The sequence below is a fragment of the Polyodon spathula genome, chromosome 5 (assembly GCF_017654505.1).
Source record: "Polyodon spathula isolate WHYD16114869_AA chromosome 5, ASM1765450v1, whole genome shotgun sequence".
Classification (NCBI taxonomy): domain Eukaryota; kingdom Metazoa; phylum Chordata; class Actinopteri; order Acipenseriformes; family Polyodontidae; genus Polyodon; species Polyodon spathula.
Genome location: NC_054538.1, coordinates 57,425,163 through 57,713,520, shown reverse-complemented (window position 1 = coordinate 57,713,520; position 288,358 = coordinate 57,425,163). Strand labels below are relative to the sequence as shown.

General features: G+C 37.5%; 3 protein-coding genes across 14 annotated transcripts; 2 read left to right on the top strand and 1 right to left on the bottom strand.

The window, feature by feature from the left end:
* Positions 1 to 68,046: 68,046 nt before the first annotated feature.
* LOC121315307 (opsin-5-like) lies at positions 68,047 to 79,465 on the top strand. The gene is made up of 6 exons (XM_041249347.1): positions 68,047 to 68,176; positions 70,320 to 70,525; positions 72,066 to 72,165; positions 76,151 to 76,255; positions 78,131 to 78,360; positions 79,028 to 79,465. The coding sequence occupies exons 1-6, from the start codon at positions 68,047 to 68,049 to the stop codon at positions 79,463 to 79,465; spliced, it is 1,209 nt and encodes a 402-aa protein (XP_041105281.1).
* A 21,189-nt stretch (positions 79,466 to 100,654) lies between these two features.
* vit (vitrin) lies at positions 100,655 to 165,135 on the top strand. 10 transcript variants are annotated; one of them, XM_041250846.1, is made up of 23 exons: positions 100,656 to 100,863; positions 129,691 to 129,778; positions 130,593 to 130,658; positions 130,899 to 131,055; positions 131,173 to 131,306; positions 131,749 to 131,826; positions 131,999 to 132,073; positions 133,466 to 133,663; positions 134,533 to 134,580; positions 136,956 to 136,994; positions 137,117 to 137,170; positions 138,595 to 138,657; positions 139,604 to 139,666; positions 142,608 to 142,679; positions 142,987 to 143,052; positions 146,368 to 146,403; positions 147,788 to 147,835; positions 151,313 to 151,378; positions 151,681 to 151,828; positions 160,702 to 160,805; positions 161,799 to 162,025; positions 163,271 to 163,784; positions 164,386 to 165,135. In XM_041250846.1, the coding sequence occupies exons 2-23, from the start codon at positions 129,745 to 129,747 to the stop codon at positions 164,562 to 164,564; spliced, it is 2,469 nt and encodes an 822-aa protein (XP_041106780.1). In that variant the 5' UTR covers positions 100,656 to 100,863; positions 129,691 to 129,744; the 3' UTR covers positions 164,565 to 165,135. The 10 variants fall into 10 exon arrangements, with proteins under 10 accessions (XP_041106789.1, XP_041106780.1, XP_041106781.1 ...); XM_041250847.1 differs by having other exon boundaries at positions 133,463 to 133,663; positions 147,791 to 147,835; XM_041250845.1 differs by having other exon boundaries at positions 133,463 to 133,663.
* A 5,944-nt stretch (positions 165,136 to 171,079) lies between these two features.
* LOC121316087 (striatin-like) lies at positions 171,080 to 278,374 on the bottom strand. Of its 3 annotated transcripts, XM_041250842.1 has the most exons (18): positions 277,980 to 278,374; positions 225,148 to 225,251; positions 212,511 to 212,584; positions 210,271 to 210,349; positions 200,619 to 200,786; positions 191,775 to 191,910; positions 190,768 to 190,939; positions 188,708 to 188,818; positions 184,051 to 184,194; positions 182,352 to 182,488; positions 180,312 to 180,487; positions 179,884 to 179,931; positions 179,210 to 179,331; positions 176,448 to 176,615; positions 175,946 to 176,086; positions 175,341 to 175,442; positions 174,569 to 174,655; positions 171,080 to 172,035 (listed from the first exon to the last, which is right to left on the bottom strand). In XM_041250842.1, exons 1-18 carry the CDS (start codon positions 278,196 to 278,198, stop codon positions 171,866 to 171,868), a joined length of 2,358 nt encoding a protein of 785 aa, XP_041106776.1. In that variant the 5' UTR covers positions 278,199 to 278,374; the 3' UTR covers positions 171,080 to 171,865. The 3 variants fall into 3 exon arrangements, with proteins under 3 accessions (XP_041106776.1, XP_041106777.1, XP_041106778.1); XM_041250843.1 differs by lacking the exon at positions 188,708 to 188,818; XM_041250844.1 differs by lacking the exons at positions 225,148 to 225,251; positions 277,980 to 278,374 and adding an exon at positions 222,611 to 222,629.
* Between the last annotated feature and the right edge of the window lie 9,984 nt (positions 278,375 to 288,358).

Genomic DNA, 288,358 nt, shown 5'->3' with positions numbered 1-288,358 from the left:
GATTTCCTCTGCCTGTTGGTTGGGCTCGGTTACCTTCTGACGTGCGCTGAAGGCGATGCCTTAGGTCACTCAGCGGAGCTGTGGGGACTGGGACTGTTCTAGTGACAGTTTGAGCCTGGAGAGCAGATGCATGGGGAGGGAGCAATGCAGCCACCTGACAGGACGCTTTGCGTTCCCGATGAGACCTTTGTAGTATCTCCTCCACAGCTGTCCCAAAAGTGTGCCCCGGGGATATGGGCGTGTCAAGTGGCGCAGCCTTGTCAGCATCAGGGACCTTGGCTTGTGCCAGCCACAGCTGTCTACGAGCCACCACCAAGCTGGCTAGGCTCCGGCCAAGGGCTCCCCTTGGAGACCGGAGATCTGCAGCATCGCACTGGACAGGAGATGTAACTTGGATGCCACCGGCTCAGAGAGTTCGGCCTCACGAAGTACACGGTCCAAATATGCGGTAAGCACATGCCGTATTGGTTAATCGAGTTGCCTGCACTTCTGCTGCGTAAGCTTGCTTCAGATGCTTCTCCGTCACCCTAAATTGAGGGTTTGGGCACAATGGGTCTCTAGCCAGACCACCCACCGGCGGGGCCTTAACCAGGAGAGCGATGGTGGAGTCTACCGGGGGAAACCCCACCAGGCCGAGTTTATCCGCGCCTTTCAAGGAGGCAAGCGGTGCGGCCTGTTTAAATAAACTAGGACCCGAAGCCGGGCGATCCCAGGAGGAGCGTACTTCCTCCATAAAATCTGGGAAGACCGGGAAACTCAGAGGGCGAGGAGCCAGCGCCTGTGTCTGAAAAACGGATCGGTGTGGTTCTGCCACTGGCGTCCAGGGGACCTGCAAAAAGGCTGCAGCATGTCCCAGAGAGCCGAGACCGAGCTGGACAGTGGGGTGGAACCAGTCTCTGAGACATTCTTGGAGCCGGGCTCTTCCTCAGCAAGGGTCTCACCCATTTGCATATCAGAGGAGAAAGAAGCTCCATCCCCCGAGGCCGCATATTCTCCTGTTCCAGCTGAGGCGGCTCCCCCCAACCACCTTGCATTCCCATAGGGGAGGGTGGATATGGAAATTGGGGTTGCGGCAGATCCTGGACAGGGGCCTGGGCTGCTGGCGCCTGCTTGGTCAAGAGCTCTAGGACCTGCGCCATCTGAGCCTTGAGGTCCATAATGTCCCTCACCTGCCTAGAATGCTTTGCCTGTCTCGACTGTGGAGATGGGGAGTGACTGCGGGAGGCCTGCGCCTAGCCCCATCGAGGAGAACGCAGCTGGAAGGGTAACTCAGAGCAAAGATATGGCAAAGCCTATCCCCGAAGAGAACACGTGTACTCTCAGGAGAACTATCTCACGGATTCTGCACATGCTGTAGTACCGCAGCAACGGGAAGGCCGCTATGCAAGGTGCCTACCCTACCATGTGATCAACCCACACACACACACACACACCTGGTCACTCGACAGTGGGGATACGGCAAAGCCTAGCCCAGAGGAGGACACGTTTACTCTCAGAAAGAATAGATAATCATTCACGGATGACTGCATAGACAGACGCTCACATACGACAGACAGATAAATAAGGAGCGGCCTACCTCGTAAGCGGGGAGGCCGCTGAAAGACAGAAAGGCAATAAAGGACTCTGTCTTTTTTAAGTTCTTGATTCCAAGAAAACGGCAAGCAAGCTTTCAGCACGAATGCAGGGGAACTACAACTGTCTCGAATCGACTCGAGAAGCTCTTTTCTATCAAACGCTCAGCTCAACACAGAGGTCTTACCGTACCATCTTGAGAGGGAAAAAGATGAGGATATTCCTGTGAACGACGGTTTTATTCCCTCGGTAGGCAGGACCAAGTGTGTCATCACGGGATGGGGCCATTTGGCAGCTCTGGTATAGAGAGCTCAGTGATACCTACCGAAGGGCAGTAATATCCCATACCTATCTGGTGGTGGTGATCTTTGAATTGAAAGAGAGAGAGAAACGTTAGGTTACCTGCCTACCGAGTCCAGCCGGGACCCCAGGTACGAGGTGCACTGCAAGGACAGGCGGGACTGCGGCGTGTATTGAAGTCTATGGAAAGAAAGTGAGAATATTCTGTTTGTTTTCTGGTTGTATAGAACCAGGATTAGTTGTATGGAGACAACCCATTTGCATTGTTTTGTTGACAGAGAAATGCTTTGCAAACTAGAGGTTTTTCTTAACATTTTTGTGTTTCTGTATTGCTGTTTAGGTTAACCCATTCACTGCAGGGCAGCCAACCTGCCTGTGTGTGGTTTGTGTAATTGCTGGTTGATTGAAGTCCGCTGAGCTGTCCTAGTGATTCCTCCCTCTGTCCAGTCTATTAAATTGTATAATTGCTGCTGTATTTTATTGAAATTGTTTTTAACTTTTTCTTGCTTACTTGGTTATTTCTTGTTTTATTTTTAAACTTAAATTAAACATTGCAAACTCATTGTTTGTGTTCTACTTTTGACTACAGCTCTTCTTGAAGGCGGTACCTCTTAGTGGTTTGGGCTAATCCTGCACCCCTGCCAAATTTATGGCTCACTATGTATTATATTGTGTTTTCCATTGTTATTGCTGTGATTTAATTGAGTTGCTTGATTTATTTGATTGTTTTAGAATTTTGGTTTTGTTCACTATTCTACATGTTTGGTTTCTTTTGCATTTCTGCAGGTTAAGCATAGCTGCGTCTTCTGCCACCCACCCCTCCTGGTACAGCTGTGACAGAAATAAAACCATGGTTTACCTGTATTTTTAAAAAACCTGTGTCTTGGGCATATATTGAAAGGTTATTATGATAACTTACCTAATTTTTCAAAAGAGTCTGATAGTGTATGTATAGTACACATAGATAACTTTTGCCTGGGTTATAACCTCTCCCAGGTTTTGGTTTTCTATTGCCCTATTGGCAAGGTGTTACATATATTCCGAAGGAGGAAAACTAAGAAACAAAGTCACAAGTTTTCAGTTCAATTAACAAACGTGTTTGTTTGCCAAGTGTCATGTTTACAGATTTGCCCATCAAGTACCCGTCTGGCACTCTCTCTCAACGTCTACCCCTCTGTTCGTACCCTTCACTGGCTACCTATCTCTGCTTGCATTCAATTCAAGACCCTTGTTCTTGCCTACTGCTTTCTTCACCACACTGCCCCTTCCTACCTCCAATCCCTAATGTCTCTCTGCTTCTCTGGGGGCCCACTGGTCATGCCTCCCCTCTGCTCTCCACCTGGCCATGCCAGCTTATTCTCTTCCCTTGCCTCTCTGTAGTGAATCTAGCTACCAGAGGACTTCAGGACTGCTCCATCTCTCACTGCCTCCTCAAGACCCACCTGTAGGCACTTGTAGGTCTCTTGATCTACCCCTCCTACTATGCATTCGAAGCCTGACCTACCAACCATGTTTCTGGATCTTCAGCTGATGCACTATTGCACTACTAATGTCACTGTATCTATAACTTGTTGTAATCCTAACTTGTTGCATCCTATTTCCTATTGTATTTTAGTAGTATTATTTGCACACACTGTAAACTATAATGTATTTAAATCTTGCATTGTAACCCTGTACTGCTGTTTAACAATTGTAATTTGCCTTGGATAAAGGTGTCTGCCAAGTAAATAAAGAAGTCCACTGCTTTTGTGTTTACTGTTTTTTGTTTGTAGTTATTAATTCCGCAATTTAATATGTGTCTCATCTGTTTGTGCCCTGCATGATGTGAGGCTATGGACCAAATTAAACTGTTACATACATTTAATTATACAAACACTGCTATAGTAGTTTCCATGTAGGTTTGCAATTTCTGACATTTGCTTCTATCAGGTTCTTTGAAAAGTCAGGAGTGGTACAACCTAGGCTTTCACTGCCAGTTTAAAATGAAATAGCTCCTGAACATCTAGGTTTTTGGCCTGACCACTTTTGAACTGGAGAGCAGCCTACATGGACTTGTGACAGAGACAGACATGTTATTGATAACTGATTGAAAATAGTGTACCACTGAATTTTTATATTCAAGATGTATCAGAGTTTCATATGTCACATTACCGCTATCAATGCTGGTAATAGCATCTCTTTTGGGCACAGCATTACAATTGCTATATGAAACCATTGTCTTTTGGTAATGTAAATGAAATTGACTCTATAACATGTATACAATAAAATAATTACCTATAAAAGAAAAAAAAACAAAAAACAAAGGTGCCATAAAAATGCTGCCCATACAGTCTCAAGCAAAGTCTGTCTTGATTTATAGGACCAGGAACATTACTTTGTATTGATACCTAGTCTAACATATACCAATTATAATTTATTTTCCAGTTATTTTGGTTATCTGCAATGGAAATACATGCTTGTGCTGTTTGACAGAGGTCTCATGCTCTTGCTCCAATTTCCATTTCATCTCCGAAATGTGGCCTTCAGACTACTTTTACATTTTAGAAATAGTGCAGTAAATCCTCTCATTATCTTCATCCATACACATATTGAACCAATTTAGCGCTTCTAATATGTAGATACAAATGAGTAGCTTATTTCAAGTAAATTCCTCATGCACCACATTAAAAACAAATACAAAAAAAGCTGAATTGCATAATGCCTCCCATACCGCGGTTGAACCTCAGGTTCTTCCTTGAGCCAAGCATGACATGAAACACTTGCTGCAGGATTGAACAGAATTAATCCAATTGCACTTGTTAAGGTTTGTAGCAAAAAGGCTGTTTGTGAACTTCAAACACTCCTGGGCTATTAATTCCAGTCAACATTTTGCAAGTGTTGAAAAGAAGGATGTTCTTCCCAGGTCACCTAACTTCATGATCTTGCATTATAAACGGGTGGAAGTTAGAAGCTAATGAGGTAACTCAAAGAGCTTCTCCAGTGGTCAACTGAGCTAAACTTCTGCCATTCAGGATACTGAGCCTGTCCAGAAACTGCCAGCTAGGTTGAGATCTTTAAACAGCAAGGCTATTGTGAAGCCAGAGGCAGGGAATGCCAATGCCAGAGACTTTTTTTTTTCTTTACATGAAAAAGAGAACTGTTGAGTCTGTTACAGGTGATCAAATATTGAGGTCCTTGCCACTTGGTAAATATTTTGTTTGCTTGCTGGCGCACATTTTCCAGCCTGGCATCCAGGTTTTTTTTAATCAGTATTTGAGTCTACATTAAAGAGGTTTTAAAAAATAGTCAGTCACAGATTCTGCTCGCTGATCGGTCAATCACATGCTGACTAGTAATAGTACATTCAGACACCTAAATAATGGATTGAAACCAGAGGTTGTCAATATATACCCAGGATTGATAACAACATGAAGACTTTGTACTAAGGGCCAGCATTAGCAAAGGTATATTTATATTAATATGGGTAGTTGGTAGAATGATACTGCAGTGGGAAATATATTGGAAAAAACAATGACATGCAATCATTGCAGTACCATATGAGGACCAGTGGGATATTTCCTCTAAATCTGTTGTTTTCACCATGACATATATCAACAGTATGTACAGAATAGTATGGAATAAGAATTAGCAATGAAATGTTTAATCCGAAGTTAATAAGCGATAAGTATGCCTGACAAACGTATGGATATCCCCAGAATCTGATTCTCTTGATATCTTATGCTAAATAATGTTAATACCAACTTTCATGACAGTGGGAAAATGGTTCTCTCGTTATATGCAATGTGAAGTATGGCATGTATAGGACATCTAGCAGGGGATAATTAAAAAAGGATACTAATTATATTCCTGACATTTTTTTTTTAAGATACTGATGCTTAGGGATTATTCAAACCACAAACGTTCTAGGATCCAAACAACCGCTCAAAAAATGTAAAATAACACTTAAAACATTTTTTTATCCATCTGGTAAAAGTAAAAAGTTTACATTGCCTCTTACAAATATCTTTCATTTTCACTGCAAGCTTGCTGAGTGAGGGGGAGTTTTTATGGCTCCAGTCCTTTCAGTAAGATTTATAGGCAACCAACCTGCAGATTCACTGGTGAAAGTGTTATTAACCATGCACCCCCCAAGAAAACCCATTGGTATGCAAACCTCCCCTACACTTCTCAAAAACACTAGCCTGACAGCCTCCTGTGTGTTTTCAGTATCAGGTGTTGGATTTCAAGTACTATTTTCTATAGGCGGAATGACAGCTTCTTGCCCTAGATAATGCTGCAGGCCACTACTGTATTTAGAAGATCAGGAATGGAATAAGATAGAGAGTTAAGCACCTTATTGATACAATTTTCATGAACAGTTGTCTTTCCTTCCATCTCGATTTCTTCCTTTTTCCTTTTTCCAGAGTTTTTATTGCTATGGAGCTAAAACCTCCAGGTCAATAATTATGGTTTAGAAGATGTACTTTAATTGATGACAGTGGCATAACTTTGGTTTGAAAAGTGTGTGTGGGGGGTGGGGGATGGGACGGCACGACAAGTTTCTATAGCTGGTGCTTACATGAAGATTATTCTAACTCAAATAATACAGTATGTTACAAACAAGTATAACAAACATTGCATCCATTGTATGTCTAGTTAAAAGATCCAAAGACATTCCTGCAGCAATCATCAATAAATTGTTGGCACAATGTTGTCATGAGTGATGAGTGTGGCAAATAGCTATATTATTCAGTCGCCTCTGTCATGGAATTACAAAGCCATGACTTTAGTCTTCAAAGAGCACTGAAGCTCTGCTCAGATCAAAGCCTGGATCCAGGACCAGATCCCTTTAGTACAATTGGACCCTGAGGCAGCATTGAGCGCTAGAGCAAATGTGGCATAATGCAGATTTAATGAGAGGGATAAGAATTGCCCTTGAAATATATTTCTGGAAACGTTGTGGTTTCCCCACTATTGAAATACTTAGATAAATACAGTTTTGCTATTAAAATTATGCTAGTACTATATTGGTATAAGAAAAGGGTGTTTTAAAAAAGTATTTTCAGCTTCCATCCACTTCAAATTCAGATGCAGCTTGAAACTCAAACCGCAGTGTATCGACGATAAATAACACCAAGGTCCAGACAATGAGTTTCAAACTTTAAACATGCTCTTGTTTACAGGTAAGAACCCAGCTTTACTATGATGAATAAGATGATGTTTATTATGGTAATTGTTTATTTATTGGTTTAAAAATGTTCAGTAAAATGTGAGTGGGTTGAGATGCGAGTGTCTGTGCAATGTACAGTATGTAACCTTATTCATCCATGCTAAACTCATGCAGAATGTGACCATCTCCAGATTGAATAATTTATTACTAATCTGGAGATGGTCACATATATAAAAACCTGCGGCTTTGGTTGATCGAGGCTGGAGTGTTCAAGAGTGGAGAACAGGAGTAAGAGAGAGAGAGAGGAGGTAAAATAATAAATACAAAGAAATAATTGCTGCATGTTCTGGTTCAACACCAGCATGATACTTATTTCATTTGTTGTTTGTTTTGGCCATCGTGCAGTTCTGTTTGTTCCAGCGTTTTGTTTTGTGTTTAAATCTTTCATTTGTAAATTAAACTCACACATCAGTCCTTCCTGTGTCCATTATCCTTTCTGTTCTGACTTCACCACAAGCCACCCAGGTCACAACCTCTAAAAAAAATTGTCTGGGATAAAAAATAAATGGATGGTTCACACAGGACTACATTTCACTGATATCAGCAAAAAATCCCAAACCACCTGCTTCTTTGGTGATTTTTAGTCCTGTCTGAATCGGGCCTTATCTGTTAAAAGGTGCTGAAGTTTACAAAGATTTCCCATATATGTTTTATAAGATAGACACAGTATCAAGGTGGATCTCGCATGACCTTTTCACAACGTCCTAGAGTCAGAAAGCATGTGTCCCAGCCAATGAAATCAGTGTGAAACGAATCAGTTACATTAAGCATTTGCCAGAGAGAAAATAACTGTAATCTGAAACTGATTTCTGCAAACTAAGACAGTCAGGTGGATTTTCTTCTTAAATGCAAACAGTACCTTCAAAAAACATCAGTCATCGCAATGTTAGATTAATGTTCCCTTAAAGACCAATTTTCTCATTAGCATATTATTCGTCTGATACCATTAATTGACCGTTACTGGCATCATAATTAACTTGTACCTCAGACCAAGCAAAGAATGAGAGGTGTCTTAACAGCATCATTTCCTAGCACAATTTCTGCATTTAGGAACTTGTATTTAAGCCAATAGTAATACTAAAAAACAGTCTATGTTTAATTATCCAAAAATTATGTAATTTAAGTATTTTGTTATTGGTAAAGCATACATTAAATTGCACTGTTAACTCTTCTGAACAGGATAGGCTACTTACTGGTTGGAAAACATATAAATCATGTTTGCAACTTACTCGTTGCTCTAAGAAAATGCCAGGCTTTGGTGTGCTTGTGTGGACTGTACATTGAGGAGGGAGATATCCTGGAACGTGATTCAGAAGAGTGAGAAGACTCTGCAGTCTTGTTTACAATCTAACGTTCATCTTGCCAGCACTTCTGGTAGTACATGATCTCCCTTTTACAGTGCCAATTGAATTAACCCAATCAGCTATCTCCTGCCAGATTATTCAGCCACAGAAACTTGTATTAACAGCTGATCTGCATTGACAAGTACGTCTTCTTCTAATACTGCGAGTTACTGCGGAGTGAATGTAGGTTCTTAAACTCTCTCATGTCCTGCATTGTTTGTACGGGAGTCCCTTGCTATACAAATACTTATGTCATATCTTTCTGATATGCCTGATTTGTCCCTGATCATAATCAATTTAGTGTGATGTGAGGAACTGCATTATCTAAAGAGTCCCATTGAAAAACAAAAACAAAAAAAAAACACTGTTCTACTGACTGGATGAAAATAAACCCAACAGATATAGCTTTTTATGTACATTTAAAATTTTTTATTTCTGTAAAGTGTGTGCAGCACATGTAAGGTACTGTATAGTATCATAGTATTAATGCAGAGCTGTGGCATGTTGGCTTGGTGGGTGACATCAGACCAGACCAGTAAGTACACCTGCACAAGTACTGCAGGGTGAGTCGACAACGAGCTAGTTTTTATTAAATAAATAACCAAAAATAACAAAAATGAACACACAAACAAAAAGGTACGATGGCCAAATGAACAAATAGAACACGGAAAATCAAACAAATATCCTCTGGAATGCAGCCAGCCAGTTAACAAATAAAAGAAAATGTGCTAAAATCATATAGCTTCAATTTAACATTATGTTTTTTTTTAACATTGTAGTACAGTAATTGCTGTGTCAAGCTGAAGTACCGTATTCCTTTGAATTTAAGACTTTTTTAACTATTTTTTGCTTCTCAAAAATAGTCTGCATCTTAAATTCGAGTACAATAGTGATGTGTATTAAAATCACCAACTAAAGATGTCACTACCCGAATACACAAGCTGAAAAAAGAGGACCCAAAATGTTCCTGCCCGATCTCGAATCATCCATGACATACAGGCAGCCATTTTCAAAGAAGCTTCATTAGCTTCATGAGGAATTCATAGAGAAGCTTTTAGAATTTCAGTTTTTCTATCAAACAGAACCAGCTTGGGCAGATCGAAAATGCTGATCAGACCCCCGTATTTTTCGACATGCCAAGCAACACCACAGTTCACAAATTGGGAGAAAAACAGGTGTGAGTAATCACGACTGGAAATGAGAAGCAGTGCATAACTGTAATGCTCTGTGTGACAGCAGACGGACGCAAAGTACCTCCATATGCATAATTGAGGTTGTACCTTTGTAAATGCGTATTTATTTGATGTTTTGTTTTTTCCTCAAATTGAAGGTGGGAAATTTGGGCTGCATCTTAAATTCGAAGGAATACGGTATTTCACCTAAAATGGAACTACCAAATTTACTTTTACAATTTGGTTTATTATAAGGGCATCCTCCTTTGCACCCATTTTTTATTTGAATGTTATCTAATAATATTTCATTTTAGGCATAAATAACATTTTATAGACCCTAGTTCAATCTTAATTTCATGTATTCCTTAAAATGAAGCATTCAAAATGTGTTATTTTGTCAATACCACCATTGTCCTAGTTTATTATTTTACCTCTGAACTTTCGGGTGCTGGGAGTAGTATGTTACAATCCCCCATCCTCTCAGCCCAGAGCATTCGGAGGGAACTGTTATCTGTATTATAATAGAAGACATATCTATGCCCTCTTCAATCTCTGTTACAATAGAAGACATGTCCATGCCCTTTACAGTCAGTAGACACATCAGCAGAGGTAATGAGAACAGCAATGGGAGGTGCATGACTTTTACTTGCTATAAAATCTTCATTAAGCATGCATGACAACATTTAACAACCTTGTCTGAGTGGGTCATTTAGATTAGTAGCTGTTGAAGTCTCAAATCATCCACCCCTTTTTTTTTTGTTTAAAGTTTTGCAGTCATCAATCTTATCATAGCCCAGGCAGTACAACAACAGGCAAGTACAATGAAGAGCAACTTGTTGTTCAGTTTATACAACTATTAGGATCACTTTCACTTTAAAAAAATATTTCAGTACAACTGCTGTACAGCTAAGCATATACAGCGGTTGGATAACAAAATTGTACATATATAGCACACTCTTTTGTGTAACTGTTACTTATAAAATTGATTTTTATAAGTCATAACAGGGATGCTAGATTTCACAATAAGAAAAACTTAATTCTCTGATATAAAGAAGATAATGTTTTGTTTTTTTTCTGTTATTAAATTAAAAGCAAAAATGTAGTTTCCCCAGCCACAATATAGATGACCTAGAAAATAAGTTTAAATAATAATTAACCTATGGTGTATTTACAGCTTATTTTTAAAAACTAAAAAAACTATGTTGCCATATGTGGCAATGTGGCTGCTGATAGTGAACAGGTGCAGAGGTGATGCAGTGCAGGAATAATCACAGGCAGACAATTATAATCAAATATAGAAAGGGGTGCTTTATTTTTGTAAATCCTGGTCTGGCGACCAAATAATAAACCTCCAGCAATACACTGTGTAAAGCATGGAAGAAAACAAGAAGAAATGGCTTTCAGACCAAGTAATAATACAAGTTATTCGCCCAACAATAATAATACTTACATGGTCACCAATCCGGGTGCGTGCTGTAGTGCTCGTGGTGGGTGATAACAATTTAACAGTGACAGTAATGCAGTGTTGTTCAGGGTAGGTAGTGCTGGCCCAAGGCGACCGCTCCGGAGATGTGTTAGCCGTCTAGGGAATTCACAAAACAAAAGACAATTGTTAACAGCGACAAAAACAAACAAAACACTCACAAACTCTTTTTTTTTTATTTTTTATGGAACTCTCCCGCTCCTTCCAGTTCCTCGTATTTTGAACCAAGTGAATGAAAAGATTTAAGATTCTCTGTCTTCTTTTTGCTGTCACCCCTTGGTAAAGGATTGCAGCTGTCCCTATTGCCTGCAGCTGCTGCATCGTTTACCTTCCGGGTCAATACTTTACTGCAACGGAGTCTCACCTTCTTCCAGGCTGACCGACTTCCCGACCCTGGTAATTAACTGTCAGGCCAGTCTGTCCAAAGACTTCCCCTTTCGCTACTTAGGGCCCTCACAGATCGGGAGGGAGATTTACAACCAGAACTCATTATATTTCTGTCACACATATCAAATGGATTTCTAGCATCCTTTCTGATTAATCTGTTAGCAAACTTATTCTGTGATATACTACTATTCCTTGCAAGACAGTTTTAGTTTTGGTGGAGAGCATATTTGACACTTTGACAGTATTGGTGCTCAGTAGGCAGATACTTCTGTATACAAGACAATACAAATTAATGATGTGAGCAGACTAGTCATACCATACTGTACCATTCTTCATGTACAATAATACAACATATTATAAAACAAACTAATACAAGCTCTAAACTTGTAGCTAGCCAGATTTCAAATAAATGTTTTAAGCTTAAAGTTTAAAATACTGATTGAATACAGCATTTGCAATATAACCTGGAAGTGATTTCCAAAGTAGCTGGAGTGTTTTATGCCCTCAAACCACAGGACTTTAAATTAAGTTTTTGGAATTACAAAGAAAACGTTATTATCAGATCTCAGAGTACAGGCTGGTGCATAAGTAACTCACACAAATAGGCAGGACAAAAACATTGCTAGACTTATAAGTGAGGAGCAATCTTTTAAAATCATTGTGATGGTTTAGAATACGAGGCCAAAGTAGTGACTGGGGAATTTTGACAGGTAGGCTTTGTCTGTGCATGTATTCAGGCTGCAACATTTTGAACTCGACTATTCTCTGGGAGGCCAGCAATCAAGGAATTAATATAATCAACACTTGAGGTTATGAAGTCGTGAATAAGCATCAACCTGGCTATAGTTCTCAGATTACCACCCCAAACTTCATTGAAACAATCATAAGCAGTAATCACTAAGGAGTGACTACGTATCCCTCAAGAATGATCAAAACACCAAGCAATGCTGTCCAGGCTGCAAACAATAACCCTACACAATATTAACACTGTTCTGGAAGGTGTCTATCCCTGTAACTGATCCATTACTGTACTTGATAGAAACACAAAGGTTTTAACTTTCAAAGCACTATATAATTAACAGAATACCAATGCTGGAATAATGACCTAATAATTACAGTATAGTGCCCCATAATTACACAGTACCAAAGTGGAGGGTCTAAATGCCCTCACACCATAGGTTTAATCAAGTTTTTGTAATCACAAACAGAAAGATCATGAGGGCTGGTATGTAAGGAATGAGTAGCTCAGTCAAATAGGCAGGACCAAAACCATAGCCTTGTAAGCCTTGTGACGAGCAATGTTTTAAAATCAATACGATGCTTCACTGGAAACTGGGCAAATATGAGAGGCAGTCTTAGTGTGTGTAAGTATTCTAGCTGCAGCATTTTGTACTAGCTACAACCAATATTCAGTATTGTGAATGATTTGCCTTGACTACTATAGACTGCAGGTACTACTATAAGTTATCTATGGTATTACAATTTAGGGATATGAGACGTTCCTCTTAAAATATAGTAACTATTTGATCTTGTAGTTCAAAAAATGGGTACCCTGTCTGTCTGTCACACTCTACACAGTGAACACAATAACTGCTTGGATTGTGCACTTTCACCAACTTTGATCATACGCTCCTAGCCTCCGATAGACACTGTGGATTGCATTTGGATTTTATAAAAATATTTTAACCTTTCAGGTACTGAATGATTATTATGTGATTATAATGATCCTCAGTATGCAAGTGCACTGGTTTAGAACAATTTTTATGAAGGAAATACAGTAAAAAAGACTGTGTATGGTAATTTCAACAGTTGTCATTACCCTTTTGTTTATGATAAATTTCCAGAAGATATAAGTTTTTACATGGTATATTGTTAGTATTACATGTTACTTCTCAGGCTGTGTTTCTTTAAATTGTAAGACATTTTAAGATTAAATAAAAAAAAAAATACATAAACAGTTGAACAGTTCTGCACAGAATAGTGGTAATCAATTTGATTTGTGTCTGTAGTTCAGTTTATGTGTGGACAGACATTATTTGATGGTGGGGGCTGAGTTATGGAGAGGCGTGGAAACCGACAGCTTAAAGTTGTAAACCTGAACTAAAAGAATCTCTGCTTTCTTTAGTCCCTGCGCAGGATATTTCCAAGATGTCTGGCCTTGAGGTGAAAACATTTTCAATTGAAATTGAATGAAGACTTTAATAAGAAACTATCCGCTCCCACACTTGGTTCCAGGTGAACGCTAAATCACCAGGCATTTGTTTTCAAATCCAACTTGAAAAGAAGGCCTTCTTGTTAATTAATACATTTTCACAATCTGAAAGGCTTCCTCTTAATTAAGCAGAATGGATGCTTCTCCCTGGTGATTGTGTCTTTGCATATATTTTCAATGCCAGACAGTAGGGTTTCTATTAACATGACAGAAGTCTCTGTTTGCTTCCTCTCCTACTTGGTTTCTCTGTTCAGCAATGAGAATGTGTTTTTGTTGTCCAGTTCTTTACAAAGAGCCATTTCGGAAGACAGATTTATTGGACAGAAAGTAATGTCAATGGAAAGACAAATGGGTAACAGTGGGAAAGGTTTCAAACATAAACTTTAATTATACACAATCAAATTATTCACCCAGAATGAGTTTAGGAATGAGTGTTGGCTAAATGGTTAATTCAAGCTGAGAAGGTTCAATACTGGATTTTGTCAGCCAGAAATTCCCTTGTTATAAATAGGGCCCTGCATTTACACGACTTGTATTTTTTAATTTAATTTAATTTTTTAATTTAGAGTGACCAGTTATTATTTTTATTTATTTTCCACCAATTTGAAATGTCCCCACACAGCACAGACATTCTGAGGGTGTGTGAGCATTGCCCGTCTCACAACCCTAAAGCCAGAATCGCTTTTAGGCCAAGCAATTCAGAGCAGAGATGTGCAGGCTACCGATCCTGGAGAACAGAACTCAACCCTGTTTTTTATCCACTATGAATGTGCTTGGTGTCTGACCAGTAGGGTTCGCTGTTTCCCATCCCCCACCTCGGGAGTGTCAGAACCAATGCGATGCCCCCTTCGGAGTCCCCAGCAAAGTTTGGCCTCTTTGCACAGCCCGGATGTAAACTGGCACCATCCAAGCTGTATGATTCATCCTGCGCTCCCAGCGGCAGTGCTTTAACTGGATGAGCTACTCATCAATTTACCGGTAAGTGTTTGTTTTGCATTTTGTATGCTGGCCATATGTGCCCCATGAGCTGTCATTGCTGGTAGCATCACGTGGGATGAATCATGTCTCCATCTCCTGTCAATTCAGCAGTGAACATGCATGCACATCATACAAGGTTTCACATGGGCAGTTCTGAACTAAAGCATACTTATTTTTAATGGTATCTTACACTGTAGGTTAAAGAAGGTTCTTAATTTCATCTACTCTTTTACTGTTTTACTTCCTATTGTAGGCCACTTCACCTCAGTAGTGTCTTCAGAGTCAAATCATTAGGAGACTTAGCTTGCTGGTTAATGAAAAAAGTGGCCAAGGCTTGCAAACAGAGTAGTGTTAACCTTGTATAGTACCAGTGATTTCTATAAATCAAAATATATATTTGTTATTTGTTTATGTAGTGGAACAAATGGCACATTAGCTTAAATACATATTTTTCAAAGCTGCAACTTTAATAACGTTTATGCCTGTTTTGAAAACAAGTTATAAATGTCTGACAAGGGTATGTACTGCAAAAGCACAATGTTAAACAGACCACAGTTTGAAGCGAACCCCTTCTTTTTCCAAACCTGGGATTGTGCAAGACCTGCATAAACCACACATTGTCATAAACAAATATACCTATTAACACAGGTACATACATGCTGTATATTTGAGCATTCAGTTTCAGCTGACCCTAGGCAATGAAGTCTGTAAAAAGAAATGCAAACAGCATATGGAATGACCTAGATTTTCAAAGCTCTTTACAAATACAAACACATGACAAACCAACAGAATGAATCTCCTGGTCTACAGCAGTGTTACTATTCAAGGCTACTGTGTTTCTAAACACCTAATAGCTATACTTTAATGTATGTTAATTTATGGTTGAAAAGGGTTTATTTATATTACAAGCATCTGGAAACCTTAACAGTCTATCCAAAACATAGTACTGCATTGGGAGGCAAATGTAACTTCAGCTATCTCTCAGCTTGCTGTAACCATTGAAATAAACGTCTGAAATCAGACTCGTCGAATTGGAACACACCATTGGATTAACCCTTCAAAATTCCCAAAGGCTCTGTCCAGGGTCCTGAAATGTGATGTCAACATCAAAGACTGCTAAATTATTTATTGATTTATTTGGCGGATGCCTTTACGGTTTTGTATTGGTTAGGTGTTGCAGCACAGCAACTGAGTCTGTACTATAGGTGAAAATACAAAACAAACTATTGAGTGTTTAGTCCTGTAGTTCTAGATATATGTATAGAATTACCGGATCCACTTGTAACACACTGCTCTCTTTTTTATCTACAGTAAATGTAAAGTTATTCCGAAGGGCTTACAAAGAAAACAGAAACCATAGGCCACACTTGTACAGGAAATAGAAGACAACAGGATTAGAACAGAAGGCACTGAAAAAGACTTGTAGTTGAAATGTTTGTAATTTAAGTTTCTAGTTTCTGGTTATCAGTAGAGGCTGCTGGCCAAAAAATATTTAAACAAAATGGGGAGGCAGAAAAAAGGCACCCTTAAGCCCCCAGCAGCAATAGAATCGTGTTATTGTATTCTGACAGACAATACTTTTCATATCTTCTTAACATTTTACCCCAATTCAAAGTTGTTAAACGCATCTTCTCCACTAGCCAGCAGAGAAAAGAAAACGTTTACATGTTTCAACAGTTGAAACGTGTAAACATCGCTGCTCACTGACTTTTGAAACATGAAAATGCAAGAATAAAGACATTTTTATCTACAAATTGTCTACAGACCTGGATTAATACAAGGGAGTTTCCGTTTTTTTCCCTCTGTCTATGGTTTTCCACAGTCAGGTGTTTTGTTTATACATTAAACATATTAAAGTTTACCCTTGTCTATTTTTAGACAGCTTTACTTAGCGTTCTGCTAAAGGGGAATCTCCCCAAGTAGGTTTGTAGTCAGTGTCTTTATGCATAACTCACACCTAATGTGCAGTCACATTGCTGAGTTCGGATTTAATCTCAGTTTCTCTGCTTGAGGACGAGTTTTGTAATGAACAGCCCCTGATGGCCGGATAGGCTTCCCCTTTAGTGAAACTGCAGTGCAACTGCCTTTAGTGCCGTGGGTCAGCAGTTCAATTTCAGACTGCGGAGAAGACAAAAAATAATAAGTAAAATAAATGATTATAATAGATTTATTTAACTGTTAATACATTTAAAATAAATTAAAATTAAGAGTACTGTTTCTGTCTGTTTCTTCTAATTGTAATGTACCTTGCTCCAGAATTAAAGTGTGGCTGTGTTATTTTATTTATTATTATTATTATTATTATTATTATTATTATTATTATTATTATTATTATTATTATTATTATTATTAGATTATATATTTCATATGTACAGAACAGTATAGAATTATTTTGTTGGTCATTTATTTAAGTTTAGTAAATTTAGTCGATAGGATGTGCATGATTTTTGTCTTCCTTTCTCCTGCCTTATCAAATTTGTTTAGAAACTATTTGATGCAAAGTATGTTAAAAGTGACATGTCTTGAAGTCTAAATGCTATATTGTTGTATACAGTGCATTTTTAAAGATATGCCAGCAGTGTGTAACAGTTATTTTTATTAGAATAAACTATGACAGGCTACTGCTTTATTTTCTCTGCAGGTTAGTGGAGAAAATACTTTTAAAACAGCCAAATTGGGGTAAAACGTTAATATAAATAGATGATATAAACAGTGTTGTGAGTCAGAATATAATAATATGATTCTTCTGCTTCTGGGGGCCTAAGGGGACCTGTACTCTCTGCCTTTTTTCTGCCTCCCCATTTTTTTTGCCCACCAGCCTTCACTGTATACAAATAACCTAATACCATATGTCAGGAAGACGAGTGGTGTGTCTGTAATTACCAGTCCAAACAGAAGTTTTACTGTCAAAACTGTCCTACTTTATTTGTTCAATCACCCCACTACCAACAGTGGTAGTGTGGAAAACAACAGCTGGCAGGTTGCAGTTCCAAACACAAAATAAACAAATAGTAATTATTCCTCTCTGCTCCCATAGCTCTGTCTCAGACTCGATATTGGTGCGATATTGGTGTAAGTGCGTGTTGTTGTGCTTTGCAGGGGCGTGTGCTCAAGGGGTGAGTGCTCTAGGGGCGAGTACTGGCTGCATGGCTTCAGAGCCCGAGTTAATCCTCCCACACACAGACACAAACAAAAACAGCAATGTTCCGGCTGAATTAGCATTCAATGTAAAGGGCTGTACTCATGTAGCTGCGTACCCTTTGTACTGCCAAACCTCCTTGTGATCAGTGCTGCGCCACACCCTCCAATCGGTGCACGCCACCCAGCTGATCACAATACAGTTGCTTAGCAGCCAGGTCCTGCTCCCAAGATGTCCGACTTCCGGTTTCATCCTACCATCGAGTCAGCACATCCCTGAGAAGACATACCACCAACCTTACCTAGCACCCTTCCTGGTTGGGAGGTAGATTTGCAGCTCAGATTACTCTTCTCCCGTTCACACCACCTAAACACAATCAATTTGATACAAGAAATAAAAAAGTAATGGCCATTCCAACTATTTGAATTGCAACAGAAAAGTTAAAATAAAACAGGGGCCTGGCGATATTTAATCTAGCAATGAATGATGTTAATTTAGTACATAGAGTGCCGCTAAAAAAAAATAAAAGTGCACACCACAATTTTTCACCCAATAAGAAACCACTGTTGCAGGACACATGCACACAGAAATAATGTTTGTATAGTTATGCTGCCTTGCCTTTCACATTACTTTTTTCACAATGAAATACACACAAGCTTACTTGATAAAGCAATAATCTTGATGCTGAGTCTAGGTGACGAACTGTGCTGCTGGTTGGTCTCACATTGATTGGTTTAAGTAGGATTATGAGGCCCTACTATAAAAGTTAATTTAGAAATGGCCCAAAGGTACAGGTTGGTGTGTGGTTTTCCATCTTTTCACATTAAAAATATACTAACATTAAAATAGCACACAATTGGATTTTTTAAAACTAGAAGAAGAATGAACAGACAAGGAAAGCTCATCTTTTAATTTGCTTGTAGTGCTAGACAAAACTCAAACACCCTTTTCTGTGCTCTCACTTTACTGCATATTGATATTCAGAAAAAAAAGTTGTTCCCTGACATTTTATGGAATGCTCGTTAAATAACAATACTGATCTTATGACAATATTGTTACAGACAACGCTGAGTTGCCTTTAAAGTCACTTATATTCCAAATCTAAGATTAGCCTTCAGAATGACCTCTCAACCTATAATGAACCAGGCATTGCACTGAATGTAGTAAAAGGTATCTGCTGACCAAATTAGTGGAGCTTCATTTTTTGAATATTTGCAGAGTTGCTCTTTTAAGTGGCAGGGGCACTGTGTTTAATCCCTAAAATGATCCCCAGAACTTAATATGATATAAATTTATTTAATAGTAAGAAACATCACCTCATTTTCTTTGTTGCTTAAGAGGACTGAATGATAATCCAGACAACACCCGGTACACAAATAATAAACAGCTGGTCTATGTGGACTGAAGACTAAATCCATAGGAAGAGTATTATGCGGATTGAAGATTTGAAGTGTCCCTTCAATGAAATAAAAGTGTAATGAGCAAGGCCACATTTACATTTTTGGCAAAATGGCAATCAAATTTGCCACTACTACTGACTACTGTATTTATGTATGTATTATTTCTCTATTACATAAAATAGGAGTGATGTTGTGGCAAGCTGGCTTGTGTGGTGACGTCAGACCCAGAAGAAACACAGCACTGAGTGAAACAAGTGTGCTGCCTGCACGTTTTAATAAAGAAACAAATAAAACAGTTGAACAAAACGCTGCACACAAAACAAATGGTGAACAGTGAAACTAGGACATTTTTTATATCATGTATCAATGCTGTCACAACTACAAAGGTACTGTAATAAGAAAATAACAAAAATACATCATTTGTTGGCTAAAAGTGCTGAGAAAACGTTTGTGAACCCCTTAGGATTTTCACATATTTCAAACCTTAAATGTTATTAGATCTTAATCTAAGTCCTAATAATAGATAAAGATAACCTGATTAAAAAAATTGACACAAAAACATTATACTTTTTCAATACGTATTTATCCACAAATGATTCAACATTCAATATCCATGTGTGAAAAAGTATGTGAACCTTTAGATTCAGTAACTGGTGGCATCCCCTTCAGCAGCACTGACTTCAACTAAGTGTTTTGAGGGACATCAATTTTGAGGAATTTTGGCCCATTCCTCTTTACAGCTGCTTCAACTTGATGACATTTGAGGGCTTCCTTGCATGGACAGCTTGCTTCAGGTCCTGCCATAACATTTCGATGGGGTTTAGGTCCAAACTTTGACTAGGCCATTCTAAAATGCAGAATTTCTTCATCTGCAGCCATTCTTTTGTAGATCTGCTTGTATGTTTAGGATCATTGTCTTGCTGCATGACCCACTTTTGGTTCAGCTTCAGCTCACAGACGGATGGCCTGCCATTCTCCTCTAGAATCTTCTGATACAATGCAGAATTCATGATTGTGTCAATGATGGCAAGCCGTCCAGGTCCTGAGGCAGCAAAGCAGCCCCAATACCATTACTTCTTCTGTTCGAACGCAGTGTTTGGTTTTTGCCAAGCCTATCGTTTCTCATTGAGGTGAAAAAGTTCTACCTTTGACTCATCGGTCCAGATAACATTGTTCCAGAAGTCTTGTGGATCATCTATGTGCTCTTTGGTGAATGTCAGGCGGGCAGCAATGTTCTTTTTAGAGAGCAGTGGTTTCCTCCTGGCTATCCTTCCATGAACACTATTCTTGTTCAGTCTTTTTCTGAAAGTTGAGTCATGAACACTCACATTAGCCAAGGCGAGAGTGGTCTGCAGATCCTTGGATGTTACTCTGGGGTTCTTTGTGGCTTTCTTGATGATTTTCCGGTTTGTTCTTGGAGAGATTTTGGTAGGAAAACCACTCCTGGGTAGAGTGACTGTGGTCTTGAACTTTCTCCATTTGTAGAATGTCTGACTATGGATTGTTGGAGCCCCAAATCCTTAGAAATGGGTTTGTAACCCTTTCTAGACTGATGAGCATCAATAGCTGTTTTTCTGAGGTCCTCAGAGATTTCTTTTGATCATGGCATGATGTGTTTCAACACCCATATATGGTGAAGACTAAACTCACAAAGTTTCTGATCTTTATAAAGGGTGGGGCTTCCCAAACTCACCCCTGAAGATTTACCTAATTATGTAAACACCTGATTCTAATTATCCCCTTAATTGAGCTGATAAAAACAGGTGTTCACTTACTTTTTCACATACCCTGAATCTTAGTTATCCATTGTTTGTCTAATTCATACATCATTTTGTTTCAAAAGACATGGAATTGGTTACTATAAACCCGATTGGATATTTAAGGAAAGACTTTTGATTCAGGACGGCTATTGTGGTAACACTATGGAATTTCCATAATTCTCATTGTGGTTCCCAAACTTTTTCTCGGCACTGTATGTTTACGGCAGCACAGATCAAAAGCTTTCAATTTCTTTTAGAATTTATGTAACTTCTCTTTTCTTTAAAGGGCTGCGCTTTTTAACTAAGTAACACCATCTATTCACAATCAATGAAATTAATAAAAAAAATGAGCAATTTTTAGGTTTGTTGCTCAATAGGCAAAATAATCCAAATCACTCTAACAGATTTGTATTTATTTTTTAAAGGCATTTCTATTAGACTGAGAGGTACAATGATTCACAATTAAAGTGCTTGTTAGTGTAATTGAGAATATAAACAAGTTTTTCTCGGACTGAAATGCACTTAACTTTATAATTTCTAACATAATACTTTAACTTTTTTTTTTAAACTGTACATTTATCAAAAAGAACATTTTACTGATGATTAGTGTGAGACAAGAAATCAGTAAAAAAAAAAAAAAAAAGAGCATTTTATCATTCTGAACAGGACATAAAATTAGGCTTTAAAATGAGGACCATATTTTTGTGGGGAATTGTGGCAAAGTGGTTGGTAAGGGGAACAGGTGTAGCGGTGATGCGATGCAGGAGTGATGAACAGACAACAGTGATTCAGTGAACAAGTGTTTATTTGTGCTGTTTCCAGGTCTGGCGACCGTCAAATAATAAATCCCCGGTCGTACACAACAATGTGTAAAGCACGGGGATGGTGAACACAGTACAGTCTCACACACAAACAAAGGCACGGTCACCAGTCCTGGGTGATATTCAAACGTGCAGGTGCTCTGTGCAGTGGTGCTCCGGATAGTGCTTTACGTGGCGACAGCTCCGGAGGTGTGCGTTAACTGTCTAGTGGTGCGAAAAAGACAGACAATTATAAACAAACAAAGACAACACACAACACGTAATACACTCTGAGAGCTCCTCTCTCAGTCCTTCTCTCCTCACGTTACCCAAAGGAAGGAAAAGATCAGCGTTACCCTGGCCCCTATATGTAATCCTGCATGATATCTAGGTAAACGGTTGCAGCTGCCTTATTACTTGCAGCTGCCTCTCGTTTACCTTTCAAATCAACACGGTCTTACAACAGAGTCGCCCTTCTTTCCAGGCTGACCCACTTCCCTGACCAGGAAACGAACTGTCAGGCCAGCCCTTCCAGATACTTCTCCTCTCGTTCTTTAGCGCCCTCACAGGTCGGGAGGAAGATTCATCACCAGAACTCATCTTTCCATCACAGGAATACTGTAATGAAAATATAAAGTTTTCTTACCTGTGCCCTCGACCAGATAATCCATGATCAGTTTCCCCACTGATGGTCTGGCCAACCCCCAGGATCGTCAGTACACACAGTTGCTGGCAGTTTGTATGGGCATTTTTCAAGCCCAACCAAGCACGGTTTGGCCTCATACCATTTTTTAGCTATAACATCAAGGGTTTCCTTGTAAACCTAGGCCATTTCTGTCTGTTTTGTATTGGAAAATTGTGTTTCACCAAGTACAGAAACACGTGACGCTATGTTGCCTGCTTTTGTTATTCCCCTCCAAGAATGGTGTCTGCACGTTACTAAGCATCTCTCTCTCTCTCTCATTCTCTCTCTCTCTCTCTCTCTCTCTGTTTTTTTTCCTTGAACACATCAACACTGAGTGAGTGATTCATGATTGTGTGATCCCCGTGCCTAAATACAAATATACATTTTAAATCACCCATGCTACATAACCCACACTCCATGCACCAATACATACACACCACATAAAACACAAAACACAAAAATACGCACAGGGGCGGGGCACACTGCCTCAGATGTTTATTTTGGTAAGGCGTAAGTTATCCTCAAATAGTACAGTTGTGGGTTTTAGGACTGAAACTGTATGGTGAAAAAGAGGGCTAATTCAGATATGTAGAAAAAATGTTGAAACAGAAAATCTTATTTAAAGTGTACAATTTAATCATAATGCAATGTTGGTAAGCAAACTGAAAATACTGTTATCTTTTGCAGACAAGCTTTTTCTCTATATCCTGATATTAATTTATTATTATTATTTTAATCAAACTGTTTTACTAATACTCTTCCTGTCTTGCACTTTAAAAAAAAAAAAAAACTTGAAAATAATTATCCAAGGCATTTGCTACAGCCATGTGAAATTAAATTAATATTGAGCATCTAAATACATATTCTTTTTCCATAACTTTACACAACCATACATTTTTAGGTAAAACTAGAAGCCTTACTATTATGATTATTTCTTTGACCTCTTATAGTTTTATCTCAACACAGAGTCATCACCCATTGACTGTACACTTGCACTCCCTGAGTAGAACTTTTATACTCACACTCAGGAATACTACCTCTTTGTATTTTTGACTAGAGCCCTGTTTAACCTACATTTACAACTGACCCCAGTCTGGATTACATCCTAATCTTATGTAAACTACTAATCTGTTAAAAGATTGGCCATAGCAATGTCGAGATTTGACAGATTAACTGCACCAGAAAAGAGTGCTATTGTATACCCTTACCTGGACAAGGTTTACCAAGCATTTAATTTACTATATATAGTAAATTAAGTCTACAGCCACTTTCAAAATCTTCACCTTTTGTTGCCTTATAGCCTAGAATTAAAATGCATTAAAATAGTTTTTTTTTTTTTCATTTATCTACACATCCTACCCCACAACTTCCAAGTGAAAAAAACAAATTCTAGAAATTTGTAGAAAATGAATTAAAAATAAAAACTAAAATAGCTTGGTTGAATAAGTGTCCACCCACCCTTGTAACAGCAATGCTAAATTAGCTCAGGTGTAATCATTCGCCTTCAAAATCACACACCAAGTTAAGCGGCCTCCACCTGTGTTAAACTGTAGTGATTCACATGATTTCAGGATAAAGCAGTTCCTGTAGGTTCCCTCTGCTGGGTAGTGCATTTGAAAACAAAGACTCAACCATGAGCACCAAGGCGCTTTCAAAAGAACTTTGAGATAAAGTTGTTGAAAGGCACAGATCAGGGGATGGGTATAAAAAAATATCAAAGGCCTTGAATATCCCTTGGAGCACGGTCAAGACGATTATTAAGAAGTGAAAGGTGTATGGCACCACCAAGACCCTGCCTAGATCAGGCCATCCCTCCAAACTGGAGGAGTAACTTTGCAAGAGCTACAGGCTTTTATGGCCAAGACTGGTCAAAGTGTGCATGTGACAACAATATCCCAAGCACTCCACAAACCTGGCCTGTATGGTAGGGTGGCAAGAAGGAAGCCATTACTCAAGAAATCCCACCTTGAATCCCATTTGAAGTATGCAAAAAAACACTGAAGAGATTCTGTAGCCATGTGGCAAAAAGTTTTGTGGTCTGACAAAACTAAAATGGAACTTTTTAGCCTAAATGCAAAGCATTATGTTTGGCGCAAACCCAACACAGCGCATCACCCAAAGAACACCATACCTACTGTGAAGCACGGTGGTGGGAAGTTATGGAGATGTTTCTCATCATCAGGGACTGGGGCACTTGTCAGGATAGAAGGGAAAATGAATTGAGCAATGTACAGAAAAATCCTCAAGGAAAACCTGCTGCCATCTGCAAGAAAGCTGAAACTGGGATGGAAGTTCATCTTTCAACATGACAATGACCCAAAGCACACAGCCAAAGCTACATTGGAGTGGCTAAGGAACAAAAAGGTAAATGTCCTTGAGTGGCCCAGTCAGAGCCCCGACCTAAATCCCATCAAAAATTTGTGGCATGACTTGAAGATTGCTGTCCATCAGCGCTCCCCAAGGAACTTGACAGAGCTTGAACAGTTTTGTAAAGAAGAATGGTCAAATATTGCCAAATCTAGGTGTGCAAAGTTGGTAGTTTAACTCAGGGCGGTGGAGACTTATCCAATTATGATCTTTCAGTTTTGTATGTTTAATATATATATATATATATATATATATATATATATATATATATATATATATATATATATATATATATATATATATATATATATGTAATACTGTTTTTGTACACCAAGCTTATAACCAAGCTATAAACATAAAACAGGGTCGTAATTATAAGATTCTTTTAAATCTTAGGCCATTCGGACCATCTTGCCGGTTTGCTCGAGAAGCCACAAACGAGTAGAGTTTATTAACCCCAGAATCTCATGAAGCAGTTTCTAGAAGGATCTCAGGGTGTCAGCTTCAACAACATTACTGAGGAGTTGGTTTCAGACTCCCACAATTCTCTGTGTAAAAAAAGTACCTCCTATTTTCTGTTCTCAATGCCCCTGTTTATCTAATCTCCATTTGTGACCCTTGGTCCTTTTTTTTTCAGGTCAAAAAAGTCCCTTGGGTCGACATTGTCAATACCTTTTAGAATTCTGAATGCTTGACTCAGATCACCACGTAGTCGTCTTTGTTCAAGGCTGAATAGATTCAATTATTTTAGCCTGCCTGCATATGACTTTTAAACCTGGATTAATTCTGGTAGCTCTTCTTTGCACTCTTTCTAGAGCAGCAATATACTTTTTGTAACGAGGTGACCAGAACTGAACACACTAGTCCAGATGAGGTCTTAATAATGCATTGTAAAGTTTTAACATTACTTCCCTTGATTTAAATTCAACACTTGCCACTATAAATCCCAGCATTTTGTTGGCCTTTTTATAGTTTCCCCACATCGTCTAGATGAAGACATTTCTGTGTCAACATAAACTCCTAAATCTTTTTCATATAGTCCTTCTTCAAGTTCAGTATCTCCCATATGGTATTTATAATGGACATTTTTATTGCTTGCATGCAGTACTTTACACTTTTCTGTATTAAATGTAATTTGCCATGTGCCTACCCAGTTCTGAATGCTGTCTAGATCATTTTGAATGACCTTTGCTGCTGCAGCGGTGTTTGCCACTTCTATTTTTGTGTCATCTGCAAATTTAACAAGTTTGCTTACTATACCAAAAGTCTTTAATGTAGATTAGGAATAGCAGAGGACGTATATATATATATATATATATATATATATATATATATATATATATATATATATATATATATATATATATATATTATATAAACACTTATATTTGAAAACAAAACTTTGTTGAATGTTGGACTCATTTGAGCACATAAACTAGTGTAACATAACAATTTCAATATTATACTGGAAAAATCCTGTGATACTGTTTCTCTACATTAGGGTTATAGGCTTACATTTGTTTTTCACAGAAAAAATTCACAACCAACAATCAAAAAATAAAGAATCAGTTTGTGATCCATATCTATTCCAAAGTAGTCGAAACCCCAATAAACTTTCATAGTGTGCTTTGTACATAAGAATACACTGTGTGCACGAAACCGAAGCCCAACACATATCAACTCAGAAACATTTGAGATTCAGCCAATACCTAAAGGTTTATTTTTCATCTTCCTTGTGCTACATAATACATAATGAGAGAGTGATATGGTAAGAACTGTTATATAATGGTGACCCCTATTGCAAGCCCCTTATTGTTCCATATGAGAAGAAAGGCAGTAAAATCTTTTCAGTTTAAGACAGCCAATTATCAAAGTTCTTCAACCAGATAGTGTCAGCTTGCTGTTAACACGGTCCTAAAATCCCGCTTTGGATTCTTTTTTATTTATATGTGTTGAAGCACACTTAAATATACACTAATTTAAAATCTCATTCCTCTTTAAAACAGTAAATTACAGGTATCTTTCACATCTCTAATAAATTTTCAATAGGAAGACAAAATAGGTAAAAAATATATCCTCATTTTATACTTCATAATTTAAAGTTGAATGTATAGAGAAACTGCTTACAAATGCTTAATGTTTTATTTTCTTACCAGTTTTAAATTGGTGCACCAGTCAAATTGCAGTACAGTATATGTAGTTTGCCTCTCATATTTTGGTTTTCTTGGGGAAATCCATTTTATCTGGCAAAATTTACCTTCACCACAGAAACTGGCACTAAACCACCTTCAGAAAAAACATAAATTCTATAGTAAATGGGTTCTACTTACAGGAGTAACCTGCCTAAATAAATAGTAGTCATTGAAACAAATTGGCACCTAAAATATGTTCCTATATAAATGTTTACACATAGTGAAAGCCAGCAAACTGCAACCAGAAAATTAACTTTACGTTCTCTCCTAGAAATTGTGTTCAGTGTACTCTATGTGTTAGATAAGAGATAAGCAAATCTTTAACCCTTTTCGACGTTACAATTTTCCCTTTCCAGTCCAATGTCAGACCCTGTCTGACATCATCAGAAAGACATAAAGCACAGGTCTCTAGTCATGGTTTTTCTCCGGAAAAAGCCGAGAAAACCTTTCAATGGCCAAGTGAGACCGACACGAGCCGAATGAAGCTGAAAAAAAGGGTGTATCTGATAGCCTCATGCACCACAGAGATAACACGGACATAAACAAAGGAGATAGCTGCTTCTGCATCCAGCGCCCAAAGAATATCATAGACATTTGCAGAGCTTTTTGAGATAGTAGTAAAATAATGACTTAGATTGGATTATTGAGGAGTTTGGTGATAAAACAAATGATTGAGAGGATTTACAGTGAACAAACAAATACAGCGAACAAGGGGTGGGGCTTGGCTTGGGGCTTGGCTAGAGATACAATACTGAGTGTCCTTTTATGATTCAGAGTCTTTTAAACCTGTTTTACTGTGAAAAAAAAATTAAACAGCGTGTGTAAAATAAACAGCACTCGTGAAAATAAATTCAACCTGATGCTCCTGACAAGCGTTGAATAAATGGACCACTGAGGGTTAAACCAGAACAATCACGCATCACAAAATCAAAAGAAAATCCTCACAGGAGCCTCTACCTCCCTCTCTCTCTCTGGATTGTGGGATTGTGGGAGGGGCCTTTGAGCAAGGAGCGGTGAACTGTGCCAGCGGTGAGCTGTATCAGTAACTCAGAGACATGGGTCCAAGTGGTAGTAACAGTGGCTGTCCTTCATATCAGTGACATCATGGGGCAAATACAACAGGGAAGAGGGGGCCTTGGTGTCAGTTTGGCTCCTTTGATGGCACAAAGCAGCTCCAGCTGAAAGGAGGAGGTTGGCAGTTACTGAAGTGCAAATGCAGGAGAGGATGAGGTGTGTCAAGCTGAGCAGGGAGAATGAATGAGATGGGAGAATGAGGAACAGCGTAAGACTGGCTGACAAGGCCTTTGGAAAATGGAACAGAAGAGGATCCGCTTCCTAATAAGGTCCACATATGATGTTCTTCCATCACAGCAGAATCTGAATATGTAGGGAGGGGAGAACCCAGCATGTCCTTTGTGTTCATCACTGGCTACTGTGAAGTACATTCTTACAGGATGTAAGACGGCTCTGAGCCAGGGTTGTTTCACTTGGCATCACGACCAGGTAGTTGTGATGCTTGGCATTAGCACAGTAAGAGCAACGTAATAAGATCAACAGCTTGCCGCCAATATCAGCAATAGCTGCACACAAAGAACGACCTTCCTCCGTCCAGTAGAGCAACCATCAGGAAAGATTATTAGAACTAAGATTCTCCTGGGACAACTGGAGGCTGCTGGAGATTGGAGAATGCAAACAGATGTTGGCCAGCATCTTATTTTCCCATCTGAGATTGACTATTCTTCGACCTTACATTGTTCTGTGGTCAGGCTCAGCACGCCTTTTTCTGGTTGAGGCATACGAGAGAGGAAGAAACTTTGGATACTAGATTCAGTGGAGAGGAGTTGCAACGTATAGTGAAGGCTCTATTCGAAGAGGCAGAGAGAAGTAACAACTAGTTCTAGTTGAGGAGGAAAGAGGTCGATTGGGGACTCTCAAAAGAGAGGTGATGGAAGAAGTTAACATCAGTCAATAGAAATAGATGGCTAAGGTAAGTAAACTGGGCTTGAGTTGGTGGGAGATGGAGGGGAGTGGCACTGTCGAGCTTTCCTGATGTGTCATGAGCTAGTCGACAAAAGACGAAGACGGGAGGTGCCCAGCTGATGACCGCTGTAAAGTGCCACACCCAGACCATTCCAGACCATGTTGAGGCGCTAGGGAGGCTGCTCCTTGGTTGATCACTGAAGTCAGCATCGCTCCTATTGTGTCAGGTGATGTGCCAGGGAGGCTTAATAGGCTGATCCCTTGAGCCACCAATGCACTTCAGCCATCAACACCGGGGCAATAGGAAATCCATGTTACCTGGTGGACGAAACGCACTAAAGGCTCATATATTACAGCGAAGCTACATCCTGGTTGGTCCCCACCACTACTATCTTATTTTATCTTGGAGAAAGCAGAGTCAAATATTAGCATGAAGTAAATAACTACTCCCATGTAATAATAATTGTTGTTCTATAAGAAACAGGATGTTGAAAAAATTATCACTGTTGATTGCCAGCACTAAATTCACACAAAAATGACCCATTGCCTTGTTGGAATAATGATAAATATTATTTTTTTAAAGCATGCCACTGCTTTAGACCTGTTTTTTGTAGATAAAGTGACCTATTGTTTATTCTATACAAACCTGAGACTATTTAAAGTCCAGAGCTTTTAGGAGAGTAAACAATATCTCTAAGTAATTGCTTCACATCTATGCTTGCCAAAAATCAGCCATGCCTCATTTTATACCCTAATGACTATAATCACATTTTTTTTATTTCCAGCTACAGTATGACTGTTTTAAAGACATTCTTTGCACAACGATACAGTGCTTTTATTTATGTCCTGGGGCACGTTTCTATCTTGCGAGATCGTAAGTTCAAATACGGTCGTTCTTTCGATCAGTCATCACCTGCTATTTCAGTCAGTTATCACCTGTTTCTATATTACAGTCAAATGGTAGATGGTGTCATGTTTCAATATGACAGGTAGGCTAGAAAATTTTACCCCCATGTTTGAAAATACATCAACCATTCAAAACAAGGAGTGTATTTTGAATGGTCTTGGAAATCACTTTTGCTTAACCAATAGTCATATACGATACATAAACTATAGGTTTAAGTGACCTAACATCATTTTCTATCTCATTTATGCTGTATATGTAATTGTATATATTCCCACATGATATACATGTTTAGAACTGCACCATAAACACACACCATTGTGGTAAGAGTTATTTAATAAGTCTAATTTAATATTTAACTAAATGATTATTAAATATGTTAGAACACATGCGTCTTATTTAAAAAATAAAATATAATGAACCTAACTATTAAGAGAAATTGTGGGTGGTGTTAGGAGACAAACTGGACAGGAAAATCAGTAATGGCGTCTGCTAAAACAACAAGAAGAAAACATTGTACTAGCAGAGCTAGCTTACAGAGAAACCTACTGCTAGAAGAAGTACAAATTAATAAGGACATTTTAATCTTTTTTTATTAATAGTCGTGTAATGTTTTCCTCAAAGAGGATTAAAAAGGACTGAAAATTGCAAATAAAATAAATGCTACTAGAGAGCCATAACACGGCGAAGGCTCCCTCACCCTACATACTCTCAGCAGAAGAAGTGAGGAGCACTAAAATGTCTTCATCAATTTACATTATCAATTTTATTTCTTTATATAGTGCCTTTCATAGCACAGTATCTGAAAGCATTTTACATGTCAGTTAAAAGAGAAGGAAGTCTGCAGTATCATGAAATAGTAAAAAATATAAAATAACAAAATGTGAGAGGAACAGTAGTTCCTCGTGCCAAGTTATCATTGAAGCGTGAGAACTGCCAGACTCTCTATGCAGCAAGGATAGTTTATGTGTTTTCGGGGTTTCAGGGTATTGGTGCAGCAAAAGTAAATCAGTCAAAAGGACCATTTCACTTTTAATGTGTAGTTCCCAACACTTAGGTGAAATGTAGAAAAAAAAAGTCATACAGTAAGAGAAATAAGTCTCCAAAGTAAGGTAAAAATGTCCTTCTCCTTCTTCTTTTTCTCCCAATGTATTTGTTTGCAGAGCCCAGGCACTTTTATCTGCGCATATGTATATTACAGGACATCCAAGTTTTAATGACAATTAACTTGTTTTGTCAATATGGAAATATACTAGGGAACACACTTATTGTGACGTCTATATTTTTATATTAAATAATTTATTTATGTTTTAAAATGGAACATTTATATATCCTATATATATATATATATATATATATATATATATATATATATATATATATATATATATATGTGTGGGATTTGAATTTGAATGAAACTATAACCTTCAGTTTGCAAGTGTGTTGTGTTATTACTGTCAGTGAAACACGATTAGTTTTGACACAAGCACTATTATGAAAGATACCAGTTGAGAATGCTCAAGACTTTGTTATATTTCTGAGAGTTTTCGAGTCATCATTCATCTTAGCCCTTGCTTAGTGTCCTCACAGGTCGGGAGGGAGATTTACAACCAAGATTCATTATATTTCTGTCACAGGTCCCTATTGGCGCAAGGAGGTACGGTTCCTCTCGATACTGGTTGATGAGAGTAACACTATTTGTGGTCCCCACTGGACAAAAAGGAGTATTCATTTTTCTGAGACTGCCATAAGGTCCCCTGTGTCTGTTGAGCTGAATAAGTAATGCAACAGGGCACCTGTAAGATTGCAGTAGCCTCTTGACCAATGGCACAAGCTCTGCCGTTAGAGGGAGAGCTTAACCGCAGGGGATGTTCCATCTGCCTCCACATCCTCAGACGGGACGGCCAGCTCCTAGAGACTCAAAGAGCCTTGGAGGAATGTGCACAAAATTTGCAGAAACGGTTTGATGCAAATAGCCAGCAATGTACAGTAAGAATGTATAGTTGCTGCCTCAGCTTGTTAAAGAAAGTAACTGGACTGTCAACAAGGCCTGCTTGGTTATCGACAGGCAGGCAGGCTGGCTAACCCTAACCCTAACACCCTCTGCCATTGTAGGCCGAATCTGGACATGTCTGCTGAAGCAGCAATGCCGCTGTGAACGGGGTGGGAGCTGTAGCTCCTATATACAGTAACAGGTATATAGCAGGTCTGGTGCAGTATACAGTATACAGTAACAAAAACCCTGCTGTCCCAGACAACACAAGCAGCAATGCCGCTGTACAGTATGTTACCGTAAAAAGATAAAAACAGCATGAGTCAAGACTCAAACCAGGTCCACCTCTTAAGTTTCTGCACGGTGCCTAAGCACTAGTACAGTACTGTACAGTCATTTTGTATGCTACACACAGCACAGTACACATGGTACGGTGCAGTGCACACAGCATGCCAGTGCATGCGGTATGCCGGTACACACGGTATGGTGCACGGTACTCATGGTATGGTGCAAACGGTAATGTGCAAACGATACTGTACAATGCATAGATCATTGACCTACAATTACCAAAGAAACAATATACAGGGATGCCCACCTGTATAACTTCTGGCTTAACCAAACTCAGCCCTAAGACTGGAGGAAGCCCGCTGTTACAGCCCTGACAGCTATCGCAATGGCACTGCAAGCAGAAACTAGAGCGGCAACAAAATACTGCTGGAAGGACTATGAGCCGTCAGACCTGAAGCAGAGGGGAGCCCAGCGACTGCTAGTGAATCGGCAAGGTAACCAAGTACCGACGGGAACAGGAGCACATTTTCTCACATAACACAGTAACAATTTACTTATTGCTATTTTAGTATAATTTTCGTTAACAAAAAGCGTTTATTTTTTTATTTTTAAGCTTTAACTGAAGCTAGCAAAATAAAATTAATATAAGCACTAAAATAATCGCAGTAAGTGTAAAGCACAAGCGACAAAAACAGATATAAATGTGTAATGGTTACATTTCATACGTGGTAGGGAACCCTAACAGTCCAAATGCAAATGTGCATTAAATTCAAACTTGTAATTTAAAGGTGTAGACACACATTTTAAACATAGCGTAACCAATACAAATTATTAATTTCTGTCCTGCAACTGTTTAAAAAACTACTATTGATTTCTGGTTGATTCTCTTCATTTTTCTAAATATATTATTTTTAAAAGATTCAATGCTGGTCTTTTTTCAGCAACTAAAAAAAAGAGTGGTTTAAGAGTATTTGCTGATTCCCCTTAAAAACAGTGTTGTCAGTGAATTCACTGATTCCCATTGTCTGTATGGTCAAAAATGCATAGAGAAACATAATAATATGTGGTAGCTAGAAAACAGTCCACAGTGACACTGAGAACCAGCGAGGCAGTGAACTGCACAAGATGCAGATTAAATGTATTTGGGTATGAATATCATCTAGATAAATGATATTTTGTAGCAGAACGACATTATAAGTGCAAATCTATTTAATTGCAGAGCCTGGATTAAAAAAATAAATAAACAGAGCAAGGTAAATCGCCCCCCCACCTTTAGATGAACAAAAATAATCCTCACCTGTAGACTGATAGTACGTGAAGGTGCAGGCCTGCAGTGGAAAAAAGGCAGTCATATGTTTGGACTCCAAAAACAAACCTACATCAAATACTGTTATCACTTGTCATTGGAAGGCCTCAGGCAGTGTCCTGTTCAGACTGGAATTTTAAGGCAGACATGTCTGTAGGAGTTAGGCAGAGTAATCTCCATTGGTATTTATTAGAATGCCCGAGAGGTGAGGAGTGGTAACAAGGCACCTGAACAAGGCACCTTTGAACCTGCATGTTATCTGTCATGAATGTGCTTATCTGTACTACTACATTTGTTTTGTTGTTTTCACTCATTTTTTAACAACAATGTTCACACTTAAGCAACATTTATAGCAAACAGTTATATTCCTGACTCTATTAACCACAAGGCCTGTGTTAGGCCTTGACAACAGTAGTGTTGGATTGGACACCAAAAAGTCAAGGCATGAATTCTTCAGAATGTCAAAGTTATGGGTAGCTGCATACGGTAGATCCATTTGACAAGTTATCAGTTGAAGGTCAATACTCTCTGCACTTGCAAATTCTTTACCCCTGTTGTAAATCACTGTTTAATTCTGTAGTACCCTGAAGAGATACAGGTCTTGAAGTTCAGGGGATAATGAACCCTGAATCTCACTGCATAGCACTAGATGTTTTTTTTTAAGTAAATTTCACCTCTGGCAGCATACAAAACTGATTTTTTTAAATTTGTTTTTACTACTGCTGCATTTTATATAAGATATTCTTAACTTCAGTTTCAAACAATTAAAGGGTTATTGTATACCCTATAGTATTTAAAGTAAATCATAACCTTACATATTGCATCAATATATTTTTCAATATACCCTATTGTTTGGATATTTTTATAAACACATCACTGTTCATAAATCAGCTGGAGAATACAACTTTTCTAAACTACAGTCTAACTGCATTATGTGCGTGTGCTAACCACAGCAATGACACAACTGTAACTGCATTGTGTGTGTGTTAAACACAGCAATGAAACAATTGTCGTTGGCTAATTTGACTTCATATATAGGGGACTGACCTTTTTGCCAACCTTGCTATTCAAGTGCTTGGCATCAAACTTCTGTGATGTTTTGTAATACCTTGAATAATGTGTCAAGGAGAAACTGATAATAATAAGGCTGTCCCTTTTTTTTGGAGGGGGGGGGGGGGGGGGGGTGGGGGAAAGTTTCTCTGTCAAAGTGAAGATATCAAAGGCCTATGTTATTTATGGGATGGTTCATTTTATCATATGATATAGAGCTTGTTTTATCCAGATATGATACTGCAATATGTTCTAGACCATTAGAGGTAAGTATACATGGGCAAACTTGATAACCCACAATTACATTGCTTCACAGTACCAACCAAATATTAACCTGTATCATGCTTTCACTTTGTTTTACTGAACTTTGTTATGTATTTACCACGGTACTGTACTGTGTTTGAGATGTGGGAGAAGTTGGGGTCCTAAATGATTCAAGCACTATGAGTGCCTGCATCCATATTTCTTTCATGAAGGTATGGCCCAGTTTAGACTGAATACAATAGTTGTGTGCATTTCATAATGCATTTGAAACATAGAATGATCACCTTTATCACCAATGGAAATTAAAACATAAATATTTTATATGTTAGATTATTAATTATAACCGTGCATAAAAATGTGTTAAAAAAAATTACGATAGGGGTGCACCAGAGGTGTGCACTGGTAAATCCTTCCCCACTGAAACAGTGAGTTTGTATATTTCATGACAAATCCATTGCAAAAACTGTTTTCAGGGAGAAAAAATTACTGGTGAACAACAATAGTGGACCATTTGTGGTAATTTGCATTACAGAAAACCTTGCTCAGACTTGCTTATAGGTAAATTATGCTGGTGACATTGTTAAACATGCAAAATATCCATGAATGTACAACAAATAATACATTTGATCAAGACCAAATACAGTATAATGGGATGATAAACACATATAGAATATATCATGTATTCCTTAAAGAAGTTAATGTTTCGTAAACAAAAACAATTGTGCAAATAAATTAATGACATGGGATTGTAAGTCTGATTAATTATCGACCAAGAGCCAAAACAATATTGGTCTCGGCCCCAGCCGACCTTTTGACAGGAACCCATCATTAATCAAATTCAATTGTGTTGTGCAATAGCAATAGTATTAATCACAAATGACAGGAACAGTTTCATAATACTTTTACAATGGTACAGAGCTCACACACGTACGCACAATGGGGGGCCAGAGATTCTACTTCAAACCTGTTTTCCAAAGAGATGATTTTACACCTCTCTGGGATGGGGGGTGTGGCGGGGTGTCCCGCCCCTTTGTATATATATTTGTTTATTATTATTATTGTAGGTACTTATATGCAGGCAGACAAAAAACATCCGTCATTATTGTTATTCATTATTTGAGATTTGTATCTGTTTAAAGGTAGTATTGGTTTGCTTATTTTTTGTATTTATTTAATAAAAGAAAAGCAAGTGTTACAGGCACAACATTTCACACAGCACAATAGCAGGGCGCGAAACTGTTAGCTAGGCTATATTAATGACAACACATCCGGGCTGTAGTATGTAGGGCAAGTCAGATAATTTTGCAGTGGAAGAGAACTATGATTTACTTTCATAAGTGGTTGAATAAAAAAAGATTGTATTCTTTTTCTGGGATTTGAAACTTTTCTTAGTCACCTTTCAAGGTGTTATATTGTTTTACTATTCAATGCCGTCTCAGCCACCTCAAAACCAAAATATTTCAATACTTCACTGCACACAAACCAATCCAGAAGTAATTGAATCTTCTCTGCGTATAAATGTTGACTCACAACACCTCTAAAAGTATTAAAAACAGTATCATGCTGAATTTTGCATTATTTTGAGATGTGTTTTGATGTTTTAAAAGTACATCTCGTTTATAATATTGAAAGTTCAGATTTTAAAAATACATTAATAATAGCGTAAGTAATCACACGGACAAAATGCAATGAACCATGAGTGTGCATATCTGAAATGAATGCCAATAGTGCTTAATGCAGCATGCAAATAGAATTTTGGTATCTTGTAGCGAAATTCACACAATGTGAAACCATAAATGTTCCACCTGCTGTTTTTAATTTGAACAGCAGTATGCCTGGCCATCCAAAACACATTCTGAACACACACACACACACACACATATATATATATATATATATATATATATATATATATATATATATATATATATATATATATATATATATATATATATACAGTGCCTTGCAAAAGAATTCAGACCCCTGACCAATTCTCTCATATTACTGAATTACAAATGGTACATTGAAATTTCGTTCTGTTTGATATTTTATTTTTAAACACTGAAACTCAGAATCAATTATTGTAAGGTGACATTGGTTTTATGTTGGGAAATATTTTTAAGAAAAATAAAAAACTGAAATATCTTGCTTGCATAAGTATTCAACCCCTGTGCTGTGGAAGCTCCCAGTTTGCACCGATGAAAGAAACTGCCCTAACGAGGACACAATTACCTTACCATTGGCCTCCACCTGTGAACCATTAAAGTTGCTGTCATATTTTTTGGATAAAAACCCCACTGTTGAAGGATCATTGGTAAGGCTGAGAATCTGAAGGAAAATGAAGACCAAAGAGCATTCTACAGAAGTTAAAGATAAAGTAATACAAATACATAGATTAGGGAAAGGGTACAAAATAATGTCAAAAATGTCAATAAAACAAGTGTTTGGATATCCCAGTGAGCACAGTTGGATCAATAATCAGAAGTGGAAGCTGCATCACACCACCCAGGCACTGCCAAGAAAAGGCCGTCCCTCAAAACTCAGAGCTCAAACAAGAAGGAGACTTGTGAGAGAAGCTACAGAGACTACTGAAAATTGAAAATTGCGGTCCACAAGCGTTGTCCAACCAACCTGAACAACCTGGAGCAAATCTGCCAAGAAGAATGGGCCAAAATCTCTCCAACACTGTGTGCAAAGCTGACACATACTTACCCCAAAAGACGTAAAGCTGTAATTGCAGCGAAAGATGGCTCTACCAAATATTAATGTGTGGGGGTTGAATACTTATGCAAGCAAGATATTTCAGTTTTTTTTTTTTAATTTTTCTTAAAAATATTTCCCAACATAAAACCAATGTCACCTTACAATATTTGATTTTGAGTTTAAATGTTTTAAAAAAAAATATCGAACAGAACGAAATTTCAATGTATCATTTGTAATTCAGTAATATGAGAGAATTGGTCAGGGGTCTGAATACTTTTGCAAGGCACTGTATATATACATTCACATTCAGTTCACCTGACCGGCAGGAACATGATATTCATACCACAAAGGAAGTATACCACCAGCCGGTGGACTTAATTTTCAAACTGCAAATGAATACAAATACAGTTACTAAACCTGTTCCTGAAGGACTACAAATTGACTTCATTACTGATACTCACCTGGAGGAATGCTCCGACCAGCAAACCTTCTTCTGGGTCAACTGCAGCCAGTAGCCACGGCCAGCGAATACTGGACTTTTCTTAACGGCGGTAAATTTACCGCGCATTACCACGGTGACTGTGTTGAAGAGGAACGGCCTGTTTTTACCTGCTCGGAGGATAGCTCCCACAGGGCTTGTTAGGGGAAAGAATAAAAGTTTATATAGAGCACAGAGGGTAGGGTTTCTTTTCTTTCCATTTTCTTTTCAAAAGCCTTTGTTATATCAAGAAAACTTAACAGTTTATTGTATTGCTGTCATCCTGTGTGTTCTCTCAAGTTGCCAACTTGGCTGTCACCCTTAACAAATTATTTAAGTCGATTTTCCTGTTTAGTATGGTTTATTAAGTTTGTTTTTAGGTGGGAAGAAACCTCCAAGAGTATATCACTGCAGAACGAAGGCTCGCACAGTGTAGCTCTCGCAAGGAGCTCACAAAGGGTAGTAATTGTAGTTGTTGTTCACGTTAAACTTTAAATAACTAGTAGACTATAAATATATAATCTGCTTCAATATTTTACGTAGTTGTTATATTGTATTAATTTATCCATAGAAATACTACATTTAAAAAAAATAGTAGTGTTTCCATGATAGTAATGTTGTCAATTATTATAGGAGAAAAAAGGTTTGGCAACGAGACAAAGTATGATTAAATAGGGAAACTGACCAATGATAACTAACACATGTGGCGCGTAGTTTAAAGACCGAGTTTCAAATTTGTATACAGCCTGAGATCACAGTAATGTTACAAAGAAATGGCAAATGGATGGACATAGTATTAGTTTAAAAATGTTTAGTGAAACATTGCATTTTTGGAACATTGATAAATGACAAATAGAGAGACAAGAGTCTGAGCAATGTATTTAAATACCTAAAATGTTTTGAATAATATAGCGTGATTATTTTGGTATAATAATTATGTTAAAAGTCCTTGGTAAAGTTATAATATAAATAATATAAAATAATGTAAATGTGTCCATGTGGCAAAGTGCTCCACCCCTGTGTGTATTTTGTGTTGTATGTTGGTGTTGGTGTTCTCCCAAGAATACCTGTCTGGCATCTCCTGGGGTTGCCTGTTGCTCCGCATCGCCTGGGGCTGCCTGTTGCTTCGCATAACCTGGGGTCGCCGTCAGCTCTGCTTGGCCGCAGGGGTCAGTGTGACCGGAGCCCCACCAGAGGGAGCTGCCGGCTATGAAAAAGGGGGCAGAGGTCAGGAGACGACCTTTCCCCGCAGCAATTTCGCTGCAGGAGTTCTGGGGGCTGGAGTCCCCCCAGAGGGAGCTGCTGGCTATGAAGGGGGGAGAGGTCAGGAGACCACCTTCCCCTGCAGCAATTTTGCTGACAGAGATCTTGAGGGAGGTCTGGAGACCACCAACCCCAGCAGCTTTTCCGCTGCTGAACTTGCCCCGGCTGAAGGAGTCAGTCTGGGAGCTGTCAGCATGTCTGCTGACAGCCGCACCATTGGCAGCATTTCTGCTGCCAGTGGTACAGCGGGAGAAGAGATTCACCCCACTGTCAGCACGTCTGCTGACAGCATGGCCAGTATCAGCCTGGCTACTGGCAACATTGCTGCCCATCAACCCCTTAAAGTCCCTCTTCTCGGCCCAGGACTTTGAGCTAGACTTTGGGATTTTAAGGGGGGAGGTGGCCATAGAGGCCATGTGTGCTTTGCACAAGGGGGGTATATGTGGCAAAGTGCCCGCCCCTGTGTGTATTTTGTGTTGTATGTTGTGTGTTAATGTTGATGTATAGTCATTGGTACACGGGATATAAACAGGTCTGTGTAACACAAGTGTTTAAAATGTATATTTGTATTTAGACACAAGGATTGCACAGCACTTCACATGCAAGTAAAATGTAATAATATGTGACCACGGGGAATTGCACTTTATTAATTCACGTGCCTCCAATTGAATGATTGATTAGCAATCGAGTCTCGGTACATCTGCATAAAAGCAACATGTTTTCACTCACTCGGGGTTGTGTGTTCGGTGAGTGGAGAACGGGATTGAAGACGGAGGTAATTGTAATAGATATAATAATAGAAACTCACCGTGTTTTGTCTGTATAGTCCGTTTTTTGTTTGTCTTTTTGTTTTGGCTACGAGTCCCGTGTCCTGTGTTTTGTTTGTCTTGCAACCTTTTATTTTCTGCTTGTTTAATTATTAAATGCTGAGCGGTACCAATCGCTCAGCTTCACCAAACTCCACTACTCTGTTGTTTATTTCCTGGTTCCTGGTTTCTGGTCTGACGTCACCCACTGCAGCTGTCTTTGTGACAGTACAATATATATATATATATTGATGCCGCAGTCATATATCAGCTTTCTAATAGAGGCCACCCTCAAATAAACGCTCCTATCAATAAAGAAACATTAAGGTACTTTTTTCTACCCCTACTAAAAAAAACTACACACACATTAAACAAATAAACGTGCAACACTGACTATGTACAATTCACATAATGCCCCCTAATGTACACAAACACGTTAAGCCCATTTTTGTGGTAGTACAGTTCTGAATGAAAATCCAAGATGAACAGCAGCCCTTCTGAAGTTCTTATAGGTGGTTTTGTTGTTTTGTTTTTAGTTCAATTGTAATTCCTATACTCAATAATGTGCTTACTGTCTATGAGAAGATTCAGTTTCAGTTTCTCTTGCAGAGAAATTACAAACAAGCAAGTTACAGTGAGAAAATTAAAAAATAACCGTGTAGGATTGTGGCAGAGCAAAGCTCTGCCCTTTTTAAATTGGCAGGGATGGGGTTAATTTCCCCTACCTGCCTGGGTTTATTATGTTCAGATGGCTGGGTTGATTAGTTGATTAAATGATTAACTTAATTAACGATCAATCAGCACCCAACCACCTGACATAAAAGGAGGCCTCTGCTTTGCATTTGGGAGGAGGGGGCTAAGGAAGCAGGTTGGTGGTTTTTTGGTGTGTGATTTTTGAATTTTGATAAATCCAGTGAAGGCATTGCCCAGCCTGGAAATTGTTATTTTTGTTAGTTTTGCATTTTGTCTTTCTTTTTGTGTTTAAATTGCTTTGTTTTGGCCCTTGTGCCCTTTTATTTTTGTGTATTTATAATAAAATAATTATTTTTTTGAACTACAGACTGTCTCTGGGCCTCTATCCACGCGCCAGCCTGCCACAAGGATATATTGTAGTTCGAAAATCAAGCTGATATTCTGAGGTAATTTTTGGTGCAGAAAAACATCTAGGTCACACTCTTGGACTGCCACACCAGAATTGTCCCACCCCTTAACAACCTACACACTCCTGATTCGCTGGTACACTACTCCCCTGACCTTCCAACTCCCACCTAATAGGCTCTCGGTAACTGTCAAAGATAAATGTACTGTAGTCAAAGCAGATTAGTCACACAGGCTGCTACACACAGAGAAGGCTACCATATTACAGAAAATAAGCAACCGCGATACTTCTAAAATGTCTTAAATGATGTAATAAAATATTGTAGTGTTTGAAAATCGTTGTATTATTAATACAGGTCGCCCTTGTATAACAGCCACCTTCTTTTAAGCGCTGCAGTCATTTTGATCAATTTAAAATAAACGCTGCTGTGCCAAATTGAAGTAATATGGGATATATTGAAGTTTCATGTAATTGGTAGACAATAACTAGTAACTGATAGCTTCACGTGTCAAGGTATCAAACCCTTCTAAGTTATATGTATAGTACTTAGTTAACTCCCTTAATAATCATAGCCAGCCAGAAACATCATTCCTGTGCAGAATAACAGATAGATACTTTAAATTTCAAGTCCTGATGAGTCACGTCCTTATCCAACTGTGGATCCAGATGGGTTTATATATTGCATCCCATGGCAACACGGTAGCACAATAACACAATCTCAGAAATAATTCGTTTCTGTATGAAGGATTAATGACTGCAAATAAAGTAACCTTGCTGCACAAACATTACTGTTACATGTGGTAAGTGGGTGTGCTGAGTATGACATACCATAGGATCGCAAAGATCCTAATGGGATACTGTCATATTTTAAGGTTATCAAATACAATGAACACCACACCATATGCAATTGTTAACAACAACAGTTTGTTTATTTGTCTTAGCTTCATAGTACACACTTTAGTAAAATGTTCCTCCAAGTAAAACGTCCTACTGTCACACACGGTGCCCTGGTGTGACAAAGAGAGAAAGAATTGAAGCTGTAAATCTCCCTCTCGACAAGAAAGGGCGCTGTGTAAGTTTGGAAGTGCTCTTCCTGACAGGCAGTTTGACTCGACGGTGGGAGGAAACAGGAAGTCGGAGGAAGCACATACCTGCACGTACACGAAATGATTCCCATACGATCAGCTGCAGGCCAGGTAGCGATTGGTTACACGGGGCGCCGGGCTAATTGCAGGGAAGAGTTGGGTAGTACAAAGGGGACACTGTTATGTAAGTACGGCCCCTTGCGCTGGAAACGTAACATACAGCCAGAGCCTGTACTGTTTTTTATTTTATTACGTATTGTTTTGTGTATTACAGAGGAAGAGTGAGAATCCAGGAGCTGTTGCCACAGAGCCAGCACTTACCCCTAAACACTTCCTCTCACTGCACATCACAACCACGCACCATGATTCCCGGAGTTTGAGCATACACACATTCATGCACGGAGAACGTGGAAAGGGATGGAGTGCTTTATTATTTGTTTGGGCCTGCTAGCCCTCTCAATTCAATTCGTTCACCCTCCGATACCATTGTTGGTAGAGGGACATCTTATTTTGTTTGTGTACCAATAAAACAAATCTTTTTGGGAGAAATACTGTTTGGACATTCACTTTGTACATCACAACACTTGCCCAGGACCACACCTGGACATGCAGCCCCCTTTTTTGTATCAGCTGATATTAGTACATTCTTTAGCACTCCTCCCACTTACACATGTTCTCGCACACATTTTTCTTATTTTTGTAAACATGTTTTTTTGTGACAAGTTCTGGGGATTATTCTGCCCCATGAAACTGAACTCATTCCTAACTCACTTTTCAGAAATCCAATCTGTTTGGAGGGTTTTGTTCTCTTACAGGATAACATGTCTCAGAATCAAACTCCTCTCAGAAATCTTCCAAACCCAACAGCAGCCATTACCCTTTTTTTTCAGCTGGAAAGGTTTGAAGCACCATGTTCTCCTGATTGGCTAATGTCTTGAAGAAAACAGTTTTTTTAATCTTCTTCATCTCTGTCTGACTTTTCCCCCTTGACAGCAACAAATGGTCCATTTGCACTTTCTCCATATTCTGGCTCCAATTTGTACCAGATAGACCAAAGGTCCACTCTGGCTCACGTAAGTTCCTTGTTCCCCCTCTCTTCTTGGAAAAAGCACACCTTCACAATATCACCTCTTCCCAATTCCTGAACTACCTTTCTTCCCTTGTTGTGCTGAGCTTTGTATTTTTGTACATGCTTTTGCAGTTTGGTCCTTAACTGGGTGAATTTGGTAGCTGTGTCTTGAGAAAAATCTTTGTTGAGGGTCCAGCCTGTCACTGTGTGTGGGGTGCTTAGATACATGAACAAAAAAATAGCTAGCAGTGTTTCAGTGAGATGTTTCTGTACTTGATAGCTGCACTCAGTACCTGCTTCTTGAGCGACTTTTTCAGCGTCTCCACACATCTTTCGGATGCTCCTTTTTAGGCAGGATCATAGGATAGAACCAGTGTGTTTAATGTTATTTTCTGTCATGAATTGCTGAAACTCTGCAGCACTAAACTGATGTCTGTTGTCTGAAACTATATGTTCTGGTAGTCCATATGCTGCAAATAAATTCTGGAGTGTTTCAGTTGTCTTTGATATTATAATATTTCACACAGGATCACTTCCAACCATTTGTAATGACCATCCACCACCAGGCAGACATATTGTTTATCCTTTTTAGCAAAATCAATATGGATTCTCTGGCATGCACGTGTGGGTCACCTCCATGGATATAATGGGGCTTACAGCGGCAAGTTCCACATCATCAGGCAAACATCACAGTCTTGAACATTTTGTTCAACTACCTTGTCGAGCCCTAGACATTTTAACTGTTACTATGTGAGTTTCACTTTCCTAGGAACCCAATTCCAGAACTACGAAGAGGATACCAAATGATACAGTAATATACTATAATGGGGTCAGCTGTCTGAGTTGGTATCACCTGTGATTGATTCTCTTTGTAAATACACTCGATTGCAAATGATTTGTATGTTTTGGTGAAAAGGTAAACTAACAATGCAAATGTTATTCAGACTATAATATATAGTTTAGAATTTACCTCCCAGTCCTCACTAAGGAAAAAAAACACTTTTTTATACTATATATATATATATATATATATATATATATATATATATATATATATATATATATATATATATATATATATATATCCCTGGGTGCCACAATTTTCATAGGGTCATCGGCACTTGATTTCCAGGCCCATGTTTGCTCAAGTTGCAATGGGGGCACTCAGCAGACCATTTCTTGATATCGGCCCCCATTTTAGGCCAGAAGAATCCATGCTAGTGACAGTCTTCTCTCCACTCACATGGTGTAATGCCTGATGAAACCTCTGCCATACCATCTGCCTCTTCACTAGAGATCTGGAGATGATTCTCCTCCCCTTGGGCTTCAGTGCCCTCTTGCTCCAGAACCCCATTTTGCTTTGCCAACCAGGTCCATTCCTGTAGAAACAGTTTCTAGGGTAGGAAAGCAGCTCTCTTTACCTTATTGTCAAGCAAAGGCCCTTGATCAAGAAGGGCCCCTACCTCCCTTAACACGGGATCCTCCTTTTGCCATGGAATCCACAGCATGTCTTCATCAGCAATACTTGCTCATTTCCTTCCTCTTCCACCATAAGGGCTGCTTCTCCCTGGATTGAATGGCATCCACCATTCTCTTCAGGCAGCCGGGAGAGGATGTCAGCATTAGCATTCGGACCAGGGTGTAATTTCAATTCAAATTGGAAATTTGCTAGTTGTACTGCCCACTGTTGTTCCGTAGCCCCGCGGTTAGCTGTCTGTAGATGCACCAATGGATTGTTATCTGCAAATAGTACAAACGGTACCCCCCACAAGTAGTCCTTGAACTTTTCAGTCACAGCCCACTTCAGTGCTAGCAGCTCCAATTTAAAAGAACTATAGTTCTGATCATTGCATTCTGTAAGGTGCAAGCTTCAGCTGGCGTAGGCAATAACTCTTTCATTTCCATACTTGAGGCAGCACAGCCCCCAGCCCACTAAAACTAGCATCAGTGTACAGGCAGAAAGGCTGAGCAAAATTGGCATAAGTCCAGGGTCCATGCAACACGAGTGGTCTTTTTATCCAGTGTTGGTGTGCCCACCAGCAATCCATGCAAAGGAGTGGCAATTTTGGAGAAAGTTGGAATAAAGCGCTGATAATATCTCACGAAACCCAAGAATGAACGGACCTGTCGGACTGTAGCAGGAGTGGGACAATCTTTAACTGCTTGCAATTTTTCTGGATCGGGGGCTACTCCACCAGTGCTGATGACATGTCCCAAGTATTTCACCTTCTTCTGGAGCAACCGGCACTTCCGAGGTTGTAATTTCAATCCATGGCTCCAGAGGTTCCACCCACTCAGGGTGTTGCAGATGAGTGCCGAAGTCGAGCAAGTAAACAATAATGTCATCCAGATAAATCAGAGGAGAATCACTCACTTGATCTCCCAGGTAGTGCTGCATCAACCTCTGAAAGGTAGCAGGGGTGTTACATAGTCCAAAAGGCATCCTCTCAAACTTAAACAGCCTCAGCGGGGTTGTAAAGGCAGTTTTCTTTTGATCCCGGGGATCAACTTCCACCTGCCAATATCCACTTGCTAGATCCAACGTGGAGTACCATGTTGCCCTCTTCAAGGTTGTGTAGCACAGAGTGCAGTCAAATCAGGTTTTGCTGGATGTAATATACACTGTTTAAACTTGTTTGAGAAAGTTTCAAGTTTATGTTTTTTCTCTTCCGCCCCATCCCTTGGTCAAAGTGGGCAAATGCAGCTTTGTAAAAATTCCTCTTCAGATGGGCCGACCAAATGACCTTCATCAGATCAAGGTCCCTTCTGGACTGACAAAAGCCAGTCCTGAGCTAGGAGGACTGATCAATCAAGTTGACAAGACAAAGGAAATTTGAGTGAACTGTCAATCATGAGCTGTGGGCAAGGCCAAGGAGTGGCACAAAGACAAAATCTATCAATAAAGAGATACATGGCGTGAGTTAATCACTGTGCCAAATATTCAAACTGAGCAATCACGGAAGTGGGTGGGTTGATTATTTCAGAGGAGGGCATCTTTCAAATTTTGGCTCTGCACCGTAAACTCTAACCAGGAAGTGGGACGATTGCAAGGACCCACGATGGGCCCTGTCGCAAACTGCTTGGAACCAACTCACACAGAAAGGAACTGAATAGAAACCAACAGTTGTTCCAATTCTGAAATCTGCATAATTATAATTCTAACCAAGGTTGTTTAAATTAACTTGAATAACCTTTTAAAGTGCACTTGCGCTGAGATAATCCAGGTGATTTGTAATCATGCTATCAAGTTAGTGGATAAGTGGTTCTAGAAATAGAATAAAACTTCCTGTTTTAGAGTGTACAAGTGTGTTTTTTTTGTTGAAATGTGTAACAACATAGCCAACGTATGGGATTTTAAGTTCATTGGCCACATGCAAAGTCAGGTAGTCAATTTGAGCTACATCTTGTCTGCCCTGATTCTTCAGCCACTTCTGAAAAAGGTTTAGCTGAAAATAGTTACCTGAGAACTTGTATCCAACAAACAAGGTGTTTGAATGCCCTCAATATCGACCTCCACTCCTGGGAATGCTTCAATAACAGTCAAAAAGGGAGGTGGGCATTTGTGCTCGACTTCAACCCTGGCTACTCACCCTATAGTGGCCAGGAGTGCTCGTTTAAAGTTAAGGAAGAAGAGGCATTCTGGGGGCACTGTTGACCAATATGCCTGCTCCGCCCACAGCAATGACAGATTGGTCGTCCAGCTTCATACTAACAATACCCCGGTGCAAAACGTTGGGGCCGCCGAAACTGCTCTCTGGGAGCAGAACGCCCTCCCTGCGGCCAATTCAGGAGTAGGGTAGCTGTCCAGTACTGCATCTGTGCCTTACTTTCAGAAAAGAGGTGTCACAAGGCTGGCTGAGTGGTAATGTCAGACCCAGAACAATAACACACAGGACAGAGACGTGGAGTTTTGGTGAAGCTGAGCGCTTGCTTCCACTCAGCATTTAATAAATGAACAAACAGAAAAAAAAGATGCTGAAAAAAAAAGAACACAGCACTTGAGCTAAAATAAATAGACAAACAAAACAAACAGACACTAACAAACAGGGCACGAACACTAAACAAACAAGTACCGTGCTGGTCCTCCAGCACAACATAGCAATTGCTTTCTTTTTCTCTCCATCTCTCTCCAGTTCTTTTGTCCTGAACACACAACCCCGAGTGAGTGAAAACATGCAGCTTTTATGCAGCTGTACCGAGACTCAATTGCTAATTAATCATTCAATTGGAGTCTTGGTACAACTGCACGTGAATTAATAAAGTGCAATTCCCTGTGCTCGCATATTATTACATTTTACCTGCACGTGAAGTGCTGTGCAATCCTTGTGCCTAAATACAAATATACATTTTAAACCACTTGTGTTACACAGACCCATTTATATCCCGTGTACCAATGACTGTACACCAACATTAACACACTACACGTAACATACAACACAAATAAATAGCCCAGGGGCGGGGCACTTTGCCACAAGAGGGTATTAGTAAGTTTAGCAAACTTACCCTGTACTTAATTCAGTGAGGACTTCTTTTTTCCAATTGTCCAATCATCCCTGCCACAGTCACCTTTAGAACATGATATGCTGCAAATGTCTATGTAAAGAATTTAAATGAACTGAAACTAACTAACTCATGCCAGTTAGGTTTCCCAATGCTAATAGTATATCATGAAACATACAGTAGTGACAGGTCCAAGACAGCAACACATGATACTTCTAAACTGTATTGAAGAGAATTGCACCTTTAAGATTACAATAATTTAAGGATTACAGTAGTTCGCCCCATGCAGTTAAGGAAATGTCTACAGAATATATCTCCTGAACTAGGTTCATGCCTAGGCTCAGACAGCTCACTTAAGTAATGAACTTTACCATTTAATTAGGCATACAGCAACATTCTAATGATACTATCAAAGGAGGAGCTATTTCATTTGCAAGTTAACCAGTACAGTGAGCAAACCCACTTAGTCAGTTTTGAACAAAAGCAGGTTAAGTAATTGGCCCTCAAGGTCTGACAGTGAGTTAACAGCTAAGGCAGGCTTTGAATCCCTCTTAAAGCACTTTGCTCTAAGTACTTGGCTGTATTTCCTAATGGATCATTTGTTTAGGATTATGGTACATATCAGGATTTCTTTTGAATTGCTGAAGGAATGACTAACCAGAGATAGCTAGTCAACCAAGGAAAAAAACTAAATGAAACCTTGTTAGCACTGTAACCATGCCACTCAAAAATAAGGGGTTAATTTTCTGATTGTGAATATTTTCAATATTATAACTCTGTAAGAGTCTATAAAGCAGACTCTCATTAACACAGTCTTGAGGCTTATTTGTATTCACTTTGATGTACATGTACACATTCAGTTTGCTGGAGCACATTACATTACTTCAAGGAACAGGCTATGCCTGACTGCCCAGAAACGGGGAATCTGTTGTAAACGTGGTGATGAGGCTATGGGAGAAAAAATGGACAGGGTGAGTCTTGTTTTTTGCTTTATATAGTTGTAGTGCTTGGGCCCCACGTGAAACGAAAGTGTTGTTACCGTGGGTGGCTTCCAAGCTGGGCCGGAATTGAATTTAATGACTACACCACTGGGGAGTTACGCCCCCAGAAATAATATTTTTTCATAGTGGACCACCATCACAAAGCTCTTTACAGAGGTAGGAACTGTGCATTATATGCAGAGTCACTTACAAAATGACATTGATTTAACATCTCATCCGAAGGATGGATCACAAGGAGGTTAAGTGACTTGCTCAGGGTCACACAGTGAGTCAGTCAGTGGCAGAGGTGGAATTTGAACTAGTGACCTTCTGGTTACAAGCCCTGGACTTTAACCACTGGACCACACTGAATATGCACCAGAACTCAAGTATAATGGTACAATAGATGCGGAAAGCCGCTCCTTTATTTTACAGAAAGTCAAAAGGTGGAATACAATAAAACAGGTTCAAAGCATTATACATCACATACATTACAATTGATCCTTTTCACGTTTCTGGGTTCATAAAAACAGAGTTGCAGGGTATCTTTACTTCCACTGTCTGTGTATATGTGACTCGAAATGGTGGAAACAAAAAGTAAAAGCAGTGTACCGCAGTGTTCAAACACTAGACAGAAGCAGCCATATTTTGGATTCCATGACCTTGAGCAGCGGAACAAGTGGGTGCAGGCAATTAAAAGAGATGAGTGTGCAGATTTTCAAATAAGACAAGGAAGCACATATGTCTGCACTCTGCACTTCCACCCCTCCAATGTATTTACTTAGCCAACCGGGTGAACACGTCTCAAGAAAGGGACCGTGCCCTGTCGGTTTAAGTGGAATAATTGGGAAGAGCAATTGTCAAGTAGGGAATGACTCTTTGACAGGGCAAATGTTCGACTTGGTGTTGGCCATGTTCGTTGAACCCCCATTGCTGAAACAAGACCTGCAAGAAACCGACAGCACAGAACCCACTGCAAGCACGATGGAGCATGACTGCATGAGCAGGCCACCTCCTGGAAAGCATACATTCTCTTTTGTACTATTTACTAGTCAGTGGACTGATTGGAATTGCCCCATGTGAAGCAATCACATTCATCTTAAAACTATTCACTCTATCCATCTCTGACAAAGAAATAGCACGACTTTCAGGTATTCTGGGTCTTCTGGAACCTGGAGATGAATGTGTGACAGATAATGGCTTTCTCATTGAGATGCTGGCTGACGTTGGAGCAAAATTAATAATTCCACCATTTAAGACAATAAAGTTCAGTTCAGCAGGGATGAAACTGAGCTAACCCAACGCATTGCTTGCCTAAGGATCCTGGTTGAGAGAGCCATAAGGAGAGTGAAAGAGCTGGGATTCTGCAGTTCCACTGGAGGCAAGCCCATATGAAACAACAGTGTTGATGCACATAGGTTTTTTTGTATAAATAAAACAAAATAAGATTTTTAAGACTGCTGTTTTTTGTTAGTTTAGTCTCATACATTTTCTAATTTTCATTTGCCTATATTGTATAATAATACTCTATATATTCCGTCAACATGTGTATCAATCATGATTAGGCATTTTCCTGTTTACACTCCCCAATTCTATTCTTGTTACTATCTTATGTGCAGGGGTATATCAATTAAAATGAGTTTCTGTTACATTTTATTCAGAGGTCAAATGTCTGATAAATTAACAAACAAACAAAAAACAATGCTTATACATTTAATGCATAATTGATTGATGCACCCATTACAAACCATGAAATAGAGACGAACAGCACACATGTATTTTAAAGTTTTTTTATATATATATATATATATATATATATATATATATATATATATATATATATATATATATATATATATATATATAAATCCCATTACATTATCATGGCTTATTTTACACATGGGAACTGCAAACAATTAGATGAAATTACTTTTAGATTACAGGATTATAGAATTGTTTTCTGAACACCTAAAATTTTTGAGCAATCCAATCTACGTGGTTTCAGGTGGGGTCCTAATATAAGTGAATTTATACTATGGTGGTAATAGTCTCTTAGCCAATCAAGAGCCAGAATGTCAAACATTCCAGTGCATGTTATTTAAACTAGTATGCTCTGTTTTGAATCCAACAGTAATTTTAACACAATGGTAACACAGCACCCCTACACACGTTAAAAAATGCAGCAGAAGCACTAGATTACTTTGCGTGATGACAAGTCAGTTTTGAAAAGATGGAATGAACCATTTGAATTTGAATTTGATGATGATGAGTTATCAGGTTACAAAACCCGAAAGCACTAGCGGTGCCAAAAACGTGTTGTTTTTTTTTAAGCGAAGTTCCTGTTCCTTAAGGCGGAGCATTTAGAATGGGAAACTTCTGTTTCACCTCAAAATGGTTCCCTAAGCTCTTACGAGTTGTTCCTATATGCAGAGACTACTATATAAGAGATCTTGTGCACTTTGCAGTTTTTATTCTATTTGTGTTATTGCTTTTAAATGTCCCTCTTGTCAATTCATAGACTGCAATATTGGGGGGTGATGGTCTGAATTGGGAAGCTGTGGTTCAATCCATCAGGGAGAAGCTCTTCTTTCAGTTGAGCCATCACACAATTGGTTGTGGTTGACTTTCAAAAGTAAGACATGGCATTTTGTTTTGTAGGTATTTTGGTTGATATTTAGGCTTTGGTGGTCTGGATTACTGGTGTCTTGCATGTATTCTCTGTGATCATGTGTTTAATACAGGCCAGGGATCGTTTTAATAGGGAAGCCATGTCATTGATAGAGAAGTGTCAGAGACGGCCGAAGTGGGCGGCGTCAGAACCAGGAAAAGGAATGAATGACAGAGAGGTGTGGTTTGGTGGAGCTGAGCGAATGTTTCGCTCAGCATTTAATAAACAGAATAGAAAATAAAAAGGTTGTACAAACAAACACAAACACAGGACACGGCACACTTCGCCAAAACAAAAAGACAAACAAAACGGACTAGACAGACAAACACGGTGAGCAGATACTTTAACTACTACTACTACTACTACTATTATTAGTCCTATGATTACTTTGACCTCCGTCTCCTATCCCGTTCTCCACTCACCGAACACCCAACCGCGAGTATGTGAAAACATGCATCTATATATACTGTTGTGCTGTGATTCAATTACTAATTATTCACTTGAATCCCAGCAAGTGAATTAATAAAGTGCAATTCCCCGTGCTCACATATTACATTTTACTTGCACTTGAAGTGCTGTGCAATCCTCGTGCCTAAATACACATATACATTTTAAACACTCGTGTTACACAGACCCGTTTATATCCCGTGTACCAGTGCCTATACACCAACATTAAAACACACCACACGCAACACATAACAAATAATATACACAGGGGAGGGCACTTTGTCACAGGAAGTCATGGTTATGCTACAGAAGAAAGCCACAGCAGTGATAGAGCTGCATTGGGATGTTTAGGCTGCTTGTCCGCATTTTCACATGACTTGCAACACAATAAAGCCATCCAGTGGGTCAGTCTGTCTGTGGTCTCCAGTTAATCTGCTAATTGAATTAACCCAAATTGGCAAGGGCTCCTTCGCTGGCTTAATTATTTTAAGGCAGCGCAAGCTCAGCTCACCAAGTTCTTTGGCACTTTACCTCAGCAATCCGGTAATCCTTTTCTCTTTAATGCTGCCTAATCTTTGAATGGCTGCTGAAGCATATGTCTTGCATGTGAGGTTTGTTGCTAATAATCTTTCTCCTTGACAGACAGAGCACCCAAGGTTTATTTACGTCCTTGGCAATGTCTCTCTCTCTCTCTCTCTCTCTCTCTCTCTCTCTCTCTCTCTCTCTCTCTCTCTCTCTCTCTCTCTCTCCAGATTGCAGTCGAGTGTTACACACCTCTTTCTCTAATGCTGTCTCTATTTTTAAACTGATCAATGTGTTTCTCTGACATGCTACTCCTTTTTCAGAATGTTATTGTAAAGTAACACATTTCTATGACATTTCTGGTTTCCCTAACATATTGGAGCAATAGACTGAACACATGTGCCACTAACCCCTCCAGCTCATTCTGAACATCTGTATAGGAATAGGAAACACACCTATTCTATTAATGTACAGGTGGTTTGTAATTGTGCACAATTTAACACTGCACCACTGACTAACGTAAATAAAAACTGACTGTATACATTTGGCTTATAGGCTACTCATGATCATATGAATTAGTGGTATAATGCAAAATGTGTTGCTGGTTCCTTGAAATTCGTATTAACAAGAATTTAATGTTCTGTAAGTATCATCATGTTAATTGTCTAGGCTACTAAGTACGGAAAGTTAATAATAATAATAATACACTAAAATCATTTAGTTTCATTTGAAAATAATATTTTATTGGCATTGTACACCAATGTTTACAATGCAGCAGCATGATTTATTTTGTGTTACTGGTAGCCTACAGGCTAAAATAAAAAGAAAGTGTGCTAGGTATTCATTAGATCTTAGTATTGTATTGTATACTGTATAGGCCTACTGTACAGATTTATATTTTTTTTCATAATGTAATTTGTAGCCTACCCAAAACACATTAGTGTTTTTTCACACAATGGTTTCTACATTTAAAATACATTGAGCACTATAAATGTTTGTGTGTGCGATTGTATTGTATTATTTTTAAACCTGGGACCTCCTTATGTTAAACAAACATATCCGGTATAGCGAGGGGCTACTGTATGATTATGAAAAGCTTTTTGGTAGAAACACATTTTTTATTTGGGGGTGAAGGTGGGGAGCCCACCACAGAATCTGATGAGATTAAACTGCCTTTCATTATTTATTCAAAAATGTCGCACGATTCATGCAATGCTAGAGATCTCACTAAGATGGCACAACAGATAATTAAATTAGTATATTGCAGCTCTCTTTATTAACATAATTTCTCTCATTACATACGACAAAATGTTTACTTATTGTCGCAACAGAAATGTAAAATGCAGTATGTTTGCACTGGGACTGGTCCATCTTAGTACATCTACCCCTCAGTAATATATTCAGTTCTTGTAATATGTGCATATTGTTTTTTTAACAAACTGCACTGTACTGTATTCCCTTTATGTTCTGCACTTCACAGAGCACAATTATTAATGTGCATTGCATATCTTACAATTATTCAATGAAACAGAACTGGGTAACACTTTACATTTACATACAATACAAATGTCTCTCAACTACACTGCAGTAACACAGTTATTAAACATATTGTAGCATACTTACAATGTATAATCAGAGACATTTAATATAAAGTGTTACAGACACTTGTATCTATTACTGTTTTGGTCCACCACTAATAAAAATCTGCACTGCAGAGTAGAGTAATGACACTTGTCAGTAGTCACCAAAGCATGGACAACAGGAACATGAGTGTGTGGTTCAAGTCACAGTGAAGGCACTCGCAGAATGCCAGTTTCAAATGGATAAACGGTATACAGTTGGGAAATACAAGGCTGGCCACATCCTGAAGAATGAATTATGCAGATCAAACCGTCTTGGACTGTGAAGCTATATTGGCTGGAAAGCATGAAAAACGTAATGTGCACAGACCTTTTTCCTCTTTAGAAGCTGAGTTGTGTTAAAGACCATTAAACCATACTAAATAACCCGCAAAGATATGAGAAAAAGAGAAGCCCTGTGAATTATAGCAAACAACATAACAAGGTAAGGGGGCAGTAAAACATAAATGGAATAAACAAAAGTTCTGGCCTAATCTTATTTCTCTGGGCCTCCAACAACTGAGGTTAGAAAGAGGGATGTATGTTTTTATCCTGCTCTAAAAAATATAAGATAATTCCTGTTGGCGACTGTTCAATTAAGCAAAGCAATGGTTCAGGCAGGGAACTCACTTCAACCTTAGATCAAATCACATAAACATAAAGCATATTTTAGGCGCTTCCAATAGCAGATCAAATCGTCAATCAAATAGCTAGTATCATATTTGTCCTTCGATAAAACACGTTCAATGATCGTCAAGGAAAGGATTTATATCTTACATCAATCCATTACCGTTGTGCGCCAGAGTTCACATCATCCTCCCCAGCCTCCACCTGCTTTTTGGCATTGACTAATGGGGGGGGCCGCTATCCTGCCACCCTGCTCATGACTTCCCTATGGTCAGGGTCTCCAGTTATCAGGGAGTTAATTTACAGACAGGGGTACCTTGAAAAGCAAGACCAAAAGTAAAAGAATGTAGTGTAAAATATGTATAATGTAGTAGTGTTGTCTAGTCTATGTTTTAATAAATAATCTATCGTATGAGTTTCCTGATTGAACTACATTTTTCCAGAGTTTACCATTCTATGAACTCTGCTTCATCAGAAAGACTTTGTTGCATTTTCATTGTTTACATTCCCTGAAGTTTCTGCTGTAGGCATACACGTTTCCTCCCTCGTGTGCCACTGTCACCCTGTGAACCAAAATGAAAATATAAAGAAATTGACAAAAAACACTACTGTTTGCCATAAAAGCTGCCATAGAACAGGAAAACAAGGCAAGCAAGATTGTAAAAACTGCACTTAACAGGACAAAGGAAAAGGAAAGGATGAAAACTGTGATTCTGGAAAGTGGTGTTTCTTTAGGAAATGCCAATCAAGAATTATGAAGCAATTGCTTTTTGCCCTGTGGGTATTTGGTAAAGATAGCAAACTAACATTTTTGCCTTTTTCTTTTGTGTCTCTGTATGGAATGCATTTTGGTTCAGAATTTTGCTTCTGTGAGGCCTAGATATCCTTTCATTGCAGTAACAACTATTTGTAGACTTGGGTCTAAAATGTGTTGAGATAACTACACTTTAATTAATTTCTTCTACAGTATTTTGTAAAAATGTTTCTGTCAAGCTCACCAGCAATATTTTTGTCTTTAAAGCAAAATAAACATATTCTTGTTTAATTATAGGCATAATCTCAAACATTTTCTAAAGTACAGTATTGTGCAATATATAAGGGTAATTTAGTTATAGACAGAAATTTTAATGATGAATGTACGTATTCACTTATTCACAAATGTACGTCTATGTGTGTTGTTTTATATGTATATATAATATATATAACTCATAAAAATAGCAAGTTTGAGAATATGCCTACAAATACACAAGAATGTTTTTGTTCATCTTTTGAATTTTTCATGATAACACCAAAATATTCTGTTTGAACATTTTAATATATATTTTTATACACAAATTATTTTAATGATAGGCAATAAAACAAAAAAGTTTAAAAATATATATATTTTAAAATAATATCCTTAATATGTGTTTGCCTTGTACCCATGCAAAAACACACACTGTAGTTAGATGTTCTACTTAAGCAGTAAGACAGACAGTAGTTTTATTGGAACGTGATAAGTTTGTGGGTGGTCCTTTACTACAAAATAAGAATGAATTGCTCGAACAATATCGAAGGGCCGGGTATTAACCTTCGCCCCTCTACTCTTAGACTTTATAATTGTTAACTCATAGAAATAAACCAAGTGATCCATTCCATGAACCAAAGAGAGCAATCACACTTGAGTTCAGTGAACTGAAATCCATTGTGTTGAGAAACCATTTAAACAAGGGATTCATTTATCACTAGGCAAAACAATAGGCCAATAAAGACATCTTTGTTTTAAACCTTTGCCAAGTGGGAATTGGTATAGTGCTACATTTCTATATTAACTGCTAAGTCATTTATGTGCAATATATAACATTTTTAAAAGTATTTTCTTTTCTGTGTTGCCACAAATACAATGTTTTAAGAATTAACTGACTCCAACAACTTTCTATACATATAATCATTTTTTTTGTTGAAATTATTAATAAATATTATTTGGCTAAATATGTTAATATATTCAATATTTTTTTATTTAAAGTGTAAATATGTAGGTATTTGGGTTTAATCTTTTCTCATGCATAAATAGCTATAAAAACACGCTCCTAAGACAAAAAAGACCTCTTGTCAAAAAACATATTATTTTTATATATTTTTTTAAGGTGGTATAGTATAGCCTTTAAAAAGAAACGTTAGAGACCAATTCAAAAGATACTGCAGAAAAAAGGTTATGTTAGGCATTTTAGTTAGAAAGCTATGAACATTTTAAAATCTTTCTACTGGTGGGGTTAGGATTCTAGCCACAAACCTATGTGTAACAATGTATTTTTTAAAATCTATTAACATTTTAAAATGTTATTTATGTATTTTATACCTACAAGAAGGGTGTTGTGGTAACCATCATCTTTGATTCTGAGATATTTCACATTGGATTTTGGAAGAATTAGTAGCTTGTTGGGATGTAGCTAAGTGGGTTAGAATTATGTCCCTGCATGTACTCATTTATTGATAAAACTCAGGATCTCTTTGTTCCATCCAACCTGATTATCTTTTAAAAAAGCTTCAGAAATACTTGTTTAGAATCTCTTTTGACCAAATTACCCCCCAAAGACTTTAAAAAGTTAAAATTGCTTGCAACCAAATTCAGTATCACTTTCTTCAGAATCTCATCTGTTTACTTGAACCAGTAATTTTACATTTTCCTATGCTTTTCTCTTGGAATTACTATGCATGTGTTGTTTTTTAATATGCTTTACCATACTTCTCTGGGTATGGCAATGCTAAACCATTCTTTACCATGCTTTTACTATACTTTATTGCACTTTGCTATGCTTTTAAGGAATTGGGTGTTTGTTTCCACTGGACAAGTTATGTTATAACGTGATAAGAAAAATAAAAGGCACAATTTGCTGTATAATTTAAACACATCTTATAATCCCTTAACCATTTTCAATTAAATATATGTGACTGTTTATGTGAATATGGGATGCAAGAACAGCCTGCAAAGACTTAAAAAAAAAAAAAGTATTATAAATTATAGGTTAGATAGAAAACTAACATGGTACCGTCTACAAACAGAGATAGAAGGGGATAATCATTATTGAGAAAGTGGCTGAAATTATAGTGATACTCAACATTTTCACTTTAAGTCTGCTGTGTGAGGTATTCCATTAGACCAGAGTGCAATGTATATCGGAATGAAAATCCTTGCGTGATGTGCTTTGTGGTTAAATAGACTGTGATAATGCTTCTGTTGCATGAGGGCTTGGATGGAACGTCTGGGTGAATATAGAGAAATCAAAGATAGAAGAGAGAAAGACACCAACAATCTCAACAAGGCTCATCTATTAGGTGATAATACAATGCAATCCATGGCATGCTATTAGAGATGCTGTTTGATCAAGGTGGATTAAGCTTTTCAAAGTTTTATCCGGCTTTTGTTTTCACCAAACTAAAAAGTGGCCCCAATTTCCACCTTCACTGAATCTTTTTTTCCTCTTTCTCTCAATATAGAGTTTTGTTTTCTTGTATTTCTTTCAGCAAGAAATACTGACGCTTAATTAAACAGCAGAAAAATGGCCTTGATTGGCACCTGTGAAAGCAAGAGGGGCAGGGCTATTCTTCGGGCTGGGTTAGCTGACAAGAGGTTTTGATATATTATGGTCACACAATACCTTCTGGCTTATTTTACCATCTTCACACAGATTTCAGAGGCACCAGACTTCAAGACAAAAGCATGTTCCTTTGGAAATTGTTTGCTGGCTTCTATGTTTTCAGAAACATGGAACTCATTTATCTTAACTGAAGTACTAAGTGTTTTGTGAGGGCTACATTGGTGTCAGGACAAGCCTAGGATTGCACATGTTTTTTGTTTTTTTTCACATATTCATTGTATTCACAAATTACAGTTAAATTAGGTGCTCCAAATAGTGTATTGGTTTGAAAGTGTTTTAAAGTAAAACAAAATAAGATATATGGGGTTGGCTAACACCTTCTTCAGTGTGTATAATTGTTTTGCGGTTAAATTTTTAAGGGTATTTAAGTATTAACCCCCCACCACCCCAGCTGTGCTGCCTGGTTTTGAGTCACATACACTAAAGAGAAAAATTAGGAATTAGGGAGGAGGGAAATACGACAATAAAAGTTCAAAATGGGCTGTTATATTTGTCATTAGCTGTTCTATTAATCATATTTTAAGGGGGGAGTACTGTACAATTAAAGTGGTCTACATAATGTATTTTTAAGCCTGAATGGGGTGTCACATTGGCTCTAAACCGGCAGGGATTCCTTCTTCTCATCGCGCAACAGTGATCCCTACTGGTCAGACACTGAGCACATTCAGAGTGGATAAAAAGCAAGGCTGGTAGCCCATCCACCTCCATGTGGCTGGGTTACCACTGGCTTTAGGCTTGTGAGATCGAAGAATGCTCACACGCCCTCAGAGCGACTGTGTTATGCGGTGACTCGCTGCGGTGAGAAAAAAAAACATAATTGAACATTCATAAATTGGGAGAAAAAAAAAATAATTAATCACTCTAAATAAACACTTTAATGCTTTGAGTTTATCACTAAAATAGAATTGTAATTGAATTAGGACACAATGGAATTAACTTTTAGCTTAGTAAAAAACAAACTTGCATATTTCATGGACATGAGAGAGAGAGAGAGAGAGAGAGAGAGAGAGAGAGAGAGAGAGAGAGAGAGAGAGAGAGAGAGAGAGAGAGAGAGAGAGAGAGAGAGAGACATCGACATAGACACAGACACAGACAGTATGGGGGGTTGGTCAGTATTGAACATGGTCTGAATAAAATTAGTAAGGCTTTTAGTCCCAGCACTTAAGATTCTCCAGTCACGTTCTCAACCATTTATCAATGTCGGTGCATCAGAACCCAGAATCATGAAAACATGTAAAACAAGGGAAATATATAAAAAAAATAACTATTCAAATATCTTTTGAAACTACTGACTTACAATAAATTGGGCCCATAAGGATGTTTCTTTATTAACAATCTGTTACAATAGGTTTTACTTAAATATAAGGTATTAGGTAGTGCTGTGTGTTGAATAAGTGTAGGTTGTTGATTGTAGACCATTTTCCTTCTAAGGATATCTTTAAAACGTTAGAATTTTGATATATATAATCTTAATATATATATATCTATATATATATATATATATATATATATATATATATATATATATATATATATATATAATATAATAACAGTAAAAAATCAAAGGTAAAATTGTCATTTTAGGTTATGATTAGGTTTATGTGTAGATGCCCATGGAAGCATGGATGTTGCTCTAGCATTTAATTACTGATTTGTGCAAAACAAATATTTGAATAGTGGGAGACCAGAGTTAAAAATGTACAGGAAATACAAATATAGCATTGTAGTCAAGGTTAGATTTGCTAGATGTTCTTGTTTGTAACAGTTAACAGCACCTTAAGAGTTGTTTAACAGCCGTTGTTTTTATATAAATCTTCAAAGCGGTTGGAGCTGTTCAATATATACAGTACAGACTGCCTGCAGAATAGAGTCTGGGAACGCTTGCTCTTGATCAGCAGCCTGCAGTGTGGGGCTACTGGAATAACTCCCCATTGTTCTCCTCACCCAGGGCAACCATTAAATCCTGTCACAGACATCAGGGAACCCCATGCTGTGCAAGATTGAGATCCAGAAATCAGCCTCCTCTGCAAAACGAAATCAGATGTTGGGTATTCAGTATCATAAAATTTTCATCCATTAAAAAATAGCAGCTGCCTTGCAATTTCCAATACACACCTCTGTGCAGCAGAGCATACATGTATGTAATAATAAATCGATGTTAACATGGGCTGGTCCCTCAGCCATTCAGTAATTCTTTGTTTGGACAATTGTCCAACTAATCAGGGTCCCTGTTCACTCATTCCAGTCGTTTTGTCACATGTCTGGAATGGAAGGAACCAGTGAGACAATTTGCATGCAGGTATAAAGATTTTAAATTAACCCTACCCCTTCCAAACCACAACAAAACAAGCAAACATTTTCATTATTCATCGGTCTCCACCCTGTCACAAATACATTACTGTTTTAAAGTTTACCATTTTTGAAAGGAATAAAACAGTATTAACATTATAACTGTCAAGAAATAAATAGTTTATAATATGTATTTATATACAGAGTGATTAGAAAGTAAGTTTACCACATCAACGCACCATATATCATATTGTAAATGTACTTTCTAATCAACCTGTGTGTGTGTGTGTGTGTGTGTGTGTGTGATATATATATATATACACACACACACACACACACAGTGACTCTCAAAAGTATTCACCCCCTTGGGCTTTTGCACATTTTATTGTATTACAACATGGAATCAAAATGGATTTAATTAAGAGTTTTTGCCAATGATCAACACAAAAAAAGTCAATAATGTCAAATTGAAAAATAAAATCTACAAATTGTTCTAAATTAATTACAAATATAAAACAGAAAATTATTGATTGTATAAGTATTCACTCCCTTTGCTATGACACACCTAAATAAGCTGGTGCAACCAATTGTCTTTAGAAGTTACATAACTAGTTGAATGGAGTCCACCTGTGTGCAAGTAAGGTGTTTCACATGATTTCAGGTTAAATACACCTGTCTCTGTGAGGTCCCACAGCTGGTTAGTACATTTGTTAACAAAAACAACATCATGAAGACGAAGGAACATTCAAAGCAAATCCTAAATAAGTTTCTTCAAAAGCACCAATCCGGGGTAGGGTATAAGAACATTTCCAAGGCATTGAATATCCCCCGGAGAACAGTAAAGTCAATTATTAAGAAATGGAGAGAATATGGCACAACTGTGAATCTGTCTAGAACAGGCCGTCCTCAAAAACACATTATCCGGGCGAGAAGGGCACCAGTCAGGGAGGCCACCAAGAGGCCTATTGCAACTCTAAAGGAGTTGCAGTCTTCCACGACTGAGCTGGGAGACACTGTGCATACAGCAACAATAGCCCGGGTGTTTCACAAAACTAGCCTTTATGGGACATCATCCTGAGAACACCATCCCTATCATGAAGCATGGTGGTGGCAGCATCGTGGGGATGCTTCTTCTGCGTCAGAGCCTGGAAAGCTTGTGAAGGGCAAAATGGATGCAGCAAAGTACAGAGAAATCCTGGAGAAAAACCTGCTGAAGTCTACAAGAGAACTGGGACTTGGGAGAAGATTTATCTTCCAGCAGGACAATGACCCCAAACATACAGCCAAAGCCACACTGGAGTGGATTAAAAACAAAAAGGTCAATGTCCTGGAGTGGCCCAGTCAAAGCCTGGACCTCAATCCAATTGAGAATATGTGGAAAGAATTGAAAATTGTTGTTCATCAAAGGTCCCCATCCAACTTGACGGAGATTGAGCAATTTTGCAAAAAATTGTAGTGTCCAGATATGCAAAGCTGGTAGACACGTATCCAAATAGACTCATGGCTGTAATTGCTGCCAAAGGTGCCTCTACCAAATATTGACTCAAGGGGGTGAATACTTATGCAATCAATTATTTTTTGTTTTATATTTGTAATTAATTTAAAACAATTTCTTATTTGTATTTTTTATTTTTCACTTTCATTTTTTGTGTTTGATCAGTTGCAAAAACTCCTAATTAAATGCATTTTGATTCCATGTTGTAACACAATAAAATGTGGAAAAGTCCAAGGGGGGTGAATACTTTTGAGAGCCACTGTGTGTGTGTGTCTATATATATATATATATATATATATATATATATATATATATATATATATATATATATATATATATATATATAGAGAGAGAGAGAGAAGAGAGAGAGAGAGAGAGAGAGAGAGAGAGAGAGAGAGAGAGAACACCCCCCCCCCAGACATCTTGGAGCTGGGGGAGAGAAGGAAATTGCTTAATGTCATCTGGACCAAACTTATGAGTACCCGGCTACTGCAATCCAGTTTCATTTCGCTTTTACATTTTCCTGTTTTCTATTGTAGCCTAATTAAATACTTAAATAGCCTAATAAAAATTCTAATGTATTCATTTATTGGGGAAAAACAACTAGACGTTCATAAAAACTACATTAAAAAGTTTGTAAATAGGCATTCATGTGTGTATGTATATGTGCATGTGTATATGTATTTCATGATTCATTTTATTGAAAATGATTGCACTTTAAAATAAGCTACTTTTGAATAACTAGTTGGAACATTCAGGGTTTGTACAGTTCCACATTTGGATGCAATACAAAAACTCCAGATTTGTAAACAACATCAACAATCTGGATATAATCATAGTCCATGAAAGCTGGACCTGTGCAGATGTGTGTACCCACTGTCCCACAGGCTACAGGGAGTTCATCTTGCCCTCCCTAAAGAATGCCTAAACCAAATGGAGTAGAAACTCAGGGTGCATCATTGTGTGATACAGAGGGGATCTCAAATAAACATTTATGGTTCAAAATTGAAAAATAAATCTTACAATCCCAATCAGACTTACATGCCACCAATTGACTCCCCCTATCACAGAGAGAGGTGCTTTCAAAACTTTGAATCAGAGATTGCCCACTTCAAGACTAGGGACACTGTGCTCCTTTGTGGAGATCTCAATTCCAGGACTGGCAGAGAGATTGACTACATCAGTATGATTGGACAGATCTATTTGTACCACACACACACATCACTGCACAGAGGAACAGCTTTGATGGTGTAGTGATTAAGAGAGGGAAAGAGGTATTGCATCTCTGTAAAGGTCTTGGTCTGTACATTCTTAATGATCGGGGGCATCTCTAAGCCTGCACATGCAACGCAGCACTGGGCAACAGTATGGTAGATCAGTGGTTCCCAAACTTTTGTATGCCACGGCACACCTTTATGCGATAACATTTTTTTTGAGGCACAATAAAAAAAAAAAAGTTCAGAGAAAAACTCAAATGAAAGTAATAATGTGAGCAGCATATTACCAGGACACCTGACACATGCCAGGATTCTGTTTTTTCACCTTACTCACGAATACTTTGACTTTTCCCGTCACAGAAGCTGCTCCATCAGTGCAGATGCTATGACACTTGGTCCAGTTAAGATTGTTTATCTCCAGATAATTTGTGACACTAAAGATTTCCTCTCCAGTGTGTGACTGGGCAATTCTTTGCAGAAGAAGAAATTCTCCTTAATGGAATCCCCGTCAACATACCTAACATTGACTATGAATTGCCAGTGTCCCATAATATCTGTGGAATCATCAATCTGCAGGGCAAACTTTCCACTTCTTTCTAATTTCTCTTGAAGCACTTGTTCAAAGTCAACTGACATATCGTCAATACACCATTTGATTGTATTATCAGAAAGAGTAACTTTGTCGATTTCTTTGGCGGTATCAGCTCCCAATATAACTCTCACAATACTTTTGCATGCCAGCAGAATTAGGGTCTTGGCAATGGTATAAGGCTTCTTCGATTTTGCTATGAGCTCAGCCACCAGGTAATACGCCTCCTGTGCCTTATCTGAGACCTGCACTCACTCCATCGTACTGTAGCGATCTTGGTTAGTGCAGGCAGGTGCATCACACTGGGTGAGGCAATCCACACGCAGTCAGAGGGCGGGCACGAACCCGGGAACTCTTGCACTATAAGCATAGCGCCAATACTGCTATACAAAAGAGCTGGCTTCTTTACAAGGAGTGTATATCGGGCTTATGTCCTTGTGTCTGCGCAATGCTTAGGTGCAAGAGGTCCTGGTTCACACCCACCCTCCACCTGTGTGTGGATTACCTCGCCCTGTGTGATGTGCCTGCCTGCCTTAACTGAGATCACTACATTGGGGTCACTAATGGGATTACATCACCTACCAGCCTTGCTGCTGCCTTCCCCCGTACACGCTACAATACGTTGATTCTACTTTAGGTTTTGTTCTCTCAGGTGAAGGGTGTTTTGTATTCAAATGGTGTTTCAACTTACTTGGTACCATTGCCACGTTTGACAGATTCTCCCTGCAAATTAGACATTCTGGGACAGGGCAAGAGGCATCCCCAATCCACAAAAATTCGAAGGCCAAGTATCTGTCATTGTACTGCCTGTGTATGATCCTCGTTTTTTTTTCTTCTTGCGGTTCCGTTGTTTCGGCTGCATTTGAATCAGAGTGGGATTCTTCACTTCTTTTCTTCAAGGATTTATCCATGGTTGCAGTGCCCACTTGAAGACCACAGAGATGTACCCTACTTAGCTCAATACAGATGGTTGTCATGCTGATGCGCTGGGGAAACCGCTCTGGGTTGATCCCCAGAGCCAGCATCGCAGCCGTTGTGTGTGCTGATGCGCTGGGGAGGCAAAATGAGCTGATCCCTGGAGCCAGCATTGCACATCAGCAATCAAAACCAGACAGAAGGATATCTACATCATCAGATGGAAAACAATGCAAATGGATGGAGATGCAGATGGATCACATTAGTTTACTGCAAAGCTACATCTTAGTTGGTGCTTATCTTGGCTAGAGCTGAGTTCAAATCAGCATGAAGTTCAACATCTACTCTCATGTAATGGAAATCATTTATATGCGAATGTTGGTCAGGCAGTGTTTCCTTTATATCTGTATGTGTTTTGGGTTGTCTTGCTTTACGCAAAAACATGTGACCACCATTGCTGGGTTACCATGGGTGACTACACAAATCATAATACTGTTGATCTTGTTTTTGCAGCAATGTTGTTCGTGCACAATGTTTTGAAGAGGATTTTTTTTTTAACAGAAACAAAAAGGTACATTGTGTTTTTATTTAAAATTGACTATTCTAATGTCATTTTGTCATGTTTTAATATGTGTATGTATTAATAATTTTGAGACTTGCTTAAATAAAGTTTATGAGGACACAACACTTTTTTTTTTTTTAACTTTAGCAACTGAAGCACTGTTTTTCACTGACACTTGGGAAGCCTCGACAGCACACTGGATGGGGACCACTGTGACGTGTATGGGTGGCATGCCTGGCCATGTACCTGGTCAGAGAATAAGTGCAGCATGAAAATTGGTAACCAAAGAACAGAGTTTTTCACCCAAGGCCGTCGAGTGAGGCAGGGCTGCAGTCCGCAGCCTGTGGACTCACTCTACATGACAAATAAATTAAATTCCTGCTCTATGCAGATTACCTGGTCCTGCTCTCACCTACAGAGCAGGGGCTGCAGCAGAGCAGTACTGTTAGAAATGGACACTGACAGTAAACCCAGACAAGACCAGTTATGGTATTTCAGAAGAAACAGATCTCAGAGAAACAGGTACCACTTTTCTCTGAGCAATAGAGTGGGTTCACAGGAATACCACCAATAGTGCCTGCAGGGCTGAACTGGGCCGGTTCCCCATACTCCACTCCATACAGTGGGGGACAAGAATAGGGGTTGTAAGGAGGAGGGAGGGGGCTAATGAAGGTTGGTGTACAGGTAGGGAGGGAGGGCGGTGGGGGTAAGAGGGGGTGTCAATTTGTATTGTATCTGTATTGATATTTGTTGTTTAAGTGCTTTGGCAAAACGTAATTTTATTTTGTCATGCCAATAAACCCTTTTTTTAATTTGAATTTGTGTGTGTGTGTGTGTGAGAGAGAGAGAGAGAGAGAGAGAGAGAGAGAGAGAGAGAGAGAGAGGATTAGCCTTGTCCTCTTCACCTTCATGACTGGTGGGGTTCATAGTTTCTACAGCTTTGAAACGGTTGACTGGCTCATGAAAGTTGCACTGTTCTTATTGTTAGCCCCATATACGAACCAGACAAAGTTCTAGAAAGCCTTTATTAATTCACATGGAGACTATATATCAAGTGGTAGGAGGTGATATATATATATATATATATATAATATATATCTATATATACCCATATATATATACATACACACACACACACACACACACACACACACACACACACACACACACACACACACCCATGTACACCATGCATTTGTAATCTATACAGCAAAATACCTGAATAAACCTGTTTTTTTTTCAGGTTCTTTGTTTACAAAGATATACCGCTGTACTAGCACATTGGCTGCAGCACTATAAACTGGCACTGCAACTCTGCAGCGTAGTTTTGACGGAGGAAATAAGACGTTGTTATGAATGTTGTCCTCTGTTTTTAACAGGGTTAATATTGTAATGTGATGATAAGACTGCAATTGCGAAACCCCCGTGCAGTGATAAGTCATTCTTTCTAAAACAATTTTGCTCGGCTTTCTGGAGGTAATTAGACATGACCCGATGCAGAAACTGATAAAATTAAAAAAAATACTCCTAGGTGAAAACGCATTTATTATTATTATTATTATTATTATTATTATTATTATTATTATTATTATTATTAATAAAAATAATAATAATAATAATAATAATAATAATAATAATAATAATAATAATACACGTTTAATCTGTTAAATGTAAGAAAGCTCGTATATCGAACGTGTTAGTATTAGTTTATTTGTTAACAGTTCTATTTAGACACTCCATCATGTTCTAAAATAAAAAATACAAAATACAAACATACAAAAAATACAAAATACATTTAGGATGTTTGGGATTTGATTTAATCTCATATATTATCCTTAAAATGTCGCACCAAAAGAAATGTATAGAATTGAATAAAATATTTACAGACTTTTGGGGAAATTGCTGTTTCTAACGAGTTCTAATCTGAGTCAATCCCACATGGTAGTTTAGCCCATATCGCGTTTTACAGCACCCTATGTTATTTCTATTACAAATAAGATAAGCGCGTTGAAACACTGTGTTTTTGATCTGATCAGCAAACAGTAGGAGCACTTTATGCATACTACAGTACTCCTCAGCACATGCACGAATATACTGTCTAGGACTTCAGCATTTCGCGTTCCTCTGCTCTTTCAGCACCCTGGACAGTCCATGATGCGCCTGTAAAGTTGCTGTGTCAGGGAGCCTATTAACCTTTTAAGGTTTCATTGTAATTGTCTCGCTATGAAAATACGATGCACTATGTATTAATCGATAAATCAGACATCTACAAAATAATAAATGTAAACGTTCTGCAAATCTCATGTAAACCCCGTTACTATTAGAATCCTTTAATTAGTCTCTAATGAACGTTGAGATTTTAGAGCATGCCATTTTGCAGGACGAGGCTGTCTTTCTTTTCATTAAGATTTCTTTGACTTCAGTCTCACTGTCTTCATCTGTTTTTATATCCACAAGAAATAGGATTACACACACCCGCGTCATGCCCTGGTCACAAATGGAGCGGCAGAGATTATTTTTAGTCTGGATTAGGAAATAAAAACGGGTCGAGGGCTGCTTGGTTCTTTCTGTTTGACAGGAAGATCCCAGTGTATCATCTCGACAGAAACTACAGCCCTGGAGTTTTCCAAAAGGGACACTTGGGTTATTCAGCAATTCATGTGGTGACAACCAAAACGTTAAGAAGCAAGTATGTCATTCCAAAGACATTTACAACAAGCCAATATTCCATGGAAGAACAATAACCTTAGCCTTCTGAACAAAGACCTTCCTATTTCTGAGCAAGGAGAGACCATCATAGGAGCATACCTGTTAACACTAGGTGGGTAACCTCAAGAAAAGAAAATTGTTTATTGCAGTGGATCATGAAATTACTTAACAACGCGTTTAATAATATCAATAATACTAATATAAATTTTATATTTTACATTGTTAGTTTTTTTGTCTGTTTTTTTTGTAATAATTATATTTGTGCACTTTTTACTGACAGTTGTCATTTTGTGGTTTCAATGCTCTAATCAGTTATATGATGTTATGTGGTTTGCGTAACTGTTATCTAGAGCTAGTGATTTATACTTATGTGCATTCATTACTGTTTTTTATTATTTTTAGTTCGAACTCTGCTATTGTGTGAGGCTGTCTTTTAAAAGCTGAGTAGAAAACTACTTTTTTGGGGGTTGAGTGACAGGGCATATGGAGAATATGTTTGATAACTTTAGAATGAATACAGCAATAATACAAAATAATACAAGTAACCTGACCTTCACTTTCATGTATAAACATAGCAAGTTTGTTCACATTAACCATTCTTCATTTAATTAATGTACTGTAGATGCCTAACTGAAAATGCTGCTATAGACCCACATCAATTCAGTTGGTGGCTGGTGTCCTTTTTTTGCTTGAAATGAAATAATCAATAAGAATGTCCTTGTTAACCAATAATGAGATACCCTATAATTTAAAGTATCTAAAAAAACATTGAAAACTCTAAAAAAGTATTTTCAGATGGTGAATTTGATCAATGATCTATCATGCGTGAATTTGTTAGGAAAAATCTTACACTGCCTAAAAAGACCATACAAATTTCGACTGAGGTTCTTAAATGATGTCTACTTTATATAATAACAACAAAACACATACACTTCTGTAGCACAGAAATTGGGACCGCACCAGAATTTTGATACCTCGTAATCATGCTGTGCATTGTTTCTTTGTCCAGACATACTTGAATTGCTCCTTGATTCAGACGAAGACCATTTATCCTGCTATGACACTACAGTTTGAAGATAAACACTTTGCTTCCTGCTTAAGTTAATGTCCTTATGGTGAGAGTCAGCCTCAGTGGGTTCCAAATACAGTACATGGTCCATTGGAAGTTAATGGATAGGGTTTTGGCAGCATAAATGGGCTTCAGCACAGACAAAGTGAATATGAATATTTATGAGAAAGTCTTTATTTTAAAGTGTTTAGCTGTTAACCATTTACAGCAGTAAGAATGTTCATATTTTGTTCTGTTTTTATTTGTATGCCAGTTGTCTGAAATGGTTGGTGAGAGAGAGTGTGTGTATGAATACATTAGGCATGTGCTGCTTAAGCAGGCTTCTCCCTTGAAAGATACACAATTCTCTCAGCATGGGGCCCTCATTCCATCTACTCACTCAATAGGTGCATTGCTTGGATATTACCTTCACTTTGTGAGGTAGTAACTGCACAGCAGTTATCGTATTATTTCTATAGACAAATCAGAACAGAAAATAACACTTTAATAGAGCTAGTGGTGCAAGGAATATAAATTAAAATACTGACTATTATCATTCTGGTTTTTTGTAACAAATCTGCTGGGACTTTTGATCAATACATTATAGGTTAAAAAAATAACATTTTGTAATCAGAACATAGAATAACTCTTTAACAGACCTAGTGGTGCAAATATAACACTGACTATTACTATTCTGTTTTTTTGTAACACATCTGCTGGGAATTCTGATCAATTCAGCATGCAGTTGCATGATTAGACCCAGGACCCAAGAATGAAGTACTGTGTCTTTTGCAAGGACTTTTCCACTGCACACCTAGGGGGCCTGAGACCTGTCCTTACCTGTGTGTACAGACATTCCGACAGGGTCTACAGGGTCAATGTGATGTTCAAGCTGTCTTTCATTTGGAGCCTGCCTGCTCTGAAGATTTTAAAGTGCCTGTCGAAGGCAATCAGTCTCAAGCAAAGTGTCAACATGGATATTCTGTGCAGGCTAGATCCCTTTCTTAACATCCTGAAGTTTCTAAGGTTGCCCCAGTATGCCAGTTGTGGTGACACCTCCATTGTTTTCCTTTTTTATGTGCATGCCAAACTAAATTATTCTAGACACTCCACATTAAATAAACTTAACTGACTTAATATGAAAAGGGATCTGCTTAAATGATGAATCCGTGAAACACTGAATCATGTCTTCATGTTGTTTTTTCAGGCTGGTTGTCATGGTTTGGGAACAGCATAGTCATTTTAGTACTTTATAAACAAAGAGCTAGTCTACAGCCTACTGACTACCTCACCTTCAACCTGGCCATATCAGATGCCAGCATTTCTGTGTTTGGATACTCCAGAGGGATCCTTGAAATCTTCAATGTCTTTCAGGATGATGGATTCCTTATAACCTCCATCTGGACCTGTCAGGTAAGGACTTGCTACACCTGGATGTATTTTGAGAGGCTGACTGTCACTTTTCTAGTCGACTAGTTGAGTATTGGGTATTACCCCTTCCCAAGTAAGTTCGATTACTTATACCTGTAAGTTTCTTATACCTTTTACCTTGATACAAATACAGATGCTAGGTCTTTGACTGCCACAATGTGGAATAAACAGTCCTGAAACGTCAGACCAGAGACAGGAACCAACACAGAATGCAGGTTTTGCAATGGTGAAGGTGCTGATGCACAGTTTAATAATCCAACAGACAGAAAATAAAAGGTTAAACAAAAAAACAGCACTCGACACTTGAGGCCAAAATAAACAGACAAACAAAATGGATTAACACTACACGACACAGACACTAACAAACAGCTGACGAACAGACAAACACGGTGAGTTTAAATCAATCATTTATTTTACTTTTTTACTTTCTCCTCACCACACCCATTCTCCACTCACCGAACACACGTCCCCAAGTGAGTAAAAACATGTTGCTTTTATGCAGCTGTAATGAGACTTGATTGCTAATCAATCATTCAATTGGAGTCTCGGTACAACTGCACGTGAATTAATAAAGTGCAATTCCCCATGCTCGCATATTATTCCATTTTACCTACACGTGAAGTGCTGTGCAATCCTCGTGCCTAAATACAAATATACATTTTAAACAACTCGTGTTACACAGTCCCATTTATATCCTGTGTACCACTGACTACACACTAACATTAACACAATACACATAACATACAACACAAATAAATAGCCTAGGGGTGGGGCACTTTGCCACAGTCCTATAGAAGGGTAGCGTTGTGGACAAGGAATCTGCAGAATCTGCAAAAACACATGAACAAAATATAGGTTTAAATAAAACAATACCAAATAAACTACAAATCAAAACACCCAAGCTTCAGCTATCACTGTGTTTTTACTCACTTTGTTCAGGCTGGGCATTAGCTGTCATTGAACTCTCCTTCCAGCTACCTCCCCCTAAACAAAGGATTTTGCTCCTTTTATATACCTTGTGGCTGGGGCTTGATTGACCATCAATTGTGAGCACGTGGAGTGCACAAATTAGTTCACTTGCTGGGATTCAAGTGAATACTTAATTAGTAATTGAATCCTGGCACAACAGTATATATATATATATATATATATATATATATATATATATATATATATATATATATATATAGGTCCATGTTTCACTCACTCGAGGTTGGGTGTTTGATGAGTGAAGAACGGGAGAGTGAGAGGGGAGAGAAAATATATTCCATGCACCACTATATCCACATATAACATACAACATATATAACATAAAACACAAAACACACACAGGGGCAGGTGTACCTGCCACATAAGCCTTTTGGAAATATAGAGCAAGAGAATAAGAGCATGAGCAAGAATTTATGAAAACTGGATGACTATCACGTAGCTGTACATTCCAAGGGTGACTGCAGAGGTGAATGGAAATGGTGGGTGATGTTCAAATGTCATGCCATAACAGGCCTTCACGTTGTCTTTACAGGTAGATGGTTTTCTAACCCTGCTGTTCGGCTTGACCAGCATCAACACTCTGACTGTCATCAGTGTCACCAGATACATCAAGGGATGCCACCCCAACAGAGGTAAGCCCCTAGACAACTTAAATTATATTTTGGTTTTATGAATCAATAAGGAGTAAATGCAATATGTATTTGTATATTATATTGGGTAAAAACAAAACAGTGAAATTCCCAAATAAGAAGTAACATACTCCAAAGCATTTTACCATCATGCTAAGTTAACACAATTTTTAAAAAAGAAAAGAAAACATTAATATTTAATAGCTTTCAATACATATATCAGGAGGTTATTTTGAAATTAAATATAACTCTATTGTACATGTGTAATACATCGTAATAATTAAAAATATAAGAAAGCTGTAATCTTACACATTGCTATAGTATGCTACCATACTTTACATGTATATTCAGAACATTTCAAAACTTGCATCTGAATTTTCTAATCTGATGCTTTCATTTCCCAAACTGTTTACAATGGCCCCTTTTCTTCTATAATATTGCGGTCAGGAGCAATTAAGTGATGTAGTAAGCAAAGGATGATATTAACAGGATTGATATTAAGCAAGTTTAACTGTATATGGATATTACTATAGAGGCAATAGTCTTACTAAATAAATACATAGTTCCCTAATTTCCAATAACATTCTCTTCATCTGTATTAGTAAATGGTTTCTGTCAGTCAGTTCTGAAAGGAAACACCCAGATTTGAAATGAACGATTTATTGCACTTGACAACAGCCATGCCCATGATGAAGCGTAATATAATTTGGCCCATGACCTTGTCCATTGGAGCTTGATAGCTGCCTCTATATGCAGGCCCAACTGTGATGTAATCTATATTAATGAATGATAACTAATGTCAGCGGCAGGATAATTGGCACTCTGGGCCACCTTCCTCTTAGATAAGACGCACTGCAAGGTGGAGGCAGAAGAGGAGGAGGACCAAACAAAACAAAACGACCAGGAGTGGTAGACGAGAGGGCTATTTAACCCTTTACCATCCACGATAGAAGCCGAGAGAAGCCAAAAAAACCCAGAGGCGGATCTGAGCAATACCATAGTCCCTTCACCACAGACATAAACAAGCAAGAGAGCTGCTTCCGCATCCAGCACTCAAAGAAAATCGCTTCTCTTTAAAATGACTGATTGTTTATTGCATTTTACAATGACCAAGCCCATGATGAAACATAACATAATTTGTCCCAATCCCTTGTCCATTGGAGCTCCATAACCACCCCTATATGCTGGCCGAGGAGAGGACGAAGCCTCCTAACTTACATTGTAATACAAAATAAATTGATCAGCACCTGATTATTAATTAACAAATGATATTTTGTAAAATAAAGAAAAAGAGGAATCCTCATAATCAATTGATAGATTTCATTCTGGGTCTGATCACTGGAGCTCGATAGTCACCCTTTACGCTGGTCAAACTACATAAAAAGAAAATAAAACACAAATAAAAATAAGAAGATATCTTGCCAGTGGGCAGAACAAGTGGACCGAGACCGAGATCAAACCTTTGAACGAGGAAGTGAAGAAATAAGATATGCATGTACTGCCTTGCTAAATAATGCAAAAGATGATATTGAAATGCCAAGAGAAGTTATTGTTTGAATTATTCGTTGATCTGGAAGAATTGAGTGTGAATGAGTGGATACATGCAATGAGGTTGACATTTAGAGAAGCAGGCATCTGGAACAGGAATGAGCGTCACTGCTATAGCTGCATGTATGATGAAACACGTTGTTTATTTGCTTGATGGTAGTGTTTGACGTTAACGTTGCTGTTCCGAATACTATTATGTCTTCTGAGGTGGGAGGGTGTCGGTGACTCATCGAAACCGGGTGGGTTGTAGTGTTGAGAACGGCAGCAGCCTCCAGCAGTAATAATCCCTCCATGCACGGACAGCAGAGTGCAGGACGGCACAGTGCAGACAGTGCGGCACAGCGTGGCACAGCGTGGCACAGCGCTGCACGGCACTACTTGCGAAGTATGGCACAGCATACCAGCACTGCACAGCACAACACAGCCCCTCTTAACAGGCACCCACCTCCATTTATCCGAATTGCCAATAACTTTGTCTGCTACACACTATCCCAAAACCTTTACGCATGTTTGTGTGGTTCCACTTCAACGGAGCTCCAAAGTCTGACCATCCTATTATTATTATCAGTAGCGTAGGATGGAAGGTAAACAAGACTGGTGTGATAAGTTTCATACATACTGCATACATATTGTGTTCACAAACCCGATCTCAGATACATGTAATTTCCAGTCGTATTGGAGATGCGTATTGTTTCCTCCCTGTGCTGCGATGTGATTTGATGTAGAGTAAAATGTGGGAGCCAATGGAAAGTCGAGAAATTAGTTAGCTTCATTCCTACGCCCCCAGCCGCCACCCCCCCTCCCCCCAGGGGGTGGGGGTCCTGCTGAACAGTTTCCAAATGTTGGCAAGTATGCATACTGAGCTGAAAAGAGTACTATGAATATGGCAACTGAAAGTGCAATGCAGTGTTTGTAAAGACTGCTTGTAGAGTATGGATGTGGCGTTGTGATATTGTTATGCATGGCTTGCTCTCGCATTCAGCTGCCCATAACAAATCGATGAATTCCAGACGGCACATTAGATATGAGTCACAGAGTTGACTGTATGAACTAAACTGAACAAATTCCGAAAAAGTTACTTTTTCGCACAAGTGAGGTGTCCATAACTCAATATTAGAAATTTTGAGGAAGAAACAATATGATTACATTTACGTTCCTACCTTCGTGAATTTTGAGCATATATATATCGGAAACACAGTGACTAGACTGATAATCGCTGGCCTGTCGGAACTGTAGAATGAAAGAATGCAGCAGAATGAAATTGCAGGGATTGAAAATGAATGTCGTGCCTGGGTCTACGATCCGAGAGTCGAGTCCATAATGTGAAGGTAAGAGACAACACCGACATGACCTGCAGGGATACAAAACCAGACAAAGAAACGACAAAGAGGCGCAGACGAGGGGGCTATTTAAGGAACAGTTTGATTATGTATGTGATTAGTGGGTGGATTCTTTGTTCAGAAGCGCAGCATAGTTTCCAATAAAAGGACTGTTTCATTGTTTATTAAATGTCATGTCAACGCTCATAAAACAGGCATGGGAGTGGGTCTTTTCATCCAATTACTCATACTCACTGCTGTATATTGACGGAAATAAAACCAACATTTATAAATGAAAGAATCCATTGTCATTATTGTATACAAACAAGACTGGATGAAATAGCCCTATAAAAAGATCTGCAGTGAAAATGACACAACACTGGCAATTTAATAGTTCAAATGGCATGAAACACAACAGAAAGCAACCATAGTGGTTTCATATTTTTTTCAAAGCCACTTTCTCAACAATCAGTTTATGCACCATATCAGTACTAGTGAGCTACCATTTTGGTGCAACATTTGTAACAAATCAATTTTGTTGCCATTGCTGATACTTACGAAGAATGCACTAGCTGAAATATTTGTCTGCTTGACTTAATTTCTTATAGTTTAACCTTAGGTTGCTGGTGCTCTGTTATTCACTGCTAATTGTTCTGTTGATGTTCTTCAGAGGAATTCTACTGTAATTTACAAACTTTTCTGAAAGGTAACATTAGCTTTTTCACCGATTACATTCTCCAATGGTGATGACACTGTACAGTATACCATATTAATTAAAACTTTATAAAACCTTGTAATTGTGCAGCATGTTTTTTTCCACAATGTGATGTGATTTGCGTCTTATCTGTAATATGTTTTAATGTTTCAATGAAAAACCACTGTCAGCTCAAAAATAATGTTACTCTGAAAAATGAGTATTATATGATGTATTACAGTATTTTGTGCACTCCTCAAAAATGTAAAAATATATATGAAGGGCCTTGATCATCTCCTTAAACTCTAATAACTAAGGCAATAATATGTTGTTATTAACATCCAGACTTCAAGCAATCAAGAAAACACATATTACTGTATATTGAATCTTTGACAGGTATTTAAATGCATGTTCTTTATCATTACAGCTCATTGTATCAGTAATAGCAGCATTGCTGTTTTGCTGGGATTCATCTGGTTAGCATCTACCTTCTGGTCAGGGGCACCTCTTGTGGGCTGGGGAAGCTACACAGGTGAAATTAAATCACGTGAATGTGAAATGACTCTGACACACCTGAAACACTCCAGCTCCTACAGGGCTGTAATTAATGCTGTCCTCATGCTGAAGGCACTTTTGCTCCAGAAATAGAGGCATGTTAGATATTTAAGCAGTCAATTCATTGAGCTTTATACTTTAGTAGACTACTGCACAATAAAAGTCAGTAGACTTAGCAGTCAAAGACTTAGAAGTACTACAAAGTGTGTATTACTAAATCGACTTTATTATTTGATGCTGTTTAACATTCAGAACCATGTACATTATTAAGGTAAAAGGTTGTGCATATTATTGTTATAATAAAAAAGACTCTACACATTACTTATTTAAAAAAAATGAAAATTATACTCAGGAACTATTATTAAATAATTACATTTCTCATATATTTTTTAAAATATCAGTCATTAAAGAGTACACCATTGGCTAGTCATAAATATTGAAGTAGCTGAAGCAGTTCTTATGTAGAATGTAGTACATTAATTATACTGGGTACTTCCTTGCACTACTTCATTTTATTACTTACAGGATGTACTTCGATGGTTGGTATTGCAAACCTAATCATTTGTAATTTAGTTGTGAAGTTTTAAGGTCTCCACACACCAGTAATAACTTTTCAAAATACTTATTTCAGTAAAGATAAACAAATCATACACACCATCAATATCCAGTTCCCTGGAAATGGACTGCCAGATGTTATTATTATTATTATTATTATTATTATTAGTATTATTATTATTTTATTATTTAGTAGACGCCTTTATCCAAGTTGACTTAGAGACTAGGGTGTATGAACTATGCATCAGCTGCAGAGTCACCTACAACAATGTCTCACCCGAAAGACAGAGCACAGTGAAGTTAAGTGACTTGCTCATTGTCAAACAGATGTTCTCCTTCATTGCCGTGTCCTTATAATTTTCTGTCCTTTGTTGTACGGCTCCGAGTATTTTAATACTGCAAGAATTATCTTTTCTTCCGCCATTGTTGTTTACTGAAGACGCACAAGGGAAGCTGTTCCTCATTAGCTTCAGTGTCGCCCGTCGCATCGCAGGCAGTGTGAATGGCTCGTATCAAAAATACATTTTATTTTTTTTGTTGTGGTGCAGTGTGCTGCACGACACATTCACTTGCCTTTAGTTGTGAAGTGCAGTATATACCTTCACATATTGTTCAACTTCATGTTTACTTAATTGTACCGTGTGAACTTTGTTATTTATCAAGAGATGGATTGCTTGAAAATCTTTGCAAGCAGCAAGTAAATACATTGTAGGAGGCTGTGTGGTCCAATGGTTAAAGAAACAGGCTTGTAACCAGGAGGTACATGATTCAATATCCCAGCTCACCCACTGACCCATTGTGTGACCTTGAGCAAGTCACTTAACCTCCCTGTGATCCATCTTTCGGGTGAGACGTTCTTGTAAGCAACTCTGCAGCTGATGCATAGTTCACATATCCTAGTCTTGAATCTTGTAAAGTGCTTTGTAATGAAGGTCTACTATGAAAGGCGCTATATAAAGATGATATTATATTATTGTCTCCTATGAGTATGCAATTTACCCATAACCAAGAAGCAAGCTGAAGATTCAAGCTTAAATTAAGTAAATTTGTGATGCTGTGTGCAATTCATCCATATCTATAAAAACACACTTGTAACATTATTTATGTTGAGTCAAGGTTTTATTGGTTAAATTAGATTTTTTGATAGTAATTACGATTTAAAATGCAAGGAAAAACTAACTAAAGTTTAGCACAGACTAACTGAAGTTTGGCATCGATTTAATATAGCTATCAAATGTACCAAATAAGCTCTACTATCTATGATCTACTATCCCTGTTCTTTTAAATGCCTTTCTAGATCATGGGTATGGAACCTGTGAGATTGACTGGGCCAAAGCCACCTTCTCAACAATCTACAAGTCCTACATTGTGGCAATCTTCATCTGTTGCTTCTTCCTGCCAGTCTTCATGATGTTATTCTCCTACGTGTCCATTATCAACACTGTCAAGACCAGCCATGCCTTAGCAGCAGCAGGAACGGGAGACCTCACTGACAGGCAGAGGAGAATGGAAAAGGATGTCACCCGGGTAGGTGCCCTCGGCTTCAACAGGAACTTGCTTTTGTTATCAAGAACAAGTTCCTCCAGGCCTCCAGGTGGATATTGGCCCAAGAGGTAGCTAGATATGACTTTCAGTTATCTATTACTGGTCACTGGCAACCTGTATCTGTCTCATCTACCAAAAGTAAATATATACTGTAGAATATTATGCAAGATTCATAACCTCTCAAATACTTTTTGTATATCTTTTATCATCGCACACAACAGTCAGGTTACAATAAACACAGCTATGTTGTCAAAGACGTTATTGAAATAGTATTTAATTCTCCTGTTCGGAACTGAGTGGATGACCTGCCTGACTAAGAACTTTGAATAAACCTGTTTGGAGAGTTTAAGTCCACATAAGGCTAAGCTCAAGTATGTACACACGGCCCAGTTGTGAATAATGTACTTTGTGTCAGTCAAAGGTCTGGTTCTTAAAGTATGAATTAACAATGCGTCATATATATTAATGGTAAAACATATTTATTGTCCTTAAAAGTTCATGGAATACTTTACACGCACACACACGCACACACACACACATAACGTATTTGTTATATCACAGGGTCTCAATGCTTTATGCCTTTATCATATGGGGGTCTTCATACCAGTATTGGTTCTTGACCACTATCTTTTAAATACTCCCTCTCCAGGTGTCCATTGTCATCTGCACTGCCTTTATCATAGCCTGGTCGCCCTATGCCGTGATTTCCCTATGGTCTGCCTGGGGTTTTCATGTCCCAAACACAGCTAGCATCTTCACCAGACTCTTCGCCAAGTCAGCCAGCTTTTACAACCCCATCATCTACTTCGGTATGAGCTCCAAGTTCCGTAAGGACATCAGCATCCTGCTGCCCTGCACCAAGAAGAGCAATGACACTGTCAAGCTCAAGCGTTTCAAGAACCTCAAGCAGAAGGCTGAGCTCCCCCCCGCACATCATAGAGAACAGCAGTACATTCAGGAGAAGCCGGTCCAAATGCCAGACTCAGGTGTGGGAAGCCCATCCAACACTCCAGAGAACAAGGAAGTCTTCTTCATCCCAATGCCTTCAGCACCTGAGGCTCCTGAATTTGAATGTGACAGACTCTGAAAAGGGGACTTTTTATTTTTTTATAAATGGGTAAATTATCTATGATTATGTGCAGTTGCATGGTGATGTCTTTTGCATTTTTTTTTTTAATTTGTCATCCCTTTTGTCCTTATCCATATCAATAAACAATTTCTATATTAAAATAGTGGCTTATGTGTTGTTACTGTGAGAGATCAGAGATTGATTGATGATGTTGAAACTGCCTTTAATGGCTTCCTGCCAATGTAGCCCCTTGGCTTTCAGTGTCAGAGCAAGGTGACAGTTACTGTGCAATGTGAGAATTGTGAAACATCACAGTACATTAAATCAACTGGCCACTTCAAAGCTGCTGTGGAAAAAAAAAAAGTGTCTAACCAATTTGATATATGCCATGTCAAGAGGTTCTTTGTGTCACTGTGAATATGTCTTGCTGATGCAGACCTTTGAAATGGTTGCTGGTATAAAACTTGTAGGCCACAGCTATATACATGGTCCTGTATAACCTGTGAAAGTAGTCCTAGAATCTTGTTGCCCATTAGTTAGTTAGATAATTTGTCAGGTTTCATTATTTTGCTATGAATGTCTTTTCCACAGCATAGAAAAGAGGCCTACTGACTTTATAATTACCCTGTACACTGCTTTTCAATGCCACGCTGGGTCACACACTGCTTTTGAGATAAAGAACCCCATGAGAATACAGTCAAGTGATGGATCTTGATTGCAGATGCTTTTTTGTGTTATAATAGGTATAGGAAAACCAGACCTGAGATAACATGCTAAAGACAGGGGGCTATACGCATATTTCTTTTCAGTTAATTTTTTTTTTTTTTTACCTTTGTAAACCAAGTTCCATTGCATAGCTTCAATGTTGCAATGTTGTATTTCTTGTTTTTGAATGCTTATTTTTATATAAATGGTCTATAAAATATCAGAAAATATAGACGGGGAAGTTCAACGCCACTTCACCAATGTTGGCTTGATCACCTCTCACCCTTTGAACAAGATTCATTCCATCAATTACAGTGACAGAATTATCTGGCATTTCTTCAGCTGGTGCTACATTCTTCTGCAAACATGTGGCTAAATCAGCTTTGTTGGTCTTTCGAAGGAGCCCTTCTGGGGTTGCCAATGTCCATGGCAAAGGTACATCTGCCATCTGAAGGTTCTGTCTCTGTGCCATCACAATGATGCGACCAAAGAGTGCCCTGTCTGCTTCCACAATTATTGCCCTCCCATTGCTCTCACCTCCTTCTTCTTGCACATATTGCTGAAGGTTTTCAGTTTGTTCATTTAAATGGGGTCATGGAATTTCTTCATTGGTGGGTTGCTCTCAAGTCTCTCAGTTCTGAAATCAGAATAACTTTGCTTTCCTGAGAAGCTGCTTTTGCTATAATAATAATGAGATCCTGTTTCAGAGCAACACTGTGAATACTGCTGCCACTGCATCTTCATCTTTTTCAATTCTTGATTTGCGTAGCTCTGCATGATGATCATTTGATTTGTTGTGCACCATATCTCTCATCTGACCCAGGAAGATACTTCTGTATTCAGCTGTGATGTAATATATCTTCTCTTCACAGCACCTGGTTTAATCCAGCTTTTTTTTTTAAACTGTGTAACTATGTGGCATATGTTCACAGCACAGAAGGGCTTAATACAGCACCCAGAATATTTACAAAATGTCTTAAATTGACCCTGATACATTACTCAATATACAAGTGCACTAAAACAATTGTATTAAAGAAGTTAAGATATTTAGATGAACTTTTAGCTTAATATTTAATAAAAACAACTGTTTCCGAAATTGGAGGTACTGTAAAATAGAAAGGCTGCCAATGGAAAACCAGTGAAAATAAATTAATGCTGTTTGTTGTACTTGTAAATGCAAGTGCTTTACTATCTTAGCTGTTAATGTCAATGCCCTAACTTAACCAATAAAGATTTTATGGGAGATTGATATAAAGACCCTGCTTCACAATTGTAGAAATCCAGCTGCTGGCGAATTGGTGGGTATAGTTGAAAATGTGGTGATAAAACAGATTTGGGAAAGAGTTATGCACCGCTGCAACCTATTTTCTATCTCTAGGGTTCCAGACCTTGCCAAAAATCATAGTGAGCCTTCATCCCACCGAATGGTACCGATGGCCAAATTTTGGGGTCCTGGCTCATGGACTAGGGTATTAAAAATAAAAGAAAATTCTATCTTCCTATTAAATTAAAGGAAGCAGCCTCACAAATAGAATGCAGAGATGCCTGTAGAGACCTTAAAAAGCAGACCAGGAGAGTGAAAAAGGAACTAGAGAGACAAGTAACAGTAGATAGTAAACTTAATCCAAAATGGTTTTTTCAATATTTTAATGTTAAAAGGAAACTGAAAGAGGAAGTGAGTAGTTTACGTGACAGCAGTGGTAATTTAGTGACTAAAGACTACCAAATTGCAGATGTACTTAATCAATACTTTGTACACTTATTTACAAAGGAGGATTTATGCAATGTACCAAGGTTAACAGACTGTACACACACATCATTACCAGAGTTTGTTATAGAAGAGAATGAAGTACTAAGGGAGCTAGCAGCACTTAAAATAAACAAATCCTCAGGACCCGAGGGAATCTGTCCTTAGGGAAACTAGAGAACAGATTTTTAAACCAATATGTATGTATTCAATAAATCTATAAATAATGGAGTCATCCCACTGGACCGGAAAATTGGCAGTGTTTTTCCCATATTTTAAAAGGGAGGCAAATTTGACCCTGGGAACTACAGACCTATAACATCAATCATATGTTAAATGATGGAAACTACAATTAGGACCAAAATGGAGGAATATTTATGTTGTAACAACATCATAGGAGACAGCCAACATGGCTTAAGAAGGGTAGATCTTGATTAACTAATTTACTAGATTTCATTCAGCAGGTGACTACTAGAGTGGACAAAGATACTGTGTATGACATAATCTACTTAGATTTTCAAAAGCATTTGTCAAAGTACCACACGAAAGGCTATAGATTAAATCAGTAGGAACAAATGGCAAATTAGCAGCATGGATTTATAACTGGTTACAAGATAGAAAGCAGAGAGTTGTAATTAGAGGCCAGGCATCACATTGGAGTAACATAACAAGTGGAGTACAACAGGGATCAGTATTGGGACCATTGCTTTTCTTAATTTATATAAATGACTTGGACCAAGACATAATCAGTAAACTATGCAAATTTGCAAACAACACAAAACTGGGAGGGGTGACCCACTCCCAATCAGCAACTTTAATAATACAAAGAGATTTAGACAAGATTCAAGCTTGGGCTGACATGTGGCAGATGAAATTTAATGTGAATAAATGTAAAGTGTTGCATATAGGGAACAAAAACACTACAGGCAAGTATGACAAGAACGGTAACGAAACAGAAGAGTTTATGTACTATATGAAAAGGACTTGGGGGGTAGTAGTGGATGAATCTCTTAAGCCAGTGTGGAGAAGCTATAAAAAAGGCAAATAGAATGTTAGGTTATATAGCCAAGACAGTTCAATTCAAACCAAGAGAAGTTATATTAAAATTATACAATGTACTGTTATGACCACACCTAATATTCTATCCAGTTCTGGTCCCCTTATCATAAGAAAGACATTAAGGCATTGGAGACAGTACAGAGGGAGAGCAAAACGATTAACTCCAGGATTGAAGGGTATATCAGATGAAGATAGAGCTGAATCCGTATAGCCTAGAAAGTGGGATGGCCAGAGGTGATACACAATACTTTCTTCAGAATATGCCGTGTTGTTTCTGAAACAGCCATGCCTCCAAACCTACCCAGATATAAAACCTGTTAAAATAAAGTGTCATTGAGACCTTCTGGTTTAAAAGAAGCTTTTTAAGGTTTGTGGTATATAAATATTCTGATTTGGTATGTTCAACCACATTAATACTGATAACAATATGTCCAGAGGGCCATATGAACATCCCTCAAAGTGTTTTGCCATGGTTGTCAATCCACTTTACTGAAAATATGTTCAATGTCATTGTAAGGGTCTACCACTACTTCTGTCAAGACTCATGATCTTAAGTGCTCTATCATGCTCTTAAGTGGTCTAAATAATGTACTCCTACTAAGGGCCTCATTTACCAAAGGATGAAATACATCACCACACACAATCATGTTTCATATTAAATGTGCACAAAACATTATTACTTGTAATCTACACCACCCCTGCAGTAAATGAAGCCGTCAGTATTTCTGCTCATTCTAATGTTGCAGATTTGTGTATAGGACATATTATTTTAAATTAAGATCCATCTCCTTAAAGCAAAGTTTGTGTTCATAAGCTAGACATTTTTACCAAAGAACTTAAGAAATGTATTATTATTATTATTATTATTATTATTATTATTATTATTATTATTATTATTATTTTTTTTTTTTAGAATTTATAGGAATTCTTAAATGTGTCATGATTCTTTGCCAATGTGGGGTTATCAACATTCATACACACCTTACAGAATTCAAAACAATGCATGTGTAAAATTATGCTGGACAGGATCTATAACAAAAACAAAAAGACCAAAATCACACAGATTTGACTGTACATATTTGTCCTATTATTTCAAAATAATATAAATATTTGGGGAAAGAAAAAAAAATCTTACTAGTGGAGGACTTAGGTTGGCTAGGTTGTCCTTGGCTCACCGTGCACCAGCAACCCCTGTAGACTGGCCGGGCGCCTGCAGGCTTGCCTGTAAGCTGCCCAGAGCTGCATTGTCCTCTGACGCTGTTGGCTGCACGGCGGGTCTGCAGAGTGAAAAGAAGTGGTCGGCTGATGGCACACGCTTCGGAGACAGCGTGTGTTAGTCTTTGCCACTCCTGAGTCAGCGTAGGGGTGGTAGCGGTGAGCTGAGCCTAAAATACAACTGGACATTTCACATTGGGAGAAAAACGGGGTAAAATCAATTGACAACTACTAAATTATTAAAACAAACAAATCAATAAAACAATTTAAAGTCATTGTTTAAATACAATAAACCACAGACCTGCAATTAATGTATAGTACAAAGCCTTTAATCATAGCTTTCTTAAATCAAATGTTCTGTTATGTATTTTGAAAAGGACGTTGACAAAATACATAATTAAAACATAAATAGGGAATGTTTATGTAAAATTTAAAATGCATGTGATGAACATAATCAAGTTCAAATATATTTTGTGTAGGCTATATTACATTTAACTAAACTGCTAAATTAAATTTTCTTTAAATCTTACCTGTAAAAGACCCACCTGTTAAAACAACTTTGTGTAGTGATGTTGAGGATGGGACTCTTGAGGATTGTGCAGGCCTGCTACTTCCAGAAGTGGCAGCCAGTATATCTGATTGAATGACTTGCGATGCTGGCTGATGTGTAATGTTTGGTTGATCCAGAGTTGGAAACTCAGGCAGTAGTGGTGCTTTAGGACAAGGTGGGACGTCTACTTTTTTCCCTCTTGCTGCTTTGGAAATAGTGTCATCTATCAAAATCAGAATCCTGAAACCTTTTATTTGAACTTAAGACAAAAATAAAAAGTAACAATGGAAAATAAATGTCACTTGTATGCATTACCACTAATATAAAAATGAACTTTACACACTAGGCCTATCATACTGCATTTCTGTACATTTATTCTCGGTCTACTTAATTCCCTAAATAAATACTTTGAAAAGTATTAGAAATTGTTGAACTTCTTTTCTTTTTTTCTTTGGTTTTTCCAAATCTATCAAAATATCGGACGAGATTTTACACTCTGGTAGCTTGAGGCGTGCTTTTTCATAGGAATCTGTGGAAGATCAGAAAAGTGCTGCGGTAATTACAAAGTAGACCTTGCAAGTTACATTATATGCATGTACAACAACTAACAACTACCAGTGTCAAAGTACCTTCATACTGTGGTATCCATTATGTTTACCCAACCCTGCTGCTGCAGGGCTCATGTATAATTACGGTTCATAAAAGGTTTAATATTTATGGTACATACTTTTAGTGTAAGCATACTCCTTACTATAGACAAACTCATTTTGTGGATTTTAAAGTCCCTTAAACAAGTATGAAAACCTGGCATTTGGTTGTCCCATGGTACAAAATATATATGGCATTATATATATATATCCATATATATATATATATATATCTAGATCTTATATAATATATATATATATATATATATATACATTTTATGTAACTGTTTGCAAACTATAATTTTGTTCAAGTTTTATGATTAGGTCACAGAGGCTCATACAAATTGTTTGCACTGTAGGGAGGGGGAATGCAGAGTCTGAGCAAAAAACATAACATTAATGATGCTCTATCTAAATTGAAACTCACATATATTGTGCATTTGACACTACTAAGGAGAACCACTGCATTGTGTGTATATTAATTAAAATATAATTGTACCTGTTTTATACAGTATCTGACTTATCTTGTGTGAAGACCAGGATGATGTGGTCTTTTATGCATGCTGAACTGCCTTTGAAAATTGTTGGGGAAATTGATAATTTGGTCAACAGTGATCTTCTTTCATCCACTTGTTGGGCACTACAGCCACCTCTTTAGTTGTGGCAAACTCAACAATGTAAAACATAGTAGAACCCTCAAAACAAATATTGGAAAATATAGGTATATGCTATTACTTGGCAGGTTCACAATGCTTAATAAATATGAATGTAACAGACAAATAATGGGCATTATCAAAACACATACCCTTCAGACAGATGAAAATACTTTTAGGCAAAGATAAACTATAAAATATAGAAAAAAAAAATTACTTCATAAAAACAAATAAGATAAATAACAAGAATACCTTTAGAAACAAAATATTATTCCAAATGCAATAATGGTATTGCGACAAAATGAGTACTATGAGGAAGCAACACATATTTACCAATCTCTTCTGTTATTGGGACACACTCTGTCACTCCAGATAAGTTAGAGACCACAAACATACCAAGGTGGCATGATCCCATAGGCTAAGAGAGAAAGGCAGCCTTACAAAGAAATCTCTCAGAAACTGTATATGGTGCACTTTTGTAATTCTGAATATTACAAACTAATGCATTACCTCCACAATTGTCTCCATGTGTTACCTTCAAAATGTATTTTTCCCAGAGATAACTGTTTGTACTGAATACTACTGGGCATGTCTTTTGGCACTGGACCAAAGGAGCTCTCCTGTCTAAAACCTTTTGGAACCGTACTATCCTGAGTAGTCTCACCACACGTCTGTGTCCTCTCACAAATTCAACATATTACCTGTTGCAATGGAAAATATGGTTTACGACTTCTTCAGATTCTTTAGATAATTATCATATGGAAAAGAATATACAGAATCTAAGCAGCTAAATTTCGTAACATCTTCTGCCAGATGAACTAATTAATCCATGCACATTGTACACCCTTATTTCTCTGCCATATAATTTAGCTGCATGTTCTACAAATAACACCAATACACCATCTGCATAGCTACAATAGCTCACATACAGAGCTCGACGACTGGCTACTATATATATATATATATATATATATATATATATATATATATATATATATATATATATATATATATATATATATACATACATACACACACACACACCAACAAACAAAAGCATTAAATTATTATACACAGCATCATTTAATATGTTGTGGAAAACAGGAACTGTGTAGAGCATAAACTGTCGAAATTATGTCGCTTTCCATTGCCCAATTTGTGTTAAACTGCAAGGCTTACTTGAAAATTCAAATGAAATGCAATCCTTGAGCTTGACTAGCATGTCTGATAACAAATCTATTTGTACTGATAATCTGCACATCAGTGACCCTTTCATCCATGCATTCTATACACAGCATAACCCTCAAACAAACCAGGTGCATGTAATCTAGGGGGAGTTCTGAGAACATGCCAATAGACAATGTCTTAAATGGAGATGGACCCTGGTGATGGTCTTCATCAACCAGGTCATAAAGGCAGTATCAGTTCTAAACCTTGATCTTGTCTCAGGAAAAATAACTTTATGACCAACATATGTTCCTCACTGGATACACTTGTCACTACCTGAATATCCAGAATGTGACTTTATATTCTTCACAAAGTCATGTGCAGGAACATTCCAGATTATGCTTGATATAATCATTTGTAACTGCTTTCCAGCAACAGAAAATCCATTTTGTAGGCTTGCTAGTTCATCAACAAAATTTTTCAGGTATTCTTCAACACTATTTTATTTTTTATCCCCACAAAAAAGTCCTATTAAAAATGTTTTTTTTTTTTTTTTTTCATTTTATATCCATCAAATAATCCCAGAATGGGCCAGAGCTGGACATTGGAACTTTTGAAGAGATGTAAATCATCAATGTTGATCTGCAGTTCAAGACACGTTCTTGTCAGTAGTTTGTTGTCAGTGTTCTATAGTAAAAAGTTATGTAATGATGACAATACCCCAAAATAGTAATATGATCCTCCAGCTTTTTCTTTTATTCTCTCTTTCAGCAGTGATCTAGCATCTTTGGGTAATGACGGGTGGTACATTCTCAGTACACATGTCAGAGCAATATGCATTATACCAAAAGTTAATGCCCACTTAGCAAGTAGTACATCAAGTTCCTTAAAACTATTTTCATCCTCAATATCTGTTTAGTACTTAAAGAACCAAGGTTTTATCTTATACATAGTCACAAAACTGCCTTCGATACCATAAGTGAGAAATGTCTTTCTGAAACAAAAGTATTTGACAGGTTTTTCATATGTTCACGTGGTAACCCTTACTCTAGAGCAGGGGTGGGCAATTCTTGTCCTGGAGGGCTGGTGTCCCTCCTAGTTTTTGTGCCAACTATCCCTTTAATTACTTAATTGGACCAATTAAGAGCTTATTAGAAGCTTAATTGGTCAGTTGGAACAAACATCAGGAGAGACACTGACATCCATGACTGCAATTGCTCATACCTGCTCTAGAGTCTACACCAGGAGTGGCCAACCCATGTTCCTGGAGAGCCTCAATCCTGCAGGTTTTGTAGGTAGCTCTAAATCATCAATTGTTAAATACCTGGAACAAACAGTAATTCTGACCAATTAAGCCCAATCATTAAGACAATTACATCATTAAGAGGCTGGGGTAAAAACGAAAACCAGGACACCCTGAGGATCTGCAGGACCAGGGTTGGCCACCCCTGGTCTAGATCATTAGTTTTTAGAGTATCCCTGTGTCTTCTGTTTGTGTTCCAACTGAGCACTCATTTATTTATATGAACGTAGACATTTGGTTTTAGCTCATAAAAAGTTGAAGATTTCAATTTACTTGTAAAATTTTATAGGTAGCTTAATCTTTAACTCTTAACTGAACCCTTATTAAACTAATTTGCCTAATTAGATTCATCACCAAAACTCATCTTTCCGTCACAGCATGTCTATAAAGCGGTATGTGAAAAATACAGCTAACAAGGGGTGGGGTTTGGCTGGAGATACAGTACTGAGTGTCCTTTTACGATTCACTGCCTTTTTTACTCTTTTCATTTTTCGAGCATTCACACATGAGATAAGGCGGCCCTGGGCCGGTCTAAACCGCAAGTGTGAACAGGGTCTTGGATTCAAATTAATTAATCTTACGTAGCCAGTGAAACGGAGGAGGCTAATACACATTTAAACATATTTCAGGTTTAATTAAAATCCGACGAGTAATCAAGACGGAATCCAATCAACCGGTTTCACTTACGGTTTCTTTATAGGTAAACAGAATGCAATTGTGTTTTAATAAGTAACAGAAAACAGTTAATTCATTGCTACTTTAAATGCACTGTATTTTGAATTATTTCTCAATATTTCAGTTGCCTACCACTACAGGTATGTGCAGCCTATTAGATATTAGTGTTGTAAATCAAACCCTGATGTTGACATCATTTATCGTGCAAATTCTAATGATGATTGTCGATGATTATCGAGTTAAAAGGCTTAAAATAATAATAATAAAAACTTCCCTCACAGTAACAGTTTAAAGGAGCAATGTCTTTTTATACTGCATAGTATAAAAAAACTCATCCAAACAAATCCAAGTGTTTTAAGACAGGTTTGATAAATACATTGGCATGTAAATATAGCACTCTCCAATTTTCACCACGATAGTTTTGTGATAGACAGGTGTCTGCTTTAAAAAGTGTCACAAAATGGATACTCACAGATAAATCTGTGAATAGCATGGACATATTTGTTCTATAATTGTTGTTTAGTTTAGTTGTTTTTTTTTTATTTTATTTTGCAGTTCTCAAATAAACAATAATAAAATAGATGACAAATAGTTCTGGTTCTTTTTTTCACTTGTTTTCTTTGTTAAGAATGTCTTATTGATTTACAAGTTTGAAAGCTGAGTGATTGCTCAAAAGTCACTCTAACTCAACAAAACCAGTATATTAGTGCATTTTTGTGTTTTTTCTTTCTATCCTCACCACATATAAATAAAATTAGTTTTTGGTTATTTTTTTTCACTTGTTTTCTTTGTTAAGGGTGTCATTGATTTACAATAAGTTTGGAACCTGAGTGATTGCTCTAAAGTCACTCTAACTCAGCAAAACCAATAATTTTTAAAAATGTTTTTTTTTGGCAAAGTTCCCTCATATAAATAGTAAAACAATTAATAAAAACTTGTTTTTGGTTGAAATTGGAAATTGGTATAATTTTCTTTCCTCAGAGTATCACTTTGATTATACTGTATAGTGATTTGAAACATGTTTTATTTAAATAAAGTCACTTTAATTCAATTCGAGCAGCACACAGCCTAAAGTGTTGTTTTGTTCCCCAAAATTAAATAAGACCTGACTGGCCTGACAGGGTCGAAATAATTGGACTGCAAATGGTTAAAATTCCTTGCTCGCTATGTATTCTGTACAAATCTGTTTAATCTGGGAAAGAAGAGTTAAATTAGAAATTATTTTCATAATAATGTAAAGGGAAAATGCATACCTTAAATTACATGGATCTATAGTGTGCTGTTGAAAACTGTAATAAGAACAAATAGGCCAGCTACTTCATAAAAAAGTCTAAGAATAGCTCATTAGGATGGATTATCACACATGAAGTGTGTTTCTCAGTCATTCAGATACTGTTGTCCTTGAAGCACAGACCATGGTAATGAGCTATAGAGATTTCTGAGAACTAGGCAGCTTTGCTAATTAACACATCAGAAAAACAATGCAAAAATGTGGACAAATCCTTTTAGTTGCAGTGCAGCCCATTGTATTCTTAGGGAAGGTGTTGCATGTTACTGTTCAATTAGGCATTGTGTGTACTTCATTTGCTACAAGTACACCTTTTTTTTGCCAATATAAACCAATACATTTTCACACAAGGCCCTTTTCTTACTGTAGTGTCACTCGTCCTGCAAAGATAATCTGTGTCCAGGTAGAGTGCGGTTAGTTATTTCAGTGAATGTCATTGTCAGTGTGTATTTTATTTCCCACCTTGTGAAACCTGCTCAAGTAGAGTGGAGAAAGGAAGGGGGAGGTTACCGGTAATGCATTCTGTAACAGAAACAAAGCTAGAAAACAAATCATGAATCGTGATTATTTTTCTGAACTTGGTTTTCCAAAGGTAAAATCAAAGAAAGGAATCCGAAAGCAAATGTTAAAAAGCAAGATGCCTCTAATAACATTTCAGTTTAGTCCCCTTTTCCTCCTTGCCTTGATATTTGCAATGGTTCTGAGAAGTTCTTCCGTTTATCAAGTTTTATTATATTAGTATTTTCATAACAATGCAATTGAATTTATTGTCCAGTCCACATTGTACATTGCCATCATTTCCGACAGCGCCGGCTTTCCATTTCAAGGCCTATGCATATATTTAATCTGCAAACAACCTGAAACTTTTTCTAATACAACATGAAGCTTGTATTTTAAATACAAACCTAAGATTTAATTCCAATGTAAGTTGTGCATAGAAAGTACTCTAGCACTGCAGTACTATTTTACCAAAGTCAGCTGGTTATTATTAAGAGTAGACCTGGGTTGGTTAACTAGCAAATACTGTGAGTAGCACCTAAGTGTCACAAAGATTAGGCAGTGTTAACCTGTAGTAAAGCAATGTTGTGGCAGGTCCTGTTTTATTGTGGTGTTGATATGGTACTCAGCCTTTGAACAAGGTGGCAATCGTTGACAAACTGCTTTGTTAACCAACCATGTTTTAACTCAAATCCACACAACATGTGAGCGTCCAGACAGTCATAATGTCTGGGTGTTTGCTGCTGCCCAGTCTAACAGCCCAACCTCCTGAAGGAAAGTTAAATTATAGGAATAAAGGCCTCTTGTAAGCTTGACTCTAAATAACTGTAAGGTTTTCCTTTGAACAAACCCTGTGAGCCAAAGCTGTGACCTTTCACCACATTCATGCAAAATGAACAAGGTCACAACTACTGTTTAAACACATTGAAATGAGCAACATACTGTTTGTTGTATAACTTTGTTTATAACTGTGTTTAACACAGCATCAACAAACGCTGAAATCCCGCATAACATAATTGTGAATGGTTTCTTGGTCTATTCAGCTTCTATTGCATTCTGCGTTTGGGTTATTAGGTTACAGTATTACACGCAGCAGGCAACTGGAAGTAATGTGTTATGTATTACAAGTCATTAAGTTTAAACAAAATCTGCTAAGCTGCTGTAAAATTTTGTTTGGAAAATAAATAATAAATTAATTAAAAAAAAGAACAAAAGCCCAGTCACAGACAAGGGTGCAGGTAATCCAGAATGACAAAACAATACATTTTTGATAATTAAACTGCTGCTTTGCTTATCCCCAAGAGTTTGGACTCGTACTACAGAACATAGTGGAAACACATTAAAAACGTGGCATGTGTAGCTCAGTTCATTTGTTTTGTAGTTTATTTGAATGTGTTTCAAATGGAAATGGTATTTTTATATAGCTTGGAAGGTTTTCAGGCAGGGAATGATTAATACAAGTGCCTAGTAGTACATTCATTGACATTAGTCAATCTACAAGCCCATTACCCAGCAAGTTCCCATCTATAACCTACTTCACAAACTCAGTCCTGCCATGCTTTCGAATTACCATTCGTCATTTCTTTGGTTACGTATGCTCACTGTATTGATGTTGTCCGTTACCTTCACATTATGGATTGACTTATCCAATCTTAGACCGAGTTCCAGGATTCGAGAGGAATTGTCTAAAACCGCATCCATCTTACAAATGCCTCAAAGTTTCATTTTGCAGCAATCCTTCATTCCAGTCGCACTGTTGCCGAACGTTCCTCGTTCCACCAAATTTCATGCTCAAAATTCACAAAGGTACGAACGTACATTTAGTCATATTGTTACTTGTCCTTGAAATGCAAGTTCAAGATTGTGACTCCTCGCTTGTACAAAAAAGTACCTCTCAGAACTGTTTCAGTTTAGTTCATAGACACAGCCTGTGACGCATATGTGTGATTACGTCACTTACCACCCCTACTGCTGCCTAGCCTGTGCATGCTGCACTCTCCCCCGCAGGCCTCAAGACCGCCCCGGACTTGCTCACCAGACTACAGTCCGACAAGTCCGTGCAAGTTACCTGAGTCCACTTCTGACACCAATGTGGTGATCTCGGTTAACGCAGGCAGGCGCATCACACAGGGCGATCCACACACAACCTGGGACCTCTCGAACTAAAGCAGGGGTGCCCAATCCTGGTCCTGGAGGGCCAATGTCCTCCTGGCTTATGTTCCAACTGTCCCCTAAATTACTTAATTGGACCAATCAAGCACTTATTAAAAGCTTAATTGGTCCAATTAAGAAATTTAGTGTACAGTTGGAACAAAAACCAGGAGGGACACCGGCCCTCCAGGACCAGGACTGGGCACCCCTACACTTTTGTACAGTGGTATCAGCATAGCGCTGATACCACTGTACAAAAGAGCCAGCTCTCTTGCAAGGAGCGTATATCGAGCTCATGTCTTCGTGTGCGATTACATCACCTACCAGCCCTGCTGCTGGCTTCCCCCGTGCACGCTAGAATACATAATTTCACTGTTGTAAACGTAACACAGGATACCAACATAAAATTCATACCTTACAAGTCAGTCTTTCGAAAGGCCACATTTGTACTCCCATGTTTCGTTATTTTAGTACATCATTTCAGCTCAGTTTGTATCAAACTTATCACGCTGGTCTATCACCTGCCATCCAAAGCTCCTGATAATAACATGGAGCCACCTTCGAATGTCGGATGTTGAACCATACAAACATGCTGGATGTTTTGGGACACTGCATAGCAGACAAAGTTCTATTGAGGCATGTGTATGTTTTCAATAATGAATGCTGGGACAATCTGGCATCAGAAATAGATATGCTCACAAGAATATAAACATTTCCACTCTATAGAAATTCATTCTAGATCAAGACGATGTGAGGATTTTTTATTTATTTTTAGCAAAATAACTGGTGTCTGATTAATCTGAATTTTTCAATAGTGATTTGTTTAGAAGATATTGGGTTCCCAGTATTTAATTAAAAAAATAATGTTCAGTTATTTAAAAAAAAAAAAAAAAAAAACAGTTCCTTGATCCATCATCGGACTCCCGCGTCAGAGACCTCAAACTTCAGTCTCAGGGTCATGCATTCAGTACACAGCATGTAAAATATCATACTAATTGTATTTGCCTTTTTCTGCTGCTTCTAGGTACCTATTCAGGTCCTGCTGCAGTTTAAGTGTTGTTTTCTATCATTTTTAAACAAAGTAAATCTGATAAATGAAGGGAAGGAGTAACTGTTCATATTGCTCTCACTAATTCTATTTTCTGTCTCTACACTTCCGTGCTGAGGTCAGGGGTGCGTTCAACTAGACGAACGTTTGCGAACATTTGCTAACTTGTTTGTGGTCTGTTTGCCGCAAACGTTTGTTAACGGTGGCGAGCACTCTAAAAAGGCAGTTTAATGGAAACAAAAATGGCTACTGGATGGGAGAACATTTCTTTAACTCTCAGCGATGGACAAGTTTTGTCAATGTATGACAAAGCAAGAAGCAGAAAGAGTTACATCAGATATGTTTATATTTTATGTTTATAATATAATGTGAATTAAAAACATATTTTTTTAATATAACATTGGTCAAATATGTTCAGAAATTGTAAAACATATAGTCCTATGTATATTGCTGATGATAAATATTAACTAATTAGTCTAAAATGCTCTAATATCTAATTTGTATAAGGGTCCCTTTACATAATTTAAAAAAAGAAAAAAAGAAAAAATTATTTGTTGATCTTCTTGAGTTTATAAATGGTTACAAACACAGTTATTCATTAAACTGCAGGATTTACACCGCAGCACATACAAAGCTGCAAGATAGTATACTGCAGTAAATACAAAGTTGCAAGATAGTATAGTGCAGTAAATACAAAGCTGCAAGATAGTATACTGCAGTAAATACAAAGTTGCAAGATAGTATAGTGCAGTAAATACAAAGTAGCTAATCAAACAGCAACCTAGGCTGATACCAGCAAAACAAACAAAAGAAAAATAACAAAGTTGGTGAATGTAAGAACATTTATGAATTTAAATTGCACTAAATAAGCAAAGCACTTATTTTAGTGGCGCTTCACTTGTTCATAAATGTTCTTAAGTTCACCTGTTAGTGTTAACCACCATAGAATTCCAAGAAGAAAAAGAAAAAGACAAATATCTCAGAATCCACAATACAATGGATTACAATAAAAGAATAACTATATAGCAGAGCCGGCAGCAGCCCCAGACAAAGCAGAGCCGGCAGCAGCCCTAGGCAAAGCAGAGCCCTCAGCGACCCAAGGTGAAGCAGGACCAGCAGCAACCCTAGGAGAAGCAGAGGCAGGCATCCTTGGGTGGTGCGAGGCAGGCATCCTGGGGAGGCGACGGCGGGAGGAGAGCCAGGCCTAGCTGTGGTGCGGGGGTTGGCCCTCTTCGTAGCCACTGAGGCCAGATGGTTTTCACCCATGCTCCCCTCAGCAACCTCTGGAGGGGCTGCTGAGGTCCGGCAGCATCCTTCCCTGGTCCCTCCAATGTTGAAGGGAGAGGCAGCTCCTGCTTCTCTCCCTCTAGCGGGGTTAGAGACAGAGGCAGCTCCTGCTGCTCTGCTCCTGGCGAAAGTGGCAGGAGCTCCTCCCCTTCTGGTGGCAAAGGCAGCAGGGGCTCCGCCCCTTCTGGTGGCGAAGGTGGCAATGGCTCCTCCCCTTCTGGCGCAGGATGTTCGGGCTCCCCCCACTCAGGCGCAGGACGTTCGGGCTCCTCCCACTCAGGCTGTAGTGGGGGTGGGCACAGCAGACGTTCCTCTGGTGGGAGAGGGCAGTTTACTGGGAAATGCCCCCACTCCCCACAGATGCAGCAGCAATAGTGCACTGCTATGCTGTGGAGGAGGGCTTCCCAGCCAACCTCCTCCTCTTCCTGAGGTGGAGAGTGGCAGTCAGGCGATACGTGGCTGACCTCGCCAACTTTAAAATACCACTCCTCCCCCCTCAAGCATGTCAGGCAGACTTTCTGCAGCTGTTGCTGCTGCTTCTTCCAGCTCCTCCTTTCCCCTCTTCCTTCCATCCTTCTCTTCCTCAATCCAAAAAAATAATTATAACAATAAAAAAAAAAAAAAACTACAGTACCCTTGGGTAGTGCCTCCTCTTCAGTACCTCTTCTGGCCTGAGTCCAGGCAGTGAAGGTGATCCCACCTTGAACACCACGTGTGACAGGAAATGGCTTTGCGGTGTCTCAGACCAGAAGAAAGCACACACAGGTCAGGTAGCTGCAGTTTACCAAAAAAAGACGCGGCTTGCGCCATTTTTATTTTAAATACAAAAATAAATAAAATGTTTAAACAAAAATAAACACTTGCTCACAGAGCGAAAATAAATAATTTAAACAGAAACAAAAACATAAATACAAAACACTAAGGTCAGGTTGAGCAATCGCCTTCACTGATCCTTAGTTATTTTAAATATCTCTCTCCTCTCGCTCTTCAGTTCCTCCTCCAAACACCCACCCAGAGCAAGGAGAGCTGCAGGCTTAAATACAGTGGCCGAGGGATTTAACTAGTTCGTAATTATTCTATTACCCCCCTCGGCCACAATCTGCACGAGTTTATTAATATGTGTGACTGCCAGCTAGTTTACCAATGCACTAGTCGACAGCCACACATTAACACAAGGTTTTTAAATAAAATGCAGAACAAAACAAAATGCACAGCCACGCGGTCAAATATATACAAATACAAAATAAACAAAACACATGGTTCACCCTTATCTATAAATACGCAAAATAAACAAATACAATAAATCATAATACATAAATAACACAGGGGCGGAGGGGGAGAACCCATTCTAAAAATACGAAATGCATTAAACAGCAGGGCTTTCCTACCGCCCTGCTACACACCGCTACAGCTGAGCCATCATGTATTGCCTTGTAGGTTTCACTATTAAAGTATACAATTACTAAACTATTTCAAAACTCATGCAGAGTATCTCATGTTTTATTAGGTTGCTCAATATAAAACATATTGTAACAGAGGCGGAACTGAAAAACCAATTCAGTCTGGGGACGGCAGCAGCACCCCCCCAAATAGGGGGCCACGCAGTAAAAGAGCAGAAGGGATTGGAGGGGTGCTAGAAAAGAGGAGTCAGCTTTTCTTAATGAAAAATGGGAGGTATCCTCTCTCTTGCGTTCAACCTTGACTAGAGACAAACGGAACGGTGCTGAGAAATAGGAGAGAACTGGACTAGAGAGTATGGCTGTGTAACAGGTAGCTGTCACCTTTAGCTATCTCTTTCCAGGACTACACCACCTGGTGGTTGGCTAGTGAACACCAGAACTCACTGGGAAATACTCCTCCTAATAGTACTATACATATATATTAAAAAAGTGTTTCATGTAACGCAAATTCCCACAGCCCACACTTTGTTACAACTGAAATTGTTTGTTTTAACTCAACAATAGATGCACAGACATGTCTTAGTAGTAGAGGAGTTTTTGTAGTTACTGTGCTAACTGAAATATTACAAAGAATATATAATTAGATGCTAAATGCTTTTCATCCAGTGAGGGAGGAACTGATTTAAAAGATTATACACTTTTTATAAAAACCTTTTATTGTTAACTGTTAAAGGTCTTACTCATTAAATAAAACTGGGGGCGGTTGGATGTATCCTGTAAAGTCCATGCCATTTATAAAAGATTTGGCAATGTGATTTTGACTGTTTATGTTACTTTTACACTAGGTCTTTGAGGGCAGGAGTTCCCGAACTTTATGGCTCAAGGACAGCATGACATTAGGTATCCTTACTGAGGACCCCTACCCAACCAATCTATAGAAATTTGAAAATTGGTTCCTTACAGTCACTGTTGTATGAATGTATAATGGTACTGTGGCAGAGCAAAGCTCTGCCCTTTTTAAATTGGCAGGGATGGGGTTAATTTCCCCTACCTGCCTGGGTTCATTGTGTTCAGGTGGCTGGGGTTGATTAGATGATTAGTTTAATTAACGATCAATCAGCGCCCAGCCACCTGACATAAAAGGAGGCCTCTGCTTCTCATTAGAGAGGAGGGAGCTGAGGAAGCAGGTTAGTGTTTGTGAATCCAGTGAATCCAGTGAATCCAGTGAATCCAGTGAATCCAGTGAATCCAGTGAATCCAGTGAATCCAGTGCAGGCATTGCAGGCATTGCCCAGCCTGGAAACCTTAATTTTGTAAGTTTTGATTTGTTGTCTTTCTTTTTGTGTTTAAAGATTTTTATTTTGCCCTTGTGCACTTTATTTTTTTGTTTATTTATAATAAAATTAGGATTTTTTGAACTGCAGTCTGTCTCTGGGCCTCTATCCACTCACCAGCCTGCCACAGGTACATTTATGGGACAGGGGCAAGGGCTGCATGGAGCAAGAACCTCAGGAATTGAGAATAGGAAAGAAGTAAGTTTGTGACAGGGATGAGTATGGGGAATCCATTTGGCTTGCGGGGAGTAGCCCTCACAGAGGTGAGACAGAACCGATCCGGCTCCAAGGCTGGGAAGCAACCAATACTTCTCCCAAGGGAAACCTAGAGGTGAGAGAATGGGGGAAAATGAAAGAGTTAGGCCAGCAGTCCACTTTGGCTCGCGAAGAACTTTCCTGGCGGAGGATGATGCCAGCGCAGCTGGGCTCGATGGTTGGAAAGTGAGCTTCACTTGCCCTCAGTGGGAGTCCATTGCAGAGGTGGAGCGGAATAGTGAGGAGGGCATCGTGGAGGAGGGGAAGGTGTTGGAAAATGAAAAATGCAAGATAGAGAACAAAGACATGACTTGGGGTTTTATATAGGGAGATTGGCAGATATTTTAGATGGGACACAATGGGGGGGGGGGGGGGGGGGGAGAGTGCCAGCTTCTGCCCCCCAAACCACACTGGTTACAAAATTGTACTGTTAGCACAGGCATTGACAATGAATGTACAATAGACCAATCCAAACATCTAAAAGCAGCAATTATGAAAATATATGAAGAACATTGCTTTGTCAGGTATCATGGTTATTTGGGAAAAAAATATTTCTGTATGTACTGAGGACCATGTCTGGCAGTCTCCTGAAGAGGTTTTCATTCACAGGTAATATCCTCTGTATCCTGGGTATTTATGGCAATTCCTCTGTGATTTCTGCTTCAAAATCCTTCAGGGAAACTGGGGGTGAAAATGTTTTCTCCATAATGTCCTGTTGAGCACCTACACTTAGTTAAATATCAGTCTTATATATCTGCTGTCCATTGTGACCGAAATAGACTTGCATCAGAAAGATGCAGTGTTTACATACTGCAGTAAAGAATACATATCAGGAATGCCTTTCTCATTATAAACTAATCAGACATGTGAGGGATACAAAAGCGGAATTTTTTTTTTTCACAGGAGTAAAAAAAAATGTAATCAAGGGGCTCCTGAGTGGTGCATTAGGTAAAAGCATTCCTCATGGAGTGCAGGATGTGTCCTATATCCTGGAGGTCGCCAGTTCAAGTCCAGACTATTCCACTGCCACCTGTGGACAGGAGTTCCCAGGGGGTAGCGCACAATTGGCCAAGCCTCATCCAGGGGTGGGGTGGGAGAGGGCTTAGGTCAGCCAGGGTGTCCTTGGCTCACTGCGCACCAGTCTTCCCTATAGACTGCCCAGAGCTGCGTTGTCCTCTGACGTTGCAGCTGTGGGTTGGCCACATGGTGGGGCTTCGGAGGACAGCAAGTGTTCGTCTTCGCCTCTCCCAAGTCAGCGTAGGGGTGGTAGCGGTGAGCTGAGCTTAAAAATACAACTGGATTGTATCAAATTGGGAGAAAAATGGGGTAAAATCAAATGGCAAATATGAAGTTAAAATATATACTTTTAACACCATTTACCCATCTAAACAACTTCACAGTGAATTACTTTTCAATTGTCACTCTCTGCTACACACCACAAAAGACTTTCAGAAAGATTCACTGACAACATTGGTTTAGCCCTAGACCTGTAACAGTGCTTTGAAGTGGGTTGGCATCATCGCATAGAAAACAGAAAGCCAAGAAGGGATTAAAAGCAGGAAAGATCCTTTACTTTATCTACTACTTTGAAATATAACATTACATTCCTGTCAGATTGGCACATTTCTCAAAACGGATGCAGATATAGCTACACCATAGTTTATAAAAAAAACATTCACATCATTCAAATGTTAATATAAAAAAAGAAACTGAAGTTAATCAGAAATGTGTATTTTATCTATGAGAATGAAAAGCCTATTCCTTGAAAGTGCCTATACTGTTTTAATGTTTGACCAATAATAAGTAATTCAATTCCTTGTTAAAAGCTTTGAAAACTATTTGAGTGGTACACGATCCATGTGGCTTTATAACAAGTCACTGTAGTAATGTAAAAACTGTAAAATAGTCTACAAGTAAAACTACCGACCATATACTGGGCATCACGTGTGTGCCATTTAGTTGACGTCCACTTTTAAAAGCAGGTCAGTATTTAAAGAAATCTACGTGCTCTGCAAGTTTAAAACAAGTTGCAGGTGGAGAACGTGTAATACAAGTTTTCAACAGTTTAACTTTCTATAGCTGTCCCCACTATGCAATTGCTAACAGTCCCATACAGTATGCTGTAGGTGCCTTTCTGACCTCTTTTATATACGGAGACCCTGCAGCAGGGTGGGGCTGAAAATTAAGAGATCCGCCTAATTCCCTCCCCAGATCAATGTGCTGCTTGAGTTGCGCTTCTGCACTTCACTGTGTGTGTGGGAAAGTTTTAGTTTAGTGGCTTTGATTTGCGGGGAAAGAGCACAGAATACCCCTCACTTAAGAATTTGACTTAATAATAATCGCTGGAGTTTTTGGAGCCGCTAGAATTTGGCGTATTAAAAATATTACACTGCTTGATGACTGCGAAAGGAATCAGCACGCTAGTCAAGCAATCGTAAGTTTATTTCACTTTTGTTTCCTGCGCAGTTTTTTTTTTTTTTTATATATATATTTTGTTTTTCTGTAAACACATCATTGCGGCTATCAACAGTATATTCCGTGTAGTCTGTTGAAATTAATGTTTAACACGTTTTTGAATCAGTTGAAATTAATGTTGCAAACGTTTTTGAATCCTTTATATATATATATATATATATATATTATATAAATATATATTTGATATATATATATATATATATATATTATCGGGGGAGAGCCTACACATTGATACACATAGATTTGTTTTTTTCAATAGTATCCATGGTAACCAATAATATAAAATATATTATAGTCTGGGTACTTTCAACATGGTGCAAACATCTTTTTAAATGAAAGTTCATACAACATGTGGTGGATTTACATACATGACAGTTCATATTGAGAAGTGTGGTGTTCAGTGTGATTGATGGTAGAGAATGCCTATTGTTTTTAATGTTGTGTATTGGGTTCAAACTGCTAATTTATGCCAGACACAAAAACACCGAAGCTGGGATTTCACATATCAATATCAAACAATGTCATATTTTTTACGTACAATAAGCATCTTCTCTTTTCATTGCTGATTGCTTTTATCAATCAAGAAATATCACAATCATAATAATAAAACAAATTAAACGTCATACATGATATTTTATGCTAAATTCATATTCCCTGGTTTATTTCCTAATTTTGTACACATTAGATGCAACTTGAATGCTTTGCTTAGGGGATTTAATTTAAAATGGAAAAGTGTTTGCTTTTGCTAAAGGAAACTTTTGGATTAGATTTATGATAAGCACTTTAACTTGGCGTGTGTGGAACTAGTACGAACACGAACAAAGCGCCCCGAGCTTGCATTTTATATAGTCAGCTGTTACTAGTGTGATTAACTGCGATTTCAGTCAGGAAAGTTATGGAAAGTGCTCCCTCTTCATAGCAAAATGTGAACTACATGTACGTTGTAAGAAAAAAGTTGCACTGTCTGTATACAGTAAAACAGAATTAAGTGAATTAAGCTTCTGCACTATTACTAAATACACTATCATTGAGTGTTCGATGGTTGTGGATAATTGTATAAATGAATGATAACCTTTATTTTCTTAAGTTTAGATTTAGGTATGAATTAAATCCAGACTTACCGCTGTGTATTGTCAGGATGAAAGTTTTAACACTTCAAAATGTACCTCAACTGTTTGGTGATCATGTGGCTGCAGCACCAAAAGGCTTTGACTGGGGAGTAGTTGATATTTATTTCATAAACAAGGGTACTGAGTGGTGTTTATTGTCAATACATTTTTTAAATATGGTCCTTCCTAGCAAATGGGTAATATTTTGGTATACCACTGTTCTTGTCAGAAGGTAAGGTTATTAAAATACATATATCTATGAGAAGGATGCTCATCTATACAGAGATTACAAGATGCATGCATATTTCAAAAGAACATGGAGAAATGTTGTGGAAGAGCAGAATAATGCAAGTACTCAATAAGTGACCATAACTTTTAGTAAGAAATTACGTCATAGAAACAAGTAAAATACATCAAAACAGTGTAAGCTAGCGCTCTTGTGATTTACATGTCACCAGAAACCCTTGAATGAATTACAGCCTTATTATTATTATTATTATTATTATTATTATTATTATTATTATTATTATTATTAACAATCAGATCAACTTTCTTATCAATTTTCATTCAAAAAAGGGTCATAATACCCTATTAAAGTAAAATACAATGTAAAACTGTAAAAACAAATAAAATCAAAGTTTTGGTGAAATTGATAAACCACTCAAGTTTTGCATGGTTGCTATGAATGATTGCTTAATGAATGGCAACACTGGTGGCATTAGAGTTAGTTGTATCTGTCTGCTGGGACAAATTAGAGTTCTAGTCCTGAAATCTATTTGCTGTGTTTTTTTTCTGGAATTACATTTGTCGAGGAAGCTTAGCCAGTAAAACTATTCCTGGGGTTCTGTTTCTGTTCTTCACTTTTCTTTTCATCTGAGGTGATGTGCCCCAAAGGTTTATGTTTCTGAGCTGTAAGGCTGAATTTGCACTCTTCAAAAATTGTGGGCACCAGAATTCCATGTGAACATTTAAATCTGTGTTTTTAGCTGTGGTTAGGCCATGTCATTGTGGTGTGCCTTATTGTGAGAATAGTGTCATTTGTAAAATAACGGTTGCTTAATTTTTTTCCCATTCTGTTGGGAAGAGAAAGATACCTTTTTTTCAGTTAACTTTCGATTATTTTCCCCCTGCATATCTCTAGAATCAGGAATACAGTAGAGACACCTGTATTAGCAACTGTACATATTTCTCACTTTAGTTTTCTATACAGTATATTGAATCAGACTCTGGGGATTTAAGCACTACTTGTAAGTCTGTGAGTATATCAGTAGTTTAAATCACTTCACAAATAGAATGTCTGCATGCCAATAGAGCATGTTGTGACCTTTTGGAAGATTTAGACAGAAATAAAAATATATAACATTCAAGTGAAGTTGCTAATAGCCATACTGTATAGCACTGTCCTAAAGTTTTATTTGTGATGTGTAGTTCAATGATTTATCTGAGTTGAAAGCTGTTATCTGTGAAATGAGTGATAACCAAGGTTAGTGGATGCAATAACTCACCAGAGGCTGTCATGTCTGTTTTAAGCTGCAGACTGTTGAACACTCTTATCATTCAGTACTGACGTCAGAAGTCTAGTTAACAAAATGCTAAATAAATACTTATAAATAAATAAATAAATAAATAAATAAATAAATAAATAAATAAATAAAACGTCAGTCATGGAAATAACTCCATACATTTCTGTTTTAAACCATCAGGTGGCATTTTTATTTACTTCTGCTCCATGACATTGAAACGCGCAGAGATTACTTTGTTACCCCTAAATATGAAACATACCCATTAAAACCTATAATATACAACACAGTAATGACTTCCCATGATTGCCTCCCCATAATCACTAACATAGACGACTCCAGAGTACCAAATGCCATCCACCCACCCACTGACCTACTGCCCGGTTGGTTATATTTAGCTATCTCTTATTTGCCCTCAAACATAAGAAGAGCGAAAAAGACACAATGATATATATGTCAAGGCCTTGGTTATCACTCTTTTAAAGGACTGCAAACAAGAAATAAACAAGCAAAGAACCAAAAGGTTTTCATCATAATATAATATTCTAGCATTTTTGGTTCAACTTACCTGCTACAGTATTGAATTTGGTGAAACCGGATGGCCATTTAAATGGTTCTCTGTTTTTAAATCATGTATGGGGGATGGCGAAGGAGGAGCATCGCTAAGAGATTAGGTTGCTTTGACATGCCTGGCTGCCTTTTTGCTCCAGTGGCTCCCGGTAGTGTCTTGTGACCCCTTAGACCACCAAGGAACACTCCTCTAGGCACTAAGGTACCTATAGGTATTAAGGCTCTGACAGACAGGCTGAACCTGATACTTTAAGTTTCTACTGAAAAGCCTGTTAAAACAAAAAGAAAATGCTACATTAATCTACCTAACCACTCAATACAGCACTGATATAACTTTCAGCAGGAGCCATTTGTTTCCTTCCTCAAAAAGAGAGTGCGTAATGCCGGACTGTGTTCAAATGTTCGAAGGTTCGTTTGCTAGCCAGGAATTTGAAGGTACTAAAATGTGCTTTTGTCTTTACAAGATGAGATCTGTCATCACCCTTCTATCTTAACCATTGAAGGGTGTTGGGGAGTAGCACACCCATGGTTATTTTTCTAACCATGAACGTATTATATTATTGGCTATAATATATATAGTGAAATAGCCCCAACATTCATATAGAGATTTCCTTCTCAAACAGAGGAAGCAAACCCATTTCCACTAGCCAGATTGATGTATCTTTCCCCAGCCTTGTTCAATAAAAGATCAGCGGATCCTTTGCTGTGTTCAGAATGGGACCCTACATTCTCAAGTTCATTGCAAATGACTCATTATATCCTGCAAGGGGGTATTCTTTGCATGTAAGCTGTATTCATGTGGATTTTCTAGGTTAAAGAGAAGCTGTTGCAAACCCTCACTCACTCACAACTCTTAACAGAGCTAAGCATGGCAACTTATTTTGACACCTCATTCTAGGTGTATGTGACAGAGATGGCTTGAGCGGTGACGTCAGACCAAGATGAATCAGCTCACACACAAACAGACTGGGGTATCAAAGGCGTTTTTGCGCTGTTATTTAAAAATCAACAAAAATATTAAAACGGGAACACGGAACAAACAAAACAAAATGGCACGTTGGCCAAACAAAATAGACAGACAAGAAAATAACTAAAACAAGTATCATGCTGGTTTTGAACCAGCATGTGTAGCAATTGTTTCTTTGTATTGATTCTTGTATCTCCTCTTACTGCCGTTCTCTACTTCTAAACTCTCTATATATATCAGGTGGCCAGGAGTTCATGACATAATTGACAATCAATTAATTCCAAGCCACCTTCAACATTCTGCACAAGAAGTCAGGTAGAGGATAATAACCCTCTCGCTGCCGAATCAAGCAGTAATAATGAGGGATGGCTATCGTCCGTCTACATAAAGAAATACTGTAGTAAAGAGACATCTAGAACCACCTAGTCCTGGGTAGAGTTAATGATAGAGAAGAGAGCAAGTAAGATTGTGACTGCCATGTAATAACTCACTGGGCTCACTGTATAATTATACATGAGTGTGTTAAACTCTTGTTTTATACAAACTCTAAGCAAGTGGCTTGTCCAGAACACCACAATTGGCGACAAGAGATAACTTTTTTGGGGGGTATTTGTACAAAAAAGAAAACGACAGGATGGCAAATCCGAATCTACGACCACAGGTGCATCTTAACATGAACGGCGTCGCCCTATATACGGAATACAAAGTGTCGATGGAGACTTTTTCTTTCTAAAAGATTGCAGGCGGCTTGAATGAAGGGGAAGATGTGATGAAACGAGCAACATTACTGCACTGCCTAGGGAGTCCTGTGCAGCAGATATTTTCCAACCTACCAGGAGAAAAATGTACTTTATGAAACAGCCTTGAATGCTTATTTTACACAACGCAGACATATTGTGTTAGAAAGACATAAGTTTAGACAAAGAGCACAGTCGCCTGATGAATCAATACATTTGTTTGTGAATGCACTAAGAAAATTATCCAAATCAGATATGATTAGAGATCAGGTAGTAGAAAAGTGTGCTTTCAAAGGCTTGCGTGATCAATTACTGCAACAAGAAGGCTTAGCATTAGAACGCGCTCTCACAATAGCTTGAATTTTTTAATCTGCACAAGCAAAATTGAAAGTACTTTCAGCCGTGCCAGATGGCTCAAATCACGTTGATTATACTAGACAGTCTGCTGGCAGAAACAGCCGCAGTACTAAACATAACGCATGGAATCAGTCAGAGAATACAGCGAGAATGGAAACGAGTAGCGAAATGCCCTGTTACCACTGTGGATTATCAACACACACACACACACACACACACACACAAGATAAATGTGGAGCAAGAAATGCAAAATGCCTGTACTGTAAAAAGAATAGACACTTGGCTCGAGTTTGCAGAAAGAAAAATAAAACGGAGCATCAAGCAGACAGAAACAGTGATAAACACAAAACCAAAGGCACAGGTAAGCCTGTACGAGCTGTTTATGAGTCAAATTCAGACACTGCTTTAGATTCTGATGAGTTTGTCTACTTTGTTGATTCAGAAGGAAAAGAGACTGAAAATTAACGGACAAAAGCTCAAAATGATAATTGACACAGGGAGTGAGAGAAATTTCATTAGTGAAAAACTGTGTAAGAAACTGTTTGCTAGTACAATTGAACTGTTGCCAACAAAGAAACGTTTAGTTTTTTTTTTTTTTGCATAAGCTCATCACCACTACACTGTTTGTTAAAGCTGAGTTGATTTGGACTACCAATGCTACATATGACAGTGTGAATGTGAACAAAGGGCATGTAGATGCTTTGCTAGGCAGAAGGAGCTGTTTTGACCTGCACATACTGAACATGGGACATGATGTGAACCAAATAGTCAATTGTCCAGACAGATTTGATAGGCTTGTACAAGAATATGACTCGTTGTTTAAAGCATACAGCCACAAAGCTACAGTTGATGATACAGTCCAACATGTAGCCCAGGGATTGCGACACATTCCATATGCCATGGTGGAAGCTGATAAAATGCTAGATGAAGGAATAATTAAAGAAGTGCATGAAGGGACAGAGTGGGTATCAAATATTCTGTTAGTGCCTAAGAAAGACAGTAAAGAGGTGAGGCTTTATGGTGACCTCCGAGAAGTCAATAAAGCCATAGTTAGAGAACGTCATCCAGTACCTACTATTGACAACATTCTGCATGCGATACAAGGCTCCAAAGTTTTTGCAAAGCTAGATGCTAGAAAATATTTTTTGCAGGTAGACCTGTCTCCAGAATCAAGAAATCTGACAACCTTCAACACATGTCATGGTTGTTACAGGTTCTGTAAGGTTCCCTTTGATCTTTCCAGTGCTCCTGAAGTTTACCAGAAACCTATTGGCTGTATACTATGTGGCATGTCAGGTGCAGTGTGGTACATGGATGATGTTGTTGTCTATGCTGAGAATGAAGTAAAACTACAGTAACGACTTTTCGATTGGTTTCAAGACAAGAGACTAACGCTGAATAGGGATAAATGCTGTTTTAGATTGAAGGAAATTGAAATTGTAGGACATCTTGTAACAGCAGAAGGTATCAAGCCTGACCCTAAAAAGGTAGAAGGCACCACGACCAGAGAATGAGGAAATACTGCGCTCATTTTTAAGAACTTGTGGTATCCTCAAGAAATTCATTTCAAATTATGCTAATGTCTCAGAACCACTCCGTATGCTCACAAGAAAAGGCGTTGATTGGGAGTGGAATTCTAAAGCAGATTCTCCTTTCAAACAATTGAAACTAGCCCTAACTAGAACCATGCCTTGCTTACTACAAACTAGGTGCATCAACTGTAGTAATAACTGATGCAAGTCCTCTGGGGTTAGGAGCTATACTGTTACAAACACAGCAGGACAGTTCAAGAAAGCCCGTAGCTTATGGTGGTCGTTCTCTTACACCCACAGAAAGACGTCATTCGCAGATAGCGCGAGAAGCACTTGGACTTGTTTGGGTCGTAGAGCAAAATCCAAGGCATTTTACTATAAATGGTTGTAACACATGGATATTTGCATTAAATTGATAGTTAATAACAGAAAATAATAATAAGCAACAAAGTAAATTGAAGTTAATTTATATGATTACATAATGGGTTACAACAGCCTTGGTTAACAGTTGAAAATTGAATTGCAAATAAGTATGATAAAATAAACTTTTTTTTGTTAATGTTTATGGACTTTATCTCTAACAAAGGGAGGGATGTAATTTAGGACATCTAGATAAACCTAGTGATGGGTGGAGTTAACGATAGAGAAGAGAACAAGTAAGATGACGACTACTATGTAAGCCATGAGGCTCCCTGTATAACTGTACAGTACTTAAGTGTGTTAATAAACTCTTGTTTAAATTAACTGTAAGCGAGTGGTATATCCAGAACACCACAAATACATGAAAACCCACTGTGTAGAACTAAATGAAGGCTCACCTTCAAGGAATTAAATATAGCTATGACAGGTTTGTTCATAGTTACAGTGGCTGTCAAAAGTATTCACCCCCATGGACTTTTCCACATTTTATTGTGTTACAACATGAAATCAAAAAGGATTTAATTAGGAGTTTTTGCCACCGATCAACACAAAAAATGTCCATAATATCAAATTGAAAAATAAAATCTACAAATTGTTCTAAATTAATTACAAATACAAGGCAGAAAATAATTGATTGCATAAGTATTCACCCCCTTCAGTCAATATTTGTTATAGGCACCTTTGGCAGCAATTATAGCCATGAGTCTATTTGGATAAGTCTCTACCAGCTTTGCACATCTGGACACTGCAATCTATGCCCATTCTTCTTTGCATAATTGCTCAAGCTCCGTCAAGTTGGATGGGGACCTTTGGTGAACAGCAACTCTTTCCACATATTCTCAATTGGACTGAGGCCCGGGCTTTGACTGGGCCACTCCAGGACATTGACCTTTTTGTTTTTAAGCCACTCCAATGTGGCTTTGTCTGTATATTTGGGGTCATTGTCCTGCTGGAAGATTAATCTTCTCCCAAGTCCCAGGTCTCTTGCAGACTTCAGCAGGTTTTCGTCAGGGCCTGGAAAGCTCATGAAGATAAAGGGCATCCATTTTTCCCTCTATCTTCATGAGCTTTCCAGGCCCTGACGCGGAGAAGCATCCCCATAGCATGATGTTGCCACCGCCGTGCTTCACGGTAGGGATGGTGTTCTCAGGATGATGTGCGGTGTTAGGCTTGCATCAAACATAGCGCTTAGCATTGAGGCCAAAAGGCTCTATTTTGGTCTCATCAGACCATAGAATCTTCTTCAACTTGGTCTCAGAGTCTCCCATATGCCTTCTGGCAAACTCAAACCGAGATTTGATGTGAGTTTTTTTTCAAGAATGGCTTTCTTTTTGCCACTCTCCCATAAAGGCCAGCTTTGTGAAGCACCCAGGCTATTGTTGCCGTATGCACAGTGTCTCCCAGCTCAGCCGTGGAAGACTGTAACTACTTTAGAGTTGCCATAAGCCTCTTGGTGGCCTCTCTGACTAGTGCCCTTCTCACCCGGATACTCAGTTTTTGAGGACGGCCTGTTCTAGACAGATTCACAGTTGTGCCATATTCTCTCCATTTCTTAATAATGGACTTTACTGTGCTCCAGGGGATATTCAAAGCCTTAGAAATGTTCTTATATCCTACCCCTGATTGGTGCTTTTGAAGAACCTTATTCCAGATTTGCTTTGAATGTTCCTGTGTATGTATGTTCATGTGTATATGTATAACTACATGTAGAAAGTAAAGTATTTATATCATGTACCTAACTTAATGAGATGCCTGGGCTTGAATCTTCATTACCAGGTCAGCAAGGAATGTTGTCATTTTGCACATTGAAAGTTTCTGATGGCATAGTTCCTGTTTCTTTTGTTAAAAATTGTTGATTTTTTTCTCATTTTGAATGCTTTGTAGATAAATGGGGGGTCCATTATGCAGGTTTTACATTATGCAAATAATGCACTGGGGCTTGAGCCATCCTCTGATCCAGTAAATATAAATACCAGTGCTGGTCCCAGCAACCGTTACCTTGTGTAGCAAATTAACGATCTATCCATTTCTAATGCCATTTTTTGCATTCACTGATCACCAACTTATCTCGATATACATATAAAAAACATCGGAATACGAAGACGAGGTAGGTGGGAAGCAATTTGAAAAACAAAAAAATGATTGGAGAGTGTACAGGTGTTACTTAGCACTTCTGCTGGGCTGTGATGTGTAAATTAAATTGAATTAGTGGCACACAGGATTTATAGCATTTTGGTTAAATATGACAGTGTCAAGAACAGACTGTTCACATTATTTCCAGAAGTAGTGTTAATGTAATTTCCTTTTGGCATATAGTCTTGTGAGGTATTAAACTTGGCTGAATAAACATGGAGCTGAAATCGACCATTCACACTACGGTGCAGTTCACAAGTCAAGCTACAAGCCTCTTTTTGTTTGCAGCTAACCTCTCCAAAAACATATTGAAATAATGATATTTTCTTATACCCCTGGCAACACTGTAGCACATACTGTATATTGTTGAAAACGAAAAGCGCTAAAACTGTGGTTTCATGTTTTTTTATTTCTACTTTTATGCCTAGTGAAAAGACTGGGACAGCCAGATTACCTTTTTTTAAATTCCTGAAGTTCAGTGAACACATAGTAGATGCAGTTTTGACACTCACAACGGGTACAGTACTGTTTTGTAACCTGATAAGAGATCCAAATCAAACTTAAATTAAAGTGGTTTATTCAGACTTTTCAAAAGCTAGCTGTCATCATGAAAGAGCCTTGAGGCACAGTGATTGGTTTATTAAATCTTTCATATCATTGCCTCATTTTGTATTCTGATTTCCACAGTGTACCGCATTGCTAAAAAACGGCATGTAAACAAACAGCGAAATGTGCCGATGTTTCTCTAGCTAAAAAAAGAATTTGTTCGTGGTCTTGAAAAAAACCTGAATCAGACACAAGTCACCAAGCAGTTTGGTGTTTCCCATTCTGGTGAGTTGCTGTACCATTCTGTTAAAAAATGTGCATGTCTTGTATATTGCTGCTCAACTTTTAACGTGTAGAGGTGCCGTGTTAGTTTAGTTTGAAAGTGAGTTTATGAACGTTAGTTTGTCTGTTACTTTATTATTATAATTTATTAACATACACTTGCCTATTGTTTTTCTTTTACTTATTCAGTTAATTAAATATGGTGGTGTTTACATGCACAAGTCATGACAGTTTTCCTCACAACCTGTTTGCCGTACTTTTCAGGAAATGCGTTGCTATGTAGTTCTGATTTATGAAAAAAAATCTGCTGTACCAATGCAGATTACTCAATTCATAGTCATTTAGGGGAGGGGATATTTAAATGTATGTGTCTGCTTACTAAGTAGGAAAAGAACGACTCTGAATATCGAGAGGAGAGCTTCATGCGTTGTCATGAAGATAAAAACATTTAACAAGATAAATGAATTCACGCGTTGTCGCGCACATTCTGAATTACGCCGCGCATTAGCTACTTGTTTGTCTGGTTACCTTTCAATACACACACACACACACACACACACACACAATTATATAAAATATAATTTCTACAAGTTTTACTACTTAGAATTTATATTTGTGTGTGTGTGCTTGTGGAACATCTAAAAGTTACATTTCATTAACACTAGAACAGCCTTTTACGATATGTTTTTATAACCTACAACATTAAATACAAGCATGCTGTTATCTCTACTGGCAGCCATCATTTCCTTTGTTTTGTACAAGGTAGTAGAGATTTCATCTTGAAGTTAGCCACAGCGCTTCAGCAGAAACATTTCGATCAGGAAACTGCAAAGCTGCAGGCTGTAGCAGCTCAAACTGGATTCTATGCTACGAGTGACACACATGCAAGATAAATCATTTTACTTTTGTTTTAGATTCAAAGACTTGTTTCTACAGTTTTGTATGTACATAAACCTGTTTACACAATAGTTTCTTTTGAAATGTTTATTCTAGTTCGGCTGTGCAGATGTTTGATATGACATGCTTAAATAAAACTTTTGAGTTGTATCTGATAGTTTGTCTTTCATTTTAATATTGGTGTTGTTTAAAATGTACCATGATAATGACTGCCGTCAACGGTTATATGAGTATAACCACAGCGGTTCTAGTGTTCAAGTAGTCCATAAATGTACAGTGTGTGTGCGTTGGGGGTTGTCTATGTTTGTATAGCCTTTCTGCTACAGATTATGTGATATTAAGTCAGAAGAATGGGATCTTGACTGCTGAAACCTCGTGAGCCACAAGCATGATTCCTGCTCCAGTCTACATGGATTTTTACAGCTATTTTTATCGTGAGAAAGCGATTGACCCTGCCCTTAAAGTCACGCTGCCAAAAGGACGTCCTTTTGCTGTTTCAGGAGTCGATTTTCACTTGCATGTAAACCCAGCCTATGTTGGTGCACATGTATGACAAGTAAGATATTTATTTATTGATTCATATTGTGTCTATTGGCTAATTCTAGCTTCCTGAGAGGTGTTCTATTAGCCAGAGACTACTGCACATCATAATGAAATACATGCTGATAGCAGATGTACATACTGAGTTTTACTCAGTACTTTTACTGAGAGGTGAATTTAAATATTACTTCAAATTGTTACCTGAACATGTACATGTGTAATTTGATTCAGATTTTTTTATGAAATGCAACAAAGATTACATGTATATAAGCAATTATTTGTATGGTACAGATTTTAAACAGTAACAGAACTTCAAACAAAAAATTGTTTGGATTTGTGACATAATCTGTAGTTGCATGAATGAAAGCTGGACTGCATAGGTTTTAGCTTTCAGCTGAACATAATTGTAATATCATATTTAGTGATGGGGAGTGCAATTTATGAGAAAGCCTAAACAAGTGGAACTGTTAAAAACAAAAACAAAAACAAAAACTTTTTCCAGGGTCCTGTTGTATATCAAATAACCTCCTTTGAAGCACATTGCTCTTAGTTTAGATTTTCTGAACACATGCTGCTGGCTAGAAGGTGTGCACTGGGGCTTGTTCTCACATGCAGCTTAGTTTACCTTGACTCCTGTCAGAACATGTCTGAATATACCTCTAGCTAATATATATTAGGTTTTCCCTCTCCTATCTTTCACTTTCTCCCAGGCGGTATCATTGTGGAAACTTGTTTGAACTGCATCACTGTCAATGACACCCCTAGGGTAGAATGATTTTAATGTTATAGCTGTAAAATGTAAGCGTTCCTTACTACTTACAGGTGAGTATTCTTAAGAAGTACTGGGATCTGTGGAAAGAATGCCTTCCTTGTCAACAAATATGAACCAGTATTTATAAGTGGTGGTTCATTTAATTAAAGTCCTCATGTAATAACATTCAAAATTCTGTCCACTCAGTTTAGTTTGTTCTATAGATAAATAGGTTATGTTATTGTGTGTTCAAATATATAGTAAGGGTACATAGTATATAGAAGTAATTACCGGTTGTTTAAACTCAGGAAATGATGAGGCATCTCTTATTACACTTACTTTGAACTTGCTTCAAAATTATGTCATGTTTTCTCTCACTCTCATCTCATCTCTTCAATTTGTACAGGGATTTCTGAATAATATCTGATATGATAAATCACATCTTCCTGACAAAGTCGTTTGATCTCATGTATTGCAGAGCAGTATAAAGTTGCTGTTAGGAAATTAATTACATAATACAATGAAGCAAAAAGAATTAGGTGACACAAAATAGACTGTAATTACATTATAATTAGGCCTCCTGTTTTTCAGGTTTTATTCATTGTATTTTCTGGTGCTTATTTTGAGATATTTTCTAGTTTTATGTAAATAGTTTTTTTTCAGGGCTTTCGTTTTTGATATACTGTATGAAATATGTGTTTTCGGTTACTTTCCAAAATGCTTGAGTGTTTTTATTTGTTTTTTTTTTTCTGTCAAAATATGTATAGTAAGAACTCGACAGTACTTGTACACTTAAGTTGTACCTTCTTTCCTTTGCTGTCTTCCTTAATGAAATCCCTATGTTCACGCCCCATTCTTCTGGGGTTTTTGTATGTGGGCATTGTTGTACATTTCGCCACAATTCTATTTTAAATACTCCATATTTTAACTGTAATACAGCTTTAAATCCTGCTAACAAGCCTCCATCCTGATTGTAATCTCATTTTAAATCTCGCAAGCGGAGTCTTCAATAGAAATGTAGGAATGTGCTGTCACTCAGTAGTTGGGGGGAGATATTTTAAAGTATTCAGCACTGGGAAATGTATATATTTATTATTATTATTGTAGTAGGTTTTATTTTTTAATGGAAAAAGGGTAAAGTCAACCTGAATTAATTAACCATTTCCACAGTTTTTCCAGTTTTTAATTCCAAAATGAAAGTGTGTTAGTTGCTGGTGTGTTGTTATTACAATGTATTTAGTAATGTAGTCATGTAATTACTATGTAACCTCTCAATTACAGAGCACTTACAGTGTAGTTAGATACCCCTAATGTATGTGTTAACGCAGTTCATACAGCACATGCAATATCTCTTATGTCTGTAGCACTCAATAGCTTCTGTTACTGATGTGTTGGTTGGAAAGGAGGTCTTGCCCTACATTGAATCTGTTTAAGTCTGGGATAAGGAATCAGTTACAAAAGGCAAATAAGCTATTATTACATATATTTCACATAAATAATGCTTCAGACTTCCAAATGGGAGTCCCATACATTAGGCCTTCTGGAACTTACATAAACAAAAGGTGATATTTTAGTGAATAAATGTCTGCAACGACTATTTATAAGGCTGACTTATTAATTAGCCATTATATAGGGATGACTGTCCTATGCATTACAGTAAGAGTTTCTCTGAGCTGCACTTATGCTTCTGCTTGGAAAGCCTGATCCACTATTTAGCTTACCTGTTAGTGGGTCAAATGCCCCCGAAACCTGGCAGCTAACCAGCCCAGTCACAACATTGCAGGTGGGTCCAAAAAACCTCTACCATGGCCCCAGGAAACACATGACATGAGTCCTGGGGCTAGTTCTCATTTGCAGATCTCGGAAGATTGGTGTATCAGCAACCAAGATACAGACTGGGTGGCCGGCATGCCACAATGTGAATCTTAGAAACAGCCATCGCTTGTCCTCCCGGATGTTTTAAGATATTGATATGGGTGTTAGTGAAGAGATCTGTTCATTCTTGTCATAGGAATGTCGCTGATTGAGACGAGATTGACAGACATGCAATATAGGGTTTAGGTGTGGGCTTTTTCCCAGTCATGAAACGGGCATCACCTGCTTAATGGATTCTAGGGTGCAAAGCAATCAGTGCTTTTTGCAGTATAATAAACAACAGGCCCACCAAGGCAGGTCTGTCTGCAAAGCTGATGAAAGATGTTTCTTTTGCTCTTTTCAGTACTTTTTTTTTCACTTTGGAGAAAGGCTTGGTAGCAAGAAAGGTGCCAAAAATGTAAAATAAACACACTGTTGTACTGCTTGATGTTTAACATCAAACAAGACTGCAGGAATTGTTTTTTATTTACATTCTTCATTTCCATACATCAGTAACCAACTCTTTCAGGAAGTACAAAATCAAGAGAATGCTGTCAACAAAATGCTTTAGAAAAGCAAGTATCTAAGATTAGTAGATTACAACAGATTTCATGTTTTTGTTCTTTCAGAGAGTGGGCAGTAAATCGCATAAAGGGGTCTTATTATTATAAATTATTTTTTATAATGATGCTTATTGTTTTTATTGTTATCAGAAAATCATTCACTGATTATTATTATTATTAATAATAATAATAAATAATAATAATAATAATAATAATAATAATAATAATAATAATAATGGTAAATCTAATTCAGTTTTTAAATACAAATTCCTACTTCTGCTTGTTCATTTTCTAATGTTTTGTATACCGTAGGGTTGACTGGGGACAGTTGTAACACCTTGAATTTCTCCAATCAGAAGCAAGCTAGAGTGCCTTCACTCACTCGGCACATGCTCAGTTCAGGTCTCTGTCTGCCTGTGGAAAAGGAGCTGTCTGTGCCAAAGCCCTAAGATTTTATCTACAAAAATCGATTTTTAACTTAGTAGTATACATTTTTTCCCCAATTTTCTTTTTGTGATATATACCTGTGTTATCCGGTTTATGGATCCAGGCTTTTAGCATTCCCACCCCTAATCTCTGTACTTATAATTGACAGAATTGCTTACTCTTAGTTTTGTTGTTTTTTGCTGGAACACAAGGTTTAGTAATGGCCCCCTGAGTTGGGGCCAGTTGTAACACATTTAACGGTTGACCCCATACACCATTATCTGAACTATATTTGGGCACATGAATCTTGCACTGAAGGAAACAAAATGCTCATATAGCATAATTGTGACGCAGAGTGACATATTCTTGCTTGATAAGGCCTATAATTTTATGGATGTTAAAACATTTAAGTAAGACAACAACAAAACATTGCTGTATGTGAACATTTTTATTTTTCAATATATGTTCATTTTTTGAGTTAAATAAAAACAAACATATTTGCTTTATGTGAAAATGTATCTTATTCAATAAAACTGAGATGCTGTGTGGTCCAGTGGTTAAAGAAACCAGCTTTTTAACTACAAAATACCTGGTTCAAATCCCAGCTAAGCCATTGACTCACTGTGTGACCCTGAGCAAGTCACTTAACCTCCTGGTGCTCCATCTTTCAGGTGAGATGTTCTTGTAAGTAACTCTGCAGCTGATCCATGGTTCACACACCCGTCTCGTACCTTGTAAAGAGCTTTGTGATGGTGGTCCACTATGTAAAAATAAAGATTATTATTATAAAACATTCATCTGACCCTACCCCCTGTTACAACTGACCCTGGCAATGGGGTCAATTGTAACACCAGACACCTTACATTTCAACCCCTCTTGCCATGTATACATATCAGCTCTTTAAACATGATAACTATGGGGATTGGTAGAGGACAGATGTAGGTTGTTTGTATCAAAGTCTGGTCAAACTAGCTAAAATCTGTGCGTAACAGAGAGAAAGATATAAACTCCCCAGTCTCCCCTATCCTTGTTAACCAGTGCATATAAAAATACCGTAATAATACTTTGGCTTTATACTTGAGGGTGTGTTACTTAGTTCCTACTAACGCGCAACCTTTTAGCAAAGTGGCTGGAATGTTTAAATTGAGTTACAATGTGCTACAAGGTTGTGTGTTAGTGGCTTCTCAATGACTCTTTTAGTACAGGAGTCCCTTGCGATACAAACCATTGCTATATAACCCTGCTGTTATGCCATAAATTCTGATATGCCTGATTTGTCCGTGATCATTACGAATTTAGTGTGACACTAGAAATTGCATTATCCAAAGAGACCCATACAAAAAAAACAAAACAAAACACTGTTATACTGATGAAAATGAACCCAACAACAGATACAAGTAACTACTAAATGAACCCAACAACAGATACAAGTAACTACTAAATGAACCCAACAACAGATACAAGTAACTACTAAATGAACCCAACAACAGATACAAGTAGCTACTAAATGAACCCAACAACAGATACAAGTAGCTACTAAATGAACCCAAGAACAGATACAAGTAACTACTAAATGAACCCAACAACAGATACAAGTAGCTACTAAATGAACCCAACAACAGATACAAGTAACTACTAAATGAACCCAAGAACAGATACAAGTAGCTACTAAATGAACCCAAGAACAGATACAAGTAACTACTAAATTGCTAAAATGAAGAACCTGGTTAAAAGAGGGCATATAAACACACACTAAAGAGTTTAAACAAAAAGGGCAAGAAGCTTTGAGGAATATTGCTGGTTCGAAATGTAAGATGTGGACGAAAATTTTCTGAATCTTTAACTGCTTTTTGCTAAAAGAAAACAAAAACAATAGGTAGGCTGTGTGTTACTTTTAACCACCTGTACGTTACACACTTTTCTATGTACATTTAAAAATGTATTTCTCTAAAGTGTGTGCAGTATATATAAGGTACTGTATAGTGTCATAAAGTGTTAATACGGCTCCATGATCTGTTTTTTGTACTAAATAGACTACAGTAAAATAAAATGTGTTAACACTGAGTTGTTGTACTGCAGTGTTAATGTAGTGAAGTGAAACAATAGTGTCCTTGCCTAAAACCAGCTCCCTACTCATTCAGCTGTTAATTTCTCTCATGACAGGCAATGTGACATTTGTCATGCAAAATATCAAATATAAATGTTAAAGCGCGTTCTATGTTGTCTCTCACCACTGTGCCACATATTATTCCTACACAGTAAAGTAGCTTTGATAAAAAAATGGACTGAAGATCAGTGGCTCAATTTAGAATATTTCTGGTTATGAGTTTCTACTATCTAGTTTACTGCATTTTGTAAAGCGCTTTATGATGGTGGTCCACTATGAAAGGCACTATATAAAATAAAGATTGATTGATAGCATTGCGGTGCTGGCTTCTGAAGGAGCATCATGAGCAGCGTAACATCTAAGCACAGCCTGTAGAACCATCATGAGAACTGTCAGCTTTGTAGATAGCTGTCAGAATCACCAGACACAACTGAATCTTAACAGAATGTACTGTATCTCAGTGAGGTCACTTCCATATTGGTTTCAATCTGTGGTGTTTTTTTATGTACACTGTAGTTTGAGAAGTCATGGGCCATGGAAGAACCCCTAAACAAGAGAATATTCTATCAAATATATTACCCTATCCCTATTCATAAAATGTTAGGGAGGTTTAGGAAATGTTATGTCTATGATTGTTTTTTAAATCCCATGTTGATTAATTAAATACAGTTTGCAGTTCATGCAACCTATTGTTTGCAACCAACCTGTTTTAGAGAGGGTTAAAAGTTTACTCTTAGTCAGCATAATTGGATACTGTTCTGAAAATGACTCACCATTTTTAAATGTACGGAAGCAGGAGAAATTTAAGAGTATTGGCAAGTACTTATATCCAAATCAGTGACTGACAGTTAAAAATGCCTCTCAAAAATGATAAAATGCAGTCTTGTTAAAAAAAAAAAAATCTTTCTCAAATCTGTGGAGGAATCTGATGTCAGCTTTGAGATGAGACCAGTTAACTAAAGCAATGATGGGCAACAAAAGACCTGTCCTATGACCAACCCCTGTGCATCCGGAACACAAAATTCTCTAAAAACAAGCATTCCTCAGCGTGGAAATAAAACTCACTGCCACAATGGTGCTACTAATGCACGTGAATGGCACTTTTACAACACCAGAACAAAACCTCCATCTTGAAACATCCCTATAAACACAATTCAGTATTGTCTTCTTACTTTTGAATGTTTTCTCCAGCTCTACAGTTCAAAGTGTTTTTCCAGGTGCCAGGTGCCTCCCAGATTGCACTACAGTCTTCACTACTTGCTAAAAGATAAACTCAGTGCCCTATTTTGAAAATAAGTCTACGCCTGTTTGCTATGAAAACCGTGAACCATTATCAGCAAGTCAAAACTATACCTTCTATTGATCCTGTCTAGTTATATCATTTGTTATGTATTTTTTTCTTCCTTTCAGATAAAATAGGGGTTTTATACTCTCTTCAAAATAGGACCCTTTATAGTGTTTTGCTTTTTCTTCTTAAAGTGGTTCAGTAAAGTGTATTATTATTATTTAAATACAGTAAAACCTGTCAAATCCACACCCTCTACATAGCAGCATTCTGTTCAATTTGGCAACATTTTTGGGTCCCGACCAAATCCCTATTGATATGAATGGTTTGCTGCCCTGTAAAATGCGGAACTTGTCTATTCTGGAATCTGGCATGATTTATGTAAATCTGATTGTACAATCCGGCACTGGGTCATGTGATTTTTCGTTTAAAGCTATAAAAACAAAACAAAAACAAGACGTTGCGTATACTCACATGTCCTGAAGGTGCCATTCTGATCTGTGCATTTGTATATATTGTAATTCCTGAATGGCTTTTGCACAGCAGTATATATATATATATATATATATATATATATATATATATATATATATATATATATATATAACAGGATGTAGCAGGACAGGGGGCCTGGAAACCAAAAAATTGTTTGTTTATGGTAGGGACAGAGTTAAAGCCTCCCTGCCAAGGTAATTGTTTTGTTTAATTGTTTAATTATCACCTGCACCTGGGAATTATTACAAATTAGAGCCAGGTTCAGGAAAAATAAAAGGAAAGCAGTCAGACTGCTCGGGGCTGCTGCTGTGGAGTGTAGAGCCCGCCTGGAAGTCGTAAAGGTCTGTGTAAAACATACGTTTGGTTTTATAAAAATCTGTGTTAGTGTTTTGTTTTGGTGTTATATGTCAGGTAACCAGTGTTAGTCAGGTCCTGCGTGTTAGTCAGGGACCTGCATATGTATAGGATCTAGGTGTTTGTTTTGTTTATTTCATTTTTGTTTATTAAAAGTGTGCGTGAGCGCTGTTCCTTTCAATCCTGTGTGTTGGGTCTTTACTTTGAAGGGAAAAGAACCTGTGCGAGCATGTGTGGTGAGCTGCCAGTTCACAATATATATATATATATATATATATATATATATATATATATATATATATATATATATACTGTATACACACACACACACACACAGAGGTCCAGATAAGCTGCGAATTCAAAAATCCGAAATACGCATAAAATTTTAATTCAATGCGTAAAAATACGCATAGCAATCTTGCTTCACAGCTTGTCTGCCTCCCCTCTTGCCTCCCCTAAAACTTCCACTAACAATCACATCTCCCAGAGTACAATGTCTTCAGTTACTAGGAAACTGTACAAAAGAAAAATCAACCCAAAAAACATTATCCAATCTCTGGCAAGCCCTGTTGTCTTTGCAGCCTATTACATTAAGAATAAGAAATTCGAAGCTACACAGGTTGAAGCATAAACACCACAGAACAGCTACAAATCCAACTGGAGCCATCATCGAAGTCAACCACTAAAAAAGGTGCCTGTAATATTTTAAACTAACTGTTTTTTAACTTATTAATACATTTCCTTTTTTTATTTATCTGTGCAGCTTTATATTGAAGTTTTAACATGTTCACTGAGTTTAACAATTTAATGTTAAAATATAAATAACGTAATTAATTTGCAGTCAATGTGATACCTCGAAAGAAATGCACTGAGCTGATAAAGAACACACGCATGGTTGTACAGTAGTTCAACGTAACATTGCAGTTAAAATGGAAGGCTCTTTTTTAATGCCTACCCATTTACCATTAAAGGTTGTACGGTATTTATCGAGATTACTCATGACTTCAAGGTACTGTTGCATTTTACCCCATGAAAATACATTTTACTCTCTCTGTTAAAATTTGAGGGTAAGTGACTCCTAGGCCCAAAACCTTATCTGGTCCATTCAACCTAAAAAAAATCCCAAAAAAACCTTAAATTGCGGTTACCCAAATCAAGAATTACAGTGCAAATCAAAGCCCAAACCATAATAAATTCGGACTTCACATGGCTTCACATAACCACAACGCATTTCAGAGCTGGAAACATGGGCCGACAAAATAAGATTGAATGGCACGAAGACTGAACTACTTCTGCACTCACTGCCAAAGAGAGCGGTTTTTATTAAATTTTTAATCAGTGACCTTTTCTAAGAACAACGCATCTTCCACCTTGGGATAATGTCTGGGATCCTTTGTCGTCCCAACATGTGGAATTTAAGACAGTGACTGAATTATTTTTAGTGTTAGACTGTGTGTGGTTCAGGGGACGGAGGTTGGGCTCCACCTCCTTTCTCAGTTCGCACCAATTGAATTGCCAAGCCTATAAACCCTGAGCACTCCCCATTTTGTGTCTGTGTTTGAGTTTTTTCCTCCTCCCAACCTCCTCCACTATGCTGCATCACCTCTGCAATGGTCTCCGCTTGGGGCAAGTGAAGCTTCACTTCCCAACCTTGGGTCGGCCAGGCCACCCTGTCCTCCGAAAAGGAAGGTTCTCTACACGAGTCAGAGGGGACCCCTGGACAAAAAAGCCTTTCCATTCTAACACCTTCACTTTGTGTATGCTTCTCTCCTTCAGTTCATGTTCATTCGTTCGTTCGATCATTCGTTTGTTTGTTTACAGGTTACCCCGGGAAGGAGCTGAGCTATCCAGCTTGGAGACCAAAACGCTCGGTCCTGCAACTCCATGATGGTGGCTCCTTCTTTGAGCAATAGGATCATGATGTTTACCAATACCACTTAGCTATAGCTTCTGTCCAGTGAACGATGTGCTATGACCCATTGCTGACAGCAGTAATTAGACCTTATCATGTGGGCTGGTTTAAGAATTTAAACTGAGGTTGAACCCTGAACAACTACAACACTAGTCATCTCTTATAATTTATAGTAGTTTATCCTCAAGACAAATGCGTTGAAATTGGACTTCTGAAAGTTAGTTTAAAAATGTGTTTTGCTGTGTATATGTTTATAGCCTAACAATGAACAAAATATAACAGGGCTACATCATTCAAATTTAACTTTGTTTTGTATTTTGCAGTAAAGAATGCGTGACTTGTTAGTGTAGACAGGATGTCCAGATATTTGCTGGTGTGTAGTATAAATGTTAGGAGAAGAAATATGAACTCATCTGCTTGGAGTTTATAGTGGATAATTAAAATGGTCTAACCCTCACCCCAACCTTAACCTGATTTTTACAGTGCCTGTTCTTGTCAGATAATTAAATTACACATCTAATTGTCTTGTCAGAGACACAATGCCAAGTAACAATGGGATAAACACATGGAAGACAATGAAATGTATCAGAAATGAACATTTCATTGTTTAGTGAACATTTATATGTTTATTGATTTTCCCATAATTTTCTAGTCTAAAGTGAAGGTTAGCTTCTGTAAAAGCACATTGTTTGAATATTTACACTGGTTTTCATGACTGGCATACAGATGTGGAAAATGTATTTTTAGCTTCTTGTTTTACTTGTCTTTCACACTTAAATGGCTAAAAAACTGATTCCAAGACTGCCAGTGATTTTGGATTTTCATCCAATTTTAATGTTAAACGCAAGGTCTTCTTATTGACACAGTCTCTTGTCATCCAAATTTTTGCTAAATAATATATGCTATATTTAATCACCAAGATGCCAGATGAATCATATAAATCTGAGGGCTTTATTTTGAAGAAATGGAAAAGCAAAGGTAAAACAACACTGATGTTTTGATTGAAATAAATGGCTATTAACAGAAAAGCAGCAACATTGTTGCAGGAGGGAACTTAATGAAAAAAAAATATCATTGCAATACGTACAACACAATACAGCACAGGTAACGTCAGTGTTAGACTCGGAGGTGGACACAGGCGAATGCTGTCCACTCACTTTTTGGAAGGGTAGACTTAGACATTCAGTCCACCCACTATTTTTGGTGAAACGCCATTTTTCACACTATATCGTCATTGTTATGTATCTTGAATAGTAGCCTACTTTATTTCTCCCAAATCGTTTAATGTTCCCAACGCAACTTTTCCTTTCAGTGTGTTAGTATGTGCTCTCTGGCTAAACAGTCACTCGTCTTGTACTGAAATTGATAAATCTGAGTCGAGAAATGAAATTGACATGACAACTGTTTTTTTGGAAGGCGGAAGGAACATAATAATAAGACATTTCTAAAATAAACTAAGTGAAAACAAGTATAATTTCTGACGTTGTTTTTATTTCCTTCCAAAACTGACAAACGAAACACTATCCGACAACTCGATTAAAAACAGCACACAACAGGCAGTGCCTCCCTCATCTATCCTGCGTTCCTAGCAAGATCACTCGATTTGCTGAAAATAATTGTCAAAGCTTATACTACAAAGTGAAAGTTATTTAATGATCAGTGTTTACAAAGACACGACACACCTATTTTTACTAGGCTAGAATTTGAAGCCTTCTGTTATTTACTTTTTATTGCTTACATTTGTGGCCTGCTATTTTGTCTGATTTTTAATATCTGTTTTGTTTTTCTTTCTTTTTTTAAATGTTATGCATTGTTTGCTTGTTTTTTATTTCTATGATCTGTGATGTCCGTATGGTTTGTATTGTAAAAGCGCTTTGGAATAATATATTGTAAGTAAAAAGGGCACGAGTGTTTGGCTAATATTTTCTGATTTGTTATGCTTTAGTTTTTATTTGCGACCTGCAGTTGCATGATCTTTTTATTTCAGTTTAGCAGGAAGCAATAATGTTTATTTGATTGGATGTGTGCTATTAGTGTGGTCATTTTGAGTGTCTTATTTGAAAGAACTGAAAGAGTTCCTTTGCTATATTGTATTGTGACTGACTGTGCTGTGTTAAAGGGTAACAGCGTTCCATTTTGAGAGATGTCCTGCAGTGTATTGATACCAAGCCTTTTCTATTTTGTGGAATATGTTTGTTCTCCAGTTTTAAGTAATCATTGTCTAACCCTAACATTTTGTGTACATTGTACCAGACATTTAGTGTATGTAACATGGCTGGTTTTTATTTTAAATATTTAAACACATTTTTTGGGGGGACCAGCTATGTGAATGGTCATATTGTTTTCCAAATGATTTCATGTGGGTACACCTGATATAAACATTTTTGGAATTCCAGTATTGCACTGAATATAGCCTTGCAGCCAAATACTATTTCACAAGAACAGGCAAGAATAATCCTCCTAGTCTAGAGAGTGAGAGTCTCCTTTTCTTTATTCTGGACTGGTAACCTTCCATAGGTGAGATTGGCAGCATTTTCCAGTTCAGCATTTTCTGCTATTAATTATATTGCTTATTGGTAGCCTAAAACTTAGTTCCAATCTTCACATAATATAATTAATGAAGGCTATATTCAGTTAATATATATATAATATATACTACGGATATATATATATATATATATATATATATATATATATATATATATCTATATATATAGTATTTTCAAAAGTTTTTTCTTTTAGGCAGGTGTGAAAAAATGCTGTAAAGTAAGAATGCTTTCAAAAATAGACATGTTAATAGATTATATTTATCAATTAACTAAATGCAAAGTGAGTGAACAGAAGAAAAATCTACATGAAATCGATATTTGGTGTGACCACCCTTTGCCTTCAAAACAGCATCAATTCTTCTAGGTACACTTGCACAAAGTCAGGGATTTTGTAGGCATATAGTCAGGTGTATGATTAAACAATTATACCAAACAGGTGCTAATGATCATCAATTCAATATGTAGGTTGAAACACAATCATTAACTGAAACAGAAACAGCTGTGTAGGAGGAATAAAACTGGGTGAGGAACAGCCAAACTAACAAGGTGAGGTTGCTGAAGGCAGTTTACTGTCAAAAGTCATACACCATGGCAAGACTGAGCACAGCAACAAGACACAAGGTAGTTATGCTGCATCAGCAAGGTCTCTCCCAGGCAGAAATTTCAAGGCAGACAGGGGTTTCCAGATGTGCTGTCCAAGCTCTTTTGAAGAAGCACAAAGAAATGGGCAACGTTGAGGACCGCAGACGCAGTGGTCAGCCAAGGAAACTTACTGCAGCAGATGAAAGACACATCATGCTTACTTCCTTTCACAATCGGAAGATGTCCAGCAATGCCATCAGCTTAGAATTGGAAGAAAACAGTGGGACCCTGGTACACCCATCTACTGTCCGGAGAAGTCTGGTCTGAAGTGTCCTTCATGGCAAATTGCCATACCTCCGACGTGGAAACAAGGCCAAGCCACTCAACTATGCACGAAAACATAGGAACTGGGGTGCAGAAAAATGGCAGCAGGGGCTCTGGACTGATGAGTCAAAATTTGAAATATTTGGCTGTAGCAGAAGGCAGTTTGTTCACCGAAGGGCTGGAGAGTAGTACTCGAATGATTGTCTGCAGGCAACAGTGAAGCATGGTGGAGGTTCCTTGCAAGTTTGGGGCTGCATTTCTGCAAATGGAGTTGGGGATTTGGTCAGAATTAATGGTCTCCTCAATTGCGAGAAGTACAGGCAGATACTTATCCATCATGCAATACCTTCAGGGAGGCATCTGATTGGCCCCAAATTTATTCTGCAGCATGACAACGACCCCAAACATACAGTGAAAGTCATTAAGAACTATCTTCAGCATAAAGAAGAACAAGGAGTCCTGGAAGTGATGGTATGGCCCACACAGAGCCCTGATCTCAACATCATCGAGTCTGTCTGGGATTACATGAAGAGAGAGCAGCAACTGAGGCTGCCTAAATCCACAGAAGAACTGTGGTTAGTTCTCCAAGATGTCTGGGCCAACCTACCTGCCGTGTTACTTCAAAAACTGTGTACAAGTGTACCTAGAAGAATTGATGCTGTTTTTAAGGCAAAGGGTGGTTACACCAAATATTGATTTGATGTAAATTTTTCTTCTGTTCACTCACTTTGCATTTTGTTAATTGATAAATATAAATTATTAACATGTCTATTTTTGAAAGCATTCTTACTTTACAGCATTTTTTTACACCTGCCTAAAACTTTTGCACAGCACTGTGTGTGTATATATATATATATATATATATATATATATATATATATATATATATATATATATATATATATATTAAATCAACTTCACACAATCTCCTCTGAACAGTTGATGTTGAAACATCTGTACTTCTAGTAGCATTTAGCTGAACTTGTATTTCAGGGGCAGTTAATTGCCAGTTTCGCAGACTTGTGACTCGAATGAACTTGTTCTCTGATTCTGAAGTCACCCTTGGCCTGCCTGACCTTGTTCGGTCCTCATGAGTGCCAGTTTCTTCAAATCGTTTGATGGTCTTGGCCACAGCAGTTACAGACACTTGCAAAGTTCTTGCGATTTGTCTTAAATATTGACCTTCATTTCTTAAAGTAATAAGTCTTTTTTCTTTGCAAACTCATGCTTATTCTACCTATATTTATAGTAATCATGGACCCTCACCTGTTAACAATAATTGGTGACAAAAGGTTAATTAGGTAACATGCTAGTTAACTCTGAGAACATCTAACAAAGACACTTTTATATTTAGGCCAGTGTTCTAACACTGTGTTATACACATTTCAGACTTTTAAATGACTTGGGCTTCAGACTGAAATCGCCTTGCTTTGGGTGACCATGTCATTAAAATTGTCAAGATTTACATTTTCATTTAAAAATTAATTTTTTTAATGCAATTCACTTATGATTATCAGCTTATACAAGTACATGTATCATATAATGAAATATTAAGTGTTTCTAGACAAGTTTATACAGTTAAAAGCATAAAATAACCTGGTTTCAAGGAGGTGTACTCAAATATTTTACTGGTACTCAAATTTTAAATTTTTTTAAAAATATGATTTTTCGTAGATCAATTTCTTCATCTTTTTAGTTGTAAAATTGACTTCACTGACACTGTAAATGTGAAAAATTCCCCAAGGCCTTTGCCGCTGGACCCCACCGGGGGCTTGAAGAGTCCTAAAATCCCCTGCTAATAGGAAGATGCACATCATTGCTTCGCATTGGGTAACCTTGTAGAGTTCACTCACTATTTTCTGTAGGAGTCTAACCCTGGATAAAGTCTCGTAGATTTGCTGAGAATGCCTTAAGGCTTCAGGACGGCAGTCCAAAACACAACTTCAAAACATTGACATGTTCAAGTTATTGTTTAAACTTAAATTGGGAAAAAGGCATATTTTCTAAAAAAATGCCTGCGGTCAAGCAATAAAAGTGTGACACTGATACTACATCAGAGGAATTTATTTCGTTAACCTTTGTAGTCTAGTGCTTCTGTAGCAATATTGATGCACTTATAATGTGATGGTGTTAGTTTTCAGCCTTTCTATTTTGTTATAATTTAGTGCATGTAGGGGCTGATGTAAGGATAGGCGTATTGCAAACAGTTGCGGCTGCAAAGTCTAAATTACCTTGCGGTCAGGCAATTATTTTGCACTTCGGCCTAACCAAACTTAAGAGCAATGCAAATTACTCAACACGCACAAATAGTGAGCTGCAATCATGACAATGAGGGTCGCAATGAGCACCATCTGTGCATCAGGCTATTTAGCGGCTGCAGTTGTAGATCAGAGGGGAGGTGAGTTAGGAGTACAGAGAGCAGTAGGCGCTGTACGAGGTTTGTGGAGTACAAAAATAAAACCAAACAAAAAAATGTCAGAGGAAACGTAGCAAAGTTTTTTGAGGAGGAGCTAAGAGTCCTTACAGCTGAGGTCACTCAGCATAAAACTTAAGTTATTTGGAAAAGCCTCAGCCAACAGTTATGCTACCAAAGAGGCCATATGGTCCTCTATAGTGGAGAAAGTTAATGATGTCAGTGTTACCAGGAGGACAGACAACCAGGTGATGAAAAGGTGAAATTTAGCTATTAGGTTTAGAACGACCTGTGGAGTGTGACAATAACGCCGTCCCATGCATCCTCCGCCACCCCAAACAAAGTGACCCTGGGTTTGAATATTCCAAAGGTTTTCCTGCCTGTCCTCAGCAAGAGCCAAGCATCACCACATCAAGCTACCACAGCAGCCAGCCTAAGGCCAATGACAGGTCTCTGAAAGTGTTTTGTTTTGTTTTCACCTGCACACATTCTTAAAGCGCTGTCAATATTTCTTTGAAGCTCACATTGACTTTCGCTTTTAGGTTCTTTGAAGTCTCTTGGGAAATTTGATATTTGACATTTGGATATGCAGAGAAGATGCTCTGTTTTCCCATATTCTGTTCTTCTTACTTCTCAGGACATTCCGAAAAAATAACAATCTTTTCTGTCTTCCACCAATTTCAGCCACAAAGTGGCTTGTAATGTTTAAAAAGGATTACACAGATTGACTGCAAAGGATAAGCATAACAAGGCCAGAATTTGAGCACCACTTTGAAACTAACAATTGAACTTTACCAAATGTTTTGCTTGAACTTTACCAAATGTTTTGCTTGAACTTGTAATAAATTCTATCTCATTTGAAGGCTTTCATCATCCATATACTGTACTTTGCCAAATTTTAAAGACAGAACCAAAAAACTATTTTTAGTATTAAAAAGACAACATATTTATCACACTTTTGCAATATACTTTTCACGGTGACACCCTTCTATATTTTTGCTGTGGGTCCACAGTCACTTCCCAGGGTTAAGTGAAATCTTGCATGTTTGATAAGTGAACATGTTTAATTAACTTTGGGTTTTGGAATAATAGAAAATATACTTCAGTTGCATTATACTTAAGGAATACATACAGTTTGTTTACTGATTTCATCAACTGGTTAGATGTGGTTTTCAAGATTACTCTTAAAAATAAGAGTAATTATATAGTGGTTCCCTGGTTTTGTAAAATGTTCTAAAAAAATCCAGCTGTGTTTATCCCAATAGAGTAAAGGACAAGTCAATCTTTTAGATACTTCCAATTAACTTCCAATTGCAGTAACATAAACCTAAGGTTTCTTAATATTTAGGAAAATATAATAAATGAATAAAGAGGAACAGTTTTACTTGTAAGGAAATGGCACATAAAACAGATTTTGTCTTGGTGGTTGGTGCAGTTTGGGTGGATGGTGTTTAATATTAATATTTTTTTAATGTTCTAACATTAATTTTATTTGTTTGTTTGTTTTGGTTAGCCCTATCCCTATAATGATGCACATTAACCAATTACTTTCTTTCTTCAGTTGCAGCAGTGAAGAGTTTAACTGAAGTCCAGTGAACACTGTTCAGATTCCAACATGAAGAGGTCAACCCTTGCAACAATTACCTTTGGTAGGCACTTCATCAATTTTTAACCTCTCATATAATTGTGAAGAAACTTGGTATAGGCAGAGCACTATTTGTTGAGGTTATCAGAATCTAGGTAAGGGTGTACTATTGAAGGCTTTATCATAGGAATCACTTGTCTCTGTGGTTTTCATTTAAATTATGTGTGGGTATTTATTATAATAAACTATTCTACATGCTGTGGCTAACCATGGTGACCTACTTTTAATCACACATTCACCTGTATAGAGTATGTTAGTTTTTATTTAAATGCTTACCTACTTGTGCATCTTTAAACCCAGTTTCCAAAGACTGTCTTTAGTTGTTGAGAGTACTAAAATATGGTATATAAAACCACCTGTTAGTATGTCCATACAAACAATTTATCCCACTTACATTTTTACATGGACATACTATGGATGTAGGTCATGTTGCCCTTCTTCTTTCATTAGCTCTAATTGTGGCTATCTGTCTCTGTTTGTCTGTCCGTCTGTCCCACTCTGCATCATGAAAGCAAATACTGCTTGTGTCATTGACTCTGGTTTCACAGACCCTCAGTAGCAATCACCTTGGACTACCTAAAGTAGCATAACTATTGCTAATGGGGGTCTGTGAAACTAGCCTCTAGACTTTAATGTAGCCCTCTATTATGAATGTGTGCATGCAATGGCTTTGTGTTTATGGCCATGAAAGTGTAGGAAATGAAAAGTAAAAAGTTCAATAATGTTGCCTTTTTATTTTATAGGTGAACTTTCTGTTATTTACTGATTGACTAAATAATAACTAAACAAATGTGCTGTGTGATCTCTCTTTCGTATAGCTTTGTTGCTAGTCTATGCTGATGGAGCAAAAGAAAATGCCAAAAAGAACAAAAAGCCAAAACAGAGTAAGTATGTAACATCAAACTCTCAAATTAGGTTACATAACACGTGTAATGATGCTTATTTTGCAAAACAACAGCAAAAAAAAAAAGCTTGAAGGAGAAGCAAACCATTAAAAATCTCAACCAGGGGACCTGATGAGCTAGAAATTTTACGCAAATGTGGCCCTTGCTCTTGTGCAGGCTATTTTTTTTGTCATACTATTTTTCATGCTAACTGTATTTTTCTTTTGTCTTCATTCATAGTTGTACCTTCTATAGACTGTGACATCCGGGCAGGAAAGATCAGTCTCCCAGAATTCATGGCAAAGTGTCCTGCAGGTTGTCAGGAGATGAAGCAGCCTGTATATGGCACAGATATCTATGCCTCCATTTCCAGCGTGTGTAACGCTGCTCTTCACAGGTCAGAACAGTGTTATCGGTTTGAATCCTGTGTAAATTTCATTTTTACCATGAGATTCTAGCTAACATTCAGAAGCTGCTTCTGTCTTTCATTACTAAATATCTATTTTCTTGGCAGTGGTGTAATTACTAATGCTGGAGGGAAGATCCTTGTGAAGAAGATCGCTGGACAGGCCTCTTACAGAGGCAGTTTCTCCAATGGCATCCGATCTATGTCTCTTCCTAAGTGGCGGGAGTCATTCATCGTGTCTGGTAACCCGACCCCCCCATCAACCATTCAATATACAATTTAAATCTATTTTGAAATAAAAAATCATAGATGGTTTGTAGTTAGATCACTCACCTTTTTACATTACAATATTTCTAATTATTATTTTACATTACTTATGGAGGTTTTAACACATTGTGTAATAAGTGGCCACATAATTTAAAATGTATTCCTATGGTTTCTGTAATTCAGTAATATTTGTTTTTTGAACTGCAGATTTTGTCTTGTTAACTGTCTACATTAAATCCGGTTAATCAGGAACTAACAATTGCTTAGTTAATAGTCTGACAGTGTATAACAGAACAAAAAAGTATCCTGCAATATGACTCTCAGACTGTTTATACTAAATTAATTGAGCTGCTATCCTACCAGGATACAACTAGACAACTTGACTGGACCCTTATAACCCTTTGTTTTGTGTCTCAGCTGGTAAAGCAAAGAAAGGAGTGACCTACCCATCAGTCCTTGAATTAATAACTTCAAAGCCCACAGTTGTAAGAACAGGTGAGGCATGGTTGTAAATATTTTTTTTAAAGAAAAAATGTTATTCCCATATAGCTAAGAAAACCCAAAAGATGTGTTATGTGTGAAAGGACACTTGCTATTTTCATAAACATCAAACACTTTGATGCATGAATATTTTTTTACATATTGAATATTTCTTTTGCCAATACAGAACTCATAAAATCTGAACAGGAAACTAAAAACATAAAGCATTCTGGAACCTCATCAGACAAAGCATCGGATCAAGGTACAACATAAAATCTAAGCGCCGACACATTTTATACTGTAGCTAGTGGCTCCACTGCATAAAATTCGTACCCTTTGGAACTAGGAATGGTTCTAAATACCTCCACCATTTAACTCTGCTGGTGTTTTCCCACAGGGGTAGTTTAACTTTACGGTTTAAATCATTAAAATGGACCTCTATATAATAGCATGCATTTGATTTTTTTATTTTCATTGTAGTCTGAGATTTATCACTACAAGATCTAACATGTCTACTATGCATGGCTACTTCCTTTGGAAGATATAAGCGTCATAGGATCAAGCTGGCTCTGTATGTTAATAGATAAGGAAAATGTATCGCAGATTGTTAAGCACATTAAAGCAAACCTTTCGTTCAACATTCAACAGAGAGATTGGTTGGTCAGCTGTAGTTTTTCTTCAAGTACTGTATATACCCAATGGCTGTAACAAAGAGAGTCAGTTTGTTTGGTCAGTTGGTTAGCTTGTAATGTTAATGCTATTATGGAAATTGATTTTCTTATAGAGACAGCCATAAATTAGCCTTAGACTGGTCTAACTGCCACCATAACAGTGCAGGCCTAAGAGCCAAGAAAGGCAATGACACATTGTCATGGAAGTACAAAACAAAGGTAACAGTATAAAACAAACAAGAGACTACTCAGAATAATATTTTAATTGTGCCTTCCAGCAAATAAGTTTTTTTCTTATTTAGTAGTTTATGAAGCAAAGCTGTGATTCAGGTAGGGAACTCACTTTTAATCAGTCAATCAAATCAAGCTTATTAAGTGTTGATAACCAGACAATTCTCAATTGAAATAGCAGTACCTTATCGTTAACAACGTAATTACTACGGATTCAGATCTTACCTGATCCATTACCTCCTGTGAGTTAGAGTTTTCCTCCTCCTCCTCCTCCTCCCCAGCCTCCACCTGTTTTTTAGCTTCGTCTAAGGGGGAGGGCAGCTGTCTGCCCGCTGCCCATGGCTTTCCTTCAGTCAGCCTCTCCACTTGTAAGTGGAAAAATGTTGGGGCAGGGATTCCAGAGGTGAGGCCAAAAGGCCAAAGATGTATTATAGGTTACATGTGTTATCCAAGAACATATAATATGCATAAGTGTTATCGCCTCTAATCTGTAATAAATATTTTATCAATCACACGAGTTCCCTGACTGAAATAGTTACAGTTGTTTTATTCCTCTCTGTTAATTCGTTTTTGCACTTGCTTCACAAGGGGGCCTTGGGAGCTCAGCAGCTTTCTACTACTGAGTGACTTTTGGATTCAGCATTCTTTTGGAAGCACGACAACAATAAGCAAATACTTGTGTATGCATGTAGTGTGTAGAACTGTGTTACAAACAAAGCAACTGGAATAATTCAGCTTTCTTTTGGAAGTAGGGCAAAAAGAAGTCAAGGCCCCTCCAGCAACAACTACCCATCAAACCACAATGACTCCAGAGCCAACAACAACTCCTGAACCCACAACCACCACTCTCAAACCAACGACCACCACCACAACCACAGTTCTGCCACCTACCACCACACTGATCACCACAGTTAAACCCCGTGCAGCCGTACACAAAGTCAGAGAAGCAGGTTAGTCACTGAGAAGAGGTTATTTCACACAGACAGCAGATTGATGGGAATAGGTTGTGAAGTTGTGTGGTTGGGTCAACAAGTACAAGAGAAATTAAGTTTGAGTAAACTAGTTTATTTTACTCAAAACACAGTTTCAAGAATGTTCAGTTGCTGCAGTTTAAAAATGAACTTCAAGAGTGTATCTGTTTTTATCGGATCCCAAGCTATTGCATTACTCTTTCAAAATATACTATTTAATTTAATACAGCACTTATTGAATTACTGTAAAATATTAATAATTTGAATGATTTAAAATGTGATATTCTGTCAGCTCCTTGCCAGCCTGCCAGTTATGTAAATCTTATTGCATTTGTTTCTCTAAAAAAAACAAAACTGAATAATAGCAGGTAGTGATGCTCCTTGTGGTTGTCTGTCCAGTTTAGTTCAACTTAAAGCAAAGTTGAATAGTGCTAAATTATAAAAGTAAAGCATCTATTGACAGCATAGCAACAGAATCCTGTCTCTAAAAATCGACCTTAAAACAAGGAATGACCAAAGCTCTCGTACTATAATAGCTATAACTAGTGTGCATACTGTGCACTTGGCGATAACAGTTCACCGTCTAGTATAACTGCCTTGACTTCACCTCAGAAGTTATACACTCGGAAGACTGTTATTACTTTGTACACTCAATGCATCCTATAGCTAAGTAACATTAATTTAGTAAATGTCAGATCAGTAAATATTCACACCACCCTCCGTATTCTTACTCCACAGAGCTAACTGTCACGTCCTCAGCAATCTTTTGAGTCTGTCTTTTACAATCAGGCCTTTGAGGATTAAGCAGTAGTATTAAATACTGGCTGTATACTGTATTTCTGATTCAGGTAGCAATCACCCACTGTATACCTCTCTAATCGGGGCTGCAAGCTCAAGTAAGTGCAGTTCCCAATGGCTGTGTCTGTGGTGTGTTGCTTGATGTCTTGGGATATACAGGTTAAGTCCTTACGCTTGTGGTGGTTGCATGTTAATTGTTGTTTTTTCCCCTGTGTCATCTGTCTCTGTGTTTGTCTGTGTGTTTATGTGCATCAGGATATTTCTGAATGCTTATACATATAGTCAATGCCTAAAATGTTAATAATTTAATGTAAATAAATGTACAGATATCTTTTTATAATAAATAACATATACGACAACAACAAAAATAATAAAGACCATACTCTTTTGTTTCAACATTTGAAATGATCTTTAAAATTATTTTTATTTTTTATAGTTTTTCTTTTTATGTTTCACACATTTAGTTTTACTTCATTTTATTACAGATACACATTAATAAAACAACTCAAATAGTGTTTTAAATACATACATACTTGTTATTAAACATAATCAATTTTTTAAAACATTTTGACATAAACAGACCTTGCACAGAGAAATAATTTAGTTACCATAATTTCTCATTAGCGGCAATAATGGTAATGTACAGTCCCCCACTCTTTTTAATTAACTTCTTATTTACAGTAAATACTGCCCATGCCCTCTATAAAAAATACAATAAGAACAATAAGCGCATATATATATATATATATATATATATATATATATATATATATATATATATATATATATATATATATATGTGTGTGTTTACACTGCTCTACTATTGTGGGGCTGTCATTATAATTGCACATACAGCAATCTACCCATTAAAAAAAAAAAAAAAAAAAAAAAATGATAGGAATTGTATTTCAATCCCATTGCACCGAAGCAGGGCTCCAGTATACAAGAAGCTTGAAGTTTCTCAGTATTTAAACACTAAGCAACGCAGATTCATTCATTCAAAACCAAAACAGCATTGCTCCAGTCCAAAGTTTGCAGCGCTTGAAATAAAACAATTAGCATACTAATACAAAATATAAGCAAGAAAGCTATATTTTCCCCAAAAGGAATAAACAGCTAGTGCTTAACGATGGTATCTTTCGACTCCCAGCCGATAGTTGCAAAATCTGCACATCATTATTTGGTCACCGTCAGCTGCATACACCCCCTCATGCGCAAATTATTTGCAGCGCTGTTGTGTTGCTATGCGCGCTTTAGACATTTTAGAATCAAACGTCTCTTCTCTTCCATCACAATTTTAATTCCCAAACAACTCGTTACAAATTATACGTTTGCGTAAATGCTAGTCAGAGATTCCGTTTCCCTTCAGACCATGGCTACGGTAACGGCTGAGCCTTGACCACTACGATTGCATGTATTTGTTTAAAGTATTTTTTGTATAATTGTCCCAATTTGCTTTAGAATGGTTTTTCATTTTATATAATTTTATATTGGCATTTCATTTTAAATGTTGCATTTTGTGTTATTTCGTGCTATTTTGTATTTGTGAAAAACACGGGGCTCTATTTATCTACTGGTAAAAACATAATACATGGTGAATTATTATTTTCCTGTACACTTCAGTTTATACAGTTTAATAAGCTGAGTCAGACCTAAATCAGACTAAAATAGAAAATGTCACACAAGGTCACCCTTGAACACCCAAATGATAAAGAACAATGGCTTCCAAATTTAAAATCTTACCAGAGGTAGCAATTCCAGACATGTCAAGTCTCATGCACTGTGTGTGACAAGCAAACTGTTTCATACAAATATCACTGTAGAATATGAGAGAACTGTTCCTAGAGAGTGACAACATATACCCTGTAGTGCATTTCTACCAAAGAAAAGACGATGCATTTTATTTCTTTTTAAAACCTCCTTTTACATGTGTGGCAATTGCTGCCTTTTGTTCTGGACCATTGCTCAAATTGAGACTTTTATAGACCTTTCATGAAAGGGTAGCAATGTTTATTGTTATAATATACATAAACAAGAAACAACTCGGAACAGAACTGAAGCACTATCTGCAACTAAGCTGCGTAACGATTTAAACTTCATGAATTGATAAAGCTAGCTTCAGAATCAGACGACTAATCTGTAATACACAAATACAAAATCGTAATAGATCATCCGTTCAATTTAGGTCCCAAAATACTTCAAACTTGTTCTCTTTAAACATATAAATAACAAATCTGATTTGATCCACATACAATTGTAACTTATTAACAGGGAGCTTGTATTTATTGTTTGTTACTCATCTGGTACAACAGATTATACAGACAGCTATACAACAACTGACACCATTTGAATCTTTTCTGTAAACTAATTGTCTACTCAGTGTGAAAGGCAATCAATATTGTATGTCCCGTATGCATTTTAACTAGATTTCACATCCTTTAAACGCTTTTCTCGTTCTTAACGTTGACTTCAGGGCAGGCCCAGAATGCACAAGGAAAGGGGGCAACACCAGGTATGTCTTGCACTATGGTGTTCGTTTTATTATAGTTAACTTTATTGTCATTTTTAAACATTTATTTTAAAAACAAACTGCTTAGAACTATACAACTAACTAAAAAATAAACTCTTTTAAAGCATTCAGGGGCTCTTCCACCTATGCAAGTAGAAATCTACCTCGCACCAATGCAGGTAAACACGCTTTAATTATCCTGATGCCTTTTTGTACCTTGTTGTTGCATTTGGCTTTATGTTCAACAGTCATTGGACACTACCCCTTGAAAACTACACTGCTGACTCTTTAAATCTGTTTTTATAGACTGCTATAGTCATTGTACTGCATGGTGCTGCTTTCTGTTCGTATTGTTGGCATTAATACCTTCAAATTATTACTTCACTGTCTATTAGATACTGGATTGGTTTTTCTTACCCCATTATACATACATTTTAGAGGTCGGAACGTGTACACGAAAACCCAGGTAAACCCATCAGGTTTTAAATTACCTGACGCTACCCGACGCTATCAGTGTTTTATAGAAAACAATAACACAGCGAACTAAATCAGAAACAAAACAACATACCAACAGGCCTTTACAGTGCGACTAATTTGGTCGCAAATGTGACTAAAAATGTGCCTGTGCAAACATACATTTTAACTTAGGCGCGCATGTGCCACTAGAAATTCCTAAAGGTTGACTATAAAAAATAAATGTGAATAGAAACATAAAAAAAAAACAAAAACACAGCTCTAAACTCAATCGTAATGTACTGGGAATGTAGTTTATTGGTGTCCACTGCCCACTGTTAATCACACATTAAAAACTACAAATCCCATAACCCGCCAATTTCGCTGATTTATCAGCGCGAAGGCTATTTGTTTCCAAACAGTTTGAAAACTTGTCAAACCAAGGTGAAGAAAATAACAAATTATTTTCATGTCATTGGATAAATTTCAAAAGAAAACCGAGATTAACAAAATTCAGATATGTCGACATCTGTATTATTATTGTTATTATTATTATTATTAATAATAAATATGTATCATGAAAACATTAATACACCATATGTGATTTTTAAAAATAATTACTCAAAAAAATCCAGGTACAAAGTATTTTTCACGACGGGTACCTGGTTAGGCTTTTCTACACGTGTGTGTGTGTGTGTGGGCGGGCGTGCGCGGGTAATTTCCTGTAAACCAAAAAGCCATGGGCACATTTTATGGAGTGATAACAGCTTTATGTCCATCTTATCTCTTATTAGGGTTCACAATATTATTACTGTTTATTGTTTTGTTTTTTGTTTCAGTTTTTGCACTTTTTATCAGCAGATTTTCCGAGTACCACACTACAGAATTGAACGTTTAAAACACAAATAGGTCTTCAGCTCAACTCTGGCAGACTGGAAATTAGGTCTGACCCATAGCATATGGTGAAATATAGGAAGAAGCAATTTACATGTTTAAATCAATAGTGAGCTACTGAAGACAGAAAAGCTAATATAATGTTAACATTATATTATATGGCCATTATACAGTTTAAAATGTTAATTTTAGGTTTCTGTATTAGCTAGCGTACACTTGTGTCCTGCCCTTCCTTACCCTTTGCACTGTTGGTCAGGTATCCGCAGACAGGAGCCCGCTGTGACTTACAGGAGACAGCCTGGAGCACCTGCAAATCCAAGTAAGTTGCCATATTTGTGTTTTTTTTTTTTTTTTTTTAACCTTCTACCCTTGGCAACAGCTCATTGAAATCCTTTAAAACACGATTCAAATCCCAAACAAACTATCAGCTGATGCGAACAAGTTGCTTTATTCATTTTGTTAACAAAAACGTTAACTTTTTTTTTTTTTTTTTTTTTATATAAAACATAAATAAACACAGGTTGCGCCAAACAATTTGTACAAAAGACAGACTATAAACAATAGCGTGCAGGTGTTATGCAATATTTCAATAAACAATGATTCATGCAGTATTTCAATAAACATCAATTTTAATAGATTATTTAATGAAATTGAGTTTTCTTCTTTATCAGTGTTAAGTTACCACTTTTTTCTGTTTAATGTCCTTGTTCTTCTGCAGTAAGAGTTACCATAGGTGTATAATAGGCATATAAGCTTGATAAAATTCTCTGTAAAGCAGCGCCATCTAGTACACAGGAGTTTTGCAGTGAGGTTGTACACTCAATGGCACTAGCTCTTACCACTCTAGCAACCTTTTTAATCTAACCCTTATGGCATGCATTGTGCACAGTATTGAACATTCTGTGACAAGTGCAAGGGCATTCACTTAGATTGGACTTCCAGATGCAGTGCTGCACTAGTATGGATAAACAAACATCTGATTCTGTTAAAATCAACAGCTAAAATATTAGTCATACTGTATAATAAGCTATAATTACAGGGTATGTTTGCTTGATTCGGTCATGATTTCAGTTCTGTTATTTCCTTGTAGGCTTGATGTGTTCTGTAGTTATTACTTAATAATACTGTATAGGAGGTCTGAAAAGGATATTTGTCTGTCGTAGCTCTATATGGAACAAGGTAAATCAAACAAAAGGGTATTTACAACTAACGTTTATTTTGTTTACTCTTTAAGTCTAATCTCTATTTTATCTCCCTGAATTCAGCTTATAACCGTGTAAACCCGTCCCCTCAAGACAGAACCCAACAAGCTGTGCAAGCCAACCCCAGTAAGTGTTTGAAAACCTGGCTCGTCAGCAGGAAAAGAAAATCAAAAGCAAATGCTCCAGTTTTCAATGTAGTAGTGTTTAATGCAACATCATACACACAATAAGAACACGAGTCAGTTTAACTAATTCATAAATCAATTTATAAACTAATTCATAAACCAGGCTACTGTAATCAAAGAATACACCGCATCCTCATTTTTTTGCCCTCTCCTTGTTAAAGAGGACAGCTGCTAGTGCCAAGCCCATACTGTTTTGGAATGTTTGCTTTATGCAATTATGTGAATATGCATCGCAGAATAATAATACTGTAGTTGAATCCAACCCCCATCAAAAAGCTAACATTGGTACCTGTATAATTAGATACGAACTGTCAAGCACAGTGGATATATTAGTATTGCAGGTAGGACAATGAAGGCAGGACCAAAACCAAGTGGAGGTTGTATTACATTAACCTTGATTAAAAATGTGACAGAATTATTTGTATTGGGCTTAGTCAATATTCTTATAAATTAAATAACATTAAGTGGTTGTTTGTAAAGAGGATTTGGAGTTTATTCTTCTGCCGTTAGAATGGAAGACCACAGCATTAACAGAAATGCAACACAGTGGATTTAGTAGCACACAGGTAATGATATGGTATCACACCGGTAGTGGTATGATAACATGGTACTTGGATTACTAGTGTGTTTTGAACAACTTCACTGTGATACCATTTGTACAGTATGTCAAAATATGAACATGGTATCACTATGGTAGCAATTCTGTTTTGTATCAATTAAATACGATTAATTGGTTGTTTGTCCTATAGTACATAACTGTTGATGGCAAGGGCAGTCTACCCCAGCCCAGCCTCTGTGTGGAACCCTGGGAAAGTCCTGCTCCCCATACTGTAGCTGTAAAACATGATAATCAATACCTCACCGGAAAGAGGTTCTTACTAGTGTTAATGAAAAGTTGACCCTAAGCCAACAGCCAAAGCAGAGTTCTTGTTTCCTACCCATACTGACAGATAGTTAAATTGGCTTATAAACACATTGTATTGTTCTTCTGGTGCATGAAATGGAGACTGGGTCACTTGGAAAAGAGCAAGAGTGAAAAGTCTGTAATATTAATGTAAATGAATGGCTTAATTTATCATCGAACAAAAGAAATGTTGCCCAGAGTGCTCCTTGTTGGTTTTAGCTTAATCTGCCTGTCTGCACAATTAGGTTATCACAGCATAAAGGCAAAGCTAAGCTTATTTTTTACAGGCTTGGGGTCTGGCACCAAAAGCACTTGTCTCCCACGTCTGCTGCACATACAGGTCTACTGTGCATAATTAATCTGCAGTTGTTTCAATTAAATCAACACATTTACGGTTCACTTACTGCCACTGTATAAAGAACCCAGTTTTTGCAGCATTCAGTTAGATGTTACTGTATTATTGGTCTTTGTGGAGGCAGTCAGTATGTGCTATTCTTGTAGTTGACATGATTGTAACTGTTGAAGTGAGGTCGAGCAGCGTTTTTTCTTTGAATAGTTATTTGAGCTGTTTTAGTGCAAATTCAATTAGCCCTTGATCAATATTGTGAATCAGAATTGATTACAGCAAATTACTAGTGCTTATCTATCTGTAACCTGCTGTTAAGAACAGCACTTGGTCTTGACAAATTCTGAACAACTTGTGAAATTGCTAGTAAGTAGTGTATTCTGTTGCCATGACCTGTGACATCCTTAGAGAAGCAGGAAATGTAAACTAAAAAAACACTAACATGTTTTTACTTTATTTATTTATTTGGCAGATGCCTTTATCCAAAGCGACTTGCAGGTTTTACAGGCCAGTACAGTGTTACAATGCAAGATTCATATTTAAATACAATACTTCTAAAATACAATTGGAACTAGGATGCAGCAAGTAAGGATTACAAAAAGTTGTATCTACAGTGACATATTAGTTGTGTAATAGTGCAAGGATAGTGCATTAGCTGAGGATCCAGTAACATGGTGCTTAGGTCAGGAAAATCTAGTGGATACTAGGAGGGGTAGATATCAAGAGATTTACAAGTGCAGTCTAAACAGGTGGGTCTTGAGGAGACAGCGGAAGGCAGTGAGAGACGGTGCAGTCCTGAAGTTCTCCGGTAGCTCTTTCCACCACAGAGGCGCTAGGGAAGAGAAGGAGTGGGCACAGGAGGATGGAGAGTGAAGGCATAGCCGAGAGGCATTCTGAGATGCACGGGGAGATGTGGGAGTCAAAGGAGGGAAAGGAGAGGAAGATCTGGGCATCATCATGATAAAGGGGGTAAAAAAGGCCGAAAGAAGAGATGAGAGTACCTAGTGAGCAGGTGTAGAGTGAGAAGAGGAGGGGATAGATTGTCGAGGTATACCTTTAGAGATGGGGCGAGGAGAAGATAAGAGAGCCACGCCAAGAAACCTGGAAGGAACGGTTAGGGATAGGAGGAAAACAACCCTTGGGTTTACTGTCAGATGGTTTATATTAGCTCTGCTACAACTGGGCATGAACTGGGACTTGGGGAAACTCTTCTTTGATCCTACGCTTCTGTGAATCCAGTTATGATGATCACACAACAGAACAATTCATTCATACTACAGCATTCAGTTTACACTTTGCTGCTTTGTTTCACAATTGCTCCTAATATTTTTTAAGCTAGATGAGAATACTTGTACTAACTAAACATAGATGCTGATTTTCCTTGTTTTTTTTTTTTTCATTTTTTTGGAAATTTAAGATATTTGAATGGCCATTTTCCTGGTTATATGCACTGCTTGCAGTTTAAATTTTTTTGCAAATTTTGGGCTGTATTTCTCCTCTCAACAACTTCATTTGAGGAGGGGGGGTGGGGGGTCTAACACATTTCACCGCAAAGTACTAGTGCAACTGCTGCTGCTTTCGTAGTTGCTTGTTTAATTTTTGCCTCAAAAGCAGATGTAATCTCTCCTGCAGCTTTCACTAGAAGGGACTGGTACCATATATACCAAAGGCCAGATTGGCAGACAGCACCGAGAAGGCAGACAGGTATTGACGTAAATGATGTTTTTTTTTTTTTTTGAAATACATTAACGCAAAATGGAGCACTGTTGGTCTTGAAAGTATGGAACCTTCCCACAAGACCACAAGCAAAATGCATCACTAATGAGAAGTATTAACACATTTAAATGGAATGGTTTACCAACAGCATAACCTTAAACAAATGTGATAAATATACCTTTATAACAATCACATAAATAGTGTCTTAAAATAAAAATTTAAAAGTTGTAGATTGAAAACCATATTAAAACCCTGGATTCCATCTGAGTGACTGATCTCCATTCTCTGTATACAGATATTAGTGCTGTTGTACCAGATACTGGCTATACCTGGACTGAAGTAGGAGGCGATGACACCCAAGGTAAGCCATTGAATCAATAGGAGTAGTTTATGATACTGGGAAAGTTTTGTTCTCATTATTCACATGTCAGCACTGATTGTCTGGTTGCTTGTATTTTACCACCAAAAAGCATATTTGATTAACATGCAAAATGAGAACCAGTAAATAAACTGTGTTCACATACCAGTGATGTGGCTCTTCTGTGTTATTTTCACATGGTCCAAAGAATCTGCTTGTGTTTTTCTGGTATAGAATCTGTCTCCCCAGATGAAATCAAGGTTATGATGCTCACTCATAAGCTTGATTCACAATAAATTAGAATTCAAACCATTAATAGAGTTAGTTCTCCAGATATACCCTTACAAATATTTAGACTGGTAAAAGCATATCAAAGTATAGTCAAGCATTGTAATAGCATAGTAAAGCTAAATCACATATGGTATGGTAAACTATAAATAAGTTAAAAAATACCATTGTAATACCTTACCCTAGCAATGTCATTACCGGAGCATACCATTACCAGCAATACCAGTACAGTGGAGCTGGAACACTGGCAGTTCAGATATGGTACAAGTGTGTACAGTAGCACACCTGTACTAAAATGTGTTGGTTCACAGTATTATGATACCATTGGTCATAACATGAAAATGTCTACCAATGGCTCCATTGTGTTGTAGCTGCCCTTGTGCTTCTACTGTCGCTTAGTACAGAGCTATTGCATTTGGTGAGGAAATTCATAGTTTAAGCATTTACATTGACAAAGTGAATGTGCACAATTTACCATGGCAAACTTTTGTAAGGGTAATTCCTACTCGATTTGAGCTTGCCGGCATGAATTGCATTTGTACAGGCATTGTTAAGCTGTACTTTTGCTTTCCCTCTATAAACACCAAGGTGTGTTAGACAAAATGTAATAAAATTAGCCAACAAAACCCTTTTATTACATTTTATTTTACTATAAAGTGTTGCATGTGGTGGTACAGTATAGAACATATGATAAAGGCAATCCACATAACATGGGGCTAACAGTAAAAAAAAAAAAAAAAAAAAAAAAGGAAGACTTGAGACATTTCTACTAGACTGACAAAAGCACCTATGTGTGAAAAGCCATTAGAAAATAAAACACAAATGAAAGTGATTTGCTCTTTTTATTCAGTTTAGCGCTCCAGACCTGAGATGTCTGACTATAATCGTTGGGTTCTAAGCCCGGGACAATACAATAAGTTATGTCTACATTCAATTTGTAACATCGAAAAAGAGCCTGCGTAGCTCATGATACTATTGCATTTTCTTTTCACTAAGGTGTGTTTCACCATGAGACTTCACCATCTTTTTACCATCTATTTCTAAGGTGACCACGGACACCCAAGCACCAGACACTATGCAGCACAGCACAATACTGTAACATATTGGAGAACTATTACCATAACCCATTCCTCATGCCTATAAATATATTCAAAATGCCTTCAGCTGTTCTATAATTGCTATATAGCTTTTGGCTGCAGAAATCCCCCTATTGAAAAGCAATATATCCAAGGCCATATCAATTGACTGCTTCTAAGTGGCCTTTTGTCTTTTTATGGCTATATATTTTGTTTAAAAAGTCAGCTGGAGTCTGTTCGATAATATCACATCGCATTTGGTCATAGGCCATTCTGGTTGTGAACCACTTAATTATATATCAACATAATATCTCTGAGATATATCTAAATTATATTTCTTGTCCAATTTGATATATCTGTAATGTATCAAATGTAAAGTAACATCTAAATATATAATGGGTAGGTGCTGATATATTTAAATATATTTTAGACATAAACACATAATGGGTATATGTAAGAACATACACTTTTGAGTCATTAAATAAAGTGTACGTTTGTTGGACTGTCAGTGAAGCGTAGAGCAGTTATCAATGTTAAAGTTTTGTGAAAGCTTTGTGAATAGGTTCTGACAGTTTGGATTTTCCACTACCCCTTGTGTACTGTGTTGAAAATGCCCCTTCCTTAAGTTATACACCCCAGTTTAAGGGGCATGCAAAAAAATAAATGTAATGTATGTATAAAAAGAAAATATGAAACAAGTATTAGAGAAAGTGTGATTAACACCGTTTTTTGGTCTGCACTCTGTACAGTTTGGTGTGAAGTGTGAACAACAAAGTCCGCTTGGGAAACGAACCGTACTGAGCTTGCTGTTGTATTTGTTTTTTTTTTTAAGTACAAAACTGTATCTGTGCTCAGCAAGTTCACAGCAGAGTCATTTATTAGGTTTTGTGTTGGTGCCATTCAAAAATACAATAAACAATCTTATGGATCATTTGTTTAATGATTGTGGTTATGTTTATGTCACATGTTTAAATTGTAATAGCTGATCTATGTTGTTCTAATCTGGCTTTTTGTACATTTTTAACATGTTTTAATTAGATGACAGTATAAAGAAAATAATGAGTTGTTATGATCTGCAATAAATACACCCAATGTTTAATTTTTAAACTATTATTGTGTTATTACTGTTATTTTAACAGCTTCAGCGTTGTTACGGCATCAGTTAATTGAAAAAGAAAAATTAAAAAGCCCCAGTTTTTCACTCTGGAAATCTGGTAATACTAAACTACTTGGACAGTGCAAGTAACTGAAGCTCTAATAGAAATTTGGTCAGACACCTAAATCTAAGGCAAACTGGACAAAACTAACAAAAATAGTAAAATATATTCAGTATTTTGTCAAAAACTGCAAAACTGTATACTGCACTACTATCCTACTGTTTGTAGGTGTTCAAGAAATGTATTAATTAAATTAGCAAAGTGCTCCCCCAGTTATTTCTTCCACAGCAATATGAAGGAATCTAAAACATGCTATTAAAAACTGGAGCAATGCATTGATAACTGCCATCTTTCAATGTGCTTGCAGGATAATGTAAACACCTGGTTCACAGACCTTATAAATGAACAGAGTGCACTTGTAAACTGCATTGTGAACACAAACAAGCTCCTGAAACAAATGGAAAAGGACCAATAAAACAAACTTCACATCTTGCATCCAAACGAACTCAGCCCCTTTGCTTGCAGATACATTGTTTCAAATGAAACGAACCAGACTCGGAGTGAATGCAGCCTTATTAAATTAAGTCATGCCTTATAACTTCAGCGCAGTGGAAAATAGGGCACGATATTTCATATGTATTGTAGTAGGGCCAACAGAAACTCTAACTAGTATGTAAAAGAGCCATATTCACAAAAGTTTAACATTGCATTTTTCATGCCCTGTTTTCAGATTTGAAATGTAAATAGAGTGCAGTCATTTTTCATTTTCTGTGTTTCACTACACATTTTTTTTTTAGCTCCCAGAGCCGGTTCAGAGGTGTCCGATACAAAGGGTAGGTAACAAGCTATTTACCTTTTCCAATTAAAGAAATCCCCGTTCCTCTATTTACCAGGCCATCTCGGATTGGGGGATAATTAATAGTATTAAGGAAACTTTGACCTAGGAATTGGTTAATAAAAAGAGTTTAATCATAAGCATGTTGGTTAGAAAGAAAGAACCATTATGTTTTTTTCTATTTAAATAAAATCACATGTAATATTTTCAAATGGGTTGCAAAGGGAAACCATCTCCAATGTAAACACACAAAAATTAGTGGTCTGTAACCAGAGATCTTTTGAGTAAGTATGAATGAAGTTTTTGAAGGATACTTGATGCTTTTAAATACTCTAACATTAAATTCCCTTCCAAAGAATAACATTTTAACATTATTTAATAATTCAAACAAATCAAGATGGTTGTCATCATTCATAAATAACTTAAAACTCACAGTCATAAAATAATTGATATATATATTAAAAAAAACAAAAAAAAAACACACACACTACTGTTCACAATGCATTGCAGTTGAGTTAATCTAGGTTGGCGAGCATAAGTAAAAAACATGTGTAGGACCTTAATGAAGATGTTAACAAAATTGTGTGTATACTTGATTGTGTCTTCTAGGTTTATCTTGTTGTAATGTATTGTAAACAGTAGCACAGCTGTAACTTATTAGCCATAAAAGGATTGTATAATTTTTGCTTCACTGTTTGTAATTTTATTAAATGTAATCCCCCAGTACAAATCTCAAATAGGAAGTGTTTCAGCATTTAACAACTGAAAGCAAAATGCTTGGCTTTGCGTAGCACAGTGCTTTATGTAATAGTTTGCTAGCGTTGCTGTGCACATTTTTGAAGTGTGTTACACTTGGAAGCTAGCTGCATGGTTTGATTGGAGCAGTTCAGTCCGAGAAAATAAATGGGCTGCTTGACTGCAACTTTCCTCTAAAATGGCCGCTAATAGCATATAAATTGCTACTCCTTTAATGGAGTCCATCCTTTAATGCAGTTGCATAGCGGGTATCTCACGTTGAAGTTTTGGAAAGTAATTTACTTTCTGCTTTGTTTATTCAATTCATAGACTACTTCATTCATAGGTGAGGGGTTAATAGAAAAGAAAGACCAGCAGTTGAATAAAGCAAAGGCCTAAAAGCTAGAACATTCAGCTTGCAGGAGGCCTTAGGCCTCCTTATACTTTCTCCCTGTGATAACAGTTGTTGTTGTGGTTTTTCTTTTGAGAATGTGTTAGTCCCACACACACACACACACACCCACACCCCCCAACAAGGGCCCATATTCGTACACTGTCCATGTTCATTGTTTTCGCTAGCAATCAGATTTTTGAACACTTATGTCACATGTATACGGTAATAAAACTAAATGTTTTTTTTTTTTAAGTAGACACTGTCGGTGCCTGGAAACCTGAAGTAGACCCTTTTGACACAGGTAGGACTTAGTGCAGTGCCTCAGGTTATACTGCATCTCCACTCTTCATCTTCAAAAGAAACACTGAATAGGTACAGGGTGTTTTTAGCCTAAAGTTTAGAATTCAAGATGGCCGCCAAGATGGCGCCAACATTTTCATCCATTGTTTTCCTTTTTCCCCCCAGTATTTTGTTACCATTTTGGAAATGTAAATTTTGAACATTCCTACACATATAAAACATATTCCATTGAATTTGTAGACCTCAATAACCTCATAAAAACTTTTGAAATTTCAAGTTTAGCTGATCTAGAACCAGAGAAATCACAGTTTATTTATTTGGTGGCCATCTTGAATTCTGTGCTTTTGGCAAAAAATTCGGCTTGGCAGCAGGGATTTTCATAATCAACATGGTTAAATTAGCCTAAAAACACCTGTTGCCAGCTTGTTACTCGATTTGCCTCTTGTAACACGTTTTTTTGAGAATGCTGCCTAGGCTATTATTGAATCCCCCAATTGGCTGAAAATTAATAGCAAATCTAAGCTATCTAATTTCGTGTGCTACTAAAATAAATATGATAAGCCACACCAATGGGCAGTATCTGCTAGACAATTGAAAGCAAGAACATTCTTGTCTAGCGGGTATATATTTTACATTAAGTCATCTGATTGGCTGATACTATCCAAAAATGTTTAAATAAAAGGTTTTGGAATAACTAGCAATCCTGTTATGTATGCATGTTGTTGATATATGTTGCAAGGGCTGCGGAGCGCCACATGAAGTGGGGGAGCCATCGATTTTCTCCATCCCCACCGCTTTTACAATTGTAAAGTTTGCCTCACATGTTCTTCTAACTTTGTTTTTGTTTTTGATATCTCCACTTTATATGGCTTAGCTCTTTTTGTAACTGGATTTTTTTTCACGCTGTTTTTATTATACATAGAGCCTACTATCACAAATTGCAATCTTTTTCATACTTGCCATGGGTCGACCAATGACCATGTTTAAGGTGGTACCGCTAGATTACATTATCAGATGGTAAATTTTGTTGAAGATTAGTTTAACAATTCCTGCTTTGAAAAAGTATGTTGTGTTATTATGTTTAATTTATTACATTTGTATTTAATAAAACATTTGGTAATTTTAATAATACAAAAATTACCAGTGTTTAATTTTACTGTTTTAAAGCCAGGCTACCTTAAACTACGTTGTGTAATATATAAAGCCATGCTATGTGAGGTCAAAAGTAAAAAGTTTACTAATAAAAAGTTTACAGACGATAACGACAAATAATTTTAATTGAAAATGTAAATAATATCTGAGAGAGGTTACTTATCACAATACTTAACATGGTTGCTTGAAATACAATAGAATGAAAGTGTAGACACTCACCCAGATAGCAAGTTAAGGGCCAGACTTTTCAAAGAAATTCTTCTTGTTGGTATTTCTCTGTGCAAATTCCGATGCAATTAAGATCATGTCTGTCAGGGTAGGGGTTTCCTTATGGCAGTTCCTGCACATCAAGTCATTAAGTCTCTTCTGTGTCATTTTTGATCGTAAATACATTTTTATGCAATAAAGAGATGAAAAGCACATTTCTGCTGTTGCTGTGGTCACACCGGTATTGTGTAATACAAGCAGAGATGTTTGTGAACTTCTGGAAGTAATCACTTCGCAACTGGCACTTAATTCGTTGCATCAGAGATGGATCGGATGCTTGTCAGTTTTTTTTTATTTCATTTCCCCTTGCTTCTTTTAAAGTTTCTGGCAACATAGGCAGCTGTGTGTGCAAGCGGTCGAAATCAAAGTCTTCAGAATAGGTTTCCAAAGTTTTTGTTAAAAAAGTTACGGTTTCTCCGTTAGCAGCAATAAGCAGCAGTTGTTCAATATCACTACAGTGTCCTTCTGGTCAAACCGCAGAGCCAGTTCGCTATCCAGAATATCTAAAAGTCTGTAGTGTTGCCTCCTTCTGGGCTCTGAAGCTCTGGGCTTTTGTTTCACCTTCGTCAATGCTTCTTGGGGGACTCTGGTGCCTTGGCAGTACTGGAGCAGCTGTTAAATCTCTGGCAGCCTCTGTTCTGAATGTTTTGCCGCTGAAGAATCCCCCTTGTCAATTATACGGCTTTTTGTGCATCTTGGGGTGATGTGTTTACGGCTTGCAATGTTTGCAATAATTGGACAGTAACAGAAGACAAGGTAGGAGAGACGCAATCCATAAAAAGTGTTGAATTTTTCAAGCATTGCCAAAATACCACCAACTCTTCTGCCGTATTCATTGTGAGACTCATTGTTAATCTGAGTCATTACGCACACAATACACTGCTGTCCGGGATCAATTTCACTGCACCTGTGCGGACAGTCCATCGTATAGAACAGAGAGTTTATAAGTTTTGACTCTCTGGAGACATGTCTTTCTTGAATGTTTCAAACACGTGGCTTTGCTTTGGTAATAACTAGATAAGGTGAGTCACCTCTAACACTAGGTCCAAAGCATCACTTTTTACTTGCATCTTGTAGGAACATCTTTTTCAGCAGTCTCTGTAAGATGTCAAGTGACATGAGGTGTATCAGTTTGTTGTTAATGTTGTGGGACATGCAATTTTTGTCATTTTGTCAACGACAGAGATCTGGACAGTCTTCAGTACGTAGTTGCAAAAGCTGAAACATATTTCCATTTCATACTGTTCCACAGCTACTACTTGGTACATAAGGTAACGAAGGTCAGTTGTTTCTTTTGGGCCCTTAGTTGAGAATCTAGCTGTGTTGCAGTGCTTGGTTGTTTTGATATCTGCGTTTGGAATTGTGCTGTAGCCTCCCGGTGAGATTTAGTTTTTTCATGTTGCCTAAAGGATTCAACAACATTTTTCCAATTCTGCAAACCATCAACTGTGAATGCCCCCTCTGTGTTTTTGTTAACGTTTAAACCCATAGCTGTGCAGACCCAGCAGTATGCACAAAAAAAGCTTTCCCCTTACTGTACGGTGTTAGCCGGTTGTAGTATTTAAACCAGTTCGACTGCACCGTTCTTGTTCACTGAATCGTTCCCGTTCCTTGTACCCTCTTTGTTGATTCCATTATAGCGGGGTCCATTGGTTGGCATGGCCTGGTAAGCTCTAGACAGCATTCGAAGGAACACACAGCAGGAACTGTGGAAGTTGCCACGACTGGTTCTGTTTCAGTTTCTTCAGTTGCATTTTGTGTAGTTGCTGTTTCTTTGTCATCTGCTGGCACCGTATTGATTAGGTTTTTTGGGTAGCTTGGCTGAAGTTTAAAAAAAAAAAATCAGTAATTGATTTATTTCCACCACGCTTCATATTTGTCTCGTGATGACGTAGAAGGGGGCTGAATATAGATGTAATACATGATATCTATGAGGCTTAGGAAAATAGTTATACATTTTAAACATTTTTTACCTGCTTAAAAGTGGTCGGGCCATGGCCTGGGAGGCTGGTTCCGCAGCATGTGTTGGTTATTCTCTAATTACAATCTCTATTTCCAGGTGTTGGTGTAAAAGAACAGGATTCAATCCCCAAATTCCCAGAACCCGCTTCTCAGGGAGATCCAAGTATGTAAAGAAATGACATTTACCAATGAAGATACAAGTGTTAGTTGAGATTAAGCACTATGATAACAGTGTGAGGGATCAGCTCTGTTGGATAATTATAACTCTTCATTAAACACCATGTAGATCATATGCAACATTGTGTTAAATGTAAAACAGTTATAAACTCATTACCTGCTATTTCATCCTGATGCATTCTATTTAGGAAAACTGTGGATTATAAATTATTTGAATGGAAAATTGGTAAACCCCAGTTTCAGAAGATGACTCTTGCTAGTTTTTGTTTTTGGTGTTTGCTCCTGCAGATTGCAAAGTGGATATTGCATTCCTGATGGACGGGAGCTGGAGCATAGGAAAGCGCCGCTTTAAAATCCAGAAAGAATTCCTGGCTGATATTTCCCAAGCCCTTGATGTTGGAGTGGCCGGTCCTATGCTGGGCATTATTCAATTTGGGTAAAAAGGATTGCACTGATTTTCTTAATATCTTATACTGAGGGTTCCCTTTCAAGTACAAAATGTTATTCCATTACCGATTGGGATATACCACTGTGTAGCCTGATTTTCCATGTGTACGTATGTCAGAGTGGCTCAAAGAGCCCCTCTGTGTCAGGCATGGTCCCTGCCCCTGAGGGGATAAAGTGCAGCGAGTAGAAGAGATCAGCGGCAATTTTCTCTTCAGCCTTGCCTGAGAAGGAGTCTGTTTTGACTGTTTGTGAGATGTTGAATTTTTCTACTTCTCTCCCTCTTCCTTAAGGAAAAATATTCATGCTTCTGGTGTAGCTCATACTTTTGCATGTTTTCTGCACTTGGTTGTGGCTACTTACCACCACGGCCTTGTGTACTACAGGTTTCTCCGTTCCTTCCCCGGAATCCAGTTCCCCCTCTGGGCTAACTCTGCGCTCACCACTCCTTGTTGCTGCGCTCCATTGGAAGCCTTTTTTTACTGTTTATTTTTCTCTCTAGTGCAAATAAAAAAGTGATATGAGTATTACTAACATTACAAAAGAAAAGTAAATTAATTTTACTTTTCCTTCCTTCTTTCTTTCTCTCTAGGGACCAATTACTCTATACGGTTCTGACATGGTCCTCTCCCCTTTTGGGGCATGATGACAACAAAATTCTATCTTAGTGTCTCCGGAGGTGTTAGCCCTGTTAAAAAAATCTCCATTGTACACCCTCTCAGCGAGAGGTAGGGTTTTTACTCCAGGTACTTCCTGATGCTGAACCGGTGGTGGCCTCAAGCTAAACCTCGACCTCAGACAGCTCAGCAGCTCAGCAGCTCAGATAGCTTTGAGGTGATGGAAATTCAAGATGTTAACAATGCAACAGCTGTTGCAGAAAGTAAGGCCAGGTGACCTGAAGGATGCTTATTTCCAATTCGCCATAAGACCCGGCCACAGGAAGTAATTGCGGTTCGCTTTTCAGGGAACCTCTTACGTGTTCCATGTTCTGCCATTTGGCCGCTCCCTGGTATCTTGCATGTTTTCCAAGTGCATGGACACTATACTGGCTAATATGTGCCGAGTCAACCACACAGGCAGTGTTACAAAAAGAGCTGATCAGCTGCAATGACTTGCCTCAAAAGCCACTTGACACCCTTCCAGACAGCCATTTATCTGGGGGTGTATAGGACACAGCTTTCAGCAGCATCACGGCAGAGAGGTCATTACTACAGACATGGGTGTCCACAGAATTATTTCTGGGAGGGGGTGGGGGAGCAAGGTGTTTAAAACTACTCTGGGTAATGTGGTTTTGTATTGCATAATAATTATTACACTTCTAAGCCTTATTTACATTTAAAACAAAAAGCCTGCATAGGTCTGAATGGCAGCAGAGATCCTGTCTATCTTTATTTAATTCAAGAGCACAGACTGTGCTGAACAGTAAGGGGAATTTAAGAATACAAGTTAGCTATTGTCTCCACATCTAGAGAATTATGTATTTTTACCACACAGGAACGTGTAGGAGTAAAAGTTGAAAAAAGCAGTCATAAAATGTGCCTTATCAACGTGAAACAATTATAAATATACTTTGCAAAGAAAAACAAGCACAACCAAGTAGAGCAGGGAGTGTAAACTACAATACAAAATATGTCACCTACTGACATATTGCAGTAACGAAGTGCATGTGAAACACACTGCTCCAACCTAACTGAACTGTTAAAACAAACACAAACTTAAACTGCATGATACGATGATAGGTTTTTGTGGCACCAAAGCCAGAGCAATAACACACCTCACTAGAGGTACAATACTACAATATTGTAAATGGCCAGCAGCAAGCTATTTAATTATACTCAGTTTAAACTTAAGCATAACTTAGTGAGTTAGGTAAAAAGCATACAAAGATTTTTTGCACAAGCCATGAAAGCAAGTTTCCTGATTAAACATGTTATTATGTACTGCTAATATAGTTATTTATTGTAAATAATAGTATTTAACAGAGGCTAAGCTGTGAACTACGCAACAACAATCACTGTTGCAGGGTTATTAGAATAGGACCTCGGTTTCACACCTCATCCTAAAGACAGAGCACAAGGAGGTTAAGTGACTTGCTCAAGGTCACACAGTGAGTCAGTGGCTGAGCTTCGATTTAAAGCCAGGAACCTCCTGGTTCCAAACCTTTTCTTTAACCATTGGACCACACAGCCTCCACAGAATATAACTATGAACAGAAAATAATAATTAAAAAAAACTTGTAAAAACATTTTCAACTTAAGTGGTCTGCGCCATCACACATAAAACAAAGCAAGAAAAAGATATTCACAGTTGGGCATTCATTGGAATTTACTACACTGCTTCAGGCAAGTGTGTTTAAAATGAGATGATTTAAATGCAATGGACAAAAAATAACTTTGGTAAAGGTACAGAAAGTACAACATGAATGCAAATGTATTTATCTTTGTATACTGTATGTTGCCCTTTGTGAAATAAATAATGCTTTAAGTTGCTTGCAGACCCCTAGAGGAATATTAAACACAAATACAATATAGCCCCTTTTATTAATGCATGATGTCATAATAGTTTTTGTAAATGCACTTTAGAGCAATCTGATTTTCAAGAAAAACACGACCAGTATTCACAAAGATCCTAGTTTCTTCTTGTGTGTGTGTGTATCTATATCTATCTATCTATATATATATATATATATCTATCTATCTATATATATATATATATATATATATATATATATATATATATATATATATATATATATAATAAAAAAAAAACATATACTATCTGCTGTCAAATTTTAAAAGATTATTTCACATCGAGAATAAAATCTGTGCTTTATAAACTGGGAGATGTAAGACATTTCTACATCAAACTTCCTTAAAAACTGTGTGCTGTGAATTCTGAGAGCTTGCAATGTTTAAGACTGCCGCAGAACTACAGATCTGAGCCTGATGTTTCACAATTTTACATTTACAGAAATTCGCTATAAATGTAGTGTTTTTTAAACACCAAATATTAATATTTTTGTATTACCAATAAAACCACCATCTTTGGGCCAACCCCTTCCTACCCTAAAAATTTCAGGCTAAAACTCCAAACTTTCCCAGCACTAGGCCTCTTAAAAAGATACAACTATAAAAACTGCACATCTGACTGGAATGAATTTGGCCACATCGAGACATTTACCCTTCAAGACCATCCATATAAAATGTCGTGCCAGTCCATTTAACAGGGTCGAAATTAAGGTGAAAAAAAAGTGCAAAAATTGTTTTTTAACAATAAAGCCTACTCAACTGTAACTGTGGTGGTACTGCGCCACTATAATTAACAGTTCAATTTATACTGTAATATCCAACACACTTAGTTGTATTTAGAGTAGCATTTAATCTGTGAGTAGAAGTACAGTACTGTAAATGTGCCTCCGTATTGACTCCGGTTATCAAATTCAAACTAATGGATGTCAACAAATACATAGTAAAATTATTTTATCTGTTAAGGTACCATACTTTCTGATTTCTTCGCGCTCCGGTTGTCTGAATGTGTGAGTTCTTTAACATCGCACTAACTTTCTGCTCCTGTAGTCTGCACTACTGAATGCACAAGTTATTTTCCCCCATAAAGAATGTCTTGTACAAGAATCCCTGGATAGTCTGCCCTGCCTTTGAGCAGGACAGTCAGCTTGGTGTGCTTTGAAATAACTTTCAAAAATAGATGACTTCCAGTGGCTCTCAAAAGTATTCACCCCCTTGGACTTTTCCACATTTTATTTTATTTACAACATGGAATCAGAATGGATTTAGTTAGGAGTTTTTGCCACTGATCAGCACAAAAAAGTCCATAATGTCAAAGCGAAAAATAAAATCTACAAATTGTTCTAAATGAGTGAAAACAGAAAATAATTGATTGCATAAGTATTCACCCCCATTGCTATGACACACCTAAATAAGCTCTGATGCAACCAATTGTCTTTAGAAGTCACATAATTAGTTGAATGGAGTCCACCTATGTGCAATTTAGGTGTTTCACATGGTTTCAGGTTAAATACACCTGTCTCTGAGAGGTCCCACAGTTGGTTAGTACATTTCCTAAGAAAAACTACACCATGAAGATGAAGGAACATTCAAAGCAAATCCTTAATAAGGTTCTTCGAAAGCACCAATCAGGGGTAGGATATAAGAACATTTCCAAGGCACTGAATATCCCCAGGAGCACAGTAAAGTCCATTATTAAGAAATGGAAAGAATATGGCACAACTGATCTGTCTAGAAAAGGCCGTCCTCAAAAACTGAGTATCCGGGCGAGAAGGGTACTAGTCAGGGAGGCCACCAGGAGGCCTATAGCAACTCTAAAGGAGATACAGTCTTCCACGGCTGAGCTGGGAGACACTGCATACGGCAACAATAGGCTGGGTGCTTCACAAAATTGGCCTTTATGGGAGAGTGGCATAAAGAAAGCCATTGTTGAAAAAAACTTGCATCAAATCTCTGTTAGAGTTTGCCAGAAGGCATGTGGGAGACTGAGACCAAGTGGAAGAAGATTCTGTGATCTGATGAGACTAAAATAGAGCTTTTTGGTCTCAACGCTAAGCGCTAAGTTTGGCGCAAGCCTAACATTGCACATCATCCTGAGAACACCATCCCTACTGTGAAGCATGGTGGTGACAGCGTCATACTCTGGGGATGCTTCTGTGCGTCAGGGGCTGGAAAGCTCGTGAAGATAGTGGGCAAAATGGATGCAGCAAAGTACAGAGAAATCCTAGAGGAAAACCTGCTGAAGTTTGCAAGAGACCTGGGACTTGGGAGAAGATTCATCTTCCAGCAGGACAATGACCCCAAACATACAGCCAAAGCCACACTGGACTGGCTTAAAAACAAAAAGATCAATGTCCTGGAGTGGCCCAGTCAAAGCCCGGACCTCAATCCAATTGAGAATATGTGGAAAGAGTTGAAAATTGCTATTCACCAAAGGTCCCATCCAACTTGACGGAGCTTGATCAATTTTGCAAAGAAGAATGGGCAAAAATTGTAGTGTCCAGATATGCAAAGCTGGTAGAGACTTATCCAAATAGACTCATGGCTGTAATTGCTGCCAAAAGTGCCTCTACCAAATATTGACTCAAGGGGTGAATATTTATGCAATCAATTATTTTCTGTTTAGTATTTGTAATTTAGAACAATGTGTAGATTTTATTTTTTACTTTGACATTATGGACTTTTTGTGTTGATCAGTGGCAAAAACTCCTAATTAAATCCACTTTAATTCCATGTTGTAACACAGTAAAATGTGGAACAGTCCAAGAGGGGTGAATACTTTTGAGAGCCACTGTATCTGTACTGCGTACCAGTAACTGAGATAGTTAAATTAACTTAATGTTCTTCTCAGGAGTCATTTACTTGCCTGGTGCCGGTAGGGTTCCAACTTCCATTCATCTAAGTTTTTTACTTTTTTGTAAATTCAGATTCTGGGGCAGGGGGGGAAGTGCCCCCCCCCCCCCTCTTGCCCTCCCCTGTGGACGCCCATGACTATAGACGTATTCAGCCTGGGCTGGGGTGTTGTTTGGAATAGGCGTGAGAGCAAGGAGTGTGGAAACCTCCATTGGAGTGTCTCCACATCAGTCTTTTGGAACTGCGGGCAGATCACTTGGCGTTGCAGAATTTTTCAGGGGGCTACAAAGGAGACGTGTTAGTTCGCATGGACAACCTTCATCGTGTCACCAATTAGCTTCTGCGCTGGGCCCACGAAAATCTCCTGTCCCTAAAGGAAGTTCATCTGCCAGGGCAGCAAATCTTCTCTTAAGAGGTGGGCACCCTCTCGACTTAGATGCTCTGGCCCACGAGTGGCCCAAGGCCCTGCTTTATGTCACAAATTGGCCTAGGAGAGCCTAATTCTTTGCACTCGTCCAGTTCTGGACAGTCAGCCTTGGGAGCTGCCTGAGAGTCGCGACCTACTCAGCCAAGAGCGGAGGACCTTGTGGTATCCCAACCCAGCTAGCCTACCGGGAACCCGGATGAGGTTTTTGCGACCCTCCAGAATGCCAGAGCCGCTTCTACGTGTTCCCAGTATGGGTTTGAATGAGATTTGGTGTCTGTCTCATGGGCTGGACCCAATCACTTGTCCCGTGGCAGCCATTCTACAATATTTGCAGGACCTTTTTTAGCAAGGTCTACTTAAGGTCTACCTGGCAGCTATTTAACCTTATCATATTAAAATCGACTTGCTGGCAGTTTAATGTTGTGCTTAACTTGCTTATGAAACCCCACCATTCGAGCCTCTGCATTCAGCAGAGTTGAAATATTTATCTTTGAAAGTGGTTTTCCTACTAGCAATCACCTCTGTAAAAGTCATGCTCCATACTAACCCTGCTTTCCTCCCTAAAAACATATCTGTTTTTTATCCATCACCCTTCCATTCTGACAGGGACAGGAAGCTCCACATGCTCTGCCCATTTAGGGAATTAGCATACTATGTTGACCAGACTCTGGGTTGGCATCAAACAGAGCAGCTCTTTGTCTGCTGTGGGTGTAAATTCCATGAACAAGCCCTGTCCAAACAGCTGCTGTTGAAGTGGATTGCAGACACTGTCCGGATTGCCTATGATCTAGCCAACCTGCCCCTACCAGAGGTCACTGGTCATTCAATAAGAGGCCTTGCAACAATACTTGGGCATTATTCCAGGATGCACCTGTCTCTGACATGTGCAGTACTGCAGTGTGGGCTTTCACTAGGTTCTATAGACTGAATGTCTTAGATCCACAAAACCCTGGTTTTGGGACCAGTGCTAAGGGTAGCCACTTAGACTATCCTTTGATACACATATACCATAGTGTGGGTTTACCCTGCACTTTTTCTCTAGTTTCTGTACTAGATGTCTTGGATGTCTGCCTGTTACAGCACAAACACTGAGGTGCGGGTTCTCCCCAAACTTTTTTAGGTTCTGTGGATTGTGGGTCCTCAAAACTTGGGCATTGGGACCGGAGTGCTAGGGCAGCCTCCTTTATTAGCACTTCTGCCAGTGCTGCAGCTTGGGTATACTATCCCAACTGGCAATGGGTAATACTTGAAAGGGAACGTTGGGTTATATATCAACCCTGGTTCCCTGAAATAGAAATGTTACCCTTTACCTTTCAAGGTCATTGCATTCACTCCAAAACAGCGGGCCTGAACAGAAATTGGCGCTGATCCTTTACTGAGCACTTTATCCCCTCAGGGGCGACGACTGTATGTCTGATGCAGAGGGGTCTCTTCGAGCAGCTTTGATATACAACTCAGGTAAATCGGGCTACACAGAGGTGTATTCCAATCTGTAATGGATAACATTTCTATTTCAGGGAACCAGGGTTATGATATAGAACCTAACATTCCCTTAACCAAGTAGACTTCAGTGCAATGGTTCTGTAGTAGTGGGAAATGGTAGCACAAGGACAGCTACAATTAGGAGCCATTTTGTAGAATGGTACTACAGTGATAACATTTTCAAATTTTGACCTACAGTACCTATGGTATCACAATGATAAGAACCAATGTACACTAAAAATCCATTGCAGTATCATTGTACCATAACAGTTCCAGTGGGCTAACATCAGGACAGCGCTGCATTGTTTGTTCCAAATCCTTTGTGTTCCATTTCTGGTTTAATTTCATCCATTTTCTGGTTAAAACGTTTCTATAAACTTTTCATGGAGGGCTATATTCACTAAAGGGCTGGATAGATGCCAAGCACTGTAACAAGAGTCTTAATGACTCGCTAGACTTTAAAGCACTTTTTCCTAGCCAGACCCACCCAGTGTACATTGCCCAGACAAGCTCTGATATAAAGAAACCACCCCAGTACATGCCTCCGGTGCTATCACAGAGGATGACACCATCAATTAACAGTGAGAAATGACACAGATGGATGAAGTTTCATAAGGTGGATGAATAATAAGGCATGAAACATGAAACAACCATTCAGAGGATGTCTAAATGTCATGACTGTTGCCAAGTACTGAGAACTAGGAAGATACAGAGTGTTGTACAGGGTGCAAGTCTTCAACCACGGCTGAATGTGATTCCCAATGTCAGTGGCTCTGTAGCACTCACCATGCTCCAGCATGCATGCAGTACCTAACCGGCACTGTTTACACATATGTCTGAAGGTAGATGGACAATGAACAATTATGAATTGTGGAATGTTCTCATTTTAGGCCAATCAGTACAAACTTCTGAAACCAGAACATAGGAGTTTTAATTGTTACTGTTGCACCTGGTAAAAACTGTTCCAAGCACTTACCACAGTCTCAGTAAGAAGCGAGCCCCACGTTGTGTTTTGAACATAATTTTACTCAGCTTCCATTGTAAGTTTATACAATATAGGATTGTATACACTTCTGTTAAAATCCCTTTTTCTGGATAAAATATTTTTACTTCTGTCCTCATAGCTAACATTAAATGAATATGTTTACCATCCACATTTTAATAGCATTTAAATTCTTATGTGTTTAATATCCTGTTTTGTATAATTATCTATTGGTGTTTCTGCTTCTGTAATTACTAATGTCCTTTTCAATCTGCTTCTGAAAAGCTGAACAGTTAGAAATAACCACGAGGGCTGTACAACCGTGTCAACCGAGTAAGTGGAAAAACTACACTGCTACGTGGTGTACACCACCGAAATTCAGATTCCAGCCGCTGACCCAATGATTGAAAAAAGGATACTTTCTGTAGTAGTTAGCTTGGTAAATAATAATCTAAGCAGTAACAATAGTAGAATATTATAGATAACACACAGGACCGGACTAAACAGGCAAAACCGCTAAATACACAAAGGTTATTTATATTTTGAGCTGAGAAATTAGAAATGTGACTGATTATTTTGGTTGATTGTTGCTAAAGAGATGATCCAGTCACAGAGTTCAACCTGAAGAGCTACTCCAGTTCCAGAGAGCTGAAGCCTGTAATAGAGAAGATCGTCCAGAAGGGGGGCCTCTCCAATGTCGGTGAGTAACAGACAGGAAGCAAGCTGTGTAATTTAGGCCCTGTCCACACTACATAACCGATCTCAAGAACCATACTCAATACTTGTAATGAATCCAGCTTCAAGGGCCCACACTGAAGTACCGTTTCATGTTCACATGTACACAATTCAACTCGTTTGGTTACATTCCTAGCAGCACAATGGAAAGTGGGACTTAATGACATTATCCCACCATGCACTGTATTTTATTTATAAAAAAAAAAAAAAAAAAGTGTTATGCCCCATATTAATAGAGGTAGTGTAGATGCTAACTGTACTCAGCACTTTTAAGCTGGTTTAAAACCAACTAATATGGTTTAAATGCATAGTGTGGACAGGGCCTTAGAAATGTTTGCACCAGCTTAGCTTATAATAAAATGCACTTAAAACTAAACACAAGGATGGTAGCCCAATACAAATAATTTCTTTATAGTTTCTTAAATATGTTTTTTTTTTTTTTTCAAAATTGAAATTGGCACACCTTTGCTTGCCAATTACCAGATGTACCCTGCTGAGTTTAATTAATTAGACAAGTTAGAAATTGGATTAGCTATCAAAATTAGAGAAATGTACATACATTTTAATTTCTGCAGCATTGATATAAGCCCATTAAAATCTACTTACAGTAAGCAGTTTAGCGCCAAGCATTGATATTGTTATTTCTGGAAAATTAGAGTTGGAGAGGACCTTTTATATAGCTTTTATTTACCAGCCTCTGTATGCATACAAAACCCTAACATCCTAGCTAACTGATTCCAGTAAGCTTTTGTAGAAATGAATTTGCTCCAGTATAATTAACTCTCATCTCATTAACATTAGGATTTAGGATTCAGTTTCACTAACACTGAGAACCAGTCTCAAAAACATTTATCTTGATTAGTTAATTTACTCACACACACAAACAAAATGGACAGTAATAATAATCAAAATCCAGTGTAACTAATACTTATCCTCATGTTGTGATGGTTCTTTTCAGGAAAGGCCCTGTCCTACACCAACAAACACTTCTTCAGTGATGCCAGTGGCAATCGAGGGGGCCCTCCCAATGTGGCTGTGGTGCTGGTGGATGGTTGGCCCACTGACAAAGTGGAGGAGGCCTCGCGTCTGGCCAGGGAATCGGGAATCAACATCTTCTTTGTCACCATTGAAGGCCCAGACGAGAACGAGAAGCAAAATGTTGTGGAGACAAACTTCGTAGACAAGGTAATCACAGTTTACGCTGGGTTCTTTGAGAAATCCACCATGTTTCATTATTCAACTGGAAGACCAAAGGATGACATTACAGTAATGTTGTAATTATTAAAATAGGGCGCATTGAGTGTCTGAGGAGAGAGCAGTCTTTGAAGTAGATGGCTAATAATTTGTTCCTTTTTTAAAGTCCTTTTTTTTATTATAGTATCCACCACTTACACCGTCCAGGGTAATTGTAGGCTGCTGTTTATATTTGACAAATAGCATTTTCCTTTTGCCATTCCTGTTGATTTCAATAACAAAGGCATTTAAGTAATAAACACACTGCTTGACTGTAGTCTTACATTGCTGGAAAGGGATCTGGCAGGGGGAGAACCGAGAGAGAGTTAGGTGAGGTTGAGTTTGTGAATGAGAGGAGAGGAATGAGAGTCATTGTTCACTAAAAGCTAAAAAAAATAATAAATACAGCGGTTTACTACTGCTTTGAACCGCAACTGTTGTCTGTCTCATTATATCCTGGAAACCCTGCAGCTCAGTGATACAATATGTAAATAAATCCTGTTCGCCTGCAGGGTGTATCAACTTCAACCTGTTTTGATCTCCTACCTGTCAGCGAATGCACACATCCACACGGCAGATGGCTGTCACAAGCATCAGTACCCTGTATCTTTCTAAATGAAAATAAAAGCTGAATCTCAAAACAATAATAATATAGTACAGTAATTGTTACAGCTGTGTATAATGGTATTTAAAAAAGGATTAATTTGTCCGCCTTTTTACATATCTGCCCTTACTCTGGTCCCATCGCAGTCAGATATGTGGCGGATTACTGTAATTTTTATTACATTCATAGGTTTTAATACATCTTTCTTATTAGTGCAGTGAGGGAGATCTTTAAACGCATACATGTTTGCTTGTTTGTTGATTACTGTACTGGTGACTGGGGGACATTTTGAATGTCAGGTTATTGTGTGGTAGTTTATACTGTCCATCGCTTACTGCAGGTGAATCATGTTGACACAAACGCTCCTGTTCTGAGCGGTGGTGAGTATAATTACACAAGTCAGCTATGTTTGGTTCCTGCTCCGTGCTGTGTCAGAGGATGAATTTGTGACGTCCAGGTATATCAGAGGATATACAGGTTTGGAACGCTAAAGAAAGGCGAAGAGATTTCCCTTGTCAAATGTTTAAAATACTGTAGCTCAGCTCATTCATCTTTTTGCCTTTTTAATGCTGTTTTGTTCTGTATGACCACAGGCTGTTTGCAGGACGAACGGTTTCTTCTCTCTGAACGTGCCCAGCTGGTTCGCGCTGCGCAAGGCAGTTCAGCCCCTGGTGAAGCGGGTCTGTGATACAGACCGGCTGGTATGCAGCAAGACCTGCCTCAATGCAGCAGACATCGCCTTCGTCATTGACGGCTCCAGCAGCGTGGGCACAGGCAACTTCCGCACTGTGCTGCAGTTTGTGGCCAACATCACCAAGGAGTTTGAAATCTCTGACACAGACACGCGTGTGGGTGCCGTGCAGTACACCTATGAGCAGCGGCTGGAGTTTGCATTTGGCCAGTACAACAGCAAAGCAGAATTGCTCAATGCCATCAAGCGCATTAACTACTGGAGTGGAGGCACCAGCACGGGAGCAGCAATCACCTACACCTCGGAGCAGCTCTTCAGTAAATCCAAGCCCAACAAGCGCAAGATCATGATTGTCATCACAGACGGGCGTTCCTATGACGACGTCCGGGCACCGGCACTGGCCGTTCATCGCAACGGTAAGAGGTGAAAGTAGTGTGTGCATGAGCTTAGCTTGTTTCACAAATAGATAGATAAAAAAGTGAACTTTGATATGAACTTTTCTCAAAACTATGATTTTATTCGAAAGCATTTATAGATTTTAATTCAGAAAAAAGCTGCAATACAACACAGTCAGTTTTGTACTCTACAGAAGTACAGAGTATATCTGTAGTTTTTAAAAGAACATTGTTTACAGTTGCTGTCTCCTGCCATTTCTGTGTAATATTGTTTTACATATGATTTTTCATTTTTATTCATAGATTAACTAAGGAATAAAACAAAACATATTACAATATTTCAGCCAATGAAGAAATATCTTCAGCACAATGTCAATAAAACCTGTATGTGTTTAAAAGATTAATATGTTAAATTATTAGCGCTCCAATGGGCAAGTGATATTTTCATTAGTGGGTCCCATTAGTTTGTTAGATGAAGCGTAAAATAAGTAAAAAATAATAGGATGTGTGGCTTGTTTCCCTGATTAGCACTTGTCTTGGACTTTAATGTAACTTTAGGTAAGGTAGTCTAGAATTAGTGCCAATCAGGGTCTACGTATAAGACTGCATATTTTCCTCCTAGGTGTGATCGCATACTCGATCGGCATTGCCTGGGCTGCCCAGGAGGAGCTGGAGTACATTGCTACTGACCCTGATAAAGAACATTCCTTCTTCGTGGATGAGTTTGACAGCCTCTACAAGTTTGTTCCCAAAATCATACACAACATCTGCCAGGAGTTCAATTCCCAGCCACGAAATTGAGCAACCCACAGTTGCTACAGTTACCTTATTTTGTTTTAGTTTGGTTTCTTTATCATGTTACAGTAAACAAATTCTAAATATCATCTGTTAAATTGGAGCTTATAATATAAAATGTGCAAAGGGAATTCTATTCAGAAGCTGGCTGGCGATATGGACCAAGATTAATTAAATGGGATAACTAGCTGTGAAATTTAGAGTGATTTCTATAGACAGGTGCTTAGAAGTATACAGCATTTTTTTTAAATCTGTTGTATTAGAAGTTTACAGTAATGAAGTTGTTTATTTTCCATAAAATATAGATGGCGTGGTTACAGTTCATTTTGCCACAGGTATGATAAAATAATGTTTCTTTATTTTGACCATTGTAATCAACAAACTAATGTGGATAGAGAGTACTGAGGTACTGGTTTGATATGAAAGGTGACTGGGAGCTTCCTTGCGCAATAATAATATTTAATTTGTTTGTAACCACGGTAACTTGAAAACTACAAATTCAATACAGAAGTCTAAATTGTTGAACCTGTTGTATTTGCAAGTAAGATTACAAAAAATAAATAATTCAAGGATGGAAGTGCACGTTTCCCAAAGGGCATTAGATATACTACAGACCTACTTTCTCTGTACACTAGTATTTAAGTTAAGAGTATTTTTAGTAAAGCATTACCTCGGCTTCCGAATTTAAAAAGCACTTACTAATATAATTAATACCATTTGAAACCCTTGGATTTGGTTTGTAACAAAGTGACAAGGTTTTAAAGACTTTTGTAAAATTTCAGAAAGTTAAATGCTACTATATGACACCAAATGTTTAAAAACAGATTTATTGCATATAGAATAATATATAGGGTGCTGCACCATACAGACCTTTGTCACTCATGGGCTTTCTGGCCACTGTACCTTTTGAGGGGGGTGAAAATGATCTTGGATATTGCAGTACCCTGAATACTATAACTTATATATATATTATATATATATATATATATATATATATATATATATATATATATAATAAGAATTACAGTAGAATAAAATGTTACATTATTTGTTTATGATACATATTATCTACGCTTGGAAAGATTCGATTTGTATTGGTAAATGTCAATAAACCAATGGAAAAAATATTTCCGTCAGTAATAATAGAAATTTACAGATAGGCAAAGTAAGAAAAATGCAGCTTGAGAACTGATTAGAGTCCCACCTTAATGTGTTGCAATGGATGCTGCATAAAGCACATATTCACAGCTCTGCTAAAATATTTTTTACATTTAGTTTATTTGTAAGAAATGGTATTAAGGGTTTTAAGAATTCTGTTAGGGATTTTAAGATACATGCTGGCATTTCTTATTTATCAATGATTTTACTGTTTTTTAGGTATTACCGACCTGTCATTCCATGTCATTTTTTACGTTTTAAGATTGATCTTCGACATTTTAAATTATAAGCTGACATTATTTTTTCCTGTTATATTCCATGGGCATTCCTTTCTCCATTATAGGCAATGGGCATTTCGTTTTGTCATTCATTTTAGTCTGTCCCAAAAAACAGAAGCTGCAGCAGATTTTCTACTCAATCTGGTCTGTGCTTTGTGCTTTGAGGTGATTCCAATGACATGATACACTCTGCATGTACAGTACATCATAAGTAAAGACATATATTTACATACACACACAAACTAATACACTCACACACACTAACACAGTTTATACAAATAGTGAAATGCATTCAGCACAACCTGAATATATCTGTTAAGTGTGATCTCAGTCAGTATATGTTGTACATTTGTATATAGCTATACTGTATGAGGTTAGCAGAACTAATGATATACCTTATCTATTCCTAATATGTGTTTGGGGAGAAATGCTATTGCAAAACTTTGAAATATGTGTGTCTGCATATACCATTAGGGTAAAATTAAAGGCAAGCAACCAGTTGAATCAACTTAATTTCAAGAGATTGTAACGCTTGAGAATGCATCCTTTTTGTCTGCTGACACAAGTGGTACGCACAATAAAGTTCTACGCACTCTGTTTGACTAAACAATATGCGATGGTGCTGTTATCAAGAATGATCAAATGTGAGCAGGTCCAAGGGACATAACTTCTGTTTCAAGTGCTATCCCCATTCATTAATGCAGGTACTTCTGCAGCTGTGTATCCTGGTTTGCTATGTAAGACACTAACCATTAATCATTTTCACTGCAGGCTGCCGAAGCATATAGACCCATTTGTAAGGGGGAAGGGGCATGTTTCCTATGCATAACCCAGCTTCATTTTAAAGGCAACATAATTTATGTGTATATCACTTTGCCAAATAAATGTCAATAATCCTTTCATTTTTGTACTTGTATATTTGTTAATATTGGAAAAAAAGCCTCCTATGTAACATTTATGTATTTTTGTGCTATTTACTTTATAAAAGGCTACAAACTTTTGCAATAAAATGCCAAAAGGTTAATAAAAGGGTGTTTTTTTTTTTCTTAAATATCATAAACTGTGGGAACCAGACGAGTCAGTAGTCCGAGTCTTCCATTCATAATCACCCTTATCAGGTAATTGATAGGCTGTCATTACAGAGTAAGTAGCTACGTCATTTTTCTATTAAAAAAAAAAATACATTTAAAAACAAAATTGTCCTGTACTATTTTATTGGATTTGTAATCATTCTGATAAGTTATTTTGCTCCATTATTGAGTTATTACCATTTCTCTCTAAATGTACCTTCAGCTAGTTTGACCTTGCCTAGAAACTAAGCACTACAACTAACAGCATTCCTAACTGAAATCCATTCAAATCGTGTGGCAATATGAGCTGTAACTCGGTCAGCCCCATCTGCTGGGCACCATTTTGCGTCATGCTTTTCTGTTTATATTGATTGAAGTGTGTGAGTAACCAAACAATACCTTCCAGACATGTTGTAATAAAAGCAGGCTTGTCTGAAATACAGCTTTTATTTTTATTTGTGTTATTGTTGTTAATAAATCTGTCACTCTCCCTTATGGGGAAAAAGAGAGTACATCACGGAAAAGAATAAACTATAATAAGGTCTGTACAAGAAAATTAGCATATTTATCAAATACACATGATCTTTAAGAACTCTTGCTATACAAATGAACTTAAAAGAGTAATGACGCTTACAAGTTTACAGGCAGGCCCAGGACTTCCTTTAGATGCAACACTCAGCAAATTGCGTACAGCATTTGAATAGGAAGCTGATCTAAACAGACATGGTTTTTGGAATATTTATTGTATTACACATGCTTCCTCACAGAAACCCCCTTACATTTTTGGTGCTCTGGCCACCACATTCAATTAGATTAGCTGTCCTACAGGCCAGTAAAATTTCAACTGGAAAAACCTGCAATCTTATGTGTAAAGGGCCTTGGTACTTTTTTTTCTCCACTGCTGTTCTTGAATACAAGAAAACAGTAAGAAAGTTGAAATTCTTTTGTTTAGACAGAAACCTTGAGGCTATTTAAGTCTTTCAGAGAACTTGTCATGTTCATTAAACAAAATCAGGATTACAATTTACAATAACATATGCAATTACACATAGAAGTGACTTCATTTGCTGTAATTCTTTTAAGAGTGAAAAATGTGATTTGGATGTTACCGCAAATATCTCCATTTTATTAACCAGGTTTCAGTTAAATATTGGGTACAAATTAGAGGCCATTGTTACTAAGTTTGCGTATCATAAAGAGCAGTTGAAAGACAAGCAATGGCATTTCGTATCGCCCAAAATAACTGTAGGATTGGTTTGAAACACATGAAACCAAGCTTGTGATGATGCACCTTTCTCAAACTATGTGGTCAAACACGTCATATATAGCACTTCCAGTTTCAGCCAGATAGGACCAGGTAGGTGCATTCAATGCAGTAGGAACATTGGAAACAAGCTTTGCGAGTCAGATAGAACACACTAGGCTAAGACATCACTTCCTTTGATTCACTCCTCCCCCTCTTGATACGAATGTTCCCCCAAGCTGTGACCTAAGATCAGTGTGCAGTACATGCATGAAACAACACTTTACAGCATAAATCCTGCAGAAATAATATATACCATTTTCAACTCCACAGCCCTGGATTAGGAAATAATATGAACTCCACAACTGTGGATCAAGCACTCTAAACTATAATTGCAATGTCTACACACATGGCAAACCAGCATTGAGTCAAGTGCTCTTACCTCTACTCTATGACTGCTGGAATCTCTGGGTCATCATATTTCAGTGGCTATATACAGACACTGTCCACTAGGCATCATTAATGTCATGCATCATACAAGAAAGCAAACACTTCAGTGCAGGAGATACTCTACTTAAACCAGTTGTTGTTGGCAGACCTGAATCCTCTAATGCCAGTGCTTGAGGAAATCCTACAGGAGTGTAGTATTTTAGCCATGGATTGCTGTGTGCACACAGACTTTAACTATTTTGGTTGTATCTAGGGAATGGTTCTTTTAATTCTGATTCTGTGGTATAACACGTTTGCCAGAAACCCATGTTCTTTCTGTAGTATGTAATGCACTTTATTGCCTTGCATCCAAAGCCAAGGCTGAACTTAGGTCTCAAGATTTTTAAGGCAGAAGTTCTAAGCTGTTTTTATTCAGTCTTTTCTCTCTTGTTTTTGCTATTCATCTTTTACAACTGATACAGGGTTACTATTCAATCCGCACAGGTAATACAGTATATTACTGAACAAGATATAGCACAGGAGTACCACAAAAAAAGCACACTGAACTTTTCAGTTTCACATGTCACTGGTATGTTTTTATTCCTTAAAAAAAATAAAAAAAATAAAATAAAAAACACACAGATTTTTTTTTTTTATTATTGTCATTTATTTTTTGGTTATTGATCCACCAAACAATTGCAAATATTTTAATATGCGAGCAGTAAAGTCCCAACTCCCATTTTTAAAAAGACTGATGACATCTAACACACGCTTGTGACATTAGCTACTATTACACTCAACAGCAAAATGTTGTTGTTTTTGTTTTTATTCCAGATCTACAGCAAGCACTAAATGACCTGGAAGCGAGTTTTATGTTGTTGTTTTTATTCTTTTTTTTTTGTCTTTTGAAGGCATATTGCCCTTTATGTAAAGGCAGACCTTCACAGAAATATTTTTGAATTGAATATTGATAGCAAACACCTCAAAAACTTCCTTTTTTCAAGTAAAACACAGAAAATTATAAAAGCAACTCAAATAGTAATAAACTGTAGTTAAATAGAGCAACACTTTATTTAACACCCACACCCTAGTCCTTTGTGTACACTAACTCACTGACATTGTTAATACAAAAATAAAGTTAGTAAAAGGTAGCTGGAAAATGTCCCCACGCTACAAAGGTACTGGAACACTGAACAGAATGTTTACAATAGATATAGTTTTTAGAAACTCTAAATATCTTTTTTGCAGAGAAACCAGACATTCAAAATATGGATGTTAAGGGGCCAAAGACCCACATATTAAGACGAGATTTTATATATATATATATCTCATTGCAACTAAAATGTCAGTGTATATTTAATTGCCTGATACATATCTAACTGTATAAATACACACAGCTCCAAATACAGGAGGTGTGTGTAAATAAAGTTTTACACGTTCAGCATAGACAGTTACTTATTCAGGTCGTATTTATATATGAATTCCCTTGTTAAATCAGGCACTGCAACCATCCCAGTTATAGTGGGAACATGTAGGTGAACTTTATTTCTCTTAAAACATTCAGACTGCACTGTAGATATTTTATTCTAAATCATTTTGGCATAATTACATGTAAAGTATAATGCAAAAACATATCAAAACTACACCTTTCATCACTGCAAACTACTCCTAATGCAGCTTGTCATGGGATCTAGGACTTTACTTCCCCATTGTTTCACTGTAGTCCAGCAAGCAGCTTTAAGATGTTTAATCATGCCCATGAAATCAGGTTGCCAACAGCATGCATCGCCAAACTGAGGCAAACCCAATCATTGCTACTCTCTCTTTACTGCATAAAAAGGGTAGAGGGTTTAGGGATGAAAGACTGAATGTATCCAAAACATCTTAATGAGTTTAATAGACCGACGATGACTGATATGAGACTAAATGAAATAAACAAAAGGATAAAAACACATCACACACGCACACATTGAAACCACTTGTCTTGACTAAAAAAAAATTCTGCACTTTCTCATGCTTTCAAAATCTGAACAGTGTAACATTTTCAGAAATACGATCAACATTACGTGAAAAATAAATCAGTTGTAGGAGGAAAAAATATGGGGGTGACATCAGGATTTCAGTGAATTTTCAAATGCAAAATATCAATTTATTTTGCAAAAATACAGTACACTTCCTTCCCTTTCACAAGCTTTTTATAAATGTGTTCTTACTATCAACCTAGATGATATATAAATTAGATGATGTTGCATTGCCACCTTTGTTTTAATACTTTTGAGTTTGGGCACCTCAAAAAAAAAATATTATATATATATTTATATATTAAAGGGGTCTTAAATGCCCTTTTCCAAACTGCTATTTCTGGCTTTTCTGTGTTTGCTAGTCACCAAGCATTCATTTATTATGCAAGGTTTCACATAAGCTGGATTCTCAGTTAACAGACTTAAGCAGTCCAGAGCAAATTGATATAGATTTTTTTTTCCCCTAATGGGGAATCTGGAATTAAAAAAATACAGAAGGAAAAACAAAAAAGAAAAACAAAACCTGAATTCAGATTTTAACCCAGTTTAAGGATTTCACAAAGGATATATATGATTTTATTGTTATTATTAATATTAATATATATTTTTAATTTTACATACCCCCCCCACCCTTTATTTTTTATTCTTTTGCACACACCATAGGTCTCTCAATATCAAAAAGAGAACATCGCTTCCTCAACCCCTCCCCATTTTCTTATGCGAAACCCTGAAGGTAAAATCTCCCATTGCCCCTTGGTTTATGCAACTACTGTTCTATTCATCCCTAACATCTCAATAAAGTTCACATGATTCACACAAGCCCAGTATCACCCAGGCCTGCCTGGATGGATGCAGAGCACAGCTCCATAGTTAGCTGTGTTTTATTACAGACAATCTAAACTACATGGCCCTTGAGCTGGAATTAAACGGGGCACATCTGGAGAAGTCCACCAGCAGAGCCAACAATGAGCTACAAGGGGCAGAGCTGATTGGTCAGGGAGATACCGAACCCCCACCCTTAAGCCCCACCCCCTTCCCATTCTTTGTTGGTTCAATTTGCCTAATCTAGCTAGTACAGAGGGCCAGAAGGGTTGAGCGGCACGTTGTGTCATACAAAGACTTTGGCCAGGGCGTCGGCTCCCGCGCTGGCGATGTAACACTTGGATGGGTGGAACGCCACGTCATGGATAGACTCGTCAAATTTCTTGCGGTGAGCCGTGAACTCCTGGATGCACGTCTTGCTGTCTAGGTTCCACAAGCGGATTGAGCAGTCATGACCTGAAGAGAGAAAGCAACAGGCATTTTGAATTTGTTTTGCTCATTTCAAAACGTTTTTCCTGAGGATATCTGTAGTATACCTTTGTTTAATAGTTTAAATTGTTGCTTGCTAAGGTAAACCAGCCTGCACTTAAAAATAGTGATTTAGATTTCCTTTGTGTGCTGAGCTGTGCTGAACTAAGAGGCTGATTAGAAATGTGTGTAAAGTATAAGGTGATTTAGCGTGGCTGTTGTTGTGTTAACAGTGGGCGTGTTTGTTTTGTTTGGCTTAGCATAAATTTGGTACCTAACTGTGTGTATTCAGTTTGTAACTGCAAAGATGCGTGTTTTTCCAGCTGCTGGCAAAAAACAACACTGAAATAGGTAAGTGAATTGCAGTTAATTTATAAGTTTAAATCGTTGATTGCGAAGGTAAACCAGACTGCACTTAAAAATAATAATTTAGATTTCCTTTGTGTGCTGAGCTGTGTTGAATTGGGAGGCTGATTAGAAACGTGTGTTAAGTATGTTAAGTATGTTAAGTATGTTAAGTATATGGCTCCAGGCCAACAGGATAGCATAAATTGGCAATCTGTCCTAGAGCGCCAGCCATCTAAGGGCCACACGACCAAGGGCAGTCTGAGCTGTGGCAATCTGAGTAAGGACAGGTGGAGCAAGGACCTTTTCAAATCCCTCCCAATGGCTGCTAGAGGCCTCATTCCTACTATGACACCCAAAGTCTGGATCCCCTGGAAAAAGTGTGCTCACTCATCCTCCACTCCCAGAATGAATAGTGGTACCTGCTCCACATACCCTTACTAACTCCTTCTCCTCCTACGCTGCCTGATACAAACTTGAAAATCACCTTTTTCAAATGTCGCTCTCTGACTAACAAATCTCTGCTTCTCAGCGAACTTATAACCGATAGCAATCTTGATCTTCTCTGTCTAGCTGAAACCTAGAAATCGGTAAATGACATGCACTCGCTGCATCTAGCCACCCCAAAGGGGTATTCTTTGACAAACCTCGTCTCACTGTCCGAGGCGGGAGCACTGCTGTTATTGCAAATGCTGTGCTCGCTTCCTCAGTTCTTTCTTTGCCTGCCTTTTCTTCATTTGAGCAAGCTCCCCTCTCCCATGTCCCTCACCCTTGCTGTTATCTACTGTCCACCTATGTTTTTAGAATTCCTCGCCCTCGTCTGCACTTCTACTGACAAAACCCTACTCCTTGGTGACTTCAACATTCATGCTGACTTGCCTTCCTTCCCCCTAGTGACCGACTTTAACACGTTTCTGGACTGTCTTGGACTCTCTCAATCTCATCAACTTCTATAGCAGTATCATCTGCATATCCAGGTAAGGAATCCTCCCATTTCTATCACAGCATCCTCTGCATACCCAGGTAAGAAATCCAAAGGTGAGGTGTTTCTGTCCAGTAACAAGGTTCGGGTTCGAAAGTCTGACAGCTTTTAAAAATCCTGCAGCAGGCAGCAATATAGCAGATTTCACAGTGAACTGATTTGGCTTTTAATAACTTCACTGTATCTTAACACATTGTGGAAGCAGAATTTTCCATTTCCATTTCTAGGAATGCAGTTAAATGCTCTTTGTTTTCATTGTTGTATTGGACAGCATCAAACTATGTTTACCAGTGGGTTACAGTTGGCTCTGGGGGTCAGGTCCTGGTGCTTTTTTCTGATTTTTTTGTGACACATTTTCAGAAAACGTAACTTGCGTGCAGCTGATCATTTGAAAGTTTGGTTGGCAAAGGTGAACTTGGCCTGCCAAATGTTTCTGATAAGTGCAGGGGACATTAATAGACTTCACAGGCATGCCTTTGATAACAGATTAATAAAATGTCTTCATATTTGCATCAGAAACAAATGCAGCGATTCATTCCCATTCAATATTGAATTTAGGGAGTTTTCTCTAGCAACATGGACTGCAGCAGTATGACTGCTTGAGTTATTGTTGTGGTCAATTTTGTAAACGAAGATATTCACTACAAAGCAATTTCGTTGTCTGTCATTTCGTCAACCATTATAGGCGTTCATCTATCTTTAACAAAATAAAAAATGTCACCGCTTTGGGCATGAAAAACTTTTGGAGCGTAGTATTTTCTCAGCCAGTCTGCTAATGGTATGACTCCCATAGTAAAAAACTAAATGCATCCAGAAACAATATTCAGAGAAGTGAGCATTATTAGACTAAATGTGGAATTATTACATAATATAGTTATGCCCTCCCAAAAAATGTCAATTTCACATTTCGGCATGTTTTTTTCTTGTCGCGACAGAATCATGGCCCTAATGATGGGTCCTGGCACAATTCTAATGCAGCTATGTATTAAATCCAGAACTTTGTTTTTACTACCACTAGAGGGCAGGGTTGACACATTCTGACTGACTGGATAGTGCAGGAAAGATTGCACTGAAATAACCTGGGGCCAAATCAAATCAGAGGACTTAAACAACATATTTACCTTAGAAAAACTATAAAAAGTGGCAATGATAGCAAGAAATAAGTAAAAAAAAAATAAAAAAAAATGTACTTACTGCCAGACATCAGGTACAAGCCATTGGGATCAACAGCTAAACTTGTTACTGCATCTAAGTGAGCCACCATCGAATGGATCAGTTTTCCTTAAAATTGGAAAATGAAAATAAAACTGAAAGTTTATTTAAAAAAGAAAAATAAAGGCAAGTTTTTACACAAAATAAACTCAGCCCTATTTGGAAGCAAGTGGAAAAGCAAAGGCATTTAACAACTGCAATGGATACATATAACAAACAAGGGGCAGTTCAGTGGTGGTTCTGTGTAGTTTCCTGTTTTTTGATAATTTCAGCAATTTTATTTCTATTTTAAAATGTGTTTTTTTTTTCCTCTTTCCCCTTGCTTCAAAACAGGGCCCACTGATAAACTACTTTTATTACTACATTTGACTGCCACTAGATATTTTATGCAGGGATACAGTGGATAAGGCGGATATGAAGGGTCTAACTTACATATGTACTATATTGCTTTTTTCTATTGAGGCTGTCAGCTGACAGTTTTATTTATATTTTTTTACTTTAAGCATAGTGGGTGAACTGGTGCCGATCTCTTTTAATCTCACTTCATATAGAGAAAGCCAATTGAAACAACTGCTTCTATGTAGGATTTAATTATCGACTGTACAGACTCAGTCCTTCTGCAGCTCGTTAACACTGCCCATAAAGTCACAGAAATACAAATTACAGCCTGTCTACTTCCTCTCTACTTTCATTTTTAAAGTGGGCCACCTTTAGTACTAGGATCCACACATGCGCCCCTGAATGGTTGAAGTACCTGTGTTGTTGTCAAAGAACTTGATGTGCCTGTCTTCCTGTGCTGTGATTGTGATGGGAAGAGTTGGGTGGCTCAGCACTTTGTTGATCTTACAAAGTGTACCTGCAAACAAAGATTCATATTTTTATTTTAAAAAAAGAAATACTTATTAAAAATAATACTCACCAAGATAAAAAAAAAAAAAAAAAAAAAAAAAAAAAAAAAAAAACAAGACCCTGGAGAGTTTTTTAATATAATAATAATTGAAATTATTTATTATTATTATTATTTATTTATTATAATATTCCCAAAAGAGCATTTCATGCTAGAAACGACTGATTATTTGAACACATTTCCTGACATCTGACAGTTGGGTATATGACCTACTGAACCTGCTGTTATGCTTACAAACCTATCATAATCAGTAAGCCAATTATCTAAGCCAGGCCTTTGGATATTTTAGCCTCTGCATACCAAACATAATTCTACAGGCCTGAAGAAAAGCAAACATTAGTCAAATAGGAGCATGCTGGTGATGTAAGCAGCACGATGTGCTACTGCTTACCTTTCAAGCTCTGAACAAATACAAACGGGCTGATGCATCAACACCCTACTGTGCTACGTACCAGTGTCTGTGTTGGACTCCAAGCTGAGAACCAGCTGCCGTGTCTCCATGTTGAAGATTCCAGTCTGCCCTGTGTTGAATGAGGACACCATGTGAGCCGGGTCACTGCACACCAGGTCCACGGAAGAGGGGATCCCCAGCTCTGAAAAGGGAACAGTTTGAATTGTGGGTGTGCTCTTTTCTTAAACACAGAAAAAAAACAAAAAAAAAACACATCTAGAAAATTCATTAATTATTCACAACCTTATTCACATACATTTTAATAACTACTAAAAACTGTTACTTTTTTATAGTATTTTAAGATTTCCCAAAAAGCTTAAGAATTACACTTACAAAAGAAAAGGGTGAAAGGTGAACGTTGACAGTTAACCAGGGCCAACGGCCCTCCAAAAATAAACTGAAGTATTTTTGTTTGGTTGTGTTTTTAAAAGAACACAGCCTTCCCATTCTTGAAAAAGTACATGTTTTATATATACTAGAAAGACCATGATGTAGTTAATTACCCCTGTTTTCATTAAATATCGTGAGGGCTGGTAAAGTTTCAGCAGCGTTCCATAGCCGCACGGTGCCATCTGCAGAACAGGAGATTAACCGTTGATGGGCCCCGCTGTACACCAACCCACACACAGCATCAGTGTGGCCTAAGAGGGCTCCTCGCAGCACTGAGGGGTCTGCAATCAATCAGGAATTTACAATTAACAGACTCATCCAGCACCAAGAGTATCCTGTAGTGCACTAACTAAACATACACTAATCACTTGAATTTAAAAAAATCTGTAAACATTATACGAGCTGCAACAAACAAAACAGTACAGTTCAAATCACTTTACTGATTAACACGTAGTAAATCTTGCAACTAGCATTTAGAAGTTGTGTAATTAAATATGATGGATCAAATATAGCAGTATTTAGGCCAAAATAAAATTTGCACTTCAACAAAACTTACATAATTTTTTTATAAAAATAAATGAAAAAACATCTATTAATAAGTGAGGCCCAATTACTAAGATCTAAAATATACTACAGGTACTCCAAAGTAACAACAATCCAAATCATGAACAAACGAAATGCATTCAGTGGATGACATTTATTGGGTATAGTTTAAAAAGTATTTTGGCCCATTCCCCACCCTCCCTTACCAATACAATTTGATGATGTTCGCAATTACTCTGTTTTTTGTAATTTTTTGAAATTCTGTTTTAAGGTGCTGTCACGTGAATTGATGAGCTGCTCTTCTGTTCTGACTACCTGTAACAGATACATTGCTATCTGGTAAGTTAGGTCAGCTCATGCATCTTGCACTTTGGATCAAGTTTCCTTTCTTTTTCTGGCATTGCACTGCTCTGCACTAGATGATCACGGGGCACTTTGCTGATCTAGCTTAAGTTATGTACAGTACAAGCAATGGGCTGGTCCTGAACTCATAGTCAAAACACCTAAATGTGTGTGTGTGTGTGTGTGTGTGTGTGTGTGTGTGTGTGTCTACACACACACACACACACACACACACACACACACACACACACACACACACACACACACACACAGAACCAGTCAAAAGTTCGAGTACACTTGCTGGAAAGTTGTTTTTTTTTTCCATACTTGTCAATGTATTACGTCGTATACATTTCTGTAAATACTTGAAAATGAAAACACATGTTACAATATACAAAACAAAACATAAGGAGTATCAAAGCAATGTTCAAGAAAATTGAAAATTGTCTCTAAATCTTGGACTCCTCAAAATAGCCACCCTTTGCCTTAATGACAGCCTCATAAACACAAGGCATTCGGTTAGCAGGAAATCATCCGGCATGTCTTCCTGGCTCTGTGGGTAGCTTTGCTTTGACGCTTCTGTCCAGTTCATCCCATACAAGTTCTATGGGATTTAGGTCTGTAGACTGGGCAGGCCAGGTCATTAGATTGAGTTGTCCTTCACTTTCCTTTTTCGCCAGATAGTTCTTGCACAACTTTGAGGTGTGTTTCGGGTCATTATCTTGCTGAAGAATGAAGGACTGCCCAATTAGCCATAATACTGATGGAATGGCATGCCTCTGAAGTATGCTATGATAGCCATGCTGGTTGAGCTTGCCATGGACTTCGTAAAGATCACCAACTCTGTCACCAGCAAAGCAACCCCAGACCATGACACTGCCTCCTCCATGCTTGACGGTGGGAACCACACATGCAGAACTCATGCACTCACCTTCTCTGCACCTTACAAATACTCGGCGGTTGGACCCAAAAATTTCAAATTTTGACTCATCAGTCCATAAGACCGGCTTCAACTCCTCAAACGTCCAGTTTCTGTGTTTTTTGGCCCAAGCAAGTCTCTTCCTCTTATTCTGCACTCTTAACAATGGTTTCTTTGCAGCAGTTCTTCCAGTTAGGCCAACTTCATGCAATCTCCTCTGAATAGTTGAACTGTACTTCTAGTAGCATTTAGCTGAGCTGGTATTTCAGGGGCAGTTAATTGCCGATTTCACAGACTTGTGACTCGAATGAACTTGTTCTCTGATTCCGAGGTCACCTTTGGCCTGCTTGACCTTGTTCGGTCCTCATGCGTGCCAGTTTCTTCAAATCGTTTGATGGTCTTGGCCACAGCAGTTACAGACACTTGCAAAGTTCTTGCGATTTGTCTATCTTAAAGTAATTACAGGCTGTCTTTTTTTTCTTTGCTTAACTGAGCGTATTTTGCCATTTTCTGCTCCCTTACATTCAGGAATGACAAACTTGTACCTATGCTACCTATATTTATAGTAATCATGGACCCTCACCTGTTAACAATAATTGGTGACAAAAGGTTAATTAGGTAACATGCTAGTTACTCAGAGAACATCTAACAAAGACACTTTTATACTTAGGCCAGTGTTCTAACACCGTGTTATACACATTTCAGACTTTTAAATGACTTGGGCTTCAGACTGAAATCCCCTTGCTTTGGGTGAGCATTTCATTGAAATTGACAAGATTTACATTTTCATTTAAAAATTTAATTTTTGAAAGCAATCACTTATGATTATCAGCTTATATAAGTACACATCATATAATGAAATATTCAGTGTTTATAGACACGTTTATACAGTTAAAAGCATAGATAATCATGAAAAACCTGGTTTCAAGCAGGTGTACTCAAACTTTTGACTGGTACTGTATATATATTGTATTCGAGCAATTGCAAGAAGAACCACTCACAATGATTGCAATCACCATAATAACAAATAAATATATGACTACATTATAAACTCCAACTAGAAATACGAACCATAGGAGTCATAGGGATCAATATTAGGGTTTGGAGTATTCCAGCTTTGGATTGTCCCATCAATACCACCACTAAAGCACTGCTCTCCACTGGTGCTCATTACTACACATAGCACCGAGCCTCTGGAAATAGCAAAAAGAAGAATAACAGCAATCAGTAAAAAAAAAAAAAAAAAAAAAAAAGAAAAAAGTTGTAACAGAACTCTAATATCACATCTTAAAATGAGTAGCAGCAGATTGAAGGTGAGCCTCTCTACAGTGGTACAGGGGTACATTCTTTTCTTCTCAGTTTGGTTGCCTTTCTTTCAGGTAAACTTAATATTTCACTTCAGCAGGTTCAAAGCACGTCACTTATAAGGGGAGCATCTGGTTGGTTAATGACAGGAATAAAGCACTGAAGGGGTGGGGCCAATTTCACTCCTCAGGTGAGATTACCAAGGAAGTCCAAGACTACCAGAAATAAAGCTTTGCAAACTTTCTTTTAACCTAAACCACATACTTTATTTTTGTAATGAAAAAAAAGGTTAAATGTAACTTTTCTTTCAGAAGTTTACATTTAAGAGCTATAGGGAATGTTAGTGCACTACAAAGCATTGTTTTAAAATTATATATTTAAAAAATAAAACAATTAGCCCCTTTGAATACACATTTTCCATGAACTAATTTACTACGTACCTATGAGCCCTGAATGTATAAATAGGTTCCACATCTAGAGAGGCACTCCTGAGGAAGAAGGCAGGATGACATTTAATTTAAAAAAAAAAAAAAAAAAAAAAAAACATTTACCAGTAATAGCACAAAGAAGTAGTAGTGCCAGGACATGCACAAGACCTGTGCAAATTAAAATGCATTATACAATATTGTAACATACCTCTGCATTTTACTTCAATATTATCTCCAGTATATACAATATAACTAGGTTGAACAAAGTTTTCATACATTTCCAAGCTTTTTATTCTGCATTACTTAATACATAGTGTCAGAACTCACAATTTTAATGGGAGATTCAAATCACAGAAATAATATGAATATTTTACTCATTTTTATAAAAAACATAATACTCTCAAGTAATGCTTGATTTGTTACCAAGCACAGCCTCTTACTTTTTCGTGGGGGCGGTTTTCTGCAAATTCCACATCTTGAGTGTGTGGTCTTCTGACGCCGTTATTAAGACTGGTTCAATAGGGTGGAAGGTGAGACCCCGAATTCCATCAAAGTGACTCCGTAGTGTGAACTTGGGGTTCCACGTCTTCCTCAGTGCATCTTTATTGTTGGTGACCTAGAAACAAACATCACTCATTTGTATGCAACTCTGTCAAAAAGTAGTATTAGAATCTTGCTGAATATTTTCTTTCCCCACTCAAGGTCAAAGTGGCCAAGTGGTTTATAAAAGCAAGTTATAACATAACATGCATAAAATTAAAAATAACATGCAAAAAATAATTTTATACTTTTTGACAAAAGTATTTGGGCACCCTTACATTAGTGTTTTGTGTGCCCACTGTCTTCTCTTCCTTCAAACACATTGTTGCTTTCTTGGTGAAAAATGTTAGATTTTGGATTCGTCTGACCATAAAATGTGGTTGAAGAAATCATCAGGCTTCTTCAAGTGTTCAATGGAAAACTCCAATTGCTTTATTTTGCGTATTGTTTTTAAAAAAAGGTTTGCATCTGGTTTTTGCCCATGAACATTCATCTTTTTCAGGTATCATTGAATTGTTTACTTGTGAATTGCTTGACCATCTTCTCTCAATTCTCATGTCAAATCTTATGCAGGTCGAAGGATTTTGCCGGGCTGCTCAAATGATTCTTCTTCCAGATTTTGTAGAAATATTTTTGGGTTTTCCACACCTGGAGCTAGTTACAGTAATTCCTGTTCTCTTGTGTTTGTTAACAGCAGCCCACAAAAGTCTTTCTGCAATTTTTCTGGTAGTCTCTCTTTTTTGTTCAGTTGTATCGCTGCCATTTTGAGATCGTTGCTGTACTCCTTAGTTTTAACCATTTGTGTTGCTTTTTTAATCACAAACTTCCAATTAGTTTTTTAGAACTTGATTATGTATGTATTTATTCTATATTTATCATCAGATGTTGGTTTTCAATCATAATTGTCAATAATTAGCAACAAATGGGTTTCATATGAAATATGTTGATTGCCCAATTTGTTTATTGCATGTTATTTTTCATTTTACGCACGCTATGTAATCATTTGTTGTCTTATTATAAAGCTGAATCTCTACTTGAATTTATATCTTTCAATAGAAATTATATAAATCACTGTGGTTTTTCTCTCTTTCTTTTTTTAGCTGCCCAAATATTTTTGTCTGCGACTGCATATATACTTTTTTTTATTTGGATGTACACAAAAGGTTTAAATGATTAAAAAATATTTTATTTCAGGATGTTTCGGACAAAAGTCCTTCAGCTGCGTTGAAAAAAAAGTAAATACAGTTCAGAAAACTTGTTTACTTTACTTCAATGGCTTTATTACAGTATTTTGTGTGTTCCTTAGAAATACACAATGGCAAAGAAGATCTCTAAGTGTACTGCATGATTCAGAACACTGTATGACTCATTCTGCATACCCACACAGTCATACTGTTATATGACTTATGCAATCAATGCAGCAGCCACTGAGTGAACACTTAATAGCCTGAAATACTGAACACAGGGTCTTAAACAGGTATTCAGTTAAACTTTGTTTTGCATTTTTGTATTGGCTGTGTAGGGAGTACTGTTTGACAAGTGGAGTGTGGGGGTCAACACAGGTCAGCAACAAGCTGATCCGCTACCTCCCCAGACTGAGTGCACATCCCTCCTGTGCTCACAAAGGCTGGGATGTGTCTCTCCTGCAATTACCATCCATCTTCACTGCATCACATCACTGGATTTCAATATATTCTGGCATTTCTGTTAACCGTACTTTGTTTAAAAGCTTATCCAAGACATGTCTGTTAAAACCACAGCAAACAAGCAGACCACGTTTTGGCTAATACCGTCATTAGCCTAAATTGTCTATTTGACTTGGTTTTACTTTAGTTAGTGAGCACAATTATGTAGTGCCCACTACACTGTTGAACCAAAGTGCTTGACAGGCATGGGGCATTGACACTCAGACATTATACACACACTTCTTAGCTACTTACATCATAGGTGAGTGAATCTGCCTCATTGGCAACTGTAAGGCCTGCAAGTTCCCCCAGCCCCATTTCACACTCCATAGCCTCATCTGTGCCCATGATAAAAGAGCTCCCTGACGTTGGGGGAAATGTCAAGGCCTCCACTGCAAAAAATACACAAAACATATTTTCACAAAAAACGGTTACACTGCTGTGCACTAAACAGTTACGTAAAAATACAATATAGAGTACATTTGGTAAAACATATCCTTCAGCTGGATCACTATACAGAGTTGTCATAAGTAAACAGACACCCCATCTTATTCATTTATGACAAACCAAACTGGAATTTAATGACTGCTGGAATTATTTGCCTGAAACTATTAGGATGAACACTCAAGCTACATTTTTTTTTTTTTTACCAGTGTGTTCTGCAAAAATGTTGTACCCTATATGTAAATTGTGAAATTCTTCTTTAAGAGACAAACAGATAAAACATTAAGTAGGCACAAAGTCAGTCACGAATCCATGACTGATAAGGAGAATGCTTTGCCTGAGAACTCAGTAACAGTAACTTGTTTTTTTTTTCAGATTTTCTATAGCAGTACCACTAGTTGCCAAGCAACGTAACGTCAGTAGACACAGACTGGCAGAAGGGCATAATGGGTATTCTTTGGGATTCCATGGTGTTGATATACAGTTTTCCATATTTTATGTGTAACAACCTGTAGTAAATCTAATTTGTGTTGAGCAGCAGTACTATTAGCAACAACCTGGCACAACCATCTACTTACCCTGTACACGAGCAACATTTTATACAATAACTACAGATTTCCTCATAAAAATGACTGTGGTATTCACAAAGAATTAGAGTACAGATAAATGGCCTCTATTAACCTAGAAATAAAAATGATGGAGGCAGCAAAATTGGCCAATTGTGTAAGAAAATATCATTATAATGCCATTGAAACATCAATAACTAACTCTTTGCAGTCCATTTATTCAGTGCTTGTCAGGCACGCTTTTTATTTTAGACGCACTGTATAATTAATCCCCCCCCCCCCCCCCCCAGAGTAAAACAGGTTTAAAAGGCATCGAATCGCAAAGGAAACTCAATACTGTAGCTATAGCCAAGCATCACCCCTTATCCGCTGTATTTTTCACATACCTCTTTATAGACGTGCATACTGATAAATCCTCTCCTGATCACTTGTTTTATCACCAAACTCCTCAATAATGCGATCCAAGTCATTATTTTATTACCATAACATCTCAAAAGCTCTGCACATGTCAGTGATATTCTTTGAGCGTTGGATGCAGAAGCAGCTACATCCTTTGTTATGTCCATGCTATCTCTGTAGCGGATGGGGCTGAGAGATACACCCTTTTTTTTCCCAGTTTCATTCTAAGAAAAAAGGACTAGAGACCTGTGCTTGACGTCTTTTTGATGATGTTGGACAGGTTCAGACATCGGACTGGAAGGGGAAAATTGTAATGTCGGACCTGGTCAGACATAGGACCGCAAAGGGTTAGACCCTAAGGTAAAAGTCATGTAAACAAATGTTTTGTCTACTACTTTCATCAATTACACGGATAACGATGATGCCAGCAGTCAAACTCAGTCATATGCAGTATATTGTACAAATCCAAATGTTGCCGCTGGTAACAGCGTGCTGAAGTATCTCACAAACAGCGCATATTCCCTGCTGTTGTTAAAGAAGCCTACCTTCGTCCGTCCTGTTTGTTTCATGTTCATTGAGCCGTGCCACGCTGGGTCGTGATGGGGGGGTCACTGAGGGCTGCACTGAGGGAAGGTCCTCCGCGTCTCTCAGGTTCGCCAGCATGTCTTGCAGCTTTGACCTGTTGGGCCCTATTCATGAAAGGGGAGATAACGCATACATTACTTTGTGTGTATGTGTGTACACACACACACACACACACACACACACACACACACACACAGTACTGTTTAAAAGTTTTAGGCAGGTGTGAAAAAATGCTGTAAAGTAAAAATGCTTTCAAAAATAGACATGTTAATAGTTTATACTTATTAATTAACAAAATGCAGTGAGCGAACAGAAGAAAAAGCTACATCAAATCAATATTTGGGGTGACCACCCTTTGCCTTCAAAACAGCATCAATTCCTCTAGGTACACTTGTACACAGTTTTTGAAGGAACTTGGCAGGTAGGTTGGCCCAAACATCTTGGAGAACTAATCACAGTTCTTCTGTGGATTTAGGCAGCCTCAGTTGCTTCTCTTTCTTCATGTAATCCCAGACAGACTCGATGATGTTGAGATCAGGGCTCTGTGGGGGCCATACCATCACTTCCAGGACTCCTTGTTCTTCTTTACGCTGAAGATAGTTCTTAATCACTTTCGCTGTATGTTTGGGGTCGTTGTCATGCTGCAGAATAAATTTGGGGCCAATCAAATGCCTCCCTGATGGATAAGTATCTGCCTGTACTTCTCACAATTGAGGAGACCATTAATTCTGACCAAATCCCCAACTCCATTTGCAGAAATGCAGCCCCAAACTTGCAAGGAACCTCCACCATGCTTCACTGTTGCCTGCAGACACTCATTCGTGTACCACTCTCCAGCCCTTCGGCGAACAAACTGCCTTCTGCTACAGCCAAATATTTCACATTTTGACTCATCAGTCCAGAGAACCTGCTGCCATTTTTCTGCACCCCAGTTCCTGTGTTTTCATGCATAGTTGAGTCGCTTGGCCTTGTTTCCACGTCAGAGTTATGGCTTTTTGGCCGCAAATCTTCCATGAAGGCCACTTCTGACCAGACTTCTCCGGACAGTAGATGGGTGTACCAGGGTCCCACTGTTTTCTGCCAATTCTGAGCTGATGGCACTGCTGGACATCTTCCGATTGCGAAGGGAAGTAAGCATGATGTGTCTTTCATCTGCTGCAGTAAGTTTCCTTGGCCGACCACTGCGTCTACGGTCCTCAACGTTGCCCGTTTCTTTGTGCATCTTCAAAAGAGCTTGGACAGCACATCTGGAAACCCCTGTCTGCCTTGAAATTTCTGCCTGGGAGAGAACTTGCTGATGCGGTATAACTACATTGTGTCTTGTTGCTGTGCTCAGTCTTGCCATGGTGTATGACTTTTGACAGTAAACTGTCTTCAGCAACCTCACCTTGTTAGCTGAGTTTGGCTGTTCCTCACCCAGTTTTATTCCTCCTACACAGCTGTTTCTGTTTCAGTTAATGATTGTGTTTCAACCTACATATTGAATTGATGATCATTAGCACCTGTTTGGTATAATTGTTTAATCATACACCTGACTATATGCCTACAAAATCCCTGCCTTTGTGCAAGTGTACCTAGAAGAACTGATGCTGTTTTGAAGGCAAAGGGTGGTCACACCAAATCTGGATTTGATTTAGATTTTTCTTCTGTTCACTCGCTTTGCATTTAGTTAATTGATAAATATAATCTATTAACATGTCTATTTTTGAAAACATTCTTACTTTACAGCATTTTTTCACACCTGCCTAAAACTTTTGCACAGTACTGTATATATATATATATAATATATATATAATATATATATATATATACACACACACACACACACACACACACACACACAATACCAGTCAAAAGTTTGAGTACACTTGCTTTTGTTTTTTTCATAACTGACAATTATCAGTATACGTTTCTGTAAATACTTGAAAATGAAAACACATGTTACAATATACAAAACAAAACATAAAGAGTATCAAAGCAATGTCCAAGAAAATTGAAAATTGTCTCTAAATCTTGGACTCCTCAAAATAGCCACCCTTTGCCTTAATAACAGCCTCACAAACAAGAGGCATTCGGTTAACAAGTTTCAGCAGGAAATCACCCGACATGTCTTCCCAGCTCTTCTGCAGCAATTCCCAGAGATGTAGGGCACTTCTGGGTAGCTTTGCTTTGACGCTTCTGTCCAGTTCGTCCCATATAAGCTCTATGGGATTGAGTTCTGGAGACTGGGCAGGCCAGGTCATTAGATTGAGTTGTCCTTCACTTTCCTTCTTCGCAGATAGTTCTTGAGGTGGGTTTACGGGTCATCATCTTGCTGATGAATGAAGGACTGCCCAACTAGCCATAATCCTGATGGAATGGCACGCCTCTGAAGTATGCTATGATAGCCATGCTGGTTGAGCTTGCCATGGACTTCGTAAAGATCACCAACTCTGTCACCAGCAAAGCAACCCCATACCATGACACTGCCTCCTCCATGCTTGACGGTGGGAACCACACATGCAGAACTCATGCGCTCACACTCTCTGCGTCTTACAAATACTCGGCAGTTGAACCCAAATATTTCAAATTTTGATTCATCGGTCCATAAGACCGACTTCACTCCTCAAACGTCCAGTTTCTGTGTTTTTTGGCCCAGTCAAGTCTCTTCCTCTTATTCTGCACTCTTAATAATCGTTTTTTTGCAGCAGTTCTTCCAGTTAGGCCAGCTTCACGCAATCTCCTCTGAACAGTTGAACTGTACTTCTAGTAGCATTTAGCTGAGCTTGTATTTCAGGGGCAGTTAATCACCAGTTTCGCAGACTTGTGACTCAAATGAACTTGTTCTCTGATTCCGGGGTCACCCTTGGCCTGCCTGACCTTGTTCGGTCCTCATGAGTGCCAGTTTCTTCAAATCGTTTGATGGTCTTGGCCACAGCAGTTACAGACACTTGCAAAGTTCTTGCGATTTGTCTTAAAGATAGACCTTCATTTTTTAAAGTAATTACACTTTTTTCTTTGCTTAACTGAGCGTATTTTGCCATTTTCTGCTCCCTTACATTCAGGAATGACAAACTTGCGCTATGCTACCTATATTTATAGTAGTCATGGACCCTCACCTGTTAACAATAATTGGTGACAAAATGTTAACTAGGTAACATGCTAGTTAACTCTGAGAACATTTAACAAAGACACTTTTATACTTAGGCCAGTGTTCTAACACCGTGTTATACACATTCCAGACTTTTAACTGACTTGGGCTTCAGACTGAAATCCCCTTGCTTTGAGTGACCATATCAATGAAATTGACAAGATTTACATTTAAAAATAACATTTTTGAATGCAATTCACTTATGATTATCAGCTTATATAAGTACACGTATCATATAATGAAATATTAAGTGTTTATAGACACGGTTATACAGTTAAAAGCATAGATAATCATGAAAAACCTGGTTTCAAGCAGGTGTACTCAAACATTTTACTATATATATATATATATATATATATATATATATATATATATATATATATATATATATATATATATATATATATATATATAAAAAAATACAGAATGACACAAAAAATGGTTCAACACACCTGATATAAAAAGGGAAAAAGAAAAGAAAAATGGTAGTCACATTTAAGGCTGGTGTGAGTAGTATTGCTGTTTGGTGGTCTCAGGTTTGTACTCAAAAACAAAAACTACTTTTGCACAACTGGTCCCGAGCACCTTTCCAAGCAAATAGGAAACAGGATTTAGATTGCTCTCTCATCTATAAGAAGTGGGTCCTTCCTCGACAGGCTTAAATAGAAAGTAGCGGGGTCCCGAAAAATATAATGTTATACGTCCCCACGTGTTGCTATAATTGTTTAAAAAATGTAATTATTACTTTTCATTGTTAACATCCTGACAACTTTTTACACTTTAAAGTCTTTGAGATCTGTTGTCTAAGTTGATCTAAGTTGTTTGAGATCTGTCCTCTAAATCACTGCAGGAAGAGCAATTATCTATCTCTATGGGCAAACAGAGAGCATTCTGTTCAGTACTGCCAATTCATTAACACCAAAAAACCAAGAATTATGTTGGAAGAAATCAGTTATTAAAAAATAAATAAATAAATAAAAAGGAAATTTGGCAGAGAAATCGAGTGTTCTAGTGAAGAAGCATGTGGGAAAAGAAAAAATTAAAATACACAATGGAGGCAAGGAAAAACATGGACATATATAGATCTGGGAAATGACATTGGTAAAATTGCTAGAGAGAAAGCAAGCTGTTGTTGTTATTGCAATACATGATACAGTACATATCATATAGATAGGCACATTTACAGACAAGACTTTGTGGGACAAAAACCCACACGAGAATGGCACAGCAATGTTACTATTTGGTCCCGTGACCAATATCAGACAGGTTGCTAGATAAAGGAAATGAGCCAGTGAGAGAAGATAAAGTTGTAAGGACGCAGGAGTGTGGTAAAAGATCATGTCAAATTAAAATAAGGAAATTGAAATTGTGATTGGGGAGGGTGAGAGAGGTGTCGAAGGAGCAGTAAAAGAAGAGATGGGAAGGACGGAGGTAGTGCTTTATTTTTTTTTTTTATCGTTTTAGCAGTGCTACCCTTCTTGACTTACTCTTCACCCCCTTTTTCCCCTTGCGTTCCTTTTTGTACTGCTCCTTGAGTTTGGTTATTAAACCTTGATCCACATCCCAGCCTTCAGGTATGGGACACTGGTCATCCTTCTCTAAACAGGGAGACAAACCAAAAGCAGCCTTTTCAGTACACATCCTCCTTTCACATTATGAGGGTTTAGAGAGTGAATGATACTCACTCCCACATATCCGCACGTGTAACCAAACCCATTTCATTTTCTGTGGTACCAATTAGGACTTTAATTTCAGGGTTGAAAAATCGGTTGAAACTACAGTTTTCATGTTTTTTTAGGTTTTTTTTGTGAGCCCAGACACTATGCAGAATTTGCTTAAAGACAGTTGAAAGCTACACCAGTGAAATGTTTGTTATGCAAACAGAACCTGACACATATTATGTAATATATAAATGCTCCTTCTTCCTGTTGCAAGTACATTTTAGAAATGTATCTGGCCGACAGAGGGTTCGTAGTGATAGTAAGAGCGAGGTTGACAGGTACTTTTATATCCAAAACTAAACCACATTTTTTATCCTGATAAGGTTATAGCTTGTAGTTTTTCATGATGAGTTCTCATGATTGGTATCAATAATGAACACTCAAGTCTGTACATTATCTGTAAGTGAAGGACCCTCAATCCCAATCTAAGTTCAAATCAGCAATAATATAAACCCGAGTGGTCTTTATTGATTAAAGGAGATTACCAAATTCTATTCTCGTATTTCTTAGTGTGAGAAACCACAAGTCAAGTACAACATGCACAAAAAAAAAATGCTATTACTTCCCAATACATAATCTCTTCTTGTTTAGCAGGGCCCACAGTTTGACTGCTGATAAACCATCTGAGCAAAAATGTACCTATACAGCACTGGAACAGCAGCAGTTTTTAATCTATTGGGCTGTACTTTGACATATCCTCCTTGTATTATGGATAAATCTAACAAAGAACCAAAAGAAAAGAGTGCTATCGATAGTGAAAAATACAAACTAGTTGTGTTATGCAGCAGTATTCTTAGATATAGTTCATATTGTAGGCAAACATCAGTAATCACCTCCTCTAATTAGTCATCACCTAACTGGTATTATTAGAATGACTGATTCAACAGTCAAATGGAAAAATGCAGGTGGTGTATATTGACACCTTAGTTGATGCCAAAAAATATATTTATCTCTTTACTACTATTCCATAACAAACTTATGCAGGAGTTTCCTACAAAGGAATGATTTAACTTGATGGCCATTGTGTACATGGTCAACTTATCAGGCTAAACCTTCTGGTTAGCAAACATTTGATAAGGTTCACTTTGTCAGAGATGACCCGACTTACTCAATGAAGTATCTCTTCTTGGAGACAATAATGCAGAATAACGCTGAATAGATATTCACTCTTGTTTTGTATTTTAATGCAGATTTTTATCAGGTTTTCAGTTTTTGTATAAATATGCTTCCTGGGACTGAATCACCAGAAACAAGGATGCAATTGATTAAAAGTGTGTTTTTAAAAAGAAAGTAAATAAACATTAACTGGAGCGTAACTGCGAAAGTGAGGCGTACGCAATTTCTTGAATTGGGTTAAAGAATACAAAAATATTTGTTTAAACCATTTTAGCTGAAGTTGGTTCATTGTAATTTGCTATAGAAAGCCAACTTGCCACTCACAGGACTTGCCCTTTTGTCCCAGCTTTGGAAATAAATGGTTTTGTCATTAGTGATAGAATAGGGCAGAAAATAAATATGCAAGTGAACAAGTGAACCTGTCTGAACATTTCCATTAAAAGCTATTTTAAACAGAATAATGTTGAACTTGTCTATTAAATCTAAGTTAATGATGAATGTTTTGTAATAAGCAAATGCCAGAGAAAGGGGTATGTACAGCATACTTTTGCGGTTGGAGGGTTTTAACCTGAGGGGCCTGTGCCTAAAAACAGTACCTCAGATGTCAATCATTTACATAGGTATGAAGATATAGTAATTTGACAGTTATGTTTTAAAAAAGATGCTTTTGTAGAATATTAAATAAGTATTGGATCTTAGCTAACCCATACCCCATTCTGTCCCATCTCCTGAGCTTCTCGATTCTCCAGACCCGTCCGCGTCATCTGTGGTCACCAGGAAATCAAACTCCTTCAGAGCCTCTTCTGTGTCGTGATCATCGTTGGCTTCTGACGACAGAGACTGGGATGGCGATGGAGATGAGGACACCTTCTTTCTTACAATCTGTCAGCCAAAGAGCAATGGTTTCATTGTGAAAAAAAGAAAACACTATCAGATTTGAGAGGAGAAAAGTCAACCAAAAAAATATACCTCAGACTAGAATCCTAGAAACTTCAAGGACGCTGTCTTTTTGCAGTTTCTTCCTTCTAGCGATGTTTACAAAACTTGTAGTGGGTTTTGGTGCCAGCAGTTTGTTTTAAATTGTGTTAGAATGATGAAACTAATTAATGTAATTCTGCTTAATTTTTTATTACATAATTATTCTTTCATTAGAGCTATGCAACATTCTCCTTCCTGAGCAGTTTGGGTGGACTGAAAGGTGTCAGAGGGCACTGATCACAAACAATTGCAGTAGAATTTCAGGCAGGAAGTGTTAACATTTGTCTACTGCCTTCAGTTTGGAAAATATAATTTAGAAACATTCAGTGATGAGGATTATCCTCACCTTCTGGGTTGCTTAGCAACCTATATTCCTATTTATAGTTTTACAGCACAAAGTTGGTTTAGTGGAAGGAGTTATTTAAATGTATAACGTGTAACTCACTTTGGCATCTGTTCCATGTTTTCTGATGAATAAATGATATTTCAAAGTAGCTAACCTACTGTTATTCCTTCACTATCAAAACAAACGGTGCAACTCCAAAAAGCTGTTAACATAGAAAACAAAATGTGAATGTTTCTCAAGAATTAAATCTTTAATTGCTTATATGCTTATTTTCAAATATATCATGTACCTCTAACAATTTTTGGTACACTGATAAGGTCTCCATTTTTATTTAACTGTCTGAAGGCTCTCCTGAGATGCATATAATGACAAAAAAAATGCCTCTTTACTCACTGTTGCAGAATCTATGATGGTCTTCTCTTTCCCATCGCTGTCATCATCTTCATCTTCATCACTAAACTCTGCAGCTGCGCTCTCCAGAAAGTTAAAGGTGTCCAAGACAGATGCAGAGTCTGTCAAATCTGGTTTCCTACAAGTGGAAAAAATAACACTCAACACAGAATACATACTGCTCTCCACTTTCTATTGTTAGGAATGTAAATACCTGTCAGGCACCAAATTGGAAACGTTAACATTGAAATACAGTGAGGAACAATAGGATATAGGTTGATGGGAATTAACCAAAGACATAATTAAGCTATTTTATAATATTAATGAAACAATAGGCATTTTAGGCTAGTGACAGACAGTACATAACATGATAGAGGTATTTGTACAATGGCAAAAGCACCATACATTCCAATAAGGGTGGCATAATGCATGCATTAAATAATAACTAAGCTATCACTGCTCTGTATGATATGCAGAATAAGAATGGTTTGATGACATGAATGTGCAACCACAAGCATTTCAACTAGTCATAGGGTTCCAGTTATAAGAAGCAAGGACATCTTGCATTACTGAAGTAAAGAAAATAATCTGTGTAACAATGTGAACAGTGTGAATATCTGTGTACAAATACTGAACACTGTTCAATGTAAACATAAAGAAAACCAAAAATAAGGACTGCTTTTTTCTGAAAGTGTGTGGTCCCTTATAAAAAGTACCACAAGTACGTCATAACATACAAATCAAAGAATGTAGGATAATGACTAAACTTTTCTTGGATATTTATCTGAAGATAGATCATTTATTAGCCATATCCAGTGCTCCAGATAAGCTATGTACTGGGTGTTTTATGCATTGAAAAAATATGAATTACGTCAGCATGCTTTATACTGCTATAGCAAGACGATCAATAAGAAATACAATACTGTTGTTTCTTTACTTGCATTACTGCAGTATTGCTACAGTTTTACTCTTTATAAATCCTTCCAGGTTTTCCACATGGTTGATGAGTGATTTACTGACCCACTTAACAGAAATGTACAATAAAAATACAGTAAAAACAGGTCCACAAATAACAAGGTTTATGCAACTTTATTCTGATCCGCCACTGTTTAGATCATGAAAACAACCCCTTTGACTTTGATACTCTCCCTTTTTCTAAGGACTATCCATATCACATTTTATCACCACATTGGATATGCTGTTCTAAAGATACATCCACAAATGTATGACACACAGCAGGCCTCTCCACTACAGTACATTCTTATCACCAGACACACAAAAGAATGCTGGTGTCATTTGCCACAAATGTGGTTCAGGATAATTTACCAGGACACTCGAGACAAGGGGACACTACAGCTATAATGTTGCTATGCAATAGCGACATATCAAACCATTAATCCATTAGTATTTTTCACAGACAAACACAGAACTACTGAAATTAAATTTCTGTGGACTCCATACCAACAATGTCTAGACTCCAATATTTCTTGGAATCATTTTCTTTTTGTCGCCAATGGTTTTTACCCCGGTTTTCTCCCCAGTCTGGAATGCCCAATTATTGTTTTTATCCCGGTTCACCGCTGCAACCTCCCTGGTGACTCAGGAAAATGGAGGCTGAAACTCGCGTCCTTCGAAACGTGTTCCTGCTAATCCGTCATTTTTCGCACTGCGGATCCACAGCGAAGCCACCAGTCCTATAGTCCCGGAGGAGAACACAGATCTGAATTGCTCCACTGCAGATCCGCTGGCGCCCTATCGGCCACAGGGGTCGCTGGTGAGTAGTAAACAGGGATTCCCTTGCCGACCTAAGCTCTCCCTACCCGGGTGGCACTCGACCAATTGTGTGCCACCCCCTAGGAACCCCCAGTCACGGTCGGCAATGACATAGCCTAAACTCAAACCTGTGATCTCCAGACTTTAAGGTGCATCCTGCACTCCACGCTGAGGAAACATTTTCTGATATTCATAGCAGTGATGCCTTACTGCTAAGGCACATTTCCTTTGGGGATTTTAATAGCTTCGATCGTATATCTCAACAGCAGACTTCCTAAAACACTGACATTAGTACCAGGAATATCAATATTTTACAGCTTTAAAATCACTCACTGATCTGACAGCTCCGTGGTAAAGGTTGCAGATTAAGAACCAATACCGTCGTCTTAAATTGCAATGCAGCTTTGATAGCAAAAGTGGTTGTTGAGATTATAATAACATAATGTGCAATATGATCAAATAATTAGACAGATAATTTTAAGAGAGAAAGTGGCTTCAAATGTCATTTGATTGTTTTTTGACATTCACATACTAGTGTATGATGTTTGCAATCACTCTGCTATATTTGTTTCTGGGATTTGTTGCTCCGATATGCAACTATGTAACAGTGGGGCTTGAAAAACAGTGTCTAGTCTTAACCAAACCCACTGACAGTAAAACAAGGCACAGATCCAGTTCCCACAATCTACCCTTTATTACACACCAGTGAAGGGAAATAAATACAAATTACAAATTTTAGGAAAGAGGGGTATGAGAGGAGACAAAGGTAAGAGAAACACATATACAATAAGGCCTGACGGGCCTTGTAAAAAATCTAGCCACAAAAAAAATTTAAAAAAATAACAAAGAGCTCTAAATCAAAAAGTAATCCAAAACAACAAAAAATAGAAATGGCAATGATCTTTTTTCATTGTTGTCCTTAATTTATACAGAATCCAATACTTGTTCTGTTCCAGCGTGTGTGAAGAGTAATTGGTAATCCAAGTTAGTATAAAAACACCTATACTAAACATTCAGGAAAACAACGGAAACTGAGACCGGCAAACAAGAAAAGTAAGACACACAAACGAGTTTGTGCGTTGGCGGCTATCTGGTACATTGGCTGCTCTCGCGAGTTCCCTACATGAAGTGACTGCATCCAGGAAGCAGAAGTGTTCAGCACAAAGGTGAAAGTCACAGGTGAAGAGAAAGATATGCAGGCTTTTTATATTGCTTTCCTTTAAAGGTGTATTTCTGTTTTCCTACCTCCCTCCCTAATAATGCAGATAAATTCTCACCTGTGGAGAGACAGGTGGGAATTCATATTACAATACGTCTATTTATTTTTGTCTGGCCAGACTAATTGCAACCATTTAAGTTTGAAGATGGTGTGCTTATACCCCCATTTTGTGTGGCAGGGGCCACAACCATTTTTCTCTAAACTGTCCATCTGACTTGAGTTTTCTTTCAACTAGGGACTGAAACACCTTCCTCATTCCATTCAAATCATCTGAAAATGTGGTCTTTCATATCGGTCAGCCCCATACTATCTCTGTCTATACAATACATACTGTAAGCTCTGTTATACAGTAGTTGGGTAGAGTAGTGCAAGCATAGTTGAAAAGTCACATTCACACATTATGTGAATGGAATGAGGAAGGCTGTTCAATCCAGCCACTTTGGATACTCCAGACAAGTCCAAAGCCCTGGAAAGGCAGATGTAGGGAAAAATGATAATGTTAGGTTATTATCATAACCATGGTTCCCTGAAATAGAAATGTAACCATTACCTAATGGGTGTTTACCTCTTAAAAAGACCCCAAACCTGAATATTCTATACCAAAGCTGCTCAGCCGAGCCTGTGACGCTGTCATGCCCTACCCCGTGGGTATAAAAGACTGCTCTCACAGATCTCAGAATCATTTTTCCTTCAAGTCTGCTGCAATAATGGACGCTGCAACCTTGAAGGTTAATGGCTAGATTTCTATTTCAGGGAGCAAGTGTTATGATAATAACCTAACATTCCCTTTCAAATACGAAATGCAACCATTACCTAATGGGCAAGGGTACCAAAGTCGTCGCAAGGGAAATATTGCAGAACGACTGGAATGCTACAAGGCTGCCAAGAGGCTGCCTTGTGCGTTACCATTAGGAACCCCAGTAACAAGTAGCTTGGGCTAAAAAATTGAGGGAGAAACTCACCTTTATGCCTGTGTTGTAAGGGTCAACTTGGAAGACTTACAACACTCTAGTCCCCAAACCAGTTGTTGTAAAAAACTCTAGTTGTAAAGTTATGGGGAGTAACTTCACAGATCCACCCTGGAATAAAGCCCACAAAGTTGCCATGCTCCTGGTGGAATGGGCAGTGAGCTTTTCTGGAGGGGGCAAGTTGGCTCGCTCATAGGCAGTCCTGACTGTGTCTGCTATCCATTTGGACAGACAGTTTTAAAACAGAGCTTAACTCTGGGGCCTGGCCCCAAAACAGACAAAAAATTGTTTGGAGCGTCTCCAACTTTTCATCTTGTCAGCATAATACGCTAAGGCCCACACTGGACAGATTGTACGGAGCTGGCGCTTTCTGTCAGACTGGAAAGGAGATGGATAGCAAAATTGCAGTGTAACTGCCATGGCACAGGTCGTGGGGTCGAACCCCCGAGGCAGGCACCGTGGTGAATCAGTCGCCTGGCCTGACTGACTGCAACAGCTGCTGCACTGTCAACATTTTGAACCTCCTCTGGCTCAGATACAGGTTGAGGCCACTATCCCACATGGTCACTAGGAAGTACCTGGAGCAGAACCCCTTCCTCCAAGGGATCTATCATGTGAATAACCCGGTGTCCTGTGAGTCCGTGACTGAAGTCACTGTCACACCCCGAAAGGGAGGGGGACAGTGCCTGAACTGCAATGAGTAGCTGTCTGAACGGCAGTAAGCATCCAGATGTCCACGGCCTACTGACGCCAATACTCGAGATGGCTCCCTGAAAAGGCGGAACCTATTGTAGCCTCGGCAATGAAAAGCCGCAGGCTGGTTCTGAACACCACCTCTGCCAGCTTGCCTGTTCAGTTTTGACAGATGGAGGAGGTTCTTATTAACCAGGATAATCCTGCTGTTGTGGTGAGGGCCTGTGACTGTCAGAGAGGGACCTCAGCAAATAGGGCTGGTAGGCTACCAGAATACTATTAAAGTTGCCCAGCCCTGAGACGAATGCACTGGGTGAATAGGCACAATTGAGGATCCCTTCTGAGACGCGGCACTGTTTGTTGGGGCAGATAGTGTCCTTGGTCAGGAGCTCTAAATTAGGCGCCTATAGCAACGCAGCAATTGAGGCTGGTAAATTGGGAAAGGCCCAGCTTCTTCGCATCATGCAGCCTAGAGGGTGTCCATAGACCGGGAAACAACAGGCACTGTAGCCTGGTGACCCAGGACAACTGGATCGCAAAAAGAAATCCGAGTGCACTGAGGGGGATATTATTATATATTGCATATTTAATTGATACAATTACTGCATCCAACGTATTCAAGTGTAGTGATGCTATTATTATTATTATTATTATTATTATTATTATTATTATTATTATTATTATTAACCTGGCATAAAAAAACCCTGTATTGTTATTTCTAGATTCATATTGTTGGTCCCTCTTTATAGTTTTATATTTATTTACACGGAATTACATAGAAAAACTGGAGCATTTGTTTTAAATTGTTTGAACCAACAGCTAAATCACAATGCCGTCAGTTTATTACTCTCCTTACTTACTCCTTCAAATTAAACTGTATCTTTATCGGGTTTCCTTTAAAAGTCTCCGTTGCTCATAAATTGCTGTTTTTCATTGCCGTAAAAACATAAAAATTAAAAAAATAAACACCAAATCAATTTACTTTTTTTTTTTTTTTTTTTTTAAATTAATAACTTTAAATGTTCTAAATAAAACAAAGGATTCACAGGTAACGCTTATATCCTCCTTAATAAATATGGCTAGTAAAATAACGTTTACATAGGTAAGCACTTCTGTAGGGCAAGTTAAAAATGACTATGGTAGGCTTCACATAGCCATCCACGCAATGACAGTCCAGTTTGTTTTTTTTCTAGCGCTGCTATTTACAAGCTGACCCGAAAGACAGAAAAGTCATTTGCATGGCACCGGTGCAGACGGGGTTCACGTTTTAAAAATGCATTAATAACAACGTAATAAAGTAATGAACCACTGAAGCATGCGCACATCTCAAAATAATGCAAAACGGATGGCCAATGGTGCTTATGCAGCATGAAAATAACAGCGCTACCTCTGAGACTTTGAAGGAGAGTTATTACATTTAAATCTATTTATTTAAACTGTACCTATCTTTTTAAAAATGTGTAGGCTAATTAGTTTCAGCATTGCTCTATTAAACTGTTTCAGTTAGAATATACTGTTCATGTCATTATAATTACATTAGCGCAGTCAGTTTAGAAAAGTACTCTCCAAACTAATCAAATTATTCTTTCTGCTACATGTTTGTAGTGTCAAATAAAGACAAGGTGACAGCAGAAATCAGCATAAGGACCTGCTGTTTAGATCCCTGAAGAAGAATGAGGAGCCGCATAGTTTAAGAGTAGGGCGTAAAGTTCAGTGTTCCAGTTCTGGTTTGTTACTGTTTGTTGCATTACCATTATGTCTAACGCTTATTGCGCTAACATTTGTTGTTTTACTTTACTCCTGCTCATTTATAGTCAATCAAAAAAAAATCTATTTGTTTCAAAACATTAATTGGGGTTAATGTGAACCTGATAAAGGCACGTTAACTGTTGAAACATGCTGTTTGTTTGTTTGTCTGTTTTATGACCATGTTTTTAAATAAATAAATAATATTTATTAAATGTACTTATTTTAACTAGCAACTAGCATATTTAATTATTAATATGTTGATAAAAAGTGGGAACAAATGGAACTTGCCATTTTTGAAAAACAGAATTTGGTATTCCCAAGAATGGAACAATTAGTAGCCCTAAAGATTGTTACAACTGAAGGAAATGCAGACGCCTGTGTTTTATGCAGTAGTATAAAAGCAATTGAATGCAAGCCACCAGTTAAGCATGCAGTCTATATCCATGATAACAACCGACAGGGCTGCACACGCTCAGAGGATGATTCAAAATAGGAGGCAGAACCACAATAAATGTCTTGTTTAAACGTAAAGTAAATTGTAAAATTGTTGAGATACTTGTTTTGAAATATTTTTTCAAAATTGTATAATGCAAAGATATATTAAAAGGATTAATGCGTGGCTGAAGTTCTCACAGATAATTTACCCTCTCTCAGTAAAAATGGCAAGTTTCTCAGTATCAAACTTTTCTCAACCAGGGTGCCTTGTCCTGGGAAAAAAATGTATCAAAAAAGTACCATTCCAGCCGTAAAGGCACAGAAAGGAAAAAGATGGCAACTCCCAAAAATCCAGGTCCATACAAACACACACAACACATTTACATATATATATATATATATATATATATATATATATATATATATATATATATATATATATATATATATATATATAAACACATGGGAAGAAGGTTACATTTGCACCCGAGCCATTCGAAAAAAAGTCATAATACCACAGTAGTGATGTCAAAAAAGTGATAATTACTCTAGAGGAAAATATACTTGAACTTTGACCCATTCGATTCCACGAGACCATTACTTTCAATTCAAACATAAAATATCTTGTTTTCAATCACTTAACAACACAGACAGTACATAAATGTCCATTAATGATCAACAACATGAAAATACGTTAAAAAAATAGTAAAGCTGGTACATTTGTATCTCACAGAAACTGGAGAGGAACAGGAAATTAAAACAAGGTAAAGGCAATCATCCAAATAAAACATCTGTTAAAAAAAACAAAAAAAAAAACAACTGTACTGCCGAACCTCGTCTTCTTTAATATTAGCATCACAAGGATATCCATGTATTATAAGAAAAAAAAATAGCTGGTCCTGTTCAGTGAGTTACAGGAAAACAATTCCATCTAGGATTTGTATGACAGTTCATAAGTAACTCAACCTTCGGTCTCGTAATTTATGACGGCACAGAAACCCTCGACAGGATTATTATTTTGCTCTCACTCACCCACCCACCCACACACACACACACACACAATATCTCGCAGTGTTGGGGTCCAATACAAATCCGCTCTATATGGACGGCCACAACACAGAGAGACCCACAGAAAAACAAATAGGCTAATAACAAATACTGTACAACCACTTCCTCGTTTTACTGGGGGCGTCAGGGTCCAATAGAAGTCCTCTACGCAACCCGCTTTTTCTCATTTTTCATTTTTCATATAAAAAGCAGCACACCGTTTTAATTCGTACAGCAGAGGGTAATTGTTTCTCATCAACTTAAGTCGACAATTAATTTCATGAATCTTCCTCTCCTTTTTCAAATGCCCAAACACGCTGCACTGAAACAATCCACTCCCTACATAAGAGGCTTCTTGTAGGGAGGCTGATGTGACTGCCCTGTTTAAATTTGCTTTGAGTGCAATGCGTGTGTGTATGAGAACAGTACGATATTCATGCTTTGTTTTTAATTGTTCTGTATATTTGTTTGTTGTGTGCAGTAAGAAATAAAACGAACAGTAATTCTAAGTAAAATTGTCTGTGTATATTGTAGCTAAGGCATATGCAGTTAGACTGTATAAATGGGGAGCCAACTCTGGACTGCGATATATCTGAATCTGCAGTATAGCGATATAACGAGGGGTGTGTGTGTATATATATATATATATATATATATATATATATATATATATATATATATATATATATATATACATACATACATACACACACACACACGGGTCTTAATATTCTAGAAGTAAATAATATATCACTACTTAACGGAGTTTCGTGAAATATATTAAATATATAATATATATATATATATATATACTATATATATACACACAACACACACACACACACACATATATATATATATATATATATATATATATATATATATATATATATATATATATATATATATATATATATATATATTATACAAAACAAATGACAATAGCGTGGAATTCATGCTTACCCAATCATTATAGCTTCCTTTAAAGAAGGTTCTGTGCCGTTCAACATGGGCTCAGGGTTATTGTCTGAAGGTCTCTCTACAGCGTCACCAGTCAAACCCAGCAGAGCTTTCACTCGCTGTGACTTCACATCCAGGATTGTGTCCGTGTAGCCAACCTCCTGCAGGTACCTGCAAACACAAAGCAACCTAGCATTAAAAAGGGCTGGCAGTGAACCATCTGCTTTCCAGATAAACTGCCATGACAGTGTTGAAGCACTGGGTCACTTTCACCATAGTAAGACTGACATGGAGCACAGAAACTAAAGCAAACCAAACTACCCTTTTCCATTTATTCGTGCGCTGTGAAAACCATCTCACCTCACCCTTCATCCGAGTTGTACAGTTAACAAGTTTATTCCTAGCTAACATATTTCACAATCTCTTCTCTCTAACACGAACAATGCTAAGTTTCAGTCATACATTTTCATATACGAAGATGATAGTTTTAGGACAATTGTGTATTTTGAATATGCAGTAAAATAGCAGAAAACATAGCTCCACCAACATTTTTGAAGAATTGCCTCATGTCTGCTGTACCACATTATCTTTACTCTGAGACACCTACAGTAGGGGAACATTCTGTTTTCTTTTGTCACTTGACTGAATTAACTGAAAGCAAGGTAGTTCTCTCCATGCTCTTTTGTTGCACAATATAAATCAAGCAAGCCTCCAGTAGCTTTGTTACCTTCAATTAGTAAATCTTTACGCAATGAAAATACACTGACCCCACATTTTTCCCTACAGTTGAGAATGTACATTTCCAGCTAATGTTTTGGTGATCTAGGAGTTCAGGATCTTGCTCCAGTCATAATAATGTAACTCAGCCTGCTTCCTGGAGTGGATCAGACTTGAGGAGTATAGTACAGTCTCACTATCCTACAGAAGATGTTACAAGAACATAAGTAACATTTTTTGTTAAGTGTTTAATGGTTATAACTTAAACTGTCAAATATTGCCAAACTAAGACGTTCTCTTTCATTGCCAGATGCTGAGAGACTGATGCATGCTTTTATAACATCTAGGACTAATTATTTCAATGTTCTTTTCACTGGTATTTCAAGCCATGTTCTCGATTGCAGATTGTGCAAAATGCTGCTGCAAGAGTTTTAACAAGAACAAAAACATGAACACATCAACCCTGTGTTAGCAGACTTACATTTGCTTTCTGTACGGTTCAGGACTGATTGTACAGTCTTATTTTTAACTTTTAAAGCTTTAAAACGGACGTGCACCCATATATCTAAAAGATTTGCTAACCTAGCTGCTCTCTTTGATCACAGTATGAAGGTTTGCTCAGTATTCCATTGATACAGAGAGAGAAGATGGTAGAGCACTCCGATTTTGAGCCTTAAAATTGTGGAATGATCTGCCACAATTTGTAGTGAGGCACCACCTCTTGCTGCTTTTAAAGTAAGTATAAAAACACAGGGAAATTTGATCATCCTACTTTATATCATTTCTTTTTTTTAGATGATTTACTTTTTGTCAATGCTTTTTAAAGTAAGATTAAAACATTATGTAATCATTGTAATGTAATTAAAGGCATAATTTCTCATCTTTTACTGTTTCTCAGAATGGTTTTGTATACTATTCATTTTTAAAGTTTTTATCTGTAAAGCGCTTTGAGGTGATTCATCACTATATAAGAAATGAAGATCAATTCACCGATTGATGATTCAAAACAATACAAACTTATACTGAAGCATGAAAACATTTTAGAATTGATCCACTATAGTTATACATTGAAATATATATATTGAAATAATATATTGGGTATAATGCTAGTTCCATTACATTATTCAAATATTGTACCTTAATTTAAAACAATGAATAATAAATGAATAAGCCAAATTCCAAAAAATGAAAGAAATGAAAATGAAAAAAAGTCTAGTTATTTAAACAGACTTTGATGTCTAGTATTTGACTTGAAGACTTACCTTATGGTGCAATACCCATCTTTCAAATTTAAACAGAAAAGGCCTGAGTATCTTTCAAATTACACGGTTGAACCTTATTACTGAATAATCTACCAAATCAAAACTGGTTCAATTCTAAATCAAACAACACTTGAGAAAAGAGAAGCTACATACCTTGCTGTAATATTTAAGAACACACATCAACCCCCTTTGTCCTAGAGAGTGTCAGAATCAGTGGGGTGCTGTGCTAAGACAGTTGCTAGAATATCATCTTGTACCAGCTTTAAAAAAATGGTTTGTTTCTCCTTGTACCAGCCTCTAGAGTCACTGGGGGACTGAGTGAACTTGCACAATTACCTATTCATTCCCTTCTCTGTCTCCAACACAAGAATTCTTTCAATAGGCAGCTCTTAATTTAAAAATTTGTCATTAACGTTGCATGTATGTGCTTATTCTGGTAACGAAAGAAAGGCTTTATAGCTTGTTCTATTTCATTATTACATTCTCAGTTCTAGAGAATCCAAAAGGTACTATTTATGTACTGAAACCTGAACATGCATGGTTCACAACATACTGTACAAGACAAAATGTGCGCTATTAAACACATAGTGTTAAAACTTCTTCAGCGGAAAATGCTATGTCTCTGATAATTCACTTTATTAATTCATTTTAATTACTGCAATGTGTCATTTTCTTCACAGGCTACAAAGATATGTCGTCTAGAATTGTCAGTCAGGCTGAATAATCTTACGCTTGTGCAGGCATTTAAATATATATAGTGGTTTGCAGAAGTATTCACCCCCTGCAAAGTTTTCACATTCTGCTGGCACCTGAGCGTACTCCACGATATTTTCAAATTAGACTTTACATGTAGAATCTACACAAACTACTCCACATTGATAAAGTAAAAAAAATACATATAGAATACAAATAAGTAAGATTTACAGAGAAAAACAGATTAATCTCAGTTGCATAAGTATTCAACCCCTTTGCTACTGCAGGCCTAAATGAGCTCAGGTGACATGTAGGTTTTGTGGTCAGATGAGACAAAAATTGAACTTGTCGGTCTAAATTCCAAGCTGGCGCAAGCCAAACAGTGCACATCATCCTGTCAACACCATCCCAACTGTCAAGCATGGTGGTGGCAGCATCATGTTATGGGGCTGCTTCTCTTCAGCAGGGACTGGGAAGCTTGTCAGGATAGGAGGGGAGAATGGATGGTGCAAAGTACAGAAGAATCCTTGAGGAAAACCTGTTTGAGTCAGTCAAGACTGGGGCAGAAATTCACATTTCAGCAGGAGAATAACCCGAAACACAAAGCCAAAGCCACACTGGAGTGGTTGAACATGAAGAGAATTAATGTTCTTGGGTGGTCCAGTCAAAGTTCTGACTTGAATCCAATTGAACATTTATGGCGGGATTTGAACAACGCAGTCCATGGATGATCCCCAAAAAACTTATCAGAACTGGAGCAATTTTCCCATGAAGAATGGGCAAAAATTTCACCATCCTACTGTGCAAAGCTAGCAGAGACCAATCCAAAGAGACTGAGAGACCTATTAAAAAAGATAGCAGTAATTGCTGCACATGGTGCTTCTACCAAATACTAACTTAAGGGGCTGAATACTTATGCAACCAGTAAATTCCATTTTGTACATTTTCTTTGTAAGTTTTGCTGACATTTAACCTCCTACTCATAGCAGTGTTCAGCTTAACCACCACAGCTTTGAATTAAAAAAAAAAAAAAAAAAAGTTAATTTGAAAAACTGTGCACATATTATTTGTAATTCAACAAAATGTGACACTATTGGTAGGGGGTGAATACTTCTGCAAATCACAGTACCTACTACACTTTCACAACACAGTTAAGAAATGTAGCTGTAATGTGAGAACTACATTAACATGGTGATAACATAAACAGCGCATGGGGTTTTCATGTTTGCATATTTCTTCATTTTGTATAATCTGAAATTAATACTATCATATGTACATGTTAAACTAAATAAATCTCTTAGGAGTGAAATGAACCAGTAACTACACTGAATCACAATGTGTGTTATTTATTTTCAGAAGTCATTTATTTATCTGTCTTTTTTTTTGCAGATGGTATCTTTTTGACAACGGAATTGATCATTTTTGCCTCCAAATACATATTTGTTTGTAAGTCTGTTTCTTGACATTTTAAAAACTGTTAATTTTGATTAAACTGGGTGCTTAGCTTCAGTTCTTGAGAATTTCATCTAGACTACTGTGACCTATTTTTGCACGAGTTCTAGCTTCTAATTGGGTGGCTAATGTTCTCATTTCTGACGCATGACTCCAGATCTTCCTGAGTAACACTTCTATCTGCCCACGGAGAAACTAAAGCCTGCACTTCCTCAGTGTCCCAAGGCTGTTCTTTTCTCTCATCACACTCCATGTCTGCCATGTTGGTTGTTTTTCTTTGTGGAGCGTACTGACTGATGCAATGCAACGACAACAATCCTTAACCCCGCCCCTGGCTCGGCTCGGCTTGCAGCTGGACTCAAATGTCTTGTGAGGCAAGAGTTTCATGGTTTGGTTCTCGCTCAGCTCGACAAATAGCCAGTGGCAAACCACTCATACTTGTACCATACCGAGCCCTCACGGGTCGGATGTGCCAGTGGAGAAGGAGGATAAGTTTGCATAGTCATGTAGGCAATAATGGAAAAGAGGAAAACATCTTAGAAGATTGGGGGGGAGCTGTAGACAGTGTGAGGTCTTAAAGAGTAAGTAGTATGGTTCTGAAAAATTGCGTTACACGTCCCTACGTGTCGCTACATCTGTTTAAATAATGTACCTGTAAGTTTTCTTGTCATTGCTAACATACTGACAACTTTTTACACTTATCACTTTAAAGTACGTTTCATAGCTCTTTTCAAGATGGTCACTCTAGTGTAGGGGTCTCCAAACCTGGTCCTGGAGAGCCCCTATCCAGCAGTTTATAGGTGTCTTTACATCATCAGTGGTTAAAGATCTGGAACACATGTTAATCTTGACTAATTAAGCCAATAATAGGTTCAATTAAGTAACTGAGAGATTGGTTGAATTGAAAACCAGCAGCCACAGTAGCTCTCCAGGACCAGGGTTGGAGACCCCTGCCCTAGTGCACTGCTGTTTGAGATCTGTCCTCCAAATTAGTGGTTTTCAACCACGTTCCTGGGGACCCAGCGTCTGCTGGTTTTCACTAAAACTGAGCTCTCAATTACTTATTTAGACCTTTAATTGAAATGATCACTTGTTTAATTAGACCTTTTTAATTGTTTTCAGCTCTTAAACAGTTGCAGAGTTCAAGTTACTTATAAAATGTTATAGCTAACTTGAACTCTGCAATTGATTAAGAGCTGAACACAATTAAAAAGGTATAATTAAGCAAATTATCATATCAAATAAGGGTCTAGTTACGTAACTGAGAGCTCAGTTGGAATGCAATCTAGCAGACACAAGGGGTCCCCAGGACAGGAGTAGAAAGCCACTGCTCTAAATCACTGCAGGATGAGCAATAAAAAAAAGTGCTCTGGCTTTTCTGTAACGTACCACACCGTACATCATTATTGCCGTGTTTGACAGTGTGGTGAATAAACCTTACACTATCAGTGCACTAGACTGGCCATTTAAAAAAAAAAAAAAGCTTTGAAACACACATGTTGTGTAAAAAGTTGTCAGGATCTTAACAATGAAAAGTAAAATTACAGGTATGTTATTTAAACAGTTGTAGCAACACGCTGCATTTTTTGGAACCCTGCAACTTACTCTAAGTGGGGAATATTTTTGTGGCGTTATTTTGTTAGTTCCAAATGGGCTCTCTCGTATTAGTTGTGCTACTGCTTGATGCTCTCGTATTTAGATCCTCTACTGTTTAGATCATTAATATACCCTTCAAAGGGTTTTTACTTGTAGTTGTCCATTTGCAATGGACCATTCCATTGTATTTGCCTATTTTCAGAAGTGTAATTCTACAAGGCTGCTCAAACTCTTTTTCCACATTTTAAAAACCCACATAGGATCAGCAAACCCCCAGGTGGCTACATTTAAAAGGCACAGCATATTTAATAGAAAGATTCCCATGCTAGCTTTTCCGTTTTAAATTGAATGTCTATTGCTCTACGAAAGGAATCATTTCTGGGAAGAGGAAAGCGAAAACAGATTGGATTTTGGACAGCTTGATGTGCTGTCAGCGGCTATGCTGTGAAAAACCTTACTTATTTTATCTGATATGGCATGACACTCTCAACGGGCCACGTCAAAGCACACTGGAATCATGTATTAAGAAATCCTTCTAATTTCATTTCAGATGACATGGCTCGTTGTCTGTGGGCCACACAAGAGCTCAGTCAAAAAAATCAAAAAATAACAAAAAGAGAATAGCATATTACCTTTCATTTTATTCAGTTGACAATTCAAACCTAGTTTAAATGTGTTAATTTTAATGTCAGTTCTTGGAAAGTCTAAAGAAGAAAGTATATAAACTACGGTTGTAAGTACATAATTTATCAAGGTCTTCAAATGAAATACACAATGCTCTATTTTTATGGAGGGACATCAGTTTCGTTCAATAGCTTTTCATAACTCACTGGCTGGGTTTGAATATGACTCAAGTCTCAAATTAAAAGAGTCTCCACTTTGCCCAACACACAGTATGGCCCTGACGTGAACGGCATTGTGTGTTCAGTTCAGGATTAAGGTTCTGTCAGAAGTTTGTCAATTCGTTTTCTAAGTATCTTTGAGCATTACTTTGAGTAATCTGCAGGGCTAGAATGAGAAGCTCTCAGGGTGCCTTCTCCTTCCATGTGTTACTGAAGTCACTGTCATTGTCACTTCACAAAATATTAAAAACAATAAATGTACTTGGATGTTGCCACTGTACACACTATTTTGAGTTGAAAGCTAAACAATATGTGAATATGAATATATGGTAATAAGCAAATTCAAAAGTGCATAAAAAAAAACCCCAAAACACTAAGCATTTAATAAGATAGCGTTGGATGCCGTCATATGAAATCTTCATGAAAAGTATAACCTTAAATTTTGAAAAATTCTTAGTAATCATTGTCAGATGGAATTAAATGAATGCCTGCAGGCAGGCAGGAAACAAGTGACAGGCAGCATTGCTCACTTCAGACTGCCTACCATACTGGCGCTTCATTGGTTCACAGAGACGTCTTAATATTATTTAGAAACTTGTGATATTGTCAGAGGACCAGGGTTTTTAGTTTATTTTAGCTCAGTAACATGACCTGCAGGCAAAGGCAATACTGTGATGAGTCCCCATCTTCAGTCTTCATTTTAATTTAGGTGGTCATACAACTTCCCTGGTACTTAATTATGAACCGCTAAATAAACCTGCACTTTTGTACAAACAGGTCTAAAATCCAGCTTATGCAATTGTACTGTGAACAGATTAACAAGCTATCGTCATAGCAATTTAGTCTATTTTTACACTAACTTCATAAAATCTTAAATTTCCGTTCATGAGTAGATACTGTAGCATAGCAATACTGTCTAGCCACAGACAGTCAAACTGCTACAGCTGATGTGTTATCTATCAAATAAAATGTAAATATAAAGTAAGCACAGTAAGAGGCCACTTTAGTATGCCATTGTAGCAACTGCTTTAATCATATGTATACCAGGTACAGTAGGGTGGGAATTTTAAACGTTTAAAACTTAAACTCTAAAGAAGTGGTTAAACGTTGAATAACATGCTATATGTATAACCGGTCATGTGACACATTTTACCAAATGCATCTTTTTTAATGTATTCATTTTGGTAATTTATCAGCATACACAGCAGTCCGTCGCATATCTGATTGCTGTGGTGCCACAGCAAGGGTGCGATTATAAAGAAAGGGGTTTGCCAATTGCTCCAAGTAGTTTTTCTAATTGGTGCAACAGAAAAATAAAAAGATTTATTCTGCTGTAGTAGGCGCGGTATGGTATCCAGTGTACAGGGGTAATAAAAGTTAATGACAAAAGTGTTTCTTCTGATATTTGTTATACATTTTTAATAAAAAATGCATCTCTAAATAAAGGAAATAGGCGAAGTCACATTTGGAAGTATTTTGAGGAACCGGACAAGAAAACCTTGGTATGTAAATAACTATGCCAAACAAACTTGCCGTACCACAAAAACACAAGTTCGCAGCTTCACCATTTGAAATGAAAACATTCAGAAATTACTATGGATACAGCTACTGATGGCAGTAAAAAGCAAATGCCCATAATATAGACTGGTGACTGACATTTATTTAGCCGTTACATCCTTGTGAATACAAAGATGATTTTAAAAGGTTTTTTTTTTTTTTTTTTTATATATCAATTCAGAGCATTAAATAAATGATGTATAGAACAGTAGAGTTAATATAACAATGTATTGGAATCTCGACATCTGTGCATTTTTTTGTATTATTATTATAATTGAATTTGTTTTGTTCTTTGAATAAAATACAATGTAAAAAAAAAAAAAAGGTTTAGTTTAGTTTATTCACTTTGTGCCCACAGGGCCAGCACAGGTACATCTCAATAGTGCAGTACAAATACAAAGAGAGATATTTACTAAGAAAAATAATAACACAAATGCTTTTAAAAAGACCAAAGATTATATTGAGTTTTTATTAAAAATGTGCACAGATGAATCTATAGGTTAATCAACTAATGCCCATAAATTAACCAGGTGTTTTTTTTTTTTGTTTGTTTGTTTTTAAGCCTTAACGTCTCTTGTTAAAACGTTATTTGCTTATTTAGGGTTTCTCTGCTTAGAAAATACTAACCTGTCAGTTTACATTATGATGCCTGTCAGTTCACATCATAACATAATATAAAGTGTGTGTGTGTGTGTGTGTGTAGATATGGTTTAAACGCAGACATCTGCATAGCATTTAAATGTTCATAAAAATGTACCAAAAACACATCCCCTATAGTTGATGAAAAAGATCCATCTGGTCTTGCATTTCAATTCACTTTGTATGTCTCTCAAATCCAGTTTTGAAAGAAATACATATGTATTGCAAACAGGTGTTTTCATTTTACAAACCAGTATATGTAATAGTAAGTTAACACTAAGTTAAAGCTGGAGAGTGAAATTGTCCCCATCCTTCCAATACTTCCCTGCCATTAACCAACCAGCTTCTTCTCCCAACGACTGCGTGGGACACGCTTTGAAAACGAAGACTAGCAAGTGAGACAGCAATATACCTGAAAGCTGTGAATGCAATCTGAGAGCTTACTATAACCTTTAGCGGCCACAGACATCATTTTATTAAAACAAATATACAACCGCTCCTTTACAATCCTGACCATGTGATGTGTTGGCGGCGCCCCCTAAGGGATCTCACTTCCCAGTAAATTGCAGATGAACCATCAGCCATCCATCTAAGCCAAAAATATTAGTCTCTTTGGTGACTAGTTAATTTATGTTTCACTGTAATTCACTACATTACAAACTGGTAATGTACTACTGGGCTAGCTAGCACTGTTTGACCTTTAATTCTGTAAAGCTAAAGGATCAAACATTATAGTAAACAGAATTAAAAGACAATGTTAAGGAACATTTCAGTGATATTAGTACCAAACCTCTAAGCAGTTTATTATTATTAATTTTTTTTTCTGGAATAGACAATGTAAAAGAGTGGAGCGCTATAAAAAAAAAAAAAAAGTGTGCCAGGTGGTAGAGCACTTACTGTCTTAATAGCTGGCGCCCCTGTTTCCATGTTAGCTGGCTGTTCTGTGGGGCTTGAACCTCATTCTCATTCCCCTCGTCTGGAAGAAAAACACAAGATTATCAGTGAGGCTAGGGCCAATAACAGCCAAGCTGAAACCAGCTGCAAAACTATGTTTCAGTAATGGTGAAAATGTTATTATCATAACCCTGGTTTCCAGAAACAGAAATGTAACCATTATCTAATAAGTATCCTAAAGACGCTGATAACCTGAATGAGATATATCAAAGCTGCACATCAGAGTCACGCCCACCGCAGAGGGTATGAAGAACCAGAGGGGAATAATGGGTCGATTCCTGGGAGGCTCTCCTGAACTGTTCCCAAATGAGGCTCACCTCCTCTGTGTGAAGCATCCATTCTGAGGCACGGGACTCTCCTTGAGAGGCGGTCCGCCGGCCAGTTCATCACCCCGGGGAGACGTACTGCTCGCAGTGAGTAGGTGATCGTACGCCCAGAGCAACAGCTTGCGGGCTACTCAATGGAGACTGGCTGCCCTGGTAGTTTATATAAGCCACCACTGTAGTGTTGTCCATCCGGACAAGCACGTGTCTCCCTTGAACCTCCTGTAAAAAATTCTGCAAGGCTGGGAACACTGCTTGCAGCTCCAAAATATTGATATGGAGACCCTGCCATGGGGGGATCCCCATACCCCTTGCTCTCCCCTGCCATTCCACACAGCACCCCAGCTGAGGCTGGACACGCCCGTGGTGATGACCTCCCTTCTGATGACGCTGCCCAGCGCAATGCCTAGACGCATGTGAGCAGGCTGTGTCCACGAGGAAAGCTCTTCGAGACACTGCCGAGACACTCTCAGCAGGCGGCCACCACACGGTACGGTACACACGGTACAGTGCGGTACACATGACACGATATGGTACACATGTACTGGTGCGGTAACTCCGCTCGCTATTCAGTACGTACACCGGGTCAGGAACAGTTACCAGAGAAGCAACATATAGGGATGCCCACCTATGTAGCTTCTGGCTAGCCAACACAGCCCTAAGCCCTGACAGCCTTCACAATGGCACTGTAAGCAGAAACCAGAGTGGCAATGAAACACTGCAAGATGGACTGCAAACAGTCAGACCCGAAGCACAGCTGAGCCCAGCAACTGCTCAGGAATCGGAAAAAGGTAACCTTGTTCACTATACAGTACACCGGCAACAGGAGCAGGTCTGGACCTACAGTTACCATGGGATCAACAGGGATGCCCACCTACAGTTCTCTTAGCTAACCCAACAGTCTGAAAACTGAGAAAAGCCTACTGTTAGAGCCCTAACGGGGAACTTTCTAACAGATTAATCAGTCTGCTATTTTAAATGCTACTGGAGTTTTACAGTCAGTCGGGCACTTTTCAGTGCTGAAAAAAAGAGGTGGAGTGTATCCCCATAAGAAACCTTATAAAAAGCAGTAGCCCTGAACTGTTGAGGTAAAAGTCAAGTAAAAGTTGTGTCTAATGTCTTTAGAACACCTGCCTAAAATCTACCCTATTCAGATTACCTAAATAATGCATGATCTATCTAAGTTAAAACGGATTGTGAATAACATTATTTAGGTAAAGGCCCTACCATCTTGTTGCCTATTATTTGGTGTCTCCACCTGTTATTTATATATATGTATATATATTTCTTTTGGAAATTAACAAAGTGGACTTTTGACATTAGAATACAGTATTATACTCCAATATAAACAAATATCAAATAATAATAATAATAACAATAATAATACAAAAATACTTTCTATTTTCTGTTTCTATGGCCTAATGAATTTGGACCAATAATAATTCTGAATACAGGATAATGCAACTACATTTCATGATAAAACATTAAGATATTTTATATTTTATATACACCAATGCAATTTAAAAACAAGCACATATTTTAGTAACTTACATGAACATTACTATCGTGTCAAACTCAGTACTAGATCAGAGTGATGCAAGTATTGCCCAAAGCACAGACAGGTTATTTTATATTGAAGGAGCAGTGATAAATACCCTCCCAGGTTGTAGAGACTACACAACTACTCATTCAAAATATTTTGAATGAGCTTAAATGTAATTACTGTTGCGTCTTTTACTAGAGATTGAGATAGTACAAATGTAAAATCAACATAAAGATGGATAGACAGACAGACTGACTTCACATGAATCTGGTAGGTTGGAAGTGTATATTGAAATAAATAAATAACTAGAGGCTTACCTGAGTCATAGCTTGGTGGTTTCATATCACCTTGATTTAACTCTGTTCCATATTTTAACTTATGATATTTCGATCTGGAAAAGATAAGAAAAACAAACAAATTAATAATAAGAATAAAACAGTTTTATGTAACACTTCATTGTAATAGATCATATAAATACGGCACATAATGCATGCTAAAATAACCAAACACTGTTCATGAAACGGTTCTGAAAATATAATAGTGTGTCACACTGTTACTTTTTTCCCAAAATAAACCTGTGAATATAGTATTGTGAAAATGTAGATCTCTGTGACCTATTTTTGCTCTATGAACACGAACTTGTAAGTGTGAAGTATTGATGTACATACTGTACCTATGTACTGTATATCCCAGGACACTGAAGCGCTCAATCACTTCTGCTACTGAATGTCATGTCATCCCAAGGATAAAGCCCCCATACACCATGACGGGACAGTGCATTAATGGTCTGAGCATCTCAATCAAAGCACAGTAGGGATGAACTTCAATGACGCTTTCTCTGCCTATCTCTGCACCAATTGTGTGAAATACTAACAACGGAATGGATCGACATCCCTCGAGACACCTTTTAGTCCCTTGGAGTAAATGCCATGCAATGTCAAGTCTGAAACCAGGATGCCTCCATTATCTTGTGGAGTCTATGCCATGCAATGTCGAGTCTGTAATCAGGGTGCCTCCATAATCTTGTGGAGTCTATGCCATGCAATGTCGAGCATGTAATCAGGGTGCCTCCATTATCTTGTGGAGTCTATGCCATGCAATGTCGAGCCTGTAATCATGATGCCTCCATTATCTTGTGGAGTCTATGCCATGCAATGTCGAGCCTGTAATCAGGGTGCCTCCATTATCTTGTGGAGTCTATGCCATGCAATGTCGAGCCTGTAATCATGATGCCTCCATTATCTTGTGGAGTCTATGCCATGCAATGTCGAGCATGTAATCAGGGTGCCTCCATTATCTTGTGGAGTCTATGCCATGCAATGTCGAGCATGTAATCAGGGTGCCTCCATTATCTTGTGGAGTCTATGTCATGCAATGTCGAGCATGTATCAGGGTGCCTCCATTATCTTGTGGAGTCTATGCCATGCAGTGTCGAGCCTGTAATCAGGGTGCCTCCATTATCTTGGTCAGTGGAAAAGCATGCTTAAAAAAGATTTTCAAATAATAATGGAAAACAGTGACCCACACAGATTTAAATGTATTAAACTGACAGCTAAACAATTTTAAAATGACTTTAATAAAAAAATACAATAGCAATTGTTTAATTGGTTTGTTGGAGAAAGAGGAATTGGCAGCTTATCGCCTGAATCTATAATTAAAATGATTTATAGCAACCCTGAAATAAAATTATATGTCCGGACCACATCTACATAATCTCTTATGTAATAAGAAGCATCAAATAATACATTGCTGTCTTGATGTGGGAATCCAACAGACTTTGGCTGAAGCGCTGGTTCTTTTTAAATGTTCCCAATACAGTCACACTTGCTAAGTTACAGTAATCATCATTAGACATTTTGGAGGTTAAGCAATGTCGTTTCGCACTTCATCTGGTATGAAGTCTCATAGCTAAAGGCTGTTTCTGCCAACTAAACAATCCAGCATCACTTCTATCAGTATGTCTTTAGCAAACAGGGGAGCAGGACTCATCATGAACCTCCCCAGACAGGTAACACAGCCAACTTTCATTATAACTTATTGCCAGATCAGTAAGGTATAAAGGGCAGTTAAGCCCTCTTATGAGGGTTCTGTTGCTATTACTGCATTAAAAATCACTTTTTAAAACAGGGGTTCTCAAACTGTGGGCTGTGACAGTCCCGAGTCCTAGCTTTGGTACAGAAGAGAGCACAGTATCTGGATATTATGATATGCTAAAATAAAGTTGCTCAAAGTAAATCAGTCTGCACCCAGTTGTATGATTTCTATAACTTATCACTCAAATCTGAGGCTACCTGATGTTGCGGTTACTGTATTGCCACTGAGAGAAGCACTATTCTCAAAAAATGTTAAACTTCATTTGCTATACTAATTTTAAACAGGTACTGTAGATTGAATGCACAGGACAGCGAAAGACAACACTCAGAGGACGTGTACTGGAATGAAGATTTTCATGCAAGCAGAAAAAAAGGTAAATTTGAACAATGAATCCTGCATTAACATATTTTCCTCCAGATTGATTGGAACAGAGATAAACCCTTTGAGTAGTATGAATGCACCGGTATGTTCGCTGCTCACTGGTCCACGGGGAGTACGAACGTACCGGTACATTCTGCAACTTTAAACTTGAATTACTGAGCCTACAAAACCCCTGATCACATAATATTGTAACACTAGGTTTCTATAACACATTTTATTGGTCTCTTGACTGAATTACATATAATTATCAGTCACAAAAATATCAAAAGCGTTTGAAACTGGCAAAAAACACTTAGTGAGAAAGAAATATTAGTAATAATACTGAATTCAGATTCCAATTTAAATTCAAATACATACAATTCTTCCAATGAATCGGATGTCAGCGAGTGTGTCACTGAAGACATAAGTGAAGAATATTTACCATCAACATCAAGTGACAGTGAAGAGGCGGCACCAAGCTCTGTGCGTTGCTCCATGTTTCAAGGAGAATCATACGCTGAAGCATTAGACACACTCCCTTACTCCGCCCCCACAGCCTGTTTACCCAGATATGATTTATTCATGTCTCTCTCTCTCCCCTGTCTTTTTTTTTGTTCAGACGTGTTGTTGTGGTTGTTCCACATTGTTGTTTATTGTTTATTGCCTACATGTTATTTTTTAGTAAAAACCTTTCCCTATGACTAAATAAAAACATACATTAATTTGTTTTATTTATTTATGGTAAAAATGATTTGACTGTATTTCGTCAGTATTCATTACATACACACAAACATATAGCTTTCAGTTTGTTTGTACGCTGTACTCAATCAAGTGCATGCATAAGAAAAAAAAAAGAAAAACTCGTTGGACCTGAAGTGCATTTTAGAACTCACTACTCAAAGTGTTAAACATGGTTTGAACGATAACATTAAAGGTCCTTTATCAGAGACTAAGGACCTCAATCAGGTTAAAGAAAAACGCTGATCCATTTTCTAATATAATTTAAAGTGGCAAACATTTTACCCATTTGTCCCCAACGGCTCAGGTCATTGGGCATCTTCCAATCCCAAGACCAAGCCTACTGCCTTTTTATACCCAAGAGCTCTACAGAGGATGACCCTTAGAGGTCAAAGACCAGCACTGCACTGACCTCCCTAACCAATGAGAGCACCAAAGACAATGCAACACTCCCTGTAGAACCTCCAGCAGATATCGGCAACTTGGCAATTCAGTGTAATATTATGTACATTATTTAGCTTAATGAAACTGAATAGCTGTTTTTCATGGATTTCGAAAGAAGATTAGAACATGAAAAACACAACCAAACACGTGTATTTTTACACAATCGGCTCTGAAAAACTAATACATACTGTACAGTGGTTGGTGGTTTTTCCTTTCGGTTCCCTTTCCAGCCCAAGATAGGCTATTCTCCAGACAGATCAATACATTTCAATAAATTGCTGTCTAGGATAACCCAGTAAGCCTGGCACTGTTAATTTTGGTTGAATTTGCAAAATATACAATTGTAAGTCGTCAACATGTGAACTATAACTCCCACAATTCATATACAGTGCCTATAGAAAGTCTACACTCCCTTGAACTTTTTTCACATTTTGTTCTGTCAGTGCCACAGAGTTTCATGCATTTAAATGAGGATTTTTTTCCCCCCCACTTATCTACACACCATACTCCACACTGTTAAGAAAAAAAATGATATATTAAAAATACAAAACTGAAAGATCATAATTGGATAAGTCTCCACCCCCCCTGAGTTAATACTTGGTGGAAGCACCTTTGGTAGCAATTACAGCTGTGACTGTTGAGATAGGTCTCTACCAACTTTGCACACCTAGATTTGACAATATTTGACCATTCTTCTTTACAAAACTGTTCAAGCTCTGTCAAGTTCCTTGGGGAGCGCTGATGGACAGCAACCTTCACAACTTTTCGACTGGATTTAGGTCAGGGCTCTGACTGGGCCACTCAAGGACATTTACCTTTTTGTTCCTTAGCCACTCCAGTGTAGCTCTGCCTGTGTGCTTTGGGTCGTTGTCATGCTGAAAGGTGAACTTCTGTCCCAGTTTCAGCTTTCTTGCAGGGGCAGCAGGTTTTCCTCAAGCACTTCTCTGTACTTTGCTCCATTTATTTTCCCTTCTATCCTGACAAGTGCCCCAGTCCCTGCCAATGAGAAACATCCCCATAACATGATGCTGCCACCACCATGCTTCACAGTGGGGATGGTGTTCTTTGGGTGATGCGCTGTGTTGGGTTTGCACCAAACATAACGCTTTGCATTTAGGCCAAAAAGTTCCATTTGAGTTTCGTCAGACCACAAAACTTTTTGCCGCATGGCAACAGACTCTCCTGAGTGATTTTTTTTTTTTTTTTTTTTTTTGCATACTTCAAAACAGGGTTTTCTTGAATAATGGCTTCCTTCTTGTCACCCTAGCATACAAGCCAGATTTGTGGAGTGTTTGGGATATTTTTGTCACATGCACACTTTGATCAGTCTTGGCTATAAACGCCTGTAGCTCTTGCAAAGTTGCCATTGGCCTCTTGGTAGCCTCTCTGATCAGTCTCCTTCTTGCTCAGTCATCCAAGGATGGCCTGATCTAGGCAGAGTCTTGGTGGTGCCATACACCTTCCACTTCTTAATAATCGTCTTGACTGTGCTCCAAGGGATATTGAAGGCCTTTGATATTTTTTATACCCTTTCAATAACTTTGTCCCAGAGTTCTTTTAAAAGCGCCTTGGTGCTCATGGTTGTGTCTTTCCTTTGAAATGCACTACCCAGCAGGCCTACAGGAACTGCTGAATTTATCCTGAAATCATGTGAAATCACTACAATTTAACACTGTTGGAGGCCACTTAAATTTGGTGTGTGATTTTGAAGGCGATTGTTTACACCTGAGCTACTTTAGGATTGCTATTACAAGGGAGATGGACACTTATCCAACCAAGCTATTTCAGTTTTTATTTTTAATAAATTTTCTACACATTTCTAGAATATTTTTTTCCCTTGGAAGTTGTGGGGAAGGATGTGTAGATAAAGGAAAAAAAAAAAAAAACAATTTAAATGCATTTTAATTCCAGGCAACAAAAGGTTAACATTTTGAAAGGCGTGTAGACTTTCTATAGGCACTGTAAGTCACAACTCCCAAAATTCAAAGTAGCGACAACGGGAGACTGCAACTCCAGTTAAGTACGAGTTACAGCTGGCAACTATAATTACAATATTTTCTAAGTATGATAACTTGCGACTGCAATCAAAAGAGTAATTTCCTTTACTAACATAAGCGGATTCAAAACACAATTTACAAACCCCACACTAAAGATTGCTTTCTGTGGCTAATGATGCACTTGCATTCACATTACAGGCATGATCCCCTTATCATGGCCTCTGCTAAAATAACTACTGGAAGAAGCAGTTAAGCACTGGGAACTGCAATGGTATTTATGAATAATGGCACTACAGTAATTAAATTCGCCTGCCAGCTTTGAATACTAATGTCCATTTAGCCCCATTTTCTTTTCCCCGAGAAAGATTAGTAACTCTATTGCAGGCAGACTAGGAAATCCTTTTAGGAAGGAGGAAGAAACATATGCTAGCCCCTTAGTACAATGGAAAGGTCTCAGAAGAAAAATGGCATCATTATAAACAATTGAGAGACGTACTTCTCATAGGCTGTTTATTGTACTTAAGTCATGAAAAATGTGTTCAACTGAACACAAAAAATGTTTTGCACACCAACTGTGTAAATTACACAGGATATGCATAAAATGTGAATACAGTCAAGGTACAGGTTCTATGAATATTTGTCTCAACTCTAATAATCACAAAGAAGATATCATTTGTATGGTTGGGTCAGACACCCCACAGCTGTCTCAAGTATCAGTTTCAGCTGTCTACATATAATGGGAATTTGGGAGACTTCTGTTTAAAACTTGGTATTTTACATGTAAAAGAAACCTTGTACTCTTATAGTTACCTATGACAATTAATCATAGGGGCCAAAGCCGTATTTTGTAACTTTACAAACAGCTGTGAACCACTCCCGGGGTAATGCAGAACTGATCACTGCCCATTCCAAGCCAAATTATCATTTAGGAGATATCTCAAATTAATTTATAGATATCTCTAAATATTTGAAGATATCTTCAAATATTTAAAAAATATATCTAAATAATTTTAAGATATCTAAAACACATTTGGAGATATCTCAAAATGATTAACATATATCTTTAAATGGAGCTTTGAGATATCTAAAATGCATTTTTAGATATCCTTAAATCGTTTTACAATATCTCTAAATGTTTTTAGATCTCTTTAAATACTTTTCATAAACCTGTAAATCATTTAGAGATATCTCTAAATCATTTGAAGATAGCTTCAAATGAACAGGAAGCTATTTCAAGATATCTTGAAATTACTTCATGTGAAAATGCTCTATGTTTTCAATGGACTTCCTGTCCATTTAAAGTATATCTTCAAATGAATAGGAAGTTATTTAGAGATAATGATTTACAGATATCTCAAAATGAACAGGAAGCTATTTGAAGATATCTTCACATGATTTACATATATCTTTAAATGAAAAGGAAGTTATCTGAAGTTATCTTCAAATGATTTAGAGAGATCTTTAAATAATATGTGGATTTGGCAAGATGACAAACTGTCATTTACAGCTATCTTAAAATGAGGGTTTTAAAGATACCTGTAAATCATTTGAAGATATCTTCAAATAACTAACTGTTTATTTAAAGATATCTCAAAATAACTTCCTGTTCATTTAGAGATATCTCTAAATCGTTTGAAGATATCCCCAAATGAACAGGAAGCTATTTCAAGACATCTCGAAATGACTGCCTGTGAAAATGCCTGTGACTTACTGTCCATTTAAAGATATATTCAAATGAACAGGAAGTTATTTAGAGATATCTCTAAGAAATTTAGAGATATCTCTAAAATGAACAGGAAGTTATTTGAAGATATCTTCAAACGATTTACAGATATCATTAAATGAACAGGAAGTTATTTTGAGAGATCTTTAAATGATTTAGAGATATCTTTAAAACCCTTGTTTTAAGATATCTCTAAATCACAGTTTGGCGTGCCATGCTAGCACAATCCATATGGTTTCCATAGTATTTAAAGATATCTGTTAATCAATTTGAGATCTGTATTTCATTTTTAGTTATCTCAATTTGATTTACAGATATCTTTAAAATAGATAGATATCTTAAAAACTGCACAACTAAAGATATCTGGAATTCAATCTGAGATATCTTGAAATATTTTACATGTATCGCTAAATATTTGAAGATATCTTAAAATGCAATTTGAGATATCTCTAAATGATAATTTGGCTTGCCATAGCATACACCATGCAAGACAGAGAAACGACTGATTGCTATGATTACAGGGATATTTGTGGTGAACTGGAAACAACAGAAGGATAAGCATTACAAGAAACTAAATTTAATTTTCTAGAAAACTGTTACATTCCCTTCTCCTTGCTGCAAATTCTACACTATCTACAAAATGAAACTTGACTGCTATACTGCACACGTGAGGCTTTCTGTACTTACACTTTAGTACACCCATTTGATCTACTGTAATGGATGGAGCTGGGGTAATATTTGGAGATGGTCATAATTTTGTTTGATTTTGGGAGAACTTCTTGTTAGCTCAGCCCAACAAGATCAGGTCATGTAAAAATACCTTAATTTAGAATTAATTTCACCAGCAACCTAGCAATTGCTTGTAAAGTTTCCTAGAACGCTGAACTCCCAGCAGGCTTTGGTACTACCATTAGTGTTTAAATCCCATGACAACAAAAAAAAAATAAAACAGACAAATGCACATGGACAAGCTAGTGTAGTTCTGTGTGGTGGTGTTTTTTTTTTTTTTTTTTTTTTAAATTAGAAATCGGAATAACATAGTAAATGACTAATAAGCAAAGTTGGTGTCTAGTACCTGAACTTGACTTTCATATCCAAGTGCATAAAAAAAGAAGAATAAAAAAAACTAAAACCTAAAACATGGGAACCACCGACTACCTCATTGATAGTGTAATAGTTGGCTTGGAGTGCATTACAAGCCAATGAGTAACATCATCCCAGGGGTTTCAGATGATATCCTAACCACCCTTCTAAACCAGATGAGCCAAGTATTATTCTACTTCGTAAGGAAGCTACTGTACTATAAGATTTTTTTTTAATTCCGAAAATGATTTTAGAGTGGATTCTGCTCTTGCTCTATTTGATCAGCCTACAGCTACGACCAAAGTTTTGCATCACCTAGAATTTTAGGATTGAGCATAATTTAGAACCTATTTATTTCATGTAATGAAATAAAAAAAAAACTACAAAATGATATCACAAAAGTCTACCAGAAGTCATAATAGTTGTATAGTATTTCATGTTAGATTTCAAAATCAATTTCTCAGTTTTTAGTTAAGTAGGCCTGTACGGAAAACTACAAAGCCATGTGTAATTCAATATGTTAATGTAATATTATTCAGCAGGTTTCACTTGACTTTTTGGAGCTAAATTAGTTAACTGTATAGGGCAATATAATTCCAATCTCAAAAAAAATAAAATAATAACTCATACCCCATAGTCCCTTGTGAGCTACCTTCCTCCCCGCCAATTAGCCTGTACCAGCAGTCTGAGTGACAGGCAATTTATGCAATCCGGCATTAGTGGATTGAAGTTCATAGGTCATAGTACATTTTCCTGTCTCAATCGTGAGTGTATTCCCTGGATTTGTAACAGCAGAGAGAAACGTTTTAATAATGTCTGAACATGAGACAGGGCCTCCACAAAAGAAATCAAGAGCGTACACATACAACTTTAAAGAAGAGCGGGAAGAATGTCAGCGTGACGAAGAGATGCAACGTTGAACGAAATTTTACCACACACAACAAGTCTAAAGCAGCAAGGACTGCATCATTCAAGATGGTGCATGTACTCGCAATAAACAAAAAAACATTTGAAGATGGTGAGGTCATTAAGGAAGCTATGCTATGATTTCAAAACACATTCTGAAATTATGTCTGCAACTAAAGTTGTCCAGCACTCTGTAAACTTGGTAACACGGAGAATGGAAGCAATGTCAAAAAATGTCACCTGCATGCTAAAACTGATTTTTCAGCCTACAAGTAGATGAATCAAAAGATAAATGCACTAATGAGCCATGTCACATACTGAAGATCAGTGACCCTCTGCAAAAAATTGTGTTAATAACAAGTGACAGTTGCACCTGCTTTACTGGCTTCATTGCTATTTGCAAAAACGACCGTGATTTTCCAGATTTTCACTGCATCATCCATGCAGGCTTTGTGTACAAAAGTGCTCAATTTTCAGCATGTCATGAGCGTGGTTGTCAACTTAATCCGAGCCAGGGCACTGCAACACAGGCTGTTCAAATGGAAAGGTTTTGAAATGTTTTCCTGGAACTCCTTACAGAAATAGAACAGTTTTTTGGAAGAATGTGGTCAACACTACCAGGAACTAAGTGATGAACAATGGCTCACTGTGACGAAGTGCCCGTCCATGTGTATATTATCTGTTATATGTTGCGTGTGGTGTGTTAAATGTTGGTGTATAGACATTGGTACATGGGATATAAACGGGTCTGTGTAACACAAGTGTTTAAAATGTATATTTGTATTTAGGCACGAGGATTGCACAGCACTTCACGTGCAAGTAAAAAGTAATAATATGTGAGCACGGGGAATTGCACTTTATTAATTCACGTGCAGTTGTACCGAGACTCCAATTGAATGATTGATTAGCAATCAAGTCTTGGTACAGCTGCATAAAAGCAGCATGTTTTCGCCCACCCGGGGTTGGGTGTTCGATGAGTGGAGAACAGGAGAGAGAGGAGGAGAAATTGTTTACAACAAGTGCTATTGCGTGCTGGTGGGACCAGCACGATACTTGTGTATTCAAAACTCACCGTGTTTGTCAGTATGTCAGGTTACCCGTCGCTCAGCATCGCCTGGGGTTGCCGGGACTGCTTCGCCTGGGGTTGCCAGCCGCTCCGCATCGCCTGGGGCTGCCTGTTGCTCCGCATCGCAGTAGGAAGTACTGTGTCCGGAACCACACCAAGGGGAGCTGCCGGCCACGAAGAAGGGGGAGGAGGTCTGGAGACCACCAACCCCAGCAGCAGTTTCGCTGCCGGAGATCGGGGGGGAGTTCCGGAGACCTGCTCCCACTGCAGCTTCTTCGCTGCCGGAGATCGTGGGGGAGGTCAGGAGAACTGCTCCCACTGCAGCTTCTTCGCTGCCGGAGATCGTGGGGGAGGTCAGGAGACCTGCTCCCACTGCAGCAGTTTCGCTGACGGAGATTGGGTGGGAGGTCCGGAGACCTGCTCCCACTGCAGCTTCTTTGCTGCCGGAGATCGTGGGGGAGGTCAGGAGACCTGCTCCCACCACAGCTTCTTCGCTGCCAGAAGTACTGTGGTCAGAGCCCCACCAAGGGGAGCTGCTGGCTCCGAAGAAGGGGGGAGGTCAGGAGACCACCTTCCAAGCAGCCTTTCCGCTGCCAGGACTACTCTGGCAGGAGTATGCCACCAGGCTGTCAGCATTGCTGCTGACAGCCTTACGACCTGTGGGCCCTTTGAAGCCTCCGGTCCTGGCCCAGGACTTTGTGCTGGACTTTTGGGTTTTTAAGGGGGGAGGTGGCCATTGAGGCCATGTGTGCTTTGCACAGGGGGGGGTACAGTGGCTTGCGAAAGTATTGACCCCCCTTGGCATTTTTCCTATTTTGTTGACTTACAACCTGGAATTAAAATTGATTTTTTATTTGGATTTCATGTAATGGACATACACAAAATAGTCCAAATTGGTGAAATGAAATGAAAAAAATAACTTGTTTCAAAAAATTCTAAAAAATAAATAACGGAAAAGTGATGCGTGCATATGTATTCACCCCCTTTGCTATTAAGCCTCTAAATAAGATCTGGTGCAACCAATTACCTTCAGAAGTCACATAATTAGTTAAATAAAGTCCACCTGTGTGCAATCTAAGTGTCACATGATCTGTCACATGATCTCAGTATATATACACCTGTTCTGTTGCCCATGGGGCTGTAAAGGTTGGGGTCCACTGCTATAGGGTGATGTACAATGTTTGGCCACAGCTGTATACTCCACCAGGATAAGCTACAGTTTTTATTAAAACACTTCTAAAATTACCACGGATTGTATGAACTACCTATTTTTAGGGGTAATCCTGGGATAACCACAGATAGATGCAATTCAGTCATAGGTTATCCCGGCAGGGTAAAGGTAAATCACCCTGATCTCTAAAGGGGGATTGGCAATGGTTTTGCAAAGAAGGAGGACATGCTGCACAAGGTTTAACAGGAGGTAACAGTGTCCTCTGTGTAGGATGCCCATGAGGTAGTTTCCTCAGTCAAAGCAACAGTCCATAATCCTACATGACACAGTCACAATTCAAACCAGTTTTCAACTCCCGTTTGCAGATTGAGACATAGCAGAATTGTGACATAGATACAGATCCCTCCACTATATCTCTGTCAATGGAAAGATAGATTTCTGTGGGGAATAATTAGAGTAAATGAATTGAACGGATGTTTTAATAACTGCTATTCAATAATATTTGAATAGGGCTTCTTTCATCCTGCTCAGTATTTGACACAAAACATGTTGATGTTTTATGTTGCACCGCCATTGTGTGTGCTACTGTAAGTCAAAAGACTGCCTTGGGTAAAAAGCTTTTGTTGTGTTGTTGATTGAATGAAATGAGTGGGTGAGGAATAATTAGCAGCTCTGCAGTAATAATAAAAGGCCTGAACATAGACATATTCTGAGAAAAAGCCTATTTTCTATGTTAAGAGAAAAGGAAACCCCTAGATTGGAGCTTGCGAAATACGTCTGAGTAAGAAATGATACACCAAAGATATTTGTGTTCAAAAAGCACCTATATAATTTAATGAGCTCCAGCGTATTGAAACATTAAAAAAAACGGGTAGGGGGGTGGTATTTAGGTAAACTACACAAATACAATCGATTTTTCCGCACCCAATAAGGTCATTTTGCCACAACAGAATACATCTTGTCGATGCCCAATAGAGCCACACAATAATATGATGCCTTCATACTGTAGATAATTTTAAATACAAATCATGTATGGGGACAGTATACTATCAGTATTCCTAACCAGTTGAGAACTAACCCAATAGTAAATCTGTGCCATAATAAAAATGCTTGTGTAGATTATTATAATTATTTTTTTTTATTTACTTACTACAGAGAGAGCTGTAAATAATTTACTTTCAAATGATGATTGTAAAAATGTTACTATTGGTCATTTTTTACAGAATGGTGATGGGGAGTGTGTGGTTTATAGACTATAAAAAGAATGGGGGCTGTGAAAAAAAAAATATCCATTAGTTGGAAATAGAGCATTTTCCTTTTGACTATACTAAACAACAGTTATGAGGGTCATTTAAATCAAAGAGACTCAAACCTCTCCTGTTTCAGAGCGTATTCCAGCATCTTGATCCTCCGCACCAGGTCCTTCTTTAGGTTTTCCTGTCCCTTCCGCTCGCCCTGCAGAAAGGCAATCTGCGCCTGGAGCACAAACACAAGAACAAGATCAGCCTGTTAGACTTGCTACCAGCTTTCCCTGAAAGCTTTTTACATACTGAGAAACTTGCCGTTTTGACTGAGAAAGGCTAAACTATCAGTGAGAAACTTACAGCCTTGCATCAACTGTTTAATTTATTATTTTTACTGACTTAAACAATTTTGAAACAATATTCCAAAAGAAGCATCTCAATTTAAAAATGTGCTACACATTTAAAACATACACAAGACATTTATTCTGGCTCTGCCTCCATCTACTTTTTATATTGAAGACTGTCTGAGATCCGATCATAACTGCATCATCGATATAGACTGCATGCTTAACTGGTGATCTGTATAGCATTGCTTTATACTATTGTATAAAACACTGGCATCTGCACTCCCTTCAACCATCTTGAGAAACAGCCTTAAGTTCTGACTAAAAAGCATAGAAATCCAACAAAACCACATAATAACCCCACACAGGCTCACCCGTATTATTTATTACTAGCTTTTCAGTTTTCACGCGATCGTCTTGAAAGTATGGCCTAACTGAAATACCAGAATGTATGTAAATATACATTTTGTGGTAAGGAAACCCAATTTGTCAGGAGCTACATTACCATCCTTCTGTGCATAAGATTTCTAGATTTACTAGCGAGCTGCTCATGTAAACTAACTCGTCAGAGATATTTTATGAAAAGCAGCAGCTGCTTCTCTGTTGCTATGTCTGTGCCTTTGTCTAAAATCAAAGTATGGAACCATTCCCAATTTCTGACTCATCTGGTTCATTTAGCTCATCCACAAACTGTCCAGTATTTTTTCTTATATGATCTGCACCCATTGATACCTCAGGCCTTTCCATCAGCCTTATTGAAAAAATTTAATTAATGCTACTATTGTAAAATAAACAAGCAAACAAATAATAAAAATAAACACATTCCTACAGACGTATGGCTTTTGAGATACCACAGTCTCAAATACAATAGAAAAAAGTACTCTATTAAAACATGAACATTTATAATAATAATAATAATAATAATAATAATAATAATAATAATAATAATACTAGAAAGCAATTCTTGCCGACAGAAGCATTTCTTTTGTTTGTTGTCGAATTGCAACTCCGAAAGCCTTGGATCAAACCGGATCCAGAAAAGTATCCCAGAGCGTACTTTGTTAACTACATGTAAAATCATGGAAACTATAATAAGGACCAAAATGGAGGAATATTTCTATAAAAACATTATAGCCAACATGATTTAGATTTTTTTTTTCAGGAGGTGACTACTAGAGTGGATAAGGACACTGCGTATGAAGTAATGTATTTAGATTTTCAACAGCATGAGACAATGTACTGCACTAAAGACTATATCTAAAGATTAAATAAGAAGGAATACATGGTAAAGTAGCAGCATTGATTCATAACTGGTTACAAGATAGAAATCAGAGCGTTATAATTAGAGAAGCCAGGCATAAAACTGGAGTAACATAACAAGTAGGGTACCACAGGGATCAGTACTGGGACCACTGCTATTCTTAACCTATATAAATGACTTGGAGCAAGACATAAATCAGTAAACTATGCAAATTTGCAGACGACACAAAACTGGGAGAGGTAGCCTATTCCCAATCAGCAACTTTAATATTACGAAGAGATTTAGACAAGATTCAAGCTTTGGTTGACACACGGCAGATGAAATTTAATGTGAATAAATGCAAAGTCTTGCACATAAGGCTCAAAAACATTACAGGTAAGTACAGCATGAATAGTAACAAAACAGAGAAGGCTATGCATGAAAATGATTTGGAAGTAGTTGTGGATGAATCTCTTAAGCCAACTAGACAGTGCGGAGAAGCTACAAAAAAAAAAACAAATAAAATGTTAGGTTATATAACCAAGATCGCTGAATTCAAATCTATTTTATAGATTTATATACAATGCACTGAATTCAAATATATTTGATAGTTATATAAATTATACAATGCACTGGTACGACCACACCTAGAATATTGTGTACAGTTCTGATCCCCATATCATAAGAAAGATATTGAGTCATTGGAGAATACAGATCAACACGATTAATTCCAGGATTGAAGGGTATGTCATATGAAGATAGACTGAAAGAGCTGAACTTGCATAGCCTAGAAAGAAGGAGAGCCAGAGGCAACTTAATAGGGGTATTTAAAATCTATATCCAGTCTATCTATTCGGATCCTTCAAGAATAGACTGGATGCTGCCATGAACAATATTGTACAACCTAGGGTTGAGACGATACACCAAGGTCACGATACGATACGTATCACACTACACAAGCCATGATACGATTCGTACCGTGATACTTATGAAAAGCTCATCTCTGCTTGACGGACTTGAAAATATTTCAAATCTATACACAGGTTCAGTTGAAAATCAATGATTTGTATTTGTATTAACCAAATCTCCTTACCACATTTCTGAGAGAGGAAAAATCTAAATAAAGATTTTCAGCGTTAAGTTGTGATGTTATTTATTTATTTATTTATTTTTTTATGTAACTAAGTGTTTTTAACTGCATCATACTTAACTTTAACTCAACAGATTATTATATTATTATAATCTAATTATTATTATTATTATTATTATTATTATTATTATTATTATTATTATTATTATACATTTTACCACTAAGTATTTGTATTTTTCAGGTTACGGTTGTATATATAATTTTATTTTGTATACTATTCTATAATGTGCTGTTTTTAAATGTGGTTAGAAATAATTTAAATTATTAGACTTAAATTAATGATAAAATTAGTGTTAAATAAGTCATTTTCATCAGGATTAACACATTTCTTTAAATAAAGTAACATATTCAACCAAATCAAAGTTTGAGGAACATTCAACCAAATAAAAACATTATTAGGGCACACTGCAAGGTGAACAAATATAAAATAAAATTCGTAAGAAATGTAAAAATGCGATGTAAAAATTACAATTTTTATATTTTATTTATTTCAGCCGACAATCACGATTACGTGATAATTTACAGACGATAATCGATAGCTGAAAATGTAACAATCGTTCAACCCTACTGGCTACACAGGTCAGAACTGCAGAATTCGTATTGCCCCATAACCAGGCCACAAGATTTGTCTGAGGGACAAGTTTTACCATTATACTTTGCCAGCTGGACAAGCATATGATTTTTTTTTTTATTGTTTCACAACTTTATTTAGTTGCTATAAAAAAAAACTCTAGGCTGACTTTTAGGGAACCAAGCAAGTTCCTGAAAACTCTGAACTGCGGAAGTCTAGCACATACACAAAAACATAAAAATGTGTGTCTAAACTTAAAAACAAAACTATATACAAATATACATATCCCTTAAATTGAAAAACCCTCAGGTCATACACGTAATGTATCTAAATTAATGCAGCAATATTATTGCATTGCTTTAGTTTATAGTAGGAGCCATGTTAAGTTTGACAGCTCTGGGAAGAATATAACAGACAGGGAATACAGCAAAAAAGAATCCATGTTTGAGAGTTTTCAAATTAGACATTTTATAAAAAATAAAAACATATTTATGTGTTGTCATTTTCCTAACTTCTGCAAAATAACACATTTACAATGTAAAAATTATGTAAAGAATGGGGTCGTTGGTGCATTTTGTCTCGTCTCAATGTGTGAATCCCAAAATCTTTAGGCATAGGTGTGGAAAAGCTAGCCAAGGGTTTAACCTTTTGTAAAAACAGGCTGCATTTACTGACATCAATATATTAAAAAATAGTGTAATTTGAATTTAACTGATGGCGTACCTATCATTAGGAAGTCTAGTTAAGAAAATATTTTGCATTCGGTTTTATAGCTAGGATAAGGTATATTATGCATTTCATCTGGCCATCTGCGTACTTCTATGCCAAACTGGAGGCCCCATACTGTAGATAAAAAAATATAACTGAAGGGTGCTCCAACAATATGATCAAAAAATAGGGGTGCTGTATAGGCCAACAGAGCACGTGTAAATAAATCATCAGGAAATACCTGTAGTTGAAAACTGTATCAGACACTTTTCCCCTTTGGATAAAAAAAAAAAAAAAAAAGCCAGGGTTTAAAAAAAAAAAAAAAAAAAAGCCATATAACCCTTGTGCCAGTAATAATGTTGCCACTAGCTATCACTAGCAGTAGTTAGCACACTGCCACATAAAAAAAGTGACATTGATAAAAGGAGGGGAGAGGAAGCAGATTTTAAAAAGAACAAATACATCATTTCATTCTTTTTTTCATAAATTCCACACCCATGACAGGTAGTCTTTTCTTTGCCAAAAACCACTTGATAATAGGACACTGTACTGCGAATGTGTCAGGTAGACAGTTTTCAATAGTTTAAGCATTAATATTCAACGCACCAATTATTACCCGCTAAGTAAATATTTGATCATTACATAAGTGACAATTAGCTGCGGCCATTATCTAGCATGTAATGAGCACGGTGGAAGATATATTTATTAAAAAAAGCAATCAAATGTTTGTGTATGAGGAGGCTACATTTAAGACCACATCACTTAGGCTGCTTGAAATGTATGTTGCAGTTTAAAGAGAGATTCATCTACTATAGAATGATACCCTCTACTGAGAACCTGATTGGCTGATACAATCCATAAGGTCTATAGTAACTAGATACACACCCACATTTAAATAAAACACCAAGAAACAAAGAAAATATATGTGCAGAAATAATACAAATTGTGTACATGAACTGAACAATCCAGACCTACTAGCAAACATGCACATTAATAATGAATTGTCAATAAATCAGATAGTTAATCAAATGCTACATTTTTCCACCTGCCACCTACTTCCTGTCATGAGTTTCCCAAGCAATTCAACATCTTACAGAAGTACTACTGTAGCAGAGTGAGGTTGTAGTCTCTTAAGGCTTCTTGGTTCCTTGCGCTCTGTTGCGTAGTATTGGATCCAGTGTAGAGGACAAGGAATTTAATCTTAAATCAGACCTTAAATAAGGTGCATAATTTTTGTTGTGCCAATTACCATTGTCACTGTGTTTATGTTGTGTGCCAATATCCATCAGAACTCAATTTAAATGCACTTTATCCATCTACACTACTGTGTGAACCAGTATGTAAAATCCTCATCTTGTTCCAATATCAAACTGCAACTGCAATTACAGAACATACAGTAATCTTTAGTATCTTCTAAAACATATTGAATCACCATGTATCCAATATTTCAGTAACAGTAAAATAAAAGGACCCCAACCGTTCTGCCTGCATATTCTTCAGTTTGAGGAACGCCTGCCAATAGCACACTTTGCATTGCACACAGGTAACTTGCTCATGGAGAATCCCTCTTCTCATGAAATTAATATAATGATTAATATAATGGAGCTTTAACACACAATGGAGCTTTCAACTAACAACGCCTGCTAAAATCTGTCCGTGATGTGATTCGGAGTGCTCTACCACACCAGGAGAAACTGACATCGACTTGTTATGATTATCAACAGCTGACCGTCTTCCTAATTGGAAAACATTAGCTTTCAGATACATAAATGCAGTAACAAATACAGCTGATGCTGAGTGCAGCAACTCACTTTCTAATCTTGTCCTGTCTGATCGGAAACTTTCTCTTTCGGAAGACACTGAAAATGCTGGTGTTCAGTTATTTCAATCCTGGAATTTAGAAAGACTACGTTTAAAAAAATGCCATTGTTTTCTACTTTTTTTTTTAATGATGCTAGTATTTTGATATCCAGTATGAAAGAATGAAACACAACTGCACAATACTTTTGTTACTTTACACATATCTGTACAGATACAGCATCATTTTGCATAATTTAGATTGTTTTTCTGTGCATAATTCCCTGGGGTGTAATCTTTCTCAATTTCAGCAGTAATGAGCGGTTTATTTAATTTTCTGCAGATAATTCAACTGCCACCCTGCAAAAAGAAGCCTGTATTTTCAAATACACGCTGTATACTAGTCTTCGACAAAGGATTACATTTTAAATCTGGTGTCACACACCTTATAGCAGCTTTTAAAAAGAATCAACAAAAAAAAAAAAAATCTGCAACAAAGATAATAGATGATGAAACGTTAGCATTAAATAATTCAACAAATGTATCAGTTACAAATGTATCAGTTTTTATTTGAAACAAAGCCTCAATAAGGACAGTACTATCAACTAAAAAGCAAATAATGTACATAGATATAATGTCTTTTTTTTTCTACTGTCCCCTCACCCTTTTATGATTTGCAATCATTCTGAGTACAGCTGCTCTTCAGTTCTAGTTGCCTAGCATAGATACTGTATATATAAGGCTAGATGAGCACAAATGTCTTTGGAGAAGAAAGAGCCAGCACCATCAAAGATCTGCCAGTTTGTTTAACTGACAGTACACAGCAATGCCTCACACGGTGCTGGCACATACTAATATAAAGACAAGTTGGCTGATCTAGCGCATGCTACCAGTGTGTCAGTGACAGGTAATTAGAACTGAATGCCAGCTCTATAACTCAGGCAAAAGCACCTTAACAAAATACACACAATCTGTGAGTAATTACAATAAGAACCAAATCAGAATCACTGCAAATATAAAAATGCAATGTAAAGCTATTTATTTATTAATATATTAAATATATTAAATATTAAATATTTGTGTGAGGAGTTCTAAAAACACCAGGCTAAAAAAAAAAACAATGGCGTCTATTCACAGTGGTTTTTCACCAATTCCAATTCCCAGTGACGACTGCTGACCAACCCAGATGTTCTTGTAATTCTGTTTAGATTTTTCTTGCAGTGTTATTGGTTGAACGAACAGTGGAAAAACAAGTTGTCGTGTTTACTAGCATGTAAGATACCGCATGCGGAATGTATGCAGAGTCAGGGTTTGATCATCCACATGCAACATTAAAAAAAACAACCAGCAAATAACTGTCACAGAACTGTCCCAAATAAAAACTAACTCGAGTGAGTTTTCTTTTTAAAATTGAAAAGAAAGCTTTCTCCTGTAATCCTTCTAGGTGCCATTACAGACAAAGATGACGATTCAAGAAGGCCTGTCATAGCAAGCTGGGAGAAGAGCTTGCCAACTTTGGGCATGGACGTTCTCTGCAGAAAGCGGGATGAATGCAAGGTTTTGAATGCAAATTGAAACACAGCTGGTGTATGTTTTGTTCTGTCAGATATACTGCATGGAATTCAGGCAACTTTTCAAAATGCTGCATTTCTATAAATAACATTCTTTTTTTTTTTATTCCCTTATCTTATTATGATTAAGGCCCTGTGTAAATCGTCACGGGGTGAGGGAAAATCATGAAATAGCCCAATACCGTGATTTTTACAATATTCTTAAGAAATAAAAATAAATTAATTTCATAATTATTTGTATTTCATACAAAACAAATCATATTAATGAAACTGTACAGCTCTGCTGTGTGCCTGCGTGTACTATTCACCATGCACAGTGCTGTGCAGTGATTATGTCATGTCACTATATGCAATCTAGGCAGGAAATTAAAATGCTAAACACTGTAAACAAGAAAATGGATGTCTCTGAAAGGCTAATATGTGCCTAGAGCAGATCACGTAAAGCAGTATCCAGCAGGAGTTTTACATAGCGATGGAGGTAAGCTCTTCTGTACATCCTGCAAAGTTACTGTTGATCACTACCGAGAATCGGCTGTTTACAGGCATTTAGATTCAAGTATTCACCGAAAGAGAAAGGCAGAAATTCAGAGCAGTACTGCGACTGCTTTGCTTGCAAAGAAACAAAAAACGGTGACTTGCATATTCTAAAAGTCCACTGAAAACTGTCAAGCACAAAACACATTACATTTTGACAGAGGCGTTTGTTTGTGCAAATATCCCTTTTGAAAAATTAGACAACAAAAATTACGTAAATTCTTCAGTCTGAGTGTAGCAAATGGTGGAGCGATTCCTTCATCAGCCCAGCTGAGACATGAATACCTACCTAAAAGTTGCCAGGTATCACAAGCAGGAGATTATGGAATTGGTAAAACAGTCTGGTTGCTTGTCAGTGGTTACTGACAAGTCAACTCATGCCCAAGATCAGTATGTTTTACACATTGTATTTGTTTTGCAAGACCTAAATGGTGAAAAAATGCATCTGACGTACTAGAACTGAAAGTTGTCCTTGCACATACGCTTTACCTACAGGCTGTTTATTACAGCACAGTTTCACAAGCTATTGTAAAGTGCCTGAATAACTTTTGACATTTAAACTCTATGGTATGAATTAGTTTAAAAAATATCTATGTGTACAGATATATATATACACACACATATACATAAACACAGACACACTTTTTTCTTTGTTATATATACTAACAGTAGACTGTTCACTTGACGAGATGGGATTCTAAGCTCTGTTTGTTGCCTTCATCTATGTGTGTTTTAATATTTTTCTGCATTCCAATAACAGCAACAGCATCGCTGTGTCTTTTAAGGTGAGATTCTTGAAAAACTGTACACTGGTGCATATATGTTTTTTTTTTTTTTGCTCTCTCGATAAACAAGCCACGGATACTTCCATCTCAAAATTATAAGAACGCGTTTTTCGTTTGCGTTTTTGTGCATTACTACTGCTTGCAACTGTTTCCGTCACTGTAGTACTCAGTCAGAAGTAGATGGCTGAGATGCAGATGAACAATCATCTTCAAGAGAATCCCCTGAAGAAGCTGACTGCTTAGCAAAAAAACTTCCGACTGATAACTGGCTTGCTGTAAGTGTGCACTCTGCACTAGGTATTATTTATTTATTTATTTACACTAATGGTTTTTACAGCCAATTTGGAATGCCCAATTGTTTTTGTTTTTTTATCCCGGTTCACCGCTGCAACCCCCTGTAGACTCGGGAAACGGAGGTTGGAACACGCGTCCTCTAAAACGTGTCCCTGCCAATCTGTAATTTTTCCCACTGTGGATCCACAGCGAGGCCACCAGACAACAGGGATCTGATGGCTCAACTGCAGAACTGCAGACGCCCTATTGGCCACAGGGGTCGCTGGTGTGCAGCGAACTGTGAATTCCCCTGCCAACCTAAGCCCTCCTTACCCGTGCAGCGCTGGGCCAATTGTGAGCCACCCCCTAGGAACCCTTGGTCACAGTGGGCAGTGACATAGCCTTGACTCGAACCTACAATCTCCAAGCTATAGCACGCATCCTGCACTCCACACAGAGCGCCTTTACTGGATGCACTTGGGAGCCCCCTAGGTATTCTTTTTTTATGCTTAAAAAATCTGTAAGGGCATCCCTGTTAAATTAGTGCGGAAACTAACAAAAGCACAATGTTAAATTAGGTTGCAAAAATTAAATGTGATTTAAGTAGGATCGGGGATGAACAATTCACGTAATTTGTATATTAATACAGTGCATGGTATCGTATTAATTTCTAATGTTCACTGTGCTGTTAGGAACTGTAACTGAACTATTCTAATGGCTTTAGTGTGTGGTATGCATTACGCCCAACTAAACATGAAACGGTACTTCAGTTTGGACGTTAAAGTTTGAGCTGGATTAATTAAAAGGTTTTTGAGTATGGTTCATGTTCGGTTATGTACTGTGGGACAGGACGTAAAAGTAAATATCCTTAATATTGCTAGCAAAGCCAAATATGAGGCTTATTGCTGCCACCTACAGGACTGCAGTGTACCTTAATCAATGCTGTTATACTGCAGAACAGTATATTTTTAAAGTATTTTACGGTCATTGCTGCAGTGTAATAGATTCCCACGAATGCGCATGTCTGTGTCCCTTTCCATTCTGTGCGTCTAGTGAACTCAAGACAAAATAGTTTTCCGTCCAATGGATTTATTCTGCGTTAACGCGGCCTGTTAGATTAGTAAACGCCACCTCCATCTAATGCACAGCAGTGTACTGCCAAAAAAAACAAAAGAAACTTGTTTCTAAGGTGGCAGATTATAAGATGGCGCTAGTTCTTACTTCATTTTGACTGATCGAGCCTACAGTAGGTTACATAAATGAACAGAATAAAACAGTATTTGAGTAACCACAATTAATTCTCAGAATATTGCAAACATCATAAAAAGTTATCATGCTAAAAGTATTTGAAACACTTAATCTTAAACTTGAAAATGTGATTTAGGTAGTTGACATTACAGTAGGCGCTCACTTGTCAGATAGATGCTTTGGTATCCAAGACTGCACAAATGACTGATATTTCATAAAGAACAGTGCCAAAACTGACAACTCTATAGGCCATTCTGGAGACATTACATTAACCCCATAACTTCTCTGAAGGAATGGAGGCATTAATAACTAACTCTTTTTGCACTTAGTAACCTTAACAAGACAACACCACTATACATAATTAGTTTGTGTCTTATACGCAAACAAATATATAAGGGCATATCAGAGACTCAGTTAACTGTTATTTTGTGTTGAATGGCACTTAAAAAAAATAAAGTTTTGTATTCATGAAACTTTCCTAGACAGTTAGAATTATTCTAGAGCAGTTTCATCAATATCAAGATACTGTACTGAATTTGATATTCACAAAGTTTGGTAAATACTGTAGGAACCATTATCATAATAAAAATGGATAACCAAACTGGCTGCAGCAAGTGTACCTTTGCATTTAAAGTTTGACATCATAAGTATATTCCTTAAAGTGCAGACTATGGTTAAGAACCACTTGCAGACACATTGAATCAGTGACTGGTATTGCTATTTTAACCTAGTTATCCAAATTAGCTACAGTGGATGTTCTGTTAGTGATAAGCCTACTGCTGCAGGGTACCCATCATGCTGCCAGCATTGTCCTCTTGTAGAGCACCAGCAAAAATACCCACATGGGAGACAGACAGATGCTGGGGATGACTGTTCACAGCCTCTCCCTGCTGTGTGATTGTTGTACCAATAAAACTGGCCTTATGTTGCATACTGTAATTGACTATATGAACATGGGGAGGGTAGGTGGTTGGGCTTGCTAACACAAAGCTATGAATAGGACAGAGCAAGAGGAACATTTTTATGCCATTTGTTTAAATAAAAAAGACCTACCATGTCATGTCCAGCAAAGATGACGCAAAGATTATTTTCAAGTTCAATCATATATTTTGGGCCACAGTTGGTTTTTGAATGTTACCATTGGTGTACGCTAGGCAATGCGAGATAACTGGTAAAACAAGTCCAGTAGCCCCACGCATAATGGAGGTCTACAAACACACTCTCAGCTCCTCAGTCAAAGCAATTTGTTAAGGAATCACTTACAGTCAGCGCTCTGTGTGCTACAAATAGCTTGCGTTTCTATTTTCTTGTCAAAACACTGTTTGGAAAACAAGGAGTGTTGTCCTTAAGTAAATTAAAACCTATGTATCCTCTCTTTATAGTAACCCTGTGGCAGGATAGCATAACGGCCCAAGGTGTTACCAGCAGGACTTAAGAGACTCAGAGACAGAAGCTGCAGTTCAGAGAGCAAAGTGCACATTCATTAAACTAAATAACACAAAAAGCACAAGGGTCAAAACAAAAGGTTTACACCAAACAATACAATATAGGCTGGGCATATGCCTTCGCTATAAAAGTTCACTAATATATACAAAAACACTCACCTAACTCCTTCCAACAAAGGATTTTTGGCTCCTGTTATACATGTGGTCACCCCAATTAGCAACAATTACCTAACCAGGGAATGGCCACACCTGTTATTGTTGGCAAGGGCAGATTTAACTCCATCCCTGCCAACCTTACACTGCCCCACACACACCATTTACAACAGCAAGACTTCTGCCCTGCTACACACACACCTTTATCTGACTGCTAACAAATTGGCCATTGATCAGTTATGAAAAATTCTGGTAGGAACACATCGTGTTCAGGATGCAACCCCTTCAATCAATAACAGCCCATAACATAAATAAATATAATACACACTATATGTTTTATTAAAAAAAAAAAATATAATATAATATATATATATATATATATATATATATATATATATATATATATATATATATATATATACACACACACACACACACACACACACACACACACACACACACACAATTCTCTGACAAACACTGCAAATGTATTCCACAGTTAATAGAAACCTTTTGGAAAGTCCTTCTGTCATTTCATGAGTCATCGTTGTCCTTTAATAGAATGTTTTGAATAAGACGAACTCTCCCATTTGCATAATTAGTCTGAAACAGGCTCACCGCCCACCACCATACCTATGAGTCCAAGTTCCTACCTACTCACATCAGTGAGGGTCTGTGATTACAGGACTCAACCAGTATTTAAAGCCAAGCTTAAGAGCATTTGCAACCACCACCCCTTAAAATGACAAGAAGTGCATTCGATAAAAATATAATATGAAATATTTAGAAAAGGGATTCCACAAATACTGAATTTAATAAGAGCAACTGTGGTGTAATTTGAGTCCGTGATTGAAATTATAAAACAAATGTCACAACTGCTTACTGCAATTTAGTGTACTTTTTTTCTTTCTTTCTTTCTTTCTTTCTTTCTTTCTTTCTTTCTTTCTTTCTTTCTTTCTTTCTTAATAGAAATGGTGGTATTAAAAGTGACTTTTAGGGCCAAATGATATCACTGAATTTGATTTTTTTCCAGCATTCTTGTAAATAAAATTGATTCCCTGGGACTACAGTAGATAGTAAATTGGTCCTAATAATCTGGGTTGAAGAGAACTTCTGGAATATATCTATCTATCTACCATAGTTGTTAGTGTTGAATACTTTCTTAAATTAATCGCTTATCGTTAGTTTGTTAATCTGAGCCCTGTTTCTATCAATCTAAAATGTCACACCATTAAACATTATGCTCTTTTTCAGGAGAATAGTACATATTAAACATTTTTGAGCATTAAAATAATTATGGGCATTACAAATGGAGATTACGCTAACAGAAAAGGGTCTATACTTCCCATTTTCAAAACAGTGTTGCATGATCTCAGATTCTACAAAACAGGTATACTTCTTTAAAAGTGAGTCACGCCAGAAGGTCATGGGTAAAAAAAAAAAAGTGTTTACATGGCTGAATGGCAGCCATTTAAAAAAAGAACATTAATGTATAATACCTTAATGAACTAGCTGAACATTTCTTCTGATATTAATGTTTTGCTTCTTGACTTCATTGGAAATTAACAAAAATGCAATTTTTGCAAAACAGCCCCTAATTAATTTTGTTCAAATTGACAGGGTAGTTAAGTTATGACCCAGTGGTGAATCTCTGAAAGTACATACTGGTCACTTTGTTTCTGGCAATTCTTCGGCAGGCTCAATTGACCACTGAGAACCAACGAAGAACAAGAAGGTTGATAACATGTAAACTCAAGCTGTGCAACAAAAATACTATGCATATTCTTTACGCATTAAACTTAAATATCATACGAAATTAATATTTTTTCAATATATATACAAAATCATAGATTGATCAACCATTACATGAATTAATTTGAAATAAATTTTGCAACATTTTAGCATGGATTTGTACATATTTATGTGCTCAACAGACCCAAAATACACCACCCCACCCCACCCCACCCCCCCATGGAAATGTATTGCTCAAGAAAGGTTTGACTTATTTAAGAAACACACACTGCTGACAGTCTGCCCATATAAAACAAACCACACAGGCGCTGTAGTAGGTGGAGCCACTGACCAACTGACTAACCCACTGCACTCAGTTTCCCCTTTGAGCTTCCTCTGAACCTAAACTCCATCATAATCATTAACACTACAGTGGGATTCCCCTCTGTATCACAGCAAGAAGCATGTCTGCTGTTCTCATTGTAACCACTACTTGGCATCGCTTTCTCACAGCCTTTTCAACTGCTGAGCATGATTCATGAAGTAACATGATCATCCAAAAACTTGGCAATGAAATACATTTTAAAAACAGGGCATGGTGAACATATTCTGGATCTTGCAGTTCAATTTCAACTCTTGCAGTATCATTGACAATATAATTTGATTCCAGACTCTTATCCGTTTGTCTTACCTCCTACCCTATTTGACATCTCTTAATCCCATGAGATTAACAAATGTACTCTACAATACAGAAAAGCAGTGAATGTTCTCACTTAAAAATCTTCTGTTAGCCTTTTACAAAACAGATACATTAATAATCTATAAAAATCTGGGTGGGGGAACACTGCTTAATAATTTATCAGACTACAGTAATAATGTATACTGGACTCCCTCACGTAAATACCCCTTGAATTCAATCCAAACTGTGAAGGGGAAAATATGGATGATTACACTCATAAAGTCAAATGTTCAATCATTATTGCTGAGCTAAAACTATTCGATACTAAATGAAGCAGACAAATGCTACTAATGAAGCCATTAGACAAAACATTACAGGGTTTAAAATTAAACGCTGGCTTTAACAACAGTGACTTCAGTCTGAATCTGATTACAGATTCTCAAATGAAAGGATACTGTGCATGGCCTTTTACTTGACAGACAGGTGTTAAATGTAGAAGGGGGATTCCAGTAGTTGTGTTGGGCTCTAAATAGTAGGACCAATTTGTTCCTAGGCCACAGAATCGATGTACCAACATAAAAGCAGCTGTTACATTATTGGGGGTTATTTTAATTGCAACACTACCATCAATAGGTCAAATCGAATTTGTAATCTTATTTACCCAATGCTTGCGCGCAGTCAGGATTGCCAATGTGCCCAATGTCATGGTTTGATATTAATATATTAATATATAGAATAATATAACCATCATTAATAGTTGCAAAAAAATGATACCTTTAAGTCTGTTAAAATGGGACTGCAAGCTTTTTTCTTCCTCCTGCTTTATTTACACATTGTATTTATTTAAATGTACTTAGAAACAGTACATAATTACAAAATATGAAGCAAATGTATTTCTTTCAATACATTTAAAGTACTTGTTTTACACACATACTGCTAACTATTCTCTCTTTTTTTTTTTCAAATAGTCTGCAAAATAAATAAATGATTTTGTACTACACAACTTGTAAGTATGGTACAGAGCAGTATGGGCATGATGTTCTTATGCATATTCCTTTTTTATTCCCTTTTTGTTGTTATTTCATTTATAATTTAAGATAACACATTTCAATACTGTTATCAACTTTACCTGAGGTAGCTTGTTTTTCTGGTGCATAATAGCCTACAGTGTGAACATTTTAATGGACGTATTGAAATTATATACTGACAGTTGAGGGTGAAACGAAGGACAGTATAGGAAGGGTGCCCCACTGGAAAAAAAAAAAAAAAGTATGTTATTAAAGTGACTTTGCTTGTTGACTGCTGACGTTATTTTTTAACTCCACCTGGTGCCGAGTACAGAAGGGCCTGTTTGAAGTTGTTCCTGCTTTCGTCGTTGTGTTTTTGCCACATTCTGCAGATTGGATGTACACCCTATGGTACTGTATTTCCCACTATATATATTTTTTTTGTAGTAAAAGTACACACTAGGGCTGTCAGTTAAGCCTCAAAATACCAATCGATTAATTGGGCACACAAAATATAATCATTCTAGTTAATATTGAAGATTGCATCATACATTTTCTGTGCATTCCTCTCACTGTGACGTTATTATTTTAATATCATTGCAGTTCAGTAAAAGCTTGTGCACAACAATTGAATGTGAGGGGTAATTACGCCTTGGTAGCGTCAAGAGGAAAAAAAAAAAGCATTCGCAACAAGCCTAGCTAGTTTAACATACTAAAGGAGTGTTACTAAAATATTTATTCCAAACAGATTACAGTACTTTGGAATGGAAGCTATACAAAAACTAGACACGAGATTACGAAAAAGTTTTTTTTTTATTTATTTATTTTTTTAATGTTTTTTTTAAATTCAGTAATAGCATACCACCTAACATTCACTATCTGTGAAACACAATGTGGAAATCCTGGCCTAAAACAATAATAATAATAATAATAATAATAATAATAATAAATAATAATAATAATAATAATAATAATAATAAAATAAATCAATTTACTTACCACAAATTGCATACCCGCTAGCTGATCCTTACTCTAAAATTTAATTTAACATCACTGATCATTTATTTATTTATTTTTAGCGTTATTGAATACTGTTAAATATTCATTATATAACAGTTCATTTTGAAGCTCCAAAGCAGCACAAACTGCCTCCATATGCATAATTGAGGTTTTATCTTTGTAAATGCTTATTTATTTGATTTTTTTTCCCTCAAATTGAGGGTGGGAAATTTGGTTTGTGTCATAAATTCATGGGCATCTTAAATTCGAAGAAATACAGTAATGACTTGAGGTTCCCCAGAGGCTTACCTGGTAAAGCAGTACTAAATGTGTAGGGCATGTCATGCCACTGGCAGCACATGGGATCAATTCCTGCAAGTATCTATCCAATTCTATGGAATCTATTCAATCTTATTGTCAGTTTAAACTCATCCCCTTATTTACTGAACACCAACCTGCTTTGGAACCATTTTCATAACACATCTTTCCTAACACAAACAGCTCACATTTCAATACAGATACACACCCACCCACCCCCATACACACACAAAAACACAGGCGCAGACAGAATTAAGCTGACTGAGGGCAGTAATTGTTTCAGGAAGCAATTTAAGGAATGGTGCATGGGGAGGAGTTGTGTTACAGGCTGGTTAGGCTCAGAATCTCTCTCTCTCACACTTGAAGCTTCGTAATCTGCCAATTTAAAAAAATAACTCAGCAACAGGGTCACCCTGCTTCATTTGACATACTGGTAATACTTGTTTCACATGTTTTTTTTTTTTTTTTTTTTTACTTAGGCATTGGCCATTAGTTTGGTACTTAAAAATTGTTCCACTACATTAACACAACCTTGTGCAAGGGACCTCAGGACTAATTCACAACCTGCTTGCTTCATAACCTGGACAAGCTTGGCTGAGTGGGGCTTTGCTTTACCTCACCTCTGAGGTAAAGTAATTATAGCCAAGCCATAATTACTCTGTACTCATTAAAACAGTATCCCCCTTAAAACAGGGAAAGCAGTACAAGCCAAAAGAAACACTGCCATTTGAGGCATCCACCTTTGTGAAAAGAGCTGCCCCTCTGATTCATTCATTATGCAAAAGGAATTCACAAAATGTTCTGAATAAAATATCCCAATTTCCCTACCCTTAATCTCCCTTAATTTTGAGATATGCGAAATCATTAGCATTTCATTGAATTCTGTCCATGTGATTCCTTACGCTGTTCATTTATTCATTGGCGTGGTTTAACTTGCAATACAATTTTGATAGTTTCTAACCCTGTACAGTGAATTTGGAAAATTCACTTACTATGCAGACCAATATAAATTATAAATACAAAAACTGCAAACAAGTTTAGACCTAAAGGACAAAATAATAACAAAATAATTCCAGCAAACCTTCCGTAATAATAGAGTAAAACAATTCTGGTAGGCCTGAACCTAACAAATTTTAAATGTTTTTTTTTTTTTTTTTTTTAGTAGTTATTACAGAACTGTCAAAGGGGAGCTCAGTAATATTGTGTCCAGACAAACCTGCCACCTGGCATGAACTGAGATAACAACGTGTGTGTGTCTGTGTGTGTGTGTTTTATGTGGTAATAAGGCGGTATCCTGCATCACTGTGCAAAAGATTACAGGTTTATTACTTGCTGAAAACTTGAAATGGTTTCAAGAATAATCTGGAAATAGATTCTGGCCGTGCTTTTTTTTTTATTTTCAGGCTGAAAATCAGCTGAAACATCAATTTTCATTTTTAGTTTTAGTATGTGACCACACGTCCACTAACAACTGAGCCAAGACCATCATTTACTTCACCATATGGGGGGGGGACACTTTGGGCAGTATGCACTACACAACCGCTACAGCATTGCAGAAAAATTGAAAAGTAGTTGTCACTACCACACAGGACGCTAAGTACTCGAACATAATGTACAGCTATGGCCAATTATGCCGAGATGGGAAGTAAATGGAAATGTGATAAACACTTAGTGTAGACAATTTTGTATTATTTATAATTTATAAAACTTATAAGACTGTTTCCAAAGAGATTTCCCCAAATACTGTCTTCTAATTCTGTGCATCCAAAGACATGTAATTAAAAGTTGTAAGAAATAAGCTTACTGTTTGGTATTCTGTCTTAAAACAGCAGTTGGTCAGTCTCAGACTGTTGTGACATAAATTATAATAATAAATAAACTGAAAAAAAATGTAATGTGTTTAACAGATTATTCTGCCTTTTAATGCAACTGTGGTACCATTCAGTAGAGAGAAAACTGTAAAGGGTACTTGAGCTGAAACATCCAGACAGAAAGGGCACCGTTTCAAAACAAAGGTTGAAACCCCCTGCTCTACAGAATGGGGGGTTTTTCATCTGAACGAAGGACCAGTGAATGCAAACAGAAATATATTCAAGTATTAATACATACGGATATGTTTCATCAAGGAAGTTAATTTATTTTATTTTTTTTCTGAGATTTTTCTTTTTGCATTTCTTTGGAAATGTATTAAAAAGACTGAGTATCCAGGCATATGAAAATGTAGGAATGTATCAACAAATATGCAGGAAACAAACTTTTAATGCTGAGCTTCTAAACCTTGAAATGCTGCCAACATGGCAACAGTTGCACTTTCATAATCTTCTGGACTCAAAACTTGTCTTGTGCCAGTAGGGTGACCACAGTTCTTGGCTAGTGTGACCACCCAAACCACACAGCTTATTCTGGATAACAACTGGTTATGACCAGTCTGGGGAAGATACTGTTTTTACTCTAAAAACAGCATTTGTGACAGCAGCTACAGTATATCTTAAAGACAGACTACAGTACACAGTATAAACCAGACTTAGAGAAAACAAGAATGCATTTGCCTGCATGTCTGAGATATTACACGAAGACACTTTGTTCCACAACAGCTATCTTATTGAAGTATCACAAACAAGACAGGATTCCAAGTCAAGATGTTAGGATGTGACGGAATGATACAAATCAGCAGAATACATTTCATACGTTCCATGGCAATGTTGCAACACAAAGCACACCCTATGGTGTAAAAGTTAAAACGAATTTTTTTTATGAAATGCTTTATTTTACTTTATTCAGAAAGTCGTTTACAGCATCTTGACTTTGTGACTCTCATACCCAGAGACTATTGCCACACAACTTATACTTACTTATACCTATAATAAGATGAAAGAAGCTTGTCTCAATTGAACCAAACAATTCCACCTCATATCATACAAAAGTCAAGCAAAGTTTAAGAGAAGCCTACTGGTTAGTTTGCTCCTATATTTAGCACAGTCACACACCTCGCTCACAAGTGTGGTCGATAGTGCTGAAAATTCCAAAGGGTTTAATGCTAATTAGGTGACAAATGACTGCTCTGCTCAACATCACGTCAGGTTCACCTCATGCATCTGTAGAGGTCAATTACAACTGGGCAGTGGCATACATTCCCTCCCCCTCGAGCAAGCCAGGATAATGCAGCGCTACTACCCAAACCCTGGTATTCCCATTACAGAGAGGCATAGTGGGCTGTCAATAAACAGTTTGTGTAGTAGGATATAAAATCTTTCATTCATTTCTAGAATTTTTTTTTAATTTTGTAACACTTTATGCAATATAAGTTGTAAGCATTATAGTGGCAGCAATGCAGCCTGAAAAAAAAATAAATAAATAAAATAAAACAGTATGATGCTCTATTTGGGTTAGGCTATTCTAAAGGCCGACATATGAACCCACCAAAAAAAATAAAAAAATAATCTAAAATCTAACTACGTCTTGTTCATGTTTTAATTCACCTGACTCCATCTGCTTTACTGTCAACTAGCTTGTGTTTGCACTTTGCTAAAAACTTGAACAAAATATGTGCATAGAAAAAACACATTCCGACAGGCATATCCTTAAGCTCTTGCTCAGTTGATCCACAATTAAACACTAAGACTTTATCATCAGTTTTTCGTACCTACGTTCCCGCTAGCCGCTTGCCACAAACAAAATGTTTTCAAGTGTGATTCAATTAATTTTTACCAAGTTCGCCACAGTGGCGAAGACTTTGAAAAATGTACTTTTGTAAGACTATACCAGCACGATTACTTTGAATGTGTGCTGGTAGATTAATCAAGACAGACGGTCTGGTTTCATTTAATTTCACCCAATGAAAGCCATTTAGCTTGACTATGTAGCACGCACACCAACGTTGTGATTGGCGGGACAAAGATTCTAATTAGAAACAAAAATATGACAGTGATAGTAACAGTTGCTGTTTTCTAGCTCTTTAATGTGCTGAAATATATAGTTTGGACATAGTAACACAATGGTTCCAAGAAGATTCAGAAGAGGAACAATTAATAAAAGAATAAACACATGTATTATTTTAAAAAGAAGGCTTCATCTCTCTATTGAGTTTTAACGTCAGAATAGGTGCAACATTACTATCAGCAGTCCCAGGTGAAAAATCACGGTAAAAAAATATATATATATATATATATATATATACACAGTTATATATATATAAACACAGTGCTGTACAATCCTACTTAATATTACAAGCATGTGTAACTAGAGCTGTGGCTGGTCAGGGAGGCATTTACATTAACAGACACTTACAGCACTGTCTACTGGCAGTTTTGTTTTACCGTTCTGCAGTGAAAAGAAAACCACAACACCAAAATAATGTAAAAGTGCAGCACATGAACATCTGCAAACCAATTCAGGATTTAGGAAAACTGCAATCTGCAGGCACGTTTTTTCATGTGGAACTAAGTTTGGCATTGATTAATTGTTATAGTTATAGTGCACTTTAAATATGGCATTTAAATATCTATGTATTTTCAAATAAAATACACTTTTTGCTTGCAGAAACAGTATGCTCATAACCAGTTTATACATAATATTTATACTTAACAATTATATCAACAAATGTCCACAAAATGTATGTAGTAAAGTTGTATTACTTTAGCCTTGTGAAGTTGTAAAAGGAAGACAGTACCGATTAGGGATGTAACAGGCTAAATGGTTAAGTGATAACTAAATGCATACCGTTTTTACATAACAGTTAACGTATAATACAAACTGACAAAATGTGTCTGACATTTTGTGTTTTAACAGTAAATATCCAACTAAACATCTGCTCTCTACGCACTGCCTCTGAACTCTGCAAGTCCTCTACCGTTAACTTTTTATTTGGCAACATACATCGGGTTAGGCATGATTAGTCGACTGAAAACTCATCTATCAAAGTAGACTCGAGCAAGGGGCTCCCGCGTGGCGCATCTGGTAAAGGCACTCCGAGTGGAATGCAGGATGCGCCTTATAGCCTGGAGGTCACCGGTTCAAGTCCAGGCTATTCTATTGCCAACCTTAGAGGGGAGCTTCCAGGGGGCAGCACACAATTGGCCGAGCATCGCCGGTGGGGGGCTTAGGGCAGTCAGGGTGTCCTCGGCTCACCCGCACCAGCGGCTCTTGTAGTCTGGCCAGGTGTCTGCGGGTTGCCTGTAAGCCTCAGGTGGCTGCACTGTGAGTCTGCAGTGTGAAAAAAAAGTGGTCAGCTAATGGCACACGCTTCAGAGGACAGCGTGTGTTTGTCTTCGCCGCTCCAGAGTCAGTGCTGTGGTGGTAGCGGTGAGCTGAGCCTAAAAATTATTGGATATTCCAAAGTGGGAGAAAATAATAAAATCACGGGCGATTGCTAAATCTTTAAAAATATATGTAGTCTCAAGCTGTCGATTTCCGATGTTCTTACGCAGAGCACAGCAGCTGGCTTCAAAATAGAAATGGGTGGAAGGAAGTTACTTTGTGAAGTGAGTTAAAAGTTGCTTGATAAATATCAAGTATTTGATAGTTTTCTGAAGAAGTGTTGGAAAAACGAGTAATGAAGGGGAATCGAGTGACACAACAAGGACTCGAGCAGTAAAAAAAAAAAAAAAAAAAAAAAAAAAAAAAAACAATAAGCTTATGCTAAATGGCTTGCTTTGCATGCTTACCTGGCAGGTACTTTTGATCGCTTCAACATTCTTAACACATCATGGAGAAGATGTATTTATCATCTCTCATCGACAAAATCGAAAGCTGGATCAAGAAGCTATCCTTGTGATACGATCGCGTAAACCGTGGCAGCCTAGAAGCATTTCTAACATATATATTACATACATTATATATATATATATAGATATATCTATATATTATATATATTGATATATTTTCTTCAGTAGTTGTGGGCACAGTTTGTTAAAGTTACAGTTTATCTGTGGTCATTTTAAGCAACGAAAAAAAATCTTGTCTTTTACGTAATTGCTTTTAAAATGGATTCATAGCATGGATTCAAGAATCTTGAAAAATGAATTGTTGATTGCTACGATAAGTTTATAGGATGGTAACGTATTTTAATTTTTTTAAATGGGGTTTTATTTTATGTGAAACCAGTGTCCCCTGTAGTGGATCGAGATTAACTATGAAGGAGACACTAGACACTTAGAAAGGTGTACCGGTACACACGTCGTCAATGTGATACAATCATGATGCAATTAAAACTGGATTTGTGCTCTATGCTTCCTCTTTTTAATTTGGGAAACAAATGTCAATGCATGACAAAGACTGAATGTATGTGGAAAGGGTATTTATTTAAAGGGTATTTAGTGTGACGGTGTAACTATGGTTAAACATTTTAATAACAGATTTTTTTATTAAAACGATATTTACATTCCTAGCACCTATATTAGGAATTTTACCAGTTACAGTGTGTTGTTTGTATGTCATCCAGACTTGCATTGGAAGATGAAAAGTTCACCTACAGAATATTACTAAAATTATAGTCAATTATATTTTAAAACAAAAATATCTATTCATCTCTTCTAAAAACATTAACAAACAGTGGAACTCATTACCCTGAAGGCAGCAGTTCTTTCCCTACACATTTAAAGCTTTGCAAATACCACTGCTCATCTCTGAAGTATCATCTGTCTACCCACTAACACCACCTCAGGGCAGGAAAAAACTGCAATCCTTGCCACCACTGAACCCCAGTCTCCAGGAGAACTGTACTGTAGATGATATCTATAATGGGCCTGCGGAGCATGTAGCAGTGCAAAACCATACAAAACTCTTACACATTCACAGCTACAAGAATACTTCATCCCACTCCTGCAGTTCCAGAGGTGGGTTGATAGTGCACTTACATAAAAATGTCCAAAGTGCTATCAAACGTACTCATTACCCAAACAAATGAAAGTACTTTTTATGTACAAATACATTTGTACCACACTGGGTTCTGATCTCGCTAGACTTCAGAGGCCAAGGAAGATTAGGCCTGGTACAACCTCCCTCAATATCCTGATTTAATTATTTTGTTTGATTTTAGTTTAACAACATAAACAAATGGCACAAAACTGGATTCAATGACAAGCCATGAACATAGGGAGTATACTGTAGGGCAAAGAGGGGTGAAATTCTGCCGGTGCTTATTTTGATGCCCGTACTGGGTACCAGTGTCATGGGAAATAAGTCAGCCGTGAAGTAAGTTAGTGTTTGCCATTTTGAGCCTTTATACGCATGCGCGAATCTTAGAACTTAAAGGCAAAGTTCTCTGTGTTCATCGAAAATTACAGGTTTTGCATTGCAAACAGTAATTTTTGTATAAATACGTTGTTATCGTATTTATCGAAGTGTATTGCAGACAGTTTTTTTTTTTTTAAAGGTATCGTTTATCGTAATGTATATTTACATTTCATTTGTATTATAAATACATTTTATCTTCAGGAAATTGCTTGCTGTATTTTAGTTTTTTTAACAAATAAATATTTTAAAAACATTACTTTGTTGGTATAATTTATGTCTATGCATAGTTAAAATCACTACTTGCCAAATGTGTATGTCCTTTCAAAAATGTTGTTTGTGGACAATGTCACATACTGTGGGGTAAGCAAATAAGTGTTTATGTAAGCCCAACTCAGTGACTTTGAACCTTTTCAATAAATTGAGCAGGAAAGTGAGTACAAACACTTTTCTTCATGTAGAGAATAATGTTTTTGACGTTGTAATCAAGTCTACGTGGGCTATCTAAACCTGTTAATATTGAAAACGTACACGTTTTTAGTGGAAGATGGTGTTTTAAGGTGTATATAATTTGAGAAATGCACAAAATGATTGGCTTCCTATACATATCGTCCCAAAGTGCAGTTATACCACTTATATGAACATCTGTAAAATAAATCGTGAGACAAATGCATAATGGTTTCTGATGCAGTATGTCAACACATACAAATGATACATGTATTCTATTTATTTCTCTTTCGCTGTATTTTTTGATACCTAATAAATATCCGTGGCGATTACAAATTTAAAATGACAACTCTGGTGAGAGTTTGCCACATCTTTGTAAACTGAGAATTAAACTTAACACTTATTATTTAATAATTGATAATATGTAGTATTAGAAACTGTTATTACATTTTAAACACAAATATAATTGCACATAAAAACAAATCGCACGACAAATGATAAATTATTTGTTTATGCCATAACCCATATACAAAATAATGCATGTACTGTATTTATTTCTCTTTCGCTAATACTTGCAAATATATTGCAAGTACATGTACGAAGAAAATCGATAATATAAAGTAGCCAGCGATTAAATGTAAACTTTGTAAACTATGTAGCCTAAAGTTAATAACCTATTATTAAATAATATGAAAAACATGTTATTAATGTTACAACAACGTGTTTCCAATGTTTTACCACATATACTGTAGCTTTTAATAGACCCTGACAACATTAAGAGTAAAACAATTTACTAGACACACTGGAAACATCGCAATAACAGTCTGTTCTGAATAAAAGTAAACAGACAGAAAGTCAACGGCTTAACCTTGCCTTTAAGCTCTGAGATTCACACAGGCGTAGAAAGGCTCAAAAAGGCAAACGCTAACTTATTTCCTGTGACACCGGGACTTACTTGAGCTGCTTTTCATTCAATATCCCTGCATTCCATCCACTCTTACACAGTCCACTAGCGTTCCGTTGGAAAGCAACTAAACTCTGACTTACTACTGACCAGAGTTCTTTGTAGCAAGAAAATGAGTAGTTATTTGGCAGCTTTGGTGCCAATCACTATTAAACCAAAACCGGGCAGTTCGATTTTGGCATGTGTCACAAATCTCTGCCCATTTCGGTTGGTGTCACTGCTCACTGGCTGACCAAAGAGAGGCAACATGAAAAAAGGCGGTACTGAGTAATATTTAGTGTAAACTAGCTGAATGTGAACAAACACTCCTGCACATTAATTCGAAGGCAAAAATTCATGTCTGTGTCCCTGCCATAAATAGTTGATTATTATTAGAAATATGTATCAACATTTTTTGCCTTGCAATAAATTTACCACCTTGCCAGAACTTGCGCGACAGTTAAAATAGCAAGTGATGCGCGGGGTACATAAACACAGGATTAACAAACTGACGTTTTAGATTTGACAAGCAAGTCAGAAATCGTGGATACAGACGCAGATATGCTTCACGCTTTCCAAACACTGGCCCAACTGTTGGTACTAATAAAAGAAAACCAAAACGGTGAGTTTATTTTTAATTTGTACAACACCCCCTTTCCACATTTATTTTTTGAAGAGTTAAATCTGGAAGTTTTCATCTGAGTGTACAGCTAAAAGAAATAAATAAAAAGGCATAGAAAAACCTTGGTAATGCTATTACCTTATGAAAATGTGTCTTGTTGCCACTTTGTTTATTTTGCAGAAACTATAATGGCAGAGAAAATACTTAATATTTTTATGAAAACAATTTGGCAGTGTGGCCACCAGTAAGTATTGTTGTTTGAGAACCACTTTAATGCTATATTAAAAGCATATTTTATTAGATTGAAGAAATCTCAAAATAACATTATAAAAATTGGACCTTTCAGTTCTATAAATAAAAGAATTTGCCGTAACGAACAGCAAATCTGTTTTACATTTTTTTCCTGCAAGCTGATTGTCAGAAAGTGTGTGTGTGTGTGTGTGTGTGGGGGGGGGGGGGGGGGGGGGTGGGGGGGGGGGGGTTAGGGTTGATGAAAAGTACTGCCTGTTATATTAAAAAATAGAGGGGTATTTCAGCCCCTATTGTGCTTAGAATTAGACCTTTTTGTAGAATTTGCTCATAGAACTTTTTTTTTTTGTGAATTGAATATAATTGACCGGTTATTTTTTAAGGCATATTTTGTATATAAAAAATGCATTGTGTACCGATGTCTATACATTTTAGAAGTATTTTTAAAAAAAAAAAACTAACAAATAAACCACAGGTTTAAAGTGGAGTGCAAGAAAGACTGCATCTGACTTCATGATGACAGTGAAACAAATGTCAGTTTCCCAGACTTGCAGATAAAACAGCAGCTTTTTTGTTGGGAATTCAACATTTAACCTCATAACCCAGTCTCACAGTAATAGTCTGCAAGATAGCGGGTGCTTGACTGCTGCTGAGACTGCAGTGAAAAAATGGATGAATTTTCTTTCATTTACAGGCGCGGTAGCAACCCTGAAACCAAAAATAACAGTATATAAAATAACACAAGAATAGTTTAAAAATTGAAATCGGGTGAATTTGTTGCAGATGATAACTCTATTTTATTTATACTGTCATCTAGGTCAGAACATGTTAAATGTACAAAAAGCCAGATTTAAAAAAAATAGATCAGCTGTTACCATTTAAACACATGTAATCAGAATGGTTAAACAAATAATCCATAAGATTGTTTTTTTTATTTTTGAATGGTGCTAACACACAACCTAATACATTACTTTACTATTAACTTGCTGAGCACGCGGATAGTTTTGTAATTAAAATAAATAAATTATGTATGACACACACACACACACACTAGCAAAAGCCGGATGATTAACTACTGTACTGTTTCTGACCAATGGGAATTTGGTCTTTTTAAAAAGCATTCTGGGTCACTGTCAGTCTGAAAACACAAGACAGCTGAGTTGCGTTTCCAACACTGGTTGTTTCCTCTACAATTAATGCTATGTACTTGGCTTTCTGTTCTTCTGCTTTTATTATTTCTAGCAGAACCTGAGACACCTAAGAGATTAAGTCGTTCTAAATCTTATTACAGGTGCCCAAGAATACTGTGGCTATTGACAAGTGATCGCTTAACATGCTGTCGTAGTGTGAAATCAGTGAAAGTAATTCCACATAATTGCCTTTATTTGAGGAATTGGTACCTTACTTGCCATGGTAAACAACAAAATCAATCAAGCGTTTAAGAACCTCGCGATTTTGTCTTACTTGCTCAATGTTAAGTATTGTACCCCTACGCTCATCCAGTTTAACATCAATCTGTGTTTGACCAAAATTTTTTAGTGTTTGTGGCAAAGTGCCCCGCCCCTGTGTGTATTTTGTGTTGTATGTTGGTGTATAGTCATTAGTACATGGGATATAAAACGGGTCTGTGTAACACAAGTGTTTAAAATGTATATTTGTATTTAGGCACGAGGATTGCACAGCACTTCACGTGCAAGTAAAATGTAATAATATGTGAGCACGGGGAATTGCACTTTATTAATTCACGTGGAGTTGTACTGTGACTCCAATTGAATGATTGATTAGCAATCGAGTCTCGGTACAGCTGCATAAAAGCAGCATGTTTTCATTCACTCAGGGTTGTGTTCGGTGAGTGGAGGATGGAATTGGAGACGGAGGTTAAAATAAATAAATAAATAAATAAATAAATAAAAATAAATAATAATAACAACAACAACAACAGTTAATAGTTAGAACTGCCTTGACTCACCGTGTTTGTTTGTCTGTTAGTCCACTGTTTAGTGTTAGTCCGTTTTGTTTCATCTCTTTGTTTTGGCTACCAGTGCAGTGTCCTGTGTTTTATTTGTCTTGCAACCCTTTATTTTCTGTTTATTGATTAAACTGCGCTACAGTGCAATTCACATTTCACCTGGCAGTACTGAGTGTTTCTTCCAGGTCTGATAGTGTTACAGAGGCTTTAGGAATGCTCAAGATTTTTGTATGTAGCCAGTGCTGTTCCATATCTCCTTTTCTGTACTTAACAAAAGACAGTTCTAGCAGTATTATTTTTTCAATTGACAGCTAAGTCACAGAGACCTTTAATAATGAATTTTGGATGTGTGTCAGTTTGGGTATTTGTGTTGTATACCTCCCTTTTTTAACAAAGGAGAAGGAGGAACAAGGTTACCACCACCAAAAGCTAAAAGCAAAGTATTTTCGTTTAATTACTGTTTACTTATTTAAATTACCCAGTGATTGACTTGTGTACATAATCCATCTACTGCATCCATTGTTACCATCTAGCGCGCAAATGTAAACAACACAAAACAAAAGTCCAACCAGTACCCCTAAGCTAACCCAAAGCATTACAAATTATAAGTTACTACTATGGGTAATATTACATTACTGTCACATTTTTAACTGGTGAAGTAAGATACATTACAACAGTACAGCTCTCCCACAGGGGAAATTTAAAAAAGGGCAGCAGTAGTCATAGGGGCGGGATTCGATCATTAGGAATATAGATAGTCAGGTGCACAGTCGTGATCCTGAGTCGGCTGCATGAAATCACGGGTGAACAGGCTCTTGGCCTGGGCCAGGGAGGGTCAAGTTGTCATTTTTCACTTAGGAACAAACAACATAGGTAAACAGAGTCAGGAGGCTCTGCAAAATACATTTATAGAGCTAGGGCAAAAGATGAAAAGCAGAGCCTCTATGGTAGTTTTCTCTGAAATATTGGCGGTGCCACACACAGGGCCAAGATGACAAGCAATGACTAGAAGTTTTGATACACAGCTAAAAAACTGGTGTACGCAGGAGGAGCACAGGTTTATGGGGCAATGAGGAACATTCAACAGGGTGTGGCATGTACAGGTGGGACAGGCTGCACCTGAACAGGAGGGGATCCAGTGCACTGGGAGAGACAGACAGACACACATACCAGGCAGAGTTTGAACTAGGGAACTGAAGGACAGGGAGGATAGAGCCAGGGGGAGCCACACTACAAACTACAGAGCATACAAGAAAGTGCAACCGAATTGTTGCTGATGTTCATAAACTGAAATGGCTATATTTAAATGCAAAAGTATTAGAAATACATTTCTAGAATTAGAATCGTAGTCAATGTGGATAACTATGACATTATAGGCATAACTCCAAACGATGGAGATGAGTTTAATATGGAAGGATATAGGTTAGTTAGATCAAAGAGGGTGAGGGGTCACAATCTACATTAAAAATGACTTAGAATGGGAAATACTGTAAAATAATTGTAACAACAATGAACCAATATGGATTAAATTAAATGAAATCAAATCTAAAAGTTTACTAGTGGGTCTGTTATCTGACAAATCACTAAATGAAAACATATATGCAAGCATCAAAAAAAATAATTAAGGAAGGGACACCCTAATTATGGGAGACTTCAACTTGCCAAACATAAACTGGGATCACATGCCCTCAGAGAACAATTAGTGCAAGACTGTTTCTTACCACAAATGGTGAATGCCTCAACTAGATACAATTCATGTCTATACTTGGTATTAACAAACAATGAAGCAAGGATACACAACTTGCTGGTAATAGAACCACTAGGAATAAGTGACCATAATATGATACAGTATGTTGAAAAAGGCCAGTACATAAATCAAAGACAATGGTATACACTTTCAGGAGAGCAGATTACAAAAGGAATGCAACAGGAGCTTACAAACATAGACTGGGATAGAATACTAGTAATGATGTTGAAAACATTTGAATTAATATTCAGGGATATGATGTTAGAAATGCAGGAAACATTTATCACAAAAATGAGAAAGGTTAAACTTAAGAAAGAGAAACCACAATGTGTAAATCGATCTATTAAGCTAGTCATTAAAAATAAATGTATATCTTTCTATTAAATCAAAGGGAACAGTCTTAAAAAGCAGACTAGGAGAGCAAAAAGGGAATTAGAGAAACAAGTAGCTGCAGGTAGTAAACTTAATCCAAAAAGGGTTTTTTCAATATGTTAATGCTAAAAGGAAAAACTATCAGAGTAAGTCAGTAGCTTATGTGACAGCAGTGGTAATTTAGTAACTGAAGACTAAGACAAAATCGCAGATGTACTTAATCAATACTTGATGTGTCTTTCATCTGCTGCAGTAAGTTTCCTTGGCTGACCACTGCGTCTACGGTCCTCAACGTTGCCCGTTTCTTTGTGCTTCTTCAAAAGAGCTTGGACAGCACATCTGGAAACCCCTGTCTGCCTTGAAAATTCTGCCTGGGAGAGACCTTGCTTATGCAGTATAACTACCTTGTGTCTTGTTGCTGTGCTCAGTCTTGCCATGTCTTGCCATGGTTTGGCTGTTCCTCACCCAGTTTTATTCCTCCTACACAGCTGTTTCTGTTTCGGTTAATGATTGTGTTTCAACCTACATACTGAATTGATGATCATTAGCACCTGTTTGGTATAATTGTTTAATCATACACCTGACTATATGCCTACAAAATCCCTGACTTTATGCAAGTGTACCTAGAAGAATTGATGCTGTTTTGAAGGCAAAGGGTGGTCACACCAAATATGGATTTGATTTAGATTTTACTTCTGTTCACTCACTTTGCATTTAGTTAATTGATAAATATAATCTATTAACATGTCTATTTTTTAAAGCAATCTTACTTTACTGCATTTTTTCACACCGGCCTAAAACTTTTGCACAGTACTCTGTGTGTGTATGTGTGTGTGTATATCTATCTATCTATCTATCTATCTATCTATCTATCTATCTATCTATCTATCTATATATATATATATATATATATATATATATATATATATAAAATCAAAAAACATGATTACTGTTCTATATTTTTAAAACTACATGTGAATGTTTTATTCCATTACCTGTAAAATAATAAGATTTTCAAACAAATATAAACAAATTGTATGGTGGCTTCCTATGTCACCTATAAATTATGCAAAATTAGTACCATCAACGGTTCGAACCTCCTTTCAGTAATTGTGTTCCGACCCTTCATTGAAGCCTTAATTTAATATATGTGTGTGTGTGTGTATAAAAATTCACCTATACCAATGTGTGCATGTTAATGTGAGACTCAAAAAATAATGGAAATACATTTTATGTAGGATTTACTGGAATTATTTTGTCACCTTTGTGCTTTAAACTACTTTGTTTGCCTGTTGGTAAGGTTTGCTAATGTAAAACTAAAGCCAAGACAAATGTTCCAGCAGATACCTTTATCACAGAACAGGCCAAGTATTGGTACAAGTATATAGATCCTAGATGCAGGAGTGTTAAGAAAAGAAGTACTACTTGACATTACACTTATGACAGAGCTTACCAGAGAAATGGCCTAAACAGATTGCTGGTAGTGAGAATGACCTCCAGTCTGCAAACGTAAATGGGGCTGGCAGTGACATTTGTAAGTTTGTCTAAAGTTGTATGGAACTGTATAAAGGTGGGGGGGTTATTCTATTGAACAGGACAGCAACGAACATAGTGAGTATTTTTTAGGATTTTTACACAAATAAATAAATAATCACAAATAAAGTCAATGATGAAAAGGAAGCAGCAGTTTTATTCAATGTATTTGAAAAAAATACAAAAATAAATTACATCCTGAAAGGACGATCTTGGCTAGCTCTCTTACCTTTAAATTATACATGTATAAGTGAAGACTTCTAAATTGTTATGATATCACCATCAATTTGGCACTATAATACTAATCGGATTTATTTTTAGCCTCACAAATTCTAAAAATCTCTATAATTATGGTATAATAATCGGCTCTGAAAAGGACTCACATTTTCAAATTAGCAAATTACTGTCAGGAGTCCAAAATTAACTGCTGGGACCAATCCAGCAAATCAGCTGGGCAGACATGGAGTCAAAGCAGTCCAAGACCAACATTGTGTCTTTTTAGACAAATCAATTAGCAAAGCACATTTATTTTTTCTCTCCATTCTGTTCTGAGGAAACAATTTGCAGAGAACTGAAAATAAGACCAACAAAACTACTAAAACTAAGAAAATATTGATAATATTCTTCTGTCATCTCCTGAGGAATAATAATTCTAAAACATACAAGTCCATATTGTACTGATAACATAAATGGCAAAGAGGAAATGCAAATGGCAGGCTGTAAAAATGTTAGAAAAAAAAGATTTAAATCAGATTTCCACTGGTTTTATTAGTTGTTTATTCCTTTGTAGCAACGTGGCTTATATGATCTATATATGTGTTGCTAGGCTACCTCTTCTGTCTCTTAGCATTCTTTGTAGAAGCTCCATTCTGTATGTAAAGAATGTACCTGAACACACTCTGAAAATGAATAAATAAAAACAATGCAGCATATACATTTAGGGCTATCTTTTGGACTGGGCGATTTTAATATTGGTTTGTATTACACTCCTGTATAATGAGACTGCAATATATGGTCTGAGTCCCAAGTTTCCAATCACAGAAAGCACTGCATGTTTGTAGTGCTATGGAACGCACAGATCTTTGTAAACCTCATTTGAAAGAAATTATTGATGACAGCTTGACTTGCAAATTTGAGGTAACTTGTCAAATACACAACATATTTTGAACACACGTAAAAGGCTTTATTTCAGGAGGTTTTTTTTTTCTTTCTGTTTTGATGTCGTGACAACCTTTACCATATGTGTTGACGTATAGTGCAATGAAAACAGGATTAGGTCAGTGGCAGGTGTACAGTAAATGTTTCAAATATGACATCACTTGTCTGGAAAGTGGTCAGCGTCCATGTTGCTGTTCCCTGGAGGCCCATACCAGTGGTGCTGGGCAACACAGAATAGCAAGGTCTGGTAAACAACATGTTACTGATGAGCACGAATAAAAAGGAGACATTTAAATAAAATGAAGGCTAATGGTTCCACACAGAACCTTGAATTTAGAATGTTCCTATTTTTACAGTTAAGGTGGGAAAAAATAGTTTCAGTACCCTACTTAATAAACAAGTCATGTAAAAGAAAATGCAGGCCAATTAAAACATTTTGAAGCAGAAACAGTTCAGATATACTGTACTAGACTCACACCAGTTTATAAAAGCCTAAATCTAATATTACAATAGGTAAAATATCAGTTTTAAAGCAGGGTGTGTGAAATAAGCCACATTTGTGCTTAAATTAAAGTGGTGGCATTCTTAACAGCTCTTACCTAATGCATAAGAGCAGCACTGGCAGATTACAATTGGACGTCAATCCAGAAGCAGTCAGGAGCTCCATTAAGGGTTGCTAATTGTCAAAAAAAATTCTCCTTAAATGAGCCTTTGGTAGTGTTTTAAAAGCCCTCTTCTTGCCTTGCCTAGTTTTCACTTCAAGCCCTCATGCTTTGTTGAGGAGCTGAATTTTCATGTTTAGTCCCTGGTTCAGGCCACAACACTTTTACACACTAGAAGAGTCTGGAAACACGGCAAGTAGGCAAGGTATAGGGACACGACCAGGGAGCCAACAGTTGTAAAAATACCCCTCCCGGATCTCTATCTATCTGTCGGTTCCATTGTTCATCTTTCGTGTTTACAATTGTGTTGTAGCACAGATTTACTTCTCACTGAAAAAGGGTACTAACAGTAACAATTTTATTGTTGTAGAATAATGACAAATCAATAGGCATCACCATTTCTACCCAAATATCTAATAAATAATACCTTTATGTACAAATAGAGTGCACTCTACAAAAGTAGTACAACTACTGTGCATGCTAGTATTTAGAATTCCCTTTAATCCAAATGATTCAATAAATCAATTCTTCCGTAGTTTACAATGTTAGAGTAAGTAGTGGTGTTCCGAAAAATACAGTGTTATACAATATTTTGACATAATTGGGGCTACCCGGGAGAATAATTCCAACTAGTCTACATGAAGGGTTGACAACTAATAAACATGGTCTACGGGTTCTATAGTTTTACATAAGATTTAATTGAGTGTTTAAGGTAGTCGAATATACGAAATACAATACAGTACGTTCTTTAAAGTAAGTTAGATTTCATTTCTCTTCATAGAGGATTGTCTTCAGTTTCATATAACATTAACATATAAATAAATAAAAATCACATGGTTTGATAATTGTATTTAAAAGCATAGGCATGCAATATACTGATTTATTACCACATTCATTTGTTTGTTTTTTCCTCCAAAGCTGCCTAGTTTGACACATTTGGGGCTACCCCGATAATTCAAACTCAGACCAGTACTTCAAAGTAGTCTCACTTTGACACAAATTAATTTATTTATGTATCAAACCCGTGTACTAAGCAGACATCTTGAAAATACCTTTGAGAGAGAGTTTAAATGTATAAGTGTAAAAATTTGTCAGGATGTTACCGAAAAGAAAAATTACAGGTACATTATTTAAATAGTTGTAGCAAAAAGTGGGGATGTACAACACTGTATTTTTCAGACCTGCACTACTCTTACTCTAAGCCCCTTTCACACTGGCACTCCTACCCTGGTCTCGACCCGGGTTCTGGCTATCTGGGTCCCAAACCAGGTTTTGACTACCTGAGTCACAATCCTGCATAGTGTGAAACCACGACCCTCGGTCATGCCTGGGTTGGGAGCGACCCATCTCATGATGTGGGTCAACATGCTTTAACCGGGGTTGAGTGAGACAAAACGCATAACGGACATTCCTAATATTTACAAAATTTAGCAATACAAGATAAAGCTGTAGTGTGTCTATTCATTTTTTAACACCATTTGTTTTGGCAAACTGGTTAATGAATAACAATAATTAATAACAACTGTGTTTCGTTGCATGTAACGTCAGTAGCACGGCTCGGCTCTGCAGTGGAAAAACAACCCACTTTCCTTAACCACACCATTAGGCCTCGGTACGGCCCAGGCACGGCTCGGTTGTACAGTGGAAAAGAGGAAAAACAGCCTGTCTGCGTGAAGGTCTCACTTCTGCAAGGAACACTTCTGGTTATTCTGTTTAGCAATATTTTTGTTGATCGAGACACCATGAACTAGATTGCAGTAGCGATGAAGAAAGATTTGCTTGAATCAACATTTGGGTAGACTGTTCAATCCAGAGAAGCTTGTATAGAAGCTTCCATAACAAGCTTCCATAACGCTTCCAGGGCATGGGCACGCGTGTGGTTTACCCCAGGTCGACCCTTCTTCAAAAGAAGTGTGCAATCGCGTAGCCAATCTGCATGACATCGGGTAGAGCATGCCAGTGTGAAAGGGGCTTTAGTGAACAGAGTGCAATGTATGTCTTTTGAAATCAATCATTTTAACTTAAAAATGGCCTGGGAATAATGATTCACAAAGGGTAAACAATATTTGGCCTGCCCTTTATTTCACAGAAATTAAGTCTTTAAAAGGACTGGCATATTTTAGGCTACACTAAAAGACATTCTGAACAACAAGCAAACACGCAAGCAAGCAAGCTGTGTCTGTCCGGAGGCGAGCCAAGCAGAACTGCAAAACTACATTAATAAAATTATGGAAACATTTCTTAAAGTCTTTTAAATGATCTCCAAATAGGCTACATGTTGACTGTCATACAGAGCTTTTGCTGGCAACCATTCATTTCAGTAAGTCATTTATAAAAATAACCCACAAAATTGTAGGCCTTTCTTCATTTCCTTGGTGTGTATGATTTAAAAAAGAAAAAAAGAGCAATCCAAAAGCACTTTTCCTTTTTTTTCCTTTTAAGTCAATTAAAAAAAACAGCACACCTGTTTCTGACTTTTGTTTAGGCAATTTCCCTAAATGAAACATTTGAAAATGTCTCCGAGAATGGTTTCTCCCCTCCCCAAAAAGAAGACTTTACTGACAATTCAGTTTGTTTACACCCTGAACAGTAGTTTTAGCCTTAGGGACACAAGCTTCTTCAGCATGTACGACAAAATGTTCGCTAAGACTATGGGTTTAAACCTACATGGGACACCTTTAAAATAATTACAAACATAGGATATTTGAAAGGCTGGCAAACTGATACCAGGTTATCTAGCAATGCTACACTAGCCTGTTGTCGTTTCCTAATGATACTCACAGATATAATTTCTCTGTTGCATCTTTTTGTCACAGTTTACAAATACCCGCAGAGTATGTTACACACCACAGGGTGACAGACCTAAAATAACTGCAATGAAGGGACAGCATTGTATCCAAGCTCATGATGTCATGTCTTCGTATGAGAGGACTGCTCTGCCAGATTCTGAGATACACTGCATCTCAGTTTACAATCAACACAATCAAACGGAAAAAAAAAACACACAGGCTTAACAGTTTTTTTTTTTTTTTTTTTAACAAACATGTACAGGGTATAGACAAAACAGTAGAAATAAATAAACTAAAACACAAATCACTGGACTTCCAATATGGATTATACAAAATAACATGTACTTATTGGAAGTTTGCCTTTTGAGTGCTCCCATTTTTTTGCATTCCAAGAGGAGTTCGAATAGTGAAGTCTTCGTGGGTAAGGAACCTGTTTAGATGTATTGTATTGTTTGATGTATGTATTGTCCATCTGTGATAATTATAGTCTACCTGCTAATACGCAGAGGCACACTTTTGAGATTATATCTGTTTATCTATCTAGATAGATAGAGACAGATAGACATATAGATAGATAGACAGATAGATAGATAGATAGATAGATAGATAGATAGATAGGCAGAAGGATACATAACATAAAACAATTTAAAATTAAATGTTACTGTTTTTGTTTTCTTTTTATTAAAAGAAACATACAGCCATTTCAAAAGTGCACTAGCCCACTCCAAGGTGTGCGGTAAGATACATCTTACTGCACTTCTGGATAATTAAAGGCCTCACAACGCACCCAGGCTTGCTTAAGACATTACTGACTTAACTGTGACATACCTTTTCTTAATTATTAATACTCATTAATAACACTATTCTTCATTGAAAAAAGTCAATGCTGCAGAATTGGACAGGTTCTTTGCAGAAAATGCATTTTTCTTTTGAAGATGCAGATTTCCATGAGGACTATCAAGGTCTGTATTATATTTTTTGTTACAGCAGTTGTCAATTCATTTTCTAAACCACTGACAATAAGGTAGTAGACAAGCAAACCATTTTGATACCCGCATATAGGAACACAGAAAAGGAGGTAAGGAGCACTAACGCAGGCATTTGAGAAATCCTTTTAATTCAAGGAGGGGTTAAGGAAGGGACTTAAAAAATTCTGGAGGAAATTACAGAATGACTATGCATGCATGTCTACAGAAGATGTATTTATTTTAGTTAATAAAAGAACATTTAAATCTAAGTGGTTTTACACGTTTCAAACAGTATTGGGAGATCTTGCATCACTTTTTCAGTAAAATAACAGCTCACTTCCGGTGAAGCAACCTTTGAAATTCATGTCACACTCACTGAAAGCATTAGCCAGGCCGGGGTACCCAACTGAACCAATAAATTAGTTTTTGTTTACTACAGTTCATGTAGGCCTTCCTTGATTCAAGGAATATATGCTATACAACCAAAAGCTTTTTTGTGTGTGTGGAAGTCCCAAGAAGATGTGTTTTACTATTAAATTACTGTGGCATGCGTTCTTTAAAAAACTGATTTTCTAGAAATTCTGCTTTGTTTACAAATAACATCAATTCTCATAAAGACGAACTTGGATTAAAAGATTTCCTAATATTACAAATTTAACAGACGCTTAGTGCAAATTCCTTCTTATAATACAAATTCACTTAACACAAACTTATTTGCAAATTATTTTGGACCCCGCCAGGAAAGAAAATAAATTGCCCTAGTTCAAACAGCCGAGTGTAAAGGATATTGGGCAACATATGAACTTGCATCCAGGTTAGCGCCTGCACTTTGGTGCTGTTTTGAGCCTACAGATCCCAAGCTATCAAGTGCACACACATAAATTCCACTTCCATGAAGCACAGAAATGAGTGACCAGTGCACTAAAACATGCACTATCCTTGCAAGCAAAAGTGGAGGTGTTGAAAGCAGTGGATAAGGCACCACCGTACAAGAAGCAGAAAGATGTTGCTGCAGATTTCAACTTACATGTGAACAATTTGTCATTATGAAAAACCAGAATACAATAATACAGGCAGGGCTAGTGTTTTTTTTTTTTTTTTTTTTTTTTCAAATAATGGAAACATTTAAATAGTACTGTAGTTGTAGCACTACCTCCAATTACTGTAAATTTAATGTTCTTAGGATGTTGCAAATGGTGGTTAGTGAAGTTACATACCAAACTAAATAAAGTACATTATTTATCATTGTGGCATCCTCTAAATGTTATCGATAATATGTTTTCTAAAAATGCTTTCTGGAGTTTCATCACAGGCATTATTATTACATCATTCACATCATTACTGCATCAAGCAATGTCATGTTAACTACATTTAATGTGCATAAGCGTGAAAATCTCCTTTCACTTAACTAGGTATTACAGCAGCACAGTCTTGTCTTTTGCACTCTGAAGGATACATCCTTTATCAGTCTTTCAGTGTCAAGTTCTCAGTGATATACAATGTTCCCACACTATAACGCAGTCTCGAGAGACACACAATATGAGCGTTATAATCCAAGAGCGTTATCTGACTAAAATACAAAATAAAATAACTCCCTCGCTATAATGCACATATAGTGAAGCAAAACCATGCATAAAGCACTATATAATCAACCCTATAGTCTTTTAAAAAAAAACTATAAATAGCCTGGCTAAATCGGGAGTTTGAAGCGACAGACAAGCAAACTAAGTGTGAGAAGGAGAGCGGGTCGAGTGAGGGCAAGAGGGAATGGGCTCACCCCAGGTTTAGCTGCCGGAGCGGGGCTGAAGTGCCTCATCTCCCAGAGAAAGCCACAGCTCCTCTTGCAGCAAAAAGGTAAATACATTAGGAAAGATAACCATGTAATAGGCCTAATATTTATTTAGCTATAAAACAAGTGCTGAATAAGAGGTCTGTGTTATAAAGTGCCAGCGCAGCTTTTCTTCAGTTCAGATACTGTATCAAAAGGGAGAGACAAGAACAGAAGTTAGACTGAGAAGCTGTTTACAGTTTGAACACCGATGCTGAATTTACTGTAGAAATATCGCATGAATCACCAGTACAGGGAATTGCGGGACATGGTGTCAGAGCGTTATATCCGAGGCCTGTTATAACAGAGAGCCTTATAGCGAGGAAGCACTGTATATACATATATATTATGTATGTACAGTTGCAGACATAAGCATTGACATATGTGAAACAAGGTTATTCACTAACTTACTAAGTGTAATAAATATTGTTTGTTAAACTACACTTATTAGTCAATGAAATATTTCAGCAGTGGGGGCTGACCACAGTTTAAGGGGATTTTCTAATATTCCCTCTGGTACCACTTAAAACAGGGAGGTACCCAGGGTTTGTCTTGCAGATGCTACTGTGCCTTTAACAACAAGGACTGGTTGCGCTTCTAGCAGAGAAGATCATTCGCTCGCATTGCTGGTTATCTTTCCTAACATTTTGTTTTTTTTGCGCGAGAGGAGCTGCGGCTTGCTCTGGGAGATGAGACACTTCAGCCCAGCTCCGGCAGCTAAACCTGGGATGAGCCCATTCCCTTTTGCCCTCGCTCGACCCGCCCTCCTCCTCACACTTGGTTTGCTTGTCTGTTGCTTCAAACTGAACTCCTAACCTCCGTTTAGCCTGGCTATTTATAGTTTAAAAACTTCTAATTAGACAGGTACAACCAATTTCAGACACAATAATAATAATAATAATAATAATAATAATAATAATAATAACAACAACAACAACAACAGACCAATTGAAAGCATTTTCTTAATGTATGCAAAGCTACATGAATAAATATCTCAGGTCATATTGGCCTGAGGTATTATGTTTGTTTACAAAATAAGTTTTAACACAACTAAACATCAAAGTTTATTTTCTGTATATAAGTAAATCAGTTCCAGAAAAATCCTTAGCAGACAGAGGTAACATATAAAACTCGACAATGTGTACTTTAATTACTTGATAAGAGAACTACAATTAAACTATTCATTTAAATTAGGCTTTAATATAAACTTTGGTGCACATTTTAGTTCATGGACAGTAAGTTTAACATGCTGTTTGTTTGTTGATAAAAGGTTTTTGAAACATACTTTTCATGTCTTGTCCTCGAGAAGCTATATAATTAGGCACCACAATATATATTTTTTAATCAAGTGATTTAAATCGCAATTTAAAATCAGTGATTTAAATCGACTTCATTTAAATCAGCCAACCCTGAATACAAGCGTATGAACAGCAAAACTGTGGATGCAATTCATAAGCATCTCCAATTTGCTCAATACCCTGATGTTGAGGAAGCCTTGCTTTTGTAGTTTAAAAATGCCTGTGATCAGAATGGGACATGCAGATTTCAAGTTGCAATTAAGAATTACTGATAACACCTTTTATTTATTTTTTTTGCTGCTCCCTTGAAATTCATATTAAAGAGTTGACTGTATTTGAAGGTCTAGTCAAATTCTATTATCCTCAAACTCCACTCTCCCCTGAAGGAAAATACTGCCAGTACATTAAAATGCACCAGTTTGTTTGTTCTTGTACATCATATGAGGTTTCTACAATGTATGTCACATCTGCGTAAGTCACTGACTCGTTTTTGTATAATTCAGTAGCTTTGTTGTGCTTCAAAAGATTCCGTAGCACCACTATACTGTATGAAATGAAACATTTTTATAATTAAGATTAAGAGGAATGCAAAAATCAATTAAAAAAAAAAAAGAATCAACGTGACTGGTGGTGAAATAACAGTGAACAGAAATAAAATCATCCGCTCCGTTTCTTTTTTTGGTTGGGTTTTTGAAGTTATAGATGTAGTACTGTACATTCAAGATAGAACTGCTTCTAGAGTCAACTCAGGTTCTTCATTCAATATAGTGAAACCTGTCAACTCTCAGGTTTCACAACTTACTTAATGCAGATATATCCCTGACTGAACAGCTCCAAACGGTTTGATGCTAGCTTTATACCATTACAATTGCACTTGCATTGGCACAGTGTCTTCTAGTTTTACCTCAGAATTACCTTATTGACTGTAGTTGAAGTTATAGATACTTTTACTGTTTCAGCCAATGTTATGAAAACTACATCTATAGTGTAGTTTCAGGTATGTGCAACATTTTATCCTGTGTTGGACAATGCTTATGTATCATGGACGAAGCCTTCGTGGCCAGGTGTTCACAGTAAGAGATGCATGAGAACATTCTGGGTAAATAATAATTAATAAATACAATCTCACTCAAACCTTCAGCGCACCAGGGAGAAATTTCTGTTCAGATAAAAATCGCTTAGATCATCAAAGCCAATTGGTATAAGCAAGTTAGATGCAGATAATAGGTTCATCTTCTGAACAAATTACCTGGTATAGATCATTTGTTAAATCATTCACACACAGGCATACAGTTAGTGTAATTCTCAACAAATGTTTTTGAATTTATGACACTGGGAAGCCATTTAACAACTATAAGCAGTGATGTAAGCGAGCATGAACCATACACCCTCCACCATACAGGAACTGCTGAGGCTTTTTAATTATCATTATTATTTGCAGCGTTGCTAAGACAACTGCAGCAACTTAAAAGGATAGATTTGAAGACACTGTTACTGTGCTGTGTGTCCCTAATGAAATTTTCCATCTGCTCAACTGTGGCTAGTAAAATTACTGAATTTCCTTTAACCTGGTCACTTGCTTCTTGTTTTACCATGCAGGTCACGGTTATTGAACTATTTTGTAATATCGTATATTGTAATTAAGTTATTGTAATATTTTCTTATAGGGTCATTATAAAGTAGGCCACTTTAGCATGGAAGAACAGCAAATGCTTTGATCACAACTTACGTGGACTGGGAAATCTCATAGGTTGCGTATATGATCTTTAAGGGATGGCCCCAACACACCAAATGGTTAGGGAGGTATAGCGTATTTAGAATCTCACTTCACTAGCCAGAAACACATCCTTGCCTTGCTCGTTGCTTGACTAAAGCTTGTCCTCTATTTGTTTTAGATGAGAAATGTCAGAATCTAAAAAATAAAAAGGATGTGTTCTTGGTTTTGAATATTCATAGTTATCACAGATTTCTCAATGCATATATTAAATATGCATAATCCACATGTATGCTGTCAGTTTTAATTGAAAGCTTGTGTGAAGATTCTAACCATTTTGTTGTGCGTCCTGTTTTTGAATTAAAAAAAAAAAATGGTATGAATGTATAGACTACTGTCATTTATTACGATATTTGACCAGGAAATTGTTTGACTAATTGCATCTCTATCAAATTGCCCTACATTATAATTACCTTTAAGGCTTGGGTCTCCAAGCCTGGTCCTGGAGAGCCCCAAATCCTCAGGTTTTATAGGTGTCTATGTCATCAGTGGCTACAGATCGGAAACACCTGTTAATCTTGACTAATTAGTCCAATAATTGGTGCAATTCAGTAACTAACAGCTTGGCTGAAACAAATCCAAAGACCCAGTAGCTCTACAGGACCAGGTCTGGAGACCCCCGCACTAAGGTAACAACCATCAAGTAATTCCATAAATACGAGCAGGTATGCCAGCAGCGGCAGGCTTCCAAACTCATACAAGCTCCCCTTTCCGGGGGCAACACCTTTTAATTTAGGAGTGCCAAGAACTGAAACTGATGGTACTATATTATCTCCTCTCTGCTCCCCCAACCCCTCCCCCAGCCTCCAACTACAGTGCACCAGATTACAGAATGGACTGTGCTAAACATCGAGAGAGAGACCCACTGCAGGATCAACTGCCACCAACACACTTCATGCAGCCCACACTGCTAACCAAATTAACCGTTTCCTGTACATTCTTTGTGAGAAAGAAATACAGCTGAGTAACTCCTGCCTCTTTCTTTCTTACTGTTTTTACCCATGCAAAAATGGGAAAATCGTATATGCGCAACAATTTGCTCCCAGCACGACACGCTTTTTTTTTTTTTCTTCATTGAAAACCTGCCAGAGCTTACATCACACAGAATCCATCTCCCTGTTACTTGCAGTGTTGCAGGATCACTAATCATACAGAATGCCACGCATTTACATAGGCTGTATTTCCACCCACAGGAAGCAAACTGCATTATAAAAGAGTGAAAAAAAAGCAGAGCTTTCTTTGGAGAAAATCTTTTCATCAGGACACTTCACCATTAAGGAAGAGAATCCCCCTTTAAAATTGAGCTTCCAAACAGGTTTGAATCTAAGGTCAAATGCAACGTTCTGCTGAAAGTAACAGTACTGTTATGCAGCACAATGTGTTGTTACTAGTACTAACCGGAACTCTTACTGCAATTCTTCTCTCCTTGTGGATTCAAAACCCACAGCAGAGATAAGAAAACGGAAGGCGGCAAACGCATTCACCAATCAGATCAATGGCTAAGAACTAACCCAGGTTACTCACTCAAAACTGCAACCACAATTGTACAGCAGGTAACAACTTAATAACAGCAGACCAATCATGTGCACAGTATTTCCATAGAAGGGTTCAAAGTCTAAATGCTAGTTTAATTTGCTAAAAGTTTGAATTAAATCAGCCATTAAGTTCTTAATATCATTTAACTGCTTTTTGTTACAGTGTATTTAATTCCGTATTACACACAATTTCTGAATGCTTACTTTCTCCTTGCTAGTTAGATCCTAAATTGTGCTTCTTTGTGAATTTAGCACAATCAATAATGCCCCGTTTCCACTGCCTGGCGCTCGCCCAGACAGCTGCTCAGGTTTTGCATCTCATGCTCGATATAGCCAAATTAGCTACAAAAGAAATGCGTTATCACGTAGCCAAGAGGTGTTTAAGCACTTTATTTACGACTGTGATGAAACACAATACATAGGCTATTAAGACATTTCTTTACCACGTATTACTGTTTTACATTTAGAAGTGTGAAGCCTTCATTTTTAAAGCACAAACTGAAAGCTAAAAGAAAAAAATGAAATCAGCGTTGCTATTTGTTGATGAAGATTCACTTTCCATCTGTCTTTTGGAAAGTTCATTCAATTGGGTCTTGAGAAGGTCGTCTATGTAATGCCATAATGAAAACAGCAACGGACGTTCTTTCAGTTTCAGTTTCCATTGTTCAGACTGCTTTGTTCTAAACGCAGTAGGGCCAAAATAAAAGGTTTAAACAAAACACCGGAACAAGCACCAAACAAACGCTGACCCTTAGTCTAAGCAGCAGCCTTCACTAAAGGTTCTAAAATCACAGTACACAAACAAATATACTCACCTCCTACAACTCCCTTCTCCCAGCCAAAAGATGTGGTCCTCCTGTCAATCATACACTTATCTACATATGCAGGGCTTTGCCCTGCCATACCACCATATTCTTTAAAACAAAACACAATATGATCCCAGTGACTTTCGATGCACGGCAAGAATTTCGGAGGTTGGCCAGGATTGGAAAAAAGCACTAAAACGCTCTTTTAATTTCGACAGCCGGTCGTGGGCAGCCGAAGCCTGTAGCGCCAAACAGTGGAAACGAGGCTTTAGTCTCTGTGTAAAACAGCAGCTTAGTTTACTGCAGACAAAGTTCAAGAATATTTACTGAGTCCTACAACTCAGTTGTTGTGAAGAAATTAGCTCAATTAAGTTTCAAAAAATCTAGAGTTTAAAATAAAAATAAAAAAACACAGCAGCCATTGTTATAGTCTAGTAAAACTAGTTTGGATACAAGAAAGCAAATAAGCACAATGACCACAGGGGGGGCTTCTTTGTCTGAAAGCAAAGGTTTCTCAGGCCGTTTACATTTCATTACAGTTGTTTTTAAGTTTAAGTTTTTTAGGTAATTATATTGTGCTGCTTTCTTCCACTTTTCAACAACTGTTTTAATTCTGAAAGTGTGCCGACAAGTCTTTGTTTTCAGTTTGAAGATCCCCATTACTATAAGGAAGAAGGTCAAGCCATGATATTCTGAATAAATAAATCATGGAGCTCACTGTCAAAGTGAAAGCATTCTGGATCCATTATAGAAAAACAATCCATTTTTAAATTCTCTCTCTCCAGGTCTCACTGGAGAATCGAGTGCGTCTGTGAGATCGTGGTGATGGAGATTAATAGGAGGCTAAAATAATGGACCATTCTGTACACTTAAAAATAATGTATTAAAGCAAACTACAGTACTATCATGCATCACTACACAGCATTGTAAACTAAATGCTACATTTATGGTATTTCAAACAGTAAGATTACCATTTCTGTAAACTTTTTTTGTTTTTAATTCTTACCTAACTAATCCAACTATCGTGAAATACTGAGGGCAAGAAACAAAAGAAGGGTTCTTTACAGTAAAGTATAGTAGTACTTATAATTAACCAACTGCAAACCAAATCTGTGAATTATTTAAAAATAACAAGGGTGCACTGTATTTAAAAGTAAGTTTAGCCGTATTTATGATTGATTTTCACAAAAATGGGGGTGGAGTTTTATTTAGCCTCCAAGGCAGCCCATACAGAACTTGCCAATGTTTGCTTTCCTATATGACCTCTTATGACGTGGAACCAGGAAGGCTATTAGAACTCCCATTTATGGCCCCATCAATCCTACATAAGATACTACAGTAATAACTTTGGACTGCTATGACTAGGAAGAGAAACATTTCCTGAATGTATTTGCTCTTGGACATAAGTCGTTCAACTTCAACAGAAAAAGCTTATTTTTAATTTTGAACAAATGAACATGTGCCTGATTTATTGATAACACAAGCTACATGAATGCCTAAAATCTGACAAGTATGCCAAATCATTGTGACAAACTCCTGCAAAGACTCGCACTCATCTATCATTCATGTTGCTTAATGCAGTGGATGCAAATTTACCAGTCGTATGGTAAAGTGATGCAGTTTGTGTCATTTCAGGATCCGGACAAAAACATCCTTAAGCTATCATACATTTTAGACCTAAAGTTAAAACATTATTACAGACAGATTCAGTCCCAAGCAAGAAGATATCAAGTTTAACAGTAAGGGTAAAAAACAAAAAGCCATTAAACACTGCAACGCAAACAGGAGTAATGCTTGGAGGCTTTTTATGGGAAATCAGTTATATTGGTCATAGCATATTACTGCATTACATGAGGATCAATTATGTATGCATGGAAAACATTTTATGTACTGTGCCATTTTCAACTAAATAAACTTTATAGATTTTACAATGTACTTTGGTATCCTTAATGCAAACACTATGAATGCATACACTCAGCTCTCAACAAACTGTTATGGAAATATGCCTGCAATACGTCTTGGCATATGAAACCTTCCACTCATTCTCTATGTAAGCATTTTAGCCACTGCATAAAATGACTGATCCCTTAGGGTGAGTGTTCAGTATCTTCTTTCACCTTCAGGGTTCAGCTGCATCAATTGCATAACTTTTACATACATGTCAGAAATGTGTGTCGTCCAAACATTAGCAACAGTAGTATGCATTTATTTATCCACAATTATTTTTGTAATACACTTGGTTTCTGAACAACATTCAGCTCATGTCAGGATAACACCTTCCTTGTTCACAAAACTCAACTGCTAAATTTAGAAATTTTCACTTTACTAAAGTTTCATTTAGTATTTCTAAATTTCTATTTCCTTTACTGTTAAATTTAACAAGACTTCAATGTACTAAGCAAACTTTTTTTTTCCCAGAAGGCCTCTGAAGTACCCTAGCTGGCTTCAAGCCTCACCACCACTCCCAGAACACTATTCTGGGCAATGGATGTGTTGGAAACCATCTGTAACCTAATTATATTGAGACAAAACTACAAGAAAATCACGTCAAAGAAAGAGTAGAAAATATTTTGGCAAATGCTTGACAGAGTAACGAACCTTTGTCTGGTTTAAGTTATTTTATATTTGAATTTGATTGAGTGTTTAAGAAGTTATAGATGTTCCACTGTACAACACTATATTGTCTCAAAAAAGAACTGCTTGTTTGCCATTCAGAACCAGTAACTTTATTTCCCTAAAATCTCTACAAACAGAGATGCGTCACTGGTTTTCTTCGACTACTTTTGGTGCTTTTGCAAATGAGGACTCTTCAGTACAAAAGAAACAAATATCCCTTATTTGATCCAAGATCATAAGCTTATCTCTACTAGAATCATAGCATTCCATCTTTTCATTCTAGTAAATATATTTTATAAGATTTGCTCAAGGCAGTGACACAAACCTGTAATGTACCCTTTATTTAAGCCATGGTTCTCCAACCCTGGTCCTGTGGAGTCCCAAATCTGTTTTATAGGTGTCTGTGTCATCAACAGCTAAACATCTGGAACACATGTTAACCTTAACTAAGCAAGTCAATAATTAGCAAAAACCAGAGGACCCAGTAGCTGTCCAGGACCAGGATTGGAGACCCCCAGTGCAGGCTACTCAAGCACAGATAAGGGCTGCAGGATAGTTTTGTAGATGGATTTGGTCGGGACCCGAAGATTTTTGGGAGCCAACAGGAACATTCTCATGTCAGCATCAGCTGCCGCCAGATTACCCTTCTTAGCAATTTTTTGCACAGCTAATTGAATCCTTATCAGATTCAAAGTGAAATAGAAATAATAAGCCTAGCCTATAACATTTGTCTTTGAATGTATAATGATTTAGATCCTGGGGAACAAAGTGTGCCCCTTCTCTAAGCTATTGCTGTAACATCATCTGTGGTAATGGATGTGCCCACTCAACTGTGCTTCAATCTGACTTTTACTGAAGTAACGCCGTCTGTGGTAACAAATAGATAACACAGTGATGACTATTAGGCTCATAACAGAGAAGCTGACTTTTTTTTTTTTTTTTTATAGATCAAGGAATAGAATCAAATTGGCTTTTTCACTCAAAAGCTCAATTTGCAATTTGTTCAACTTGAATCCTTCTGTCACCTCTCCTTTTTAAAGCAAAAAAGCCTGGACATGTTCTGATTACGGGTGTACCGATGGTTGGTGGTAGCATATCGGAATTTAAAATGACACAATCGGCCATCAGATGTTTTTGTTGTTTTAGCCGAGACTTTAAAATCTCTGAAACCAACAGGACAGTTGATTGCAAGTTGTGTGCAGCTATAACTTCACGTGAAGGTGCCACTTCTAAAGATTACAATACAACAAGTTTAATAAATGACCTCAGAATGAGGCACCATGCTGATCATGACGATTCTATAAGGATGATTAGTGAAAACAGGAAGGATCGGGAAAATCTCAGACAAAGCAGCTGACTTTAGCTCAAGCACCAAACCATTCAAAGCAATTTACCATGAAGATCCCAGAGCCAAAAAAGAGACTTAACGACTTAATAGAATTTATAGCTCTGGATGATCAGCCGTTTTTGAGTGTGGAAGACACCGGATTTTGCCGTCTCGTTGAATGTCTGCAGCCTCTTTTTCAAGATGCCCAGCAGAAAGTTTATATCCAAGACTGCGCTGCCAGAACTGTACAATGCGGTTTTAAAACACATGCAAATGCTCATTGAAAGCGATGATGTATCAAATATCTGTTCATTTTTGTCATCTGTAATTATAAAGCATATGCCTTGTTTCAATAATGCCATTAAAATGCATGCACCAATGTATCTAAGCATTATTGTTATGGGCATCGGAACAGCTATCAGCCAAGAAAATCTTAAATCAGTGCACCCCTAGTTCTGATGTGCTTGTTATCTTATTCCAGTGGGGTAGGAATAAAAAAAAAAGAAACTACTGATGATCTGCTCTAGTTCATTAGCACAGGAGAAATATCCCTCCATATCAGTTCTTGTCTCTTGTGTTTGATTTCTTTTCATAAAGACAACTGGCCCTGCTGGTCTAATGTTTTGTCAGGTTCTACACAAAAAAAAAATAAAAAAATCATCATCATCATCATCATGGTGGACACACCTTTAACTAGACCAAGCCAGAATTAAAACCTCATAACTTGCAGCCGGCAAGCACAACTACACTCTATATTGATTAAAGAATTTTACACAACGTTCTTTTCATAATAACCATGGAACAAAAACAAAACAGGTCTGTTAATAGCACCCACCCTTCATATAGAAAAGAACATGTCATGACCTCCCACACTCCTGTAGAGCAGTAAAACCAGTCCAACCAAATACAGGCTCCGACTCACCTAGACACAATAACCTACAATAATTAGCAAAAGAAAAACTGTATTTTTCACCTTTGCAAGTTCCAGTAAAAAAGCCTATTACTTTATAAGTGGAAAGGCAATAAACAGGTGTTCAACTATTAAATAATTTTCCTTTACAGCTACAGGATCTGACTGGGCTTTTCCAGCCTTAGAGCAGTTTGCTCCTCAGAGAAACATCTAATTTACACACCAAAACATGTACCATACCAATATTGTTTTTAAAGCAGTGTCCCCCCAATCAAGTTCAATTTAACATCAAATTGAATTGCTTATGTCCATTTACTATGCTATTTCATAGTTTTGTCTTCTGTTGACACTTTCATAAAGCTGTCCTTTTGATTATCTTGTTTCCAAATTGTTTTAAATACATACATAATACAGGAGACACAAAGGGATCCCAGAGCTGGATTCTATTGGATCATTTTACAGCACTGGGGAAATCACACAGCATTTCCTTACCACCTATTTTTAGGATAGAGCGATTCCCTAGTGCTCCAATAAAATCCAGTTGCTACTTACAATATCCTGGTGGGTCATAAATAAATCCATTTCGTTTTTTTTTTAATGAAATTCTATAAACAAAAAAAGGAGGGCCTTACTTATGAGGCCAACTTTTTAAAATATGTGAAACATATTTCAAAGCAGTCTCTAGAGACAGGCGCTCCATAATGTGTTTGGTGGGTGCACGTCACTTTAAAGGGCGAATGTAAACAAAATTCTTCCACTATGCTATAGAACAAACACATGCTTTTCATGTCAAGGGACTGTACATGCTGTACCAGCATTACAATAAAAGTTCTGCATTAAAGTGTGTTCCATGATATAACAAATCTTAACAAGAGTCTACTAAGCTATGTCTTACTGACTTATTCCTATTTAACAAACTAAAAATGTAGCTCAAATGTTGCCTGTGTCCCAATAGAATTCCAGACAGACAGCATTACTCATGATCTGTTTAATGCTCGGACTCAATAGATACTCAGTTGTTTGTCTCAGGATATGATGCCAAGCTTGTCGATAGCGTCCCCATCACAATTAAGTGGGACAGTACTACTAAGACATCATCTGAGCAAAGGTTAGTTTGGCAGCAGAGCTTTCCCAAGGATTGTACCAACCCCCCTGGAATATATACCATGTGATGTCAAATAATCTGGACATGTGCCAGCACAAGCCTTCACTAACCGAAACTGTACAGTGGAGTATTGTACCGATTACTATGAAATGCCACTACTTAGGCACTACTTCTACAACTAAATTATTCTCAATGACGCAGCGTGTTAATTCAATTGCCCTTCTGCCTATAACCTCTGGAGCGTGGCTCAGACTACTCAGAGTGAAATGTGTTTGGTGATCTCAACATTAGACAATCCACCAATCACAAAATCAACGGCAAAACCAAATTTATTTTCAAATCCTCTCTCATCTGATGAACAAGATAGTTTATAATCTTATTTTCAGTTTGTGCTGGTGCAAAAAAAAAAAAAAAAAAAAAAAAAAGCCTTATATATATAAAAAAAAAAAAAAAAAGATTCTTTCTGTACAAATAACAAAAAAGCAAGACCCTTCTTCACTTTGTTTTTTATAAAGCCTGGGCAAATATGTTAGACATAATTATCAATAGCATTGAACATTACTGGTTTATGTGCCTAATTTCTTATTTACTTGAACTGCAAGAAGTAACCTGAAAATTCAAAACAAATACCAATTGACTGTTTCATCTCAGTTATAATCTATAGAAGTTTATTACTCAGCTACCAAAGCAATTAAAGTAGGAAGAAAAAAAAACAGGCAGTCCAGACACATGGTTCCAGGCCCAACAAAGTACTTTTTGGTTTCACACAGCTTTAAAGATTTCAAATGCTGTCCAATAAATTCCAGTTTTCATACCTACAATTCTGTTCTCATGCATTATCCAGCATTGCATGAGGTGACATCAGAGGAGGCTGTGTGATCCAGTAGTTAAAGAAAAGGGCTTGTAACCAGGAGGTCCCTGGTTCAAATCCCAACTCAATCACTGTGTTACCTTCAGCAAGTCACTTAATCTCCCTGTGCTACGTCTTTCGGGTGAGACATTGTTGTAAGTGACTCTGCAGCTGATGCACAGTTCACACACTCTAGTCTCTCTAAATCGTCTTGGATAAAGGTATCAGCTAAATAAACAAATAATAATAATCTACATCTTATTTGGAGGCAATATATGGCCATTATAGGCAAAAACAGGTAGGCTACTGTAATAAAACTTAACAAAAAAAAACTTGAGATACACATGTTTAAAGTTATAGTAGCTCCCCACCACCACCACCACCTAGAAAGGAAAAATAAAAAAAAACTCTTATGCAAAATATTTCTGATAGTCTCTTGATTACTAGCAAGAGACACATAATGGTGTCGTCCTTTTTGATAGTATTCAAATTTAGATAATCTAGTATGCATCCTGAAATGATTCTGTATCATATCTGCACTGCTTAACAGCATACTGGATTCCAGGAATAGGCAAATTCAGTCAAACAGACCTTTTCTACATAAACGCTACCAGCCTTTAGCAATGTATTTCATGCATGTCTGGCTCTGATATGTTACAAAAACTTGTACAGGCAGCTGCCCTGGCATGGTCTATTGGCTAAACAGTTTTCTGCTACAGGGTGCATTGTAAAGTAATTAAAGCTGGTTTATGGTAAGTTTTTACATTTTAAAAAGGAGCTACTGTACAACATTCCTCACTGCCAGCCCTGAAATAGCAAATTACCTGGCATTTTGATCCCCAGGGTGGGGCTGGCACAGTGCTTGTGTACAATTATTCTAAAGATCCAAGCAGGTGGTTACATTCTACTACAAATGTGAAATACAAGACTCTTGTGCCTGTTTTGCCAATTTAGATGGCTGCTTTCCACAGGATTTATACACCACTGCCTGCATTGCAAGGTAATTTCTTTGCACAGGAAACAGAAGAAAGTCTTCCCATTCCTAAAAGCCATCACAGCTGATAACTGACCCAACTCTCACACTGCAAGTCAAACCTAAGACCCGCTTTTTCCACATTTGCAACGACAGTACTTTTTGAGCGCATCAAAAAGGGCAAACATGCAAAGACTAAGGGTCATGTTTCAATACACGTCTTTTCACTGCTCGCTTAGTACATGACGAGTGGTATCATGCCAGAGATTTGCGACATGATCTAAGCTTTAGGCACTCTGGTTAAATTAAATTAAAAGTTTTCTACGTCAAAAACCTTCTCCTGAAGTCAATCGTATAGCCATTTTTTAAACGAGTTTCTTTTGAACAGCTAGCTAAATCGGTTCTGAGTCGCTTTTTATTTCAGTAACTTGTTCTGACGCAATCCAGTAATGACGAATGCTATAAGACAGTTTCATACCATTGAAAACAACACATTTGTGAGATTTTACCTCGGAATTCGGCAACACCCCGAACGAGCTTGCGTTTCAAATTTCTAAAGTTAAACAACCCTGGATGCATTTCGTATGACCCTCTATGTCAGACTGTGCGAAAATGCTGATGAACTGTCCTCTGCCTATGTTGTACAGTTATTGAAAAAAACTGATCATGTTCATGTTCTGGAGAGGGTTTGTTTACCTGCAATTCGGCCCGCTCCACATCCCACTGCGCCCTCTCCACCTCAAATCGGGCCCATTCGTGCTGCAGGAAGTGCAAGATCCCCGGGATACTGTACTGAGCCCTGGCCGCTTCCCCTCCGCCTCCTTCAGGCTGCGGCCCCGGTCCTTTCCCGCTGCCGGACAACACCGAGTTATTGTTATTGTTAAAAAAGACTCCGGGACCCGCCTGTTCATCCATGGCCAAGCTAGGTAAGAAAGCTCGGATCGTGGATGGTTGGCACGGCTGTGTGTCGGGAGCTCCTCGGCTGCTAACTCTGATCTCCGCCTCTACACGAATATAAAAATAAACATAAACTACTAACAGCTCTCTGCCGGGGACAGACCTCGCCTCTGACAGCCAGCTTCACTCAGTGACGTCAAACTATGAGCCCACGCCCACACCATGCACATTTTTAGGGGCAGGACCCGCGTCCTCCACAGGATTCTGGGATTTGTAGTTTTTGTTTTTCGATGTGAACTTCCTGGCATATAACAGCCTAATAGAAACGACAAACGCCATATTATATCAAAGGGAATATGACATGATTAAGAAAGCTATTCCAACCAGTTTGGGTCGTAAAAAAAACTAATATGATACAATGCAAACTATAACATGGAAATAGAACCTAAAACAGACGGAGATGGAGTAACATCTGTTAAATGCAACAATAATTTTGTAAGAAAATACTTTAAAATAATAACACAAACGAATAATGCGGCAGTGGCAAAACATCCTGGATACCAGAGGACATACATTTTATGAGAGCGTGGACATTTTAAAATACCCAGTTCTTAATAGTGAAGGAAATTCCCTTCAGTATTCTACATAGGATCTACCCGACCAACCTAAAGAGAATCCAGTTCTTTCTAAATGATTTTCCTCAGTGCAGGTTTTGTAACGGTTCAGAGGAATCTATTGAACATTTACCAATGTGATAAACCTGTCAATTCTGGAAAGATCTTTCAAGCTGTCTGTTCGACAAGCTTTCGATTTAACTAACAATTCATGTTCATGGTGTGATCTTCCATTTAACTTTTTTCCAAAATCATTTGGATTTCTTGATCATATATATCACATCATATATAAAGATATATATAAATAAAACCAAATATTGTATCTTTTACTAAAGAAGGGGAATATCACATGGTAGCTTTATATACCTGTACAAACATGAAACTTGAAAAAGCAACAACAACTCGACTTGAAAAGCATGCTAATACTCCTAGAGTAAGGGTTAATGGTTATTAAATGCAGGAATTCACAATATTGTTCTGTATCTTATGTTTAACCAAATTTAGCAAGTCTGGGCTACATAAAACAATACATTAAAATGCATTGTAAATTCATGTACATTTTCACATGAAGTGTACTTTATCAGAATGCATAGTACAATATTTAACTGTGGATACCAGGGGTCTCCTCTCCTATGAGAACTTCTTACCTCGAATGTCAAATTCTGAGGCTAGTAGGCGAGCTCTGACTTGTGTTTTTTACAATACTGCAACTTACTGCAGTATTCTTCAGGGTATACTGCTATTTACTGCAACATTTGTTAATTTGTTCTATAATAATATCTACAAGTTCCTCATAGTATTATATACAATCATCTAGCAGTCTACTATCCTCCTTGAAAGTAAATACTTCTTAACCACCTTTTTTGTTAATTCGTGTAAGGGGTGGCTTGATTTGAATGCTGCCACTCCATAACCCTAGTGGTCAGAGTTGTTACTTCACATTCAATTAAAAACATGAGACAAAAATTACATAATAATAATAATAATAATAATAATAATAATAATAATACCAGCATTGAAATAAATCGCATCCCTAGTTGGACTAACTAAGTCATGAAACATTTCATGGAATAAATGTAAAAGTTATTTTGTTTAACACATTACATATGTCAGTATGATTTAAAAAATATATATATATATAATGCTGGCCACAAGAGTCTACATCCATAGCATGCAGCATCTCATCTCAACAAATGCTCATGCAGTTCATTCAAAATCTTAGAAATAGCTCCAAAGATATAGCCAAGCCTTTAATAGTTGAACTACGTTCCCTCACCACACAACAGCTCAAGAGAACTGAAGGTCAGTGGGTGTCCTCTGACCACTGTCAAGCCAACCGTCTCTTTAAAAAGCTGTTGGCAAGCTACCGGCCTCTGAAGAATGAAGGCTAGCCCTGCAGGTCTCCATTTGAGCTCAATGTGCACCTGGCCAGTAGGGGCCTCTGTAGCATTGTGAACCTGTTGATAATCAGGCTGACTTTCAGAATTTGTCATTGTAAATATGTAAATTAACTCACTTTTGTCAATTTCAAAATTATAGTTTAGTTTTTTTTTGTTTGTTTGTTTGTTTTATTTTGTTTTTACTTTTGCATTTCGACTTAAATGCAATGCTTTGTTTTGCTCAGATAAATTATGTTGTAAGTATGCTAAAATTAGATTTTGTTATGGATGGAGGTGTACTCAATATAAGTTTCCTTGAAAACCAGACCCTATTATAACAACAACAATATGACTTGCTCTTACAATGTAAATGTCACAGCAGACTACAATATGCCTATGAGGATTCTGCCTAGCATTTTTTTTAAATGTATTTCATGCTGTTTCATAAAAATATTCCTTTCAATCAGAATAATCTAATTGGACCTGACCCTGCAGGAAATTCGTACCACCTCCCGTCTTAGCTTGCTTTGTATCCCCGACTGATGTTTATTTTCTAAACCTTTAAGTCTTTTGATGTCACCAGACTGAAGCCGCAAGAGTATCTTACACAACCTGCGAGTCAGCCTGCAACCATTGCTTCCAGCAGAACAACAAAGCAGCAGGCACCAGTGGCTGCAGCCTATTTAATTACTTTTATTAAAGCTGCAGTGCATCACAATCATGCTCACTTGTATGTGTCCACATTATCATGTGCCCTCTTCCAGAAACCAGAAGTTGGCTCCACAGCATTGTTGAGTTCGAGCTGCAGGCCCACAGCTTCCTCCCTCACTCTGTCACTCAGGCGTGATCCAGCTATTCATTAAAGCAGTGGGGAGATTATAAATGTCATCTGTAAGCACTGTTGTAGCTCAGAAAGCAAAACGACATGTTGTTCTTGATACATTGAAATATAATTTTTTCACAATGGCCATAAAGAGCAATCAGAAATATGCACAAATCTTTATTGGGGGACTGTCATTGCTTGCAGTATCTCGACTTCCACCAGGACCAAAGTACAGTGTCTGAATGAAAGAAAATATTTGTGCTAAATGGGAATGAGAATGGGGTATTACCTACATTTTTATAATTATTTATTATCCTATTATGTGTGTTCTTTATCATTCTCTACTGGTGTTTCTTTACTATTTACCACACTTACCTATTCCAGCAAAAATGTCCCTTATCAATGAATGGGGCTGCTTCTAAAAAGCTGAATTTCTGAGGTTCGACCAGGCAATAACTGTGGTATCCATGGTGATGTGCTTTAAAAATAAGAAACAGTCGAGACTGATCATGTGTAGGCGAACCGTCCATCTCTCATCATTTGGCATGAGTGGGTGTTTCTCCTCAGAAATTTTTTGTTTTGTTTTTGTTTTTCAAACCTCAGAGGATTTGCCAACCAACTTTATCATGGCCAGTCACCCTCATCATATACAATTGAGAAGGACACCACAATCTAACAACTCTACAGGCAGCATTTAGGATCATAGTGTTGCTATTTAATGTTCTCCTGTGTTCCCTGTTCAGAAATGCTGTGGCCTTGTACGGTAATTGTCAAAACATTACAGCAAATGTTTTTCTCAAAACAACACAGGCTGATGTAACTAGTACTGAGGTGACATGACCTAGAAGTATGAAAACAATAACAGACTACCTGAATATTGTCTTAATTTTGTGAACCTGACCCCACATTCCGTTTCTTCCAGGTTTCCTGGCACAACCTCCTCTCTACAGGTGTACCTCAAGGATCTGTCCTAGGACCCCGCGTCTTCTCGGTCTACATACGCTCGCTAGGTACTCTCATTTCCTCTTTTGGCTTCTCCTACCTCCTTCACGCTAATGATGCCCAGATCTTCCTATTTCCCCTCTGTTGACTCCCACATATCCTCTCGCATCTCATAATGCCAACTAGGCTATTTCAACTTCAATGCATTCTCACCACCTCAAACTCAACCTCTCTAAATCTGACCTCCTCTCTCCTCTGACCTCTCCACCCCAATATGCCTTGACTAGAACTTTCTCTGTATCTCCTTCTGCTAAAAACCTAGGTGTTACTCTTGACCCCTCCCTCTCCTTCTCTCAATCCATCTCTTCCCTGACACACACTTGCCACTTCTTTCCTAGCAACAGCTACCAAATCCATCTCATTATGTATTCCACTCAACTCCTGTTCCAAGCTTTTTCACTCCAGATTTGACTACTGTAACTCTCTCCTTGCTAGTCTCCCTGCTTTGGCTATCCGCCCCCTTCAGCTCATTCAAAATTCTGCTGGTCATCTTCTATTCTCCTAACCTCACTACTCTCATGCTACCCGTCTGCTTCACAGCCTCCACTGGCTAATTATCTCTGTCCTCAAGACCCACCTGCTCAAACTGCACTTGTTGATCTCTTGATCTACACCTCCTACTATGCACTGGACTTGCCTCACCTACGCACTACATTACTGGATCCTCAGCTAATGCACTACGCTTGCACCTTTGCACTACTAATATTTCATTATAGATATAACTTGTTGCATCCTAGTTCTTAATGTAGTTTAGTAGTATTATTTGCACTTACTGTACACTTTACTGTATTTAAATATTAATCTTGCATTGTAGCCCTGTACTGTCCTGCAACAAGTTGTCTGCCAAATAAATATATAATATTCCCCTGAGTACAAAGGGTGCTTCAGATATATTGAGCTAACAGGGGTTTCAAGGAAGCTATTAAATGGCAAGCCTGTAATCAACATTTGCACATCCCTTTATTAAAATGCTAAAAGAAGCACCCCATCATTCAGGAGACAACTGCTTTAATGATGGTAGAGGAATTATAATAGACCTACTATCATCACCTTGACAACTAGTTCAATGTTTATCCTTCCCAACCATCACCATAACATCCTCATTTGAATCATAGCCTTTCAATTTCAGGGCTTTTAGCCTCTGCCAGCAGTTAAAACGACTATTTCATCAGCCAATGTGGCCTCCACTTCATTATTCCCTGGTGCTGGACTTGCCGTTCACTGCCAATCTGTCACACTGGATGCATGTTGATAAAAGGGGCCTTTCCTGTAAAGAATTGTTGCATTACCTGCTGAATAAGTCGGGTGACCCAGAAAAGACAACAGCAGTGTGTACAGTAATGTATACCTCAATAAAATAACCATTATGAGGTGAAGCAAGCATGGCATTAGCTAAATGAAGGATAATAAAAGATATAATGAGAAATGGGTTGCACTTATATCATGAAGAAAGTGCAGTTTAAGAGCATACTATCCCATAACTTCAAAGCGCTCGATCAGAATACTAAGGTAAAACTATAAGAAACTAAGTCAAGTAGACAAAAGTAATCAAAATGATGGTACCTGTTTACCTATAACTCTCACAGGGAGAGGACACCCCTTCCTAACAGATATAAAATATATCGCTATATACTGTACGTTTCTTAATTAGTACACAAAAAAAGGCACAAGCTGAAAGTTTTGCCTGCTTGACTTAGAGTCTTATAATTTTATCTAAGTGCATATTCAACTCAGCCATACAAGTTCACAAAAACAATTACATTTCTTTGTATGTCTCATATTAAAACATTTTTAGAAGTACTTGAGGATCACTATTTGAGTCCTTTGAAGTATTTCCTTCTGGGAAGCCATATACTACTTGTGCTTCCTTGGTAGGATAGTAGGTCAATTACTAACATCTGCATTTTTCAGTGAAAAAATAAACCAGTCTGCCCTTGGACCCTCTGATTATTTCCTTGTTATCAGCCAAAAAACTATAGCCCAAAACGGCATAGTTCAAATACAATCATTAAGGTCTTTTTGCACAAGATGGATGACATATTCTGTTTGAACTCTGATCATAGCAATTATGAAATTTACCTCAGGAAGAACAAAAAAAATGTTTTCAAAGAGCAAATAGATGAAAAGTGAAATCAAAATACATTTTTTAACTTCACTCTGCTTTTTGGGGATAATTTGTATTCTCACTGACACTGAAAAACTAAAAATATAATGAAACTAGAGTTTGTTTAAAAACACATTCAAGCTCGGTCACCGTTGCTATTATTTTACACAGCATGGCCCACTGGATATTAAGACTTCAGTTTGTTTTAGCTTCTGTTTCCAGTTTTCTTAATAGGAACCAAATGGCCTCCTAACAGTTAATGTTTTTGAGCAGATGTGTCCTGACATAAGTAAAAGCATGCACCTGAAAAGAAGAACTTACAGTCTGCTGTCACATACTGTATTCTTTTTTAGGTCTTACTCAACCTGTACTTAGGTTATTCACTGCATTTCAGCTCTTTATTAAAATCACTGCTTCTTCAAAGTCGAGTAGGATTTTAAGGAGCTTGAATATTTCCTCAAAGATAATACTGTAATGCAGTAATTTTGCTCTACAGAACTGCTTTCCCTCGACTATCCCATTTCTAGTTTATTTTATCCTTAAATTACTTAAATAATGTGAAGTGAATAGAGCATTAATTGGTATGTCTTAAAACAAAAAATGTTTGCTTTAAAACAGTATATAAACAGTATATATATATATATATATATATATATATATATATATATATATATATATATATATATAGATAGATAGATAGATAGATAGATAGATAGATAGATATAGATAGTTATCCCACAAATGAGGATGAAGGAATAGCCAATGAACCCCACCCCCCCAGTGGGTTGTTTAAGGCACCTGATGAAATAAACACAGCATTCCATGTACTTCATTAACTATTCTGTTTTTATAACAAGTTCGCAATGTATGGTAAAGAAGATTTAGAGAATTACTTTCCTTAGATCAAGCTTTGTATCGGCTTAACAACGCAGTGTCATTGGGAACAGTATGAGATGCCCAGTCATTTTGTTGTTAGATTTGAATAAATGCAAGATAGATTCCAAAATCATTGATTGTGAATAGTTATAAAGCATTGAAGTATTGAATGAGAAATAGTTATTCAATGCTAAAACTCTCAACATGTGTTTAATAAAATTAAATACACCGTTATGAAAAAAAAATATAGATTTGTTCTAGATAATTTGTATTGATTTAAAGAACCAGATTGTAAATACCAATGCTATCTACTGTAGATAATTAAAAAGAGGTCAGTTTGTGTACCACCGTAATGAAAAGCAACACATCCAACAGTTAATGTAAGCCTCTTTAGTGTATTTTTGTCATGCAAAATATGTAAAATGCCAAGAAGGACCCAACTGAGTTGAGTTAAATACTCCACAAGCATGCCTGCAGATAGACAGGTGAATAGATGCAGTCACAGGTGACTGCATCTATTCGTAGAAGTTCCCCGCCTCTTCTTATGGAGAACCGGTGGGGACAGTGGGTTGATTCCTGGGAAGCAAAGAGGTCTATCTCTGCTTTCCCGAATTTCTCTCAGATGAAGCTTACCAACCTGGGGTGAAGCCTCCACTCCGAGCTGCTGTGGACTCCATTTGAGAGGAGGTCCGCCGCCCAGTTCATTACCCCGGGCAGATGAACTGCCCGCAGTGAGAGAAGCTTCTTGTCCACTCATAGCAAAAGCTTGAGGGCCACACAATGGTGACTGGGCGACCACAGGCCACTCTGGTAGTTGATGTAGGCCACCGCTGTTATGTTGTCTGTGCATAGATGCACACTTTTCCCTTGAATTTTTTACCTTGTGTAAAAAATTCTGCAAGGCCAGATAAACTGTCTGCAGCACTAAAACATTGATGTGGAAACCTTGACGGTTCTAACACCTTGTACAACCTGGCCAATCCACACAGTGCCCTGCTCAGACTGGACGCGCGTCCGTGGTAACAACCTCCATTCTGGTGACACTGCCCAGTGCTATCGCCTAGGTGTAGATTGACCAGCTGTTTCCATCAAAGTGTGCCCGTAGACAGAGGTGGGACACTGTCAAAAGGCGGTCATGGTTTAACAGGGGCTGGAAGACCATGTGATTAAACCAGGCCTGCACATGTGCAGGAGATCTAATAGAAGGGTCTGGGAAGCGGCTGCCATCCGGCCCAGAAGTTTCTGGAACATAACTACCCTGAGTGCTCTGTTGAGCTGAATGAGCTCCAAACAGGTGGCTGTTCTCTACACTCTGCAGTCCGACAGTGTGGCCAACATTGTCCCGGAGTCAGGGCACACTCCAAGACAGGAGGCTGCCTGGGAAGGTGAGAGCTGGCTCTTCATAAGATTCATCGTAAGACCCAACCAAAAGCGGCCGGTGACAAGTTCCATGTGGGCCTCTGCCTGTGCTGGAGACTTGGCACAAATTAATAAGTCATCCAGATTGCTGAGTACTCTGATGGCTTTGTCTCAATGGGGCCAAAATAGCTTCCATGCACTTCAAGAAACGGGAGAGGCCAAATGGCAGGGCACAAAACTCGTATGAGGTTCCCTGGAATGTGAACCGCAGGTACTTCCTGTGCACTGGTTTTATGGGGATGTGGAAATAGGCATCCTTGAGGTCCACTGTGGTGAACCAGTTGCCTGACCTGATAGATTGCAACAGCCATCAAGGGATATTCAATCTCTTGCCCATTCTAAACGTATACAATAATCTCCAAATCACTCCAGTTAGTATATTCTCTTTAAAAATCAGTAACGCATTTGGAAATAATAATGATTGACACACTAGCATACAGTATTAAATATCGTATTACAAGGAAAACTTTAGCTTAGTCATTCCTTCTAGTTTATTAGGTTATCCATTTTTATTATTATTTTTTATTAGGTATCATACTGCTCAGATGCAACTTTAAATATTATTTCTTGATATTGTAGAGGTTGTGGAGTTGATAATCCTATTTAATGTTAAAGGTTGTGGGATGGAGAATCATAAATTGCCTTGTAGGATGGGTTGCAGAGTTGAAAATCATAAATCATATTTTATGTTGCAGGGTTGTGGAACTAAGAATCATAAAACAGTTTTAAGTTGAAACCATGGCCCTTCCACATATAGAACAGCATTGTACTTTAAATCACTGGCTTTGTTTACAATGGATAAAAATGTGCTGGCACGCTGTCGTCATAGCTTCATATTACAAAAACATTTTTTAAACTTGTGTGTGTCCTGAGATGGCTGCAATTGGATTTTAATTAAGGTGTGGCTGTATTCATAATTCTGGCATCAGGCAATACACTAAAGTGGTAAAGGCAATGAATATTAAAACTAAAATAGTTGGGAGATATATACACAATACATTCTCTTAAAAAGCAAACTATATTTAGTGTTTTCACTGTTTTTTTATTCAGCTCCCTATTGACATATTCTTTGTATGGATTTTAACATATAGGATCAATAATCTGTAAAGCCATGATGTTAGTACAGTGGTAATGTAGCAAATTCTAACTTATAGACCACAGTCAACATACCACACAGAGAAAGCAAATACTTTGAGATGCAATGTTTTTTTTTTTTTTTTTTAATTTAATGATAACTAAGAAATCTCAAGATTCACATATGATAGCAAGTTAAACAGTTTTTTTTTTTTTTAAATTATTTTAATGTAGACATGCACCTAATGGAAATGAGATCCATAGCAAATAGAACAAAACTAATTAAAAAGAGAAATGGTTCCTGGTTTCAATTCATGTCACAACAACACGCTTTACATGAAAGTCAAAGACGTTTGTGTTATTTATGTTAGGGTTAAAAAGTAAACGTCCTTATACATTACCTATTTTAAAATAAGTACATACGTTATTTGAAATATCCAAGTTAAGTTTTAATTCAAAAGAAATAGCAACATTACCTATCTGTATCAGGAAGATCCTAAGCCAATGAGAAAGCCCTTTTCTGAAGTGAAACTAATCACAAATAGTTAGTTAGAGGAAGGGCTTTTGATTTGAAACCAGCCTTCCCCAGTACCACCAATGAGTAAGTCTGTGACAAAGAGAACCTGTCTGTTTAAAACAGTAAAATAATCACAGTAAATAACAAGTATACCATTACAGTACATAAGCCTTTTGTACAGGGGACTTAAACTTTGCTATATGGTCTTCGACCAAATACATATTAAGGCCAACGATTGCAATTAACTTTTATGCTTTCATGAACCGTAGATACTGCATTCATCTCCGGCTGCTTACATGATTCAGAAATATTTTATGACAAACAGAAAATAAGACATCAATTTTGAAGCAATTTGAAAAGCAAAAAAGCA

What these genes read in the sequence shown, in the direction of transcription:
- LOC121315307 (XM_041249347.1), top strand. Translation starts at nt 68,047, where the DNA reads ATGTCATTCCAAAGACATTTACAACAAGCCAATATTCCATGGAAGAAC. An exon ending in CCTCCATCTGGACCTGTCAG is followed by an intron (nt 70,526 to 72,065) that starts GTAAGGACTTGC and finishes TTGTCTTTACAG; the next exon opens with GTAGATGGTTTTCTAACCCT. An exon ending in TGGAAAAGGATGTCACCCGG is followed by an intron (nt 78,361 to 79,027) that starts GTAGGTGCCCTC and finishes CTCCCTCTCCAG; the next exon opens with GTGTCCATTGTCATCTGCAC.
- vit (XM_041250845.1), top strand. Translation starts at nt 129,745, where the DNA reads ATGAAGAGGTCAACCCTTGCAACAATTACCTTTG. An exon ending in GAACAAAAAGCCAAAACAGA is followed by an intron (nt 130,659 to 130,898) that starts GTAAGTATGTAA and finishes CTTCATTCATAG; the next exon opens with TTGTACCTTCTATAGACTGT. An exon ending in CGCTTCTCAGGGAGATCCAA is followed by an intron (nt 151,379 to 151,680) that starts GTATGTAAAGAA and finishes TTGCTCCTGCAG; the next exon opens with ATTGCAAAGTGGATATTGCA.
- LOC121316087 (XM_041250842.1), bottom strand. Translation starts at nt 278,198, where the DNA reads ATGGATGAACAGGCGGGTCCCGGAGTCTTTTTTAACAATAACAATAAC. An exon ending in AAGGAAGCTATAATGATTGG is followed by an intron (nt 191,911 to 200,618) that starts GTAAGCATGAAT and finishes TTCCACTTGTAG; the next exon opens with GAAACCAGATTTGACAGACT. An exon ending in GGGGAAAAAGGGGGTGAAGA is followed by an intron (nt 184,195 to 188,707) that starts GTAAGTCAAGAA and finishes TTTCATGAATAG; the next exon opens with GGCCCAACAGGTCAAAGCTG.